Below are 262,264 nucleotides of genomic sequence, written 5' to 3' on the forward strand. Positions count from 1 at the left end.
TACTCAGGTCAGTGGCAAAGAGCTGCAGCTTTGCTGAAAAAAATCACTAACCAACTCCTTTCAGGCACCGTGCTTCTCTTCATCTTATACCTTTCACATTTACCCTCAATTCACACATTGCAAAAGTGAGGCTCGACTTTTCTCTTGCACATTATCCCCCTCCCTTTAGAATAGTCTGGTCATACACTGAGCTACATCTGAGTTACGAGAATTTAACTTTAGGCAGAATTTCATATAATAGGGGCGCCTGGGTGGCTCCGTCATTAAGCGTCTGCCTTCGGCTCAGGTCATGATCCCAGGGTCCTGGGATCGAGCCCCGCATCTGGCTCCCTGCTCCGCGGGAAGCCTGCTTCTCCCTCTCCCACTCCCCCTGCTTGTGTTCCCTCTCTCGCTGTGTCTCTCTCTGTCAAACAAACAAAAATCTTAAATAAAAGAATTTCATTTAATATCTCAGTTTATGAGGCATTTCTACATGTTTCCAGGGACTGTTTTGGATTTTGCATGTCACTTGAGCAGCTTGAGCTTGGTGAAAAGGGAGTCGTTTTGTGGTCATTCGTACAATGTCAAGTTGTGGTTGCCTCAGAGAAGTCTTGGACTGCGGTAACTTCTATGTCCTATGTTTTCTTTTGTCTTTACCTTCTTCTTTTTTGGATTATAGGTTTAATTATATAAACCTTGAGTATCACAGGCCAAAAACCAAACCAAACCAAGGCTCAGAGAGGTTAAGTAACTTGTTGAATATCACACAGCCAGAGGTTTCAAACCCACATTAGTCTCTTTAACCATATGTTTGACATTATTTATATCAAACATCATACTGGAATCAGAGGTATTATAATGAGATTCAAACCATATTTAGTTAAAACCCCAAGGCTCCAAGGAGGCTGCTATTTCTTTATGCCATGGTTCAGGGGTAAAATTGGATTTCAAAAGCATTGAGGATGGAGAAGAAGCTATAAACAATATCATCTACAAGGACAGAATTTGTATTTAAAAACATGCCTTCAAGTCAGGTGACGCATTTATTGACTACTTGGAGCACATATCAAGCTGCATAAATTTTTATACCTCTCCCCCTACTCTTTTGTTAAAAAAAAAAAAGCGAATCATAGTTGAAGACACAGTTTGCATGGATTGGTCAGGTGCTAATAGTTTACAGGGATATCATGCTCATTCTTCCTTGCTGACTTATTTCTAAGATTCAGTTCTTGTTTTCTAATTAATCATATCGACAAAAAGGAAAAAAGACACACACACCAGTGTTACAAAACCTTGTATTAATCATTTCCCTTCACTTTCAATATAACATTGATATGAAATATAGCCATGATTCTTAGTTACATGGGAGGAAATGAGTAATAAATACATTGTAGCAAGTTTAAACCACAAGGGTATTTCACTGGTAACAACATTTGAAAACTGTACACTTGCAAAGAACGGCATCTTCAAACATTAGTATATCTGTATATCAGTAAAGCTTTACATGTAACAAACATGCTATTTCCATATATGACAAATTTAAAAAATATGCATTGCTTGGCAACATGAACTAGGCAAAAATAGTTCTTTGTTCACTAACTTTATACAGGAAAACAGGACGAGAGGCATGCACGTACAATAGGGATGCCTGCACGGGGCATGCAACAAAAGAAAGCTTTTTTAAAAGTCAGCTTACATTAGGCTTAAATACATGAGGGTTATATATTAATGAGGGAGGAAGTCTTCTGTTTGACATTATTAACATTCCTGTTTTCTTCCTATTCCTCCCAGAGGAATACACATTCACCTTTAAGTAAAGATAAAGGAATTACAAAAAAATAAAACTCACTTCGCAACATCTCTGATGACTTGTAAAAAAAAACAAAACAGCATTAGTGTTATCACAGCCCCATGTGCAAATTATCCTTCCGCAGGTCCTTCTTGTAACAGGCACACCCGAGTGCCTTGGTCAGGCTGCTTCCCTGCACCCAAGCTGGAGCTGCCTACTGCAGACATCTCCAGAGGGCCAACGAGACGGGGGCCTGCTTTTCCTCCCCTCGCTGCCCTTCTGGTTGCACGTCTATGCATTCAGGCCAGCTCAGTCCCCCAGCCCAGGCTTTTGGGGGGATCCCGGTGCTAGCTGGGGAATGCACGTCTACCAACCTTGCACCGGCAGTCGCTACAAGAGGTGCAGAAGAACACAAGACCCGGAGAAGGCTCCCATTCCGTAAAAGGCAGCCAGTGACACCTCAAAAGAAAACCTTGTTTCCCTCAGTGTCTCTTCAAAGGAATGGGAGATGGGGGCTCAGCTGTAGTTCCAATCCTGAGTACCAAAAAGGGACCATCAATACACAGGATTTGAGAGCTTGGTGCAAACAGCCGCCCTCTGCAGGCAAAACCAGCAGCGTCTATTTTGCTTGCTGGCCCTTGTTTAAAAAGTGAAACTCAAAAAGCGTGTGGAAAAAGACACATATCAGCAGCAATGTTTCAATTCTTGTACACAGTTCATGTGTGTCTTCCTACTGTTTCTGGTAAGAAACCACTATGAATAAAAAGCACCAATAAAACATCATACATGGTAACAATATCATAGACCACCACTATCCCTAGGACAGTGTAGAGATGCCAAATACATACTGCTTAAATCAGAAAAAGGGGGGAAAACATGTAGTGAAATAGATTTTACTCTAAGATTTTTAATGTTTACTATTAATATAAAACAGTTGCATTTGGGGGGTCAATGGGTAAATACAAAAAAAGGCACTGCCGCTTTATTACTAAATATCCGACTTCACAGCCTTATGCATGCAACTGTTTGATTCTTTTATAAATAAAGTTCTTTTGCTTTAGGATTTTAAAATTGAGCTGTATACCTGCAGTCAACACAGGACTCAAAACAAGGTGGGGACAGGCTCCTAAAATTTATCAGAACACTCAACTTAAAAAAAAAATTAAAACACTAATAGCAAAACACAACTAAGTAGATAAATCTATACAGTCAATGAAAAATAAGCTTTTCTTTTTTTTTAAAAAAAGAATTATGTTGTTATTAATAACAGACTTTATCATGGTTACCAGCCATAGCAAGTTAATAAGTAACATATCCAAAATAATATCTCTAATAATCAGATAACCATTGTTTCTATATTCAGTGAAGGAATAAATAGAAATCCAGATTTGCAAATACTTTAAGGTCTTCTTCCTTTTAAAGGATTCATGCTAATGTGATTGTGTTCACAATCTGTTTTCTGAACAACCCAAGTCTTTATGGATATATGTGTTTTGCAGCAGATCTGAATGCTTTCTCATTTCTCCACGAGATGTGTAATACCCTTGTTTTCTCTTCTTTATTAACTTTCTTAGCATCCAAAAAACACCTTCACAAACCCTCTGGTCTTACCTTTGGCCTTCAAAATTTTTGATCTAGTCTTCCCGCCTTACATGTGATCGTCCATCCCAACACATTCCCCAAGTAACACTAAGCTTGTTTAGAAAAGGGGTGTGGAGGATGAATGTTAATGGCACTTAGTTTAAAAAAAAAATCAACTAAAAAGTGCTGCCTCTTTCTGCACATGGATTTGCATGTTTAGAATGTAGTCACCCAGGGGAGGTCTGTTTTCTTAACGTAAAACGTGATATAATGGGTTCAAGCCCCCTCTGCTTACCAAAGGCTCTCTACAGTTAAGATGCTCCCACCTTTTTAAACCTTAAAAAAATTCAAAAGCAAGGCTGAATTGGGTGCACATTTTTAATCTCAAAGGTAAAAGAAAGTTTAGATTTCATTAAGGCCTTTTAAATCTGTATTTACTTCATTAACTTTTTTTTTTTAAATAACCATAAGCAAGCGCAGTGATTTTCATGGTCTGATCTCTTCAATTTCGACTCTGACTTCGCTAAAAGCAATGGCACCAGACTCACCCATTTAATAAACAGACCTTACACCGTCTCCCTGATCTCGCCTCTGGCTGAGCATTCATACCATCATTTACACAACCCAATTTTCCAGTGCAGAGCACAACTCCTCTTTGATTTCCTTTAATACCCTCCATTGCATTGAATCCCAAACGTAGTCTTTCTTGCCCTTAAGAAACAGAGCTATTACTTTGTGGTAGCATAGTTTGTTAATCTCTCACCATGTCAGGACTGGTTTTCTCTCTCTTCTGTGTGGCTGGATAGATAAATCGGCCAACGACACAGCAAATCCCCGACGTACACGTGGAGAGAACCACGTTTCCATCCTGAAGCTGCCCTTTCCCACATCTGCTTTCACAGCCCGCCTGGCCGCGTGGACTGCACGTCTCCCCGCACGCTCTCTCTGCCACTTGCTGACTGACCAGTTATACACTGTCCTGGGTCTTGCTCTCCTCCTCTTCCTCAGCAGTGAGCGAGCCGGGGGGGAGGAGGGGATGGGGGGGTGCAGACCCCAGGCTCAGGTTCCTGCGCGCAATCGTAGTGGAAGCGGTTTTTTGAGCTCATTATCTGACGTTAAGGCCTTTTGTTGGTCCTTGCCATTTCTCCTCCAGTGGAACTTGCACCCATGTGCGTGTGTGTGTGTGAAGCGAGGCAGGGGGCAACAGGATGAAACCCCACAGGAGGGTGGGGAGGGAGAGAGGTCTCTAGGTGAGAAGCAAATCCAGCCCAGAAAGGGGCCACAGGATTCTTCTAGAATCTCGCGGGGACTCGCGAACAGACCCTAAGTGATCACACGGTGCCGTCCTCCCCGTCCCTTCCCCGTGCTTCCAACCACATGCTCGTCCTGCCAGCCCACCTGCATGCGCTCCGCAGCCGCGGCCGCAAGATGGACGCCGCCTCGGCCTACGTGACGCGTCCGCCTTCCCGGCAGGCACGGCTCGGCAGCCATTTTGACACAACCCTGCTGCTATTACAAAAATAGAGGGAAAAAAATGAATCCATATCAACAAATCCTTTACAAAAACCATAGTATGAAGAGAAGTTCTATCCAAACTCTTTACACATTATGTACCCTTTAAAATTGTTATGTAAACAATACACAAATCAAAGTTTCTCTGAAATTTTGTTGGAGGGAACGTTCCCCCTCTGCCGCCGGGGCCGTGCAGCCCTCTCCTGCGGCTCGACTCCAAGCCGGGTCCACAGGGAAAGCCGATCCGGGCGGCAGGGAGGGCGGGCCGCCATCCTGCTTTGGTCGCACTCGCCCACGACTGCGTCCTGGGGCCTGACTGCGGAGGCGGGCTGTGAGAGGCGCCCGGGCCCAGGGTTCGGCCTCCCTCCTGTATCTCTCCCAGCTCTTTCACGGCGGTAGGCGGTACTCTTTTTGTTTCTCCCCCTCTCTCCATCCAGGAAGCCACTTGCTTTCCCTCTCCATCCCCTCCCAGTCCCACGTTTCCCTAGAGACCCCTCCCCACCCCGCACACCAAGCCATCCCATGACAGAAACAAATGACAAAATAACCAATCCCCGGTCTACTGATATGTTTACAAGGACGACCTACGCTCTCACAAAATCAAAATGGGAGAGGGACCAGGGGAAAAAAAAAGGCTGCAAAGTATCTCCGAGGATTCTGTGCAACCCTGAAGATGGCTGACACTGGACCCGCAGCAGTCGATTTCACGGCCAGCGCGGTCACTCTCATCTTCAGCTTCTAGATTGTGGAGGTCCGGTCAACCCCGTCTGGGAGAGAATACATGATGGGCACAGGTGAGCAGAACCGTTCCCTTCATGGTCACCTAGTCGCTCACCGCACGTTGGGCTTCCTGGTCTCTGAGGACAGGTGAAGACCACACTTACCCATCCATCCACTCATTCATTCACACACCCACCCACTCAACATCTGCTGAGTAGCCATTGTTCCAAGAACTGTAACCAGTCTGGGAACCAAAACAGGAGACCTAGTCCTCACCGTGTAAGTACATGCATCCTAGTCGGGACAGATCTGTAAAGCCACAGGGATGTAGGAGTGATCATTGCTACGATGGAGTATGTATCAGGCACAGCAGGAGAAATGGAGGAAGGAAGATTTAAGTTGCCGTTGGAAGTCAAGGATAGTTTCACAGAGAAAGGAAATGAGTTTCGTAAGATGGTGCTGGTAGGAGAAGAGCAGAGGAGGCAGGAAAGGAAGAGGGTGTGGGGAGGCGTACAGCTTGTGTATAGGTGTGATGCTGGTCGTCAAATGGTGGGGCTGGGGGGGCTAGTCGAGGTTTAGGATGACAGGTGGGGGAATGGAGGAGGGGCAGGAGATGTGCTGAAGGGGGGAGGGGGTTGCTGCAATGGACATGCAGGTGGACCTGTCTAGCTCACATCCCTTTCTTTGACAGCATCTCCTCCTCACCGAGTCCCTGCTGAAAACTCGGGCAAGAGGTGGTTGTGACTCTGAGCTGAACAGACCAGGGGGAGGCAGCTGACCCAAACTGATCTAGCTTCTCTGTTTCAAGAATCTGGTTAGGGGCAGACACCATAGTTAGAGGCTGTGGGCACTGAGAACTGAAAGATCCTGTGGAAGTGGGTGAATGTTGAGGCTACACAATGCAGGCTGTGTCTACATTATGGAGAGCTGGTGAGACCAGGCTATAAAGTGGAGGACTTGCAGGTAGAGACAGAGGCCATGAGTGAGACAAACTGCCGAGAGAGCCAGTGGCTGCCCAGCTCCTTTATGGTTGTCTGCTTACACATGGGACTATAGGAGAATTCCCAGAATGAGGCCATAAGGGTCTTGTGTACTATGAACAGGAGCTTGGACTTGGTAATTGGGGCATTCTAAGCAGTAGAGTAATTAGATCTGATTTTAGAATGGTTTCTCTGGCAGCTGTTAGATGACCTAAAAAAAGACAAGCCTGGTGGCAGGATGGCCCCTACAATGGCCCACGCTAGGGCTTGTCTGACAAGGGCTTATCCAGTGAGCAGAGAGAAGCATGGATGAGCTATTGTAGGAGGTAGAAATGACTGTGTTCAGTGACCAGTAAATGAAGGCCAGGGAGGGATGCAGGATGCCTCCCTGGTTTTGTTGATATCCAAACATCAGCAGGTATGTCCTGGTCTAAGCCTTGATATCACAAACCTGGTCTACCAGGAGGAGCATCTAGATCCAGTAGGCAGAACTCAGGTGTGAGAGGGGAGGGGCAGAGTGTTCAGGGAAAGCTGGAGGACCTAAATGATATGGAGGAGTACTGAGTCCACTGCACAGGCCTCCTGCCTCCTGATGGGTGGTGCCAGTCTAGTGTCTTGCCAGCAGGGACTTGAAGGAGAAATGTTTAATTGAAATTTTTACTGAGATCATTGTAGGTTCACATGCAATTTTAAGAGATAGTACCAGGTTTCCGGGTTTGCTGGGTTTCTCCCAGTGGTAACATTTTGCAAAACTATAATATTACCACCAAGAAACTGATGTTGGTACAATTCACTGATCTTACTCAGATTTTCCCAATTTTACTTGTACTTGTGTGTGTCTATAAATTTCCATATGGCTTTTGGAGAGATTTTAAAGAAGAAAAGCAAATGACCCCGGGAGCCGTCAGTCATAGAGGCCCCCAGATGTGAACTTATAATCGGTAATCTTTCTCTGACTTCTGCAGGTGTTAACCTGAACCTCTTATGGTGGCTCTGCAGTGGTAATGGGTCATGGGAAACAGTGGGTGTGTGTAAATATACACACACGTGTGGGTGTGTAGAGGTCACTCCCCTGTCTGTAGGATTGGAGTGCACACTCTTGCCAGGGCTCACTGGCCTACTCATTAATGCCAATGAGTAAGTGGGGAGCTAGAAACATGAAAATCTCAACTAACCCAACCCCAAGCTGCATTTTCACTGACTTCCAATCCTGTGCCTCATCCTCCAAGGGTTACAGTATTCATCTGCTGGGAGATGACCAACAGGTAAGTCCAAATTCACCATTTACAGTTGTGCAAGGTGTATAAGTTCAGGGAGCACCATTTACATGTATTCATTATAGGTTTTATAGTTGTTAGGACAAATATCAAATCAATGGCAGAACAGCATCTTAAGAAAGTGGAGTCTTTTTCTAATTTGCAACAAAGTCTCCATACAGCTAAAAGTGAGGCTGTTAAGTCCCAAGAAGGAGTAAGGAAAGAAGGTGAGAAGGAATGGCAAGGGGATCATGTGAAAACATGAATCCTGGAGCATCAGAGAGTGGACTGGGCATTCCTCTTTATGGTAGAATTCACTGCAGTCTCTGTCCTGCTTGGAGGAGCCTTTTGTAGCCGTGACTGTTCCTGCCCATACAACCCCTGTGCAGGAGGAAGATAGCAGCCAGGCTTGGTGTTGAGTCTTCCTTTATACCTGGAGCCACCAATCAGGAGCAGGCCCAACAGAGCCAGATGAAAGCCTTAAATGAAGATTCACAAACCAAGATGGCAGAGGCAACCCACTTCCTGGGCTTCCTCATGGGTTCTGTTGGAGGGGCCAAAGGAAGGGCAAAGAAAAGACAGAAAGGGAAGGCCAAAGAGAGAAATGGCTTAGACTGGCACCAGGAGGGTCGTACTTAGTGGAGGACACTGAGAGTAGAGATGTCAGCGCAAAAAGGATGGGCCACCAAGGCCTGGGGCCCATGGACCAACCACATTAGAAAGACCGTCGTAGGATGTGGTGTCCCAGGAACTTGGCCACCCTCCCCTCCTGTCCTGAGACACAGGCAGAGGAACCTCTTTTACTTTGCTTTCCTCTCCCTAATTATTTGTCCTCCTGTAAAATGATTTAATTCATTGGCATTCTGTCCCCAGCAAGGTCATCTTCCCGGCCCCTGGAAGAGGTGGGCCAGCAGAAGAGTGCAGTCCTAGTGTGGGAGGCTCACCACCACTGTGCCCAACTGGGCCACCCTGAACTTAATTTGCATTCTCTGCTCCGGAAACTGCTTACGAGGCTTCCCACCAGAGAGGATTATTGAGGAAAAACACAGCAATAAAAAGGCTTAGGAGATTAACAAGATGAAAACATTAGCAAAAAAACATCAGTTCAGAGAGGTTTTCTGTAAAAGTAGAAGAAATGAGCTAAAAAATGAAGCCTTTTTGATGAAAACCTCCCTTTAATAAAGAGCATTTGGCATTCTTGCTACTAATGATGATAATGTTAGCACTTAGCAGTTTGATAAGGTCTTCCAACATGCCAATTATCTGAGCTATATCCAGCCCTGGGGGAGAAGGTCAGTTCTCCTTGCTGACTCTCAAAGGCCTGGGAGTTCCTCACCCACCAGCCATGGTTGTGTGGGAGGGAGCTTGGGCTGCCTGCAGTGGGCTGAGCTTGGTCTGAATTCTCAGGGTCTGGGAGGCTTCCCTTTTTGAAAAAATTGAGATATAATTTGCATACCACAAATTTCATGCTTTTAAAGCGTGCAATTCAGAGGTTTTCGTATATTCACAGAGTCGTGCAGCCATCACCACTATCTAATTCCAGAACATTTTCATCTGGTACCCATCAAGCAGTCACTCTCCACTCAACAGTTCCCTCCGGTCCCTGACAACCACTGAACTATACCATCTGTCTCTCTAGATTTGCCTATTTTGGACATTTCATAAATTCCTATGTGGAATTGTACACCGTGTGGCCTTTTGTGTCTGGCATCTTTCATTTAGTGTAATGTTTTCAAGGTTCATCCATGTTGTAGCATGGATCAGTACTTCATTCCTTTTTAAGCTGCATGATATTCCACTGTCTGTATTTCATTCATCCATTTCCATCTGTTGATGGACCCTTGGGTTGTTTCCCATTACTCATCAGGGGCTATCAGTGTGCCGACCCAGTCTCCTTGGTTAGCTGGAGAAGAGGACCTGGTGGCACCTCCCCACAGAGGTGCCAGGGATGAACCAATGATGCTGTGAAGCTTCTAGGCTGTGAGTGGCCAAGGGAGAGAGCAGTGTTTGCAGATGGGGTTCCTGGAACCCCGGGGAGGTCACATTAGGAGCTGTGCCTTCCCACCATCTGTTCAGTCAGCAGCCCTGGGAGGCCTTGAGCTAGCTCCCTTCTGGTACTGAGTGCAGCCTTCCTTTGGGCTGCGGAGAGCCCTGCCCAGCTGAGGTCAGGTAGGTACAGTCCTTGCTTTCCAATCTGCTCCATGCAGAGCATTTATTGGTCTCATACTTGGTGTTAGGATAAGACTGTGTTTGCAGGGACTAAAAATCTAAAAGTCCCTGGTCCGGGAGGACCAAGCTCTCAGGAGTAGCAACTATTGGCAGCCTTTCTCCTCACCATGGCCAGATAGTGCACATTTTGGCTCTAGGTGTGCTGACTGCCCATCTCCAGGGTGGGTGAGCACATCCTGCCTGGAGAGGACTGGTGGGAAGGGTCACAGGAGGCCTCTCTGACTCAGAGCCTCCCGGAGGTTGGCAGGAAGAGGTGGCCATCTCTCCTCTGCCTGCCAAACATCCCCAGGGCTGGCGCAGAGTCCGGGCTGGAGAAAAGCACTTGGTTAGTACCCGGAGGGCACTGCAGGCCTCCCGGGGCTCTGGTGATGATGTAGGGCTTCAGACCAAACCGACAGTGGGACAACCCAGCTGCTTCTAGAGCTCCTCGTGGGGCTGCTGCCCATAGGCACATCGAACTAGACCATCCCTGTCACACTGGGAGGGACATCTCAGACTGCTTGGGGCTCCAGGCATCGTGGAAGCCATTTGGAACAGGGAGATATAAAAACAAGCAGGGATTTTTGTTTCAAAAATTCTATTTTTAGAACAAGCTGGGATATGCTTGGACCAGACAGGGAGATCTAGTGCCGAGAAGGAAAGAATCCAATTCTGTGGGGGGGATGTTGCCACTAAAAGCCATGTCCTGTGTTTCTGACTCCTCCAGCTCCCAGCATTTGGCTGGCACAGCTGCTGTGGTAGGACCTCAGTGTGCACTGGGTGGGTGGCTCTGAGGAAAAAGGGACAGCCTTGGTCTCCAGGTCCCTGACTCACCTCCCAGAAAAGGAGGAGCAGGGCGTTGTGGGCTACTCAGTGTGGTATGGCTTGAGGAGGATCCAGCAGCACCTCGAAGCCATTCTCTCTCTCTGTCCCCTGCCTACCTCTCATTGTGTCTTCCCATTCCTCCTGAGCTACTGCAGAGTGTAGACAGCAGACGGCTGCTAGTTCTCCCAGGCATGCGGTAAAATGCAGGGAGGACCCACTCACCTCCCAGGGCGTGCTCGGTCATACTGAGGCACAAGGACTCCAGCCTGTTGTTAATGTCTGGTTCAGTCACAGGAAGTTGGAATTCTGCAAGGGACAAAGGGTTATGTTGGTGACAGAGACTCTGAGAACAAGGAGGAGGTGTGCATGGTGCTGTGAGGCTCCACCCGCTCTACCCCGGAAGGACTCAGGGGACTGTGGGGGTCCTCGCGGAGGTAAGTTACACTCTGGTTTCAACCAACCTAGGAGTCTCTTAGCCGCACAGAGTCCACTGCGAACGTGGGCGGCTGGAAGAAAACTCGTAACTGAAAATAGCTGGTCATAGAGTCTGTCAGGCCTCTGCTCAGAACCCTCCAGCGGCTTCCCATCAGAGTAACAGCCAACCCCCTGCCATGGCCTGCAAAGCCCACGTGATCTGGCCCTTATTAACCCTTGCCTGTGTACAGCTCTCCCCGCCCTTCATTCCTTCCCAGGCCTGCTTCTACCCCAGGGTTTTTGCACTGCTGTTCCCTCTGCCCAGAATGGTGGTCCCTGGATGTTTCCATGACTTTCTCTCTCCCTGCCTTCACGTCTCTGGCTCTACTGTCTCTTTAGAAAGGACTTTGGGGATGAGCAGAAATTTCCCAGCCCTCTCCCTTTCCTCTGCTTTATTTTTCTCCACAGCTGTCACCAACATCTGGTGCATTCTTTATTTGCTGCCTGCCCCCAGTTCCATGTTCACTTCATTGGAGCAGGACTTGGCTCTGCTGCTCCCTGGGCCTGGAAGCGGGCTTGGCACATTTCTGCTTTGTTACAAGGAAATGGAAACCACAGCACTGGTGAGCACCTCTTCTGAGCCCACGACTGTGCCAAGTGCCCAGTTCTCGAGCGGGACTCAGAGTGACTGGCCAGGTTGGCTGGCTAACACAAGAACCCATGGGGGTCTGACTCCAGGGCTGGTACTCTCCTACATGCTGTAGCGACTATAACCGCTAGTCAGTACTCGCAGCCTCCAGCCACTTAGAAGGTCTGAGATGTCTGCTGTGCGGGTTCTCACTGCCTGGGACCATGCTGTATGCATTCTAACCACAAAGACCCTCTACCATCTGGACCCTCCCTATCTCTCCAGGCTCCAGTCCCTCCTCCCCCCGAGTTGGAAGCAGCCCCAAGGAGCCGCCTCCTCTGTTCTGCTGGGGCCCTCACTGTCAGTACCTCCCCCATCCCTCATCCTGGGAAGCTCTTGAGGGTCTTCCACTGGCTTGGAAGCGCCTTGCAGACAGCAACAGTGCTTTTATCTCTTTCTGAATCTCCCATAATACCCAGCGACGGTCTGCTGGCACACTTTACACATGTCTACTGAGTGAGGAAAAAGTGGAAGCTCTGACAGCTAAGAATTGTGAAATCCTACGATGGGGGTTGGGGGGCAGACAAAAATCCGCAGTGGGATATTTTCTGAGGGCCTGGGAATCTCAACATTGCCACTGTCTTCATGTGCGACTCTGGGAAGCTTCTCTTCTCTGTCAGGCCCTAGCTCTTCAGTCTGTAAGTGGGGAAAGGATCCTGGTGGCCCAAGCTTCAGGCCATTTCCTTGCTCCTTTAAATCTCCACCAGGGGGCACTTGGGACTGGTGGGCGGGATGATAAATGAGGTTAGGAGTTGGTGGTTTAGTGGGATAGGAAGTTGAAACCAATGGCTAAACCAAAGTATTTGTTTTCCTTGATGAGCTATACATTTAGGTTTTCTCTGCAATCTGTATTCCCCATTATCGGCTAATTCAGAGGCAGATGTCATTTCTGTTGTTTAAAATTCTGAGTAGATGGGCAAAATGGATCAATACGAAAAGCACCGGGGAGCAGATAGGGTTCTTTCCGACACAAGTTCCAGCATCAATGGGTTTGAAAGGCAACTGTGCCAATTCATGAACAGAGGACGACCGGGCTTTCCGGGGGCCAGGAGCCAGGGGGGAATGGAAGGGTCTCTCCCACCTCCACCCATTGTTGCTCTCAGAGTAGGGTCGGGGCAGTTAGACAATCCAGAGGGAAGAGTATTTTATTTTAGTATTTTCATCCATTCATGTGAAAATCATATGCATGCAAAATTAGCAGCCTTCAGGGTGTGAAATCTATAAAATAGAAACACAGTTTTATATATAGCCAGTTAGCAAATATGAAAAAAAAACCCTCAGCAATTATAACCATCCATATGCTCATTGTAAAATTTAGTTTACTCTCTAGCACTCCCCTTTAAACAAACACTGTGGAGAGATTTGGATAAATAAAGATGCTCGACATTTGGAGAGAAGTGTTTCAGCTGCAGGGTTTCTTGCCAACACGCAGCAAAATGCCATTTTCCAAGCTTAGGACTGTGTGTTCAAAAAAGGGGGCTGAGAAATGCGGGGCTCTCCGCTCTAGAATCTCCAAACCTTAGTGGCTGCTCTTTTAGGTTGAAAGTTGGCATGGTTGCTTTTTCTCCCTCAGCTCCTCCCTCTGGTGTGCTAGGGTGTCACGACCCCCACCACTCTGAGTGGCTCTGAAAAATTCTGAGTCTTGGGAGAAGCCCATATGTTCACACTCCAGAGTTTCCTAATAGTGTGACTTTTTAATTGTGTATTTGATAAAAACAGATCCGTGGCATCTCCCCACACATACAAGACAGAGGGAGACCAGCTGGGTGGATAACAGCTTCCATCTCAGGCTAGAAGCCCTCAGCCAAGTGTGGCTTGGGTGGGCAGAACTCTCAAAACCCCAGAGAAGCATCTGGGCAGCTCCTGCCACCCAGGCGCACACAACCCACCAGGCCAGTTCTTGCTATGGCTCCTGCTACCACCAAGGCTCATTGCATTTAGCCTGGGCCCCCAGCTGTAACGGGCCGGGCAGACATAGTTTTATGTTGTCAGTAAGGCACAAAGGAAAGACTGAGCCTTCTCTGCCATTGCCTGAAGCAGGCCTGTTTCCTTAACCCAGATGACATCTCTGAGAACCGGGAATTTTTCCCCTGACCCTCAGACCATTCCAGTATTTAGTGAGGGTCCTCAGGCCTAGGATGCCCAGGGTCTAGGCTGACCTGGATCTTTTTAATTGTGCCTTTTTCAGAAGTCCCACAAGTAGAGAGACTCGTGTTCAGGCACAGGGTCAAGAAGATTCTGGAAGGGAGCAGCTTCCCATTCCTAATGAAGCGCTTCTGTAGGGTCCACCTGGGGGGGGGGGTGCCCATGTGACTTTTCTCGGCAGAAACGAGTCACCCCAGCTGAGTCTCACATGTGTGGCACCTATGGCACAATTCTGTAGCTCTCTCCCAGTCCCTGTGGCTGAGGTGGAGAGGCCAGCATCTTTAGCACTTTAGAATAAAAAATGGGGTATTCTAGGAAAAACCTCTAGAATTCTACTTTGCCAATAATAGCTGAAGCTACTTGTTGAGTAAGTAGGAAGGCTTCAAGTTAAGTGAGAAGTGGGGCTGCCGGGAGGAGAGGAATCAGGAAAGAGAGGCTGAGGAGGACAGGACAGAGCATGGAGACGTGGGGTCCAGACTGGGTAAGGGGCGTGAGGAAGAAAGGCAGGCGGGGACGGTGGAAGGGTAGTAACAGAAGGACGAGAAATCAGTGTGGGCAGGGAAAGAGAGCCGTACTGACAACTGCAGAGACCATCATGGCGGTCACGGCACGTGACAGAGGGACACGAGTAATCAGTCGCACCCCTGAGTCTGCTGTGGGAAGACAGCTTTTCTCTGGTGGCCTTGTTCCTAAACCTGAAGACGTTTGTGCTGTGGAAATCCTCTGGGACCCCCAATTTCATGAAAAATAAGGAGAATGTGGCATAAGACAATATTGTACCATCTAGGTCTCTAGACCTACAAGTACCATCTAGACCTAGGTTGGTCTCTCTCAATTTGACTTTCAGACAAGTACCATCTAGACCTAGGTTGGTCTCTCTCAATTTGACTTTCAGACAAGTACCATCTAGACCTAGGTTGGTCTCTCTCAATTTGACTTTCAGACAAGTACCATCTAGACCTAGGTTGGTCTCTCTCAATTTGACTTTCAGAGACAGGGGAGCACAGGCCCAGCTGGGTCCGTAGCTGTGATACAGTTGATTCATTCACCAACCTCCCTACCTGTTATCTGCCAGTCTTGAGCAGGACTGTTTGCCTTGGCCCACCAGAAGGCAGTGGCCCACCAGAAGGCAGAGAGCAAATGTACGTTAGGTACTTGAAGAGGGTCCCCGTTCTGGTCTCTTCCTCTGCACGGCAGCCCCTTCCATTCCCCTAACAGACCCATTGTATGGATGGTACTCTCTCTCTCCCCACTCTTTTGAAAGGCAGTTCTCTGGAAGGAATCTGAGACTCATACTAAGGAGGCAATGAATGATACCAGCTTGGGATACTATGCTCCCAGGTATGCAGCATTCTGATGGTGGAAGAAATACAGTCATGAGCTGGTGCCTAGGGGAGGTTTGCTATGGTGAACAGATACATCACATGGCCCTTTCCTGTCAGGCCCTCCAGGTGGTAAGGAGCCTCTGTGACCTCCCAGTGTTACACCAGGGCTGTTTTGAGATCCTGTCTGACTGGATCCCAGTGGTGGCCGAGCCTGGGTCAGCAGGAACTGATCTGCTTCCAAGATAAGGCAGTCCTTCTGCAAGCAATTTCCAAACTAATTTTCTAGTTGGGAAGACACCCTGCCTTTGGGGGAACGTGACTGCACCAAGGCACCACACTTGTTTTGAGCTCAAGTCATCCCATTGGTGAGTGTATAAGACCCTCTCCGCCTTGCTCTGGGAGGACCAACTCAGTGTTTCTTGCTCATGCCAGAGGCCAGTGAGACACAGCAATCACTTAGTGGCTCTCCTGGTTTGTCCTGGAAAACATCTAAAATCTGTTCCTGTGGGAATAATTTAAAAAAACCACCCCTGACATGGCCTCCAAGGGGTCCACAAATCCTGCGGATCCAGGAAAGAAGAGATCATCTTGCAAATTCAAGCCAGGTAACTGATCAATTGATACAACTTGCAGGCTTTTTTCTAGCCCCCGGACTTTTTGATATTCTTTGGAGACATTTAAAAATTTCCATCATTTAAATGGCAGTATTTTAAGTTTACAGAATCAAACTTTCCTTGAATGAATTGTAGTCTTCCAAGATTTACCCATCTGGTTTAAAATGGATGCTCTGAAGACATCTAATGGTCCAGCAGAAGCCATTCTGCTGCATTGTAACACAGTTTTCTGAGGATCTAATTTAGGGTTGGTTACACATCTCTACACCATTTTGTGTTCACTACCACTACTGCTTGTGTAAAGATGGAAGCCACTCGCTGCCTTCCTGATTTTGACTCCCTGATATGATACTTGTAGTTTGGTCCTGCCCCCTCAGCTGCCAGCCCCTAGACTCCTGCCGAGCTAACAAGGATGTGCTGCTTTGGGTGGCAAGGCCCATCCCCGAGAGACCCCGTCTGTCTAGGACAAAACTTCATCTGGGCCTGGCTGTGGCAATTAGCCGGGCTTGCCCTGTGAACAAGGCTGCCTCTTCAGGAAGAAGGAAGAGTTCTGATCATGACTTGGGGTCTTGAAAACCAGTGTCTGATCTGCCAGGGGCAGGGATGACCTTGGAGACAGAGGAGCCTCCCATAGCAGTGACTTTCTGCAGCCTCCGTTCCCTTCAGCCAGGAACCCCTGCCTTGTGCTTCATGACCATGTCCAGGGAAGAGCCACCCGGCATGGGCTAAGTATGCTGGGCAGGGCTTAGGAGTGGCTCCTGCCCAGTACCCACCAGTTTATTTGCTTATGCTAGAGGTTAATTGAACCCCCCTTTCCAAAAAAAAAAAGACCCCCAAGGGTTCTGTAGTTCTAAGTCCAGTATACAAAGAACATAACTTAGAGACTTTTGGGTTAACTACCAGGAAAACTGAAAATCGTTGTTAAGTGGCTGTCTCTGGAAGATGAGACTGTGGGCTGGGAGGGGAAGGGGAAGGGGACAGTCACTTTTCCGTAAAAGCCCTTTTGTATTAATTGATTGTTTAACGATGGGAACAAGAGGGAACACTCTGGGAAAAGGGTGGAAACGATCTTAGGGTCATAGTTGCCCTGAGCATGAGCGAGCAACAAAGGTGTAGATGGAGGATCTGTATCTACAGACTCAAAGAGTCCTCCTAGGGATGGCCCAGCTCTTCCTGGTGGGCCTGGTCTTCCCAATTAAGACAGGAGAATGTGGGGAAAGTATAGTGAGAACAGAGGACTGAGGACATGGAAGAAGCCAAAGGAAGGGGCAAGAGGTCAGAGAGGAGCAAGGAGGCCACAAGTGTATAGGGATCGAAGGAGGAGGGGGGGCAGCTATGCTAGGGCTCCCGTGAGGCTGCAGGGTGGCCGGGCTGCAGTCCCAGGACTGAGGGCAGCGCTGAAGGATATGTTCAAGGTGAAAGATCTCCCCGTGTCCAGGATGTCTTCAAATCTCATGGAGGTTCTCTTTTACTGAGAGTGGATTATACATAATTCTGCATGAAAACAGAGGCTGGGACTACATGACCCAGGGAGAAGACCTTCACAACCCCCAAATTTTATCAATTATTTCTTCCCAGGAAGCTACAAGTATCAAAACAGAGAAAAGGAGCTTTCAAACAAACGTGCACAAATAAGAACAGTTCTAGAAGTCTAGAAGCAAGTTTAAACAAATATCTGGACCATCTCTTCCTTTCCTGACACACCTTACCTTGTGGTGACTCCTCACCTCCCGCTTCCTCCTCGGTGTCTCCCCATCTCCATCCTGCCTTTCTCTCACTCCTCCAGGCACACTCCTACTCAAAATTTTCCCATACATTCCCCACTGAGAGTGGCTGGGGTCTGAGCTCCTCAGCCTTGGGTTCAGAGCCCCCATCATCAGCCTCGATCTTTCCAGCTCCCTTGGTCTACTTGATGCTACTTCAGCCTGACCCTTTGGCTCAGCCATGGCTTCTGGAACTCACTGAGGTATGTGGTATGATTGCGGTCTTGCTCCCTTGTCTCCTGCCTGCAGCTCCACCCTCCTCTTTCCACTTCTTCACTCTCTGTCCGCTGCAGCTCAGCTCCAATTCCAAGAAGCTTTCTTGCCCACCGAGGGCACAGTGACATTTCCTCCCCTTAAACTCCTGTAAGACTTGTTGTACAGAACATGTCTCTTGCCTAGGGTGGGTATTTTCCTACAGGTACAACACCTGTAACCTGTCTGATTTTCCCACTTAGAAGATCATCAAGCTAGATGTAGTCATTGTTTGCATGGCTCTATATTACTCATGGACTCTTAACAAGGTCACTGTCTGCATGGGATTGTTGTCTGTGCATCATTCGGGTGACTCTGTTAGGAGGCACAGTGAGAGGCGCAGCTGACTTGAAGTGCACCACGTTGCTGTTTAACCAAGTAAAGGGAAGATGGCCGAGCCAAAAAGTCATGTTTGCAAGGTGCTCCCAAACCAGGGGGTAAGTCTCTTAGCATCAACACCGTCAAAGTTTTCTTTTTCTCTGTTTCACTTTCTGCACAACCCCCACATACACCGGAAGTACACACACAGACACACACATACACACACACTGCACATGGAACCCCTCCCAACTCCCCCAAATACCCTCCAGTGATCTCTCTAGTTTAATCAATCTAGAAATATGACTAGTATCAAAAATATCCCCGTCAGATTGCAACTGACTCTGGGGCTCCATGTGCTGGCTCCCAGCCAACGAGCCGCTATTCATGCTGGCAAGGCAGTTTAAAAAAGGAAAGGCTTCTATAAGCTCAAAAGAATGCGTGGTGACAGTCGAGGCTAAGCACTTTCCGGCTGGGTTCACAGGGGCATCTATTTTGGCGTCCTGGCCTCCTCTCTGGGTCAGGGGGTGGAGAGAGGGAGAGATCAAGTGCAGGGCCCTACCTGGCTGCTGGAACATCAGCATATTCTGTGGAGAAGTGTGCACGGGCAGCGAGCGGGTCCTTTGGACTGAGCTGTGGGTGCGGCTTGGCATGCTGTTGCTGCCCCCAGGGTTGGCAAACCAGAGGTTCTAGTGAGAAATGCAAAGTGGGGGGGACCATTAGTGCAGACACCCTGGGGTCAGGGGAGGGGGGTGTGGAGCAGGGCCGCCAGCCAGAATTCAAGAGGCAGATAGCCCTGAAAAACTCTTTGCTAACTTCTGGAAAAGGGCTTGCAGGCTCATGCTACCCATATGCATATTTATGGAGAGGGGGTTTAGGTTCGGCTCATTTTACCCCCCTCTCCAAGCCCCAGGCCTCTCCAAGCCCCAGCTTCATCTGGACAGCTCTGTCCCTCACCATCTCCCCAAACTCTTCTTATCCCTTTTGTTGCCTTTGCTTTTCCTATCACTTTTTTTTTTTTCCAGAGATGGAAAGAGTTCTATAAATGTTTGCAACGAAGAGCACAAACTATTTCGGGGCTCTCATTTGATTTTCTTTTTGAGATTCTTACAACTTACTACAAAGCGAGGGGGAGAAAAAAGCATCTTTCAGCTGGCAATGAGCTGCACACTTAGCTTGCGTTTATTATTATGCGGGTGTCCTGGTGGTGACTTCCTCTTGAACTGATGTGGGGCTTCCCACAATGGTCAGAAAGTGGAGCCTTCTCATACACCCTGTGGTGTATGCTTTGGAGAGTAAATCCTGCCCATTTTGCCTGGAGCTGTTTTCCTGTTTTTAAACCAGTCCATCATCCCTTAGTTTCTCATGACAACCCAGACCTACTTGTGCCCCTCCAGTCCCAGCCCCAACCTGCAGAACCCCACAAAGCTGGGCACACAGACGGAAGGCACTGGGCAGGGTAGGGAAACCAGACTGGTGGGTGAGGAGCCTTGGGACAGAGTTCAGCTCTAAATCACACAGTGAAGACCTCTGGGCAGCCTGGCCTTTGACAGGCGGAGAATGTTCCAGCTCTCTCTCTGACCGCCTCTCTCAGGTTCCTCTTTGGATTCTCCACCACAGCTGGGACTGTGACAAAGGAGCTTTTTGCTGTGAATAAGAAGGCTAAGAAAGCTCCTTGGATGCTAAAGCTCCTCCGGAACCCAGATCTGGGAGGTGGTGAGGTCTGCAGGGGCAGTCAAGGAGCAGGGCAAATAAAAGACAGGTCTTGCGTTTCCTCCTACAGGCTCCCAGGTGCAGGGCCCCCGGGGTTAAAGGTCAAAGTGGCCAGAGGGCATCCTAAGTAAATCCCCACGAAGCCAGGTGCAGGCATGGCATTGTGCTGTCTCCTAGGGAAACAGTGCAAACAACTGGTTACCTCTGAGCACAGAGACACCTGTATCTTCATGTGGCCCTCCTTGGCCTTCGTGCCCACCTTGGGGTCATGTAGGGATAGGTCCTGAAGCCTCAGGCCCTGAGCTTGGCGGCCCACCTTCCCCCCAGGCACAGAACACACCTGTCTTCCTTGTTTCATGATGGTGGGGTTGGCTGTGGTGTTGCGCTGGGTGGAGCTGACAAATCCACTGGTGCCCAAGAGGCCCAGGCGGGCGGAAGGGACGTTCCGGGAGGGGATCTGGTACTGGCGTGGGTTCCGTCGGCCCATACCACCGCCCACAGAGCCGGCTGTTGGGAGGGAGTTGGACTGCCCAAAGCCACGGCTGTGAGAGGGAACAGAGAAGCAAGAGACTGTCAGTCACCCTTAGCTCTTCCCACACCCCAGGCTGCCAGCGGGCTGCCTCCCTGGAGTCTGCTTACATTTTGACAGTTACGGGGTCTCTCTAGGGCCACCGGCTAGTTGTGTGTCAGGAAAGGGCTAGGATTAAAATGACAGCTAAGAGACATCTGAGAGGCACTATCACATGCACCGCCCTGGGACTTTGACACTGATTCTTCAGTCCTCACGACAACCCTATGAAGTAGGCGCTCTACCCCCTTTTACAGCTGGAGGACGAACACAGAGAGCTTCACAGTGTTGCAAAGGTCACATGGGCAGCTGGCGATGGTGCTGAAATACGAGCCTAGGAGGAGCACCGGGGTGCCCCCCAGCGGTCTTCCACGTGAGCACTCACGTGCCCGTCACGAAGGCACACAGCACGAGGACAGCAGAGCCAGGCCCAGTGCGCCTTCTCTCACACCACAGTCTGTTTCTCATGTCTGCCCACGTGGAGAGAGTGGCCTGCGAGCCCTGCTAGGATGGAGACTCCAGGAGAGAAAAGATGGCATCTGTCCTCAGCGGTCCTGCACGTCCCATGCCTGCGGCAGCTCCCGGCACAGTGAAGGCAGGCTGAATGAACCAACCAACGAACGAACGGGCCTCTGCCACCAGGATGCTCCTCCCTGTGGAAGCGCTGACCCTGTGTCTGGGGCTCTGACTCCAGCTTGAGAGTAGGGAAAGAGAACGGAGATGATGATGTTGGCAAGTGCTCTGGACCTAGGACACCGACAGCTCCCCACTCCACAGGCCGTCCCTGCTGCAGAGAGACGGGGAGGTTGCGTGCTTCCCCACATGGCCCCAGGGAGGCCTCCAGGGACCCTTGGCATCGCACAGGGACACTGTGCTCCCACTTCTCCAGTGACCTCAGCGCTCAAGAACTCATCCTTCTCCAACATGCTTCAGGTTCTGGGACGGTACACAGCAGCCAGTAGGGTTTCAGGAACCAGCACATTCCTTCCAAGAAGAGTCAGCTTTAGTCATTCACTGATGTTTAACTCGAAATGCTTTACCTCCAACGGCCACAAGATGGAACAGACTTGCTTTCCCAGCCACACAGGGGAGGTCCGTACCAAGCCAGTGAGGGGACTCCAGCAGACCAGGCTGACGTAGTTTAACCGGCTGAAGATGATGGGGGTTGGGGGAGGGAGGGTGTGCTGCAAAATAGTCATTTCCTGAGAAAGAGAATTGTGTGTGTGTGTGTGTGTGGCGGGGGTCTAAGCCATTAGACAGGTGATCTCAGAAGATGTTTCTCTTCTCCCCAGAAGGCCTACATTTCCTAGGGGGGAAGGGGGTGGGGAAGAGAATTCCACAGGTGAGGTGGCTGCAACTGATTTCTGGGCCTGTGTCTTTCCACTTCTAGGTTTTTGTGGCCAAAAACCTGGTTCCTGGTTCCCGTCAGGGACTCATCTACATGTGGTGAGAAGGACACTCATGGGCTCTAGGTCTGTAGCTCATCCTTTCTCCCCCACCTTCTTCTTTTTATGAACATTAAAATTTTTTGGTTTGAAAGAAGAAATTTGGGCCAGGAGGGGGTAAAAGTAATTTCACACGATCTAGGAGACCTCTTTGGGAGGAGGGACAGTCTGAGATCCGTGACAGGTAGAAACAAGGATCAAGTGGTGGTTGTTTTTTTTAAGCTATGAAAACTTGTCCTTTGGTTTTTGAAGTTGGAATATTGGCCACCTGGCAGATGATTCAGTATTCTAAGGCTTTTCCTTATTTAGTGCAGATCGCCTTTTTGCTCATTTTCCTTTTTGGTTGGATTTTTTTAAAAGTTATTTCAAATGCAAAATACAGTAGTCAATGAATGGTGCTAAAATGATTTGTGCTTCCAGGAAGGCAAGATTATATTCTTGAGCAATATCATGTGGGCAGAGGATTCTGCTATGGGACACTTAGTCACGGAAGAAACAGATCTAGGGACTCCTACAGTTAGGACGCATGAACTGGGCTGTGTGTGGCAGGTAGAGCTCAGAACATTTTGGGGTCAGGATAGATAGGGGGTAGAATTTGGCTAGGCCATCTTTCTAATGACTGTGGGACCCTACTGTGACATCCTTGGTTGGTTATTACAAAGCCAGAGTTGTTGAGGGTTACTTAAGACCACTAGGCTTAATGACATAATCATTCTTTCTGGGGAGAGAACAAAGTGACACTAGTAAGTTTTCATTTCTCATTCTTTTGCTCTGCCCATCTGTGTCTTTCTCTGATTTCCTAAATCTAGCCAACTGATTTCATTACCTTGAAGTGCATGAAGAGGCTGATTAATAAGAACCAATTAATTTGGTATTTGTGATAATTCAAGCAGGGGCTGGGCTGCAGTTACCTTTGCATTATGGGAGAAACAAGTCTTCAAGGCAAATTAACAGCATAAAAAGGTCCCAGAGGTAATATGTATGAGAACAAATGATTTTTCTAGAGCTTTAGCAACTTCCAATTGAACATCCACAACTGAAGATTGAATTCATATCTAATCAATAAGAACAGGTCCATCAAGATTCCCATACGGCAAGCCTTGGATAGCCCAATACACACTTTAGTTAATAACACTCTAGAGAGCTCAAGTTTAATGGGAACTCCGATATGGACCAAGGACAAAGCAGAGCCGACAGAGGCGGGGGATGACACTTTTGGGAGAAGCAAAGAGCTTAAAAGTTCTGTCTTCTCTTTATCCTCTAAATTCCTTCTTCCTCTTCGAACGTGTTTCCTGAGGGCCTGGTGTTGCAAGAGGGGTCTGGAACCGCGTCCTCTCACTTGGGAGATGTATGGCTGCCCTTACAAGAAGAGAGAGTGAGCCTGGGGAGAGGGCAGTCCCTAGGGCAGGGGGCCTGCGAGCCTGCCTTGCCTTTCACCTGGGCCCCCGGGAGTCCTCAGGGTGCACAGATGGTCCAGCCCGTCTCCCCAGGGAGGGCAACCCCAGAGAGCGTGGAGCCAGGGAGCTGCCATACAGAGTGCTGCTCTGCCTGCTTGTGTTTTCTGCACATCAGTTGGAGACCGTGAGAGCTGCCTGGCATGTGTAGTGGGTTAAGATCACTGACTCTGCAGCTGGTGCTGGCCCGCCTGGTCCAAGTCCTGGATACCCACTGCCTACCAACTCCTCTGTAAATTGGAGTTAATAATAGCAGCTCTACCTCATATGGTTGTTGCAAGGATTAAATGTATTAATATTCCTAAAATGCTTGGATACCACTTGGCACACAGGAAGTGCTAAATGTTTGTTTAATAAATAACAGTGTTATATATGCTGGAAGGTGATAACACTTCAACTTTTCCATTAATCTTTAACGAAAACTTTTCATAAATCCCAACTATCCTTATCTCCCTCAAATGATATAAAACAGTGGTGTTTTAAGGCACACTCCTGCAAATAAATGCCAAAATTGCTAACAACACAGAACTTCTATATGTGCATTGAGAAATGAATTCAGAACTTTCCAGGTGCAGGTGAAAAAGTTATTTATCTGCTCATGTTTAAAAATGTAAAACGGAAAGTTGATTTTTCATGATGTTTGTACCATCATTCTTTTGTCACCCCCCAACTGCCTGTCACTGCTGAAGGCTTCACCCCACACCCCCCTAAATTCCTCCCCCGGATTGTCGCTGTAATTCACCTTTAATATGCAATTGGATTCCTCCATTTAAAACCAGATTAAGGTAATGGGTTCTAAAGTACAACGAGGCTTATTTTTAACTGCATCCGAGAAGCTGAAGTACTATGAAAACTCAAGAATGGTGCTGCTCCACTCTGAGATTGCAGCTCAGACCAAAATAGACCAGCACTGGGCTCTTCACCCTGCCACCAACTATAATTAGCTAGTCTGCAGCGAGAAGGGAGAAAGAAATGACACTACCTCATAAGGTGCTGCTAGAACAACCCATTTTTGTCCCTTCAGGGCCCCCTTTTGTGGACAAACCACAAAGTGTTTTGCGGGCATTCCTTCAATCATACCCATCTCCCCTCAGTGCCCATCTGGACTAATGCCTTCATTTTGATCATGTAAAATGTGTTACAAAAGATCATGTGCAGTTCTTTTTCTGGGAACGTTTTCTCTCTATAGTGTTTTCCTGACTCCATCTGTTTAAGGAGTGTGATCTGGAACTCCCCACAGGGCATCCTTGTGGACAAGGACTGGTGCCCCGCCACGGTCCTGCCCAGGAACCCAGGCAGGCCGCAGTGCATCAGGGAACCACCGTGCATTAGGAAGAATGAAATCCCAACATACTTTCTTTGCTGTCGATATCCTGATATGTCTAGAAGGGTTTTCCGAGGGAAAGACCGAAAGAGCTTCTGCACCTGCTGTTTCCATGACAACAATCTTTTTTTCTGAGTCTCTGTAAATGCCTGCAAAAACAAACAGGACTTTTTAATGGGTGGCGCAGCCTGGCATTAGAGGGAGGAACACGCAGTTAATAGGGGGGGACATCAGAGTCTCTGCAGCTGCCTTTTCTTCACCTGCTTCCCACCTGGTCCAAACAGCAGTCAGTTTCACTTGGGAGCCACCTGTACCAACAATTCAAGTTATTTGACATTGGAGGTGCCTCAGAAAGTACGTGCATTATGCTTTTGACAATGCTTGTTTTTGGTTGCATTTCTGGCAGACCCGTATAGTCACCTTCCCCTTCTTCCTGACTCTGGACTCTCTAGATTAACCAGGAATGAATTGCAAAAATGGATTGTTGACTATTCTGGCTTTTGCAGGCCCCCTTGCATTTTCATAATCAATGGAAATGCTAAACCACTCCAAAAATCAATCTGCATGATGGTGTGTGGTCACCCTGGCGTGGTCTGCAGGCTTTCAAAACATGGAGTATAGTCTCTGCTACACTACGCTCCCCTACCCTACCCTACCCTACACTATAGGTCAGGATTGGTGCACTGGACTTTTTTGTAGGGCATGGGGCTTTGCTGAGAAATCTCCAGTTAAGGGGCTCCGTTCCCTACAAAAACCCCAGTGCACCAATCCTGACCTAAACTTTGCCTAAGATTTAGGAAAACAAGTAGATCTGATACCTTTTCAAATCTTTTTTAGTAAAATTGGCACTGAGGGGTGTTTTGCCCGCTTCGTAACACACTGTAATCTATATCATGTGTTCTTTTGTGTACATGGCAGCCCGGGGAAGGACTTTACAGGGGTTATGAGTCCCCAAGGCAGAGATGCTCAAACCTGTGATATAGAATCCCTCAAGGAGACTATTAAATGCAGATTCCCAGGTCCCTTCCCACACACCTAGAGCCTGATTTAATACATCTGGACAGGAGTCTAGAGGATGTTTGCAGCAAGCGCCCTGTAATTCCGTTGCAAATGGAACATGGACGTGTGGCATTCTAGATGGTTTGAGGACCCTCCACGCAATATAGGAATGCCCTGTCAGGTGCCTAAAACCAAGGTCCACAAGCTGTGGGAGGGCCCGCAGATTTGACTGATCAGCAGTAACAGTGATGGAGATGACATACTCATATAGTTTTGTCAATAAGACCTGAAATCCTTTAAGTAGCAGTAAACTATTACTTAGAGTAACAGACTATATGGCTCCTTCCCATAAAGGAAATGGATTCCTTAAACAGAGAAAACATGACAGTTTAATTTTCTCCGGATGACATTTAATCTTTAAGGACCTAAACACAGGAGAGCTATGTGAACAAAAGCAAAAAGATGTTAGTTATATTGTGAAAAAATTACTGACTTGCAAACCCCTTCCTCCTAGATGACCTTAGCCAGACGCCTTTAAAGATATTCATCAAGGATGACTACCCAACCAAGGGACTCTGTGCCTCCTTAAAGAGGTGCAGACACTGCACAAGGTACATGGTGGGATGGTCTCATGGTTACAAGGTGAGGACATGGTTCTACTTTGTGGTCCCTTCTCATTTGTTCGCAGGGCTTGGTGAGTGTCCAGTTATACACAAATGTCTCTGAAAGCCTGAAAAGCAAGCATTTCTGCTGGATGAATAAAGAGAGGGACAGATAGAGTCAGCTTTTGACTGGCTTCTTCTGCCAAAGTTTGAGTGAGAAACAGGATGCAGGGGCACTGATTTAGATGACTTGGGGAGGAGAGTCTAGCCCAGTTGGTCGGAGGCTCTGGATGGATATGGGCGGGGCTTGAATCCCTACATATCCTTATGCAAGTTCCTTTACCTGACACTCAGTTCCTTCTCAAAACCTTCTAAAGGGAGAATATTATCTCCCTCCAGGATGTCGTAAGGTTTAAATGAGATAACACGTGAAATGCACAAGAATACTTAGGACATGCCTGGCTCTTAGTAACGGTTCAATAACTGCGACATAGATTCTCAACCCAGGTTTTTGTGGTCGCACAGACCAGCCCTTTGGTGGTGGTATGAGTGTTTGTCACATTTGGCATTCCAACAATCACCTTTAGCCCCAACAAATGACTCAAAACTACAGTACCAAGCTGGTCTGGAGCCAGCCTGAAGGACAGCTGGCCTGAGTTTTCAAGTGACAAAAGAGGAAATGGCTCACTTTATAGACATGCATTCAAAGTGCTTCCAAAGGACACCAGTTCATACATGACATCTCCCATGGTGGCCAAGAACATCCAAGAAGATGGAAGTGTTTATACTCCACCAGAGAGGTGAGCTCATTCACTCAACACTGGGGCAGCAGGCTCATTTCGTCCCAGGCTGCAGATAGGATTAAGCCCCTTAGCCATGCTGAGTGAGTGTGGTGGCCACTTCTCAGTCCTGGAGGCTGCAGCTGGGAGGCCTGGAGAGGAGCTAGGTCATGGCTGGCAATGAGGGATTTCCAAAAGCTGGTCTCTGTGTGTATCTGCAAAGTAGCCCTCCATTGTGGGAGCTCTGCTACCAGCTGGGATGGCTGACCCCCACATCAGCCATTCCACTGGCAGCTCTGGGTTGGGCTGGTAGCAGCTTCCTCAGGGACTGGAGGGGAAGGAAGCTTCCATACTACAGACTGGCATAGCCAGGCAGCCTATTCTGAGTCCTCTGTCCCTGTCAGAGCCAATCCAATGAGTCTATCTGGAGGAAAATGGCTAGGATGCGCCCTACAGCTTTCATGGCTGGATTAAAGGGCTCCTAAAGGGGCAAAAGCTCATCTCCACAGAACCTCCTTGAGATGGCGAGGAGGCAACATGCCAGGGATTATAATCCAGGAGATGAAATTCAGAACTTTCCTGTCCTCCCTTCTGTTACTCTAGGGAGTTGGTCCCTTTGTCCCTGGGGAGGGAGGAAGGTGTCTAGGTTTGGTCAACCCCCTGCCATCCAGTCAGCTAAGGAATGGCATATTTGGGTTGTGAAAGGGAGTCCTGTTTCATGGAGCTCAGGTGAAATTCAGCCAGGATAGAGACTGCTGTGCCTAAATGGAGCCTCACAGAGAGGGTATGTGCTGCCCACATAGAATAACCCGAGCCTGTGGAAAATTATTCAGACACATTTCCTCTTTCTTGAACTAAAATAATAATAAAAGGTCTTGCACAACATTTTCCCTTCCAAGGCAGAGCACAAGCCCCTTCTTCCTGACATGCATTTAGGCAAGCAGACATGGCATGAGCCCTTTTCTGCCCAGGACTTCCATCAGCCAGAGGCCCCTCTACCACAATCGGGGCCTCTTGCCAGCGAATGAGTCTATATGGTGCCATCTTTGCACTTAATCATTTGGGGAGGCAGCAAGAAAAAAACCAGGCATTTTTCTAAATATTCTAAGGAAATGGAAAGGAGAGCCAGGCTGCCCAAGGAGGGCATGCATGACGGCAGGGAGGTGGGAAGCATCAGGCCACAGCTCCGGGGCTGGCGGAGGCCAATTAGGAAGCGTGTGCACTGTCCAGCGGAGGCAGCTGCAGGGCTCATTATTTTGTCTTGTGGGCTCAGCAGACTTGAGGCAAGATGGAAAGTAACTTCCAACTTGTTCTCCAGTGTCTTAAAGGCTCAGTGTGAGCGTGGGCATGGGAGAGCATGCAAGGTTCTAGCTTGCCTCACAGAAGTTTAAGTGCTCTCCTAATCAGTCCCTCCAAAACCCACTCCAAATGTCCTCCTCCCCAGTAAGACACAGAGCCCTCCAAACACTGTTCTCTCTGCCTGGAGCACGCCCACCTCCTCATGCAGTGAGTCTTTACCACCAAGACTCCAGCTTGCCTTTCGGGCCCAGCTTGGGAAGCAGTTCCTGTGAGGAAAAGCCATTTCTGGCTCTGGCTTTGGTGGCCTCGCTCCTCATCTGGGCTCCCTGGGATGCCAGCACAGCCTTATCCTCACGTGTGTGATCGGCTGGTTTCCTTTAGCCTTCCCCGCTGCCCTCACACCATAAGCTACCTAGTCAGGGACAGGCCCTAGATGCTTAATAAAGATCTGTGGAATGAACGAGTTCTAAAATTCTTTAATGTGTCCTTGCCTTTTCTTCCTGGTGCTTTTCGCTGGCTGAAACACGTGCGGTGTCAGGATTGAAAATAGCGAAGGGTGAGTTGGGGGCTGGGGAGAGGGACACACAAGAATTTGCACTGCTGAGAGGAAACAGCAGAAAGGAGAGTTTGGGGGATTGTGGGGCAGTGACTGGGAAGGAAACCCAGAAGGAGACCGTGCTCACGAGCCGTGGGTAGGCAGACCGTGGAAGGGTGGAGGGCCTAGTGAACCGGCCTTGGACAGATGTGCCTGTGTGGCAACTGGAGGGTGGGAACAGTATAAGTAGGGTGGTAGGTGAGGGGGCCGGACCTCTGCGCTGGCTGCCTCCCTTCGCTGGGGCCCACTGCCCTTCTGGGGCTCTGGAGGCCAACCCAACAAAGGTGAGCAGACTTGGGGGGCCTTTACCATCTTATTCTAACTTTAAAATCCCACAAAATGACCTCTGCATTGTTAAGCTTCTTTAAAGCCTACACTGTGACTCTTTGGAGGGGGTGCTCCCAAGAAGCCACTGGGGTCTTGGGTCTGAGGCACAACCTCCTGTCCTCCCACGCACCTCAGGGCAGGTGGCTGCCCCAGCCGGCAGCACCCGGGACCTGCCCCCGCTCCGTCAGGGAGACCGTGCTCACACGGGGTCTAATGGGGCACAGCTCCAGCCTGCCTCGGTCCTTCTTCAAAAGGACATGTGGTTCAACAGAATTCCTATAAAAATCACAAATTGAACCACACGGAACATAAACACAAACACATTATTTCTTTTGTACATTCTCCGACCCTCCCTCAAGTTTCCCTGAGCCAAAAGGCAGAATGTTTCAACAGAAAATTTTATAAAGACTCGAAAACCTGCCAAGGCAAGGTGGCAGGACTGGACATTCACCAGCTCAGGCTTGGTCACTCGGATTCTTCTAGAGCCAGAAGTTTCTCTCAGGCATTCACCCTCACATCAGAGCTCAGTCTAGATGAATCTCTAGACACCAAAGTATTACAAGCTGTGCTTAGGTTTGACGCCATCATAGATAAGTTCTGCCCGAGCTATTATTAATGCCTGTCTACTCTTCAAAAACAAGTTGTTGGAGACCCAAATGATCACATCACATAAACTCTGAGAACCATTTCTAAGCAATGAGAAAAACAGTTTTGTGAAACCCATTACTACTCACCTCATGAATTAGACACTTGTCTATGAGCTGTAAATACGAACTGATATTTTCCTCATCAGGTCTGGAGACCAAGAGCTGTGTGCACACTGTGAATTTAAAAAAAAAAAAAAAAGGTGAATTAGAAACATGTATACCCATTCTAACCTCTGAGACCTGCCCCTGATTTCCTTTCAGGACCAATATTTTGAGATATGTGTGCCTGTGCCTTTACGTAAGGTTCACAAAAAAGGCCAGGAGGCTCCTCATTCCACTGAAGTCAAAGGCTTGGTCACCACAGGAGCCCTCGCCTCGAGAAGCCCCTTCAGTTAATTCCAGGCATACCATTCTATATTAAGACTTCTGCAATCCAGCCCGAGACAGACACTCTGGGAGAAGAAGAAGGCAACCATGTCCTGAGCCCTATCTCCGAAAGGGGCTCCTTTTGAGAAGGGAGTTCAAAGGCATCAAATACCATCGACGTTATGGGAGAGCAGTCTCCATAATTTAATGAATGAACCGTGCACCTCATTTGGAGGCATGAGGCTCTGGCACATCTTTTAGGACATGAGGTGTGTGGGCACGCACACGAGCAGGAAGCCTGCTACTCAGTCACTGGAGAGTTATTTTCTCAAAGTGATAACACACTTATACACACGTAGGTCCGCCCACACACTCAATTAGCTGAAGTAATAAAGACAAAGCAGGGTCGGTCTGCGGGTAGAGCACACACACTCACGGGCCTTCCCACGGCCATGCTAGCATGGCCCATTCTTATCTCATCCTGGAGGCTCTGCTGCTCTGATCTTGATGGGGGTGTTTAGAAGGCCATGGTGGAGGTGGTTGGACGGAAGATGTCAATTAGAAGAGAAAATGTCTTGCACTCAAGTAGACCATGCTTGAAACCTGGGCATCACGATTCCTTTCTCCCCCTAATCCTGCATTAACCAGTCTGTTGCAGAATTCCATTTACACTCTATCTTTGCACAGAGACTCCCAGTATAGCATTGTTCGTATTGACAAAAGCTCGAAAACCACCTCCATGTCCATTCACTGGGGCCCTGTCAAATTATGCTTTAAGCATACAGTGGAACAGCATGCAACCTTGAAAAAAGAAATTGGGTAGTGATATTGTATTGATAGAAATATTAAAAGTATACAATGTAGAAAAAACAAGCTGCAGAAAAACATGTAAACAACACCTGTTTGTGTGTAAAAAGGATACTCATGTACTTGTTTATGACTATCAGGAAGTTTCTGAAGGGACAGTCCAAACCTGTTTAGAGAGGTCACCTGTGGGGAGGAAGATGGTGGTGCTTGGCGGACAGGTTATTTTTCACTTCCATCATTTGGTTAATTTTGATTTTTTATGTTGAGCATGAACTGATTTTATAATTTGTTTGAAAGGAGCCAAAGTTTAAAAAGAAGGCATGCCAGAGGAGTTTGGATCTCCTGAGGACTGAGCCCATCATGGGTCACACTCAGGCATCCACCACCACAGGATCATCTGTTCTAACCCCACGCGGCTAAGAGTCCACTCAGGGGTGGGAGGTCAGGGGGTGCAGAGGGCTCGGAGGTGAGTCGGGGAGACCAAGGACCCACCCTGGCCATCAAGCTACTGGCATATCTGCTCAAAGGGATGTTACAAGTCATCTCCTCTGAGCCAGATTTCTATGGATGGAAATCTCTTTTAGGACGTGTACACACAGGGCGTTTCTCACTGCACCTGTAAGACTCAGGTGTTCATTTCTTTTGGTAAAAACTTGGTTCTTTAAAATGATTGGACGATAAAGAAAAAAATGTTTCTCCTTCCCAAAGGAAAAGTATGGGCATTCACTGCATTTTTTAACACAATCACACTTTCTTGTGAAACACCCCGTTCAAGCACAAATTACTCTAGCATTGGACTTTTTAAGGATAATCACGTAATCGCTGTGCCACTCATGGGGAAGACACAGGGCAGTCCAGGTGGAAAGAGTGCTCTCACCTAAAGGACCACATGAGAATTCTATCCTGCCCTCCAGACAGGCACTCGGCCTGGCCATGGTGCCTTCCAGGCGCTGTCTGCAGTAAGGGCCGACTTCCGCCCACAGGCCCAAAGCCCACCGAGCCCTCACTCTACTAGGAGGGCCCAGCAAGCCCTGGTCTGAGGGAGTGGGAGAGAAAAGGGACAGGGTTAAGGAAGAGGCCTTTGCGGATTAGAGGGATCGGAGTTCAGGCGACCTCTGAGCCTCACTCTCCACATCTGTAAATGGGCTAATGGCATCTACCCCGACAGGTTTATCCAGCACTCCGGGGAAGCTCCTCAGGAACCCGGAGCTCTGGTTAGTGGTGATGAGCGAAGAAAAGGGGGGAGGTGTGAGAATCAGCTCTACCTTTCCCCATGACACGTGTGAACTGGCCGGGGAGATCCCCCTCCGGCAGGGGGGCGACGGCCAGCTCCCCATCACAGCTACTCAGCTGATGTGGCTGCAACCCGCCGCTGGCCCCAGCCGAGGTGGTGACGGTGGCCCCGGTGGCCGAGGCACTGTCTTTGCAGTCGGGGCTCTGGCCCTCAGGGCCCATCAGTGAGGGCGGGTGCGGAGCCTGGGGCTCCCGGTGGCGAGCCTCGGGGGTGGTGCTCGGGGAGCTGTAGGCCTTGATGGGAGTCAGGATCATCTGGTGCAGTTCCTGGAGTGGGATGCGCAGGTTGCCCCCCTCGATGATGTCCTGGATGGTCAGAGGGAGAAGACCTCTGTTAGCAGCAGCAACGGGGGCGGCCCGCCGTGATGCCTCGCTTCCCCTGCCCCAAGCCGTTCCCAGATTGGACGCACAGCTGCTGGCCCCTTCATCACAACATTCTTTGGAAAGGCAATCACTTTAATTTTATCATTCTATTATTACCCCGGGCAGAAAACTTGGAAAATACAGATAGGCATAGTGGGGAAATTATACATCACCTGCAAATCCCATCATCTAGAGGTGATCACTAGAATGATTTTGTACATTTCCTTCCCTGGCTTCTTCAGTGAATTTCTACAAAAAGCATTATACAGTTGACAGGCACACACTTTAGAAGCTGTATAATAAAGCTGGGTCACGTGGTAACTTCCTGTCCTGTGTTTGAGTTGTGCATGAAGGAACCTGCTGCTCATTCACACCTTCACTCAGCCCCCCACACAGGCATCACGGGGCAGTGGTGAAGAATACAGACTCTAGGGCAGATGCTGGGGTTCAAATTCGGACACGGCTGTCTGACCTCGGGTAAACGACTTAACCTCTCTGTGCCTCAGTTTCTCTGTGTAGAACACACGGATAACAGCCATATCTGCCTCACTGGGTGGTTGTTAAGGATGTTAATATTTGTAAAGCTGCAAGTCGGTGTCAGTTATGGTGTCCTGTGCATCTTTGTTAAGTTACTAGGTATGTGGCCAGGTTCCTGAGGAGCCAGGCACCGTGCTAGGCAAGGGGGAACCGCGGGAATAGCCTTTATGGTTCCCAGGGGAGTTGACCCTGAGCTGAGCATATCGTGTGCTAGGGACTGAGGTGCAGGCCAGGTGGCTGTGAGGGAAGGCTCTCTGAGGGGTGGACGTTGGAAAGGGAACCCAAATGGATGCGGGCATGAGGATTCTGGGCAAGTGTGCTCAATGCAAAGGGCACAGTAAGGGCAAAGGCTGTGAGGTGGGGGCACGTCTGGAGTGTGTGAGGAAGAACAAGGAGGCCTGACGTGGAGCAGGGTGGTGAGGGGAGAGGGTGGGAAATCAGGTCCAGGTTGCTCCTGGGGCCTGAGCGTGGAGGCATGGATGCTGGAAGTTCTTCTAAAGAGATGGAACATCAGGGAAGGTTTTGAGCAGGGGACTGACATGTTTTCAAAGAATCATTCTAGAGAGAAATATGTATAATCTATGTGTATACGATACAGCTGACCCTTGACCAACATGGGTTTGAACTGTGTGTGTCCACTTACCTGCGGATTTTTTTTCTATAAATACAGTACAGTATTATAAATTTATTTTCTCTCACGATTTTCCTAACATTTTCTATTCTCTAGCTTACTTTATTATAAGAATACAGACTATAACACATATAACACACAATATGTGTTAATCCACTCTTCATGTTATCAGTAAAGCTTCCGGTCGACAGTAGGCTATTAGTAGTTAAGTTTTGGGCAAGTCAAAGTTATACATGGATTTTTGACCACACGGGGGTGGGGTGCCCCTCTACCCCATGTTGTTCAAGGATCAACTGAAGTCTATAATATATGAACGGCTTTATATGTTGTATAATAAAATTGGGTCCTTCTGCACCTACAGTTTGACATATTGGCCATTATGTATTAGAAGAAGAGTGAAAGTGGATTCTGATTGACATTTATCTGTGCACCAGATGCTCACGGAGGCACAGAACATGCTCCGAGGCTTGGGGCCAGGGATCAGGGCCTGGGAGTCTTTTGGGCATGGTGAACGGCCCAGCCCTCTGCCCTGGTGCTGTCCCGTGCTTCTGTAGCAAACCTCTCCCTGGGACCCACAAAGGACACTGACAATCGGGGCCCTGATTACTAATGAAGTACTTAATCTTCTGAGAGCCCAGAATAGCAAGGACATCATTATAAAAGCTTGAAGCATGAGGCCCAATCCATTCCTGGGATCCTCTCTTACCAAGAAAAACTGCTTGATGGTGTCAAGGAACACAAGCCCACGGAACACGATCACATCGACACCCAGACTTTCCAATCCATCAATTAGAAAAAGGAAACCTGAGGATGGCAGCCTTGGACAGGCAACATTTCAATTCTGGGCCGCAGACCACCAAGAGCCCGGCCCCGTCGTTGGTGGGAACATGCTTTGCGCAGGAGGTCGGATGCAGAAGCTTAGCTGAGTGGGCACCCGGGGTTATGGAGGACAGTGAAATGCTAAGTAGCCATCAGAATTGTCTCAATCCTGCTCAGGGCTACTTTCCAGCCTATTTTAGAGGAGAGAGTCTATTTTTCTTTTAAAGAGAAGGGTTTTAGAGTCTACCGCCTTCCTTCTACACCTGGTGGATATGGCAGAGGTAAGACTAGGTCGCTGCCTGTGCTGGCAAGCCTGGTGTGGGAGTCGGGGGTGCTCCTGATCATTGCCAGTTTTTCTGCTGCCTGGACTGGACCGGCCTTTTCCAGAGTCTAGAGGGTGGCATGTAAATGGTTCCTTGACTTTGGACATGGTGATCTACCCGGGCCGGGTGTATGGAGGTAAGCTAGCTGGCCCATGCCAGGAGAGCACCTGTTGTCTTTCCTGACTCAACTATGTGCCACCTGGGGGACCCCTGCCTCGAAGTCCTCCACTTCTGGCCAACAGCCTCACCGGCACCTGGTAAGTGGGGGGGGGGGGGTGGTTCTGATCTTGTCCCGCCCCTGACTGAGGCTGGGAAAAGGAAAGGAGAGAGAAGGGATGAAGCTTCCTCAGAGTGAGGCTGAGTAGGCAGAGCTGACCGGCCTACTTGGGAGATCACATGCCTCCCTGCCACGCTATCCCATGTGACAGCGACCACTGAGGTGAGCAAATGCATGCTCGTGACATTTTTTCAACTGCCACCAAGCAACCCTTGTCCGCTCCTATCACATGCCAAAAGGCTTCTGTAGTTACTCAGTGAGGGAGGAAGGAGATTCTGGTTATGCTAAGAGCTGAACTCCTTGAAACAGGAAACATACACTTGCCCCAAGTTCAAATCTTATTTTATTCCACTGGAGACAACCACCCCAAAAAGGAAACCATAAACCTAACGAATAATGACAGACACTTTCTGTAAACTATCTTATCGGGAATCATGAAGAGTTTTGTTTCCCCGCTAGCCTTCAAGCCAGTGTCTCAAAGAAAACGCTTGGCTACCAACAAGTTAACAATGCGCTTTAGGCCAGGCTCCATGGTGTTACATATCCGACTCTTTAAAATCAATTCGAGAACTCAACATTGAGTGCCCAGGTTGAGAAGGAAGCTAGAAAATGGCCCGAATGGGACTCACTCCAGTGTCCTCAACTGGTTGTGGGAATTAATTCTCCAGGTTGACAAAAATAGGGAATGAACCCAAGTCTCTATTGATCCTTCAGACCATAAATATAATCCTACGTTATAAACACAAAGAGGCAAAAACGAAGCTGTCCGGTCACTAATGGGCCAAGCCAAGGAGCTCACGGCAGAGCAGGTACCAAGAAGCAGTCAGCTTGGGCGGCACAACTCAGGGCTGGCATACAGGGAAAGCAGCTACTTGCCGACCGACCGCTTGCCTGGCTTTCTTAGGTCTTAGAGGAAGACTGGTTTGGAACCTTCACAGGGCACGTGATGGCGGCAAGGGGCAAATCATCTGGAAGACAGGACTCGGGCAGCCAGCATCCCAGCACTTACGCACTGTCCGTGGTCCCACCTTCCCCCTGCATGGGCACAACTGGACTTCTCATGCAGTAGACGGCACGCCTGCATCGACTTAAATCCACTCCCTTGCCACCTTTCATTCACTAGACTCCAACTGAGCCCTACAAGGAGCCAAGACCTAAAATGAATACAGCAGAATCCTCGCCCTAAGATGCTTACCGTTCCTGGGGCCCATACAGTGTGAGCATGCTGCCAGGACTGGGAGCTGTAGGAACACTGTGTGTGTGTGTGTGTGTGTGTGTGTGTGTGTGTGTGTTCCTTTCTCCATGCCAGGTTCCCATGGAAGGGTCCAGCTTCACAGTTTGGGAGTTAGTTGCAAAAAGGACAGTGAAGGGGCACCTGGGTGGCTCAGTTGGTTAAGCACCTGCCTTCAGCTCAGGTCATGATCCCAGGGTCCTGGGATGGAGCCCCACATCGGGCTCCCTGTTCGGTGGGAAGCCTGCTTCTTCCTCTCCCACTCCCCCTGCTTGTGTTCCTGCTCTTGCTGTGTCTCTGTCAAATAAATAAATGCTAAAAAAAAAAAAAAGAGTGAATAAAAGCATGTGGAAACATTTTCAGTATTAAAGATCAATGTTGAAAAGTCTGCCCCAGTGACCATTCTAATCTTCCCTTTTCCTTTTCCACCAGACATCTTGAGAAATCTCCACACTTCCTTCCCTGATGGCCTTCTCACCCATTCACACTCCCTGGTTCACAGGTTTTGGCTCTGTCCGTCCATTCTCCTGGTGACCCTCCTCACCGTGGCTACCAGTGTGACCTGCTGGTGGCCGATTCCAGGGGGCGGTGTTGAGTCCTCACTGTGGGACACATTTGCGGCCCCTGATGGGATTCCCTCCTTCAAACACTCTGACCCTCAGGATGGTTCAGCCTCTGGCATTGTTTGGTCCCTCCATCTTCTGGTGCTCTTCGGGGCTCTGTTCTCAGCTCTTACCACTCAACACACACTTCTGCGGAAGCAACCGCCATTTCCACACAGATGACCCACAGTGAGTCTTTCAAACCCTGTGGACTCTAGCGTTGTCCTTGTGGCCACTAACTTGCCTTTTCCGCCGCAGTGTCCCATAGGCACCTCAGACAATCTGTTCAGCTGAACTCCACTTCTCCCACCCTGGCTACTCCTCCTATATTTTCTGTTCCCAAATGGCACGGCACCTGGGTCGATGCCTGGACTTCCGCTAAATGACCTCTCTTGTCTCTCTCCACCCTCACGGCCCCCACCTTAGCTCAAGGGCCCGCCAAGGCTGGCTCTAGGCTCCTACCGAGTCTCCAGCCCATGCTGGCCCCTCCATGCTCTCCCCCTCCTCACACCTGCAAGAGCACTGTGTCTCATCCCAGGAAGATCCCCCACCTGCCTCGGTGATGGTGCTGATCACAGGGGACTGTGAGGGCACCGCTACGTCTGTGTGACATGTCTGTGTCACAATGCGCATCCGAGCTCCCCAAAGGCAGGAACCAGGTATTTCTGTATTACTCACGGTTAGTCTCCAGTGGATGGGGGTAAATCTAGTCCAAGGCAGCTGCTTAGTACGTATTCAGTGAGTGAGTGGAAGAGCTCTGGACCTAGAGCTTACCTGCAACGACTACTGATTATGAACTAGCCATGGGCGGGGTCCCAGCTATCTCCTCAGAAATCTCTGGGTTCTATGTGAGGTAAGAATGCTGTGGGCAGGGGCCTGATGACAGCATTTGCAACACCATAATCAGCCCGGGACCTCTGGGAATGCCACAGAAAGGGCTGGTGTGAGTCTGTGGCTGGTGGCCTAAGTGGTAACACAGTAGGGACAACTCCCTCCCTCCAAGAGCAGGAAGGCCCTGGGTCCCAGAGGAGAGAGAACAGAGCCAAGGGGCTGAGTCCTCAGTGGATGCTGAGGCTCCCCACCCCCAGGCCATCAGCTCCTGAAGGGAGGACCACACAGGTGTCTGACCTCAGGTGTTCTGAAGCAAGCTCAGTGTGCCGGTCTGGTAGGGACACAAGCTTTCTTCTCAAAGATGTCAAAATAAAGTCATTACTGCTCTTTTCTTGGCCATTAGCTGCCCTCAGATTTTGTGTTACTTTTGTCATCTTTTTAACAATTCCCATTCCAGTGAGCCAGGCAGACAGTATTTTTGTGGAATTACTACTATTCTAGGTGCGAAATGGCAATGGACTCCTCAAAGACCAGAGAGGAAGTCAGCGACACGTCCAGGCACCTGGGCCACCTTGCTGCCCTTGTGTTTCCACACTGAGTTGGCCCAAGTCCACGGGGAGTAGAGCTAACAGCAGTTTCGTCTCTGTCTCTCAGGTCGGTGCGTTTCCTCAGTGACAGAGTTCCTGGGAGTTCCCAAAGGATGCTCCAGAGATAAAGGGGGACGATCACTCTTTCACCATAATACTCAGCAATCTAGTCCTTAGGGAGAACACTTCCCGAGCTTTCTAACAGAGGAGAAAACTGGCCTTTTGCATGGTCCCCAAAAGAGAATGGGTTCTTATGTTAAAGATGGCAATAATCACTGTTAGACAAACTGCTTGGTAAATAGAACAGAATTAAGAACAACCACCTCGGGTTCAGTTGGGTAGGTTGCTTGTCATTTGGGATTCACTTTAATTAAGGGCGGGCCTTTCAGCACGGATGTGCCATGAGAGTAGCCTCTACCCATCTGTCGATCCCAAGGCTTTCAAAGCCACCTTCCTTATAAAGTTATATATGCATATTCTATAGATATATATTACTTTATATTTTATGTGATATGCATTAAATGTAACTTTTTATATTCTATGTAAAATTATATACACACATCTTTATAAATCAGTAAAGAAAAACTCTCATTGCACTAAAATGTTTACATACTCACAGAACTTGTGTTAGGCCCACCTAGCTCTATACTTTCTTCCCGTTCAAAGGCACCCTGGGATTACTGGACGACATGACCACTTAGGCTGTGCAGGTAGCACGTGCCCACGGAGCTTCCGGCCCACCAATCCCAACCACCTCCCAACAGCAGTGCCTGCACAAGAATCCCAGCTTGGGGCAGAGGCAGCACAGGAACGAGGTTGGCTCTCCTTTGCACCTTAGATGAAATCATAAAGTTACCAAGTCCCCAAAATGAGACCAGTACGAGGGTGATGTCTGGATACAAAGATAGGAAGAGAACCTGTTTAGGTAGCAAACAAAAAGGGACAGTAGCAGCTGATAAGGGCTTATCAGCCAAATGATTCTGATTCCCTCTACTGAAGCTGGAGTCTACTGGGATGGCCAGTCACAGGCTGCCTGGACCCAGGCAATAAGTATATGTCAGTGGTCAGGTTCCATAGAAGTGTGGATAACCAGGAAACTTCACTTCAAAATCCTTTCATTTTTTTCTGCCTTTGGTAAGGAAACAAGGTGGAACACTCCATAAGGTCTGCCAATGACATTTTCAGCTGAGACTTTTCCCATCATGGCGGCAGAGATATGCCCTCCCCTGGTGATCACTCACCCTTTCCAAAGACTTCAGGAGGTTTTGTCTTTCTTTGAGCTTCTGAATACTGATGACAATTTTGTGTCTTGCACCTTTGGTAACATTCTGTAATTAAATAAAAGTTAATTTAAAAACATATTTTTAAGAATCAGTTTAGAGACTCCTGGAGGCTACTTAGTACTTTACTGTCTTCTTGGTTTCTACGTTTGTGGACTAGTAAATATCCATTTGTCTCTCTCTTCAGTCCCCTCTGTCATAAACCTCTCCTTACTAAATGTTCTAACTACATCCGGCTATACATTTACCTGTGTACTTTGGCTGTGACCTTTAGGAGAGAAAAGAGAGAGAGCTAGAACAGCAAATTACCCCCCCAGCATGAAATTTCTTCACAGTCTTAAACAATCATTTTAAAGTCATACACCCCTCTTCTCCATATTTTGTCATTTCAATCCCACCCAGGCTGCTTGAAAGTTCCAATCCCATACAGAGCTTCATTGTTTTCTCCAACCTTTCCTAGGTTTTCCCATCTCTGAAGTCGGGTACGGTTCTCACTGGGTGCCAAACAACACAGGGCCATTTTGGGCAGTTTGCGGATCATCTTTGGTCTCCATAAGGAAAACCAGAATAGGAAAGAACCTAAAACTCACTTCAGTCATCACTTGAGCTAAATGATTAGAATTCACAGTTAGGACTGTGGATTTTGGCTTAACTATGTGCAATGGTGAGCCCAAGGATTTAGTTCAATACTTGTTGACTAGAGATACTGCAAAGTTCCAAAAAGGAGGTCCTTTCTTAAGTCAGGTCTCTAAGACAAACTTCTGGTGACTTCTTGCAGCAATTCATAGAATTCCTCTTACAGAAGGAAAAGATGGGAACACCAGAGACATCTCCTGCAAAGATATTAACACTCAAGGGACAACTGAACTCACTCTCTAAGATGAAGTGCTGGGGGCAGATTTCTGTTTAGCCTTGACTTTGGGTTCAAGTGAATTAAATTACTCTGAAAAGTTTGTTCTGGCCTCTGGCTTTGCCCTGTCAATTATGTCTTGTTTTTTCCTCAAGTCAACCCGAGGACTTAGATTTTTTTTCCCCTCAACTCGGACCCAAACACAAAAAATGCTCTTAGAAGTAGTTCTCCTCAATCCCTGGGATCTCAAGGAGCAACTGAGATCCAAAATGTGGTGGGAGAAGTGTTAGGAAGTTGAAATTAGTGCTTTTCATTCTCTGAAAATGTGCAGTGACTTTGGGCTTTGTCTTGCATCTCAATACTTGTATTCAGCCAGGTGTGCAGAGGTTAACTAAAGGTACTGAAGATGCAGTGGGAAACCAGCATCTGCTGGGAGGTACGAGTCCAGAGCAGTACTGCCCCAAATGGTACAATCTCCTCTTCCTGTAAGGGAAATACTGTTAGCCTGTTCAGACCATTAATTCTTTTAAATCATTGCTCAAAGGAAACTGAGGTCAATCTGAAACATGCAAATGGCATTTTATTTTTTTATTTTATTTTATTTTATTTTGCAAACGGCATTTTAAACAAGGGAAACAAAGACATCGGTCAGATCTAGTTACTCAAGCACAGCATGGTAGGAAACATGTTTGGTTTTGGGGGGGGTCTGTTGACTGGCCTAGCCTTTGGCATCCACCCTTGGGGAATGACACCTGAGAAGGAAGGGGTATCTTCATTCTTTGATGGCACTCAGAAGGGAAATGAAACCTGAGACCTGGGGTTATCCCATTCTCTGTAATGGTCCTGTGTTATGCAAGGTAGGTAGAAGAAAAAGTGTTTTGCACAACTTACTCCAATCTCAACTGAGTCCAATCTGAACACGTTTTTGGAAAAGTGTTGAGGAAGGTCTGAGGCATGACCTGGTGCTTCTACCCACTAACTACTAGAAGTTAGCTAATTTGTAACCGGACTGGACAACCCATCTGGCATTGTCCAAACCACCCTTAGTCGGACAGACAGAGGGAGGGGGCAGGAATAGCAAAGGCAGGAACACAGAATCTTTGAGGCCTTGGTCAAATGTTCCTTCTAGGCCATTCCACCTTGAACTTAGAGCCTTTTTCAAAATACTCCTTCTCCTGAGCCGTATTTGCCTTGCAGTTATGTGCTGGTCCCCCGCCTCCTACTGGACGCTGAAGACAAGAACCCAGCCGTACTCACCATGTAATGCTGGCCAGCACCTAGCAGCTCGTAGAACAAGGCAAGCTACTGGGTGGGGATAGGTATGGGTCCAAACAAGGTCTGTCTTGGGCGGGAACTTCAGATTCCACCTGGGGCACCTGATCAGGGGATGGTCACCGGCAGCACTTACCTGAGCCTCCAGCTGGCACTCAGTGAGGGCCATCATTTCCTCGTAGGTCATCTGGGAGAAAAGCGCAGCGTACTTGTGCAGGCGGAGGCTTTTTAACCAGGCCGGAACATCTGTGGTGCAAGATGCGCAAGAGATGGGGAGAGAAATTGAAAGGGAACAAGAAGAGATGACAAAAGATGTGGGAATAGAGAAGGAAAGGAGGGTGATGGTCAGAGGGGAAAAAAGAAGAAAAAAACCCTCTATGTTAACTAGTTGTTCAATTCCATTTTGGCGGCAAATTATGGACTTCGAAATCTTGGTCTAACCCTGACATTCCCACTGTCAGTCTCCCTTATTCTACTTTAGACTAGGGGTTGCAAACTTGGGGTCCATGGGCTGCAGGGCATATAGGAACTCCCTAGAATTATATCACAATTTTTGATATAGTTTTCTGGACAGAAGTCACCCATAGCTTCCATAAGATTCTCATAGGGGTTCATGACCAAAAACATGGCAAGGAACCACTGCTTTGCCCAGACTACTTCATTACTGATTTGGAAAGAGCTGACTTAGAATGTTAAAACTACATGTGATGAGTCTTCATCTCCAAGATTTCCTTCTAGGCTCAGTGTAGCTCTCCACATGCTCTTTGTGCCACCTCCACAGGAAGAGCTCACCCAGGCAACCGTGGAAGTCCATGGGTGGAGTTGCTGTCATTCTTAGCCTAATCTTTCTTCTGCCTTCCTATGCCCCAGTGGGAAAATAAGGGCATCCTAGACTCCAAAACTATCACTTCAGTGTGTGTGTGTGTCTGTGTGTGTGTGTGTGTGTGTGTGTGCGCACGTGCGCGCGTGTGTGTGTGTCCCCGCTGACCATTTCTCTAGGCTATGGAATATGTCTGGATGTGTCTCAGACCTTTCCCTTGAATAGCAATCACAAATATACCAGGACTGGAAAGGCCCAAAGATTGGCTAGATCATAGGATAATGGAATTTCCAAAGCATATCTGAAATAAGCCCACATTTTGGATTCTAGAGTTGGGAAAATTAAATAGTAACTTTATCAAAATCCATGAAAATTATCACCTTGCTAAATTCAACCAAAACAAAGCACTTGCCCCTGCTCTTTTAATTCAGAGTTTTTGAGCTAATAAGATCTTTGAGAATTCTCTAGAATCACCTTCCCCGACCCTTCGCTCATTTTACAGATGGCAAAGTTAAGTCACTGTCTAAGTCACGGAGCAAGTACGTGGTGAAATGGGGACTAGAACCAGGCCTCCCAACTCCTGGCTTTTTCCTGCCTTGTAGCAACTTCTTGTGAGATGAAGACCAAACAGCCCATCAATGGTAGGGCTGGATAAACAATGACTTCAAAGTGCTTTGAAATGTTGAAGCACTGGATAAATGTTATTCATGTTTCCTATAAAGTATTATCCATTACTAACCATGTTGATTACAAGATATTGTCTGTTGTGCCAAGTGCTTTATTCTGAGGCACTGACAAACACTCCAGAATAAGTGGGAAACTTCCAATTTCCAATTTTTAAAGTAGTTAACTGGGATTGATGAAAGAAACCTGGCCTACTCTGAAATCAGGCCCGGCCTCCCCGGGGAACCCAACCTAAACTTATGGAATGTGGGTATTCAATGATCTCCCGAAATTCGAAGGTTACAAGGGGAGGGTGGGCCTGGTGAGTTTACCTCTTGATCTGCAGTAGTGTGAAGGCTGAAGAAGGGGAACCTCTAAAGAAATAGAATTGGATATCCAATGCCATTTGAAGACCAAACTCAGTCATCTCAGGCAAGAAATCACTTGATTCTGTGCTTCGAGGCCCTTCGTTCTACTGTGACAAGCAGAGAGTCCCTCTGGGACCATCAGGAACCACAAAGAGAAAAGTCTTCCCCAGGCACATAGTATCAACCGCTTATGTCCTCCTTGACTCAAACTGCAGTTGCATAGAGTCCGGGCCCTTCTAGCTCAGGCTCTGGCACTTTCCCTTCTGTGACATCCTGCATCCATTTTACCAGACTTTATTCTCCACCATGTTTTGTTGTTGAAACAATGCTAATCTTTCTGCAGAGTGAGCAGCAAAAACTACAGCTCTGGCTTTGGGGCCAGTGACTTGTTAATGCTTTGGCACCAGATTTCATGTTGACTACTCACATCTTTGAAAAGTCCCAAGTTGCTGCTCGGAAAACTCAGTGGATCATGATTCAGTGAAGAGGGATAGCTTCACAGTGGCAGCATCCTTGGAATCACTGGGCAGACCATACAAACACTTGGGCACAATTTGTCACAGAGAGTACGGAGCATCTCATGGGCCAGACTTTTCACTGGTGCCCTACAGTTTCATTGTGTAAAAGCCACTCACGATAAAACAGAATCCTGAGCCACTAAATCATGTTGTAAACTGGGTATTTTATAGGCCAAGAGGACAATATGGTGTTTTAAGAGTTGGGGAGAGTGGGGTGCAAATCTTGGCTCAGTGAGACTAGTACTCCAGTTAGTACTAGCTCCTTTCTAGAAAAGATTTGGACAACCAGAATTCCTGTTAGAGGGATGAAAGAGCCTGCCTCACCCATTTAGTGAAAACGTGGGCCACTGGGAGTTGTTTTCCTACAAAAGGTTCCTACACAACTTCACAACACGGTGAGTAGGCCTTCCCGAGAAGTTATTTCTAGATGTGTTCCTGGGCGATGTAAGCTCCTCTTGGCCATTTTTCCCCGAGGCAGGCACATGTTCTCTGCTTGTACAGCAAGTATCTCCGTGCCTTGCTCGGTGCTGCATGCTGAAAGGGCTCTCCTTCCTCAAACATGAACAAAGAAGAGGAAATCCCAGTTCTTTTTTTTTTTTAAGATTTTATTTATTTATTTGAGAGAGAGAGAATGAGAGAGAGCACAGGAGGGAAGAGGGTCAGAGAGAGAAGCAGACTCCCCGCTGAGCAGGGAGCCCGACGTGGGACTCGATCCTGGGACTCCAAGATCATGACCTGAGCCAAAGGCAGTTGCTCAACCAACTGAGCCATCCAGGTGCCCGAGGAAATCCCAGTTCTTAAGAACATAGCCTACTAATCTTTTACGCCCTGGTTGAAGATAAGGCACGTTCCTTTGCCAGGGATTAAAACAAAACTCCCTTAAAAGGGAAACAAACCAGAGAAGTGAGCACCTGCACCATTTCACTCCTCCCATGCCAGGAATTCCGATGACCGGGATGCTAGATTCTGTTAAGATGCTACCCAGAGATGAAGTCTAACTAAAAGTTCAGATCCTTTCCCATGGTCCAGGTGCCACAGGGTTGGATGCAAAGCTGAGAACCACCTCACAATAGACATTGTTTCTTCATTCTGCAGATCCGTGGCTATGTTTGAAAGAAAAGACAAGCAGGGGTGTTTCTTGAAGGAAATGATATGTGACTGGCGGCATGCATGCCTCCTGGGTGCCCACCTCTGGTGGCACACAGCTATTTAGCCTCAACTGGGCTGCTTCTGATGGACTTGCTAACAGAGGTCCCAGACTAGAAAGTCATCCTCTTATGCAGTGTGAGAAAGATTAAGATGCTTTTGCTATATGCCGGGTTGACTTCCTTGTCATGTGTGGGCATCCTGATATTTGCTCACTCAACGTTTGTTGAATGTTTACTCTGGGGGCCATGCAAGTCCCTGCCATCAAGGAACTTTTAATCCAGAATGGCTGACTCACACAATACATTTAGAATAGTTGCAGGACAAGTGCTAGGTCAACTCCAAGTTCTAGGTGGGCACTGACAATGAGCATTTTGGTTTCCCTTGGGGAGTGAGGGATAGCTTCACAGTGGCAGCAGCCTTGGAATCACTGGGCAGACCATACTGAGGAAGCCTCTGCAGAAGCAGGAACAGCATATTAGCAAAGCACAAAGCCAAGAGAGCAATTGGGGCCAAGCAAACACTTGGGTGAACGTTAGAGAATGGCTAGGAAAAAGGTGGGGCACATAGGCAGGGGTGTGAAGATTGAGATCTGTAATGATGAAACAAAGAGGACAGACCTTGTCTTTGGGTGATGAGGAACGGTTGAAATCTGAGCAGCAGAGGCACAATCAGATGAGGATGTTAGAAAGATGATGGCTGTCAGTGTAAAGGCTGGACTGGAGGATATGGGAGGGGAGACCAGGAGATGAACTGAAGCCCTTGGAAATGGCTTGGAAGGGCAGTGGCGAGAAAAAGGATATAAATGGGTAGTATTTGAAGATCAGGGAAGAATAGGGAGTAACAGTGAGACTGGTGGTTCTTCTGATTCAAGCTTGGTTAAGACAGAAAGTACAGGGGAGCTGCCAGTTGGGGGTGACAAGGGACAGACGGTGAGCTCCGCTTCATGTCAGCAGAGTATCACTGCCTTTGAGCCATCTAGGTGGAGAAGTCAACCGGACAAGATCTCTGAAGAGAGGTCTGAGCAGGAGAATTTGTCAGCAGCACATGGTAGTGGCTTTAAGCCACGGAAGTGGGTGAGATCACTCAGGGAAAGAGCATGGAGTGAGAACAGGGGTGAGCCAAGATAGAGCCCTAGGAGCATGAGGCATTTAGGGGAAGGTGTGGGGAGAGAAGCCCACGAAGGAAATTGGGAAGAGAAAGCTGAAGGGTACGAGGTTTCTGGGAGAAAGCACCACCATCCATGTGCAGATGATGGGTCCCTGTACACAGTCCATCTTTCATGAGGCTCCTTCTAGATCCTGCTGCAGTCCACAGTGGTTTATCTTCACACGACCATTTCTGATAATAGCGCTACATTCATCTTTCATATGCTCTGTGTTTACCTGTTGGTCTTTACCAATGGGATCAATTTCCAATTATGTTGATTTCTGTTTCCCTTTTAGCGTTTGGGCAAACCAGCCACAGAGAGGCTTTGTGGTGCATACAACAGCTCACACAGAAGCTGGGCTCCAATTAGAACTTGAGTTGCTTTTTTCAAATATTTGCTGCTGGAATGGCTGCCTCTACCATTCAACAGGCCATGTGGTACCTGCCTCACAAACAGAGAGGCTCCACAAGAGTGAAAGACGGAACCGATACTGCAGAAGGGCCCAATATGGGAAGCCTCGTACGGGCAGGAAGTAAGGCGTCTCTGGAAGAGAGAAACATGAACAGCCTTGGTTTCCACAAGAAGCCTCACCTGTGGTGGTCCTGGTACCTGCAGACAGAAGAGCAACTTCCATTCACCACAGAGAGCTGGGCTACTCTCAGACGACTCTCTCTCTCTTCCCAAGATACAAGTGCATCCTTGGTCTTTGAGGGAGAGAAGAGGAAACCAACTGAGGGGTAGGAAGAGATGAACTCTTCAGCGTTGAAATGAGAGGGCAAAGATTCCTTTCAAAAACAAAGCAGAAGTCTAGGAACGGCACCAGTATTACGGAAGGCTGTCTCCAGGCCTCTGAGCAAAAGAAAGACGTGCCTTGGTCTCTGTTTCCTGGGAGCTGTGAGTGCACTCCTCAATCCCGGGAAACGTCAGTGGTGGCCTCCAGGAGGGGTTCACGTTGATGGGGAGTCTGTGTGGGTCTCAGGAGGGACAATTTGAGTAAAATATCCACTTAGACTTTCAGATACAAACATAGGGACTAAATTTCTCAATGTTTCCGTGAGCTGTGACACTCCTAAGTGGTGTTCTACACACAGCTTGCTCTGCATCGTGAAATGGCGGCTGGGTTCCAAGTGGAAAGCTGCCCTCTGCATGCCTGCACAGCTCTTCAAGTACCACAGCTGAAGACCCAGGCTTGGTAAGGAACGGCGATGAAAAGACTCATGATCTTTAGAATTTGGGGGAATCCTGGAAACTTGTCTTTCAGACAATGGGCCTCTGGCCTACCTGAGAAGAGGGGGCACAATCTGAGCCCCTGAGGACCTATCCATGCAGGTTATATGCTGGCATTTGGGAATAAAGGGAAATGAATTTACTAAATCCTGGCCTTTTAAGTTAGATGAATTCAAGACAGCGTCTAGAAAGTCAACATTCAGAACATGGTGGCTTGTTCCCACAACAGCCGTGCTGAGAAGGGTCCTGGCCACACTCTCACTCCATCACTCACACCCTTACGACCCTCAGAAATGCTGGATTCACCACTTTTCTCATGAAGGTTTCTCACGCGGGGTTCTTCGTCTTAAGAACGATCACACTTCTCAATAATTTTTCTAATCGCATACTAAGACAGGCAGAGAAGTTCAAAGGTTAACATTTCAAAAACAACTCGAAACCCCAAACTGGCAACTTCAGAACAGGCAATGCATTTCCTTTGCTGTGGGAAAAAAAAGTTTACTTCAGTTTCATCTGAGACTCCCTAGAAAAGGCAACCAAGCTTATTTTCCCAGTCCCTGGTCCCCTCCAATCTTAAGGGCTAGGTTTCTCTCAAGATGACTACAGCCACAGGTTTCTTTTGAACCCTGATGTCTGTATACAAACAAGGTAACAGTTTCAACTACCTCCACGACTTGTACCGACAGAACGCCACCCATCGTAAGTCAACCCAGTCAATGTGCACTCCTAACGGTGAGGCTGGAGCTCAGATCAAGAGAAACAGCCCCCGACCTCTACCCCTCTCACCCTGACAACTGTGACGACAAAGTCATGGAGCTTCTCACTCTTAGGAGCCCAAATCTATGGGCCTTACTAGCCAGAAATCTGGAATGGAGGCCCCCACACGAGCCTCCCCACAGGCAGGCAGAGTGCTAGCCTGCGCAGGTGAGGGGAGGAGCCCGGGCCAGGGAAGAACACGGTGCACCGAGGTCTGGCACAGCTCCTGCACTGGAGTGTCCTATGGGTCCCTAGACTCGCCATGCCCCACACTGGCGCCGGATCTGTTTCTTCTCCTCTATGCTCTTTGCTACAGACAACACCGGGGACTCTCCAGCTGTCCCGGGCAAGAACCTGGGCTTCGTCCTAAATTCCTCTGGCTCCTGCACTGTCTACTTTCAACTAGTGCACATTCAATTCCGAGCTCTCTCAATTCTCTCTCATGCAGACCACGCCCACACACTCCTTGGAATCCATTCTTAGGGAGCTTAAGCTTGGTCCCACCTCCTCCTTTTCCTCCTCAGTTACTAAATAGCCCCCACCTCTCAGCAGGCTTCCCGGTCCATATTGCCCTCCTCCTCCTCCCCTCCTACGCCCTGCCCCCACTTCCGCCAGGGTGCGATGGCCCATGAGCAAAGGTAAGCAGATCGTTCTGCTGCTAAATGCCCTCGACAGCTTCTATCAAAGTCAAATCGCAAAGCCTAGCGTTTGGCTTTCCCTTCTCCAGACTCCTCTCCTGTGAGCTTTTTACCGTCAAGCTATAGGAGGTACTCGGTCAATCTGTCTTATCACCATGCTTTCATGCATCCTTTTCCCCCTGCACAGAATGCCCTTCCCTCACCTTATATATTTGGCTAACTTGTAATCGGGCTCCAAGACTCAGGTCCAGGCCTCTCCTCCTCAGGAACTTTCCTTGACTTCTCTCCACTTTGCATCAGGCCCTCCTTGGCACCTACCCTGACCCAGGGCAAGTCTCCAAAGACAAGACATTTTCACAGCTGCGCACTTGCATCAGGTACCTGTTTGTGGCTCATGTGATGGGGAATCCCTTCAGGCAGGGGTCGTCTCTTCTCTGTCTCCCAGTAACTAGTCCAAAGCCTCTTGCAGCAGGTGCTTAAAAGCCAACTGACTTTATAAGGACTAAAGTGAAACCTACGAACCAGTCTTTCTTCCCTTCTCTCTGCTCCCATAAACACAGCCACACCACTCGTCGACAGCCCTGGCCTTTTGAGAAGTCTTTGGGTGTTGTGTCTATATGTTATTTCTGAGGACATGATGCTACTATGAGGGGCAGATGTGCTTCCTCCACCAATGGACTTCTGCTCTTCTAGGTTTTCTCCTTCCAGGAAATTATGGGAATGTCTTTTTTCCTCCTCTTGGCCACCTGAAGGCTTTGCATGAGAGAAAAAGTAAAAGAGCACATTCCACTCATGTGATGCCGAGGGAAAGGAGGTTATTATAATTGAGGACCACCCCGGGAATCATGAATCTCTCCCCCGGGATAAGTCACTGTGACGTTTTTTGCCAACAACGAGGACAACTGAATTTAGCAACCACAATCAGCATATCTGGGCCAAAGAGGTATAACCAGTTGCCTCCACGGGGCATGTTTAAGGGGGAGAAACTCTCATATTCCTGTTGTTTCCCACTTCTGTTCGTTAATTTCTCATCGAGTAGCTGATCCTGTTCTTGCTTTAGCCTGAGTGAGATTAGTCTGAGATCCCTACCCCGAGGGACATCCAATCTGTCCTTTGGAGCTGACTTACATCTTCAGGATGGGTATTTACTATAAAAGGAAAAACAAAGCAAAGCAGGCAGATGATGTTAATCCTCTGAGAACACAAGCTGGTCTACTTGGGAGAGAACTTTGCCCCGATCCCTGGCAGGGTGCTGACCCCAAGACAAAAAGAGGGCGGGATCGCTGTTTGTGAAAAATTTAAAAGAAGAATGCTGGGCCGTGAAGCTTTATTTCACACTCTTGACCCAAGAGGCACATTCCTAAGGGACATTCGTAGCCAAACCTGGCTAGTTTGTCCAGATGAAAAGTAAGGAATAGATGAACACAGTGTTTCAGCCAGGTTTGCACAGCTGTTGGCAAGAAAGATGAAATCACACTAAATTAAGCTCAATTATGGTGACTTTTTATTCTTTCCCCAAGGTGCAGGGAGAGGGCTGAGCTGCATCCTCTGGAGATTTGGAACTCCTCCAAATTCAACTACAGATTCCTTGTTGTTTCTGTAAAGTAGGCTTTTAGAAAAACTTCAGAAAAATAGCAATTCATGGATGGCATCCTGAGGTGGACCAGAAAGTAGCCTAACAGGGCTGATATTCCTGCCAAAGCACCTGGTCACACGGAAGAAAGAGGCGTGGATCCGAGAGGAAAAGCTGGCTCTTTTTAGAAGCACTTCATTTGATTTCATATTTCACTTCTCAGAAAGTATAAATTAATTTGGAAACTTCAACCGGTGTCTACTCTTGGACTTGGGAATCAAATGAGAAACTCTTGGGCTGGGCTTGGTGAGGGCTGCCTCTTGGGTGTTGTCCGGGAGGCCACCCTGTATAGTCTTTCCTGACAGAGTCGAGCAGTGGCCTTCTCAAGAAGCCATATCCAGGCACGGCTGGGGGGTGGCCTTTGGCCCCCAATATTCTGGGATGCCGCTGTTTTCAGGTGTGGACGTTTCTACAGCTTGACCCATCAGCTCAACTGCAAATATACTTTTTCCCACAAACAGAATCCTTCGTTGTCTCTCATGCTTTCTTTCAAATAGGTTTTGCCCTTTAATTTGCTAAGGACTTTATATTTTGAATCCCAATCCAATTCTTTGGGAACAGGACAGTTGGATAGGTCAGCAGAAGGGGGGTGTATATAGGAAAGAGTCCTCTGTTTTATCCAGTCACCAAATAGCCTGCTTTCTGACCACATCCCTTGGGCCTATAAAGAAAATCTTGGATGTAAGAGCTTATCTATGCCACTTTCTGACTGAAGAATCTCTGAAGGAGAAAATTCTTATCAATTCTAAAGAAAAGAATAGAAGATGCTTACATAGGGGATAGTCCCTGAACTTTGGAATATTTTGGCTTTTATTATAAAACAGCAATAAGAAATTTATTCAGTTTTTCTGTCATTCATTTTTCTTTAAAAACATGCTCTCATTATTCTTTTCTCACCTCAAAATGACAGCACATAATGAGCACACCTTCACCTACTTTGGGAGGATGTTGAAGGTGTACATTAAAGTTGAAAGAAATAAAGAACGAATGAACGGATGGAGGGAAGGAAGGAAGAAAGAAAGAAATGTAAAAGGAAGAAAGGAAAGAAAGCAAACCTCTTATAATGAGACAGGACCAACATTCCTCTCTGGGAGAGGTCTGTATCCCAGAGAACGGCCTTCCTGCAGGACCCTGCTTGCCCTTGAACACAAAAGCCAAGGCCTCCTTCCCACAGTTACCGATTAGAACCGCACATACACTTTCTTGGAAACATGCCGCCCAGACACTCCACTTGGCCTAGGAAGAAGCTAGTCCAGAGCAATGGCTGGTCCTGCCTCCCTTGGTCCCTCAGGTACTTGGGTGCCCCAATGACAGATGACCTGCTGGCTTCCCTAAAGCATGGCTGAGGCTCATCTGCTACCCATCACCTGGGGCTCAGCTGCTTGAGCACATAACCATGTAGCATGAACTCAGAAATGAGTTTTGCTAGGTCTCCAAAATTATGACACATTCCCTCAAAAACTGTGAAAGAGAAAGAGGACACACATCCCCTCCATGCCAAAATGAGCCATTGTTTGTGCTGTCTGTTAAACACCTTTAAAGACCCACTTGTATCAGCAGAAGAAAGCATCAAGACACATCCCACTCACTCTGGGCATTCACCATGGGATGGGGGTGGCATGGGGAGCATACGGGCCTGCCTGCCACCGAGGGAGAGAATATTCAAGGAATGCACCAGGGAAGCGACTTCCCGGCAGCTTTATTCCCCTAATGAACAGGCTCCCTGCATCAGCCTGGCGCTCTCGCCCTGGGTGGTCATGGGCGTCTTTCTGTGCCATGCTTCCATGGCGGGGAGGGGACTCGGTGGAGAGCCTCCTACTTCAACACTGATCCTTCTCGAGGGAAAGGTCGGAGACAGCAAAACCTCAGGACTCTGGATGCCAACAAAGAAGGCTGTTCTCAGAGCCCCACTCAGTACTGTACTCCCAGAAGCAAGGCTAGTTACTGTTTCTCCACCTAAAATTGTTATTCCTGGGTCTCTGATGAGCATCCTTCCCGAGGACTTCCCAGACTTCGAACAACTTGGTGTCTAAAAATACAAAATGCACGTATCCTCTTTGAGCCTATCATGGGTAATTTGGAAATTTCTATCTCTTGACGAGTAGCTTAAGAAGAGGAAAGATTTACAGGGCAATGTACAAACATTTATTTATGCTGCACAAGAAGGCCTTTATCACCTGTATGCAAATCCATTATCAGGCTTAAAACACTGTCAGAGATTCTCAGTGGTATTTTATTCATGTCCCTGAAACAGATGCAGGGGAAAGGGTTTAAAAGTGTCTTCAGATATCAAAGGAAAAGGGAGAGAGAAAGGAAGCACGACTACAATTCTGCACTAAGAGAGACTTAAAAGAAAGATCCTGTGGTTTGTGTTGCTAAATTATTGACGGTTCCCTGGCCACGGCCAATGAGGTAAAAGGCTGGAGTAGCTCAGCGCCTTTCCAAACAGGACAGGTTGAGCAATGTACATGCACAGTAGATCCTATCACTGTTAGTGGTGACTCATTTAATGGCCTGTAAGTCACTGCATAAAAAAAAAGGAGTGTTGACCTCTCTTGCTCTGGTTCCTGCTTCCCAGGTTTTGGCAAGATACCCTGGAAGGGGAATCAGAGCCCTTTCCGCCGTGGTTGACCGTGGAGCTCTGCAAGGGCTGGGTCAAATGCACAAGCCTGGGGAGGGGGCTGGGCTCCTCTCTTGCTGACTACCTACCTCTCTTTTTACACTTCTGACTCCAAATAAAGGGACGGACTCTGTTCCCAGTGGTTTCTCATTTAGTCACTCACCTTTCATACCACTACCTTCTTCTTGGAATGTGTTACGAGCAGTGTTCTGATCTTCTAAGTGTTCACTCCCACCACTTCCTGAAGAGGCTACACTGCTTTGTGGAGACAGGGGGGCATGATCGGATGGGAGGCACTGGGGTCCTCTAGCTCGTAAGTCCTCATGAGACATCCATCCATGTCCTAGAGGCTGGTTTGGCACATTCATGGGTGGGGTAAGGGACACAGATCGTTTCAAAGGGCTGTGGTGTGCCTGGCCTGAGAGAACTGGAAAAAAAAAAATAAAATGAAATAGGTTATTCCCCCCACTTTAGCCTGGGCCACAGAGAACCCACAATACCTTTTAACCCTGAGAGATGATGCTAACTATCTGCCGACTCTATCAGTGGTCCCTGCAGGCTGAATACAGGCCTGGCAGGGGCCTTCCCTTCAGGGGGTTAAAAAGGATGCTGTCTGGACCTCTTGGTGGGTTGGGTTTCCCCAAGGAAGCTAAACCTACAGTGCCCACACATTTGGCCTTAGCCTCTGTGGGTCAGGATCTGGTTTTTGTTCTAACTCTAGAAATCAGGATCCATGGCAGGAGGCCTATAAATCAGGCGAGGCTCGACAGCCTGGCAAAGTGGTCCTCTGCCAAGAGTGAAAAGAACATGTCCTGGACAATTTTTTTTTTTTCTTTTGGAAACCCCCAGAACCCAACGTTACCCATGTCATTAGGGTGGACTCCTTGAAGGGCAGGCAGGCTGGTCACCGTTTGGGATCTCTGCGGGGCTGAACTAGAAGGTGGACTAGGCCTTGCAGCCAGGAAGCAGGGGGTCTATCAGTCCCGGAGGGGTGCGGGCTCCGCGAGGGCCACAGTGTGGACGCGGACCTCAGGGTCTGTACAGGACATGGGCAGCCGTGTGTGAAAGGGCCGGTTCTTTCCCTGGGCTTCACAGGTTAACGCCAAACTTCACAGTGGAAACAGTGCCAGGTAACAAGGCCTTCATTCAGAAGCCGGTGGGGCGCTTGCAGCGAGCTGGGAACGCTTTCCCCCGCGGTTCGACGCTTCCGCGCAGTGGGCCACATCTGCGCAGCCCCCGTTCTAACATTTCTTTTCCAGAAAACAAGGAAAAAGCAACACAACTCCCATAACTAGCCAAATTAAATGGAGGTCCTTTGAGGGAGGGATTTCACCAGAATCAAAGCCGGGAGAGCCGACGTTACCCTCGGTGGGCTTTTCTGGGCATGTAAAGAGTCAAAACTTTACAAAATAAGTCTTTTCATAACATTCTCTCAGCCCCGCTTCCTGACAGGTCCGGGTTGTTTTGACTGCGGCCATGGGCACATGGAATTGAGCCACATGAATTTTTAAACATTTTTTCAGGGAAGCCATTAAGTTCCATCTCAGGCCGTATCCCCTACAGTGAGGTCTTTGGTCTCCCAGGCCCGGACAAGCACTTCTTTGCTGGTGTTAACCTGTGTTTTTTAGTAAGCAGACCTGACACCACAGTGTAAGAAGTTCTGCTCTGTGTTAGACTGAGCAGCGCCCAGCCCACAAAGACCTGAGCAGCAGACTACCTTACCCCCACTTCAAAGAGAAAGACCAGAGCCAAGACGCTGGGGGTTTCCAGAAAGTGTATTTGGGGGCAGTGGTGGGTGTGGGAAGGTAGCTCGTGGTCAGCTGGCATCAACCAGGCCCCAAGAGCAATGGGGCTCACATCTCTGTTGTCAATGTTTCCTTCCATGTGGCTTCATGCAGCCAGAAGGGGCAGCTTGTGTGAAAGGGGGGGGGCAGCTGGAAGGGCTAGAAGCTTCTTTATTAATAAAACAGGGAGGCAAAAAGGGAGCTGCCGAGTTTACTATTTGCAACCTGAGAGATTCCCGCCTGAGGTGGATTCTATCAAAGGCAAGGAATTATCACTGGACTTAAAAAAAATGCAAAGGGAATATTGTTTAAAAAAAAGTTTTTTTGACCCTAACAGGCTGAAATAGCTTGCTTTTCCACTAAATAGACTAGGGAAGAAACTATTGAAAAAGGCTCCCTGGAAAACGCATTGCTACCTGGCTGGATCAGAATTAGCAAGAGAAAAAGGAAAAAAAAAAAGCAGAAAGAAAAAAGTAAATAAAAAGGAAGCAGCAATAAAAATGAAGAGAGAAGCCAATAGGAAGAAAAGCCAGACATCCAGAAAATCCATTTCATGCCTGTCTAAGTATTTATATAAAATTGGGCAGACTTGTTGAGGGCTGCACCGAGTGCCGGGATGGTCCAGCTTAGACATCTTAGCTTTCTGATATCTTGGCAACCGTTTCAGACTCTCTGATGGATGCTCTGAATGGTGCCAGCCAGGTATGCCTCAAGTGGACCTGGGGGCCCCTCCTTACAGCCAGGATTAGAGTAAGCCCCAAACCATAAAAATGGGCCTTGCTGAAGAGAGACACACAGCTTTGAACTGGCAGAACCCTTAGCACCTAGCTTGGTTAGAGGTTAGTCCTAAGTGAGGCTAAGAGAGTCCCCATCTTTAGATACTGAGAACAATACCCCAAATATGGTATTTGGATGGAGCCCATTTGCATCTTTCCGCCTAAAGTTTTCTTAAACACCACACTACCTCCCCATGGATGGGCATCCTTGGGGATGCTTGTCGATATCCAAGGAATCCACTGCTTATTAGAATGGTACAAGACAGTAGTTACCTAACTTAATGGGACTCACAGGGATTTATTCATAGACAACTACACCCATGTCCTTGTATATTCCTGAGCTTGACTGACGTCACAGGGGATCTGGCATCCACTTGGCCTCTGCCTCTAATAAAAAATCAATTATAGCTGAGGTGCCAGGGCCTTTTCCCAGTAACTTTCTACTACAGGCTCCACCCTGTCTGTATCATAAAGACTCCCACAGCTGACACCAAAACAGCAAGGTCTCCTTAGGAGTCAACCTCCTCTAGCAAACCAAGCAAAATGTCTCACACTAAGCTTCCGATTTGCAGAGAGGGCCATGCGTTTAGACCCAGGCAGGGTGCCACACCTCAATAAGAGCAAAGTCATGCTGGGCAAATGCCTCATTTCTCCAAAGAGAACCAAGGCCCTGAGGCAAGACAGGCTCGTCTTCCTGTAGGAAGGAGACAGAGGCAGGTGACAGGTGACCTGCCCAAAGTGCCATTTTGTGGTGAAGACAATTCTTCAGGTAGAGATACTAGGTAGAGGCTTTGACCACAAGGCCAATTTTGGTGTTACTTCGTGTGCTGGGGTGCTTTGTTCAGCACAAAGTGGCAGAGGCAATGATCAATGCCATGGGCAGTGTGCAGAAGATAGGCCACACCACTGTGGCATTAATGAGGTGGCCAGGGGCAGAGGGTTGATGGTTGTCCCCTAACTCCATTTTATTTTTTAACCAAAAGAACTCACCTCAAGTGGTGATAAATTGAGGGAAAATGGATATTCAAGCAAAAATAAATACATAAATAAAAATTCCTTTTTCCTCTGAGTAGGGAGGGAGAGCAGTGAAAACAATCTTCTGTTAGCTGTCCCAGAATGACTCTAGCTAGAGGCGGACCTTTAGAATATTCCCGCTTGCTGACTGCTCCGCAGCAGACAACGGCCAAGGCTTCAATCAGACTGAAGCTGCCCCCAGGTATATTCGAACACTGCAGAATTAAGTACACCTTGGGAAAAAAAAAATCTCAATATAGATTAGAAATTGACAGGTTCCAGCAGAATTGAAGTCCTGAATTTATATTGCATTTGTGACTTTATAATAGCGAGAGGGGAGGGACAGCGTGTTTCTGGGTGGATTCATTATATTGAAAATCCTACTAAAAATTACCCAGGGGAGCAAGGTTGTGCCTCTTTTGCTCTTGAAAAACTGAAGCTAAAACTTAATATAGTGTACAGTATAGATTCAATATTGCTTATTTTTAGAAGGAAATATAGGTTCAATATTGCTTATGTCTTCTAATAGGAAATTTCAGGAATGTCCACATATCCATGTGTGAATACATATGTATGCCAATAAAATACTGTGATTTGGGGAGCATTTATAAATTCAAGTGAACCAAAAATAAATAACAAATACTGAATAAGTCTAGTTGAAATATGGAAAAAACAGCTAAAAATAATCTTGCTACAGCCGTGGAGCCATGTGATGTGAGTACAGAGGGTCTTATATCTGGCAATAAACTCTGTCATACCATTCTTGGCTAGCCCACTTCTCTGACCTCATTTAACCTTATGATTTCTTTTTCATCTTGAAACATCTTTGCTGTCAACGTCTTTTTAGAGGAAGATACGATACCTGGCTCTGGGATCTGTTCTTTTAAGTATTTTTTTAAAGCCTGGAAATCAGATTTCTTACCCCTTTCCTTTGACCAAACTTGACTTCAGCTCGATGTTTAGTTACTGAAATAAAATTCAGTGAAAGGCTTTTTCAGATAGACTCTTTTAAGAAAGTTAGGTAGAACTACTTTTTCTGCTTTCTAATGTGACAAATAATAGGGCTTGTAGAAAGAGGAAGTTTGGGGATCCTTGCCCAATGAGCTCTTTGGTTCACTGTCAGGTTAAGCATTATACCTCACCGTCGAGGAGAGAAGTGATCCCTACAGGTGAACAGTCCAGCTAACTGAACTCCACTGTCACTGAAACTTTATCCTAACAAACTTTAATGGAGATCTTTCAAAGATACATTGCATACTTCCCTCTTCTCCTGAAACTTATCCACTGAATGTAATTTCTGCTTTAAAAATTATTATTAGGAGCCTAGATTCATAACATTTCAGAGCTGGAAGCCCCCTGAAAGGTAATTCAAGAATTCCTAAGTCATGAGCTCTGGGCCCCTGGGTAGTGAAAGTCCCTTAAAATCCCTATGTGCACCACACTTTGTTCATCAATAAAATATTGTGTTGCAAATCATTTTTATATATATGCAGGGTATTAACATTAATAAAAGACAAATTAATTTACATGTTGCTGAATTCATAGCTCTTTTGGTCACTTTTTTCTATCAGCAGATTCAGAGTACAGTTCCTATTTTATGGGGACCCCGGTTTTTTTCTATATTAAAAACTGAGGCCCAAACTCAATAAATGATAGGGATGATTATTGTTGCTCTCTGATTTGCTGAGTGAGGTTTCCATGGGCAGTATAGGCAGCCTTGGGCACTGCCATGCTCGAAGTCTTCTGCACACCTCTCTCATCGTCAGAGTATTTCCTCCAATCCCATCCACCAGCTGTTTGCTTTGCTCCCACTATGTGTTTCCAACTCCTTATAGGCTTAACATTTTGTTCTAGAGTTTAGACTCTAAAAGCTGACTTCTTTTTGAATAAAGGCAGTAAGTGTTCCCATATTCCTAATAGCACCCTCTTTCCTCAAACCAAATAAGCCTGTCTTCTCAACCCAAAGTTGAGTTTTGTCTCCTCATCATGCCCTTATGAGTTCAGCCACATAGATGGGATTGGAAATTTTAATCTTTTTTACTCCTAAGCCAGTCTCTCCATTTCTAATTCAACAAGCTGCCCTCTCACAGAAAAATGTGTGCTTCATTAAAATTTTCAAATTCTAGATGCTCACGTGATAAAACTTAGTCGAATTGAGAGTAAACTTTGTAAAAAAACAACTCATCCTAATTTAGGGATTTTAAGAAGTAGAATGAGGAAACCAAACATTGGCATATTATTTTAAACTATTAACTTCAAATTTCTTTCCTAAACTGAAAGGTCCTAGGCCATTCCCTACTCTGGCGATACACGCTGCATATGTCAACACTCTATGACTAAGCCTACAGAATATTCTACGTATAAGTTGCTAATCGTGTAACTTTAACAATGTTTTCTAGACTTACTCCCAAAAGAAATTCAGAGTATCTGTAGAACCTTTGCTGAATACACCAATTTGAGGGCTCCCATCATATTCTTAAATTTTGCTGTAGGAGATGGTTTGATACTTGTCCAGTTTAAAGGAGAAAAAACTCAACCCACCGCCAGCTACAAAATAGCTTCGGCTATTGTTTCAAAGTTACTGGGGGAGTGTTTCTGTTCATTCCTTTAGATTTAAGGCCTGCTTATCAGGCATCTTTCAGGTGCCATCCAAGAATTTCTCGAGAGTACTTTCAGAGCATCTAAGGAACTGCTACTAAAGGTTTTCCATTTTCAAAGAGTAGACTTCTGTTAACACCACTTGCATGAATGATTCCAGGCATTTGCTTAAGAAAAAAAAAAAAAGCCAGCATTTTAGAGGCTCAGTGGTGGGGAAATGATACTAGACCCTGGATTCCTCTTCTTTAGTTGGTTTTGTGGTGCCACAACCAGTAATCTGAGGCCCTGTAGCAGGAATCTTTGGGGAAGAAAAGATTAATAGTACTGCAAGAATACATTAAAAAGCAAAACAAAACAAAAACAAAACCAGAGTGTTTGATCAGTGACATCATGCAAAAAAAGACAAAATAACACCACTCACATTTATGGCCAAGTACAAATTTGTGTAAAAGGAGGGAGGAATGGGGTTATTAATTACTAAGGTTAAAATTAACATGCTATGCCATCATTGCCTCAGGGAATAGATTAAAAGCAAATCTAGAAGGTTATATGCCTCAACTCTGCATGCTTGCTCTCTGCTTCTTGTTCAAAGGTTTGGAAAACCAGTGCTCACAACATCTGGACACCAGAAGATGATTCCCCAAAAACAGCTTCAGACTCCACCTCATTCTGGGGGAAGAAGAGAGAACATGCCACAAAGCAAAGATGTGGTTGGTGGATGGGGTGTTCTTGACGAGCCCAAAGAGGAAGCCACACACTCTCAGGAAAGAGAAAATGTACACTTGCCTAAGCAACAAAACAAAACAAATGGAGACTCTGGAAGAAGATAAAGCCGCAAAGAACATTGCAACAAGGTTGACAAATACACACTGCCAAATCTCTTTTTCCTTATTAAATCTCATTTTCATACAGTATTGAAATGAAAGCATTCTGATGCAGGGAAATGCACCCGGAGAGACTTTTTCAATAATGTGAGTCCTTGTCACCGATGTCAGCTCTTATTATTCTCCAGACGGCTCAGCCTTTGGGCAGAGCAAAGATGTATGTTTCTGCCTTCACATTATCACTTAAACATTTGGGCTTTTAAGAAGTAAATTAGGATGTTTCTGGCAGACTTTTATTGCTGCATTAATCTTTGGTACATTTCATTTGTCCTCTTTTGTCAGTTTCTATAATGGCAAAACTGGGTGTCATCCAGTAGAAAATCTATTTTAGATAACGGCTATTTGACTTTATATTGTCATTATTTATGAAATAAGTTAGACAAGAAGCCAATATATACATTTTAAAGAAATTGGTTGAATCTTACTCACAAGTTTAACTTCAAACCAAGCAGTCCTAAAAGGAAACTGCCCAAATCCTCTCATTCCATCTCATCAAAACCAATGACATCAATTATGGAAGTAATTTGACACCACGGAAGCAGATGTTTAAGCCAACTGAAGGGACTGAGGGATCAACCCAGCCACTTCTAAAGTTTCTGCATACTGGGTTAACTTCTACTTTCCTGCATTTTGTTTCTTTTCCTATCTACATTTATATCTACATACACTCAACCCTGGGGCTTGTCCATGGAATTTCTACCCACATAGAGACTGAAGAGATGAAATCCAGAAATGAGTTTAGACAGAGATGCAGAATTTGAATCATTTTGTTGATGACACCAAGTAGAGTAAATAATTGAGTCAAGCCAGTGGCCAACAGTGGATTTAAGAGGGCATGTCCTTTCTCATTTTCCGACGTATCCATAACAATGCCCCGGTCATTGTGTTTCAGGAAGAAAGTGGAGACACTCAGAAAACTAGATCCTCGATGCCAAAACTTCTCTCCTGCCCCTTTCTTAAAAGACAACTGTCAAATTGTAACTGCTCACAGGCCTACCCAGGAGGTACTTCTTAGCTTTACAAAATGCAATGTCCATCCTGGGTTTAATGACGTCAGGGCTGCTCACTGAGCATGGGTACCAGAAAAGCAATCCTAGTATGGAACTGCAAACAGACAGGGTTTCATGATTAAACAACTCAGCCCCCCTTAGAGCATCACCGGTCCCAAGGCCATGGCAGAGTCACTGAACAAATCATCAGCGACTTCTACATCCTGACACTGTTAGCAACACTTGTCTAGAGAAGCAGGTCAATCCCTTGAAAGGGGCTCACAAAGGATATTCTAAAACCTTGTCTATGAACTCCTGCCTTGAGCTGAACCTTAGGCAAAGTCTGCTGCTGGAACTTCAAGGCTCCCAGATAAGAGGGCGACGTGGCTCTTAAATGTCATGGCACTCATTAGGCAAGGACTGGCATCATTAGATGCATAAGTCCTGCCACCCGGGCCTCAGCTCAGCCCCAGCCAAATGCACGACTGGTGCCAGGATTTCTCTGGGCGTGAAACTCTGAACTCTGCCTTGATCAAGCTGAAATCTTTTTTCTTCTCTTTCTAGTGTTAGGAGAAGGGTGATAAATAATTAGAAATGTATTATGTGGTCCTGACTAATTCTTAACTTAGTTACTTGATAGAAGAATGAGAACTGGAGTTTCTCAGCATTGTGACTCGCAGGGCAATTTACTGATTAGCGAATTGGTTCTTGTTTTCATTAAAGCATTCAATCTAAATGTCAAATGTAATAATACACACAAATAACCATTCAAAAACCCCACAATTTGAGCTTACATGGCTAATGAGATGATTTTTTTTTGTTGTTAATTAAGAGAAATTGAATGGTTTAGGCTCTCCTGGCTTCTTAATTATATTTGATTGAATTCACCATGTGATTCAAGACAAGCTATGGAGGCTACACACAACCCAATTCCTGCTTTGCTTTACCTTCAGTATCTTCTTGGATTCCAAACTGTCACAGGCAGCCCCTGTGGATGTTGGAACATGGTGATATTGGTACTGTGTTTGTAAAATTGATTTACTGTGGTCTGTAATTACACATACCGATTTGAAATTTTGACTCGGCACTGCATTTTTCACTTAAACCATACTGTTCTTCTCTACCCCAGAGAAACAGCATTTACGTAATTGCTCTCAACTCATCTATTTGGGTATTATAAATCAGTCCTGCAATAAAAGACTTCCAGAGACACTGCAGGCACGAGGTTCCTGGCATAATTCAGCCCCCGGGACTGTTCTAGTTTAAGGACAGGAGTCGAACAGCATTCATTTCTTATTGGAGATGAGATGGGAAGGGCTATCTGGAGACTTTGGATCCTGACAACAGAGAGGAGCCACAGGGCGATCAGGAGGGCTGGGCAGAACCCAGGCGGCCAGCTCAGATCCATAGGTCGCCTCCCTTTTCTCCTTGCCGACTTCCGGGTCCCCCTCACCTGTCACATCAACTGTATAACGTGTCATCTGTTCTCCTATTACCTGTCTTATCTACTGTGGATCCTCCGTATTCACAGATTCCATATTTGTGAATTCTCCGATTTGCTAAACTTTATTTGTAGGCCCCAAATCGACACTCATCGCATTTTCATGGTCATTCATGGATGTGCTCAGAGTGGCAAAAAACCAGAGTCCCTGATGCATATGATCCCTTACTGAGGCTCTGCCTTCCTGTGTTGGCTCTCGTCCTGTAAGCAAGTGGCCTTTTCCAGGCCTGTGTAGTGCCATGTTTCTCTCACTCTGATGTCTAAAGCTATTTCTAATGGCCCCCAAGCGTATCAGTGCTGAGGTGTTCTCTGGTGTTCCGAAGTGCAAGAAGGCTGTGATGCGCCTTACAGAGAAAATACATGTGTTAGATAAGCTTCATTGAGGCATGAGTTATAATGCTGTTGGCCTTGAGTTCAAGGCTAATGCATCAATATATATGACATAAGATGTCTTTAAACAAAGTTTTGTATTGATTGGTTGATGAAAATGTTGTGAGGCTTGCAGGAACATCACCCTCTATCTCCCCCAGAAGCAATGGTTCAGGATTTGTTAATCCAGTGCTCACAGTGATTTTATAGAACTTAACAGTGGCAAATAATAAGAACCCACTGTGTGCATATATTGATACAAACTCTTCACTCCACCTCCCATCTTGGGGGATGTTTGTCACATTTGCCACATTTTTGCCTTAGGCTAGTGGTTCTTAACCTTGGCTACACAGTCAACCTTGCTGGACCCTTTAAAAAAATCCTGATGCCCAGGCCCCACTCCAGACCCAAGTAAGAGAAAATCCCTGTAGTGGGGTCAGAGCACTCATACTTTTTAATGCACCCGAGTACCTGTAATGGCTAGCCAGGCTGAGAACTACCGTCTTGGGCTATCTTTTTGCTTGAGTGTCCCCCCCAAACTCTGTCCACTATCCTAGACATTGCAAACTTCCCCAGGTTGGATGATGTTTCTGCCTGGTCTTAATGAGATGCCCACAAAGAATGGACGTCTTGTTTCCTTTTCAAGTGGCTTTTAAAGGACAACATACAAATCATTGCTTCTCCTACCAAACAAGTCCTGTTTGCTTTGGATTAACATGCAGAATTCTGCTCAGGCTCCTCAGCTCAGTATTTTATCACTCTTGCCCTGCCCTCCAGGTAAAATAAATGATATTTTGCTTCCAGAATTCCAACCTGAAGGATACCTGAGCAGAACTTTCTGAAGACTCCTTTGACACATGTTTTTATTCCTGAACAATAGTGCCTGCTTCTTGCTGTGGCCATTTCACTCTTGCTGAGTAGGAAGAGAGGGTCAGGGGTCAGCTGGAGGCCCTCCCTGAACGTGAATCAGCTGCAGGAAGCTCTGAGCATCTTTTCTCTAAGTCTGGAAATTCTGCTGGTGAAAGCATAACTGATTCACAAACAGCAAAAACTGTGTTCTAAATCCATGGACCAGCAGCACTGGCATTATCTGGAGCCTTTTATTTTTCCCCAGAAAGGCTGGACTCTCCCGCCTTACCTCACACCTACAGAATCAGGATCTGATTTTAAGATGTGCATATTCAAGGTTAAGATACTGCCTATATGCCCAGCTCTGACCTGCTGGCTTGACACCTGTTCTCTTGATGCTGGGATAGGCATCAACCATACAAAAAGCAGCCTGCTAGAGTGAGAAGAATTTGGGATTTGGGTAGTAAGTCATATAACTTTCTGTGCCTCAGTTTCCCCCAATATTAGTTATCAAAGGATACAGCATGGGATTGCTGGGAAAAGTCCAATCATTTAATGTACATAAAAGGGTTTTGCAAAGTGTAAAGTGCTACAGAAATATTAGTTATTAGTTGTCAGAGTAAGAATACCTCAAATGGAAATCCACACTGCTAAGGGAAAAATCAACTCAAAGTATTAGCCAATCTAATGACATTCACGGATCATTTTCAGCATATTATGGACGGTATGAAAAATATCTCTGATTACTTGATAGTGTTTCACAGATTTAGAAGAGATAAATTTCCACCATGGTCTGTCATACCAAAAAGAGTATTTTCCTTGCTCTTTCAGAATCCTTACACTGACAAAGTTTTCTCTGCCCTAATCAGAATCCTCTTCCTTTGATTCAGACTCAACTTGGTCTTTCCTTTCTTCTCACACATTTTATTTTTTTAAGATTATTTATTTATTTTTGAGAGAGAGGGAGTGAGCGAGAGCATGCACAAGCCGGGGGAGGGGCAGAGAGAGAGAGAGAATCTCAAGCAGACTCCCCCGTCCTCCCTTCCCCCCGCTCTGCTGAGTGGGGAGCCCAGTGCAGAGCTTGATCTCATGACTCTGAGATCATGACTTGAGCCAAAATCAAGAGTCGGACGCCTAACCGACTGAGCCACCCAGGTGCCCCTCCTCTCACACATTTTAGTGTTCACAGTTCATTTCTATTTTCTGGAGGGTCAGGGCATGTGAATCACCTTCTTTACCGTTAGATTTCAGTGCCCAGAACTCCTCATGAGACCCTCTTTTTCTTTGTCCTGACATTGGTAAGCAATACTGATTGCCCAAAGTTCTTATTGAAAATTCTAAGTACCTCCATTATATTTAGAAATTCAAATATAATGAAATGGCTGGGTAACATTGGGTTCTTCATAGGCAAAACAAGGGCATGGACTAGGTGACTTAATTAATTCACTCATTAAATATGTGTTGAGTGCCCACCATGTTCCATGCTCTCAAAGCTGAGGGCACAACAGTGAAAAAGCCATTACAGCTCAGCGGATGATCTCTCAGCCCCTCCCTGAGCCAACCTTCTACAATGTTATTAGCATATTTATGCCGTGCCATTCTCATTTGGACAAGGTATTTTCCCCACATTATTTATTTCTGCATATTTTTAAAAAGTCTGTCTTGTAATACCAATAGAGCAGCCAGCCAGGGATGTCAGGGTAAAGGCTCTGCCGGGTGCTCACCACAGGCAAGGTTCTGGAGAAGGGAAGGTACAAAACTATACCATCCTCCCCACTCCTGGCTCATCCAATGCTCTCATTTGTCCTGCACATTTAAGGATCTCATGAAAGGGTGACTGGATCAATGGATGCCCTGTCTCCTGACTCTGCTTCTTTCTTACCAGCCCCAGGCTGGGGATACTGTACTGTCATCTCCCCAAATGCAACCTAAAAGACCCATCCCTAAGAACCCCCTCTCCTGTTCCTTCATTCTCTGAAGAAGAGGCCACATGGCAGTAAGCACAGCATCAGTGTCAATGTTGACTAAGTGTCAAAGCTGACGAAGTGTCAGGTACAGATAGGTAGACGTTGATTCATTTAGTCCTCATTTAATGCCTTCGGAGGCAGGTTCTACCATTATTCCTCCCTCCATCCTGCCCAACACAAATTTCACAGACAGGAAGCTGAGTTGCAGTGGGTAAGGGACTTGTCAAAGATCAGACAGCTAGGAAGGGGCAAGAGCCAGGGTTCAAGACCAAGGTTCTCTGACTTGCAAGCCTGCCTTCTTATGACCAACACTACACTGGGCCTCTTGTGGCAGAAAGAACTCGCAGACTTAGACTCTCAGCCCTGACGCTGAACACTCAATATCCAAAACCCTGAGCAAGTCCACTGGCTCCTCAGGGTCTCAGGATCTCATGTGGAATACAGTTCTAATAATGGTAATACCTCTTTACCTACTTCCCAGGGATGCTGTGGGATCACATGCTGCCTGCCTCATCCATCCATCCATCCATCCATCCATCCATCCATCCATCCATCCAATATTTGCTGAGCATGTGCCCTGTGTGAGGAGCATATGCTGGGCACCAGGAAAGATGATCAAGAAAGACCCGCTAAGATGATGTGTGGAAAACTGCTTTTGAAATCTCTCAAAAAATTTTTTTGCAATTTTTGAAATTTCCCTTCCTGGGAAGAGAGAGGTTCAGCTAACCTCCTCATTCAACAAACACTTAGTGTCTCTATGCATAGGGCACTGAACTAGTCAACAGGGCCACAGAGGACGAGGAGAGTGTAACAGGAGAGAGGGCTGCCCAGATAACAATCAGTATCTTCTACTATGTATTAAGCCACCACCTGCTAGGGCGAGAGGCACACAACAGCGAGGAACTGTAAGGCAGTGCTAATATTGTAAGTAACACTTTGCACGAAGGCGAAGAAGTGCTGAAAAAGTAAAAATTTTAGGTGATTTCAATTTCAATGAATTCACCACAGTATCTCAAGGACTAACGAGCGTTTTCGAGGAGGTGGTAATACACCCGGCCCTCCCTCCATTTTGGAATGACGGCAGTGGGGTATTTATGAAAGTCAAAGAAGCTCTGCTCTCTTGCTTCCATGGTAAACGTGCATGTTGTTTTCTTGGCTGTAAGTTGGCTATTCCATACAATCATTTAAAATCCGTGAATCTGAGATGCATGAAGATTCCTTATAACTGAATTAGAAATCACCTGCTCAACCACATGGAAAGCCTCTCTTTTCCATTTGGGCTTTCCCCAAATGACTCACAAAGCTTATGGTTTGGGTCTTGTGTGGGTGGTCTGAGGGCAGAGTCAGGCAATCTCTGCATAAAAAAGCCAAACCAGGATCTTTTCATTTTAAATAAAATGCTGGAGGAGCCCCAGACTTAAGGAAAACAACGTAGCTTTTTTTTTTTTTTCCTTCAGAGAAGATAACCACAATGTTTCCCTGAAGGAAAAGCTATGCTTCAAAAATGATTCCTCCTGAAATGAAACCGCCTCACCAGGTGCCCGAAGGGGGTGGATATAGAGCTTTCTTGGGTGTGGATATAGAGCTTTTCATTCCTGAGGCAAGACCTCAGGAGAACTGGTCGAGAGAAATGCCAACGTTTTATTGAAAAGTAGATGTTGCTGTTGTTTAGGTGCCCAGTGGAGTTGGTCCTGATGGAATTTTAATGATGGTGCTACATTTCTTGGGCTTTTCCTCCAAAAATATTTTCAGAAGACTGGAAGGTATAAAGCTGCAATTTGTTTCCCTCGTTTATTTACCACCAATTATCTCAGAATTCCAGAGCTTTAAAGCAGGAAGGGAATTTAAAAATATGATTTAGGAATCATCTATTCTACACCCTTCTCTCCCCTCGCTGCCCCCTGCCATTTTATCAGTTAAAGAATCAGAGGCTTAGAGAGATACTGTCCAAGGCCACTCAAGAAAGTTGATACTGAAGCTAAGACTAGAGTCTTGATGTTTTTGGTCTTCATCATTCATATTATATCGATGGTTATTAATCTTCATATCAATGATATTGATAAAGAAGAATAGAATAATAGATCTGTGATCTACAACAGATTATCCCTCATTTAACACCAGAGTAATACAATGCAGAACCCAACCGTTGAGAGCTACAGATTTTTACAACAGCATGAACAGTGTAACCCAAGCACAGCAGGAACTAGGACCTCCAAAAAATGATCATATGCCATCAGAGTGTTTCCAGAACCAGGGCTATTGCATCTTCACAGATGTCGGCATTTTCCAGGTCTGGGTACTCTGTGCACCTGTTCTCCTCCTATTAGCTGTCTACATTGTTGAGCCAGCCCCAATCCAGGCGTGCCACAGGACCCTCTCATTTTTGCCTCACTGCTCAAGAGAGAGAGCCATCCCTGTGAAATCAAGTATTGTTTGTAGACTAGAGAAAGCAACACCTTCTTTAGTCAAAGTCTTCAACTGTGGAAGACTTCTTTCCCTACTACAATTAAACCTGTTCATCAGTTTGGGTTGTATTTCTTTAATTCCGTGATTTTAATTATGACAATACATTTATGGAGAGGTTTGCAGCTGGGATGTCTATATGTAGACAGGTCTAGAAGCCATCATTTTTATACCTAATTATCTAATGAATCAACTGATTTGTCATTTGAAAAGACCAGGCATTTTCCACTGGGATGTCACTATTGTCTGACCTGGGCCTTAGAGACGGTTATTTATTATTGACTGACACTTCATAATTAGCAGGACTGCAGAATCTGTCATTTTAGAGCCTGAAAAAAAACTTCAGGGATCATTTAGTCAATATTTCTAGTCTAGTTTCCAGATAAGACAGTGGAAACTGAGGGAAGATGGCTGACAGGCTGAAGGTCACATTGTAGATGAAAGGCACCAAGCTCAAGTTCCAGGAATCCTTCTACTTGGCCATGGGAACTTCCAACAGTCTCTTAACATCCAAATGCAGCCCTTGCTTTAACGGAAACAGGCAACATCCTATTAGTTATCCACAGTGATTTGTGAGAAGATCACCATTAGGAAAATCTCAAACTTGAAGGGGAAGTTCTAGGGGAGGTTAAGATATTTCAGGTACACCCCATTAAAGATTTTAATTTAAAAGAAGCAGATTCAGGGTGCCTGGCTGGCTCAGTTGGAAAAGCATGCGACTCTAGATCTTGGGGTCGTGAGTTCAAGCCCAACTTTGGGTGTAGAGATTACTTAACAAAAATAAATAAAAAACTTAAAAGAAAAAAGCAGATTTATCCCCATTTAAAATCAATGGCTGTGAGTAGCATAAAGTTTTATTTCACTGCCTAATCCTCAAAGATAGAAATAGTTATGGGTAAATATTATTTTTTAGTGGGATATACGCATTGTACAACTACATTACATGTCATTCATTCATGCATGCATTTATTCAGTAAGTATTCAACATCTGTGATATGCTAGGCAGCGTTTTGGACAATAATAATACTTCAGGGAACAAGACCAGGCCTCTGACTTCTTGGGATTTATATTTAAGTGGAGGAGACAGATCATAAACAAGTAAACAAATTAAAACAGACTTCCAATTTATGCAGATGTTCCTCTGTTCTTTCTGGAAGCTCACTAAAATGACAGCAAACGCATAAACCCAGAAGGAAAAGAATTCAGGAGAGATGAAAGAAGCAGACAGTGGGTATCACCAGAAGTCAATGATATTTTGGAAGCTGGAAACAGCAGGACATGGGAAAACTGACGCAGCAGACCAAAGAAAGATGACATGTATGTCCACAGGAAGGGGAAACATGACCATTCATGCCACAGGAGTCCCAAGAAGTTCTGGACTCAGAAACCAGGTACCTTTAAAGGCAGGGGTGCAGGGAGGGGCCAAAATAGGAGGTTTGGTAGAAAGTATATCTAAGGCACAAGGAGACCCTTAGCTTCTCTCCCACACCCCATAAAACCAAGTGATTATCATCTTAGCACCTTTCTCTTAACAGCCCCTAGAACCCTGGTAGCCAGGCCTGAATCTTCCAGGAGGAGACAAAGATTCCTCTAGGGGAAATGGACTGGTCCATGAGAAAAGAATTAGAGCTGGTATTTTGTGTGAGCCCCCAGTAGAAGCAGCCAGGCCACATCCCTACCTGATCTCTCTGTGGTAAAATTCACACGTATAAGGTTCTAGCACCTTCTCACTTGAGAGACTGGGTCCAAAACAAACAGAAAAAGAAAGTCCAAGGAAGCACAATGTTGGGAGCAGAAAAAGACTCCAAAACTCAACTGTCATGTCTTCAGAGCTATTAGCAAAGGCTTTGGTACCCATGAAACAAGAACAGAATGCAATACAAAAAGGAACAAAGAACAAGAAAAAACTCTTAGAATGGGAAAATGTGACAGCAGAGATTAAAAATTGTATAACAGGTTTGGAGGATAAAGTCTTAGAAATCACCCAGCAAGTAGAACAAAAAGATTGTGGAAATAGGACAGGAAAAGTTAAGGAGGTAACAGTATCATTAGAGAAGAGCTATTATGTGATTAAAAGGAGTTCCTAAAAAAGAGAACACAAGGGCGCCTGGGTGGCTCAGTTGGTTAAGCGACTGCCTTCGGCTCAGGTCATGATCCTGGAGTCCCGGGATCGAGTCCCACATCGGGCTCCCTGCTCGGCAGGGAGTCTGCTTCTCCCTCTGACCCTCTTCCCTCTTGTGCTCTCTATCTCTCATTCTCTCTCTCTCTCTCAAATAAATAAATAAAATCTTAAAAAAAAAAAGAGAACACAGAATGAATGAGAGGAAAATATTTTTAAAATTTGAGAACATTTCCTAGAACTGAAGGAGAACTAGTTTTAGGGGCACCTAGTGGCTCAGTTGGTACAGCATGTGATTTTTAGTCTCAGGGTTGTGAGTTCAAGTTGCACATTGGGCATGGAGCCTACTTAACAATTTTTTAAAAAATTAAAAGAAAATGAAGAACAAGTTTTTAGACCAGGACTGAAATAGGAGGATGGAAGTCTCCAGGAGGGATGTCTTCAAGGGAAAACACCCAGAGGACTTTTACAATCACTCGTGGATGGTGATTATTCCCCTCTTCGTAATATGAGGAAATCAAGGCCAAGAGAGGTTAAGGCATTTCTCCAAGGTCACACAGCTAGTAATCAGTGGAACTGGGACTGAAACCCAGGTTGGTCTGACTCCAAATCATGTGCTCTGAACCACAACCAATATTGCCTGAGATCTTTCTGGACTCTGATTCTGTAACCTAGCGTATTAGGATGGGATTCTATAGATTCATTAGGTTGAAGAGAAATCCGGGTATCGAGCAGGTTTTTCCTAGAGTTCCAACAGCTCAGCCAAAGGCCCATTCAAATCTTTGCCAATCTGGATGATTCCAAAGGGCTGGGTCTAAGCTGATCTAAAAGAGGGAGAGGCAGAGGGGAAGGTGCTCCTCTGCACCCTTCTTTCCCAAAGTCAGGATCCTTCCCTCCCACCCCCAAAAGCCAGGATTCCTAATGAACTATCTTTTCAAGTGCTTTGTTTCTCTCAGTCCATACTAGAGTGGTAGAGTGGTCTCACAGGGTAGGAGGATCTCTGGAAGTAAACCATTATTTACTCAATAATGAAGAGGAGTTGAAAACATTGACCTGCAAGCAAAAGCAATCTCCTGGGTCAAGGAATTTTAGCAGCCCTTTCACTTGGAGTCATGCCAGTTTGAGAGTTTGACCCCTGAGTGTATAAAGCGTCTTGCTCCTAAGCCATTTCAGGGGCAGCCAAAATGACAAAGCCTTGGTTAAGGAAAGGCACTTCTCTTTTCTCTTGGCTGCTCTGTGGTTATGTTTCTGGAGTGAAGACCCAAGAAATAAACATGGAATCCTCTGCTTGCTCTGTCCCGTCAGAAAACGCACTTATTTCTTGTGTTGACCTTTCTAAAAAGTTTGTTCTTGCAACCACACAAGGATGGAAGGCTGCTCCCATGCAGACGTGTGGACGGGAATGAGGAGAGGGTCACGAGCGAGACCTCGGCATCAAGCCGTCCCGGTTGAACGCTTAAAGAGCTTTTCTCTGAGCAACTGCTTCTCCAGTACCCCATAATTAGCCTGCTCTCGGAACTGCATACAGATTGAGTGGCTGGGGAAGAGGAGCAAGAGAATAACTCTAAAAGCAAATAAAAATTAAGCAGCTGTCTCTAGCTAGAGAGAGAGAGATCACCCACAGAAAATTAGGGAAAGAACTGTGACCACACAAAGCTTTCCATTCTTTTTCGCACATCTCATAGATTGAAAAGAAAGCCTTCAAGCAACACATCATTCGCTTGCAAGATACCTACCCTCTCCAAGTACTGACAATTCTTATTCCTTAACGACAGTGAGTTATGCACTGAGACTTACCTTGAATTTAGGATCTGCAACTCAGATCCGGCCTTAGGGACTGACTGGCCTCAATCATGTTATCAGCTCACACTCCCAAGTAGACACACTTTGGGGAACCAAAAACTCTGAGGTTGAGCACACAATACTTCGGGAGTTGGAGCTGCTAAAACCAGCAGAGTTAATAACAATATCACAGGCACAAAATAATTTCTTGGATAATGATGAACATATGTGAATAATTCCCTTTCTCACAACCTAGCTCCCTGAGGCCTAACAACTACCCCCCAACTCTTCCAACTTCCCAAACATGCTTCAGTCTTGAATGTTCTCCCACGGCACCCAGTGGATACAGACCCAGGCATTATTCTAGTCAAACCCTCCCGTCAACATGTCTCCTCAGCAAGCTCTCTCTCTCTAGTTCCTGAAAGTATTCGGGAGGTCCACACTCTCCATGTTTAGAAATGCAGCCTGAGGTGGGATTTAGGGCACCACCTGCCCTGCCCATCCAAAGCCATATAAATGGGACTTGTTAGAGACAGCAAACCAGAACCAAAAACAGCCATCTAAAGAGTTCCAATTTACTAAAGAAAAGGACTATTATACACATTACTGCCCCCCAAAAAATCAACTGATGAAATCCTTTCAATATTTGTTATCTTAAGATACTTTACAGATTATTAACTTTGATAGAAAATCACAGGAACCGAGTTCCTGCCAATGAAGATTAATTAGAAACCAAGATAGTGTGTACCCCAAATCATAGTTCTAGTCAATGGGAAAATGATTTGATTCAAATAAAGGTCATTTCAGACAATTTTTAAAGAATATACCCACCATGTAAATGAGACTTGTCTATATTATGCGTTCTCTCCCTTATGCTTCACTTTGACACTAATGATAGATTAGGAGAGTGTGCTCAGTGTCTTCACCTTTGCCACCACTATCCTTCCACCGAGAAGCTGAACTTCTGGGCTCTGTGAGAGAGGGTCGGGTGCTGTTGCCATCCCCTGACGCCCTCAGAGACTGCTCCTCAGGAAACTGGCACCGAGGGATGCACGTCTCATTTTATTTGGACTTGGGTACTGCAAAAGTTGTTGTTGTTGTTGTGTGTGTGTGTGTGTGTGTGTGTTAATCCAAAATGTAGTAGCTTTTGACACAGAGCCCCAAAGCTGCTTGTCCCCACTTCCTCTGTGGAAATATTTGACTTCATGGCACAGGAATAAGACCAGTAACATGCCAAAAGTTTACCAGATCTCTGAAAACAAAGAACCTTCAAACAGTTCACTTTCCTCCCAAAAGAATCTCTTTAAGATGATGCCACAATCACAGAGAAAGAGTGGCTCTCAGGTCATCTGTGATGCGGGCGCTGGGCAACTGAACCTGTCTATCCTCTGATGTGTTTTAACTCCGACAGGATAGCGAACCCACATTTGTCATCGTAGCATGCTCAGGCGTCTCATCATCACCAAGATCTTTACCTGTAATTGTTGCTGATTTTTTTTTCTTTCTATGTGGCAGAGACCAAGGAACTAGTGATAGTGCCCCTCCTATTAACGCACTTTAACGTCCTTCTCAATGATCCAACCACTCCTTATTTAGCCTTATTACTCCAGCCTAAATCACCCTGCCTTTTCCTTTAGGAGACCTTTTTTTCTCTCTCTTCACGAACATCTTCATATCCTATTCCTTTTGTATCTTTTTTATTTTTAGTAGATGATACGTGGCACTAACATGGTACTCACTTCGAAAGGTAGAGCGAAAAAGTGGTTCCTGGGCATTCCCTGTCCACCGGACTCTTTAGTTCCAAACTTCCCAACGCCAGCGAGCAGTTACTGGTGTTCACATCCTTTTAACAATGACGGGAACTGAAATCCTATCAGGTTCTCGCTGAGTGTGTACTTAATGCCGAGTATATCCGGGGAGCCTCCCCCTGGCTTTGGCAGGCACCTGCCGCTCTAACACCAGCCCAGCATGTTCAGTGTCATAGCACCCTTCTTCTCCTGCTCACCGCAACCTAACAGCACTGTATCCTCATCAGCTCCTACCTTAGAAGCATAGGATGAAAGTACTAACCAGGGCCCTTAGGGGTCATCCAAACTTGTACCTTCATGACGATGTGGGAGTCCCCAAGATTGCAAGATCACACACTGAGTGAGAAGTGGGGTGACTTTCCCAACCCATTGCTCTTTTCACTACACCACATTCTTTTTCTTCCAAACATTTTAAACTCTTGGGACCAGCCGCACTTCCCTGGCCTGTATCTAGGTGCATAAACTCATTTGTCTTTCGTAAATCCAATTCTGTTCCTTAAGGATCATTTTTTAAAAGATTTTATTTATTTATTTATTTGAGAACGCAGAAGCAGGGGGGAGAGGCAGGGGCAGAGGGAGAAGCAGACTCCCGGCTGAGCAGGGAGCCCGATGCGGAGCTCGATCCCAGGACCCCAGGATGAAGACCTGAGCTGAAGACACATGCTCAACTGACCGAGTCACCCAGGTGCCCCCCCTTAAGGATCATTTTTATAAATTTGAATAAAATCCTTATATATATCACTGATTTAAAAAATTATTCCTGCTAGCAATGGATCCCAAAGAAGCAACAACAAATGTTTACCTTACTCTACTCTTATTTTTTTTCTAGTCCACTTTAAGGCATTTATTAAGATATATCACTGGAACAATCCTTACGGGTATGTTGATTATTCGTGGAGGGCCAACTCTTTATGGAGCTGAGTCAAAGCATCTTGATTTCAATTTAGCATGTAGGAAGAGCTTTGTCATAAGGCTGCCCCAGGGAGCCTATTCCAACCCCATTTCCTGGAGAGCCTGGCCTGGTGGAAGAAGCAATCCTTACTGTATCAGCGTTAGCAACAAGTGAAGAAATAATAATAATGAGGGCTATTATTTGTTGAGCATCTCCTACTGGCAAGTGCTCTACACACATTTCTCATTAAATCCTCACAACAACCCTAAGTAGCTCTCAACTCATCTTCACTTAACCAACTTGATAGACCAATCAGTACTCTCCCCTTAGACTACTTCCTGATGCCCATGGTGCACCAACTCCTCAACTGTAATTCAATTGTACACTTCTGCTCCCACCAGCGAACTTGGAGGGGGACCAAGAGTCCATTGATCTTGTTCCCTAATCTGTTTATGCCAGTTGTACTTACTGTAAATATGTCATTTAAAAAAGTATAACAAATGATGACATAGGAATTATAAAAAAGTTAATTGCACAAAAACTGCATTACATATTTTAGAAATAGTCATTGTTTTGCTTAAAAATCTGTTGAATTCAGAAAGATTCTGTGCTCTGATTGCTTTTTTTTTTTTTTGCAAAAGTCTTCAAATGCTTTTTCCATTTTGAAGAGATCACAGACAATCATGCATCCAGGGTGTGAATTATGCAGGAAAGACAAAGAGCAGCCAGAGTTAGGAGCGCTATCCTCAAAGAAAGATCATCCATCACTCTATATAGAAACAGCACATGAATGTATGTATTCATGCTTTAAGTTAATATGTATGGTCTTATTCCTTTTTTATGATTCCCTGGTTTAAACAGCTCTTACAATCAACACATCAACTACCAATCCTGATCAAATCATTTAAGAGGTCTCCTACTGAAATTTAGTCCCATTTCATAGACGAAGAAAGGAGCTTTAGAGGCCAAGTAACTTGTCCATCACCAGACACCTGCTCATTGGAGGAGCTGCAAGAGAAAACCAAAGCATCTGACTTTGAAGCCGTGTTCTTGATCTTGATGGACACTGCCGTGTCATTTATACCCCAAAATTGAATATCTAACATGCCACTTAGCCCTGTAATTCCCTTTGCACAGCAACATTTTCCTGTGCAGAGGAGAAGACTGAAGTATAAAATAATCTGCTATGAATCTTTTAGCTCCATATGGATTTGCTGGGCTTTTCTGAAAGGATGCATCTCAGCAAGGTTGGCTGTGAAACAAATCTCTAAAGCAAACCCTGTGCTCTCATTGGTTCCTCTAATTCTAGCCATGGAATTCGTCTGTGGAAATGGTCCAGACTTTTGGCAAAGAATGATTACTCCAGGGTATGTTAGAAAATCCTATATAGCATTTTCCAGATTTTGGAACCCCCTGTCTTCCTTGTTTCCTCGTCTCCTTACCCTTCTCTTAATTGACTTATACCTGAGATTTCCTGTACTCAGATACCATAGATACCTATCCATAGATTTCCTATACTCAGATACCATACTTTACCTAATAGAATGTTGAGAATGGGGGTGGCAGCAATGGTATGTACAGTGTTTAAGAGTTAGAAAATACACCCCAAATTGACAGTAAGCACTGCCACTAAGATTCACCCCTACCTGAAACCATGAAATTCAAGGGTTTAATTTGCCTATTAAGGATGTCAAATATATATGTATACATTATGTATACATTACATATATATACATATATAACGTATATATATTTAAGTTACATTCATGATACATCTTTCTTCAGTGTAACCTGAATTTGTCCCTGGAAATCTTAAAAGTGAGAAAAGAAAAAAATAAGTGCAAGATTAGAAGTTTTCTTGTCCAATTTTTTTTTCTTTTTTCTTTCTTTTCTTTTCTTTCTTTTTTTTTTTTTTTTGTGGAGCAGCCACTGTTAGACTATGACTCTAAATCTTGTGAAATAGTAGAAATCATAAGACTAAAGGGCTCAAAAAAGTCTTAAAGAAGCCATGTTCATCTCTTCCTCCTTTCTTCCCTCTTCCAGGCTAGTCCAATCTAAGCCATGTATCCCAGCCAGAATCCATCCTATTTTTGAATTACAGTAGAGAATTAGAACTTGGCTCATCTAGTATTTAATAACCCTCACTTGAATTAGGGTCTAAGAAAATCCTCCTGGATAGGGGACAGATGGCACAGCCTCATGACCCAAGGTGCATGGAGGCCCATGGAGGTCATTGACTTTTCCCAGGCAGTGGGATCTCCGCCGACTCACAATAAACCAGCAGACTTCTTGCTTACTGTGGTGTTTTTCCGATTGTTGCCCCAGAAAAGAAACATGAAGCATGGTGAGGAAAAGCACAGTCCTGTGAAACCTCTGGACTCTTGGAAGGGAAAGATTAGGTAGTGGCAATACCGGGTCTGAGATCTCGCTGAGCCCCCTTCACACTGTAGTATCAAGAAGGCCAGTGTTATGCTTAAAAAAGTTTCCCCTGAAGGGGAAGGAAGCTGAAGCTAAAAATATATCAGGCCAGCTGTTATAAATGCTTCTCAAAGGAAGCAAAGCAACTAGAGTTACCTCTTGGAAAAGCAAATGAGGGGTTAAGGAAATAATGGAATTTTTCAGTTACATGCCAGGTTGGCTAGATTTGGGGGAGGAAGAAATTTTCCAACCAGAAAGTATGTTGGTAAAAGACAAAATAATTCCATGAAGATTTACTTATATGACACCAGTGGCTTAGGATGGGGAAGACCTGCAGCCTGCCAAAAAGAATCGGGGTCTACAGGCCTTGCCCTCTCTTTTCAGTTTCCAAGAGGCCACTCCCAAGACCTCGCTTCCTGTCAGGCCTACCTAAAGCTGTGTGGTGTCTCTCCTTCCCTTGAATGTCTGGGTTCTGATCATTTTTTGCAGGCTGACTGCAATGAACTTGAAGGGGCTGCTGGTCTTGTAAGAAAATGTTGACGGGCAGAGGATTTCTTGAACCAAACGGGTATCTCTGAAGGAGCTGGCCCTGGCTGAAGGGGTCCATCCATGGACTTGGAGGGTTTTTTTCCAGTGGTGGATCGGGGGTTCCCAAAAGAGCCATTTTCCCTGAGATCCACGTCACCCTCACTTCTCACCTTGCCTGCTGGAGTTAGTTTTGTTCCATGTGTTGGCTCCATGGAGCCTAGCAACCAACCTTCCCATAAATGGACGGACCCTCCATGCTCCTAGAAGGCCAGGTCACAAGGACCAAAGCCCAAGAGATATCCGGGCACTGGATGCCTCAGCAGTTTTTGTTTTTTCACTTTTAATTTTGAAATAACTATAGATTTAACAAGAAATTGCAAAAATAGTACACAGAGAGGTCTCATGTACTGTCTCCCAGCTCCCCACAAGGTGACATTTTATCCAACTATAGTGTATTATCAAAACCAGGAAAGCGACATTCATGCAATACAATTAATAAGACTATAGACCTGACTTGGATCTCAGCAGTTTTGTGCACAGATTTTTTTTGGCAGGGGGAGGGGAGAGGCAGGGGCTTACAAATTTCCATACAACCCTATGGCATTTTTTTCACATGAATAAGTTCATATAACCACCTCCACAATCACGATCACAGTATGTTATTAAAAGTTTGTTAGTATTGAGACCTAGTTGGTAAAATAGGTCAGGCAAAAAAAAAAAAAAAGCAAGAGGAATGACAAATGTCACTATGAGGATTATGACAGAAGGCTAAATGATCAATATTATCACCAGATATTTAGTGAATTCCCAAGGATGTTTTCTCGTTTATTTTGGAACTTCATTAACTTCATGAACATCTGCCTAGTGAGCCCAGGAATTTATTAAAAGTTCCTACTGTTCAGCAAACATTTATGGCAGGGTGGGCAGACAGGCTTCAGCTCACATGCCATCTCTTATTGAATTATAGTGGCTGCTTTGAGGGGTATACAGAGGAGGATTTGGAGGCCACATCTGGCCCTAGCAAGAGACAGCCAGGATCTAACAGAGACGCCCTGCCCCCGGAGGATGGCAGCTGAACACGTGCCAGGAAATTGCCATCTCCACAGTTTCTGTGACTTGTTGAGCCACGCAAGTGTTCTAGGTGCCGGGAAGGAGGGATCAAGAAGACACAAGCCTTGTCCCCAAGGAGTTTGTGATTGGGAAGGGAAGGCAAATATGTCAACCAAGAACTGTGACACAGAACGCTAAGGGCTGACATTGAAATATATGGGTCAGTGCAAAGAGAGCACACCGGGGGTGCAATTTGGGCAGGATCCTAGATCTGTGTGCTATGGAGAACCATGCAGGGACAAATTCAGAGTCAGAGTCAAACAAGGGTCTACTAGCTAGTAATTGAGTCAATCTCTGAGGACAGGATTAGGAAGGACAGGCATGTCTCCTCAAGTTCAGAGACAGACTCTGGACCCTGACCACCTGGGTTCAAGCTCCAGTTCATCCAAACTTGGTTGGTCTGTGACACTGGTCAAGTGACTTCGCCTCTCTGTGCCTCAGTTTTCCTTATCTGTTAACTGGGGATAACACATCATGGAGGTATGAGGATTAAATGAGTTAATATTTACGTAAAGCGTTTTGAACAGTACCCAGCATGTAGCAAACGATATGTAGTGTGCTATCGCTGTTAATTTACTTTTTCTTTTAATGATCTACGGTGCCAACATTTTTTAAGGTATTGTTTTTATTATCAGAAAAATCAACTGAGACAAAGAAAAGAAATACTAAGTTTCCAAAGTGTACCATGAGACTGTAGAAGTGGGCAGTCTAAATGGAACATTTTGGAAGAATTTCTGGTACCTAAAGCTTCTGAGTTCTTGCCTCATACCAGGCTAGCAAAGGGCAGCACATTTTCAAATCCACATGTAAAGAATGCGAAGTAAAATCAAGTATTGTAACGATTTGAATAGAAACAAGTTTCTTTCATTTGTCACTGCAGCACGTAGTTTTCTTCCGGGTCCATGTCCACCAGCGAAGAGCAGAAAATGGTTAGAAAGGCAGTCTGGGGTAAGGGAGGTGGCACTGACCTCCACACAGGGGAAATCTTTGGGCTCTTTGGAAAACCAGGAGGTATTTTTCCTGAATGTTCTTTTCCTGAATGGTTTACTTTTTTCTATGGCAGACTTCAGACAGGAAGCAAACAGAGAGATGCTAAGCCAGGTTCTATGCACCTTACAATTGGAATTGCTTGTAATGGCCAGAACAAAGTTGACTAAGTCTTTGCGTAAGTCTGAGACAGCTAATACCCTCGTTCTTTCTGATCCCACGGGCTCATGATGAAGAATCTGCAAATTCTTGCTTTCAGTGAGCAGATCTGAGTAATCTTACAAGGACAGTGAGGTACTGAAAAATACAGTACCTCTCTTCTGAAACACCTTGAAGCTATCCAAAATGTTTAATCGACTTCTCAACTGTCCCAACCCATTCTTCTCTTTCTCATGAGAAAAGGTGTGGCTCAAAGTCCCTGTATGATCTCACCTGATTTAACCTGCAACCAATAAAAGGTACTCTTGCCTCTGCTTAAATGGATGAAAACAGGTTGATTTTTGTTATATCGGGGTTTAGTTTTTGCCCCCGACTCTTAGCCTCACCCTAATCCCTTCCTTCCAAAACTTCCCATGGCACCATCATGTGCATTTTAAATACCCTCTAAACATCATTTTTCTCCATCTCAATGTTCTAGCACCTTCTCTAAGTCAATACACATCGAAAATTGAGCTTGTATCTAGTTTGTCTCCCTGTCTTGCCTTTTATCTCTTTGGAATCACTAACTCAACTTTCTTCAGCCCTTAAATGCCTACCATGTGTGAAGTACTCCCAATTTATCTCTAATATTCCTTTTTGATAAATCCAGTGGTTAATCCTTGGTCCTCATTTTATTGGATGTATCAGCAGAATTTTACCTGATCACTTTTTCCCCTTGAAACATGTTCTTCATTTGCTCTGCAAGATGCCCACACACTTGACTTTTTTCTGACTTCAGTGGTTTCTCCTGCATTTCTTTTGCTTTACCCTCCTCCTCCTCAGCCTTCGTGTTCAAGTACCCAGGCTCAGTCCTTGGTCCTCTTCTCTGCCTACATCTTTGCTTTGGTAATTTCATTCTGTTTCAGAGTTTTAAATACTATTTCTGTGCTGGTAACTCCCAAACGTCTATCTCAGATCAGTCCTCTCTCCCAAACCGCACACTCATACATCTAAATGCCCACGAGACCTGTCTGATCATCTAATGGGCACCGAGATTCGTCATATATGACACAACTCCCAATCTTGCTTTCAAACTTAATAGAAATTTTCTCCATCCTTCCAGTTACATAAGCAGAAACTCTGGAGTCATTCTTGAATTCGTTCCCTCATACCCTTCATTTCTTTTGTCAGGAAATCCCGTTGGCTGTACTTTCAAAACATATCTAGACTCTGACACTCTTCTCTCTTCTACCTCAGCCATCCCGGTCAGAGTCGGCAATGTCTGGCCTGGATTACTGCAACAGCCTCTGAACTGATCTTTGTGTTTCCATCCTTGCCCTGGTACAGCCTATTCTTAATACAGCAGCCAAAGTGATCCCTTTAAAATATGTCAGATCATGTCACTTGTCTGCCAAAAACCCTCCAATGGCTTCTTGGTTTCCTGAGAGCAAAAGTCAAAGTCCTTGCAATGGCCTGCAGTGCCCTGTAGGATCTGTCCTTTCCCAATACCTGAGCAACCTCCGCCACTGTCTACCTTACTCACTCATTCCCTTTCAGCCGCTGGCCTTCTTGGTTTTCCCCAGCAAGCTGGGAAAAGATCTTGGGATCTTTGTTTAAGCTTTTTCTCTGGCTGGACAATTGTCCCCCTGGACACCCACTTGGCTAACCCTTTTACCTCCTTCAAGTCTTTGTTCACGTGTTACCTTCCTGATGAGGTCTACCCTGACCACCCTATTTAATCCTATAACCACCTCACCACCTAGGCCTGACCCTCCTGACCCTACTCTTTTTGTTTTTTTCCATGTCACTCACCAATCTCTAACACACTATATAAGTTCCTTATATATTATAATTTATACATGTTAGACTGCAAACTCCACAAGGGAGAGCATCTTTGTCTTGTCTGCTGATGCACCCTGAGTGCCTTAAATAGGTTAAGCATATAGTAGGTGCTCAATAAACATTTTCTAAGTGAATGAATGAACAAATAAATAAACTGATAATGTATGTCCAAGTCAATACTGAACCCTAATTTTCTTTTTTTTTTAAGATTTATTTATTTATTTATTTGAGAGAGAGAGAGAGAGAGAGAGAGCACATGAGAGGGGGGAGGGTCAGAGGGAGAAGCAGACTCCCTGCTGAGCAGGGAGCCCGATGCGGGACTCGATCCTGGGACTCCAGGATCATGACCTGAGCCGAAGGCAGTCGCTTAACCAACTCAGCCACTCAGGCGCCCTGAATCCTAATTTTCATAATTACACCTAGAAACATTTCTAGCACCCATTCCTTCTGCTCCATGCCTGTTCCTATCCTCATGATACTTTTACTACCTCACAACTGAGGTTTTGAAACTCAGCACTTGTCATTCATCTGGTTTGCACCCAGTATACCAGTCCCTCTGCAGCACTGCTCATATCACTGCCACATCCATGGTGGGATGCTTGGACTCTTTAGAGCTCTCAGAGCCCCTCCCTCAGTCTACTTGTACTGCTGTCTCTCACTACTCTTTGTCCTTCGTGAGCCTCTCCTTCTTCCTCACTGTCTTCCAACCCTGACTGCATACTATAACCTCCATGCCTTTGCTCACAATGCATGTCCCTACCTTCGGTCCTCCCACCATCTCCAACCTAGCTTACTTCCTCTATTACCTGCAAAGGCTTTCCTGACCCTCCAGTTCACAAGGATCTTTCCATTTCACACACTCACAGTGCTTACAGTACAGGCCCCCCCTCCCCCCCGTTCAGCCGACACAATCCTATATCACCCGATGGCAGCTATTGGAGTTATTTTTTTTAACTGCACTTTTACGTAATGCATGGGTTATTATGTAAAATTTTTGCAGATTAGTCTGACTAGAGGGAGAGATTTCATTTTCAATTGTGAGACTGACTGATCTATCTTCTCTTTCCACTTATATGATAGGTTCCCTGAAAACAAATCACTTTCCTTAAGCTTCCTTATATTTTTCATGGCCTCGAACACAGTGCTGGGCACCCAGGAGGTGGGTAGTGTTTGCAGTGCAGCTGGATGATGCAGAATCCACACAGGGAGGAGGTCATGAATGCTAAGGCACTTTGCTGGAGCGTAATGACCAAAGGAATAAAACGTGAGTGGGATAAACCAAGATTAAAAACCAAAAACTGTGTAAAGAAGTCGTCTTCTAGTTAGTTTCTTTTCATTAACTGTCATTAAGGTGGCTGATAATTTGAAAATGCGAAGCACTAATTGATCTCAGTTCTCCTACTATGATTTATAATCACGTTGTTTTGTGTGAGTATTTTTTTCATTTTAAAAGAAGGAAGACATCTAGCTCTTCAGTGCAGTAGAAGAGGTCCTGAAGCCTTCAGTCCAACCCATTTTCTATTGTAGTGAAATGGCCAAAAGTCACGGCATAGTCAAGGATCCCTAGTCTACTCTGCATGGCCTGGGCTCGGGAAAGGTGCTTTCATCAGGTGACAGTCAGAGATGCAAATGCGGGCACAGACTCTGGGTGTCAGTGTTAGCACTTTGCTCCTCGATGTCCTTCCTACCCTCTCCATTTATTCGCTTAGCAGATGCCATTGCCAGCTCTGGCCAGGGCTGGGCGTCAACATATGTAATCTCATGTGCCTTCACCACAGCCCTCAAAGATGGATATCATGAATGTTCTGCTCAGCGGGGGGTCTGCTTCTCCCTCTGACCCTCTTCCCTCTCATGCTCTCTGTCTCTCATTCTCTCTCTCTCAAATAAATAAATAAAATCTTTAAAAAAAAAAAGAATGTTCTCATTTTACAAGTGAAGACCTTGCTCAGAGAGGTTAAGTAACTTGGCCAAGCTGTAGTTAGCAAATTGTAGATCTGAGATTTGGACTTAGCAGGACATTGACACCAAAGTCCTTATTCTTTCCACTTCGTCAACCTGCCTCCCAGGTGCTCAGGATATACCTGATAGAGGCACAAGTGAATGAATGACCCAAAAGTTTGCAGCTTTGACAAACACCATTTAACCACCATAGACAATGCAGAAGACTAAAGCAATGATACTAATGTTTTGTTAAAGAGATACTGAAATACAAGTGTTGACATGGCCTAAGTGTTTGCATAAAACTTTCTGGAAGAGAGATCTGAGCTTTCTTTGCCAAGGCTTTGAAACAGGGCTCCAATCCCTTTCTTCTTCCTGAGATATATAATCTAGTTATCTTGTCAAACCTTCAAGTCTTTTTCTACTCAAGTACTACACAGGGACCCAAAGATCTGGGAGGCCATGACAGTTATCTCTGCATTTTCTCCCCTCTGCAGGGCTGGGCAGCCACAGTGAAAAATGAAAGTACCCACGGACTACAATCTGCTAACCACCTCGAATGTACCAATCTTATCAAGACTTACAGCCCTGAGTGTGCAAATCAGGAGAGACAGAAATATGATGACCCAAGACTAATGACATAAAATTCAGCCCTTAAAATATGAAAGACCAAGTTTTGAGAGGGCAGGCAGCTTGGAGCTTGCATCTCTCCCGAGTTTTGTAATAATTACTAGATTCTGTCCCTGACCCGGGAAACTTGAGCCAAAAAACTCTGTCATCCAGCCTGCATGTGTCTGTCTTAATAGTCCCAGCCACCACTCTGTCACACAGAGGCTAGTGAAACTGTTCCCTGGATTACTAGTCTGCACAAGAGACTGCCCCCACAACCTCTTACATAATAAAGTAATGAGGCAATAATCCCTTAATTCCCCAAATGTATGAGTTATCAAAATCTCAATGTAAAAGTAAAAAAAAAAAAAAGAATTAAAAATCTTATGAATGCAGTATCTTGAGTATTTCCTTGGTTATTTCAATTAATGTAGTTCTAATTCGACACTCCTATGTATTTGAGAAAGCCATTTCAAAGGACCCATTAGCTGAGAGATCCGAGTGGAGGGAGAGGCCAAGAAGCCGTCACTGTTAATTCTTACTACTCTCAGATCTTTTAATTGGGGGTTCCTGCATGTTGACAGGCACGGAAGGTCTGACCACAAAAGCTTTCCCTCGAGAAAGTTATCTCAGTGCTGACACTGTATTCATGGACACATGCAACTAGCATCAAGGATTTCTGTTTAATGACAGGCCCCCTCTCCCACATTGCCACTTATAGAAGCACCAACGGCATATTTGTCCCTTTGCTTGGCCTGAGTGGGGAGCCACAGAGAGGACTCCTGGCCCTAGTCCCAGCTGTGCACAGGGTACTTTGCTTTATGGTCAAAAGAGCAGAAAGCTGTCCTCTGCTCTCCCCTTCCTCAAAGCTGTTCCCGACCCACCTCTCCTAAGTTAGACTGAGCAAGAAAAGGCCACAGCATTCACACCAGGCCACAGCACAGAGCCACATTCTCAGTTAGCAAACCTGTTTCCCTTGTCAGGCGGAAAAGTGCCCCCAACAGCAGGGGATAAAAACCAGAAAATGCAAGGGAGGGAACATTCCAGGGTGAAATATAGTAAAAAAAAAAAAAAAAGGAAGAAAGAAAGAAAGAAAAAGGAAAAAGGAAAAAAAAGAAGAAGAAGAAGAAGAAGAAGAAGAAGAAGAAGAAAATGCACAAATCCCATGAGGGCATCTAGTTAACCAGGGGTTAGAATCAGGTTTAGAGAATCACACGTAACTCAGTGTCTTGGCAAATCCAAAAACCCCAGGGCGAAAGGCATGTGGGTAAAAGGCATTTCTACTTGTGGAAACAGGAAGTTTCCTTCTTTTACCATCTATTCTCTCTCTTATTTATTTACTTTTTAGTCCCACCAACCCATAGTCCAACCCAAATTTGGACCATCGATCATTTTACCTGCCCAACATTTTTATCTTTCCAGAGTCAAAGGGATCCAAAGATCCCTTTCCCACAGCCAATTCCAGTGCCCCTCTCTCCCAGGGTTACGGGGTGCTCAGAGCGACATTCTCCGCGGGACATGCCACACACAGCAAGTCACTACACCAGACTGCTCTAGAGGGCTTTCAGGGAACTTACTTGTACTTGTGCTGGTTCCAATTGTATTGATTGTGGTGGGGACAGATGAGGAGGAGTAGAGGGGCACGTGGCCATTCTCACACCCCAGGCTTTTGTCCTGCCAGTTGGAGGCGTTGATGCAAATCCCAGAATCCCGAGAGTTCTGCCACCCATTGAGCTTGTCATCGGAGTTCTGTCTTTGGTGATAGTAGTGCGTCTGCCCATAATCCACAGAGTCCGAGCGGCTTCGGTTCTGGCCGCCAAAGCTGGTCGACGTGCGGTCCTCCAAGTGGTTCAGCCACATGGCTAACGCACTGCGGTCTTCTAGTGAAGTAGCCGGATGTATCAAAGCGTAGGACAGTAGCTGCCTGCTCTCCTCGATGTGCTGGTTGTGTTCAATAGAGTGCGCCAGGATTTTGGGCAGCAGTTTCATATACTCTACTTTTGCATCAAGGTTTCCTGGCTTCAGCAAAGGCAGATGAGTTAACAGGAGGGAAATCGCTTTATCCTTGGATTCCTGTTGCCATTGGTTAATGATTCCTGGAAAGGAAAATATACAGGGCGAATGAGCAAATACACCCACAATGGCATGACACACCACACTGTAAAGAGAATTCCTATGGGTTAGAGTCTCCATCTAGGTATCCTGGCTAAATTTTTCTCAAAACAGCCTGTGCATCGGGTCGGATAACAGACTCCAGGTTGTCAAGGGGCAGTGACATAAATGAAACACAGAACAAATGTTCTTGGATGTTTGGGTGCTCAATCTAATTCCCATTCAGGTCTCCAAAGAGCCTACAACTATTTTTGGTACAACCAAAAAGAATTTACAGCCCTGTGTTTGCTCTTAGAAAAGTCTAGCCACACCTTCAGATAGACGGTGATAAGGACTAAGAAAATCTCCACAGAGAAGCAAGTGTTGTCAAAGGTTCATTGGATCCTTGGGGAGAAGCCTGCTTTCCCTCCTGCAGACATCTGTGGAAAAGTGGGTTACACTCTAGCAAAGGCAATTGTGTGAGGATGTTAAAGCTTCCTAGAGAAATCTGTCAGGAAAAGAAAGGACTCCCCTCACCTCGGTGAAGTAAGCCTGCCCTTCTCATGAGAAGCTGCCTCTGAAAACCACTGAGACCCCGAAGCTAGATCTCAAAGCTAGACTTAGCACGAGTGGCACCTCTGATCACACATGATAAGCAAGCTATTTTTCTTTAAGCAGAGAAGATCTGTTTAGTTATCTTTATGATGGTAAAGTCTGGATAACATAATATTTACCATTTTCACCATTTTTAAGCGTAGGGTTGTATGGCAATGAGGACATTCACAATGTTGTGTAGCCATCCCCACCATGCATTTCCGGATCTTCTTCTTCTTTTCAGACTGAAACTCTGTACCCATTGAAAAATACCTCCCCATTTCTTCCCTCCCCCAGCTCCTAGCCACCACCACTGTATTTTCTGTCACTATCTATTTGACTACTCTAGTTACCTCATATAAGTGGGAACATACAGTATTTGGCTTTTTGTGACTGGTGACTTCATTCACGAGAAGATCCACTTGTGACACCCTCTTGTCCCCTTCTACTCAGAACACACACTGACTGCCTTTAGGTAAACATGAATAAGCAACGTACTTTGCCTTCGACTGGCCTTTTAGAAGTAGCTTGTTCTGGAAACTGGAAGTTATCCTTAGAACCTGGGGCCACAAGAAAGAAAGCTCCCTTCCTGAAAAGTCACTCCTGACACCCAAAGACATCGTCCCTGGCCTACTGATTACCCTACATAGGCTGAGGCAGGGCAGTCCTCCTGGCTTTCCTGAAGTATATGCTGAGTTGAAAAGGGGTCTCTGGAATTTAGCAGACGGGCTTTACAATTCTAGCAAGGCACACACATATCAGAACAAGCTCAAGAGTCATTGTTGGCCAGAAGCTACAAATGCATCAGCCAAGTACTATAAGGCCGGTCAAGACCAAAGAAAAGTATCAGGCAAGGAAGGCATGGGATAGAATGAAAGAATGTGGGCTCTGCCATCAGGCAAACCTGGGCATGGATCCCAGATCTGCCACTTAATTTGCGGTGGGACCTCGGTAAGTTACTTCGCCTACAGGAGCCTCAACTGCCTCATCAGTTAAGACTGTTATCAACAGCATCTGTCCCTCCTTGCATGACAATGTATCAAAAGGACCGGTCAAGTACTCGATGGTGGAAATAATGCCTTCTACTTGTCTCTGCATTAGTTGGGCCCCACATTAGAGCCATGTTGGTTGGTTTCAGATACCGAGTTTTAAAAATAATTTTAGAGTCTAAAGATGACCCAGGGAAGGCCATTAAAAAATATCAGAGTTGGAAGAGGCAGAAAGTCAAAGGGTGAAAGAAAATAGGGCTATTGAGCTTATAAATTAACAGCATAAAGAGATGCTCAATGTGGGGATTTCAGAAGACCAAGAGTCAAAGATTTGAAGTACAAGTCTTCACATTGAAGCAGCAGAGATTAAGACTGGATGTGGAGAAGAAATGAAGTGCCAGGATGACAAAAGACCCAGAGGAGTCTCCAAGGAAGGCTTTATAATCTCTGTCCTGGGGCCTGAAGAATGGAGACAGATGGGTCTAAGGAAGCACTGTTGGGTAGAATGTAATGTGAGCTACATACGGTATTTAAAATTTTCTAGTATTAAAAGAAAAGTGAAAAGAGGGAGGTGAAATTAATTTCAATGATCTATTTTCTTTAATCCAATATATCAAAACATTATTATCTCGACTTGTAATCAATATAAATCATCAATGAAACATTTTACATTCTTTTCTTTGCACCAAGTCTTCGACATCCAGGGTATATGTATATTACCACTGACCTCACACCTCTAACTGGGACTAGCCACAGCTGAAGTGCTCAGAAGCCATGCCTGGCTGGAGGCTGCAGAACTGGCTAGCCATGGGGCTGGAGACATTCAGATGGGGAAAGCCAATGGCAGGAGGGCACCCATGACCTCAGCAGGTCCCTCCTGGCTCCCTGACTCTATATTTAGCTAACTGCCTCCTGACAAAAGACAACCCTGGTGCATTCCATTAGGTATGGCCTCCCTTTTAAAGTCGCTTTGGGAGATGGAGGAAGCACCAGTTCCAACTTGCCATCAATACGTTTTCAGGAAACACCCAGCATGTTTTTAATTATGAATATGCTTCAGATAAAGAGAAAATCTATTCATTATGCCCAAGGAACTAAAGAGGCACTGGCAAGAAGCAAAAGGTCCCGAGAGGAAGATACATCTATGTCTGATGCCAATCCGATGAGCAGATGTAGCTAGCGTGCACCTGGAAAATGTACATTTAGAAATAAATTCTTTTATTTATTTAATAAAAATTAAACAAGTTTTAATAAAAAGTCACAGGGTTGAGGAACTCCCTAGCTTTCTGCGAGGTCACTTCCCTGTTTGGGTATTCTACCCTTCTACATAAGGTCAGCCTAAAAAAAAAAAGGAACAAAAACAAAACATAAATAGGACTCGGAGTGCAAACTAACCATGTTATCTCCCTGTAAGCACTCTCTGCCAGGGATTAGCAGCAAAGAGGAGAGGAAAACAAGGGCCCTGGCCCTGGTCCCTCCCACGCCTGAAATGGGTCTTTCTCTATCCTCGGGACAGGGCTTGGATGGTGTGGGGACTGGCGTGTGGCCAGGAAGACAACGATGACTTTTGTTTACTCCATCGGGAACCTGGACGTGAGGCTGGCTGCCTCCTGAAGGCAGTCTTCTGAGGTGTACTACTGGATCGAACTATTCCTGCAGCACGTACCACTGCCACGTGTACAGCTAACATCTTTGAATGTGGTTTATGTGCCAGGCACTCTTGTAAGCTCTGCGCATGTAATTACTCATTTAATCCTCCTAAGAAATGGATGAGGTAGGTCCTATTACAGCCTTATTTTACAGATGAGGACAGAGAGGCACAGAGAGGTCAAGCCATTTGCCTCCGGTCCCCCTGGCTAGGGAGGTGGCAGAATGCGGGTATGCAAATTAGCATAAAGATACATAATGATTATCATGCTAGAGAGCTTGGTCATAAGTTAAATACATTAATGTTTATAAATATGTGTTTCTATAATACATAAGATATATAATATAGAACTATATATAAAATGTGTATATGTGTATTATATTTACAAATATAGTAATATGAATATATTTAAATAGAGTGCATGGATCAGCAGAAGACTTGCCAGCTATGGAAGTGCAGGAAGAGTAGTTACAGAGGTAATACCTACTGTGGTTTTAAAAATATGTCCACAACTTCTTTGACATTCCTCTCTAAAAGATGGAGCCTAATTAATTCCTTTCCCGTACAGTGCAGGGTTAGACTTAGTGAGTCACTTCTAGCAAACTGAACGTAGCAGAAGTGACAGTGTGTGAGTTCATGGATTAGGTTATAAAAGGCACTGAAGGGGCCCCTGGGTGGCTCAGTCGCTTAAGCGTCCAACTCTTGATTTCGGCTCAGGTCATGATCTCAGGGTCATGGAATAGAGCTCCAGGTTGGGCTCTGTGCCGAGCACGGAGTCTGCTTGTCCCTCTCCCTCTGCTCCTCCCCCTGCTCACGCTTGCTCTTTCTCTCTCTCTCAAATAGATTAAAAAAATAAATAAGAGGCGCTGAAGCTTTTACCTAGCTCTCTCTCAGGTTACTCACTCTGGGGAAGCCAGCTGCTATGCTGTGACAGTACTCAAACAACCCAGTAGGGAGAAGGGTCTTGAGAATGAGGAAGTGAGTCTTCCGCCAACAGGAACCATCTTGGAAACAGAACTCCCAGCCCATTAAGCCTTCAGATGACTGCATTCCAGATAACATTTGGGAAACTCGGCCAGAAACACTCATATTCCTGATCCATAGAAACTGCATGTGGTAACATGTTAATTGTTTTAGCTGCTACGTTTTGGGTAATTTGTTATGTGAACAAAAAAAAACCCAATATATCTCTTCAAGAGTTTTCCTCTAGAAAAATAGAAGTCTTAGCCATTTGGCTTTGAGCAGTTCACTTCTTCAGGCCAAATCATTCCCAGCTGAGATCTACTCATGAAGCTAACCTGTTGCCACTAAACCTTCACCTCAGCCTCCCCCATTCTGATTATCCACTCATCAAACAACTTTTGGACTATGATTAAGCTCCCGGTATCTTTAGGGAAAGAATGAACTGATCATACAGACTTGAGGTATTTCTAGATTCTATGATGATGATTTTTCAGGGCGATTTAATGGTTTCTGATTGTGATTTGGTTTCCTGTGCGGGTCGCCTTCCTGTGCTCAGTATATGGACTTGGAGTATATCTGGTCCCTCTGGTGATGGTTCCTCATGGCAAACTAATAAGCCAGCATTGCAGGGTTTACTTCCCAGTTAGTACTGAATCAATCTCTCAGGGTGAACATCCCCAGGACAGTGATGAGAGTAAGTATCCCCACCTTCAAACAGAAGCCAGGTCCTACAGGTGAGGACTTGGGACATGAATGCTAGGTCCTGCCCAGTTGCCCATTGGTCTTCTTTGTGGCATCCATACCATCTTCCAGACAGAAAGGAGTTTTTACTGAGATGTGTGCTGAATGGATTCTCCTTACTGGGGAAGACTAGGAATCTTGAAATTTTTAATTAGTCAATCACTTCTTGATGTAGTTTCTATTACCATATACCCCAATATCACTCTCTTCAGTAGACACTCTGGAATACAGAGGTCCAAGAATGGCAAGGTTCAATGGTGCCAACTCACCTCTATTACTTTCTCTGAATATTTTCTCTAGATAAGGAGCAAAGATATTATTTTCTGGACCTTTTATGTGGGTAAAAGTGGATGATTTATAATTTATAAACCAGTGACATAGGAGTAGTAAAAAAAATCCTAAAGGAGCTATAATGAAAGACCATGAGGATTAGGAAACTGTCCCAATGATTCTTAGAGTGATGAAGATTGTGTTTAAATACCAAGTCTGGTATTATTACCACACAATGGTATGTCAATGTTTAAGGGCTCCAGTTGTTAGTAAATTACCCTCAAATTGTTATTTTATTATACCCTTGTTTTCAGTTTAATAACATTTACCATAAAAGGGTTTCTCACAAGGGTATTTAGGCAATTTGCTCATGCGAGAAATGGCTGGAAATTAAGTGCACACATATAAGTACTGTTTAAATAAATGCACTAAAAGGCAGGAATACTAGTAGATCTTAAGTGGTCAAATTCTCCTTGGAAGGATCTATATTACAAACTCAATCCTAGACACATCATGTAATAAAGCCTTCTGAATGTAGTGCAGCTCTGCACAACTCAGGGACAGATGGCACACACTATGTATTTGGTAGGGGTGTGAGCTGACGGGACAGCTAAAAAGTCAGGGGAACAAATGGCCAATACCAACATGGCAAATGGTGGATTCTTGTATTGGCTCCTGCACTTGCTTCTTGTCTCCCAAGGTACCTTCTTGAGCTAGAAATGATTGGTGAAACATCCCCTTGATTTGGTGGAACGCTGCAAGACATGAGGATTAGACTAGATGTTATGGGGACCCCGGACAGCATGTAGTTACTGAGCTCCTATTGCTGCAAGTGGTGCTTTGAGCAGATACAAAAGACTGAGTAGATAGAAAACATCTCTGTTTTCAAGGAGGGTGATTTGGCCAGCTTCCTAGGTGGCTCCATGGATCCTTGCCTCTTGGTATTCACACCCTTGTGTACTCCCCTCCCACACTGAATCCAAACAGGTCCATGTGACCAATAGACTGTGGTAAGATGTTCTGAGATTAGGTCAAAAAAGGCACTGTAGCTCCTACCTTCCTCTCTTGGCTCACTCACTCTGCAGGAAGGTAGCCACGTCAATTATGAAGACATTCAGGCAGTGCTGGGAGAGGCCTGAGTAGAGGGAAATTGGACCTCCTGCTAACCGCCAGCAGCAACTTGCCAGCCATGTGAGTGAGATACCTTGGAAGTGGATTCTCCCGCTCTGGTCAATACCTTGCAAGAGACCTTAAGCCAGAACTAGCCAACGAGTTTGTCCCAAATTTCTGACCCTTGGAAAACTACGAAGGAAATATTATGTGAAGCTATTAGGTTTGGGGGTAATTTGTTACACAGCAATAGTTAACTAATACAGCTTATTTTTTAACTAATTGGAGTTCATGTTATTTGGTAAAAAGAAAAAAAAAATCACTCACAAATGCTACTGCCCCTTGAATTCACTAGAAAAGAAAGGATCTATGTAGTAGACTTCATAGCCCATTATAACCACTAGAGCTTTCTCTGAGACCATGAAGGTCATTAGCTGCTGCACATTCAAAGACACCTGACTATCCTCAAAGCATCCCCCTGACCCCAACATATCTACAATGACTCACTTACCACTCCTCAGTGATCTGGTCATCTCTTCAATGGGGCCTTTCCGTCTTTGTCACTTTTTGTCCTGGGCACTGGTGTGGCTGGGTGCTCCAGGAGGGCGCCTTTGCTCCTGAAAGACCCAGGCCAGTAGTAAACTAGTTCTGAGATCTCAGCCAAGAGCTCAAGTTGGATTTCATATTCAGGTTTCTGACCTCTTCCTGGCTACGGCCAACTTTTGTAGGTCTGAGCCTGCCCATTCCCAGAGGGTGTGTAAAGCCGGCCAGCTCCCCTGACCACTTGCCTCAATTCTGACCTCACATTTGTACAGATGACTCCCACATTTGTATCTCCAGCCCAGGTCTCACCCTGTGCTTCAGATTCACACATCCAATTGCATCCTCTACATCTCCACTCAGATGATCTCAAAGGTACTCTGTCCAAAACTGAGCTCCCCCTCTCACTCTCACAAGATCTGCTCCTTTGGGCCTCTTCTCTATCTCAGCAATGGCTCTTCCATCTTTCCAGTAGCTCAGGTTGAAGCCTTCAAGTATCTTTGGCTACTCTCTCTTACATCCCATATTTCATCTGTTAGCAATCTCGTGCAAGAAATCTTCAAAACATACCCAGATTCTGACTACCTCTCACTATCCACCTCCTGCCCCATAAACAACATAACCACCAGAATGATCCTTTTTATACTACAGGATAGGTCATGCCACTTCTCTGGATCAAAGATTCCAATGGCTTCTCATCTCACTCTGGGTAAAAGCCATACAACAGCCTATTAGGCCCTCTGTGATATAGCCCCATCCCCTACTACTGGTCCTTCATTCTTTTCAGTCCGTTCTGGCTTCCTTGCTGTTTCTTCAACATGCCAGATATGTGCATACCCTCCAACCTTTGCCCTTGCTGTTTCCTGTCTGAAACACTTTTATCCCCAGGTCCACATCTAGCCCCCTGTCCTGTCTTTGCTTAAATGTTGCCTTCTTAGAACTTTTCTGCCCACAGTATCTTAAATTGCCCACATCACTCCCTCACCCTGTATTTCCTTATCCCCCATGTCCTGCTTTATTTTTCCCCCCTAACATTTATCATGTGACCTGGTATGTATGATATCTATTTTCTGCCTTTCTCCACTGGACAAAAGCTCTGTGAAGGTGGTGATGATGTCCCCATTTTCCCATGCATTATCATTTCCTTATTAATCACATTTTTTAATGGCTATATAAAGTTGTCCCCAGGCATTTTGTTTGATAGTGGTTTATTAGACTTTGAGATTTCTTACTCAAAATAGGCATTTCCTAGAAATTTCTTTTAAATGAAGACTGATAGAGTGGGTGACCTGCAGACTCTAGTAGGTATCAGATGTCACCCCAAAATTGTTTGGTCACCTCCTTCTCATTTGATTCTGCAGAATTCTGATTATTTCTAGCTTTAACATCAAATAGAAATAGGAACATGTAAAAGAGGAAAATAAAATGATTAACTTATTTTTCAAAATCTTTACTACAGTCCTCTCTCAGTATTCTGTTAGGATGGAAAATTTCCCTACGTGCTAGAAAACAAAAGCATAATGGGTGCTTTTCTTGATTGTAACTGACACCAATTAAAGTAATCTTCATGATAAAGATTCGTTAGGCTGAGACAGCAGAATTAGATGTATTTAATATGACTCTTTTGCAAACATCTGTTGAAGAAAGAAAGAAAACCAGTGCCAATAGGGTTGTGTTGAGACTATTGTATATCCAAATTTTTTGGCCATGAGTAATTATGTTCTAATAAAACCTCACAGGAATGGGTCTCCTAAGAGTCATATAAACTAGAGACGAAGAAAATGTTACCTTACTCTTGACAAATGCAAGACAAATCCTTATAAACCATATTCAGCTAGTTTTTTATACCAGAAACCCCTCAGAGGAGAGTCTATAAATGTTCCAAAAGCAGGAAGTTTTCCCACTCACTCATCTTCAGTGCCATTCTCACGCTCCCGGACCACCACTGACAAAACCCCACATACCACAAAATGACTCTTCAGTAGTATTTCAAAGTAATGAATTAGCAATCCTTACGCTGACCTTGCAGAGGAGAAAACCATGCTTTGTACTACAACACTTAGATTCGGGCCTTCTTCCATGAGAAGCACTAGAAATGAGAACCGTGAGGGAAGCACCCTGTCGTCCAGGTAGCTTCATTGCAATCATATTTGTTAATGAAGAACTCTCAGGACCAAAATCCTTGGCAATGTCCAGACGGAAGTCAATAAGGAGGGTCTTAGAAGAAATATAAACAGGTGAGTCTCCAGGGAATAGTTTGTGCTTGACCCAACAGACCAAACTGAACAACAGCCACTTCCCATAACAGGTTTACAAGCCTCAAAAAGTCTAGGAAGGGCTGTTTCATCTCTGACAACAGGGAGTCATTCTATGTCTTTAAAGGAGTTAAATCACTGGGTCCCATGCTTTCCAGAATGTGGAAGTCACTCAACAACTTCTAGACAAAATTTCCCATCTTTAGACATGGGAATCCAAACTGTAAGTGTGAATGTAAGAGCCCTGTGATGTGTGTAAATACTGTCACCAAGGAATAGCACAGATACATCCCCAAAACAGACGTACCAGAAGAGTTGACAGTAAAATTTATGTATCCCTCATTTAGGTATGAAATCTGAAACACATGTACAAGTTATTCTATAGAGGCGAGGATGGACAATTTTGTGGAAGGAAGATATTCAAATCTATGGTCAAAAATTAATGTTACTGTATTTGAAAAGAAGGGCCCAGTCAACTGTACAAGGACGGAGTTGGGTGAGCAACCCTAGAACATTCCCAATCCTGTTCGCTTGTCCTCATTAGGTATAGCCCCATAGAGGGAGTGAGAAGCATACCCCCCTTTCTGGGGTTCTCTTGAGCTATTAGCCAGCTCTAAGAATTTATGCAAAGGTAAGTAGCTTATGTTCACTTGTTATCTGTGTACCAAACTCGTGTTCAGGTTGGTAGGTCTGTTGATGAAATCAGAATAAGCTTTCTCAGATTTTTGGAGAAGGGGAGGTACTTTTTAATTCTAAAGCCCTCTGGGGGCAGTGGGGTAAGAAGGAAGAAAGGCGGGAAGGACAATGGCAAACGATGAAGTTCTGCAATCAGAAATGAGAGTGGCCAAGGCCATTTCTCTCCTTCCGGGCATCCCACCATGAAGTTAAATAGGACCGGCAGTCAGTGGCTGGACCAGAAGCAGGAGCACAGACCAGCTGAGGACCCTTTGCTTTAGTAGACTTTGTGGGAATACCGCTGGAGGAGACCAGAGCTCATAGCCCACGGTTAGAAAGACTATGGATAAAGCCTTCTCGCTTAATCATCCTGAGCTTCAAACACACTGTCTGGAATTCTAAACCAAAGAAAGACCTGAAAACAGCAGAAAGTCTTAGGCAACACTCATCTAGAGCCAGGAGTGACCACAGCAGCCTGTTTTGTTTTAATTTAGCTTTATATCACCACCTTTAGGGTAGATATATTTATTAAGCCCTGGGGTCTTTATCTTTGGTCTCTATCAATGTAGATGGTCGGGTGTTAGGATCTCTCCTCTTCAACAGGGTGTGCAGGGTCAGAGATAGTCATGGGAAAAGTTTTGTACCCTATAGAAATGTCTGCAATATGAAGAATTTGGAGAGAATCAGAGCAGAGAGGTAGATAAAATACTTTAAGAAGGTCTGCATTTATAGAACCAACTGGCAACTCTGTAAGGAATAGAATCAATTTTCTAAAATAACCCCAGAACCTCTAGCAGACCTCCGACCAGCATCCAACACTATTTACTGGAAAAACACAAAAAGCTTAATTGATTATCACTACACCCATGGAGACAACTTTGGCTGTTCAAATCTTAAAAGAGATGGTTATTTATTATTAAATATTCTCTGCTGTAGAAATGCCTTGTATACATCTAAACCTTTCCCCACCTGCCCCTCCCCCATCATCCATAACATGGTTTAAGAATCTGCCACCTCCCTCAAATCCTGTTTATCTACTCTGGCCCTCACTGCCTCTCTCTACCACACAGACCAGCTCAATGACATACGCACTCGTGTGATACTCTCCTCAATGAGACTGCTGGCTCCTGGAGGGCAGAAACAGTGCCTCCCACTGACGTGTCTTCTAATGCTTGTCTAGGTCTGTGCTGATCACACAGGCTTGCATGGATAAAAGATGCATGCACTTTTCCATCACAGCTGATGACACAGCAGATCTGTTCCTTTTTCAGCTTTGTCTGTCTCTGGTTAAGGTGTTAAGTGTCAACAGTGGAAACCTTTGCATCAGGGCAGAATTGTGAGGGGAACCTGGCCTCAGCAGAAGGAGAGCTCTGGCCTCCTTTCAGGGGTGGATGCCCCCAGGGTCTTCACTTTATTCCCTCCCAAGGCCCTCCTGAGGCTCAGTCGGCTCTCAAACTGCCACCTTCCACCAACCTACACACAAACACACACACACACGTACACACACACACACAGGTGGGAGCCCAGCTGTCTGGAAATTCAGACTCCAAGACACAGGTTACAAGTACCTAAGATGGGCTCGGTATGACTTGGGGCTCCTTTCTGAGCTATTCACTTCCAAGAACTGTAGGAGCATCAGGTGCTCTAAGTGACTTGAGGAAAAGGAAAAGAAAGATAATAGCTGTATTGTCTGGGTTTGAATCTTGAATCCTGATCTTCCATTTGGTTGCTGTGTGACCTTGGGCAATTCACTTAACCGCTCTGTACACTTCAGTTTCCTCATTTGGAAAATGGGATACCTCACAGGATTGTCATGACGTTTGAATCCTCTAATCTGTGTAAAGCAAGGGACCACTATCTGGCCCACAGTAAATGCTGTGTAATTGTTAGCGACAGTCACCAACATCTAAGAAACAATGCTCCATGGGCTCCTTTCCTACAGGTCAAAGGAACTAAGAGAAAACCAAGGCCTCTACCTTCCAGCTTTGAGATGATCAGCAGCTTAGGGCCGGTGTGTAACCAGGTAGGAAAAATAATTTCCTACCAGGAGAAGGGCTAAGAGGAATCAATTCAAAGTGGGGGTGGGGCAAGGGACCTATTTTTAAGAGGAAGTTGTTGGATTTTTAAAAAAGTAATCAACAAGCGAGCGAAATGTCATCTTATTTCTGGGACAGGGGTGATCTCTCCAGTTTTCCATTCCGAAGCAACCTAGCTAGTAAAAAAAGAGTGAGGGCTAGACAGGGAGGCCGTGACCCAGCTCGCGTGAGTGTGCAGGGTGCCGTCAGAACAGTAAACAGCCCGACCAGGCCTGGAGCACCTCGGGATAAAATGAAGGTGAGAATTTCCGGTTTTAAAGCATCTTTACCGCAGAGCCACCCCCTCCCAAACCACTCCCCCATCGCCCCCCTTGAGTTCTGTGCTGCTCCCAGAAGGCTGGAAGGGGGCCTGCCACAGGCTGGGAAGGGCCCAGGCCATGGAACCAGAGCATTACCTCCAGACGGTTGCTCCGGAGAGCCCTTTGGTGAAGAAGTATCAACTCACAGGTCTGACGGTGAACCACGAGACGTGCAGCAACAAGAGCAAAATTCTCTTGATTAGAGGACCGTAAGATTTTGCTGAGTTTGGGGGAGAGGGCACAGACGCTGTACAGGTGATACGGAGCTGAACACATTACAGTGGAACCAGATGGTAGGTGCAAAGTTGTGGGTTGATGGAATTATCACATAAGGGATTGCTCCATCTCCTCCCTCTCCACTTGGTCCTCCTCTTCTCCCCTCCTCTGCAGTCCACTGGGCACAGCTCCTCATTATTGAGTGTCCAGCTGGGTATTGTGATGTCAGAGGCATCACCCACTGTGGATGATGCTGGAGGAGAGACTGGCAGCCCAGCCGTGTTTGAGGACACATGGCTCTGATTTGAGCTCCCGTGATGCCAGGGGACACCACACTCCCTCCATTTACCGGTAACGTCTCACACCTCACACACCTCTGGAAGCCCTCATCATCCCTTCTTAAAACCAATGTGGTGCTTCAGAGAAACTGAGGCACAAAGAAGCTCATCCAAGGTCACACAGCCATACTCTGGTATGACCGTGAACACTGCCACAGTTTCCTGACCACTCATCCACAGTCCAGGGGCCCCGGCTGCCTTTTATAGAAAGTTTCCACACACCTTCTATTCCTAACCTTGATCACAAGCATCGCCGGTCCGCATGCTTTGGAAGCACCAGCAGACTCTCTGTGTCATGGACTTAGTAACGCGCCCCATTTAGGACCATGAGCACAACTTGTTTGCACTGGACGCTCAATTCTAGATATTCTTCTTGGGCCATATTTTTGTTTTTATTTCAAACCCAGCTAACAAATCCGGGCTTTCTACATCAATAACAACAACAACAACAACAACAACAAAGAAGCTAACTCTGATTCTCCAAGAAAAATCAGCAGCTTACCACACACACCCTTTCCAGATCATCTCTGAGAGATGCCAAGGACATCAAAAGTCTACAGTTTTGGGTAGAAGAATACTTTGCTCCTAACTGCCCATGGTGGGGCAGGACCCATCTTTTTTGGTTTCTTTTTTGCAAGCTGATAGTAATAGTAACAGAATATGAAAGATAATCTAATAAATAGAAATCATCACCTCTCTCTAAATATATAGTTACACACATATATATAGATATGTATATGAAGTTATGAGACTGTCTTGACCTTGAGATCTAAAATGAGAAGGGCCTTTGGAAGAGAAGGATGAGAGCCTGTCAAAGTAAGACCTGTAGGTGAAGGTGAAGAGCAGATATATAACCTTTAGCACATGACTTGCTCCACTAATCACTGAACAGATTCCAGTACCTAAATAAAGCCCCAGAAGACATACACACCAGAAGAACTGACTCACTGATTGAACAACTGATGGGCCAAGGTAGGGAGTGCTCACCAGCCAGTAGGGTGACTTGGTTTCTCAACATGACCCAGAGGTACATTTTGACTGAGTAGTAAGTAAAATAAAAGTTCATTGTAAAAGAGCCCCGACTGTCCCCCATGTGATCTGCCTTTGCTGCTTCCTCATGTGACTGGCCTCCCAATTTAGAGCGTAACCAACTCCCAGTGACCTGTAATAACACCATTCCCAAATTAGAGCTCTCAATTTGACTTGGCCTCAGTCCCTCCCTCAAAGCAAAATAAAGCATCCGTTTTCTTTTTTTTCACATTCATAATACTCTCCTTTTTGAGTTGCCAACTCAAACCCTGCTCCAGTCAGATTGAGCCCTTCCTCTATTTTTTTTTTTTCTGGTTAGCCAAAGAGCCCGATGGAAAAACACCAAGAGACGAAAACAAAAACAAAATCAGACAAAAATTCCAAGTAAGTGACATTCAGCTGGAAAAGCTATGATTCACATGCAAATAAAAATCTCCCTGAATTCACTGTTATATGACGCAAGCCTCTGGCTTCGACATAAAAAGGGCAGAATGAAATCACCCACAATTAAACTCACTCTGGAATACTGGAATTCTCTGGCGAGGCCTCCCCAACTAATGATAAGAAAACCCCCAACTGTGACAGAATGAAGCTAATTGTGTTGGATCCCAGGGCATCCCCACCTCAGCAGACATTCACTCCTGAACATTCCCCAGCCGGCCTTCTCCACGTTCCCTCACCCCCTGTTCTGGACCCAGCATAACCTACAGGGAGATAGGGCCTCAGATGGGTCTCCCAGAGGCAGCCCTTCTTTTTGGGCACACATGAGGGCACTGTGTGAGAACACTGGACCTCACCTCCCACCCCCAAGCTTAGGATGCTACTGCACAAGAAAGCTTTCTAAGCTCTGGGAAGATCTCCCCAAGAGTAAGCAGAGTCTTTGTTTGAGCTTTACAGCATCATCAGCCTCTGATCTAAATAAAGTCCAAGCCAGAGATAGTTCCACAAGTCGCCTCTCCTGAATGGTAGATAATTTGCCATCGCTTTTTCTCCTGGGGGGGGGGGGGCATTGATCAAATACCACTTTTTTTTTTCTTCCAGGTGGTTCCCTTAGGATGCGCACTCCATCTACCTGAGAATCACAGAATTCTGGAGATAGAAGGGCCCTTAAGAGATTCTCTGGCCTTTCCTTTACTAGTTGTGGGGGTCTCACCCCATGATTCCTCCCTGATGGTCACCAGGGCCGAGCTCCTCCCCAGCCACGGGGAACCCACTTCCACCATCAAAGGGAGCTAGGGTTATTAAAGCCCTCATTGGGCTCTCTGCAGCCTTTTTCACAATAACCAAAGGCAACCCAAATGTCCATCAACAGATGAATGGATAAACGGAAGTACAGTATATAAATACTACGGAATACTATTCAGCCTTTAAAAGGAATGAAATTCTGACACATGCTACAACATGCATAAAAATTGAACACATTATGCTAAATAAAGGAAGCCAGACACAAAAGGACAAATATCATATGATTCCTTTATATGAATACCTAGAGTAGGCAAATTCATAGAGACAGAAAGTAGAATGATGGTTACCAGGGGTTTTGGGGGGAGGGGGGAAGTTACTGTTTAATGTGTGAAGAGTTTCTGTTTGGGATGATGAAAAAGTTTTGTAAATGGGTAGTGGAGAGAATATAGTGGGAATATAATATAATGGAACTGGACACTGAAAAATAATCAAGATGGCAAATTTCATGTACATTTCACTCCAATTAAAAATACAAAAAAGTTCTATTCCCCCTTTCACAAGATAGCTATCTCCCTAAATTTTCTTTTTTTCAGGCTCAAAATCCCCAGTTCCTTCTCATAATCTTTAGTTAATAGGACTTCTAGACCCTCACAGCTTCCTGGCCCCACTCCTCCGGGTCTACTCAGTGTCTCTCTGAAAACCCAGCACCCAGAACTGAACAGCAAGACTGAGCTCAGGCGCCTCCTGCCCTGTGTCTCCCTCTGAGGTACCCAGCTTAACCCCCAGACAAAAGCTACACAGAGTGAGCCTACTGACTGTTTCAGCTGCCAGGGCAAAAAAGGGCCAGGTTCAAAGACACACCATCGTCCACCCCCGCCCCTGTTGCTTCCCCAGGCCCAGATGCATCTCCCAGACAGCTGTGGGCAGCTGCAGCTGAGAAGTGAAGCCAGCAGAAGCAACTGGGGGGAACTGAGGTGGGGCAGCATCTCAGCTGAGCACACTCGGGCCTTCCACAGATTTCCCTCATTTCTCGTGGGTGTTTGGCAAATGGGAACAGGGCAGGCCAGGGAGGCCTCTCTCTCCAGGCACTCGGGGATGTCTCTTGGCAGCCACCCACCACCGGCCTGAGGCCGCCATCATGGTGTTCAACCGCACAAGCTAAACCAGCCTCGCTGGGCTCGACACACTCGCCCCTCTCAATCCCTTCTGGAAAAGCTTTGGACGTTTGAGGTAGGAGAGTTCCCTTTCGCATTTTAAAGTCTGTTGAAACTAAGCAGCCTGGGTGTTGGTCTGATTCCACAAGTGAGTAATCCATTTCCTGAAAGTAAACTGCTCACCCTTTGGCAGTGGACCAGCGATTTTGGGGTGCCATTTGAAGTGTCACTAACTGGGCAAATATTTACAGGCACAAGCCATGGAGCTTTTCTAGGAATGTCAGTTAATTTGCTAAATTAATGACCCTTAAGGTGGAACCCTTAAAAAAAGTTAATTCGTCTCTAACGGGTGAGTAATTTATGCCTTGGGACAAGGTATTGGTGGGGGAGAGGGGGAGGGTATGCATGTCTGACTAGTTAGAATAACCACATATAAATTAAAAACAGGCCGGACTTAAAATCTCTATCTTTTAACTTTTTTGACTCCTGATTTTCTACTAATATCTGAGCCAATGATGGGTTGACTTTGGAAAACTCTTTTCTATGCCAATATTTTGCCTGGAGTTTGAAATGACAAGATTTTTAAAAATCCCTTCTTGGTAAGTCTCTTGGCCTCAGGGATTCCCTACAGAAGATCTCATGTATTTGCCATTCACTAAAAGATTGTGCCCACCTGGCTGTACCTGGAGACTTGCCTCCAGATCTCCGGGGTGGAATAATTTCCACTTCAATCAGCTGGCTTGAAAGAGCCTTTTGCCTTGAATAATAACAAGGTGATTTCTTTTGGGCTCAAATGATCACTTAAACAATCCTTTCAAAAAGACTCCTGTGCCATCTTTTCCTCCTCCTTCATGAGATAGGCAATCTGCAAGAAGTTATCTAAATGTTTTGATTAAAAGTATGCAGCTAGATGAGTGTTTCTGGAGCTCTGTTAGGAAGATGAGTTTGTGTGTGTGGTGGGCTCTGAAGTATGAATAAATCAGGCAGAGAAGTGATCCTCAATGCCAGGATCATGGAAGTTTCTGAATCTGATAAAGAGGTCATCTGGATTCTCCATTTGCCTCCCTCCAGCACTCTTCTATCTCTGCACAAGCCTGTTTAGTAAAGAACGTAGGAATCCCAGCCATCACCACCACCTCGACAGGGGTTCCCCTGACTCTACCTGAACCCCGGGCGTGGTCCTGGGCCTCCGACCCTGTCCTTACAACCACTTGTGCCTGGGTTTTAGGCCAACCCTACAAGACTTCCTGGAATTAGATGCCGGCTACCTGCTATCCCAGCCCCATCAGGGATACTCAGAAAAGAAATGACTATGTAACTCCGAGAGATGACAGCCCTCCCTTAGTGTCCTGGAGCCTAAGCCCACGAAGACCAGAGCATCAGTGCACCCTTCCATCCCTGGAGAACCAGGCTGGGTGCTGGCTGGGTACACAGGTTCCCCAAGAGGGCCCACCTCCAACAGCACCGTATGGAAGAAAACAGGGTGCCAGCAGCAGAGAACCCAGGGTTGGTTATCCAGGTAGCCAGCAATGCTAAAAACAGTGTTTTTTCCTTCTTCGTTCATTTCCTTCCTCCCCTCCCACCCCCCCAACCCAGGCATACATATGAAGCAGCAGGGCTTGACACAAGTCACTGAACGCCTGAAAGACAAGGCTGGCCTATATTGTCAGCAGAGTGGGGACTTGGTCTTAATTTATTTCCTTTTATGCTTTAATTTGGCACATGTTCATTCTCCATTGCATTATCTTTTTTATTTATCTTTTTAAGAATGCAGCCACAGCCAGAGTACAGACCCATCTTGGGAACTTGATTATGTGCTGAGAAACTCCATCCTAAATACTTGTGGGAACAAAAGTAAATGCTTAAAATACAACTGATGATTAATAAGTATTAATGCCAACAGGGTTACCAGGGATTGGGGAATGTCAGACTCACAAGTTGAGCCTTCAGTGGGATGTGTGCTGGTTAAGTCAGGGACCCAGATACGGTGTGTGTGTGTCACTTGGCTACCGTTGCTACCAGCAATCAACAGCCCCCCAGAAACCACCTTACTTTATTTTTCTGTGACTCCCTGCTGTACAGGCCTGATCTGGGGAGATGCAGAGGCCACAGAAGAGAGCAAATAGAATGAAACAGTAGAGACAGGAGGCAGGCATGGAACGGAGAAAGCCCCAGCTGCTTCTGCTGCCTTCTCAGTCCTGGGAATAAGCCCGAATTCTGGAGTTCTCCCTTATGAACTCACACCTCAACCTTCTTCCATGCACGCAGCAGACTCCCCATGACCCTGAGCAGTAGGCCATGTTGCGGGATGAGAACAGGCTTCTTCTTCATCCCCGGACCCCTGAATCACACACCCCTTTCATGGAATGCACACCTCACGTGTGTTCCTAATATTCATTCCGCATAAGGCCGGTCTCATAAGCAAACGTTGTATATTATGATAGCTCTCTTCAAGAGCTCTGTGTTTCTTCTTAGGCAGGATATTGTGTCAGCCATAAATCTTTCCATCATCGGGACCAGTGGTCTGTCCTAGCTTACTTCTCCCTCTCACCTTTGGGGAGATTTCCAATTCTCCCTTTGGTTAAACTGCTGAACTGGTCTCCTTGCCTGGTTTTCACTTTAGGCCCCATGAAGAAGTGACTAAAAACTTTTCCAAAATTACCAGTGTCCCCCACATATAATGGTCAATGCACACATAGAATTATACTTATCTACTCGGCCTCTGTTCCTAACATAATATTGAACATCCATAGAGTACTTTTTTGAAAACTTTGCAACTCTTTTTAAACACCATCACATCTAATTTTCAAAACAAGCATGAGTGGGCAGGTGGTGGGGAAACGGAGGCTGGTGGAGGTGAAGGGCCATGCCCTGGGTCTCCCCTGCCACCCTAACTCTGCTCCCCCACCCCCCTCACCGGGGCTGGCGTTCCTGTCCTCTCACCATGAGGCTGAGGCAAGGCTCGCTGGGAGAAGGGTCAGCCCAGTGCAGCCTGACTGGTTCATCTGTTTTCTTGGTTCTTCTTACAAATGAATCTAAACCTAGACGGACATTAGGAAAATAATAGTAGTTTAAGAGCAAATCCCAGCATGTCTCCAAAACAAGAGAATCAAAATCAGAAAGCAAGTAAGATGTTGCTTTATTCTTCTTTCTCTGGGTCTGCTGGCTGGGTGTGAGTGAACTGGGTGCGTCGGGTGAGGGGAGAAGAGCCTCCAGAACATACCATTATGATTATCTAACAATAACAACACTCTCACTGGCAATGTCAACTGAAAAGATTAAAAGCATGAGGTTTCTTTTACTTTACATGGCAACTAGCTTCTGAAGCAAAAAAAAAAAAAAAGAGTAAAAATATTAACGGCTTCATTAGGTCTCAGCGATGCTGGTTACTTTAAGTATTCTTCAACCCTTAGCATTATAAACTAAAGAATGTGCTGGAACAGAGACTTCTGGATTTTATTTTAACTAAGTTACTTTTCAATTTTTAGGAAAGGATAGTTAAAAGTGTGGCTAAATATAAGTAACTTCAGTTTAGTTAACATTCCCTTAAAATGACCTTGTCATAAAGTAATCATACACTAAAAAGACCTCAATACCCACATTACAACCCTAAACATTGTCTCTGCTCACAGTCCAGACATGCACACCATCCAAGTCTCAGTCACAGACCTGAAAATTACGCCACACTGGCAAGAAGCAACTCTATAGCAGATGTATTTAAAAAAAATGAGTGGTAGCTACAAAGGCCCAATTTGCCATGCATTGTCTTATTAATTTTATTTTCTGAGAAGTAACTTTTTTTCCAAACAGAAAATGTGGCAGTTGGACCAACACAGTTAGTTTTCACTTGAATAGTTCTTATCCTACAACCACATGAAGCCTAAGGAAAGATTGCTGTGGGAGGAAAGACATGGTGACCTCAGGCACGCTTGTGAGATTTCCCAGCAGACGTAACATGGGAATCTACGGTGGTGGAGGACCAGGCATGCCCCCTCTGGGATCAGAAGACAAGGAAGTGTGGCCCCCGGGGGGACTCTGAACACATCACCCCCACCGTTTTGCCTCCAAATCTTTCTCCAGGTCATTATCCCCTCCTGTCTTCTCTATCTCAGATCCCAGACAAGATCCCCTCACCAAATCTTGAGGGCTATCCCATAAAAGTGTTTCCTTTTGCACATTCTGAGAGACTGATCTGGTAAGGATAAGCAGTGGAAGAGTTACCATGTAAGAACCAGCAATGAAAAACGGTCTTCCAACTGTGGACAGGACCTCAGGGCCACAGCACTACGTTCTAAGCCTGGGGAGGCAATCTCTTGTATTTCAGTTTCCTCGTAAGAAAAACTAAACATAATACCCTTCCGTCTCCAGCCACTTTCAAACAATGACCAGGAAAACAATGGTGTGTGCATCTGAAGACTCAGCACTGGGGTGGTGAGAAGGCAACCACTTTGAATATCCTTGCCTAAAGATCTTTCCTCCTATAAACTACAATCGACACCCCCCCACCCATGCCCACGCCTCAGGGCATCCTCTGAAATCCAGTCTTTGCCTAAAATCAATCCTGCATCATCTGGAAAGGGAAGAGAGTTTAAAGATTCTTGGTTGCAGATTGGTATTTTTAGCACTTTTAGAAAAGATTAGACTGTTTTTCATGTAACTCATTTCTCATAATATTAGCACTTGTGTTTTAAGAGCACGGAGCAAGGAGCTATTGTTAGAGAAGACAGGATCAGAATAAAGTGGCTGAGTTATAAGCTATATTGCTCATTATTTTCTTTAGCTGAAAATATCTCCTCAATGTCTACTTTCCAATTAGCAGCTCCCAAATATTCCTGCTCTAAAGGACTGTAGATATATAAGAATCACCAAAAACCAATTTTAAATATTTGACCTTCCATCCCAGTCTCCAAGAGTGATGAGAAACTGGCTCATCTGTGTTTCCAGAAAGTCCTACCAGAAGGTCAGACACAAAATTCAAACCTGAGTCAATAACAAAATAAGTATTTGAAATATCTGTCTTCCTTGTTTCCCCCACTTCTTCCTGCTGTCTGTTTTTTGGCTCTTTTACTACTTTTAAATTTTACATAGCACAAAGGGGGAATGTTACTTGAAAGAAGTTTGGGGGGGGTGCCTGGGTGGCTCAGTTGTTGAGTGTCTGCCTTCAGCTCGGGTCATGATCCCAGGGTCCTGAGGATCCCGGGGTCCTGGGATGGAGCCCCGCGGCGAGCTCCCTGCTCAGCGGGGTGTCTGCTTCTCCCTCTGTCCCTCCCCCTGCTTGTGCTCTCTCTCTCCCCTCTCTCAAATAAATAAATAAAATCTTTAAAAAAAAAAAGAAGAAAAAAAAGAAAAATTGGGGGACAAGGTTGGATCAAGCAGAAGGTAAAGTAAAAGGCTGGGATTATTCAGGGTTTCAATTTTCTATGCTTTACCAGTAGACTGTGTGTGTGTGTGTGTGTGTGTGTGTGTGTGCGCGCGCGCGCGCGCGCACGCATGCACACAAGTGAATATATGTACACCACACACACACATACACAATTACAGATGGGTAGGTCAATAGAGAGATAGTATGAATGAGCAAGAATTGGCTGCAGGTCATTGGAGACTATTGAAAAAGCATTCAGATACTAGTATAAACCCCAGGGGACTAATTCTGTAGACAAAAATGCCCTTTTAACCAAACAGTTCCAACACAGGAGAGAATTTCCTCCTTCCACCACAGCCAAATATTTTACTGTGAATTAAAAGACTAATTAAAACAATATTGTGGTATTCAAGCATGCTTGGGTTATGAAGAGAAACCTTCACTTCATGAGCAAACACTGAATCTCTGGTGAGGGTTATGCAGGAGTTGCGGAGACTTGCTTTGTTTCATTAATATTCACATATCCACTTGGTAAGAACTGTAGCTTGGAACTATGATTTCCATTACAAAGCCCCTGAAATGCCAGGAATGAGTCATGGCGTTGTGCCTGGGCATTGCGCTGATTTTCTCCATTAACCAGGCATACATACTGACAAGTTCCAGGAGAAAAGCTGAATGAGTCAGTTTCAGGAATAAACCGCATTAGAATACTATGTGCAAGGAGGAGTTTGGGTAATAGGAATCGGGGCGTTTTTTGTTTGTTTGTTATTGTTTTGTTCTCCTTAAATAGAAACATTCATAAAATTCATTTCTCCAAAAAGCAACAAGCATAGATCCATGCAATTATAAGGATTCTAACACCACGACCAAATTGGCTACCCCACCACTGCACGATGTGCTAAAACGGCCAGGATCGATAGTAGCTTTTCGAGGACAATTCCGCAGTCACTTGAACACACAGGGTCCTATCTGCATCATTTCCAACCATCTTCTCTTGTCCTGGCTCTCTTCCTCAGCTGTCTTCCACTAGCTGACTGTCACATAGGATTGGGGGTCACCGGGAGACAACAGGTCAGCTAAGGGAGAGGTGGGGCCAGAATCTGGGCTCAGCAGCAGCAACAAACTGTATAGACAGACAGAGAGCTCTGGCTTTGGAGAGAAGCAGAATGCATTCTGCAGGGCTCCGGAACGTGGGGACCCTTGCAATTTGTCGTGTTCCCTAGCGCCATTCTAAGAAATGGGACTCCAAACCTCTTTAGCCCTCCTCTTCCTTGAGAGTTGTTCCCGTATTCAAGAGGTGAAGGCCTAGAACATTGTCATCCTGGCCATCTATTAAAAAATACCTTATTTGAGCATATTTGGGGAAGTCTGGCAAGGGGGAAATATTCAAAGCACAGCGAGCATCAATGGCTAACATCTTCCCAGAACTTCTGATCTTATCTGAAGTTTGAAACCTGGATCATGAAATGATCTGAAAACAGCAGAATCATGACAAATGGAGAAATCCGAATATGCCAACGGCACTTGCAAAGCCACACTGTGAAGTTAATTAACGAGAGTGATTACATGAAGCTCGCGCCCCTCTTTCCAGCACGGGCCTGCTGTGGTTCTCATTGGCTCCCCTGTCTAGGATTATACTCCGTTGCTCTACATCTTTCCTAGGACTGAGCCACAGGCTTGCTTTCTCCTTTTTTTGGATTTGGCTTCCAATGTTTAGGCACGAGTCAGCACACACAGATGAGTAGATGAACTGCGCTAATTTAAGGGAGCCCTCCCATGGAAGGATTCTCTTTTAGCCCTCTATATTTAGTAAGGTTCGTGCCTGCGCAAGACACTTACTGAAGGATTGAATTTTCTAAACCTTGCGAGTGATGAATCTCTGCCCTGAGATCTGCCTCCTGTAGCTCCTTGCTTGTTCACTGGGGCTCTGAGGTCCCCATGGCCACCGAGCTTTCAAACAGGACAATTAAGGTGACCTCACTGAGAGGACAGGGGACTAGCCTCACTTCCATAAATGCAGCGAGCACGTACCATTTTGGGATCCAGACTGGTGAATATCCCGATCAGACAAAACTTGCTAAAACTTAATTTGACATGACAATTCTATTGAATTGCTCCCAGAAGCAATCATTCTGATTAAACCACAGGGTTCCTACATTTTACATTTAGTAACAGACTAAAGACTTTGAAGCTTCCCACTGCTGAAGCATGGATTCCCATGTTCATACACTGTTGCTTCATCAGACCTGATATGTGGCTAAGGAATAAGTTTCATGTCTAGCTCTCAAGCAGAAATTTCAGAAAGACTCTAGTTTCCTGGCTGTGAAACAAGCTGCTTTCCATGGTATGGGATTCTCTGCCGCCTTTTAAAATCTCTCTCCATCCCACTGATGTGAGTGTCATTTGGGACATGGCTACCTCAATGTTAACGGATATGCTGCACTGTCACGATGACAAAAGTCAATGGGTTTCAGCAATTGCACTACTGGGTATTTACCCCAAAGATACAAATGTAGTGATCCGAAGGGGCACATGCACCCCAATGTTTATAGCAGCAATGTCCACAACAGCCAAACTATGGAAAGAGCCTAGATGTCCATCAACAGATGAATGGATAAAGAAGATGCGCGCGCACACACACGCGCACACACACACACACACACACACACACACACTGGAATATTACGCAGCCAACAAAAAATGAAATCTTGCCATTTGCAATGATGTGGATGGAATTAGAGGGTATTATGCTAAGCGAAATAAGTCAATCAGAGAAAGACAAGTATCAACTGATCTCACTGATATGTGGAATTTGAGAAACAAGGCAGAGAATCATAGGGAAAGAGAGGAAAAAATGAAACAAGACAAAACCAGAGAGGGAGACAAACCATAAGAGACTCTTAATCTCAGGAAACAAACTGAGGGTTGCTGGAGGGGAGGGGGGTGGGAGGGATGAGGTGGCTGGGTGATGGACACTGGGGAGGGTATGTGCTATGGTGAGCACTGTGAATTGTGCAAGACTGATGAATCACAGACCTGTACCCCCGAAACAAATAATACATTATATGTTAATTAAAAAAACTTAAAAAAAAAGTCAATGGGTTTCCTCCCCATGTTTTTGACATTTAAAGACATCTGCAGAAAGGTAGACCCCATCTGTGTCCTGCTGCAGAGACTAAACACCTGCACGGTAGAAACCAAGCCAGGATCCTGTTCCTTGGCAGGATGGGCCTTCAGAGAACAGAATCAATTATCCTCTGCTTTCTCTTTTGTTTCTCAAATTCTTGGGCAGGCTGAAGAGGTCAAGTTTTAAACAAGCTGCTGTTGCGTTCTTACTTCTTTAGAGAACCTCATGCAGAAATTTATATCCAAAAGCAACATAAAGGAGCAGCAAAGCTCCTGTCCTTCTCTCCCTAAAAATGGAATAAATTTACTTGGCAGCATCTTTGCTTCCACTGAATATATTTACTTCTTAAATGAGACAAACCTCTTGCCAGGCTTCTCGCCCACTCTGCGGGGACATAGGCCTCCTTTGCATAACCTCTCCTTCCCGTGGAAAAGAATGAGAACACTATGCTTTAATCTTTTGGCATTTCTTGCTGGATGCAAGTAGGATACTACAATGGATTTAGGTCCCAGGAAGGAGAAGTGAATGAATCCTCTTCATTCCCTTCCCCCTTTAATTCTGTGTGCCCCGGCATGGTGTTTTTACGACTCACGGAGTAGGCTGCATGCTCAGCTAGAGGCATCAGAGACTTGAGAAAGCAGGGAAGACTGGCCTCCAAAGTTAAGGTCTGAAAAAGAAACCAATCCAGACCCATGGGCTGAGGTTTGAAGTTTAAGACTAATGGCCGTGACTGTTTACACAGACAGAAGACAGTTATTTAAGGGTGAAATCTGATCTACCTTTAGCTCAGCCAAAATGATGATCCAAGAGAAGTGTAATGCTATGTCTTCTTAGACTCAGCTGCCGAAGGGTCCTGCAGAACAGTGGGGCTGGTGGGTTGGGATCTGTTGCTCCCTCCCCGGACCCAAGGCCCAGGGCCCCATGGCAGAGCTTCCCCCCAATGATGCTAGGCATCCTGACAGCAGATGGGGATTCAGTGGACTTCCAGAATGTTTTTTCCCAGCAGACAGAGGGGGTAAATGAAACCGGTCCAAACCTCAAGTGCTAAAAGGAGCAAGCAGCCTGCTTCGCTGACACTGTCCCAAAACCCATGGTTCTAGAACAAGGAAGCCATTATTTCTCCCCTGGTCCGGAGAGAGCTGGTTGCCTGTATTGTTTTCCAGCTTCGGAAGTACCAAATAAGGACGACTTTTGGTTCAAGGTAGGAGCCATGACTGTTTATATGACCTCACTCTTTCTTACATAATACATTAAACAGGCCCTTTAGGCCTAAGTTTAAAAGCTAAATTCTGCCTCTGGACAAAAATGTGCCATTCCCATTGAAGTTGGTGTGACTTGGCTGTCAGACAGCTGAGGTCAAACTTCACTCTTCAGCAAGGATGTGATGGATAAGTAATAGTTTCCAAGACTGGAATATAACGCTCTAAAAAAGAGACATTGGAGGAGTATGGAAAAAATGACTTTAAAGCCCAAATCAACAAATACTTCCCATCATTTAGGAATGTGTTTGTGGACCTTCCTAGCTTACAAGGTAACCCTTGAGAGAGGGCCCAGGCACCTGTCTGAAAAATCATTCAAGATCTCTTTGGGTGAGGCTCCACTGCAGGAGAAATGCAGCCTGGACCAGAAGATCCCACTTCCAACGGTTGACGTGCTGGTGTCTCCCTCCCGGTCACTTGGTGGGGAGGTGCATAGTGGGCTCTAGAGCAACACATTACATTATAATTGTACCTTATCATTTCCCTGTTCCCACGCTACACACAGACATTTTATGTAATTGATCTTGATTTTGTACCTATATAGATTTATTGGATACTACTTTGTTCCACAATGAGTTTTATTTTTTAAAAAGATTTTACTTATTTATTTGAGAGAGAGAGAGAGAGAGAGAGAGAGAGGGAACAAGTGGAGGAGGGGCAGAGGGAGAGGGACAAGAAGACTCCCTGCTGAGCAGGAAGCCTGATGCAGGGCTTGAACCCAGGACCCTGATACCATGTCTTGAACCGAAGTCAGACACTTAACCAACTGAGCCACCCAGGCGCCCCATTGCATAACGAATTTTAAATGACTTCCATGGGGTCTTAGGAACTGCCCCACATCCCCATAACAGTTAAAAACCATTAATTTAACTCAAGAACCTGAAAACAATATTACGCCCTCATAATAACTTGGATGATTATTTTAAAAATTGAAGATGGCATTTACACAGCAAAAGTCGAGAGTAAATCAAACCTGAGGCATTCGAACCCTCCAATTTTCATTTAAAGACAAATTCCAAGAGAAGAGGTCATCCTCTCGGGGGCCCTGTTGAACATTATGCAGCCCTTTCCGAAATCCTACAAAATCCTGCTCTAGGTGCATAGAAGAGGAGGCAGAGGACAACATATTCCAGATCCTGACAAAGCCTGACATCTATAGATCACTGAAAACAAAGTCTCCTAAGGTAAGCTTTAATCATCCCCACCTCCCTACCACCCTAACACAGAAAGTAAAGATGACCACATGCGTCCCAAGGCTCAAAAGAAATAAAACTACACACGAAAACAAAAACAAAAGGGCTGACTCTACCCTGAAGAAAAAAAATCTGTACTCTAAAAAGGAAGCAGTGGATGGGGGTAATGGGGTGACATTTCCTGCCGCCCTCCCCCAATACCTCTGCACCTCCCCTCCCTTCGCTCCGTGGTTTCGCTTCTGGCTTGGGCTCTGCTGCCCATCTTCCCTGAGGTATCAGTTCAGGCCCATGTGTTGAGCCTTGTTAATCCAAGTTTCGACTTCATGCCTGCTGGTATCTGGTTCACTGCCATGTTCACTGCAACTGAAATGTAGAGACCTACCCTGAGACATGTTCAGATTCTGGCTTCGCACGCCCCGACCATGGAACTCTAGAAGACTGAATTCATTTCACATTTTCAGTAAAGTCTAAGTCCTGCCACTCAGGAGCATCCACAATCTCATCTCAAGCTGCCTTTCCCCCTCTCTCACCTTCTCCAACCCTGTACCTCAGAACAGACTCTGCCTTGGCTCATGTTACTCCTCCGTCTAGAAAGAACATTTCTGCCCATCTTTGCTTGGAGGGTAAATCCATACCTGTTCTAAGCACTTCACACAACTCACTTTATCCTTACAACAATCCTGAGAGGTAGATACTATTATTATACCCATTTTAAAGATGAGGAAGCAGAGGCACAGAGATGTGACCCAGCTTGATCAAGTAGCCCAAACAAGGAAGTAGCAAGGCCAAGGTTTGAACCTAATGGTCCAACCCCAAAATCTGTGATCCTAATGATGACTAAGCTGCCTCTTTCATAAAACCTGCATGTCCCAGCTCCAGCTAGAATTTTGATCTTCACCTAAACTCCATATCCCTTTAGTAATGTCTTTCCTATGGTCCTACCATTTTCTACCTAACTTCCTGGATGTTTATGGGCATTTCCTCTTTCCGGGGAGATGGTAAGCTTCTTAAGGACAGAATCCATGTGGGATTCAACTTTGGCCCCTAGGGCTTACCTCTAAGCCCTGCACCTGCACAGTGGGTACCTGTCAATATTTGTGGGTGGAAGGAAGCAAGCAAGGAAGGAAGAAAGTACCCACTCAGCAAGGGATCCCAGCTGGAGTGAGGAAGCACTTCATTCTTTGTTTTCATCCCTATGTAGTCGCACATTTTATATTTATCTTTATTGGTTTTGGAACATGTGCAGCTGCTCTGGTAAGGAAAGCAGGTTGCCTGGAAGGTTAAAGCTGTGTCCTATGTGCATGGGAAGCAACAGGGGTCGAGTTCCCCTTGGTTCTTCATACACAAGAGTGTGGTTTTGATACAGAAGCTACTTGGAGAAGCAGTAGTAATGGCGGTGAGGACAACAGCAGAAATAACAAGGAAAACCACTAGCCATGACTGCACACCAGTTCCGGGCACTTCACAACCAGTGTCTGCGATCCTTTCAATAACCCTGTAAGTTAGGCCTTGTCATCCTTAGTCCACAGATGGGAACTGAGATTTGGAAAAGCGAATTCTTCTGGTCAGGGTCACAAGCTGGTAAAACATAGCACAGAAGCGTGAACCCAGATCTGCTTCCTTCAGGGTCAGTCCGGGCTCTGTCCACTATAGCAGCAATGCCTACAGTCCCCCAGGAGCTAAGAAAAGCAAGCTACCTGGTCCATTCATTCTTTACTTCCTGGACTCTCTCTTTGATTTCATCTTTTAGGTGAAAAATTACCCTCGCACACACCCGGTGCTTCCAAGAAACCAGATGAACAGTAACCTACTTTCACATTGCTCAGAGAGTTCTTAATTACTAGGAACAGACAGGACCATGGTCATAAAAAATGTACCACGAGATATCCAAGAGGGTGGTGCAGATGCGGGAGGGGGGCAAGGGATGGGGCCAGACAGATTTGCTTGGAGTCAAAGAGGCACAGAAAGAACTAAATGTTCTGCTTAGAAGAAAGATAAATCACTTTTCATTAACCTATAAAGTTGTCTTAGTTGCCCCACAACAACCACTTGATGCGTTCACAACATCGCCACAAAAACATTTTAGTGGTCTTGGGTGTAAACAATGGTTTTACACAGGAAGAGCAATGCTTTTCACCCTGCAGGGGTGGGGGGCGGGTGGGGGAAGAAGGGAATCCCTCAAAATGCAGCACACACTTAAACATGATTCAGCTGTGATTCATCAAAGCTGGAGTAGTATTCTGTTCACTCTAGGATTCTGGGTGCAAAGTGTTCTCTCAATGCTGGCAAAATCATCTTCCCATGCTCCTGAATGATAGGCCACTTCCGTTAACATGCTCTAAAGTTCAAAATACATTTAAGATAGATTCTTCTGTGTGTAAGGCAGAGTGGTGCTAGCGTGAGCAGAAATACTAATAGCTACTGGGAGCCTGGTCAAAAACCAACCACATTAACAGTCATGCTTCTAAAGATAAAAGCCCCCATTCAATATTCTTTATCAGCTTGATTTAGCCAAACTTGACACATTTGCTACTCATTTCTAGTCGTGGTGATTTTAAGTCTGTGACTGTTCCCTTGAAGGCAGCCTTCCATGGAAAGCACGTGCTCTGGAGGGAGCGTCTGGGGAGGGAGCGTCTGGGGAGAGAGTCCCTTCCTAAGGGACTCCGGGTGGAGGGCATGTGAGCTATTTAACAGTCTCTTGGCTAAGCCTCCTATAGCAACTAGAATATAAGGCAGGCAATCTGGGTGCCATGTGTTCAAGGAGTTTCACAGCAATCAATTTCTAGCAAATTTCTAGCAAATCCAGGCAGTAGGGACAAACTCCGTAGTCTGGCCATTGCTCTCATGTATGGTGCCCCTTCTCAACAGAATTAAAAGAAGACAAAACATGGCAGCTTAATCTAAATGTCCTCTGCTCTGTTGTCTTGGGCACTGATCTGAGGCTCGTCCTTCTTTCTGTATCTTTCCCTGTCTGTCCGTCCCTTCATGACCCTGCAGCAGAACACGGTGGAAGAAGAGCACAGGCTCAGGAGCCAGACCCCTTCTGTTCAAGTCCTGACTCTGTCACTTACCAGCTCTGTGACCTTGGGCAAGTCACTTAGCCTCTCTTGCCTCGGTCTTCTCACCTATAAAATGGGGCTGAGAATAACACGACCTATTTCGTAGGGATTTTTTTTTTTTTTAAGTAGGCTCCACGCCCAGTGTGCAGCCCAGCACAGGACTTGAACACACGACCCTAAGATCAAGACCTGAGCTGAGATGAAGAGTCGGACACTTAACCTACTGAGCCACCTAGGCACCCCCTAGGGATTTAAAGGGCGTAAACTAGAAAGGGATTAAGGTAAAACAAAAGGGCCATATAAAGGTTAGCTATTACTATTTTTTTTCCCTTCCTATCTTCTTCCCTTTGCTTTCTTTCAATAAACACTTACTGAATATTCCCTAGAAACAAGTCTCTACATAGGATGCTTTGTAAACTTCGAACATAGACAGGGTAGAGTCCTTGTCCTCCAAGGAAGGACAGAAGGTAAAATGCTACAGGAGAAAAAGATCACCAGTCTGGGATTTGGGGAATGGGGCTCTGGCCCCAGCACCATCACTAACTTCTTTGTGGTTTCCTCACCTGTAAGCCCAAGATCCTTCCAGGGATGTTGACAACAGAAGGCAATAGTACCCAGCCAGGCCCCACACACCATGCCAGCTGACTGATGATACCATCAGCACCACAACTCACAGGGGAGAGAAAGGGTCTCTAGCCGGGCCAGTCACGGACGGCTTCGTGGGCTCCGGATTTATGTGTGGCCCTGAAGGGCGGCTCGGAGGTAGGGAGATGGAATTGAGGGGAGGACGGAAAATGTGCAGAGGCACAAGAGGATTTGGGAACTCGTTAATAGCACATTTTGGCGGCAGCGGAGAACAGGTTTGGGGAGAGCAGGAGGGAAAAGAGATGTGTTCCGCCTTTGGAGGCTGGTGTGCATACAACGAGGGGCAGGCCATGAGGAGGAACTCATTCCAGGACAGTGGTACGGGGGACGTCTGGTGGTGGCCTGCAGGATGGGCCAGGTGGGGAGCGGACAGTTGGAAGACAACTGCACAAGGCAGCCTTGAAGACTCAGAGGCTTGGGAGGGAGGCCCCCCCCCACAGGACAGCTGCCTGGTCTGGAGAACTCCCGTCCCCACTCTTCTCCACAGTTCCCTCAAGTTAACAAGAGGATGACAGCAAAGTCTAAGCACAGTAAGAACTTAGTAAACATTCTCGAGAAAGCAAAATAACGCCTGTGAGAACAGTTGTGAATGAATTACTATTCCCCTGGAAGTCAGTTATTGGTGAAACACATAACAGGTGACAGCAAAAGGAGGAGGCCCACGGAGACTTCACCCAGGTCACCGGCCCTGTGAGCCGGGAGAATATGACAGAAAGAGAGCTGGTAGTCCAGGAGAATGTCAGGATGTGGAGGAATGGCATGCACCTCCCCTTGACTCTCCAGTCAGAATGGCCGTGGTTACTGGACGCCGCAACTGCTGTGTAGACTAGGGAGAAATTAAAGCCAATGCCCTCCCTGGACCTGGATCCCTGACCTACACTCCTGGTCCCTGAGGAAGAGAAGAGAGTTACACCCTCAGACTCTCAGCCTAAAGCCACCAATGGTGCCAGTCACAGATACCACCGCATCCCATAAAAAGACAGTATGCGCAATTGTTCCCATTTTCAAAGTGAGAAAATTGGACTGAGGTCACTTGGTGAGTTGGTAACAGCTGAATCCAGAGCCTGGGACTTGTCATGGACTTGAAAGCCTGGTCCCTTCCCAGATGTCTCTCAGGACGGTTTTTTTGCCCCAGTCAGCCTTCACAAACAGATCTAAAACCACAGTGCAAAATACAAGAGCGTGAAATTGGAAATAAAATAGGTGCTTCTACATTGATTTAAATCCCATTTATTTTTAATAACCACTGAGGTTAGGCTTTGCATGAAAGGTGAGAGGTTGGTTTAAATCTTGATGAATGTCTTGGTTGACTAGTAAAATACTGTCATTCTGCTCAGGTGAAGAAAAGGCCCATCGAAAAATATCACACTTATTTAGCTTTTCTTAAAACTAAGTGCACATCTCCTGGACATTTTCTTCTGTGGTCTTGGGCACCTACGATTTGCCAGATTTTGTTTACTGGTATGTTCCCTTCCTCCAACATGTGCGGATAGATATGTGTCTGTAGGTTTATGGCAACGAAAGGGCTAATGCTCACCCTGTCACAATCACACATAAATTCTCATCCTAAATGGGAATCATTTGTCCTCTTAGTTAAGTGTTGATGGCAATGTTTATAAACTGAAGACATCTGGCTCAGAATGGGGGCTCAGACAATTGCAATAAAAAATAATAGTAATACAGATTGGTTAGTAGGAGAGGCTTCAGTATGAGCAAAAACAATTATGTCAATAAGCCTAACCTAATGTGGAAGTAAATGAGAATATCAGGCCATGAATCAAGAAGCTCACATAGGCATTGTTTTAATTAAATCCATGAAGTGTTGCTGTTCCTCGTACTTCCCATGGGTCCCTCCTTCCATTGATCTTGGGCGTCCCCTCTTTACCTCCAGGCCTGGAACAATGCTTCTGGGGTTTTCCCACAATCATCTGCTTCTCCTTACACATCGTTCCATAGTTGGGGTGACCCCTGTCAGTCTTGCTTAGTGATGGGTGGTGAGTCTCTCATCAGACTTAATCTAAGAACCCAAAGGTCTCTCCTTTACCTGAACAACAGCAGAAGAAATTTGTCTCTTAAACTCACTCCCTGAGCTTTCGAGTTCATACCCTGCCCAGTTGTGTCCCATTCCCAGGGAAGAATATCCACCATTGCTCAAAGTAAGAACAACAAGATTTCAGGTTGAGATAGTCCCTTTCTTCCAAAAGCCTGAAATAGCAGGTGAGTGCTTCTTTCAATCTGTTCAGATTTTAGTCAGCACATTTTGGTTATTCTAGACCCAGAAAATCCTCAGAAATCAGAATTCATTATGGAGGGTCAGAACGATGGAGATGGATGCCGGTCAACCAGGAATTAATGAGGATTGCGGAAATCCAACCAATTTCACCTGGAGATCTCTGTGGCCATCCATCTTTTCCACCATCTGCTCCAAATTTGGCCCTATGCCCTGAGAGGTAAAAGACAAATGCATCCATCTTAAAAGTTCACCCAGGTGAAATGCCATTAAATTGCATTATTGTCCAGAACTGCAGAGAGAAACATTTCTTTCCTAGTTAATCTGGCAGCCATCAGTTGTTCCCCCATTGACTTGAGAGAAGCATCTGGTTTATGTGTTAGAATAAAATACCTCACAATCTATCAAAATTAAACCCCAAAGAGCTATTACTGAAATGAAGGGCGGTCTCTTTTTTGTTGGAGGTAGGTAGACGCATGCTTTCCCACAAAGTTCATGTTCCGGCATACTTATCTTTGGGATCTGCATTCCCTGGATGAATAGAAACCTAATAATCATACCTGTTTTATGATTTTAAGCATTCCAGGTTAGCATAAATTAAAGCACATTCATACGGCTGTTATTGTGAAAGACAAAAGCCACCTCATGGTAAAATATTATTCTTCCTGAGGGCTCTCAGATACCTCTTTTAGCGTGTCTAGTATCTACACGTATTCTGTTTTTCCTGCACTTGTTTGTGCTCTGATAGAGAGTCTAGACAGAGCACAGAGACAGAGGAAGGTCTTTCAAAAATGTTTTTAGACCAGAGAGGATAGAAAATTGACCCACTGGATTTTAGGACACCTAAAATAAGATTTCTTTCGTTATATCCTGATCTCACTTCATGAGAAATAGGTATGTTCCTGAACTATCAAATGGAAGTCACATATTAATAAATCGAATCTCATTATCTCATTATTTAAAGGAATTCCCTCTCTCCTCTGTGTGTGTGTGTGTGTGTGTGTGTGTATATTGGGTTCACATGAACAAACAAATATTTCAAATCTTTTTTAAGCTAAAGACTATCTTTCTTGAAACAAGTATTTTGAGGGACATCTGGGTGGCTTAGTCAGTTAAGCACCTGCCTTCGGCTCAGGTCATGATCCCGGGAGTCCCAGGATCGAGCCCCGCATCGGGCTCCCTGCTTAGTGGAGAGTCTGCTTCTCCCTCTCCCTCTGCTCCCCCCCCCCCCCGCCCCCTGCTTGTGCTCTCTCGCTCTCACTCTCTCTCTCAAATAAATAAAATCTTTAAAAAAAAAAAAAGAAACAAGTACTTTGAAATATACTCTTCAACTCCAAATGCTCCCTCCCTTATTTATTTCAGAGTTCTCTGAACTAAACTACATTGGTTAGGGAGAGAGGAGAAAGAGGGAGAGAGGAGAGAGCAGGTGGGAGAGAGAGAGTGAGTGCAGTCGGAGAGCTCACGTAGACAGGTCTGCCCACGGTGCCCCCCAGCTGCATGGGTCCTTGATGAGCATGAGGAAGGAGGTGTGTGTCTGTCTGCTCCCTCCCCAACCTGGCTCAGTTCCCTTGTAACCTGCATAGTATAAGCACCTTGGCAGACTCAGTGGGCATGTGTATTTTACACAACATGCCACAGCTGCAAAAGAGACCATGACTGGTTGACACTTTGACACTCAGTCTAGAAAAACTGGTCAAAGCATGGAATCATAAAAATGATACTCTCCTTATAGATAGATAGACAGATATAGATAGATACATAGATAGATGATAGATTCACTGATACTTATTATATATATTCACAGATATTTATGTGTCATCCTTGTGCAGGGGCCATGCTAATCTCTCTATCCTTCCAGCTTTAGTATATGTGCTGCCAAAACGAGCATTATATTCACAGATATTTAAATATATGAGTGTACACTCATTCACAAATTTGGTACAGGTGCAATGCCTTGTCTTCCACTCTCTGGAAGTCCCAGTTTCCTGAATAAACCAGAAATCTGCTATGATTTTCAGGTTCCAGTTTCCTTAAAGAAGATAAAAAATCCAAAGACAGCTGAAAAGCAATCTGAACTGCAGAATCTGCCTAGATTTTTATGACGTTCCCCACAATCTTTTAAAGTTATCTTGTTTATACTTAATTTGCCCACAATTTTTGTTCATCCCGGACAAGTCTTTCCAAGACAATGGTGTAGCTTCACAGAAACACCTCTCCTTTTCACACTCATGTATCATGTGTTTACATAACATTTAGTTACGTCTTAAATGGAAAAAGTACACCTGGTGTAAACAGGTTTGTGAACAAACAAGTCTCAGTTGGCTTCCGATTGCCCCGATCAGGGAAGTAGGAGAGGCCACAACAGAGTAGCTGCCTCGCCCCCCCCCCCCCCGCCACCTGCCGGGCGCAGAGACATCTGGCCCGCGAGCTGGGGGACCAGGGCACGGCCTGGCTGGGAGTGGACCCAGGGAGCTTCTCTGAATCTCAGGTGAGACTCAACCAAAGAAACAGCTAACGAGCTATTCTCATGCCGGAGAGGAAAGAAACTGACCAGGTTGGCCCTAGGGAGAAACTGTAGGTCGGTCTCTAACCTGAGGCCTTTCTAAGGCTTTGAAGGGTAATTTTGTCTGCTCGATTCTTATCTTACATACTACTGGATAAACTTCCTCATAAGATGCAGTAACACTGCTGTAAACAGAACAGAAAGAAAAGTAGTCATGTTTTTGGCCAGAGAAAAACCAAAAAGGCAGAATATATGTTATATATTAATCCCTAAAATTCCAGCTGGATCGAGAAATCAGCTTAGTTGCCTTGGTTCATTACTTTGGACCAAAGTCCATCATCTTACTCCTCCCGGCTGCTATCCAGGGTTTGGATAAACGTATCGTGGATGAGAGGTATCCGAAGCTGAATCCCGCCTCAGTGTCAAGGAGCGCCCACCCAAATCATCCACATGGGCCAATTCTACTTCGTTGCCACTTTGCAACACTTGGAGCTGTGTGGGATGGTAGATTTAAAGGGCCTTTATTTAGCTCCTGCATTTTATTTATTTATGACTTATGATTTACATCCTGCCTACTTCCACGAAAGATTTGAGGCAGCTTAGCTCTTCAGTTAAGCCCATTCTCAATCAGTTCAGTCACTTCTTCATCCTGCTATGTCCAACTTCAATGGAATAGTCTCCCCAGTGTGATCAATTACCTCAGACCCCTGTGTTCTGGGCCTTCCACTGAGCAACAAAGGCAGTGCCTTTGCAGAGTCTGTGACCTTTGGATTACTGCCCCAGCAGTACAGGAAATTCTGGCAGCCCTTCCCAGGGCATTCCCTTTGGTGTCAGGACCTCTCAGGGGTGGCGTAGGGTGTGGGGACCCACAAGGCCATCAGCAGCTCCACAGCCCGGGCAGAGGGAACTGAAGAGTGGCTTCAAGGACCCTCCCTGGTCAGGACGTAGGCTGTCAATAAGCATCCCATCTAGTAGGGGTCTCCGTCAAGATGTTCAATAATCACACAGCCTTTTGTGAGAAACGAGAATGAGCAAAGCCTGAATCTCAGCTACTATGGATCTCCACCCCTCCACTGCCACCTGTCAAGTCTCTAACTCAGTGGAGCAAAGTACCCACAGGTGTTATTTCAATTTGCCATGATCTTTCTGGGCTGAATAGATCACCTAACTTTACTATGCTTGGTTTTTCTATCTAGATCTTAGTGATGAAAACACTGGTCACGGGCATGCTTCAAGAACCCCAGGGAGAGAACTGCCATGTGTGGCTACGGCGAAAGCCCCCGAATGTCGCTGCGCCTGAGGGCTGCTCCTATCTGACGCCCTGCTCAGGCACCCAACCTCTTGCTCTCAGCTTTTCTTTGTAAGAATGGCAGCTGCTTATCTCAATGCCTACTACTCTTCCCGGATAGTGAATAAAGCACTGCATTCAATCATTTACTCTTGTAGCCTGCACCCCTGGTAATTCTGCTGAGGGGAAAAATTTTATTCGGCACCTAGGACACAGCTGTCAATGTAAGGGATTGTCCTCAGAGTCTGAAGACATCTCAGACAGAGATGCCTCACACCATCTGAATATATTTTTCCACTAGTGGGCACAGATTTGCATGCATCCTACTCACTCTCCCACCAACCTTTTCCCATCCAATAGCAGACATGTGGAAACAGCTGGTGGAGTCTTTGGGAGCGACCCGTGGCCATGGAATAGTATGCAGCTAACGTGCATGCACAAGGAACAAACCCATGACCCACAGTCATAGAGTCACAAAGGACTGAAGTTAATGAATAGACAGAAGATCCAAACGTTGGTCTTGACTGGAATGGAAGCTATCTTCACAGAATAGGAAACTCTGGGCTAGATTCCCCACGGGTCTACCTCAGTGGTCTGCTTTTATCTGCTAATCAGCGCTCTGTCCCAACCACCTGACGAACCAATTACAGACTTAGAACATGCTAGACACACCAGGGACAGGACTTTGAACTATTCAGGAATAAAATGACAACAAAGCAATCTATAGACTCTATTTTATGTGTCTGAAATATAGGTAGGTAAAATGTTTATTCTATATTATTTTAATCTCATAAGTTAAGGCAAGTATACGTAGACCCTTGTCCTGGGTATAAAAATGCATATAGACCAAAAGAGAATCACGCTTCTCTATCTATGAAGCACTGCCAAATGCTACTCTTGTGTGGTCTCACTATGACAACCTTGCTTGACAATCGCGGTGACAGGCATGTTCTCCATCATCAGCAGATCAAGGTGTCCCCTCACGTTGCTGAGCTGCTGTCCTCCTGGGCACTTATGGGCTCCTGGGCTCCCACTCCCACAAACTCTCTAGGAACACTCCTCAGCCACAGAAGGAGCTTTCTCCTGTTCTTTGCAAACAGAAGACACCTGTGGAAAAACTTGTGCCGGGGCAAATGTCCTGAGAGAGCAGTGGATGACAGTATGACAACTGCCTGGGCTTATGTCCCCAGCCTATCACTTTCCAGAACAAGTTATCCAGTTTCTCGGAGGACTCTTGGTTCCCTCCATGAATTATGAAGAAAATAAAAATAATATCTACATCCCATGTTCCTACACGGATAAAAGGAAGGCAGGTGATTTGAGAACAGTATGGCACCATCCAAAGAAGAGTTTAGATACAGGGAAGCCCGGGAAATCAGACAGGCCAAGATCCTGGGACCAGGGGAGGGAGACTGACAAGGGACTCTAGAGTGGGCCTGGCTCATTTCTCTATTTCCCTTTCCTGGCTCCAAGCACACCCCTTCCCCCCAGGTGATGACACCAGGCCACCTAAACTCTGTCCCAGTGTGTTGTTATACAAGGAGCTACGGTTGTCTCAAGGCAAAGTCCCAGGTAGTGACGCAGCACGGGTAGTTTCCAAAGGAAATTTTCAGAGTCCAGAGTCAGCCAGCACTCTGACGGAGTTGGACTCCGTGACGGTTTGTTTGTTTTCAGGTGCTATGTTCTACCTCATGACCACTAGCTCCCATCCATCTTTCCTTCCCTAAAGCGCCAAGTAGAGCATCCCCAGGAAATGTCTGCTGAAGAATGAGAACAGGGATAGGGATTTATCAGTTGATTATTCATGATCCACATAAAGTAAGGGCCATAAAAGCACCAAATGCCACCACCAAAAAATCCCCCTAACAAAAAATTTTGTTAATAGCCCTGATAAGAATGGATACCACCAGGGAAGATGGCAGGTCTCTCAGGAACTTTGAGACTGACTTCCTGACCATGATGCATCTCGAATGCCTCACAGGCCTGTGGCGATACTGATCCCCTCAGCCCTCGAGCAGCTGGGCACAGCCTGAGACAGCTGGGTGACTCCAGCGTGCTGAACAAAATGTTAGCATCCTCCATGTTCCTCGCCATGTAAGGGACCCCAAAACAGCCATAGCAATGTGGAACTGCAATCCTAAATATCTCCTCTTTATAATACAGAGAGCCAGAGATAAATTGGATGCTTGGTTGCCCAGTTTCATTTATTTCCTTGCCTGATTCTGATATCAAGCCCTCACAAGCAGCCTATGAATGAGGCAGCCACAATTTACAGGTGCATAAACGGACCTCCAAGAAGCCAAGGGACTTGCCCAGTGTCATCCTCCTCTAAGCACCAGCCTGGCCCAATTCTGCTCATTCTCTGCCTCCTGCACAGCATGTAAAACATAGCCGGCCAGAGGGTGTGCCTAATTCCTCAGTGTGACTTTTCTTCTAATGAATGTAATCTTAGAAGATGTGAGAGCGGAAACCAAGGGTGAGAAGTAAGGACATTACAAGGGGAAGACGGTAGAGCAGCTTGGGGGGAATGCTGGCAAAATGGAATGAATCTTACTTGGAGGCCAAGTGGATACCACAGTGGAAAGATCACAAATGGTGCAGAGAGGTCTGGCCGCAGGCGATGGCGGGATGAGGAAGAGACTCTTGTTGGAGGGGGGGCATGGGGTCTGACTGTCGTAGGGCCAGATGGCTACCCACCCAGGGCAGGATGTCAAACAAGCTTTCGGGCATGTAGGGATGGGGGCCACCTAGAGATGGTGGATGAAGAGCAATCATTTGCCCAGAGAAGGAGGCTGAGACTCTGGCTGGCTGAGACCTTGCAGGGGAATACAGCCCAGATCTGGAATGTGAGGGGGTCACTGAGCTTCCTATGGGGAGGTCCAGGAGATCTGTGATCCCCGGGTAACATTTATAATTAATTGGAGAGCTAAATAATTACACCTTCCCTTTAAGCTCCTCTTACATGTATGTCACGTGATTCAGTTAAAGAGTACTCTTGACCTCAAGGTCCTGAACCTAACACTGAAGTGCACTGTAAAAGGAGTCTTCACTCTGCGGAGCCTCAGCTCCTGGGATGGCTGGGATCTCCCCACCGTGCAATCTTTATCCTAGCCAGATCTACAGAATTGCCAAGTAGAACCCAAAGAGGACATTCTCACCTCCAAGAGATAGGTGGAAAGGAGCCTGGCTCTTCACTGGCTAATTTCAACCGTCCTCATATGAAGTTTCCTGAAACTGTCACTTACTCTGCAAGGCTGACTGTCCTCCCAGTGCAGCTGGCCCTTAGGGAAGAGCTGGTGTTCATCTGACGTGACTGTCCCACAGTAGAGGACGGACAGTGCCCGTGCCTTAGCAGAGAACCCAGCACAACTTTGACAGCAAAGTTGCAACACTCTCAGCCAAAAATCCTTGACTACCAAGCTAGAAATCGTGCTTCCAGCTGACCTTTCCTCTTCCCCTCCAAAAACCTGGCATCTCTCTGACCCCTTGACCGGCAGTGAGCAAGCAAGACTGGCAGCCCCATCACACAGTTCATTCTGGCCGCCTTGGAAAGTGACAAAGGAGTCCGGGAGGAAAGCTGCACCTACAGAGGGGGGAATGCAGCAGCGCAATGAGGAGAAGTCTTCCTACAAGAACATCATGATCGTGTGACTTACCGAAGGAAGGTTTTAGATAATTATCAGTTTCAGTTTCTCATTATACCGCAGATAGGCGGTGGGTGGACTAATTTGTTTCAGTGGCCAAGGTACCTGGAATATGTTATAATAAAGCATTTTAATGGCTGATATATGTCACTGTAAGTTTAGTGAGGAAATTGAAAAATGCTCATACTACAGGCGTTAGACACAGGTATGGAGTAGATGGAATGCATGCGATCCTATAAAAGGCACCCGAAATACTCGTTCATCTGTCATTGACTTCCACTGGAAAACAGATGTTAGGTTTCTTCAGGGGATGGAAAAATGGCAAAAAAAATCACGTTATCTGTCACTTTGCCCTGTGGGCTTGGCAAAATAGAAGAAAGCGCATATAAAGCTAATCCCAGAATCAGCTTTACTATAATTCTTGCTACTTATTCTAGAGGATATCTGTGCAAATGTCTCAGCATCTCTTAGTCTCTCAGCAGATAGGTTCGTGCTTGACTTATCACGAGTTAGGGGGCTTCTCCCAATACTGCCAACTAAGGCAATTCCAAGCTCAAGGGGGAAAAGCCAGGAAGGGGTGACCTACAGAAGACATGCTGGGAGGGGTCCACCATACCAAGAACAGAAGTTTCTCCAAAGGACCACCTTGGGGAGAAGAGCCTTGGACAGCTTCAAAGTATCTCTCAATATGTCAACAGAGAATAGTCAACCAAAGATGCGATCAGTGAAAAGCAGTCTTGACAGAGTGATGTGATATGAAAATCTATTGAAACAATGAAGGGTAAAAACAGAAACCAAAGATTATTGGAGAGCTGAATTCTATAGGAAGGGAAGTTAAGGATACGAATCTAACCCTTTAACATCTATAATCCTGCCCATCTGATTTTTATTCATTTTCCATGTCCACCACAAAACCAGCTTCCTCAATAATATAAATAATAAATATTTGTTGATCATTCAGATTATACACCAAACACTTTAAGCACTTTACATGTCTCAACTCCTTATCAAAACAAATCTATGTGGTAAATTGTATTATATTTCTCCATTTTACAGAAGACAACAGTAAAGCACAAAGAGGTCAGGGGCGCTTGGGCTAGCTCTTGATTTTGGCTCAGGTCACGATCTTGGGGTCTTGGAATGGAGCCTATATCAGGTCCATGCTCAGTGGAGAGTCTGCTCAAGGATTCTTTCTCTCTCTCTCTCTCCCTCTGCTTCTACCCCCTCCCGGGGCGGGGGGGGGGCGGGGGGGGCCTCACATGCGCACATGCTCTCTCTCTCAAATAAACAAATAAATCTTAAAAAGAAAAGGCACAAAGAGGTCAAATAAATTGTCTGATATCACACACCCAGTAGGAAGCAATGCCTGGATTCACACCTGGCTCTTTTGCCTCCAGAGCCTCTTCTCTTAACCCTTATACTTCACTGTCTTTCAATGAAGAGGAATGTCCAAAGGAAAGGGAGAAAAGAGCGCCAGTGAAATAAAATGGGTTCTACCTTACGTTTGCTGGAATACACTCAGTGAATAAATTCCTACTGCTTTGATTCTGTGTTTTCCAAGGAAAGCGAACACGGTGATTGCCACCCCAGCATCCATCCCATCTCTCCCCCACGGTGGGGAGGACATGGGATTTGGGCAGACCAATCAATTGATGTGGTCCCTGAAAAAGCCTCTCTTCTATTTGCAGAACAGTGAGCTGCATTTTTATGGATGGGTTAGCCTCCTGCGAACTTGGGAAAGCAAGTCTTTCTGACCATCCAGGAGGTAACTGATGAAATCACTCTAAAGATCTATACAGCTGAAGATCAGACCCTAGTCTACAATGAAAATTAGCCCAACAAGAGCAGTGTCCCTTGAAGCCCAAACTGAAATAGTCTCTAGTGTAATTTACTTCTCTAAGAGAGAATAAAAACAAACGTCATTTACTGAGCACTACCATATATGTGCTGGACACTGATGGGCTGCTCTGTGTGCTGTGTCCTTCATGCATCCTCTGTGTTCTCCCTGGAGAGACAGCCGGGGCTTCCCAGCCCCAGAGCGAGGCTGTGGTTCCCATGTATCACAGACCTACACTGCTTCTGGGACAAAATTCATGCTGGCCTGTGGCTAAGTAAGATCAATACAATACAATACAATACAGTACAACACAATAGGGGTTTCTCCCGAAGCTACATGTGTGTGGTATAGAGGACTGTCCTTTTTTTTTTTTTTAAGATTTTATTTATTTATCTGAGAGAGAGCGCGCGCGCGCGTGTGTGTGTGTGTGTGTGTGTGTGTGCGTGAGCAGGGGGAGGGGCAGAGGGAGAAGCAGACTCCCCGCTGAGCAGGGAGCCTGACTTGGGGCTCGATCCCAGGACCCTGAGATCAAGACCTGAGCTGAAGGCAGACGCTTAACCAACTGAGCCACCCAGGCACCCGAGGACTGTCTTTTATTCTGAGATTATATTCTTCCTATTTCTGGTGTGAAAATATCTTTTATGAAAGGATTGTAACATTATATGACAATTTTGCTCTTGTTGTTTTTAACATCCTTACTTTTCAAGATAAAAGCTAACAACCCTATGTTAAGCCTCCTCAGTTAAAAAAAAAAATTGTTAGATCATAAAATTCCAAAGCGTAGGATCACTGGCTCAGGGGGCTGATAGCCTGGATTTTGTCCGACCTCAACCACGGGGGGAGTTCAGAAAACAAAGAGACAATCCCAGTGGCTGAAAAGTACCCTGCACTGTCAGTGTCTTCCTTGCTAAGCTCCTATCTGACCTCTAGTTACTCCCTTGGTCCCCACTGGCTGCTACCAGTAGGAATTCCCTATCCTTCCTGGCCAAGCTGACATGCTGTGCAGAGTTCAGGACACAGCTTTAAATGTGGTTTCCTGATTAACAGAGAGACTCCAGTGAGGCAGGAAGGAGTTCAAGCTCGAATATTATATGTCATAGTCATCTACCAGTTCTTAGGAATGAATACATCAACAGAAATGACCTGGAGCAAAATACCATTCCTGAGAAAATCCTTAACAACCCAGCGAGGGACTCCTGTTACGGCACTCCACCTTTTGTGTCTTCTTTTTACAAGAAAGAGACACACAAAAGACTCAGTTCCCCGAAAACACATTTACACAGAAAAATATTTGAGAAGGCTGATGGTGATTAAGAGGAATGAGTGCTAAAAGAAGCAGACACCACGTCTATATGACTTTCTGGCTAAAGGGAGATGGGGTCATCAACTCGGCTCTGCCATTAAGTTGCCCTTGAATCTTAGGATAAATCATTCTCTGCCCTTCTCCTTCCTCACTTGCCAAAGAAGATGTCTGGTCACTCTTGATCCTCACATTCTCTGGTTCTATTCACTGTCTGGAGGAAAGAGCAAGGTACCTTCATGTATCAAGAAGGATACTGAGAAATAATATGGAAAGGAAACATGGAGCGTTTCCAGGGGCATCTCTGGGGTGGGGGTCTCCCCAGAGTGAGCTTCCAGCCAGAGCAAAGAAACGAAGTGGGCCTACATTGCTAAGAGCAGGAAAGAGAAGGTAAAGAAAAGAGCAGGAAGAAAAGAGGAAGGGGGGTGCGCCTGGGTGGCTCAGGTCATGATCCCCGGGTCCTGGGATCGAGCCCCAGGTCAGGCTCCTTGCTCAGAGGGGAGTCTGCTTCTCCCTCTGCCTTCCGCTCCCCCTGCTTGTGCTCTCTCTCTCTGTCAAATAAATAAATAAAATCTCTTTAAAAAAGAAAGAAAAGAGGAAGGGAAAAATCAGAGAAAAGGCAGGGCTTAAAATAAGTGCGATCCTTTGAATAGAGAAAGCTGAAAACAGGAAAAGTGAAGAAGAGCAAAGAAAGAAGGGAAAGAAAGAATCAGACCTCTACCTCTCATTTTGGATAGAAATAGAATTTCCTAGCCCTTCCACCACCCACCCACCGAAAATGTCACCAGATGTGAGGTCCCATGGCATACCACCAAATTAAATAGAGAAAAGCCTCACTCTTCTAGAGAACACTATAATACCATCTTCCGTAATACAGAGAACACAGAGGCAACCCATTTGTCCGCAGATATGACAGAGAAAAGAAGAAAAAAAACAAAACAAAACTCCACAAAAGGTCCCTAACCTAAAAAAAAAAAAAAAAAAAAAAAAAAAAAAAAAAAAAGATTCTGGGCTAAGCTATCCAGAAATAGAACATTTTGATTACAAAATAAAAACTAGGTCAATAAGATAATGGACGTGATTTAAATGAAAATCACAGTATTTGTAATGGGCTAAAAATGGTATCAATATTACTGCAGAGAAGGAATATAATTAAATGTATTTTTAAACAGCAGCTCCCCGCCCCAGCCCTACAAATCCCAGCCCCACCACCAGTACTCCTCCACCTCATCGGAGAGGAATGTGCTGGCCTGCCACAAGTTGGTCTGAAGAATGCAGAGTTTCCGTACTACTTTAGAAGATCCCAAATGACACTGGTTAGCTACATTCTTTCACTTTTAGATCACTGTTATTCATTTATAAAGCAAAGAAATGGAAAGGTTAGGGATCTGACCATTTCATTCTTTTATGATTTCTGCTATATGGCCAGGAAACATGCAGAGGGAGGTATAACCATCACAGTTCTCTCCAGCCGGCTGACCCAGGAATTCCCGACCATCATAGGAGGTGGATAGAGATCCTAAGAGGTTTTGCACGGGCCAGGAATTAAGATAAAGGGTGGAAGTGCAAATTTCTGGTTTTCCTTCTACGACTTGTGGTGTGACCTTGTGGATAAACTCTAACTCTGGAGTGTAATTTATCTTCTAAGCCCTCACAAGGGGAAGGGAAGCAAAGAGGAGAGATGAATGAGCCATAAGGAATCATGACCTGGATGGCGACTAGGATTACTCTAGCAGGCAGGCAAGGGCTGCTGCAGCACCTGCATTTCCCCGGATGTCTATGTAACAGCCTGGGACTCGGGGCGCCTGGGCGGCTCAGTCGGTTAAGCGCCTGCCTTTGGCTCAGGTCATGATCCCGGGGTCCTGGGATCGAGTCCCGCATCCGGCTCCTTGCTCAGCAGGGAGCCTGCTTCTCCCTCTCCCTCTGCCTCCGCTCCCCCTGCTTGCGCTCTCTCTCTCTGTCAAATAAATAAATAAAATCTTTTAAAAAATAAAATAAAAATAAAAGCCTGAGGCTCTGTTTATGAGGAACTATCAACGGCCCTTCTACACTTGGGATGCCTTCAGGGGTCACATAAAGATTAAGCTGGATTACTCTATGATGACTCTATTGCTGCTTTAGAATATATACGTACACCTGCAGGCACATCCACAGAGTACTCCTTGTGAAAGGAGACTGTGTCAATATTGATACCATGGAAATCTCAGATAAGATATCTGCGTGACAACATATATCATGGTCATCATTCCAAAGAGACTGTTTTCATAATCGCTTTGTGGGTAGTGCCTATTGACTAAGAAGTTCTTTTTTTTTTTTTTTTAAGAGAATTAACTCTTTAATATGTTTCGATTCCAACACACCAGCCACGAGGGGCAAGGCACTCCCTCAACCTTAGACAGCACAAGCTTGCTTCCCATGAAGAAGATCTGTCAAGTGACAAGTGAGCTTGCCCAACAAAAGAGAAGTAGAGAACTCAGTCATTTTACCTTATGACTCCCATAATGTTGAACTCCTTAAGGGCCATGAAGTGTGTCTGTAAATTATCATTCAGTTAGTGCCCACTTCATCCCCTCTTCACTTTGAGCACCAGAATAAAAGGTATTTAAACAAGCAGCAAGTGGACAGACACCCTCACCACGAGTCCTTTCTGGAAGTGACTTAAGGAGCTCCAAACCCCTGGTATTCCCAGTCAAGTGAAATAAGTCACTATAATAGGCCTTGAGGAATTCTAAACCAACAGAAAGGCCAAAAAGTTAAGGATCATCTGAGCTCATCCTATCACTCTCAGGGTTATTCTTATTTATAGTTCCTTCCTTTCACCCGGGCCTCTAGACCATGAAACAAAAATAGTGAAGCAAATGTGTGGCGAGGGGCACTGCAGACGAGGCAAGATTTCTGTGCATATCCACAAAGTGTGGCGCTCGGTTTTCTGCAGACAAGCAGTCCGTCAATCTCGTTTTTTAACTCTGACCTTCCATGACCTCAGTTGGGAGATCCTAAGAGAGATGAAAGAAAAGAACCAAAAGGTCAAGCAAGTAAAAAACACTGAAAGAATGCTCAGGGCAAGCATATGATATGGGGCACGCCTCTGTCCTGGGAGTGTGGTGGGGGAAAAATGGATTATTTATAGGGGAAGGGAAACAAGATGACAAAATAAGCTCTTGACAAAGAGGATAGAAGCTTATGTTTGGAAATCTTGGGAAGGGGGGGAGGAAAAGACACTGGAGTCACTTGCACTGTCACAGGGCGAACGTGGTCTAGCGGTGACTTTGGCAGATTTGGGCTTCTAGCAGGGAGGAACCAGCTGAGGGCTGGGGAAACTGGTGTTTTTGGAGAAAGAGAAAGAGCTGCTCGAGCACGAGTGTCAGAAGGAAGTCCTCTTCCCTACCGCCAACCCACAAGACATAAGTATACTCCAGTCGCAGGAGCTACTATAACGAGACAAAGGGGGACAAGACTGAGCCACTGCCGATTAGTGCCCCCAGACCTCTGACAAGGGGACCATGCCAACAAACGCACGGAGGGAAAAAGCATGAGCCAATAACATGGGGATCCCCGCCTAGAAACAGGACGCATGGAAGGAATTCTAATTTTCTCTCTTCAAGCAACTATTAATTACTTACGCAGGTTCAGAAACAGGATGTACTGGTGAATCAGTATGTAGTGTAAAGATGTATCTACAAACAATATGTAAACCCTCTATTCCAAGTCTTGGATCTGATAAAAGTTGGGAGTCTTGATTGACTTAATTTAATTGCATTCGCTTCTCTTCTGTCGACTTTGTCAGGTGAGAATCAGTGGAGGAGGAGGTAAGGGGTAAGTGGAGAGACAAGACACTTCTCTCTGGAATAACCATTGCCTAAGTAAGAGTTCTCAATAACCCCTTCCACTGCCCTATTAGTACATTACAAGTCTGTAACTATAACAGAAAATCTTGCTTTTTTAAATGGCAAACATTCTCACAGTTAAAAGCCTAAATAGACGAGAGACAAGAATAAACTAGAATACCGAATATTTCAACACTTGGCCATTTTAATGGGAAAAATATGATGTACGCATTTCCATGTAAATGGAAATCCTACATTTATAAAAGCAGGCAAGATGATTACGTGTGACAAATACTTATAGGCAAATGAGAGAAACTAGAAAAAAATGCCCTCTTCTAAAATAAACTACTCTTTTTTCAGCACACAATTCTCCTAAATTCTGACATTTATGCTTGCTTGAAAAAACAATTTAAGTCAACACTTCCCACTCTGTTATTCAACCCCGAGGCATAAAAATTTGATTAAATAGCCTAAAAATGCCTTCGTGCACAAGGAGCAGGCAACAACTGACTTACACCATGACAAAGTCATGCTATAGCTTGGCTTCTCCCCAGGTGCTCTGTTGGAACCCTCCTAAGTCCATCATTGACTCTTGCTTTCCCTACCTTCTCCCTTCTTCGAGAACATACCAAAGCCTCCCAGTGTGGGCCTTCTCCCAGCTGTTGCCACCACACTACACCAGTCTCTTCAAAACACACCTGGTCTGTTTCAACAACACCATAACCACAACGGCATGTTCCTTCCCTGGGTCAGCACCTTCATTCCCAAACAGGACCCTGTAACTTCCCTGTCCCTAAAATCTTTGTCCCACCCTTGAATACTCTTGTTCCTCAGCTTCTCTTTCTCTTCTGGCTCCTTCCTTCCCCCAAAGACCTTAACAAATCAGAATTCATCAAATAAGGAGCCAGCTGCAAGATCACATGTTCAACTGCCTCCTTGACAGCCCCACTAGGACGTCTAATAGGCATCTCTAGCTTAGTACGTCCAAAATGGAATTCTTGATTTTGGTTATAAACCTGGTACTTCTTCAGAGTTCCCCATCGCAACAAAGAACACACTCAACTGCTTAGGGCAAAATCTGAGACTCACCCCTGACTCCTCTCTCTCTCTCATTCTCTCTCTCTCACCAAACATCTTATCCAACAAAAAATTCTGACTCTGCTTTGAAAATTTATCCCTGGAATCCAACCACTTGTCTCCATATCCACCGCGACTATGCTGGTTTAAGCCATCAGGATCCCTCACCTGGAATACTGTAGTAACCTAACTGAGCTCCCAGCTTCCACACCTACTCTGTTACTAAAGTCTGTTCTCTGGACCCCATTCAGAGCGGTCATTTACAAAGTCCAACAAAACTCATCTTCCATCTCAAGCTTTCCAAAGGCCTCCCATCATACTTAGAAGACAGTCCAAAGTTATATAAGGCCCGGATAGCCCCTGGTTAGCCCTGTGACCTACAAGGCTACCTCTCCAACTTTATTTCTGACCACACTTTGCTGTGCTCTCCTGACTCCATTCACACTGACTTTCCCACTATTTTTTAAAACACATAATTGTGAATATTATCTGCGTGCATGGATTACATATTATCTCTATGCAAATGTTAAATCTATTTATCCACCTACACCTGCTTCTCTGATACAGCCTCAGGATACACACTGTCTATAAGGCATCTCAAGCTCCATGTTCCTATGCCAACACAAATTCCACATTGCAAAAAGAAGCTGTTTTCCTATCACCAGGCTGGAAACCTTGAAGCAGCTACCAACCTCCAACCTCCACTGTACTGCCACCCACGATCAGTCAGGTGCCAAACCCTGCCATGTCCCCTACCACAGACACCTCACTTTGCCCCTTTCTCCTTCCTCCCTGTGTTTAGAGTCTTGTGTCTGACCTGGTCATCTCATGTCTGAAATCCTACGCCTCCACTTGTCTCTTAGCCTCCTCATACTGCTGTACAAGTGTCCTTCCAGAGGGCTGACAAGGACTTCTTTCTACACCCAAGTTCAAGTCCACACATGTCAGCCTCCATCTCTGCCGCCCACTACTTAAATTTTCTATTGCCTTCTACTGTTCCTATGCTGTCCAATAATGATAGTCACTAGCCACGCATAGCTATTTACACTACAATGAACTAAAATTTAATAAACCAAAAATTCAGTTCCTCAGCTGCACTAGTCACATTTCAAGTGCTGAAGGGCCACATGTGGCTGGAGGGGACCCTGCTGGACATCTCCATCATCACAGATAGTTCTACTGGGCAGTGCTGGAACCTATTCTCTCTGAAAAATTTACTCAACTCCCAAAACAAACTCTTCTGCGAGAATAAATCCCATAACCAATGAGCCCTTTCAACCTATTTTTACCAAGACCTCAGGCTTCAACATTAAGGAGGTCCTGAAATATTTTTCCCTGAGATCCACCCTAATTTTAAGGGAAGGGTAAATGCCATACCCTTCGCCCTAACACACATAAACATGACTTTCCTTTCATAAAATTTCTCTTCTGTGCAGAGTAAATATTTGCATATTACTATTCAATTTTTTTTTCAGTGCTTGGTCAGCTATGATGCCTTCACTTATCTGCTCCATAGGGCTGACGATTTTAGACCGAATGCTCTTGCAGGCAAAACCAATATTTAATGATGCCAAGTATAGAAAGCTCTTCAAAAAGTGAGTTTTAATAAGGGTGATAGCATAGTGGGAAAACACCTATGCTTTGGAATTACCCTGCTCTGAGTTCCTGTCCTGCCCCTTACTACCCACTTGGATCTTGGGCAAGTTACTTAATCCTTCATTCTCAGTTTAAGCATCATAAAACAGAGAACACGGTAACTCTCTCTTCCTCATGGGGTTGTTGTGATAATTACATGGGATCAGACCCATAAATCTCTTAGCAATCATTTATATGTGATGATCACTCATTGATGTCAGCTGATGGTATCAATGATTTTAGCCAGTTGTACACAGAATAAATTTAAATAATACTGGAAGGGGTTAAAAGCATGATGAAAAAGAGATCATGAATGCAACTGCTCCTCTTAGAGAGTCAGGTGAATGTCTTCAGATACAATGTGATGGATGTTACTTAAATATCAAATGGTGGAAAATATGTATCAAAGTAACATAAATTTGAGCATTGCTATTCTGCTTCTTGTATAAAAGCTGCATAGAGTTTCCAGTTCTTTGGAAAATTTGTTTCAGGAACAGTGGAACCTTGCTTGGCAAGTTGAACAACTTTCCATTAGTTAAATGCAAGAAGGATTATTTCATTTTTAAAAGTGAAATGTGGAAAGTGGTCAAATGGGCAGGCTGTAACTAATCATACTAGTCTTTTAAAAAATCTGAAAAACAAAGCAATAAGAGAAGAAAGACCCATAATTCAAAGCACATGTGAACATCATTTTGTATTGACTGCTTCAAAGTCCATCACGCCAGTGAACAACTAAAATGAATATACGTATTCCACACATTTGGAGCATGAGATATCTCCCCCTACCTTCAGTAGCTGAAATTCAGAGAGGGCTGTGTATACTCAGGAGCCAAAGCCAGTATAGGAATTCTGCCCAACCCGTCATCCATTCTTCTTGTGCTATGGCTTCTGAAGCTAATAAGCCAGTGTGGTTCTCAACGTTATGTGCCTCGGACCAATAGCAGCAGCATCACCTGGGAACCTGCACATTCATGGGCCTCACCCTGGACCCACTGCATCAGAAAAACTCTAGCAGTGGGCGGGGCGCCTGGGTGGCTCAGTCGTTAAGCGTCTGCCTTCGGCTCAGGTCAGGATCCCAGGGTCCTGGGATCGAGCCCCGCATCGGGCTCCCTGCTCAGCGGGAAGCCTGCTTCTCCCTCTCCCACTCCCCCTGCTTGTGTTCCCTCTCTCGCTGTGTCTCTCCCTGTCAAAAAATAAATTAAAAAATCTTTAAAAAAAAAAAAAAAAACTCTAGCAGTGGGGCCCACCCGTGTATGTTTGGAGAAGCCCTCCAGGTGTTCCTAGTTTCCTAGTGCCAGAGCCTGGGAAGCACACCGGGGCTGCACCTGGGCCCTCTACTGGGGGCAGCTCCAGCAGAGAGGCCATTAGGCCTTTTCTTAGACAGACACTATTGAAAATATCTTCACCTGGCTCTCATTTGTTTGGACACATGATATGAATTCAGCTTCCCTCACTAAGGTATGATCCCCTGATGTGAAAATTAATGGAATCATTAACAGTGCCAAGCAGAGCCCAGGAAGAAAGGACCCCCACGGCTCTACGGCACCAATAAGCCTCCACAACACCACACATTTTGTCTATCACATTTAGAGTGGAGGCAAAATTACATGGCCCCAAACCATACAGCTTTATAAGAAGAGTTACTGACATACAACAAGACACAGAGGAAAAATAGAAAGGACGGCGTACTGCGGCTAATTTCCCCTTATGCTTGTTTGTTTTTAAATTCGTTTGGGGAAACAAAAGAGTCACAAAATTAAATAACAAAATCCCACCAACTATATGAAAAACAAACAAAAAGGAAAGATACTAGATGCCCTCTTCAAAGGTTTTTCAAAACATAACACTTCCTAACAGTCTAAACTCATTTGGAGGGGAAATGGAGAAATATGCTCGACCTCAAATTTTTATCATACGAAAGTACTTTTAAGCAAGATTCGTCTTCAATGACTTTTGTTGTCAGTTTTTTAAAAGGATCTAAGACAAAACAGAAGCTTATTTTAATACTTTGATGCTTCCATAATGTTGACAGTTATATTTTCACAATTCAAATGTGTTCTCCAGCACAGTGCCTTATTCATTTTTCAGTGGAAGGGAATAAAATTCAACGTGCATTAATTTAAAGTCTTATGCTTTTTTAAAGATTTTATTTATTTATTTGAGAGAGAGAGAGAGAGAGAGAGAGAGAGAGAGAGTGTGTGTGTGTGTGTGTGTGTGTGTGTGTGTGTGTGTGTGTGTGTGTGTGTGCGCGCGCGCGCGCGCGCACATGAGCAGGGGGAAGGGGCAGAGGGCAAGGAAAAGAATCCCAAGCAGACCCTGCACCAAATGCCTAGCCTGAGGAAGGGCTGGATCCCAGGACGGGAGCTGAGCCCAAATCAAGAGTCAAGTGCTCAACCCACTGCGCCACCCAGGCGCCCCTAAAGTCTTGTGCTTTTTTAAAAACAGGTTTTGTTTGAAGATTTTTTTTGTAAGGTACCTATAGTCATATATTGTTTTTGCAAATAAGATAATTTAAAGAAACTAGCAGATTCTTTCACAAATTTATATCACGGCCATATTGCATAGTTATATATGAATAGCCAATTTCTGAAAGGAGAAAACCTAACTGTAGTAATGTCTGGGCAGTGGGACTGGGGTTGAGGGACAGAGAAATAAGACTTTTACTTTTTCACTCTAAATTCTTGAGCCCTATTCAAACTTATTTTTGTACATATTTTGTATAACTCTTTTTTTTAAAGATTTTATTTATTTATTAGAGAGCGAGTGAGAGAGAAACAACATGAGAGGGGAGAGAGTCAGAGGAGAAGCAGGCTCCCCACTGAGCTGGGAGCCTGATGTGGGACTCGATCCCAGGACTCCGGGATCATGACCTGAGCCAAAGGCAGTCGCTTAACCAACTGAGCCACCCAGGCGCCCCTTGTATAATTCTTCTAACTGCACTAGGTAGAAATAAAATGAGTGAACTTGAAAGTAATAAATCCAGGTTGCTGGACCATTAACCTTTGGCATCCATTTCATTGTCCGCCACCTGATAGCTTTAGGAAGCAGTTTCCACTAACTTTTCCTACTTTGGGGTGCACTGTCTCCAGATGAGAGTAGGCTCTCATCTGGTACAACTCAGTCACACTGCCAATGAAGAAACCAAGGCCCAGAGAGGTTAAAGTTGGCCCACGTCATCAAACTTACTGATACCGAGGCAAGGCTCAGCCTCAGCTCTTGGCCTTCTTGGTTTATGCTCAATTTCCTTTTTTTTTTTTTAATCCTATCATGTTGCCCATCACATACTCTATATGCCACTCACGCCTTAATCTAAGATCTGAATCATAATCACGAAGGTACTACAGTGTTACACAGACATGACTCCATTAGAACTAAAGCTGGACACCGTAACCGAACCCTGCACCTAGCGATGGTCCAGGCGGAGGGCCTACACAGTAGCAGAGGGATGGGGAAGGCTGAAGATCAGGAGCTCAGCAGTTTTCTGCCTCCACTTAATAACTGTGAGACTTCTTGCAGGCAACCTCTTTATGCTTTGTTTTTCTCATTGGCAATGTCGCAATTAAAAAAGAATACCTAACTATTTAATAGAACTGTGACTTGATTAAATGACATAACTGATGTCAAGTTTGTAGCCAAATGTCTGGTACATAGTAAGTGCTCAATAAAAGTTAGCCAACATCAATTAAAATCTAAGTTAATAAACTAGGCACAATTTAGAACCTTTCACACTGACTCTGGCCGTTTTTTAACCTATTACAAACATAGTATCCACACTAAAATTTGATTGTAAGTGCTCGTCTTTGTGAAGATTTGCATTTACCCCAAGTTAGTAACCTAAGAAAAGACACACCTCCCTGCTCCATTCTCCCCAGCAGTCAGGGCTGAGTAGCTCAGATTTAATGAATGCGTGTGAAAACACTGTGGAATGGCGAAGTCTCCTAAACAAAAGATACCATGGCTTGGAGTCATGGTTTGTTCTCAACTCTCCCGATCACCCAAATGACTCTGATTGTTTCTCCAGCTAGCTGCCAAAATGAGAACTTGCTCTAACAGGTCCCTCCTGGGCCGGCCCGCCTTTTTCCAGCCCAGTGTGAAGCCCCAGGCCTGCCCCTCTTTTAAAGCTCCCTCTTTTCTCCTTTTCTCCACACTGGTGGAGTGACTGCTCTTCTCTAAGCCAAATGCGGGGCGGAAAAAAAAACAACAACAACAACAACAAAAAACCCGTTGAGTAATTTCTTTTCAAATCTGGAGAAGGTAGTTTTCCACTATTCTCTTCAGCAAAGAAGTAAGTCAAATCCCTGTGACCTCTTTAACAAAAACATTCTTTGAAGGCACAACAGAATAAGCAATAACTGACAACTTAAACATACCTGGAATACTTTGCCACACATATTTCTCGAGTGTCTTATAATGGCACAAAACTTCAAACAGCATACCAGCCCCTGCCTACCGGCTTAAATGGAAGTTAAAACTATCTAAATCCATTGTCAAGGCATTTCGAGGATATTTTAAAATGTTTGCTGGGAACAGTAAGTACAACCTACTGAGAGCTCATGCTGTAAACCTCTGGGCCCAGAGGACTTCCTAGCTCAAGGCTGGTGCATCCATAAAAGGGCGGGCATTTGCCAACGTCTGGTTTGGTGACAAACTCAAAAAGAGCAGCTTTGGATTTTGAAACCAAACAGTCAAGGGTGCGAGGCAGGCACGCGCAGTGACCAACAACTGAGTTGAGGAGGTTCACAGTCAATTCATTTGCATGGAGTTAGACCAACAATGAGCTTACTCAGTGGCTTTCACAATCAGGGCAAACAATTCCGAAGGGTGTATTTATTCCTTTTTCCTCTTTCCTATAGCTCCTTTTCAAAATCAGATCTGTTGAAGAGGAGCGGAAGGAAAAGTGAGTAGAGCAGGGGATGGAATTTTTGTTTTTTCAATTGAGATTTAATAGACATATAACATTTTATTAGTTTTAGGTGTACAGCATAACGATTCAATACTTGTATATATTGTGAAATGATCACCACAGTAAGTTTAGTCAACATCCATCACCACACATAGTTAGAAATTTTATTTTTTGTTCTGAGAACTTTGCAGATCTACTCTGTTAGGACTGTTAACTGAGTCTCCACGCTGCACATTTCATCCCCATTAAGTCCATGTTAAAGATGTACTGATCTTATAACTGGAAGTGTATGCCTTTCGACCACCTTCACCCATTTCACCTACTCCTCCCACCCCCTGCCTCTAGTAACCACAAATCTGATCTCTTTTTCTATGAGTTTGGTTGTAGTTTGTTTGTTTTTAGATCCTACACATAGGGAAGATCATACATTATTTATCTTTCTCTGTCTGACTTATTTCACTTAGCCTAATGCCCTCAAGGTCCATCCATGTTGTTGCAAATGGCAAGATTTCCTTCTTTTTTATGGCTGAGTAATATTCCGCTCTACATAGATCACATTTTACACAAGGGATGGGGTTCGTGGAGCAGGGTGCTAACTCTCCTGCTCCTGCCTGTTGTCGTAATGATCTTTACCAAGCTCCTTGCTTATCCAGTGCTTTATTCTTACGGAACATCCGCCTTCCTATACAGATATTAGAGGAACTAAAGATGCGGTTGAATCAGTAGATCACATTGAGACCTTTGAGGAAAGGGTTATTTTCCCATATAGTCCAGGACTTTCCAGCCACATGTTGGGCTCACTGCTGGGCTCCCCATCATTCAGAGGCTCTGGTGGGCCAGTGACTCCGTCTAATGCATCTCCTTATATTAATTAATGCTCACAGACTTATGCTACCGTGTTCAGAAATGCAGGATTTGTGGGTTCAGTTCCAAGTAACTCGCTTCACCTTGATTCAGAATGCTTTTCTCTTCATCTGGCCCTCTGACCCTTCCCTCCCTTCTCCCTCCTCCCCCGCCTCCCCTCCAGGAACCAGGAAGTTGGATCATCCATTCAACAGGATCTCTCATACCTGTTATTTCAGTGACTAACACAGCACCAGACACATAGCTAGTACTGAGTGAATGTCTGCTGAATGAGCAAAGATTTGCCCGGATTTGGGGTCACAGTCAGCACCAGGTGGGTTCAAAAAGGATTCTTCTGCAGATAGTCAATGCCTGGCCGATCTGAGGATCATGTCAGGTTTGCCACACCAGCCCTTGTTTTTATGTTGCTTCTACTCACTTCCCATTTCCCCAGGTGTACCTGGTGTCCTCCTCGCTGAATGGAGGCCCTTGTGTTGTACTCCCTGAGCACAACTTTTCCAGCCTAGGCAAATCTTCATCCATATTATCATAACCTTAGTCCTCTGCCCTCAATGAGATGTCGGGAAAGAAACTTAGTAAGTAAGTTCAAGCCATAGTACTGGGAGAAGATGAGATAAATCCATTGTAGAGAGAGACTTAGAACTCATATCTACCTTCCAAGAACTTAGAATGTAATGACTTCTTGATAAAAGCCCAGGTAGAAAATTAAATGTCATTGCTCCTCTACACACACACACACACACACACACACACACACACACACACACACACAAAGAGGCTCCACATAGAAACTACACTGGACTTGGAGTCAGAAGGGGGTTTGAAGCTTGGGTCTGCCTCCTATTGGCTGGTTATCTTAAGCAAAACATGTACTCTGTCTGATCTGAAATGTTATCACATGTACAACGGAGAGCATGATGTCCCCATCTCATAGTGCTGTTACTTAGATTAAATGCAGTGACATTCATAATGCAGCTTTGTCAAATGTAATGTAGATAAATGAGCGAGTATAGTGAAACAGTGCAGAAAAGAAGGACAAGAACAGGGGCGCCTGGGTGGCTCCATCGTTAAACGTCTGCCTTCGGCTCAGGTCGTGATCCCAGGGTCCTGGGATCGAGCCCCGTCATCGGGCTCCCTGCTCGGCGGGAAGCCTGCTTCTCCCTCTCCCACTCCCCCTGCTTGTGTTCCTGCTCTCGCTGTCTCTCTCTGTCAAATAAATAAAATCTTAAAAAAAAAAAGGACAAGAAGACTATTCCTTGAAAATCCAGAATAGAACAGAGAATACAAAATTGGCACCATATGAAATGCATTTCAGAGGAGACTTGGGTTGTGATTTGTAGGGTCTAACGTGTAATCATAATATCAAAATTACAAGTGCTCCCTGCTGGTAGACCCAGTGTCTTCCTAGAGATGGTGGTGATGAAGGAGATGATAATGTCTTTACTAAGCAATGATCATATACATGGCACTATTCTGAGCACTTTATATGTTTTATCTGGCTCAACTGGACAATAACCCAATGATGGGGTAAATTATTATCCCCATTTCACAGATGAGAAAATGAACTAAAGCCCAGAGAGCTTAATTCATGATTAAGTGCAATTCTCCCTGAGCACATACTTTTCTTTTCGGTAGACTGTTGAGAGAGAGGATAAAAACATTAGGAAGTGAGGGGCGCCTCGGCGGTGCGGTTGGTTAAGTTTCTGACTCTTGGTTTTGGCTCAGGTCATGATCTCACGGTCGTGGGATCGAGCCACGCTTCCAGGCTCCACACTCAGGGCAGAGTCTGCTTGAGTTTCTCTCTCCCTCTCCATCTGCCCCTCCTGCTAGTGCTCTCTCCCTCTCTCTCTCTCTCTCAAATAAATAAATAAATCTTTTTTAAAAATCAGGAGGTGAAAGTCAAGCTTTTATTCAGCAGGATTGAAAGGGTGAAGCGAAGAGAGGAGAAGTTCAAGATCAGGAGAGGGATGAGGTTATAGACGCTGAGAAGAAACCTGCAAGAATCCTACTGGGAAAGACCAAAAGGACATTCTTCATAATGGAAGACAAAATGTAGTCTGTGTGTAAGGCGAAGGCCAGTAGGAAGCAAGGAGAATGTAATTGTTGGGAAATCAACAGAGATCATACCATGGCACTTCCCCCACAGCCTGCCCAGTGCACCAGGCACACTAATCAGCAATGTTCTCATTCTCGGAGGCACGACATGCTACTGTGACAGTAGAGGGCTGGGGTGAGAGCACACTGATGAAGCTGCTGCCACCCCAAAAGCCTCGTGCCACCTCTGAGCATCCAGCACCATTCCTGTGAGCAGTGACAGGAGGAAACAGCTAAAGCTAACTGTCACCACTAGACTGCTAATGAAAACCAGAGAGTCTGCAAACAAAACTGCCAACTTCTTCACAATTAAACGACCACCCAGAATAGAATCAGTTCGGAAAAGGGGCCCCTTCCACTGGGAACAGGTTTCCTCAATGGTGAGTCCCCAAACAGACTTGTCTTAGGGGCCCATCAACCAAAATGAGATACATACATCCTGACACTGTCTTTGCCGTTCCATATTCTTCTTCTTCTAAATCAATAAATAACAGAATCTGTGTCAATTGGGATTTCTTACATTCCAAACACAGGTAAGAGATTTCAGAGATCTTTATGGCCATGAAAAAGAATTTATAAAACCAGAGTAAAACATGGAAACCCATGGCACAAAAGCTGCCACATCCTATGATGAGAAAGAGGGATGGAGACAGAGGACAGTGGGGACGGGGGCAAGAGAGAGAGGGAAAGAGAACATTCCTGAGGGGGGGAAAAAAGGTAGTAGTCCTGTACTGTGTTTCATTTGATTGAGGGGAAGGCCAACACAAGTCACTCTCTTTCTTGATTGGCTCAGGGTAACAGGTTTTGCATATGATGATTTAAAGGCACGCAGGAAACAAAATATGCAGGTTATATTTTTTATCAAACACAGATATTTTGCTTTAATTAGCCAATGCATGCTGACTTTTTTGCCAAACGTATTCTGTTAAAAATAAACAGAATTGCAAGGATTTGGTATTTTAAAAGGGAGTAGTTTGTCAATAGCAGAATGCTAGACCTCTTTATAACCTCATCAGTGACTCAGATGTGTTAGAACTAGAACCTGGTAGCAAGTAATTTTGTGTGTGTGTGTGTGTGTGTGTTAATCAATACCAATTTGACATTTAAAACACCTAATCAAGGTAGGCAAGTAGCAGGCACCACTGGCATACTGAGGAAATGGAAGCAGTGTGATATAAACTGACTTGTTTAGAATCCCAAAGCAAAGGAGAAATAACCTAAAAACCCCAGGGTTGAACAAGGGACGCAGGTCTACATAGAAATGCTGAGAGAGTCTGAGTGTGAGGACCCCCCTCGAGGGAAGGAAGAGAACTACCAACCCCACCCTATCAGGCCACAATAGCTGCCACTGCTTCTTGTGGCCCAGCTGGTGACGACAGGGAGGAGTGGCCCCCACTGGCGAGGCTGGCTACCCCCCTACGGCTTCTACGTCCCCTCATCCCCAACCCTGATGCCTCAGTTGAGACAGAAGGCAGGGTGAGGTGAAGGCAAGATGTTTTAGGTAAGGGCGCAGACACGCTTGAAAAGCAAAGATGCTGAGAGATTTCACAGAGGCTCAACCACCCTGTTTCTTTTCTTACGTCTTCCAGACTGCAGGGCAGGCAGGAGAGATCACAGTGACAACAGTGTCAAGAACAGCCGCCTTGGCTCCGTGCTCCCAAGCATCCAGCATGGCGCCAAGAACTTTACATCTGATATTTTGTTTAATTCTCACAATAACTGTAATGCAGGTTATTTCCCCCATAATAGAGGTGAAGAAACAGAAGCTTAGAGAGTCAAGTATTTTGCTGGAGTCAACAAGTACCAAGTGGCATGGCCCACGGATCTGTTAAGCCGTGTCCCCTCCCCCCGGCATGCCAACCTTACTCTGGCATCTAGAGAGACAAATGGGATTCTGAGCCCCACAGTTAATAAGCCTAAACTTGATCAGATTTTAAAAAATAAGACATGCCAAAAGGCAAAGTCAATCCTGTGTAATTTAGGGAGGAACATTTCTTCAACGACAGCATTGAAAATAGGACTGGTCACATGTCCACTCTCCTAGAACATGAGTAGACACTGGACCCAGATAATAGAACCAAGTTTTCAATTTCTAGCCTGCCTAGAAATTATTATGAATAGTTTCCATGATAATAGATGTTAACTTTGAGATACTATTATAACTCAGAGTATAATCTATCCTGAAACAATACAGTAAGTGACTGGCTTAATCTCCTTAAAAAAAAACAAAAAACAAAACCTCTCTTGTTGCTCAAAGAATAGTAACAAACCATTTTACTTACAGACAAATCTTATAAACTAAGGACTTATAGATGAATATGCTTTTAAATGAAGGAATTTAACAGCCTCTTTGATAATTTATTATAACTTCTCCTTTTTTCCACATTTCTTCTCATTAAGACAGAGGATATCTATAATGTTAAAAGTTTATAATATCAGTCACTAAATATTCACCCTCAGGATGCCAATATTCTAGAATTCCATTGCCTTGCTTCAAGGTAAAATATTAATGTGTACAGAGATTTGTATAGGATTAGAGAGCCAACTCAGCATGACAAATGGGGCAAATTCCATGCACAACAGTATGGGAAACATCAGGTTAGTATGCTCCTAAGACCAGCTGCTCCACGCTAGAGCTCCCTGGTACAGTCACCCATGAATCACGAGGACTCACAGTTGGCCCAAGCCTGTGGCATTCACCAAGTGGCTTGCTTGAGCAAAGACAAGACTTCTTCTGCTCCTGGACAGTGAAGACTCCATATGCTGTGCCATAATCTCCTTGTAGCAAAAACAGCCTCAGGGATTTATATCATTTCCAGGAAGAAAGGATGTATGGATGGTGACCATTTGGCAAAAAGCTATAAACGTTGGGACTGGGTGCAAAAACTGACCTATTCTGATGTTTGAATCCTTCCTTACATATAAGAACGTGTTAGCAGAGAGCTTACAGAGTCTGGGCACTGTTTGTTGGTGTATGAAGAATTCTTAATAAAAATTTCAAGAATTCAAGAGATCCCGAGTGGCACATAAAACAAAAGGGAAAGAAATTTCATCTGCGGGGGATCCTAAAAGGCCATTTTAGAACCAAGTGAACATAACCTCACTGAGGGTTCCTGTTCATCCTCCTTGGCTAGTTCCCAATCTTCTCCCAGCCTCTTAATGCTAAAAGGACTCAGTTCTTGGTCTTTGTCTCTCCTCTATCTACCCTCATGCAGTTTCATGCCATGCTGATGGTCTGTAGAGCAAACAACTCCCAAGTCCATATCCCCACCCTTGATCACTCTCTTGAATTCTAGACTTGTATGTCCAACTGCTTGTTTAACACTGGACTTGGAACTATAATAAACATCTCAAATTCAACATGTCCCAAATTGAAAGCACTTAACACACACATTAAGTCACTTATTTATAATACGAGAATGGTGAGATGATTATTCTCATTTTATAAAGGACAGTGAAGCACAGAGAGGTGAGATGATTGTCCAGGGTCATACCTCTAGTGAGGGACAGAGCCAAGAGGGCACCATCATCCTTGAGTTCTCTCTCTCCCTGTCTTCCTCCTACCTGCACCTCTGCTCCCACCCCTCAGTCCTCCATATCCAGTCCATCAGCAAAGCCTGCAGACTCCACTTCCTCCATCTCTACTTCCAGCACAGGCCCCTGAGCTCCATGCTCTTTCTCGCGTGAGTCACTGCAATAGCTCCTCATTAATCTCTCTGCCTCCTTCCACTTGCCCCAACTGTCTAGTCTCTACCTCAAAACCAGAGCCATCTGATAAAACCAATCTTTAGACCCTCTAATAGCTTCCAGTCCACTTAGAACACACTCTTAGGTTGAGTCAATATGAAATCTGCCTTCCTGTCCAACTCACGGCCAGGCACCCTCCTCCTCAACCACCAGCCTTCAGCCACGGTTGTATGCCTTCCAGTCCTTGAACACACCAGGGCTACTACTTCTGTCTTGTAGCTTAGTCCTAGCCGTTGTGACCCTAGATCTTACATAGCTGGCTGGCTCATTGTCTGGGACTTACCCTCAATGTCACGTCCACAGAGTGACCCTTCCTTGACCACCCAATATAGAGTAGCCCCTGACTCCACCCCACCTACCCTCCCTTATACACTTCAGTCAGGATTCTTTAGACGGCCAGTTGGCAATATCCATCAAAACCTAAATGCACATACCTAGCCATTTGACCCAGCAATTCTACTTCTAAGAATTCATTCTAAATATAAACTTGTACATGTGTGAAATGGTATATGTTACAGGATTATTTATTACTGTGTTGCCTCTAATAGCAAAATGCTGGCAATACCCTCAATGTCCATCAGTAACTGGTCCTTAGATAAATTATTACATATAATAACATAAAATAAGTGTATTTGGTATCTAACAACCTTATGAGCTAAGTAGTATTATAAGCCCTCTTTGTGAGGAGAAAGCTAAGGAGAGCTTAGGAAACTAACACAAGATGCACAGCTAATAAGTGGTAAAGTGGGGAGTCAGACCCCAGGTTCTGAGTCTTTATACTATAATGCTTCCCAGTACACATTCTCATGGTGAAATACTATGTGGCCATTAAAGGGAATAAGGCATTATAAACACACTGATATGGACTGATCTTTAAGACATGTTATTGAGTGAAAAAAACTATAGAATAGTGTTTTAACCTCATGGAGTTTTTACTCCTTATTTTAAAGAGGGCAAATATATATGTTTGCATCCATCTACACAAAGACATGTAAGAAAGAGTAGAATAGTATGTAGGAAGCTGTGGCTACTCTAAAAAGGGAAACCAGGTAGCTTAAGGGCAGGGGTGGAAGAAATCTGACATTTCACTGCATACTCTTTTTTTTTTTTTTAAAGATTTTATTTATTTATTTGACAGAGAGAGACATAGCGAGGGCAGGAACACAAGCAGGGGGAGTGGGAGAGGGAAAAGCAGGCTTCCCGCAGAGCAGGGAGCCCAATGTGGGACTCGATCCCAGGACCCTGGGATCACGACCCGAGCCGAAGGCAGACGCTTAACGACTGAGCCACCCAGGCGCCCTCACTGCATACTCTTTTTTGTCTTTTGATTTTGTTGTGGACGCACAGACATATACCCATAGCTTATTCAAAGAACTGAATAATTAAAAACAGATTGCTGAGGTTTTTCCAAAAGAACAAAAGAGCACACCCAAGTCACTCTATCTCATAACACTTGTATTTTCTTTATATATCTACTAATAAATGGCTTATTTGTTAATGTGTGTTTATCTTACGACTTCACTAGGGTCATTATCTAAAATTATTTGTTTTTTCTTTGTGGGGAGGGCAGTGAATATTTACTGTACTAAGTATACAAGCTCACTAGACCCCATTAGAATGTAAGGTCCATGTGGGCAGGGGCTGTGTGTGTACAGTTCAGTTCTACAACCCCAACATTTAGAATAGCACCTCATGTTTAGTAGTCATGAATGAATGAATGAATGAATGAACGAATGAATGAAAATTAGTGCCCAAGAGTCTAGGGCTTAGATGATCAGAGTCAAAACAGTAAGAACCTTTTTACCAAAAATGCACAAAAATTTTCAATGCTTTAGATCAACAGTAATTTTTAGTATGAAAAAATAGGGTTTGGGTTCAAAGAATCCATGCTATTAATGCCTGAAAGTATACTCACAATGAAAAGTCCTAGTTCCCATGGGACTTTACTTGGGCTCAGATAGGGCCAGAAAACGCTGATAATGAGCAAAAAGTGGTGAGGTTATGAAAGAAAAAAAAAATAATACAAGGCTTAAAAACCAGGAATGATTTAGTAAAGCTATACAGGAATCTACAAAACTTTGGTCACTGTTTTGGGAATGTAATTTTGGGTTATAAAAATTATTGTTGATTCAGTCAAGGGAAAACTCCCTCTTTGAGGCTTCATAATGCTAAAGAGAACATCTGCCCTGGAAACAACCTCCATGAGCCCAACAGAGATGCCTTGTCTGGTCATATCTTTAAATACAAAGAAATGAGCTCAATAACAGACCCAAACCACAAAACCGACCAAAAAATGATGATCCTGAGAATGTTCTTCATTTTCAAACTAACTAGCAAGACAGAGAAGGATGCATCATTTATCAGTGCGTGTGATGGCTAACTTTATATCAACTTGACTAGACCATGGGGTAACTCGATATTTGGCCCAACATTATTCTGGATGTGTCTGTGAGGCTGTTTCTGGATGTGATTAACATTTAAATTGTAGACCAAGTAGAGCAGATTGCCCTCCCTAATGTGGGTGAGCCTCATCCAAGCAGTTGAAGCCTAACGAGGACAAAAGGCTGACTCTCTCTCCTGAGAAAGGAAGAATTCCTCCTACCTGACTGCTTTAAGCTGGAACATCAGCTTTTTCCTGCCTTTGTACTCAAACTGAAACATAGGCTCTTCTGGTTCTCAGGCCTCTGGACTCAGACTGGAACTAAATCCCTGGCTCCCCTGGGTCTCAAATTTGTTGACTCACCCTACAGATCTTGGGGCTTGTCAACCTCCACATCGTGTGAACCAATTCCTCATAATAAGTATAATACATATATTGGTTCTGTCTCTCTGGAGAAGCCTGGCTAATCCATGCTGCTTCCTCTGTTAGAAATGCTGCCAGAGCAAAACAGCTCTTGTCTGGTACTACCTATCATTAGCAGCCTGGATAGGAATCCAGTGTTTCCCCACACATGAGCCCTCCCTATGAGAATGCACAAATGCATTCTCAGCTAGTGGCGAGAGAATACCTGAGAATACCTGATAAGGATGGACATCCCAGAATACTTAAGGAACTGTTACAACTCAACAACAAAAAAACAAACAACCTGAGCATAAAAAGGGGCAAAGGACCTGAATGGACACTTCTCCAAAGAAGACATACAAGTAGCTAATAAGCACATGAAAAGAGGTGCAGCGTCCCCTAGTCGTTAGGGATATGCAAACCAAAACCACCATGGGATATCATCTCATATCCATTAAGATGGCTACTATAAAAAATAGCAAGTGTTGGCGAGGACGCAGACATACTGGAACCCTCGTAGACTGCTGGTGGGAATGCAAAATTGGTGCAGCTGCTGTGGAGAACAGTATGGCAAGTCCTCAAAAAATTAAAAATAGGATTACCATATGATCTAGCAATTCCACTTCTGGGTATATATCCAAAAGAACTGAAAGCAGGATCTCAAAGAGATATTTGTACACCCATGTTTATAGCAGCATTATTTACACTAGCCAAAAGGTAGAAGCCACCCAAGTGTCCCTCAGCAAATGAATGGAGAAACACACCTGGTTCAGATACATGGTGGAATATTATTCAGCCTCAAAAAGGAAGAACATTCTGATACATGCCACAACATGGCTGAACCTGGGGGATATGGTAAGTGAAATAAACCTGTAATGAAAAGACAAATGCTCTATGACTCCACTTCTAGGACATACCTGGAGTAGTCACATTCCTAGAAAGAGACAGTAGAAGAATAGTTGCCCAGGGCTAAGGGGAGCGAGGAATGGGGAATTTCTATTTAATGGATGTGGGGTTTCAGGTTTACAAGATGGAAAGAGGTCTGCAGACGAGCGTTGGTGGTGATTGCACAACAGTGGAATGCAGTTAATACCACTGAGCTGCACACTTAAAAGTGGTTAAGTCGGTACATGTTATGCTATATGTATTTTATGATTAAATAAGCTAAAGACTTAGAGATCTCCAAGATACACAAGTAAACTTAAAAATAAAAAGGCTAGGGGGCACCTGGGTGGCTCAGTCAGTTAAGCATCCAACTCTTGGTTTGGGCTCAGGTCATGATCTTGGGGTCCTGAGATCGAGCCCTGCACTGGGCTCCATGCTCAGCGCAGAGTCCACTTGAGATTCTTTCCCTCTGCTCCTCCCCTGCTCTCTCTCTCCCTCTCTGGAATAAAGAAATAAAATCTTAAAAAAAAAAAAAAAAGGATACAGCAAAATGCATATAATACAGGCCCATTATATAAAAACTAATGTAAATATATATGCATAAAGGAGACAAATCGTCCTTAGCAATTAGCAGTATGGTGGGAAGGGGGAGATAAAGTGGAATAGGAAATGTTCATGTGTCACTCTGTATGTCTCTGTCTTGACTGAATCTGGTACAACAAGCACATATTATATTCGCTTCCTAGGACGGCTGTAACAAATTGAGTAGCTTAAATGGCAGATATGTATTCTCTCCCTGTTCTGGAGGCCAGAAGTTGGAAATCAAGGTGCCAGCCGGGGCGCGCTCCCTCTGAGACTCTGGTGGAATCCTTCCTCGCTTCTTCCTAGCTTCTGGTGGTGGCCGTCACTCCTGGCTTGGTGGCCCTTGGCTCACAGCTACATCCCTCCAGCCTCTGCCTCTGTGGTCACACGATGCTCCCAGTGTGTCTGTCTTCACTGGGTATTTTCCTCTTCTTGTAAGGACACCGGTCATTGGACTAGCACCCACCTAATGACCTCATCTTCACTCCATTACGTCTGCAAAGACCCTATTTCTAAATAAGGTCACATTCACAGCCACTGGGGAGTGAGGACTTCCAACATTTTTGAGGGGACACAATTCGCCCTATAACGATATTCATGTTTATTTTTTAAAAAGATTTTATTTATTTATTTGAGAGAGAGAGAATGAGAGAGAGAGAAAGCACATGAGGGGGGGAAGGGTCAGAGGGAGAAGCAGACTCCCTGCTGAGCAGAGAGCCCGATGCGGGACTCGATCCAGGGACTCCAGGATCATGACCTGAGCCGAAGGCAGTCGCTTAACCAACTGAGCCACCCAGGCGCCCGGTATTCATGTTTAAAAACATGCAGTTACGTTTCCTTGAATACTCTACCTGCGAGCCCTCAAGGGGTTAAGAAAAGATCCTCTGGAGGCAGTATTATGAGAATGAAGACCCTGGATTCAGGTTCACGCTACAAAGGTTGAAATCCCAGTCCGCCATTTACAAACCACAGAACTTCATGTAAGTTCATGAACTTCTCCCTGCCTCAGTTTCCTTGTGTTTCAAATAACAGCAACTAGCTCAAAAGGTTGTTATGAGGATTAAGTGTGTTACAAAGTACTTAGCATGTAGTAAGTGCCCACTCAACACGAGCAATTGTTATAGCTATCACCACCTTGAGGGTCCCTAAGCCCCCTCCCCTCCCAGACAGCATTCTGGAGGACAGAGTAGCTTCATGTTTACAGAACCTACTCAAAGCCCTTCTCTGTGGTTCCTTGCCCAAACAGTCTCATGTTTGCCTCTCAGAGCACCAGCAGTTTCATTCGATACAGGGTTACGCTAAATATTGCACTAAATATTCTTCATCCACACAGTCATCCCAAACTACCTTCCTGGGTGCGCCCCAGCTGCAGAGTGGCAGGCAAGCTCCCCACAGCTCACGGGGTCCCTGAGCAGCAGCACCTAAGCCATCAGGGCAAAACGCCCATCACTTCATGTGCAGCCTGCGGAGGGACGCAGAGTGGCCTCAGACCTCCCACTTTATGTGATCAGTGCCCTAAATTTGGATTTTGATCTTGGCCTCCCTTGCTGCTAAATCTGTATCCAGTTAATCTTACAGGGTTGTGCGGGAGGAGTCACGTTGCCGCGGCAACCCAACAGCTCCCCGGGGCAGAAGGAGAGAAGACATGGAATTTCAGGACGGAGACCACCAAAGGATGCAGAAGCTCTTATTTTCTGCCTTTGTTTCGCAGAAATGAATCTTGATATGCTAAAATAAACAGACCTCTCTTCTCTTTTTTACAAGTTTCCAGCCATTGACAAAAATAAAAGCCTGCTTCTACAAGCACTCTATTCACATGTCATTTCCTAACAGGATAGAAACTAAAACTCACACTTCATTCAGCAAGTCAGGAAGTCAGCTGATTTCCTTTAAAACTCCCTCTCTGCATGAAACGAGAAATTGTCCAGTCTGGATTTTATACCTAATATTACTTTTTGACCTACAGTTTACAATAAACTACCAGAGGGACACAAATAGAACAAAGGCATCCACAGGGATGCCTTGCCCTGCCCACACCGTAGCAGAGCCGCTCACACTCAGCAGAGCCGACACCTTCCATCTCCTTGTCTTTGTTTTCCTGCCCATATTCTCAGGGAGCATCTAAGGAATCGTAAACTAAAAGATGAATCACAGTCAAACAAACACACGAACACAAACCAGGCATTAAGACTGTGTATCAGGTATGCAGGTGTGAAATAATCTGAAATGGACCAACGACAGTTCTGCTAAGACTAGCCCAGGCTAGGATCCGCCAGGGAGCAGCCAGAGTGACTGACAGGCTTCCTCTTTGAAAAACTACTCTGGGTTAAACTTAGCACTGACATCTTAGGGCAGAGGTTGAAATGTTCTCTAAAGGAAACCAAAAAGAAGAACTCAAATCTGATTCTTTTTGCTTTCTCTCCTTTTCACCTCTTTTTCCAAGATAGTTTTCCTGAGCTCCGGCTAGGACAGAGTTAAGCAGCATTTGTCAAGGGTCAGGGAGTAGGGAGGTAAAAAGGTGGTGCGTTAGCTGGGTTATGATTACATAAATTTTCTGAATTTTTAAGGGAACAGCAATTGCTTAGAATCACATAATAAGATTATAGAAATAAACAGACCAGAGAAGTAGGATGTGATCAGGGAGCGCTCTGGGAGCGGGAGTCAGAAGATTCAATTCCTTGGCTTGCCTCTACCACTTAACCAGCCACATAATCACAGACAAGTTATGTAAACTCTCTGAACCTTGGTACTTTCAACTATGAAATGGGTATAATAATACCTGCCCTGACCTCAATTATTGTGAAGATCAAATGAAGTCATAGACATTGGAGGTCTGAGATAAAATATTAAGTCCTGCTTGGTGAATGTATTGCTATTTCTTTTTTAACTTTTTTAAAAAAGATTTTATTTATTTATCTGACACAGAGAGAAACTGCATAAGCAGGGGGAGCAGCAGAGGGAAAGAGAGAGAAACAGGCTCCCCGCTGAGCTGCGGGGCTCGATCCCAGGACCCCAGAATCACGACCTGAGCTGAAGGCAGACGCTTAACCAACTGAGCCACCCAGGTGCCCCGTATTGCTATTTCTATTAGACTCTAGATTTGTTAGATGCAGGGAATGGCTATTCTCTCGTTTTGTGTATCCTGCAGTCTCCAAGGACTTCCTTGTATCTGGTCGGAAAAACAAATGCAATTGAAAACAAAAATGTGCTGGGCGCCTGGGTGGCTCAGTTGGTTAAGCGACTGCCTTCAGCTCAGGTCATGATCCTGGAGTCCCGGGATCGAGTCCCGCATCGGGCTCCTTGCTCAGCAGGGAGTCTGCTTCTCCCTCTGACCCTCTTCCCTCTCGTGCTCTCTGTCTCTCATTCTCTCTCTCTCAAATAAATAAATAAAATCTTAAAAAAAAAAAAGAAAACAAAAATGTGCTAACCAAATATGCATCTAGGTTTTTAGACCAATTTCCCCTAAAGTAGGTTTAAGGCAGCTCTGTTGGACTGGGAAAATCAAAGCGGCCGGCCATCAGCAAGCCATCAGTACTGCATTCACCATTCATGAGGTGCAGAACACCCGGAGGCAAAGCCGTCCTTCGTCCTAAATGGCAAAGAGGACTTTGGTCCTAAATGGCACCTCCATAATATCACTCACTGTTGTGCAAGAGATAAGAAGTTTTAGTTCATAAAATTCTAGCTGGTAGCATGCCATGTCAATTAGTTTCTTACTCTATGTTCATAGCATTAACACCAAATTAGAACTAATTACCCTCTCAATTGACAATTTAGAGGCCATTAAAATATATCTTTCATTAGCATGAAAGAAATACAGTATACTGTGGGAAGCGAAATTCTGATGGAAAGCAGATAAACTCTAATATCTAACCGTTAGTGTGTTAATGACCCTGTATCAGGTGCTAAAATAGGGTGTTAATTAAAGTAGAGCTACTACCTTTCCTGACCTCCTGACACCTAGGGTCTAAAACGACAAGATAACTCGCACACACACATGCTCATGCCCACCCCTCACAGAGGAGCTGCCATCCGGTCTGGCACACAGTCAATTCCAAACCTGGGTCAGGCTCGAGACACAGACTTTGCTACACATGCTTCAGAAACAACTAGAAGTTTTTAAGCTGAAGTCACAGAGATATCAAATTGGAGTAGGGTAATTGAGAGGTACAGCATCTGGAGGGATGAGGTAGGGAAGAAAGTGAGGAGAGCAAGGCAAGGGAGACCAGTAGTCACGAGCTGAACATGCCCTATGAACAAGGCTGCACACAGGAATTCAGAACATTTAATTTAAAAAAAAATTATTTTATTACAAAGTTCTATTCCTTAGGTACTTCCTGAGTACTTGATATTTCAAACAGGCAAACCACTGTTTGGGGCCCTTTCTCTGAGAAGACCTCAAATATGGGAACTAATTTTTTTTTATAGATTTTATTTATTTGACAGAGAGAGACACAGCGAGAGGGGGTACACAAGCAGGGGGAGTGGGAGAGGGAGAAGCAGGCCCTCCGCCGAGCAGGGAGCCCGATGTGGGGCTCGGTCCCAGGACCCTGGGATCATGACCTGAGCCGAAGGCAGACGCTTAACGACTGAGCCACCCAGGCGGCCCTATGGGAACTAAATTTTTAAAGAGGCCTGCCGGATTTAACCTCTCATTGTATAAACATCACCTGGGAATCAGGAGAATAACAGTGTATCAACAAACAAACCCCACCTGGGTTTACCAACAAATCAATACTTGGGGTTCTGGAAAGAAACTTACTGTTGCTATCTTCACTGCTGAACTTGGGGGCAGCTAATTTCCAGAATGGTGATGTTTACGTTATGTTCCCTACAACCTCACACCTAGTGTAGAGAAGCCTAATGACAGTGTTGGGAGGCAGCAACCGTGGGAGTAATTACTCAGCAAGGCGGAGCGCTTGCAATCTGGATGCAGCAGCAGCAGGAAAGCCCATTACTCCAATTGCTGAAATTATGCCTCACTCTAGTCAAGTTTACAGAAATATTTATAGAATTAGCAAAACACTATCACTGGCAGTTTCTTTGGGTTGCCTAATCTCCTGAAAGCCTTTGGGGGTGGGGGTGAGGGAGAGCGCCTAGGGAAGGAGGAACAAGGGAAGCCATCCACCAAAAAATAACTAAGTGTTAAAAAGAAATGATTGGGCTGTTTGCTGTAGTAGCATAGCATTTAGAGAATGTATGGGAAACCAAACCCATGCCATAATTCATCCTAAAGAACAAACAGACTGCCTATTGCCGTCAAATCCAGATATGTGTTCCAAAGACTTCTATTAGCCTACAAAATCCTTACATTTGAAAAGCACTCTGGAAGGTGGTATTGATTTTCCTGATATATATGTTTTTACTCACTGTGTATCTTTGCTGTATCCTTCATGTTTTAATAATTTATGGTCACTTTCCCCCACCAAAAAAAAAAAATTTCTTTTCTCAGGTTGCCCTTTATATTACAAAATAATTGTGGTGTTCGTTAATTGAATTTGGTAATTGAGAATAACTGTATAGTCATATGAATAAAACTATTTGCTTTCTTGGCAATTCTGTCAGTTCTCAAAATCTATTAAAAGTCACAAATGACTCAGAGGGAAGACTGAATTTACTTTCTAGGTCTCAACTGTAGGCGTTTTACCAAACCTCAGTGAGCACATCATTTGGGCTCAGTTAAATTGGTTGTTTCTGAAATTTCCTGCTAGCATTGAAATAGATGTCAAAGCAGGTGGTCTCCAAAAGGTCTTAGATCAGTAATTCTTGGGCTCCCTGGCTCAGTGAGGGTTTGTATAATAAGAGTCAATGGAAGTGGCTCCAGAAAAGAAAGTCATTCCGTAATGTTTGATGTCTTTTTCCTCCCCACATTGCACACTGACATATAAGTTATCATGTGATTGGAGAAGACACGATAGAGATTAAATAGGAATAGATGAAATCAAACCAGTTCCTCCCGATACCACCCATTATACTGTCACCTCACACTAAGGTCTTATGAAAGTGGAAACACCCTTCTTATTTTCTCCCTGGTTGTTAAGTTAGAGAAGGGCCCTGGGCAGCCATCGTCTATTTCCTTCCAATGTTTCAGGGAGAGTAGAAAGAATAACATTCCAGGTCAAGAGATTCCAAAGGCAGGTATGCACTAATCACCAGGACCTCCCAGGTGGCTCTCCCCAACTACGTTCAGTATATTTCTACATTGATATTTGCCCTTACCTCAAATTCAGCAAGTCCAAATCAAGCTTATCCTCATTCCACCCAAAACCTGTTTTTTTTTTTTACTTGAAATATGTTTAATAATAAAAGGCCACCAACATTCTCTTTTTATTTTTATTTGCATTTATTCTGCAGAATTTACTCCCAGGCCATAAGTTTTTGTTTCTTCAGTTTCTTCTGGGCTATCTTTTTCTTCTGTGCAACCTCCTCTTCTGGTTTAGGAACAATCTGCCCTTTTTCAGTAAGGATCATCTCAATGTGGCAGGGAGAGCTCATGTACGGGTTAATCCGACCATGAGCCCTGTACGTTCTACGCCGCATCTTGGGGGCTTTGTTCACCTGGATGTGCTCAATGACCAGAGAATCAACATCTAAACCCTTAAGTTCAGCATTACTCTCTGCATTTTTAAGCATGTGCCGTAAAAATTCAGCACTCTTCTTGGGCCACCGACCTTGTGTCCAGCCCCACTGTTTGGCCTGGGCACACCTACCAACTCCACCATTGTAGCGACGGAATGGCACACACTGCTTCTGTAAAGTGACGTCTTTCAGATACTTGGTGGCTTTTCGGATATGCATACCCTTGATGGCCTGGGCAGTTTCACGTGTGTTCTTAAAGTGAACACGAAGATTTGAACCTCTTGATTTGATTTACATGATTTCGTAGGGTTTTCTGGGTCAAGTGAACAGCGAACCATTTTCAGAGGTCACCTCAGGCCGCTTAGGGGGAAGAGCCCAAAACCTGTTTTTAACACCTATTCTAGACACCATCCAGTGATTTGAATGTACATACTCGGGGCTCTTGTTGCAATGCAGTCTCTGACCCAGTTGTGCTGGGTGGGGCCTGAGACTCTGCATTCATAACAGGCTCCCAGGTAACGCAACTGCTGCCCATCCACAGAACCCACTCTGAGAAGCAAAAATTCCAATACCCAGGCTACATGGCAGACCCAGGAGATCACAGTCCCAGGGGCTGGGACCAGGAATCAGTAATACTTTGGGCTCCAGATGCTCCCATGTGCAGCCAAAGTTGAGACCCTGCAAGGCCTAGATGCTTTTCCAGGGCCAGGAGCCTTTCCTCAGCCTGCATCACTACATTACACGCAGAAGCAAATCCACAAAACCCTGTCTTGCAGAGGCCTGGGCTACTTCCATTTCTTGAAGTTCCTCAATGCCAAGGCAAACTGAGGCATTTCTTAAGTGTTTACATGTGTCCAGCCAAGGCCTTTAACACAAAGTACAACTTCATGGATATGCTCTTTTGAAGATAACATCGCAAGCATTCGTGTGAGGCTCATCATAATCCTCCATCCTGCCTTCCTGGATAGTGCCCCCATTAGTTGCCTGGTTATTTGAGAAAACTGGTCTCTGAGAACTAGATAATGAGAGTGCAAAAATGGAAGAGAGACATTATAACTATGGCTTTCTCAGTACATCAAAATTGATGTGACAAAATAAACCCTAAATGATTAATTTCTAATTTAAACAAAAACAATATAATCTTCATATAAAGAAAATGCTTTTTCCCCACCCTCATTTACAAGCCATATCCTAGTGTCACTGCCACAAAACTCTATCCATTCAATAAAATTCGTTTTTTAAGTCAATATCACAAAGTTTGCAGGTAGGTAACACATTTTTATACATTAAAAAAAATCAGTGAAATACTTCCCTTCCTCCAAAGAAAAATTCTTCCATGAAATATTCATTACTTTATTCCTAAATTTCACATATTATCAGCAACACGAAGGAACCCAAATGAATAAAAATTTTTTTTTAAAGATTAATTGCTTCTCCCCCAAAAAACTGTTCTCCCCTGCTTCGTCGGCATATCAAAAACCAGTCCAATTCTCACCTAACACTTTCAAAATCAGATTTTCCTTTTTTTCCTCTTAGACGATACATTACAAAGCATCGGTATCCTGTACATTTTAGGGGGTAGATTTGTTTTCTTTGGGGACGGGAGACTAGAAAGAAAGGATAGAATCTAGGAATGCGTATGTACTTCAAAAAGGCGTTCTGAAAATAAACACAAATGCAACAGTCCTCAAGCATTTTTAACCATGTGGGTCTTGCTTCACGACAGCCTTCTTGGGGTCTCTGTGGTGAGTACCAGCGAGGGAAGGCTATTCTGTGAGTGTGCTGTTTGAGTTCAAGAGTTGCTATTTTAAAAATCTGAACAGGAAATCTGGGAGTTGCAATGCACGAGACCTTCTCCTAGAGGTCACGCCTTCAAAACAGCTCTCAGATGTCAGCAATTCCTTTCTCCTTTTGTCACCTGATCTGGTGTGAAACTTCAGTTGCATGTAAGGAAAAGAGGAATGGAGCAATGCTTTCTTTTCTTAGGTGCCATTTAAAATTATACCTAAGTTTGCTGAGGAAACACCCCAGCTGTAGCACGTATTCCTTAGGACTTCCTTCCTACCTGATTTAATTCCAGTTTCAAGAAAAAGACCTCAGACCTGAAAATAGTCAAAAACATTCCACCTTATAGCGAGAGAAGGTGTTTCTAAACTAGCAAGGTAGGACCAACGCCGTAAAAATCTGCACCGTTTATCACCAGTTGCCTCACGATGGGATCCTCTAAGTAGACCACAGCCGTGTGAAGGGGAGGGAAGGGCACGCCTATTCACCTGGCATTTTGGGTGGGCCTTAATCACACCGAATTAGGGATCAAACTGACCGACTTTTTTTTTCCCAAATTGACCTAGTTTTAATGATAATAGTGATGATGATGGTGATGATAGCTGAGACTTACCTAGTGCTTGTTTTTGTTGCAGGCACCGTTAAGGGCAGTTTCCAGTGGCTAATTCTTTCAATGTTCCCAACAACCTTCTGGGGTGGGCAGTGATATTAGGTCCCTTTGCAGATGAGTTTTGGCTCTACAGCTGCTAACTGTGAGACCTAAGGCAAGTTAACCTCCCAAACCCTTCGTTTCAACAGCTGAAAAATGAGAATTATGATGTTGCCAACCTCATGGGACAATGTATGTAAGGCTCTCTACACAGGTCTGGCGTATATGTAGTGCCCACCAAAAGGGAGCTGTCAGGGTTAGTGGGATGCCTGGTGTAAGAGATGACCGACAGCGTCTTATGACTAAGCATCACCTCACATCACAGCTGAGGCTGAATTAGGGACATGGCAGCAGCGTTAATGTGGCTACATTTAAGGTCATCCAGAAGACAGAAGTTCTCCTGAGAGCAATGAAAACAGAGAAGCATCTCCCAAGTCCAAAGGAAGACATTATTTTTTTTAAATTAATTGACCTGGCTGCTTTTGTTTTTGTTTTCCAGCTAAAACAAAAAAGGTTATCCCTAGCCACAAGCATGATCCCCTTTCTGATTTCCTAATGTGTTCTATATTAAATTTGTTCTAGTCATTTCTCCAATATATGCTACATAGGGAAAGAACACCTGCTATGTAAAATGCACTGAGTGTTAAGATATGTCTTATAGACACAGCTAGAAAAGAAAAATGTAAATGAGAAGCCAGGAGCTCAAGATTACCCCTCTTGCCCCAAGGGAATAAAGGATTTTAAATATAATTTAGACTACTGTGGGAAGAAAGTTACCATTTTCAGTCTTGATAACAACTATATCTGAATATCAGAAACTGATCTTGGTTAACTAACACTTGACTTGAAGTAATTATCTATTAATTATATCAGTAAGGAGATTATCATTCCTAGAAATTTTCCCATTTATAATTCATTCTATTTTAAGTCATTGTTAAGAATATATTTGATAGCGGTTGTATTCATGTTGGAAATGATTCTACAAGTCTACCCTCAAAACATATTTAAGTGACATATTGGTCAATAAAGGCGCTCTTTCTCATCTTTCTAATGAAAACTATATATTTTTATTCAAGACATGACTTTTTTGTATGATGCTAGTCCTACTCTATTGTTAGCCTTAGGAAAAAAGCACATTGCTTTATAGAGATCCAATAAATAGTGAAGTGAAACATTTTGCTTTTCTGCCCAAGACATCTTTGAGTAAGTAATTTTCCTAAGGACAAGTGTTATCTTAAAAATAAAACAAACAAAAGAAAAGGAGGGAAAAAAAGGAAAGGAACACAACTTGTCGGTGGTGACTGGCCCCCTTCTCTTGCGTGCCAGGTAAGATTAGCAGTCCCAAGGAATCTTCCTTAGTAACCATAACCAGAAGCTTTCTCCGGACTGGAGAAAAGCCCTACACCCAGAAGGATCTATTAAATCAAACCAACATTTAAAAAGACATCTTAAAACATATTTGTCTATTCTAACCCAGGCTTAAATTATCTTGTTCATTTTCAAGTTTGAAAGGAGGTAAGTTTGATAAATGCTTGAGTGAAGGGAGGTAGTTTGGCTAACCCTGTGATTTCTTAATGTCAAAAGCCTTATTTGATATTCCTTCTGTGATCAATCCTTGGTAGATACTGTTTAAAATCTCAAAACCGCAAAGTTAGTACCTCTTGGTTTTAAAGCAGGAGTGTGTTGGTAAACGTATTATTAGTAACTGGTTCTTGGGGAGTGGAGAGGAGCACTTCCAGTGGGCCAATTTCCTTGGTGTTGAGACTCCCAACATGGCTGATTTCAGACTACCAAGGTTGACGTCTTTGAAAGTCTAATTGGAAAGAGCTGTGCACCGTCAGCTCCTGGGCGCTGGTGTGAATTGTCTCCAGCACACAGGTGAAAATAAGGCACATCAGCAACACTGTGGAGCTCTAGGCCAACTGTAATCTGAGTTACACCAGAAGCCACCTCATTTAAAAGTTGAAAGCATTTAATTTTGTATTCTTACCATGTTTGTCACCAATAGACTAATAATGTTTGGGCACAGTAAACTGTGAACCCCTGGGGAAAAAAAAAAACAAAAACAGGCTAACGAATGGAATGGCTCCTTAAAGAACACATCTTCTCATACTGAATCTCCAAAAACTCAGGGCCAGGCCTAAAAGACATCATCCATCTCGATGTCAGGGAGGCTCTGAGTCATTCCCATACAATACAGCCCTCAATAAACTTGTGAAAACGTAGTTTATATTGTAGTTAAGTCAGGTACCCAACTTTCAAGAAACTCACAAGCCAGGCACATTGATGTGTTGCAGAGAAAAGAATCTCCCTGGGAATACCTGTTGAACGGTGCTCTAAGTCCAGTTTAAAGTTGTCATTAGTAGGGCCTCACTATTAATTCTGTAGAATGATGTGTGACTAGTGGTAGTCAGAACTCTCATGGAAAAAGAGGTTGGATGACTTCTTGAAATTAATTGTGAAATCTAATGACTCATCAGAATGACTGCATCAGTACATGGAATACCAGACATTTGTTCATTTTTTTCAACTTCACAGAAGACAAAAATGTGAAGCCACTAGGGAACAGGCTAAACTAAACTATTTCCTACAGCACTTTCCTCTGAATTGTCAGGTTCTTCCTCACATGATTTTAAAAACCAGCCTGAAATCATGTCTTTCAGTGAAGAAAATGGTTTATTGCTTGCAATGAAATTACTGACATAGAAATTCATATTTGCATGTCCGTGTAATATAACTTATTGACCATTTATGTACGTGAATGCACAGTTGTACTTATTGTTTGTTGAAAGAGCCTATTGTGTTTGGGGAGCCACAATTTTTTCACGTACAGTTGGGAAAGAAATACCATATATATCCTATAGAATCTATTACCTCAAGAAAATGAATGCTCTTTTCATCTTCTCTCCTTTATTGTCATAGAATTACAAAGAAGAGTACCATATCTAAACACCTCCACATTTATTAAATATTTAATTTTGGTACCTTTAAAAATCCTTTGGTTTATACATATATATTTAAAATTCATCAGAGTCTTGAATAAATTGTTTGACACATAAGTGAAAGAAGGATAAATTTTACTCAAATGTAAATCGACTGGAAACAAATTCCAGTTCTGGTTTCAACATTCACTAGCTCACACTCAAAATCCTCCTTCTGCAATTAAAGGATATTATTTTTCTATTGCTACCTATAAAAAGAAATTTCACATACTTCTGAAAATTCAGTGCTCTTGAAACTGCATTGTTACGTTGGGAAAAAATACACAACTATAAGATTGGTGACAAGATAGGCATTAAAAGGTCCTGAATTTGTCAAAGCAAAATAATTACATCAATTTAGCAAAAAGAAATCAGTAATAGTACATTTAATTCTACAAAAGCTCAGCTTAACCAAAGGAATTCACAATAGTCAAATCTTCATATTATTAAATTCTGGAACGAGCCAATAAATGGCCTCAAGCAGGAAGGAGCCTTCCCACGCTCAGACCCTATGCTTTAAGGGCTATTGACACAATCACCAAGACATACACAGCTTCATACAATGACACGAAACCGTAACTGGCAGAATAGGCTTCTAATGGCATAAGAAAAGAAAATAAGAATGATGTATTAGTATGTGATCTTTCTGTTCATGAAAGACTTAAGAAGTTCTAAAGAATCAAAAGGAAAAATAGGCATTGTCACATAATTCAAGGGAGAGTTATGGAAAGATTTTTCCCCCCCGGAATATAAGAAAGTATGGTGTAACTCAATAAAGAGAACAACAAAGACAGATATTAAGTGTGCATGACCAGAAGGAACAAGGCAATTTACAATCTTTCCTATGGGAAGGTTTATATTTTCATTCTCTATATGGGGTACGCTTAAATCGAGGCAGCTATCTCCCTTTAGTTATCTTCTCTAGAAATAGTGTGTAGTTTTATACAGAGTCACATGGGACATACCACAGATTGTACAGCCACTTATAAATACAAGTAAAATTTACTTAAAAGACAATGGAATACAACGAAATTTTATTTTTATATAGGCAAACTCTGATAAGAATTTTTTCCCCATTCACTTCTATTATACAATTAAATCTGCCTTCTGAGGGAGCGGGGAGGGGGGCTCTCTCTACATAATAAAATAATGAAGTAAAGTTATTTACTTTGGAGGAAATACTGTTCAAAATAATATACTTTAAAACTATCACTTTCAGGTAAAATATTCTGACTTCTTAGTGATACCATATTACAATTTCAAATAAGTCACAAAATAAAAATGATAAACATTTAAAAAGAATGCCCAACTATAGAATGCTTTGTATTTCAAAAGCTCATTTACATACAGGTTGTATGGAGCTCAAAACACCTTTTTCATGAAACAATGCCGTAAGAGGTGATTGGGAATTTAGGTCAACCCACAAGTATCTACGTAGCCCACAATATTCCTCAAATGTAGTGCTTACAATATCCAGGCCTGGGGCGCCTGCCTGGGTGGCTCAGTTGGTTAAGTGACTGCTTTTGGCTCAGGTCATGATCCTGGAGTCCCAGGATCGAGTCCCACATCGGGTTCCCTGCTCAGCAGGGAGTCTGCTTCTGCCTCTGACCCTCCCCGCCTCTCGTGTTCTCTCATTCTCTCTCTCTCAGATAAATAAATAAAATCTTAAAAAAAAAAATATCCAGTCCTGAAAAACCACTTGTAGCCATATTGCTACGTGGAATCATTCAGAGCTCCAACTTGAGGAGTCAAAGACATCTCCTGTACTTTGAGCACGCATTTCTCAAGGACCAAGAGACTGGTTCGTGTACACCTGGGCAGAGGTTTTGTATTGTTAGGATGAGGAATAGAACGGAATGTCATTACTACTAATCATATAACTTCAGGTACTTTCTGAACTGCAAGGAAGTAATGACACCCGCCTTAGTTACTTCGAGGTTTGTTGTAATCATTACATGAGATGGAAGACAAATAAATTACATTATAAACTCTAAAGGTGCCTCCCACCTCTCTAGGCTGGTATGTCTTTATTTGACAGATGACCCAGAAGCACTGGGGAGGTTGGGTGACTTATCCAAGGTCACAGGGTGAGCTCGTGAGGAGCTGAGAGAAGCCAGGGCCCTTGACTTCCGGTCCATCTCCCTCTGTACTAGATATGCACTGTCTCATAGGCTCTTTCAGTAGTTAATCTTTATCGAACACACACTGGGCAGAGTATCAAAGAAAGGTGACAGTAAAAATGGTGCATTTTGCAATGACTGAGCTGAACTCAAGAAAACCAAGTCCCAACCCTGGTCTCACCTCTGAATCTAGGACTTTATCTGATGATCACACAGCCACTTTCCATTTTATAAGTTCTATCTCTTTAATTGGAAGAAATAATGTGGCTTCTTCAGTCTTCCTCTTAGGAGGCTGATACTTTGGCTTTTATTTTAACAGATAAATAACTGGAGAATCAATGAAATTTTGTTGTAAAGCTGTTTCCCTCAGGCAGAAAGGGCAAAACTGCCCTTTGCTGTTATTAAAGTATTATTGGCAACCTGAAACATTTATGAAAAGAGAATACATAGTAACTAAGTGTTTCCCACATATTTATACAAGATTTAGGTCAGGTTTTAAGTTATTGGTGTGTAAGGGGAAGAAAGAAGAGGGAAATGTAGCAACTGCTAGCAGGGAAGACAGGAGAGACCCAGACCAAGTACTTTGTATAAGTCACTTTCATTATCAATTTCTGACTTTAACACTGTGCATTTGTGGGCCATACATTTGTGTCATTAAACAACCCAATTCTCGCATTATAAACAAATGCTTACTTTAATGCAGTGGTTCTCTACCTTTTTAGTCATAAAATCCACTTCCACTCTTAAGAATTATTAAGGACCCCCAAAAACTTTTGTTTATGTGGATTATACCTATCCAGATAAACCGTATTACAAATTAAAACAAAGAAACTTTTAAAATATTTATTAATTTATTTAAAAATAACAATAAACCCATCATATGTTAACATAAATAACGTATTTTATGAAAAATAACTATTTTACAGGAAAAAAAAAACTAGTGAGAAGAGCCAGTTTTCACATATTTGCAAATCTCTTTAATGTCTGCCTTGATTTGAAGTCAGCTAGATTTTCATATCTCCCTCTGCAGTCAATCTTTTGTGATATGCTCTTTCAGTTAAAGTATATGAAGAAAAAAAAAATAAAGTATATGAAGAAAATCTAGCCTCACAGAAATGTAGTTGGAAAAGGAAAGAGTATTTTAATAGCCTTTTTTGGATTCTTCTTTGATATATACTAAAACTCGACAACTGGTTATTTCTTAAAGGTTACTTGTGGCATGGAAGCTGAATCCTTATTGATGAACATGTACTCTGTACAGTCATGAGATAATGTGAGCAAAAAAAGGCAAGCAATGTCTTAGTGGTATTGGAAAATAGTTTTGACCTTGTAGATTCTCTGAAAGGGCCTAAGGGACCTTTAGGTTCCCCAGACCACACTTTGAGAACCACCACTTTAACTTACTTTTTTCTTTTTCTTTTCTTTTTTCTTTAAGCAGGCTCCACACTGGGCAGGGCCCAAACCCATGACTCTGAGATCAAGACCTGAGCTGAGATCAAGAGTCGGATGCCCAACCAACTAAGCCACCCACATTCCCCAAGAACCTTCACTTTAAAGATACAAATTGCTTATGACATATAATTGGTAGAATAAAGGAGATACTATGTGAAACTCAAGAAACAAGGTAAAAAAAAAGTTACAAAGGAATGGAAGAAAGATCACATGCAAACAAATCATTCATCCCATGGTCCACTTTCATTTGGACATGGGAACTGGAAATCAGGCACTGTAAGAAAGAAGCACAGAGAAATGTCCCAGCTGGAGCCTGGCAATGGTTGGTGCGCCGTAATGGGCCAAATAGAGAGGGTGACTTTTCTATGGTATGTTTGGGTACATTGTAAAGACATTCTTATTGCACCATGACTGTTTACAACCAGCCCTAACCCTTTAAACCAGCCTGGCATGCACACACCATGAACCTACCTACCAACAGAGGCAAATCAAGAACACCCAGTCCTGGTCAAAGCAATGGCTGCTACCTGCTTCATTTCATCCCTACCTGCTCCCATCTCCCTCTAATCAACATCCAGCTCTTGACCCAGGCCTTCTGCTCCTATATGTATCCTGTTCTTGTTGTCAAGTGTATTTGCTTCCCTTGGCTTTTCCTCTTTATGAGGCTTGTGGTTTTTTCTGCTACTGACTGACTGCCTCAGGCAGCCCCCTGCTCCACCCTCTGCTCTCCAGGTCAGGTCCTGACTCCTAGAGGGAGATGAGGCTGGGGGCAGTAACCTCGAATGGGCCATCCTAGAAAACTGATGTTTTTTAGTCTTCCTGTACAAATTTTTCTTTTTGTCTGTTTCTTAGTGTAGCATGACAGAGAACATGGAAATAAGTCATTTTCATGCTATTAGCACATTTAGGAAACAGGCTTCTACGATAATTAAACTAATGAAGATGACCCTAGACTGAAGAAACAGCAATTAGAGTTGACTGAATAGGCATTAGGGGAAATGAAGACATTCACATTCAAAGAAAGACAAGATTTTAAATAAGAGGTAAAATTAATAGCCCAAACTCTATTGAGCAGGAAAGAGCTTCTGATGACTCAAAGAAGGATTGGAGACATGCAGATTAGAGTTCACCATATTCAAGTGAATACAAAAATGATGGTATCCTATCACAAGAATATGGACATTGAGGGATAGAATAAAAAAAAATGAAAAAAAATTAGAAGAAACTGGCTATATGTAACCCAAATCAAAATGGAAAGCATTTTCTTTGAATAAAAATTTTTTTGCTGGGTAAATTTTCAGTTATTATTTTCCAAAGATAAACAACTTTTAAAGTAATAATTCAAATCCTGTGCTATTCAGAGATGCAATTTGGAAACCAAAGGAAACTCCACTCCAGTGGTACAAGGTACCCACTACTACCCACCCAGTTCACCTCAGCAAAAGGGTCTGCACATTTGCAGTCAAAGGAGGGCCCCATCTGAGGGCTTCTATCCACAGATTGAGTACATCTGTCTAAACTAATAATTAGCTGTGACAACAGTTATTGCTGGTTTATTTCTCATCAAACCCAGTGTGTTACCTGAATCTATGTATCATGTTCTCCTTGTAACCTCACAGGCAACAAACCAGAGGGGAAAAGGCTATTCCCTAGGCTATGACTTCTATGCTAAAGGTTGATCGAGTGGTTTGCTGGGACCTGGGCCTACCCAGGGAATTTCTGCCCACTCTGGAAGGCAACTTGTGTTCTGAGCATTGCGCAATTGCCAAGCATAATGGAAACCTCGAAGGTCACCAATGGGGCAAACAAGGAATATGCTCATTATTGTTGAGGCTGTTACGATTAATAAATGGGGCTTTACGGATGAAAAGGGGAGTGAGCTATGGCATTATTAACATTCATTCTTCTTCACTGATCCTTCTTCGAATCTTTTAGGTTTTTTTCCCTTTAAGACCCATATGCCCAGCCAAGATTCAAAGGCTCCCTTTTATGAATTAAAGTACTATATTTCTATGCATAATCACAATTAATATGACCTTCAATGCATAAATTAAATGTGCTATAAATTCTAATTATCATCATGCTGGTTTTTAATCATTTTTATTAGATGAACCCTTAGAAAAAAGACATACCTATCATGAACACTAACAGCTTCCTATTTTAATTCTACAAATTTGGGCCTATCTGCTGGCTGGGGCGGGGGGGGAACAAACTCTTTTTCCAACTGACTACAGGTGTTTTCATAGCTTATTTTTTCCACACTCACCTCTAAAAAATGTACTGGAGCTGAACTATTGTAAGACTGTATCAGAGTCAAAGAATTATCACTATCAATTATTTCACAGGAGAATTGAACTGTCTGATTTTTTAAAAAATCAGAATGGACTTTTATAGTAATAAGACTTTATCAACAGTGACTGCATGTTCCATGCAACTTCGCTCCAAAAAAAAAAAAAAAAAAAAAAAATTGAAGCTTCAGCAATTAACTTTATCACAAGAAACGTTTAGCCGTAAGCAATATCCAGCTGTAGAGGCACACAGATGAGAGAAATGTGCTAAGAAATAAATACTTTTCAGACGCCGAGTCGAGAGAATAGTGAGGGCTAGTGTCCTCCCATTGCAGTGCCAGGCCGAGCTAGCTGGTAAGTTCTCCGGTGAAGAAAACGCTTTTCTGGGAGGACTATAATGGGTACTCTGTGAGCTCTGGGGCCTGGGCTTGGTTTTCTATAGATGACTTTGTTCCTTCTTTACATTGTGAAGTTCAGTTTATATTTTTGTAGAAATACATTCTTGTCATTTCAAATGTAGACGCCAATACGGCCCCATTTCAGTTTCATCCCGGCTCTTTTGGAAGAGAAAATGCTGCAGAAACTCTTTATTTCCCTCTGAAACTTTTATTAACTATTCCGACCAAAATGAAAGTGACCTAGTTCTGGAAGGGACAGGTCATGTTTACAGTTAAAAACAAAAACCAGGCTGCAGAAAGATCAAAAGACAGAGATTCACTAGCTGGTTGAAAGTTAGAAACAGCATCCACAGCGTTACCTCCAACTTAATAGCAGCAGTGCTAATAAAAGGAGATTTTCAAGGTCATAATGGGCTCCCATTCTTCAGAGCAAATAATTGCCTTACTGGGAAAAGAAAACCACAAAGACATGGCAATTTTACTTCTATTTCCAATATTAAATCACGCCTTCGATGCTGCACGCAAGTTTAAACACTCCAACAAAGTTTTCTGAATGATTCTGCTAACTTCTGCTATCAGGCTAACACATGAGAGACTTTAACGAACTTCACTTTCTTTGATGGTCAAGAAGAGTCCATTCTGAATAATCACGTGGCAGAGAGAAGAAGTGCAGTGTGGCCAAGAGGTATCTGTACTGACGTACGAGTCAGCTACTGCTATTTCTTTCAAACCGGTGTCCTGTTAAATTCACCTTCCCCTCAAGATGCATAAATTAGCCCTCAGAAAAGCATTCAGATGCCACAAAGGACATTATTCTCCAGAGATGAACCATCAGGAGCAGACACAGCCTACCTTTCGGTGACCATCTTGGAATGGCTTTAGTTTCCTGTTGGCTGCCATGACAAATCACCATAAACTTAGCGGCCTGAAACAACACACGTTTACTAGCTCATAGTTCTGGAGACCAGAAGTCCAAAATAGGTGTCTCTAGGCTAAGATCAGGATGTCTGCAGGACTGTGTTCCTCCTGGAGGCTTTAGAGGAGAATCCCATTCCTTGCTTTTCCTAGCTTCTAGAGACTGCCTGCATTCCACTGGCCAGTCCATGCCTCACCCCTATCTCCCCACCAGGCAAGAAGTAATGGTTACACAACCTAGGGGGGAATTTCCCTCTAAAGTAGAGACTCGGGTCCTCTCTCTTTTCCCACCAAAGACAGTGTTGGCAAATATATGAAGACGTGCTGACCACCCAATATACCTTCAGCAGCACTTCCACAAGCCAGAGATTCTCTTCAGCCACCAAACGAAAGAACTAAGGAGGGAGCTAAACCTTTAACACAGACATTATGAGAAGACATTTCACAGAAAACCTCAAAGAAATGTGCTGAATGAATGCTGACAGTCTAGTGATGATTTCCAGAGCACGGAGACTAAACAGGGCCTGTGTCCTTCATCTTTCCGAGGTTACTGTGCCTGCCTCAGGGAGGCAGCCTCACACCCCGCCTGACTGTGCAGGGGGCATGCTCCCTCCCCGGGCTCAGCTCTGCCTCCCACGAGGGGACGAGTGAGAAGCAGGCACATGCCACAGATTAGGCAGCACCAAGCAACATTTTGCAAACAGCTTGTAAACATGGACGTCATACCAATCTGTGATAGCCAATCAGGATGGCAAGGTGCTCTCTAATCTTGAACTCACTCTGTTGGAAACCACATGAAGCAAGCCCATGGCATGGAAGCAGCATTGCAAAAGTGTGCATGAACACACACACACACACATACACAGGCATGCACGCATGTACCCTCTCAGATTAAGGCAGATAAAGGTCTGATCTCTTCCTTACAGTGGAAAGTACATGCTTCATATTTTCTAAAAGGTGGGATTGATCCTTAAACTTATTTTTACAACTTCTTCACCCCCCTAGTAGTTAGAACAGTCCTAAGGTAAAAACAGGCACCTAATAAATACCTCAGGAAATGAGTTCATTACTGTTTTAAGTTAAGGATAACTTGCTCTTACCTAACAAGGATGTTGTACAGAGATGGATTTCTTTTAAAGTCTGTATATGTAAAGTTAGTTACAGTGAAAAGTGTTAATTCTGTAAAATAGTTTTTTAAAGTTATACATACATGTCTGCTTGATGCCTAATCTATTTTAAGAAAATATAGTTTATTAACAAATGTTTATGAAAATATTAATTATAATAACCAATACCAAACAATGGAGCAATGTAGAAATTATTGTAGTCATTAAGATTATATTTATAAAGATATTATGATGCTAATACTCATATCATTATATTATCATTTTAAGTATAAAAAGATGCAAAATTGTTTATAAAGCATGATAATGATCACAATGATATTAAAGCAGTGCAGAAGAAAAAAGAACAAAATATTAACAGCAATTATGTTTGGATAGTGGGATAAAGTTTTTTCCTGTTTTATTTCTATATATTTTCTAACTGCTCTGTAGCAAACACTGTTGCTTTTGTAATAAGAATGAACTATTTTCTAAAATATCTGACTACTCTCAGACTTAGAGAAATGCTCCACACTGACTCTTCACTTATTAGCTAGACTTTCCTAAGCATGCTTTATATGACGTGCATTGGAGCAAGTACTTTACAGTCATTATTTCTTTTTTTTTAAAGATTTTTTTTATATTTGACAGAGAGAGACAGCAAGAGAGGGAACACAAATGGGGAGTAAGAGAGGGAGAATCAGTCTTCCTGCTGAGCAGGGAGCCCGATGCAGGACTCGATCCCAGGATTCCAGGATCATGACCTGAGCTGAAGGCACACGCTTAACCAACTGAGCCACCCAGTGCCCTTACAGTCATTACTTCTTAATCCTAAACACCACCCTAAGAGGAAGGCAATGTCAGTATCCCTGTTTTACAGATGAGGAAACTGAGGCACACAGAGGTTAAGGTAGCTTGGCCAAGGTCACAGAGCTAGTAAGTGGCTGAGCGTGCCATGAACCCAAATGGCCTGCCCCAGTGCTCATCCTCTTAACCACTATGCAATGTTCTCTCTACGAGACTCAAGCAGAGACAGTGACTAACGCAACCCTGGCAGGTGCCTTAGCTTCTCTGGGCCTCAGTTTCCTCATTTATAATAGGACCTTATCAATGCAGTTGCTATGAGACACTTAACACAATGCCTGGCACACAGGAAGCACTCAATGTCAGCTCTGGTTTTTCCTAAAAAAGAACCAGTGCCTTTGGTCATGAGCCCAGACCTCCAGTAGGATGGGCACTCAACAGGGCCTCTTGAGAACTGTCGTACTAGCCCTCGGCATCACTGGGAAGTTTCCCTGCCCATTTCTAAATGACGCAATGTAATGACTAATCAATGTCCTTCACTCTCTCTTTTTCAAAATTCTGATTTTCACCAAAAGCATGTAGTTATTTAATGTATGCATCCAATCTTGGCTCTTTGGAACTGTAGGTAACAACAAAAAATCCACATCAGAAATGAAAGGGTAGAACTTTAATGCCCTGCCCCTCTCACACACCTAGAAAATAAGGACACCTTCAGTGGATTTAATGTCGACGATTTAAAGATAATTTCCATTAGCTATGCTTTCTCCCGGGCCTGGATGGATCGTCAGCCTACAGGCCCCTTGCCTTCTCTAGAGCAGAAGCTCAAGCTGATGGATACTCATCCTGTGCTCAGGGAAGCCACCACTGCTGCAATTGCCATGTGAACAGGAAAATTAAAGTCATGAATGATGCTATTGTTTTTAAGCAGGATAATCAGCTTGTTAAAGATTAGTTTCTAAGAGGAAGAATTTAACTGTGTTCAAGTTCAGTATCAGACAGATTGGAAATATGAGAAAAGTTTGCATATGAGATAAAACTGGCTGAGCTTCTCTCGCTTGGTATTCACCAATAGGAGTGCTCACAAATAAAACATCACGGTGCACATTAAAGAAGTCTAGAAATGCACATTAACAGAGACTGCTTTAAAGACAATGGGTAATGTTCTCCTTCTTAGTCTGGGTGGTAAGCACAGAGGCATTCATCTTATCAATCTTTAGTGGTACAAAAATGTGATATACTCTTGTATGTGTGATAGATTTCACAGTTTAAGAAAAGATCAGAAGTGCAATGGGAATTCCAACTTCAAAGTGCATATTAGACAGAACATAAGTTTAAGGAGGGAGCCCTTTTTCTCTTCATTTAGGATTTATAAACAATGTTTATAAGAGTTCATAAAATTTCAGACTACAAAAGACTGAAGATCATCCCATTCTAATGGGTTTCCAACAATGTCCCAGAAATAAAATTCCATCTTGCATGGACATACAATCAACTCCTTATTCAGAGCTGGGAGTTTTCTTAGCACTGAAGCTCATTTTGTGTTTCAGAAAAGTGGCCCTAAGTCTCTCTGTGTCCGACATCACCCCCGGTACTTTCTTTCTTGATCCAAGAGCCTCCTTTCTCATCACCTGAATTGCTTCAGTAAAGATACAGATTTAATTTGTGTCTACATTAAATTCAGAGAGAAACATACAACGTGCCTTACAGAGACCTATTCTATTTAAAAGGCATATGAAAATCCACCATTCTCGCTGGAACGGTTACTAAGCGGGGAGAAATCAGTACCTTGAAACACCAAAAACTGGACCAGCCAGGCAAGGAGCAAACAACTAATAATGCCTTAAACAGGTATCGTCAGCAAGGGCAGGCCAAGGGAATGAAGCATTCAAATAGGTAACAGTGGAGGAGGGCAGAGGACATATGGGACATCTTGGTACTTTCCCCTCAATTTTCCTGGGAAGCTTAGACTACTCTAAAAAAATTCTCTTAATAAAAAGATATAAAAAAAAACTTAAAGAAATAAAACCAAAAAAATTCTTTAGCTAAAATAAACTAATGGAGGTAGAAAAGTTCTTCCTTTTGATAAAATGTCTTCTAGGGAATGGGGAATGTATCAAACTGTAAAAGAGCCGTAAGTGTCCCTGGGAGTGACTGATACACACACACACACACACACACACACACACACACACACCCGTCCTTGAAGATCTAACTGACTCAGAGAATTCCTGAAAACGGGACTCACTTGCTCAGTCATAGAGTTGGCTATAAGCCAAAGACCTGTATAACCATTTAAAAGAATCAATTTCACAGGCTAATGGGCATGATGGGAGCCAGAGGTATGCACACGGCACTCCAGACAGAGCTGGGCGCCGTAAGCTTTGTAAACGCTAGCACTGATCAGTGTCTGCTAGTTGGAAGCAAGACGTAGCTGTCGTTAAATCACCTGAGTACATTCATATCAGAGCTAAAAACTCCTATTCATACAACTGCCTAAATTATACCTAGTCTACAGTGTTTTCAGGTTTAATTATCTTTGAAAAGCCAATAAAACGTAAGATATAAGTAAAACAATGACATTTTCAGGTAGTAATGGTGCTGCAACCAGTTTTATTTAGTCTTAAATAAATCACAAGGTTTCTCTACCAACTATGTCTCGGCAATTGGGAACCAACCATGGTCCTAAAAGATGCTACAGGTTAAAGGAAAGCCCAAAAGTCTTAGATAGTGTATAAGATGAGCCAGCCTGGCCTCTCCCTCCCACAGCCCCAGCCAAGGTCATGCTTGTCACATGGCCCTGCCCACCCCCTCATCCAGGATGATGACATTGGAGTGGGCACCCGAGTAAAGGGAACAACTCTATAAATAGCCAGGGACCAACACCATGTTCCTCAAGCCCTCATGTGCAAACAAATCACCAGGAGGTCTTGTTAAAATGCGAATTCAGATTTGGGGTGGGGTCTGAGAGTCTGCATTGCTACAAGATTGCAGGGGATGTCCCTGCTGCCGGTCCTCAGTCTGCACTTGCCGTAACATGGACCTAAACATTTAGCCTGACAAACACAATGAAGGGAAAGAGAAAGCGAGAACGTAGCTGTCTTGAGTCCCAAAAAAGCCTCCCAATTCTAGCTCCCCTGAGGTTGGGAAGGTTCCTGACCATGGAAGTCTCACATCACTCTCCCGAGAACATATTCACATATTTGCACCAAACTCCCGTTTCCTTAAGCTAGCTCATGATGGTTTCTGTTCCATGCAACCAGAAGAGGCTTGACTAGAACAGACACAAAGGGAAGTATCTTCATCCCTGAAAGCCACTGTCTGTGCCATTCTGTTTTGTTTCTAAAAGGGCAGGCTTCTAGCAATAGGCAAACATGTTATTTTGGTTTAAAAAAATGCAGCAGCACATGGATGTGCTTCCTCTTTGAACAGCGATTTCTCACTTAACCCTAAAGGAATGGTCCAGCCCTGGAAAGATGTTCCAAGTAAAGAGGGTACTGATTCCATGGTGACCTAATCTATGGCCAACCGTGCCACCCACCCGCTAAATCACAAGCCCTCCCTGGGCCCAGCTGAGACTCAGCGAGAGAAGACTGGAAGTCTGTGGTATGACCTGGATCTCAGGATCCTGCTTTCTCTGTTTTGCTTTTCCCTTTGTTTCTACATGGTTTTTGCTTGATGTTCTCCCCACCATTACTGCCAGATGTCTTTTGAGTTTTCTTCTTTACCCAATAACCTGGAACTGTCATCTTATCCCAAAGTCTTTAAGTCCCTTTAGCCAGACTAGCTTTCCAACCCCAGTGCTCACGCATCAGTTCCTATGGATAGTGATGTCAGAGTATCCCAAAAGTCAGACTTTTTTCTCCAGGTCATCAGCCCTGGTTTCTGCCTAAAATAGCAACTCTAAACCCAGATATGAGATTCAACTGAAAAGTGCTTCATAATTCTAACACTGAGGGCTACAGGGGAGACTTTGGCCATGAAGTCCACTATTTAACCTAAACAAAGTCCCCTAACCAAACACTCTTAACCCCTCTGCTGTATCTAAGACAAGTGATACCTCTCAGATTCACATGAAAATAAAAATATTTGTACAGTGAGCCTTGTAACTTTATGCTTTAAACTATAAAAATTTTGCCAGGTTTCTGTTGAGGATCATATCCCTTTTTTGCTCCTAGTCTGATTTTTCATCCCCATCCAAATATGAGCAAATCAGCAAGGATAAAGGAGAAGTTAGAGGGAAACAGGAGACTAACGCCAAACATAAATCAATAATGTGACTGTGACAATAATACGAGCGATACCATTTATTTATAATCTGAACTCTACCTACTTCCATAAAGGATTTAAAATGGCTTAAAATAAACACATGTACAGGATCACTGAAATAAAGAAAAGAAGAGCTAATCCACATGGAAGAAAGAGATAACTACCAGGAAATGGAGACGAGAGTTATTGTAATGAAGCACTAATTTTGGCTCTGAGCTTAGGAAACCAAAGCTAAAAAGGGAACATGATAGGTTATGAATTCTCAATTTCGTAAACGTGGAAGCAGATGGATTTGTCGGAAGGAACGTCCATTTTCTACTGCTGAACTCAAAGAGGAATTTATGACATAGTCCCTCCATAAAATAAGTTAGAAATAAGGAACGGTGATTTCGGCTGAAGCCAGGTGGCCATTTCTTCCTTTGACTGTTGGCTGAAGCCAAAGGCCAGATACTGAAATGCAGCTCAGTAAAGGCCTATCTGTGCATGGCTGGTTAACATAGTCCAGGCAAGCTATTTACTGGTGCTACTATGATAAAATGGAAGCTCTTTGAGAACCTACAGTAACTCGTGACTAACCTGCCCTGCAAGCTGTCTTCCTCAACGAACGATTAAGATTGCTTGAGCGTTTCAAGTGCAGCATATAGGTACTATCAGCTGATGTTCTGTTAGGGAAATGAAGGGTCCTGACCTGAATTCTTACCAGAAAAGGGGCTCTCACCTTCTGTAATGGCTCCTACAGGCAAGAGCCCTATTATTTTTCAGTAACAAGCTTTTAATAAGCTTTACATGCTAAACAATTACCTGAGAAATACCAACCCACCGTTCTGGACGACGAAGAGAAACAATTTTAATGTAGAAAGTTAAGGGCAGGGGTTATCTCGTGGCTAACTCAATCACAAAAGCACCACAGCGTGGTTCCAGCAGAATAACAAATTCTGAGAGAAAATATATCCTGTTGACAATTCACCAGATTCCAAGCAGCTAGATCTATTGAAATACTAGAAATACTTCATCATAAAGATCTTATAGGAACAAACATAAAAAGAAAAACAAAAGCAACAACCACCACCACAAAACCCCGGAAAACGTCTTCCAAAGATCCTAATTTCAGGTGTGAGGCTTTCAAAGCCAGAACATTATTTCATAAGTAGCTGCTTCATAAGCCCAGACCTTCTGGGTTTATGACAGTGACATACACACAAGAGGGGCCTGGCTTCCCTTTGGTCTGGCGGAAACCAGGCATGTAACTTGCCTAAATAGAGAAAAAGAACACTTAGCTATAATTTAAAAAGGAGAAAGACCAAAGCACAGCTTTGCTTCCTGTATTTTAAAACTGAAATTTGATCTGCCCAAAGGTTGTTATTACTCACTGCAGTTGGGCATTAGGAAATGATGTGGTACAAGGTTGGGAGCAGAATTAAAAGTAGGATTAATGATCTGGGAATATGCAGGAATATGTGTCTCTTCTCTCCAAGTTCCAAGACTGCAAGTTCATAAATTCTCCTGAAATTTTCCTTTCAGATAGAGAGATCCAGTGTTTTAAAAGAAAAGAGGCACACAATTTCAAGAGAATGTCCATCCAGCTAATTAATCTGTAACCTGAGGAGTAACCAGAAGGAACTATATCAGAAAAATTTAGGAATAGTATTACTATTGTCACTAATGATATCGAGAAATTTGTATATTGCTTTGCAGTTTACAAAATACTCTATATTTTCATCGATAGTATTATTTAGCTCTTACAGTAACACTTTGAATCAATTATGGTATTTTCTCCACTGGATAGATGAGAAGATTAAGACAAGTCAACTAACCTGTCCAAGATCATATAAACAGAGAAACAGCTGGGCCAGAATTAAAACTCAGCTCTTCTAATTCCAATGTTTTTTCATAGGAATAATAGAGCCCATTTCTCTTGATACAGTCTAAGCAGTATAGTATTAAAAAAAAATCTCATAGAGCAGAGAAAAAAAAATTATCATGCAAAATTGGTAGTCTCTATCTTACCTACAGGTTTTTTTTTTTTAAACTCCAAAACTTAAGTGCTGAGATTATTTACAATATATGGTCCTAGTGGGTAAAAATGTAGTCTGTTCCTATCATAAACATCCAACAGGCTGCCTTTACGTTGGGTTATATGTCCTTATTTGAGTCCTCACTGTCTATTACTCCAGACAGGGCAATTTGACAATAAGAATTAAAAGTCTTAAAAACAGGTATACTGTTTGGGAATGTCTATCAAAAATTTAAACACGCACCACCGCAGCCATTCCTATTCTAGGAGTTTATGCTAAAGAAATCAGGCTAACAGGGGCGCCTGGGTGGCTCAGTCCAATGGACATCTGCCTTCAGCTCAGGGCAGGATCCCAGGGTCCTGGGATCAAGCCCCGAATCGGGCTCCCTGCTTGGTGGGAAGTCTCCCTCTCCCTCTGTTCCTCCTCCTGGCTTGTACCCTCTAGCGCTCGCTCTCTCTCTCACTTGCTCTCTCAAATGAATAAATAAAATCTTTAAAAAAAAAAAAAGAAATCAGGCTAACTTCACAAAACTGTAAGAAACAGGATGCTCCTGACAGTGTTGTTTATATCAGATTACAGTTTACCTGCTTTTTCTCTACTTTCTATTTCTTTCTTTCTTTCTTTCTTTCTTTCTTTCTTTCTTTCTTTCTTTCTTTCTTTCTTCCTTCCTTCCTTCCTTCCTTCCTTCCTTCCTTCCTTCCTTCCTTCCTTTCTTTCCTTCTTTCTTTCTTTCTTTCCCATTTTAGGCTTTCTCTTTTCCTAGCATGTTCTTCCACTGAAATAAGGAATAGGCTGGAACATATTCCATTCAACAATCTTTGTTCTATGGAAAAGAATTAAAAGTTTAAAGGTAAACACAGAGACCAACCTAAAAAATCCAACTGAACTTCATGTATCTAGCAAAACCTTCTCCTAGGTAGTCTAACAAACACTCAGACTGTGTCTCTGGGACAAGATTAATCTACCTCTTTAATCCCTTTGTAGAGAAGCGCATCTTCCAAGACAGAGCTCACTGTCTTTCTAGGTTAAGTGTGACTTATCTATCCTTCCTTCTCTAAAGTGCTTTGTTGAGGCCAGGGGGCACAAACTCCAATGTCTACAGATATCAGGCAGAAGCCATGTGGGTTTAAGACTACAATAGGGAGTGGTGGGGATTGAGGCAAAATGAAGAGTTCCTACCTGTCTAAAGGGGCAGCTCCTACTAAACTTAGCAAATTGTTCCCAACGCATGTTCAGTGCTGCCAAATTTTCCATTTGTCAAAAGAAATATGAGACTCAGACTTTGATGTGAATCTACCCAAAAGCACCATAGTTTGCCATTTGTTGGTATTTAAAAGAAAACACTGTGTGAACCAAACAAAACATTTCTGCATGGGGCTCCCCTTCACAATATCTGATTTAGAGGTTAGTCCACAAGCAAAAAAAATCCTAACAAATGAAGCACCCTAGTTAACCCTTCAAATGAACACATGAATGCTAGGGACAGGGAAGGTCACTTTTCTTAACTTGAAGATTTTCCCCACTGTCTAGATATTCTCCATTTGCCCCTCCAGATCCACTCTCCTCCACTTTGCACCCTGATCTCCACCACTTTGCCCCAGGAGTCTACTCTCCTGAGACTACAGCTCTTGGTTCCATGCTTTCTGGGGTCCATTTGGGTCATCCAATGGAATGGCCAGTAAGAAGCTGAATGGAGGGAAGAGACAGAGGTGGCAATATTTATCCCCTTGGCTCCTGCCCTCCTGGGCTGCTTTGGCAGTGACTGCAATCTTTGCCTGAAGGCCACAGCTCCTGTCAGGGGTAATGACATTCTGTTGTTGCTAACTCTCAAGATACTTGTGGATTTCCCTGACCCCTGCCTACATCTTTGTTAGTAGTCACTTTATTTCCTCCTTTTCCCTTTCAAGGGAGCCACGTCTTTCCCGCCAGGACCTGCCCAAGCCATCTTCTCAGGCCACATACCATGATCTAGTTATGATATTCAACAGACGAGATCAAGACCCCTTCCTTCCAGACCTGTGAATCTAATTCCATAGAGGAGAGACATCCGCTACTAAAGCTACCTTGACACCATTCTCTTTCTTGAAAAAAATATTATTTCTTGAACCTTACAGGAACTTTAGTTTCTAAATCATAGCTCTGAATTATGAAAACCTTTAGATTGGCAGTCCTACTCTTGACCTGCTAACAGAGAAGGCAAAAACCAGTATCCTCCCGCTAAAAATACAATTTAGAAATCATACAGCCTCATGGGGCAAAGATTTTTTTTTCTTCTATCTTCCTAAAACGTCCACATAAGATAGTTAACAACTCTTAAATAATATTGAATGAGATGTGCCCCTTAAATACATTATATTGACGCTCTTCTTCCCACTTAACCCCATTAAACACTTTTAAGTGTTCTGCTTAATCCAATTGTCCAAATATCCAAGTATCATACACTTAAAGTCTATATTAAGAAGGACATCAGGCTGTCCCTCTACTCCTTTTAACATTGCTCCTTGACTCCTTGTATTGTAGTATGGAATGTAAAGATTTTGGTCCACATTACGAGCTTTTTAGTTCCATCAATCATTTATTCAATAAATATATTTTCCTTCTGTCTATTTATCCATCTATCTATCTATTGATATTGAGCACGTACTATGTATTCATTTTGACTCTATAGCCATGAACATATGAGAGGAATTCAACATCTGTAGTATTGTGTACTTACAGGACAATAAGTAATGCTCTAGTGGAGAGGTGTTCAAACGTGAGCTGGGAGGGGTCTGCTAAGTCAGTAGGTAGGGCTAACGAGGCTGGACATCCGAAGTGACCTTTGTGTTGGGACACGAAGGATGAGAGAGACGCTGTCAGACAGAGGAGAGGAAAGTATTCCAGATGGATGGGAAAGCATGTGCAAAACACCAAAAGAGCTGACAGGGGCAAGTTTCACAAGTTGGTATCTCTAATACTGAATACAGCTCATAGCACAGAGTAGGGTTTTTTTAATGAATGAACAAAGTGGGATTCCACATGCAAAAATTCTACCGTCTTCATTATCGGGTTCTTACGCCTTCCTTTCCTTAAGCTTCCCCTTCTGCTGTCGTTTTCCACATGTAACCAATTCTGTCTTGTTATTTCTGCTTATCATTTTACCTCTAACAAGGAGAAACTGCATGTGGTCTGCATACTTCAAAGTTCCTGATTACACTAGCATTTTAAAAAGTAACACTTTTGTTCTGTGGATTATGCAGATAATATATGCTAATATGGGCCTAGAGAAATCAAAATGAGCACACCCAGCCCTGCCAAGAGCGGGAAGGGGTGTGGATTATGGGAGACTTTCACTTTCTCTCACTTTTCGATACGTCTCTACTATAAATCGCTGAAAACCTATTCTCTCTCTCTATTTTTTTACAGCAACCATGTTTTACTTTGTAATAGAAGAAGCAAAGACCTTTTCTCAGAGTAGGTAGGCACATGAGTCATCTTGGCGTATACGACCTGGCGTAGAAATTTCAGTAAGTGCCACAGAAGAACTCCCATCGGGGCAAGGGCGCCAGTAATCCCACTGCCCATGTAATTCCCCGACCACTCATCCTCCCAGGGCTCACGATGGGCCACATCTAAGGAAAGCCTCTCTCTCCACCGCCTGAGAAAGTACCTCTATGAAAGAGAATCTGCACGCTGGAACTCTCCATTTAAAGATGTTGTGTTTTAAAAACACCAAATATACTCGTTAAAATGTACATTTAAATCAGCTCAAGAAATACACATATTGGTTCAGGTGCGCTCTTGTTTAGACGCTCACCATTTCATCCATTTCTTAAGCAAAACTAAGCATGTAAAAAATAATTTTACATTGGGCAAAGATTATATTTTACCAGATATTATTTCTCCTGAAACCATTTTCTCTTTCCTTCTTGTGCTTGCCCCTTAAGATACCTAGAAAGTAAATGCCATCTCCTACATTGCCAGTTTTGGGGGGTTTTTTAAATTTTTTTCCTCTAAAAGAAGAATAGAAACACATGACTTGTTACTGTAATTCACTTAAGACCCATTCTGGCTAATGCAAGAAATACCTGATGGATGGAGAAAAGAAAAATGATTGTGAAACCAGTCACAGATATGAAATACAATAAAAATCTCAGAATACAAAATTGCTAATAATCAGAATTACTTAATAATGAAGAAATTAATTAGATTCTCCAGAGAGCAAGAATAATAATTATGACTAGAAGTATAAAAACATAAACATCTAAAATTATAGAAAACCGAAATTTTCAGTAACAGAGAAAGGGTTAAATAAATTATGTATCATCCAAACAATGAAATGGTATGCATCCATTATAAACTACATATTCAGAATGGCATACTATTGATAACTATTGAAGCTGAATATCAGGTGTCTAGGAATTTATCACATTATTCTATTTTTATGCCTAAATTTTTATATAAATACGGTTTCTAAAACTATTTAGTGACACAGGAAAATGCTCATGATATAACATTAAGCTAAATGGGTGAGGACAGTAAAATACAAACTATAGAAAGTACGTAATTTTAATTTTGTAAAAAAAACATACATACACACAGAAAAGACAACCTAGAAGGAAATGCTCTAAAACGATAGCAATGCGTGGCTCTGGATAGCAGATCGATGATAATTCTTATTTTCTTTACTTTTCCATATTTAAAAATGTCTTAACGATGAATAGATTTTACTTTTATAATTAGCAAAATGACAGGGAAGAATTCATATTTGGGGAAGGAAAGAAGACAAGAGAGAACAGTACAGCTCAGGAGAATGAGCTGCCTACACATAATGGATTCTTAGACTCTGCATGAGATCAAAAGAAGACCAAATCAAGTTGACCATCTGAAAGGAGCTTACAAGCCGTTTGAGGAGATCACTTCAACATAAAAAGATACGTAATGCTACCAGGCTGAAGACATGTGTTGAATGAGGCGCTCTCACAAGTGCTACAGTAGTTTAAAAAAAAAAGGTCACAGAGTCTAGTCGTTGAGGAATGATGACCTCACAAGGCTCCCCGAGACCGGGCTCTGATGGACGAGTGGGATTTATAGAAGGGGAGATGGAAGGAACTTGGAGGAAGAGGGATAAGTTTGAGTTTAAGGCATACATGGGGCAAGAGAAAATCTGGAACACAGAGCAAATCATTTTGGCTGAATCAGGGTTCATGTAGACTAGTGAGAAATGGAGCTGCCAAATTGGTTAGAATGAAGGATTTCAACCTCATCAGACTCCATGCCCCTTTTGTAATCTTGTAATGAAAATCACAGATAATGTAATCTAAGCTACACATAATTCTAGGAAATCAATGTTATGGCCTGTGATATAAAAAAGAAATAAAAGGAAAATAATTTATAACTGTGTAACATACATTATGATATGTACACTTTCAGGCACAAGATCTCTAGAAGACATAATGAAGTGGTCGGATCCTTGTCCCTATACAATCATCACGATGCAAAGCTACCATGACTTGGTGCCAACATGGGAAGCAATTCTTGGCCAAGTCTCAAAGCAAATAGAATACGCACTTCCATCTACTTAAATTGTGCAAAAAAACACCTTTTGCTTACACAGTTGGCTGTAGGCTCTGATAACCATCAATAGGGCTTTTCGTGTCTCTTGCCTGGTGGACATTTGAATGTCAAGGAGGATGTAGGGCAATTCTCCGGTGTGGGCGACTGCCCTGTGCATTGCAAGGCTTGTAGCATCATCGGCCCCGCCTATTAAATGCCACTAGTAAATCACCCCTTTATGTTGTGAAAACCAACAACATCCCACAAATTTCTCAAGTACCTCCCAGAGACCACAACCAGTATTGCTGAGAACCACTGGGGCAGAATCAGCATTTCTTGCTGGGGGTACCACTGGCATTCTGGGCAGGACAATTTCTCTTGGGCATGGCTCTCTCCTGCATTGTAGGATGCTGGGTATCCGGGGCTAAAAATCCAGTCATGGTGATAACCAGAAAAACAGCCCCTCATCCATTCTCTCTGGGGTGTTACCCTTCTGCCTTTGAAAGAAACTAACTCAGATCTTGGAAGATCTGAATGACAAGTTACACAACTGAGTGAAAGAGATGCATCTATGATTCATCTGTCAAAGAAATTAAGTTCAGAATCATGTGAACAGAAAATGAAAACTGTAATAAAAGTATCTGTGAATGCTTACTAACACTCGACTATCTATCAACCCCTAAGGTAGCCTTTGGTGACTTCTGGAAGGAGCTAGCTCCTACAAAGCCTGTCACCTGGGAGTCTGGGAAGTACAATGTTCAGGAGTTGACCACATTTGGGTTTTCGTGCCATTCAAGTGGGAAGGTCAGCTTGGAGTGAGGCATGAAAAGAATGTGGTGTGACTCCTTCGAGAGACTCAGCACAGCTGACGGAGTGGTCATGACATGGCTAGGGGAGAGGAAGGGGGGCGACTCAAAGACACTCGGGAGAAAGAAAAGGGAAGACAAACCTGCCTTACCAGTGTCTTCCCACCTTTTATAAGCCAGGCCCTTTTCAAATAGACATTTTTAAGAACTCTCTGTCTACTTAACTTTCTTTATTTTTCTTCATAGCACTTTCCACCACCCACAGTGTCAACCACACCACAGGCATGGAAATATTCAGTGAAATAATTAATTCAACAAATATTTATTGCATGCCTGCAATATTTGATGTTCTTTTTCTGATGCTGGGGAAAGGCAGTCAACAAAACTGATAACACCCTTCTTTCCTGGGCTTTACATTCTAGTGGGGCGGGGTTCAGATGACAAACAGATAAGTAATGTAACACATCTTACAGTGATGAACATGATGCCTAAAATAAATCAGGGTAAGGGGTTTAAAGAAGGTGGCCAGAAAGGCTTCCCTGAGGAGAATATAAAGACCTGAAGGATGTAAAGAAGTGATTTGTGCAGACATCTAGGAAAAGAGCAATCAGAGGGAACTCCTGTCGTATTTGAAAACTAAAGTTTAAGATATATCATGATTAAAACAAAATCAAAGGAATGGAATTTGTTTTTAAATGAAGGGAAATGCTATGCCTTGCATACAGCTGTATCTTCATCTTCTAACATGGTATGTGTTCCTTCCCATAAAAAACATAGTTCTCAATAGACACGAAATAAAAATTTTGAATAAATGAATGACACAAGCCACCTTATTACCGCCTGGAAAGACATATGTCCTTCCCATATTGAGAATCACTGGCTCTAACTGATGTTAATATCATTTGGCCTCAAATAAATTTGCTTACAGTTGGGTCTTGCTACTTAAATTGGTAAAATAAGTTTGATGCAGAATAGATCAGGAAAATATCTACATGGAAAATCCAACATAAGTATCCATACTACATATGGTTATAAGATTCCCACATATTGGAGTGAAGAAATGAAGCTTTTTGACCCAGCAGGTGTCCATGAATCAGAAAACCATCAGTTTTGATAGGCCCATAGCTGTCATTGTTTCTATACATCTCTAGGCATTCCTGACAGATGAGCACATAAATTAGTCTGTCTTTAGAAAATTTCACACACAATAAATCATTGATCCATTTTAACCTTTGTCCCACCTCTAATGTGTCTTAAGTTGGCATAAAACAGACCAAACTCTAAAATGAGAACTTTCTAGGATAAAGTACTAATTTGAGCTCTTTGACATACTGTTCAGACAATGCAAATACAAAAATGTCTTGATTCTTAATATATAAGCTGTATACATTTTAATAACTTAAAACCTTCCTGAGAGGATTAAAGTAAAACTGAGCAGTTACCTCTTCCTTCCTTCTGGAAAACTAAATGACACCACACAGGGGGAGAAAAAATAAGCTTTTGATAGAAATATCACTTGCTCTCAAAAATCGTTCTCCTACCAACAGGCTGCATCAAAATTTAACACTTCCCAGCATAGTCACACTATAAGAACGGACAGGAAAAAAAAACGTATATAAGAAAGAGTGTTCATAAATTAGGAAGTAAAAACAGATGCCCCCATGGAAAAGGAGACAGAGAATAAAAACCACAACTGGACCATAAATATAGGGAAAAGTACCATCAAAGAAATGCACCTGAAAATAATAAGAGCCTATCAAAAAGATGTCTTTTGTTTGTTTTTAACGATAGCCATTGTAGAAAAAAGTGTACAGAAGTCAATACTTAAATGTTCGTAGGAACGTTCATTGGGCCAAACTTTCAGAGGACGATATGGTTAACACACTATATACAAAATGTTAAGAGTGTGTGACCAGAAATTGCACTTACAGGCAGAGATCCAAAGTAATAACCATGTTTTAGAGGATGTTTATCACAGCATTGCAAGCAACTGGAAATAACTTAAATGACCACGGAAGGCACAACCATACCGTGAAATGCTATACAGTCACTAAAAATATTGTTGTAAGACAATTCGTGGCGATGCAGTAATATACGAATGACATATTCAGTTTAAACAGGCAGTTTAAATAGATTTTTTCACAGAACAGCACATAAACACATGTATACTACTACAATATGTTAATGTGGTCCTAATTTTGTGTATGTGTGTAAACAAATTTATTTGTGTATTTGTGTTAGGAAAGAAGACGAAATGAATTCAATAAAAGGAAAAACAGGATCATGGGTGCTATTTATGTGATTTTCTCCCTTTTTCAATTTTTCTGTCATAGAAACACAATTCTTCCAAGAATGTTGTCTTTTTAAGAACTCTTCTACCCAATTCGCTAGGATCCGATTTGCACAATTTGATAAATCGTTTCAGACACAGGAGAAAGTACACTTAATAAAACAGACTTCTCAGTAATAACTTTTGTGTCAAATTCCATCTCATCCATTTAATGCTTCTAATTCTCTATATTATAATCTGATCTAGTATAAATTTAGCTTGGAACATTTATTTTAATCAGAAAACATGTTAACAATTGTGTTGCCAAGCAATTGGGTAAAGGGCAGTAACTGAAAGATCTTCTATTTCAAGTAATTAAATCATACTAAAAGTTAAATAATAACACAAACATAATTATCTAGTTCATTCCATTGAACAAATTTTACTTTTAGTGCCCACTACGTGCTAAGCACTGTACTGATCATTAATTTGACAGAGACTTCTTCAGTGCTTTGGACCCAAGATAAAAGAAAACTCAAGTCTAGAGGGTTAATCTGAACAGTTGCCCCTAAGCCTAAAGCCCAGGAGAACAGTTCCTCTGAAAAAAATTCCTCTGCTGCATAAAGAAGACCCTGAATGTTTTATCCCTCAGCTGCTATGTCTTATCTGTAAGCTTTCCAACTCCCGCATATGCAAGACACCCCACCCTAAACCCAAACCTCAACGCTGAAATACAATTTGCCAAAGATGAAGTCAGTCTAGCACTTAATCACAATTCCGATGGTAAAATAATGCTGTGCTTTATTTGAATCACATTTCAGTGAAAGCAGGCCAACTGAAGCCACCTGTTACTTGCATAGACCCCTCTTTTAGCAGCTCAACAACAAAATACTATAAATATTCATTCTTTATGAAATTGCTCAAAGGTCACTTTGAAGGGGAAGGTTATCAATGGGACAGTTGGCAATAAACTGGCTGTATTTAAAGACTCCACATCTGCATTTTAAGGGGCACTGGTAATCGAGAACATTGTAATACACTATTACTACATGGTGGGGAAAATTAATGGAAAATATTACGAAGCGTATAATTTCTAAGACCATTGTATTTGATAATTTAACTGTGAACATCATAATCATTTAAAATTCTATAAAATACTATTTGCCCGAGCAGCCTGCACCTCTTTTCAAAAAGTTCACTGAATAATATCAGTGTTACAAATAACCTCCTTAACCTGCTGTAGCAACAGCCTGGATTTCCAACAGCTGTCAAAATAGATTCCAGTATCCATTCTACTCAAGTGTGTTAGGAGAAGATCTTAAAACTGTCAGGAGTGTCAGGAGGTGGGTAACTTAGTATAAAATGTAACCCAGCTGACTCCACCACCTACAGAGAAATGGAGAAAGCTTGAAGCAGCTCCAAGAGAAAAGATCATTCAAAGAGAGGAGATCAGGTCCAAGAACAGGTTAAATCCCAGCTCCATGCTCAGACACAATGGGTTTTATCTAAGAGGAGCTACAGACCAGAATTCTGAAAAGACACGTCATTCATTTCCCGGACAGAGGAGCACCTCCTAGGGGTCACTCGCCCTGCTGGTACCAGGGGCAATGCTCGTTTAGAGCAAAGTTGCCGGATGCAAGCAAATAAAAATACAGGACCCCCAGTTAACTCTGAATTGCAGATCCACCACAAAGAGTTCTTTAGCACTATACGTGCTCTAAGTATGCCCCCATGATTCAAAGGGTATCTGCAATTCAAAGTTAACTAACTGGACATCCTGTATTTTATCTGGCAGCCTACACAAAGGTCTTCAAACACAGGCCTTTCCCTCTGGGAGCCAATGTTCCAGTGCAGGATATTGATATAAAAAGGTAAACATTTTGAACTTCTTATTTTAAAAAATCTACTCTCCTATACATTTCACCAGGATTCACTAATTCTTCATCTTTGTCACCTTACATGTAACCGTTTGAGAGTAAGTTGCAGACATCAGGTTCCCTTAAGCCAAAAGACTTCAGTATGCATCTCCTAATAATAAGGACATCTTCTGATGTGACCAAGGTATAGTTTTATTAAGGAAATTTAAAATTGTATAATATTATCCCCATTATCCTCTATAACGGATAGAGTCCACATTCAAATTTCACCAACTGTCCCACTATCCTTTATGGCAATGTTTTTTTTCCCAATCTAGGCTCCAATCCAGAACCCCATGTTGCACTTAGCTGTCCCCTCTCTGTAGGGGTTTACTCTGGAACAGTTCCTCAGCTAACACAGTAATTGCAATCCAGCATGCTAGGTGTTGAGCTGGTGGTGTGTAGAGGGGGTGTGGGAGCACCGGGGACCATGGGGCACCTCCTTCACTTGCCTTCACACACCCATATCCACTCCACCCAAGGACCATACCATAGCTGATGAACACCAACTTGCCGTTTTAACTCTCAAGGAGTTCAACAAAATATCCAAGCATTTCCTGTTTTACCTCTGCAAGTCTCACCTCTCTCAACGAGAAGGGGGGAAAGTCTGAAAGAAAACCAACAGCAGCGATTCACCTCCAAATTATTTCTGTCTACAATACCATGAACTCAACATAAACACACCACGATTATTTCCATGTAAACCACCCGCAGCGTAAATATCAGAATCACACACAAGTTTCAAGTTCGACCTTACAGCTCACAATTTCGATATTTTAACTGTGCTCAGATCATCCGCAAGTACCACAATAATCCGGAAAATGTGCTAACACAGCTCATTCTGCCACAAAAAGGAAATGTGAGAATAGGGAGGTTTTGTGAAAAACTAATGACAAGAAACCATTCTCCTTTTCCAACTAACATTTGTTTGGCAACAGGTAAAGGCGGAAGTAATATTAAAGGATAAAAAGCCAAGCATAATTATTTTCTTGTTTAGCTGAGTTATACAAAAATATGCAAAGATTTCCCGCTAAATGGTTTTAAGTTGGATAACAACTTTTATGAGGAGTCACTTCTTTAATAATAAAACAAAACAAAACAAAACCCAAACCGTAATTATCACAAATTTTTAAAGAATCCAGACCTGCCAATTTATGCATAGAGTCCCTGTGCCTTCAAAGACTTCATGAACACTCATACTGTAACATCTGCAGACAGAAGTACAATGGTCACAACACAGCATTTTAGGTAGTTTCCCCCAAAAGACATTCTTTAGCCCTGACATCTGAGACCTTCATACTCATAGAGAATGCACCCAGGGATCTAATCAATTAAAAGGATGAAAGTGGACACAAACGGAACTTGGACAAGTTACAGCCAGGCCAGGCTATGGGGACTGCAGGTCAGAGGCTCCAAGTCCTGACCAAATCATCAGAGTCAGGCATTTTTCCAGGCCCAGAGGTGGCCACTGTTCACCAAGAGAATCTTGCTAGTGAGCAAAAGCTCTGGAAAAAGAAGCCATGCTTATCTTTTCCTAGACCTTTTAAACACTCACATTCCTGAATTTTGTACCCCACCGTCTCAGTGAGTCCTTTGAGAATAATGCCAGCCTGCATTTGTATAATGTGCATCACATTACAAAGTCCTATCTGCATATATAATCCCGCTTGGTCCTGGTAGTAACCCTGTGACTTTCAGAGGGTCAACTCCATTCACAGATGAGGAAACGGAAGTTCCAAATTTAAATAATGTTTACAAGGTGACACACTTCTAAATTAGGATGCCAAGACCCCAACCCGGGGCTTCTGTAACAGACTGAAAAGTGACGGTATCTATTTGTCTCATCTCATCTGGTCTTTATCACATACCTCTTGGTACCAGCACTGGGATTATCATCACGTCCCACTTTATTATTAAATCTTTTTGCAATTAGGTTTTCCTCACAACCAAGATGTAAACCCCTTGTGGACTAGGGCTAGGAGTTCAATTTCTTTGTACTCATTCACATTTCTTTCAACAAACACATACTGAGACCATCTAGGTGCCACGCACACTATTAGGTGCTGGTGGAGGAAAGTGAGGAAGACACAGCCTAGCCTGGAAGGTGGATGATGGCAACCCCCTGTGACTGGTGTGGTAAAGGAGGTACCTGCAGGGTGCCAGCCAGCCGTAAGGGGTCGGGGGACACCCTCAGGAGGAGTCGTGCTTGGTCCACCACATCACCACGCAAAGGAACGCTTCACCAACCAGGGAATGAAATCCCTCCCGTAGGCATGGGGACAGTCATGAATAACACCTAGCTTTCTGCTGGGATTTAGAGTGACTCCAGAGTGGCCAAGTCAGATTCCCCAACAAGAGCACGTTATGGAACTGTGATGACGCTAAAATAAAGTCAAACCTTTCTACGCTGTAACTCTTTGGTATTTCAAAATATGAATGCCAGCCATCTTCCAATAAAAACAAATCTGTGCTTTACTATGAGTAAAGAAACGAAAAGGAGGGGGTTGTGGACATGACTTCGAGGAGACCAACCTGATGAACAGCCTTTGCCACTCAGGTAAATAGAGCATCAAATAATCCTTGAATGGGGTGACCGTGGCAGCCATAGGAAAATGGCACGATACCAAGGTCTAGGTCATCGATGGTCGGAAAATGACCGAGGGTAACACCAGACCTTCCCCACTGGCAGGTACCCCCAGCTGACCTCAGTCTTCCCAAATCTTCAACAGAGGGGCTGGCATAAAGTCTGGCCCACCTCCTGAATTTTATGCTGTTAGAAAATGAAATAAGCAGGATTCACTCTTACACCAACTGTTAACATATGTTTTCCTAAACTAATCTTCAGAAATTTTCTACCATTTACCAACAATGGGAGAGCTTGTTTTAACTTACAGCCCTCAAGTTGGTGCTTTGCCCAATTCCAGATCCTAAGCAGATCCTGATCCAGCTCATCAATTGCTAGTTTGTCAACGTCAAGGATGCCATGAGCTATTAGATAACACATTCCTCATTCTTTCCTCTCTGCAGCCGGCAGAGCCTGTTTCCCTCTCCAAGTCCTGCCCGTTCATGCACAGGCGGCAGAAGCCTCCATTCCACAAGTCTTCCTTAAAGGAAGGAAAATGTCTGAATTGATGCTTTTCACTAATTAAAAAAAAAAAAAAAAGCCAATGGGAAGAAGAGACCAAGCCGTACCAAGCTATATAGGATTAAAATGAACAAGCCAAAAAGAATTCTTCCAACATTAGATTTCTAAAATGTTAGGGGGAAACCTATTAAAATTATCATTAAATATCCTTACATACTTTTAACTGCCAACATTTTTATTTACCTAAGAACTGGAAGAGCCCTGCAGCATTCAGGTGGTGGTGAGGACTCAACACGGGCTTTTGGATCAGAAACAACTCGGGGACCTCAGTTACCTTTCCAGCCACTCTCAACCTAAGCTCCCTCATCCAGAAAATGGAGATAAGATCTGCTTTGTGGATTTACGTAATTTTGAAACCAGTTAATAAGCACTTACTATGTGCTAAACTCTGGGTCATAAGTACATTATCTAACTACTGCAACATAGTGTATTTAATTTTTACAACCATTAGTTCTGCTTCTTTGTATCATTCATCTGTTCAATAACTGGAGGTAACAGTTGTGTATATGTGTGCTATCTGCACAGTGCCCGACACATAGAAAGTGCTTTTTAAAAAAAGAAAGAGGGGCGCCAGGTGGCTCAGTCAGTCAAGCTCTGCCTTCGGCTCAGGTCATGATCTCAGGGTCCTGGGATCGAGCCCCGCATCGGGCTCCCTGCTCCGCGGGGGGCCTGCTTCTCCCTCTGCCCCTCCTCCCACTTGTTCTCTCAACCTCTCTCTCTCTCTCAAATAAATAAAGTCTTTTTAAAAAATTTTAAAAAGAAAGAAAGGTAGCTATTACCCTACAAAGAATATATCGTATGGTCACTTTTAGAACCACATGGAAAAAAAAAAAACAAAAAAAGATTTGGAGATACAGATTGCAATTATGAGTTCTTTGCTAATAAAGAACTGACACTCTCAGGGCTTTATCACTGCTCTTGTCTGACTCAAAAGAAACGAGATCCAATTCAGTTCGTTACATCTTTTCTTAAACAGGGTGGCCCTACTCATCATGGTGATCTAGCCTCACCTCACCGCCTACTTCAAAAAGAACAGAAAATCACTCTACGTATTTCTTAAACAAAAGCCACAAATCGGGGGCACCAACAGGCCAAGAAGTACAGAAGGAATCCACCGGAAAGAATCTGAAGAAGACTCTTAAGACCACCCTTCTTCATTCACTCATATTATTTCTCTCCCTTTCTCCTCCGGTCCCAACAGCTTTGTTTTCTTATCTTTATTCCTGATTCACCTAAGCCATAGGATCTTAAGGTTAGAAGGGACTTTGGAGATCATCGAAGAGGTCACAGTTTCTTTTTTTAAAGAAACCCACAGGGTCCCTACAGTGAGGAAGCACGTGGAATAGTCTGGAAGTCAGACTGCCTGTTTCCTCCCTGACCAATGGAATAATGACAGTTCCTATCTCATTTCATAGGGTTGTTGGGATGCACACATGGGATAATGGATGCAAAGAATTCAGTAATGTGCAGGCACTCGGCAACCAGGAGCCGGTCTTATTGAGAAGCATTATTCGGTGCCCGGCACTGTTCTGAATGCTCGCCCACCCCTGCTGAAAGCCCAGCCACTGCCTCCTATGGCAGCTTAAGCCACTGTCTGGGAGCTCTAACCATCATGAAGTTTTCTTTACTTTGAGCTAAAGAACTTCAGCTTCTATATACTATCCTCTACACAGATACAGAATTAAAGCCCTCAACTCCAAGCCAGATTTTCAAGGGACCAATGACAGCTGTCATGTTCTCTGCCCACCTTTTTCTCCAGCCTAAATGTTCCCCTGGTTCTTCGAGGGCCCCACCATCCTCTTTCCTCTGGCCACATCCTCACCTGTCCATCTCCCTCAAAGTGTGCACCAGAACTGCTCCCCGGACTCAAGGGACAGCCTAACCGGCAGAGAAGACCTATTTCTGAAGACAATATTATTATATACTATATTATACATATAATGTATTATTAAAGGTTTAGTGGCTTTGGGGGCAACCGCATCATGCCGTTATTCCTTCTAAGCTCTAAGTCTACTAGAAGCCAGAAGTCCTTTTCTTGCACGCTACCGCAGGGCCGGTAGTCTAGGGGATACGAATGTAGGCGCTCTGCTTACGGTGATTTAATAGTCATCCTGTTATATTCAAGTATGTGGCTCACGAATCTGTCATCAGGCCCCCAGCTACCCCGCTAGGTTCATCCGTGGACTTGAGAACTACACCCTCTCAGCGGGGCTTACACTGCAGTCCTTGCTGTAGCCACCAGCCTTGGGCGGGGATAACCCGACAGCGCCGTGCCTCAATTGTACCACTTTTCTCTAGCTTTCTGCCTTGTGGCTTCTCTGACACCACAGTGCAGGACCCTGGAAAAGGCTCAGCACTCACAATGCGCAAACCGGGGCGTGCAGAAACGTGGTACCCTGGGGCAGCCCTTGACCAAGGGGAGAGGGGAGCCATGGATAAATGCCACCTTGTCTATCCCTTCTGAGGCACACTCAGCGGCGGTGAAGCTGGATAACATAATCCTGTGTTGGCTTTCCTTCCTTCTGTTTCTCTCCGCAGTACCCTCTCCTGTCCCTGGGATCAGTGCCCTAAATAAACTACCTGAACGCCAGCCCCTGCCTAGGGCTCTGCTTTCTTGGGGACCCCAGGCTAAGTCACACGTCAACACAAATAATGATGTAGCTAGAACACGTGAGCTCCGAGGAGGAGCACCAAAGTCCCCCCCTTAAGGCTGACAGAGGCCAGAGCCAGGCCTGCCTGTCAGTGAAGCCACTCTAAGGCCACACAGCTAGACTCTGATCCAGCCTCCACATCTCCATTTTATTCAGCAGGAAACAAGGGGATTTGTCAAAGGCTGTGCTAAAATTCAGATAGGGAATGGCTACCAGAATTCCTGTGATGTGCCCAGAATACAGAAGTCTCTTCTATGCTATCTCACTTCCTTTCCCCTTCTCCCATCAAAAAGGAAATGACATTCGTTCTCCACGACCCATTCTTCCCCTTCTTAGGAAAACAAGGCCACTTCCTATTTCCTCATCCAAAGGCTCTCAAATCAAGTTTCAGTTACTCTTCTGGTATCTGACGCAAGATTAGTGTTAACTTCACAGGTCCCTGCACAGAACCTACTTTCTCCCTGCTTTCTTCTTTTACAAACTGAGACAATGTTATTTCTCGAGGTTGTCATGATTCCCCTATTCCTTTATGGCTCTTCAGAAATTCAGAAGTGGTTCAGCATTGCCATTTTAGTCACACATTTCCATCACGTATTGGGCACACATCCTCACACAGACAGAAATGTATACAATGAAAGTCAATGTTCTATATGTATTTATGCTGCACACACAAACACTTGACTTCTACTGACAGATCAGGATGAGCTGCCTCAGAAATTCCGATGATTGTGCTGTATGGGAGTACGCTGGGGAAGTAGGAAGAGATCTCTCCCATCCGGTCTCTGGAATTAACACTCCTGCTCTCTCTAGCTCAACTTTACAGCCCATAGCATCAGCAAAAAACGAATCTCTCCTGGAGCCTCATTTTCCATGGGACACTGATCATTAGAATGCCTAGAAATTCCAGCAGGGGCACCTCGAAAAAGCTCAGGGAAATGCTACAACAGAGCCCAGCGCGGCCTTCCTCAAACCCAGACTCATTTCGGGCTGGAAGAGACGGTTCGAATGCCTCTGAGCCAGGGGAAGAAATCACAGTGCTTGGACAGAAATGATTTTCAAACTGCTCTCCTTGGAGTTAGGGTTGGGGGGTGGGAAAGGGGAGGGGCATCCACTTCCCATAAGCTTTCATGTGAAGTTTCATTTGCAGCAAACAAAAATCTTCTGATACACATCCATAACACTTGAAAGCCAGTGCACCAATTACCTCTAAATAATCTTCCACCTCTAATAAGTCTACGATCTTTCCACTCAAAGAGTGGTCCACAGACCTGCAGCAGCTGCAGCATCACCTGGGGCCTTATCCGAAACACAGACCTCCTCAATCAGAGTTTTCCGTTTAACAAGATCCCCAAGCAATTTGTGAGCACATTATATTTTGAGAACTAGTCCAAGTCACTTTTGTCTTTTCCTGCACCTATTCAAAATGTTTCTGCTGAACACGAGTTCTAATCCAAGTAACATATAAAAGTAACCTGCCGGAAAACATGCAATGGAAAAAAGACAGTCTCTTCAATAAATGGTGCTGGGAAAATTGGACAGCCACATGCAGAAGAATGAAACTCGACCATTCTCTAACACCATTCACAAAGATAAACTCAAAGTGGATGAAAGACCTCAATGTGAGACAGGAATCTATCAAAATCCTAGAGGAGAACATAAGCAGTAACCTCTCTGACATCACCCACAGCAACTTCTTTCAAGATACATCTCCAAAAGCTAGTGAAACAAAAGCAAAAATGAACTTTTGGGACGTCATCAAGATAAAAAGCTTCTGCACAGCAAAGGAAACAATCAACAAAACAAAGAGGCAACCCACTGAATGGGAGAAGATATTTGCAAATGACACTACAGATAAAGGGCTGGTATCCAAGATCTATAAAGAACTTCTCAAACTCAACACCCAAAAAACAAATAATCAAGTCAAAAAGCGGGCAGAAGATATGAAAAGACACTTCTCTGAAGAAGACATACAAATGGCTAACAGACACATGAAAAAATGTTCATCATCATTAGCCATCAGGGAAATTCAGATCAAAATCACACTGAGATACCACCTTATGCCAGTCAGAATGGCAAAAATGAACAGGGAAAGAAACAACAAATGTCGGAGAGGTTGTGGAGAAAGGGGAACCCTCTTACACTGTCAGTGGGAATGCAAGTTGGTACAGCCACTTTGGAAAACAGTGTGGAGGTTCCTCAAAAATTTAAAAATAGAGCTACCCTATGACCCAGCAATTGCACTACTGGGTATTTACCCCAAAGACACAGATGTAGTGAAAAGAAGGGCCATATGCACCCCAATACTCACAGTAGCCAAACTGTGGAAAGAGCCGAGATGCCCTTCAACAGATGAATGGATAAAGAAGATGTGGTCCATATATACAACGGAATATGATGACTCAGCCATCAGAAAGGATGACTACCCAACTTTTCCATCAACATGGATGGGACTGGAGGAGATTATGCTAAGTGAAATAAGTCAAGCAGAGAAAGTCAATTATCATATGGTTTCACTTATTTGTGGAACATAAGGAATAGCTGGAGGACATTAGGAGAAGGAAGGGAAAAATGGGGGGGCGGGGATTGGAGGAAGAGATGAACCACGAGAGACTATGGACTCTGAGAAACAAACAGGGTATTAGAGGGGAGGGGGGAGGAGGGATGGGTTAGCCCGGTGATGGGTATTAAGGAGGGCACATACTGCATGGAGCACTGGGTGTTATATGAAAACAATGGATCGTGGATCACCACATCAAAAACTAATGATGTATTATATGGTGACTAACAACATAATAAAATTAAAAAAAAAAAAAGTACCCTGGGAGGAGCCAAGAGAACTACTACTAAGTCTCATAATTTTATGGGTAATTTTAGGGATAAAAATATTAGCTGAGCAGGTGTTTCATTTTCCTACCTTTAAATGTTAGAATTCATTCCTGATGAACAACGGGCATCACGCTCCCCTACCTCTAACGTACTCATACTCATCCTTCAAAGGTCCAGGAAGCCTGCCCCTTTCGTGGCTCATGCACAGAATCCCCCTACATGTGTGGTTTCCTTAATAAAACTTGCGTTAGAGATACTACAAAAGCAAGGAGTGTGTGAGCCTTAAAGCGCTTGTTCAAATGACCCATTCAGGTTTACTCCTTCCACTCATAATTTCTTGGACTACCCAGCCCATCCTGTTCTCTCCCTCCCATTCAGCTCCAGGTCCGTTCTCTTGTGGGAACCCCAGTATTTAGTAACTGGTTATGGTCTAACCGTTATATATACTGATGTCTGTTTTACCTCCACAACTCAAGTCTGAGTTCCTTGAGAAGAATCATTACACCTACTTCACCTTTTAACATGGACCTTGCTCTCTGCTCGGGTATTTGGTGAATGAATATGTCATGAGGAACTGGCTACCACGGTTTCTTACCCAGTGCTCTTTGCCAGGTACCAGTTGATGGTATCATCTACTGTGCAAAAAAAAAACCACTGAATCATTTGATTTTTTTTTTCCCTAGTAAACCAAGACAAGGAAAACTGTATTACAATGTTGATATGTGGAGTGGGAGCAAATCCCTACAACTAGCTAAGGAGTCCCACAGAGTCACGTGCTCCTGCATAAAAGCAGGCGATTGCGTCCCAAAGCCCACGCCGGCTTTTGGAATACAGGCTTCAGAACAAGGCCCTGGCCTCAGACTAGCTCACCGAGAGGGAAAGCTCGGCTCTCATTCTGAAAGTTCTGCCTTCTTTGGGAGATTTCTGCCTCAGGCAGCTTCCACAGAAGCAAAAAATAGCTCAGAGGAGACATCTGATTCTGCATCCTAATCTATGAGAACTGGTGGAAGTCAGGAAGGCCTTGGAAGGAATGATTAGGAGGAAGGGAAAGGAAGGAACCGGCTAAAACTCAAAGCAATAGTTGTATTTAAAAAAGAAAGAAAGCACCACACCTTTCCTAGCAGGTGAGTTATACAGAGCAGTTCACTCAGAGATGCAAACGTCCAGATTTCTCCTTGGATCAAGGAAGAGAGGTATTTTGTCTTTTCTGGTGTTGTCACACTTCTCTTTAGAATCACACCTGTGCAGGATATACTGGGAAGTTTCCGGCTACTTCTCAAGTCCTTGTGACCCTCATTTCACCCTGCTTTGTTTATTGAAACGTAAACACACCAATTGGATTGCTGTTAAGTTTGTCCGCCTCTTACTCACTTTCACGGGACCTGTTCATAACACATACTCAGTTGCTGAAGCCCTTGAGCACCCAAGCTAAACAACCAAATCCAAGTTCTTCACAACAGAGGGCATAAATGTGCGTGACCTGCCACCCGTCATGCTAGACCAACCTACAGAAAATGACACCTTAAGTGGAAAGTGCTTCAGATATAAAGTCCTTATACATTTTGTTCAGCAAAATGACTTCTGCTTTTCGCATTTACCAACTGAAGGGAAAAAAAGTGTTGACAAGTTATGTAGGAACAGCGGGCCAAGACTAAATTTTTTTAGGACCCAACATGATAAAGACTAGAAGAAAGCTGATGTGCAGAATATGGAGTGAGGTAGACTTGTATCTTTTCAAGGGGTCAAGTCATCTCCACTCTCTTCTTGATAATCCTTTAGAATAGAAGAGTTCCTGTTATCTACAAAAACATTATTTATATCAACTCCACATTCATTAGAGGCAATTGCAATAAATTAGAAGCAATTTTAAGCCTGAGGGTTAGAAGAGGTCCTCACTGGATTATTAACAAGTAACTTCTGGACAATAACAAGGTTTTATTAGTTCCATTTTACAGATGAGAAAACTGAGGCTCAGAAATTAATTGACCAGCCCACTCTGATTTCAAATCCATATTCTAAGAATCCTTTACAACATATGCCCTCCTATGGATATAAATAAATGCCCACCTGGACAATACCGTCTTTTCTTCTCCACATCAATCCTTTCTTCTCCCCCACAGATCAGTGCTGAGAGCAACAAAGCTGCCGGGAGCTGATGATGCCCCCAGGTGACCAAAATGGAAACTGAAATGAACCAAACTTTACCTCACTCCTCCCATTTTTGCCTCTCAGAGGATCCTGCAAATACTAGAAGCTCTTTCCCAAAAGTGTACAAATACACACACACACATACACACACACCTTCCATCTTTTAACTCCTTTCCTAAAAGCCTTTTTGGATTTTCTATCATCTCTGCAAGACTGAGTCCAAACACCGTAGCTGGCAAAATCCCGCACACCCACAGCTTCTGTTTTAACTTTAGCCTCTTAGAGGTCAGCATTCCGTACTCTTCTAGCCATTCTGAACTCACTATTTCCTGCACAGGCCCTTTAACAAGGCAACATTTTTTATCAAAGCTATCCCTTCTGCTTGAAAAATGCCTTCATGGGGCGCCTGGGTGGCTCAGTCGGTTAAGCGTCTGCCTTCGGCTCAGGTCATGATCCCAGGGTCCTGGTATCAAGCCCCACGTTGGGCTCCCTGCTCAGTGGAGAGCCTGCTTCTCCCTCTCCCTCTCACTGCCTCTCTGCCTATTTGTGCTCTCTCTCTCTCTCTGTCAGAGAAATAAATAAAATCTTTAAAATAAAACAAAGAAAAATGCCTTCAAACCTACTCTCTACAATCCTTTGGACATACTGAACCAACTCCTATTTACCTTTCAAAATTCAACTCAAACGTATCTCCTCTCCAGTAAAATGTTCTCTGACTCCCCCAGACAATTAGCTGCTAGGCTCACAATGCTCCCAGAAGCCCTCCCTCCACCCTTTTTTATTCCTGTATCTATGCTTCAGCACCTATGATACCGTATTAGTCATTTACTCAACACTGGGTATCCATGGACCAGGCTCTGGAATATAGTAAGGTACCTCTGTGTTCCCCAGTGCATTACACAGGGGCAGAAGAGCAGTAGGCAGTCAGAAAATGAATGTTGAATGAATAAGCAAAAGGAAGAACTACACACAAGATCTTCTCCAGTATCATCAGGAAAATCTCGATCCTTCTGCTTTCCTTTGACTCCATTTGTGATCTAAAAAAGCAACTCAGGGTACAGCATACCTACCCTATGGAAACCAAACACCATAAAAATCACAGAATCAACATCTTCACCCTCTAATGAAAGTAAATATGTACAGAGGTCCTTTTTCAATGTCCACAATTGGCTTTGTCTCAAGCACTGCCATTTCAGATAAACTTTTCTCTTATATTTAAATTATAAGTAAAGCAACAATCTTTTTGCCATTTATTTACTACATATACAATTGCCCCAGAAAGTATGCACTGTTTTATAAGTCTTTATGGATTGCACTTGTGAACCTTCATTTGTTACACTGTTTCCATTGCAAACATACTTTAAGTCCAAATGACAAAAGTCATGAATAAACAATGCCGCACAACCTATTTCTCTTTAGGAAACTGCAAATAAAGTCAGTGGGTTCCATTTTTGCCATTTTTATGCATCAAAGGACCTATTAGCCCCAGAAACACTCACCCACAAACTGAGACTGGCCAGAAGTCTCAAGGTTAATCTGGGCTGGTGGCTAAAGTGCACTAATCTAGGATTTGAGGGTTCTGGAAACCAGCCTCTACTTAGGAAGCTGACCATTAGCAATACCCATTGACCAAATCTAGAGGGAAACACACACACACACACACACACACACACACACACACACACACACACACACACACACACACTGGGACTGACTCAACCATTTTCTTGGATCTCGGATGACCATGAACCTGAGGCAAAGGATAAACCAGTGAACCACTAAATTCTCAATAAATGCTAAATTTAAGAGACTAAAATGTTAGTATCAAAATACATCCCACAGATCTCAAACAAACCATGTTTAATGTGAAAAATTCTCTCTCTCTATTTAAAGTCAGTCCTGGAGAAAACAGAGCCAAGTTCATACTATGACTAATTAAATTTTTATTATACTGAGATCATGCCTCAGATATGAATTTGGTTCCCATTCACAAGGTTTAAAATCTCTCAACACCAGAAAAAATATGTGTTTTTTAATTGATGATTACAAAGTAAAGTAAGTGATACATGATGCTTTTGGTATAGGAAGCCTCAGCCAGCCAATGAATGAGTCATTCTACACAGCCTAGTTTTCTGAATGGGTAAGAGCTTTACACACCAAAACCACCTTGGAGGTTAATTATCTTGAATGTCAATATAGTCAAAGTTTATGGCATATTTCCCTCTCTTCTCAAAGAGCGTATTTAAAAAAGTACCCCTTTTTGGTAGTTCACTCTCATTCACGGTAAACAGTAATTACTGATTTACATTATTACAGAGTAATGCCTGCAAGATCAGTTGAGGGCTCCTATCCTCACATTCCCAAACTTTAGGGCTTCTGCTCCCAATTCTCGTGTCTAAAGTTAAAATGTTTTTCTCTCTTTCCCGGTTGCCAAGCTGTCTGGGGTCACCTTGCACTGCTGGCTAAAGCGGCCCCTCATCCCATTCTAAAGGTGCTACCCCTAATATGCTATGGATTATTTTTCACATTAAAAAAAATTGTTAGGATTGTTGTCTAAAGTATGTTCTGAGAAAGGGTTTGAAGTAGTCTCCCATACTTTCTGTCCTCTATTCTGATTGCTGAGTGGGCATTTTTGCCCCGTTCCTTGTTCTTGGCTAGGTTCCAGATACGTGAGAGAGCCATACTCCAGACGTGGACAGACCATGACAAATCTTGATGCTCTTTATGATCCCCATATAGAAGTAAACTGAGCCATCACACACGTTACTAATGAATTTCTGTCCTGGCCACACAACAAAACAAGTACAAAGTTTTCCAAGGAAGCAAAATCTCCAGGTTGAATGAATAATTCAGAAACTGGAAAATGGTCCCTGTCTTACATAATGGCTCTAGATTTGGTACCTCTACAGCATTTGGCAGCATGAACAGGTGGGCTTACACAAATAAGGGTAGTAAAATAAAATTTGGAGGGGAGGAGAGGAATTACCAAGTGAGTTTTAAAAACTCAGAGAAGTTCATTTTTTTCTTGGTTTATTAAATGGCAAGGTTTTTAAAGTAAGCAACTTTTTACACCACACACTGAATGCTTTCACTTACTGAACTGTTGCTACGTGGGGAAAAGTCTCCTTTAACTCAAAGGGCAAAAATGTTGCTCTAACACTTGAGTGGCCTAAAGATTAATTACCATTATTTGAAATAGTCCCTACAAGCAGTGAAGTCAAGCATTCAACATCAATTACTATACTGAAATCCTCTGCATTCTATAACACACGGAAGTTTACATAACCTTGCTTGTCAAACCTGAGAAAACAAAATCAAGCAGCTGAACCAGGCTACCCTGTCGTATCAAGGACAGAAGTCAAGAGAGTAGATCACAGCTTTTGCTACTTATGCTTCCACACCCTTATGAAGGAGGCTGGCCCTTCAGCTATTTATAAATGTGGAACTGAACAGAAAGGGCCCTGCCACTGCCACCCCTGTAAGTAACCGGGTGGGCTGTTTGGGCTCGGGCTGAATCCCAGTGGGGCTTGTGCGATCTTTCTCAGTGTGGCCCTTCCACACTTGGCAGCACAGGGACCTCTGGGTTCAGTCCTGTCTGGTCAGGAAAAGGGCTGTGAGGATTTCCCGACTGACTTCCAGCCTATGATTCTATATATGGAAACATCCCATCCAAGGGTTTTCAGCCTCAAGAGCACCACACCAGGGAGGAGGAGTAAGGAGGAGGTCTCCTCTCCTCTTGCTGCCCTGACAGGCACACGCACTCACTTTAGTGTCTCCCAGGCCCTGCTGCCCTGGACTGGACCGGCGTCGTCAAATGGCAGCCCAGACCTCTGCTGAGTCTTGCAGGCTGGCGCCTTTAACGTGGAACAGCTGGAAGAGGACCCTGCATTCTTTTCTCTGCCTAAACACTGGGGGCTCTGTTCATCCTCCTGCTGCAGCATGAACTAAAGAATTTCCCCTATCCAAAATTACAGCCAACAGACCTTTCCCCATCCGCCAACCTCACCCCCACCTCCCCACCCCAGGATATAACTTCAGTCTGTCACCACCCATGCTAGCAAATAGAAAACTGCTGAACCTTCCCAGTATATTCACTTTCTATACTAGTTGAGATGTCTGTAACTACTAGCAGAGTAATATGAAACAATTCTGTTATATTCAGTGAAGTTTTCCAACAAAAAGCTTTACGGACCCTGATTCATGCCTGCTCTCCACCGAGACCCTTTCTGTAAGATCCTTTCTACAAGATCCGTGTCAGTACGATAAGGTCGTGATTGATAAATATAACCCCACAGAATACAAACTGCAAATATCATTTTAATAATCTGTAGCGTCACCTGCATCTTACTCTGAAGACAGAGCTCTAAAACTGGAATATCCATAGGGGAAAAAATGAATAATAAAATTGAATTTCCATGTATTCCTCATACAGCCTAATCAAAGCTTGGCTTTCTGAAGGGCAGTCCGGCTTCTTCATATGTTGCTGAAATCCAGAGAGCCACGTTGCCCAAAAGAAGAAGAAGAAGAAGGGGGAAAAAAAAAAAAGCCCAGAAAATCCAGACTCTACGTGACCTGACTTACTTATTTCCCAGGAAACTGCATGAGAGAAAAATCAATCATTCATGCTACCGTGGCTACCACACGGAATGGGCTGAAGGAGTTGACAGTGGGCAAAACCCCAAAGCGACCAGCGGAGGTAAGTGGGTGGTAGGGAAGGGGGGGTCGGTGGGGGTGAGGTGCCAAGGGCCCCGGGCTCGCGCCCTCCGTGTACCCGCCGAGAGGCGGCCGGGGGCGGGGCCCTGGCCGGAGGCTGGGAAGCAGGAGGGGGTGGGGGAAGGAGGAAGGGGGGTAACAGGCGGGACAGCCGTAGCCGCGCACTTACCGGGGCTGTTGGCCTCGCCTTCGAGGACGTGCAGCTCGGCGCAGTCGGCCAGCGAGTGCTCCAGGCAGAGCTGGAGGAAGCGGGCCTGGGTCTGGCTCACGCGCTTAAGCAGCGACAGCAGCGCAACAGTCTGCTCGCACTCGTTCCAGCCCTTAAACCAGCCCGCCAGCACCCCGACCTGGTCGCGAAACATCATGGTTAGGGGGCGGCCCTCGGTCTACGAAGCCCCCTCGGCGCCCCAGCCCGCCCCGCCCGCCCCAAAGTTTGGCGGAGCCGCAGCCCCGCGGCCGCCGGAGACGCGTTCCGGTTCCAAGGTGGCTCTGGTGCCCGGACGCTGCAGGTACTGCCTCGGCTCCTGCCTCTCTCGTCTGGTTTCAGTTACGTTCCGGTGGTTCTGGCTGATTTCCCCAGAGATGATGACAGACAGTAGCACGGAAATGTTTCTTTTAAAAAAAATAACGATTAAAAAAAAAAATTCCCTACAAGGCACACAAACTGAAAGAATGCTCTCTTTACCCCCCCTTCTCTCAGCTTCGGGATGGTGATTTCCGGCGTCCCGGGGTCTCTTCCCCGCTGGGCGGCAGCTCGGACCCTTCACACCCGCATTCCCGAGCGGCGATCACCACTGGAAGGAGAGAAAGGCTGCAGTGAGACCTCGGCCAGCGAGAGAGCGCGCCCGGGAAACGAGTGCATCAGAGCGGGCGGGGGGTGCGCCCCGCGGAGGGTTTGGTCCCCCAAATTCCGGCAGCCCCCTCCGCACCCGGATGCGCGAGAGGAGCTATTCCCGTTCTGGGAATGGCCAGAAGCCTCCTTCCCAGGTGCGGGAGGAGACCGCACGGCTTCCTGTTGCTGCCGCTGCGAACGGCCAGTGCTCCCCACACGCCCCACCCGGGGTGGCCTCGAGGGCTGAGCCTGCAGACGCCAGCACCAGCAACAGATCCTCGCGCGGAAAACTTGCAATGCGGCTGCGAAGGGGCGCGGGGGTGGGGGTGGGGGCTAATGCAAAACAGGCGGAGGCAGCAGCCGCCCGAGTTCCTTCCTCCTCCTCCTCCTCTTCTACCTCCTCCTCCTTCTCTACCTCCTCCTCTACCACCTCCTCCTCTCCTCCTCCACCACCACCTCCCGGGGAAGCAGCCGAGCGGCTGCAGCTCCATCTACAGCAACAGCCAGCATCTCCACCGCCAGGCGCCCCTCTGGATTTAGGCCGTGAGCAGCCGCGGCTGCAGCTCGAGACAAAAATAAACTCCCCACCCAGAGCTCCGCGCCCAGCGGGCGGAGGCGCAGCCGGAGCCCCGGCTCCCCGCGCCTCGCCTCGCCGCGCCGCTCCAGCCCACCCGGCAGGTCTCCGAGGGCCTGCTTTGCCCAGAGCGATCAGATGTGTGCGTGCGTGTGCGTTTGTGGGTACGAGCGTGTGTGCTTTCGGCATTCTGCCCTGACTGCCGCCGCCTACGGGCGGGTCCGGCCGGCCCAGCGCCTCGCCCGCGCTTCCCAGGCCGAAGACGGTACGGCCCCGGGCGCGCGCCGAGCGCGGAGACAGCCCGAGCCCGAAACACTGCTTCCCCCCGCGGGCAGGGCGGCTCCGCGGAGACTGCGGCTCCACGCCGCCCGCACACGCCCCCCAACGACCGCAAAGAAGAAAGTTCAGCTTCGGGGGCTCCCCCACTCCTATCCCTGTCCGGGTGGCCGCCCCCGGCGGAGAGAAGAGCCCAGCGGCTCAGCCCTCGAGGGACCGCTCGCTGCCAGGCTCCGGCTTCCCGACTCCCAGAAGTTCTCGGGCAGAGGGGGAAGTCTCTCGGGAAGGGGACCCCCAGTGACCGGTGGATCCCCTCCCGGGGTCTTAAGGGTGGGGGCGCTCACCTCGGCGCGGCTCATCCCGGCGGCTCGGGGCCCCACGCGTGGGTCGGGGGCCGCGGCGGCTCTCAACGGGGTTGCGGGCTCCGGGAGCGCGGGCCGCGGGCCATGCCGTCGGGGCGGGCGGCGCTGAGAGAGTGCGGCGCTGCGGGTCCGGGCCGCCGCCGCCGCCGCTGCTGCTGCCTCCAGTGTAGGCTCGCGGAGGACTGAGCCGCCGGAGCCGGAGCTCCCCACATGCTACTGATTAACATACACCATTACATCATGGGCTTGGCAGGGAGCGCCCGAGAGGGGGGAGAGGAACCCGGGCGGCGGCGGCGGCACGCGGGGGGGGAGTCGGGGGGAGGATCCCCGGACCCGGCCGGCGACGGGGGTGGGGGGGAGCAGATTCCTAAGTGGGGACCAGAAGAGGGGAGGGGAGCGGAGAGGGAGGAGCCGGATGGCGCAGAGGGGTCGGGTTGGAAGAACCGCCCGGCGGAGGGAAGAAGTTTGGGGAAGGGGAGGGGTCCGAGTGAATTCCTCCCCTGGTCGCCAGCGAGTTCTGGAGAGGTCGGGGCCCTAGAGCTGCGGGAGTGCAGGCAGTAGAGGACCCGAAGGGCGCTGGAGAGGGGGCGGTGTTGCCACCGGCTGCTTGTCCTTGGGAATGTGGTTCGCCGACTCGGGTGACCCCTGGGTCCTCCTGGGGTCCGGGGGGATAGCAGATCGGCTTGGCCCGCGGGCGGTGGAGACCCGGGGTCACTGCCGCCGGGGGGGGGCGTGGGCGGGTACCGTGGGTCGCGGAGCAAAGGGCGAAGGAAATTGAGGGGCGGTACGCAAAGCTGGACGTGCGTGGGTGCCGGGCTCCATGCGGCCCTCGCCCGAGGGGCGCGATAAGTGCCCGGCCTGATCACCCCTCACCGGGCTCTGGCCTTGGCGGCCCTTTGCTCTTGTCGGTGCCTCGCGGGCGACCCAGCGCCCCTCCTGGGCCTCGCTCTCCCCTGGGGAAGCCGCCCGACTTCTGGGGCCAGCCTGGGAGCTATGCTAGGCGCGCGGGGGCTGTGGCTGCGGGCCCGGAGTGGAGAAGAGCGCCGCCCTGGGCGGCAGGAAGGCGAGCGAGGCCACCTGTCAGCGCGTCTGAGTCCCCTGGCTGGGCAGTTTAGCTGGACCGGGACAGTGCGTGAGGCCCAGGCCGGGTCTAGGTCAGAGGTCCACGTGCGCGGGAGAGAATAGGGGGATGCGGCGGGGAGTGGAGAGGCACCGGGTGGGCTGCACGAGTGCTGCCGGCTAGTCTCGAAAGTAGAGGATTGGTTAAAAATCCCCTAGACCCTAAAAATCGCTGTACCTTCTCTTATCAGGTGACTATTCAAGGGGTGGACTTGATGGCCAAATCCGGCTATCTCCGTGTTTTCAGTGAAACACTGAGCCCCTCTCCAGTAACTTGAAGCTTTGTTTCTAAAAGAGTACTTCTGAGAAATCAGTGAAATTCGCGCTTCAGACCTAGCCTTCCCTACTCCCGCTAACACAATATTTTTGTAGATAAAGTATTTGAGATATTATTCCACTAATTAACATTTCCGTTTTTCAACTCCAGCATATGTCACTGGAATTTCAATCCTGCCTTTCTTCCTCAAACCTAGTTTCTGCACCGTTTACTTCGTGTCAGACATGTGACAGCACCCAACTCTCTGTCGGGGGTATTAAAAGGTCTTGTGAGGAGCTGCAAAAGTTTAGGTGTTATCATTAAAATAGGGTATGTGAATAATTTTTTAAGTTCACTATTAACCAGCCAGGAAAGGCATCTGCATGATTTAATGAGTATTTTTCCCTGAAATCGAGACTTCTAAAGTCCGTGTTTTATTTTTGTTTTGTTTTGTTGTTAGAGAGGCAGAAAGTCTTGTCATCATTTGCTCCAAGACATTACTATCCATTAGCTAGTCCTTAGTAATAACTTCGATCAGGAAATGGGGAGGAGGGTGAGAGCAGTCTACCCTGGTATATACCTTGTTATCTATGGAAGCCAAAGTAAAGAGTTCCGCATCTGAGGCTTTTGAAATCAACAAGGGTGATTTTTGTTAAGGAAGTGAAAGAAATATCAGTTTCATTAACTTATTTATTGTCACCTGCATATTACTGAAGGAATAGTAAGTAAAACTAAACAAAAACAAACCCAACAAACCTTAAGACAAATTTTTAAGAATTCTTATGCTGAAGAAAGAAGACACTGCCACCTACTGGAAAAATGTAGTCCTTACAGCAGCCTTTAACCTAGGAAAAGATCTTGATGTAGCTAATTTTTGAGCTATTTTTAAGAAATACAAAGATAAGCATGAATGAGTTACCAGTCCCCCTTGTTTTTGTGGGTTCACAATACTCGTAATTTCCCTTGCCTCTGGGCCTTTTCTCTGATGAGAAAGGGAGTATAGATAAAACCCAGTGATGGTGCTTCATTATTCTGAGGAGTGAAGTCAAGACTCCAAAGGAAGGAAAGTAATACTGTCAGCTAAATATATGTTTTTGTATTAAACGTAGAATTTTTCCATATGAACCTGTGTCCAGTTTTTATGGATAATTAAGAAGTGGCTTGGGATGCCTGGGTGGCTCAGTCAGTTAAGTGTCTGCCTTCAGCTCAGGTCATGATCCCAGGGTTCTGGGATGGAGTCCTGAGTAGGGCTCCCTACTCATTGGGGGGTCTGCTTCTCCCTCCCCCTCTGCTGCTCCCCTGCTTGTGCTGTCTCTCTCACTCTCTCTCTTTCTCTGACAAATAAATAAATAAAATCTTTTGAAAAAAGTGGCTTAACAAGTACTAAAAATCTACACCACTTGGAAAAGGAATGAAAATATGAGCTAAAAGAGATTATTAATATGTCTATGTTCACTATTTTTCTATTTATTAATTTGAAAAATACCTATGGTTCACCTACTTTGTTCCAGGCACTGAATCAGGCAGTGAGTACACAGAGCACAAGTACTGAGTCCATCATGGTGTACCAGCCAAAAGATTTTCTGTAAATTAGCATTCTTTTAACATTCTTTTGCTTTTCTCCCTCCTAGAATCTGGGAAGGCAAGAAATTGGTGTTTGCTTAGTGAATAATACTTTTGATCAAATAACTCATGTTCAAATGTTTCAAAGATGACTAAGTCCAGATAAATCAGTGCTATGTTTATAAATCACTGCTTAAGAAAATGTCTAGGTATTGGGGTGCCGGGGTGACTCAGTCGGTTAGGCGTCTGCCTTCAGCTCAGGTCATGACCCCAGGGTCCTGGGAGCCTGCTTGTCCCTCTCCCTCTGCAGCTACCCCTGCCTGTGCTCTCATTCTCTCTCTGTCAAGTAAATAAATAAAACTTTTGAAAAAAAAAAGATGTCTAGGTATTGTTTGTATCAATAAGATATTTCCAGGAGCCCATGTCTATATATTTTAAATTCACATTTCTTCTAGTAGTAATAAGATAGAACAAGAAAAGGAAGTGCATTAGTTATAGAGACAAGTCATCTTTAACTATTTGCTGCATGAATTAGCAAAAGTATTAAAATCTCCACATAAAGGCAAAAGACAATGAATAGTTATCATTCAGTCATTAATATATATTGAGTACTTATTCTGTGTCAGGTCCTCAAGATACAATATTGAAGATAGATGGTGTTTTCTATCTAACATAAAAGCATATATATATATAAAAGCATATATATATATACACACACACATAATTTGTATTTAATATATATAGTATATTTAATTTATAAGGAAAATGTAATAATAAAACAAATGGTAAATAATAAAATAATAATAAAAATGATAAAAGAAATAAAAATTTCATATATCCATTATATATTAAAATATATTTTATTGCATATATACATAGGAAAAGGTGTTGAAAGATTTCCACCAAAACGGTAACTACTCATGATTCTCTCTGGATGGTAGAATTACTGAGGATTATAATCTTGTTTCTCTATATTTTCTAATTTTTCTACCATATGTACAAAAGATGAAACAAAACAAAACACTGCATAAGCTCAGAACCACTGACTAAACTTAAATTTAGAAAGTATCCTAAAAAAACCACACTGTAAAAATTAGGTCTTCAACTTGCAATCATTGTTTAGGGGTCTGTTTGCTTCCTCCCTGGGTCTTGTCTCAGCCTCATTACTAAATCTCCCGGCCTCAACTCTAGTCTTTCCAGGCCCTGTTCAGACACTTCCTGTGGTTTCTGAATCAACATTGAATACATTCCAGGCTCTTTGGCCTGAAATACAAAGACTCCAGCATTTGGCCACTATTTGCTGCTCTGGACTTTACTCCTGAATTTCATTCACTAATTCGTTCAACAAGAAGTATTTATTGAGGAGCACCTGGGTGGCTCAGTTATTAGGCGTCTGCCTTTGGCTCAGGTCATGATCCCAGGACCCTGGGATTGAGCCCTGCACCGGGCTCCCTGTTCCACGGGAAGCCTGCTTCTCCCTCTCCCGCTCCCCCTGCTTGTGTTCCCTCTCTCACTGTCTCTCTCTCTGTCAAATAAATAAAATCTTTAAAAAAAAAAGAAGTATTTATTGAGTACAAATCACTGTGCTGGGCAGATAGACGATACAAAGGTAGAAGGAAGGCATGGTCTCTTCAACTTCTAGCGGAGAACACAAACTATGCACACATACTTCGCTAAAAGGTACAGTACTCAGTGGGTCTAGGGGAAGACCTCACACAGTGTTGAACGAGACCAATGGAGGCAGAAATTTTGCCAGAAATTTCAGAAAAACACTATGCATCTGGTGCATTTTGAATTAGTGCTCATTGGATGAATAGTTTCAACAGAGATGGGCAAAATTTTAAACTCTGATAGCATCTGGTGGGAGCCAGGATGTATAGATGTTTGTACTAGTAAAGTGTCCTGAGAACTCCGTGTTTCTATACTTTCAGTCCACGTTTCTTCTAGCAGTAATAAGATTAAACAAGGAGAAGAAATGCAGGCCTTCCCAGACTTTACTGGGAAGATCCAACAGTATCTACTAAATTAGGCAAATCCTTTAACCTAACAATCTCATTTTGAGGAATCTATCCTACTGAAGTTACAGCATCATTACTACAAGGTATACAAAAATATACAAGAATGTTAATACAAGAATGTTAATTTTAGCATTGTTTATGAAGCAAAACACTAGACTGCTCATCTGTAGAGGAATGTATGAATAAATTATCAAACCTCCTCCATACTATAAATCTTTTACAGCTATTTTTAAAAATGAGTTATAGTTGGAAAAATGCATCAGAATATGATGGATTGATGGATAAATAGAGGGATACATAGGTAAAGTAATATGTGATAAATGTGACAAAATGTTAATTGTAGAATCTAGAGTGTATAGGTGTTTAACATTCAATTCTTCCAATTTTTTGTATGTTCATGTTTATAACAAATTATTGGGAATCAAAATAATAAGTCAAATTTCATGTATTGGCCTAGAAATAAGCTTATTTAAAGTTGTAGAATAATGTCTATGCTATGATTCTGTTTTTGTGGTTAAGAGACCCACCTCTAGAGCAAGAGTCTTAGGTCTTGGAACACAGTCCAACACTTCCTAGCCATTTGACCTTTTACTAGTCACTTCCCACTCTGTGCTTAGTTTCATTGGTAACAAATCTACCTCATTATTGTTATGAGTAAATAAGTTAATACATTTAAATTTCTCTAAAACAGTACAGGCACATAGTAAGTGTTCAATAATGTTATTATTAAATACGATTGTTTGAGAGGGGAAAGAGGTTATGTGGGATGGGAGAGCAAACAAATCTTTGTCTCTATAAATATGCTATAAATACAAATATACATAGATTTGTATGGGACTGTTTGTATGTTTGGTACAACCCCATGAGAGAACAATCAGACAAATCCAGAAAGAGGGCCATTCTCCAAGACAACGGGTCTGGAAAAAATGGTGGAAAGACTGTTCTAGATTAAAAGAGACAAAAGGCACATAACAATCATATGCAATGTGTTATCCTTGATTGCCTCCAGGTTTGAAAAAAATAGCTATAACGTATATTACATTTGGGGGACAATTGGGGAAATTTTGAGCATAGGCTTGGAATTAGCTGATATTAAGGCAATTATTATTAGTTCTGTTAGATGTGACTATGATATTGTGGTTATGAAAAAGAATACTTTTTTGTTGTTTTCTAAGGATATTCATACTGAGGTGTTTGGTTGAGGGGTCAAGGGGTCACAAAGTCTGCAGCTGACTTCAAAATTGTTCAGCAAGAGGTGCCCAGGTGGTTCAATGGGTTAAGGATCTCAGCTCAGGCCTTCATCTCAGAATTATGAGTTCAAACCCCATTTTGGACTCGAAGATGGGCATGGAGCCGACTTTAAAGAAAAGAAAAGAAAGAAAGAAAGAAATTGTTCAGCAAAAAGATACATCGATAAAATGAATGTGGCAAATGTTGAACCAGGTAGTGAGTGTAATGTGAACTATCCTTCCAAGGTTTCTATATGTTTGAAATTTTTCTTTTCTTTTTTTTAAATATTTATTTATTTATTTTGGCGGGGAGAGGTGGGGCAGAGGGAGAGAGAGAACCTCAAGCTGACTCTCCACTGAGCACGGAGTCAGATGTGGGGCTTGATCCCACAACCCTGAGATCATGACCTGAGCCGAAATCAAAAGTCCGATGCTTAACCAACTGATCCACGCAGGCGCCCCAAGTTTGAAATTTTTCTTAATAAAAAACTGAAAAACAAAGTTAGGTAGAAGCGTTTTAAAACACAGAGGTGGGATTTATAAACAGCATTTGCAAAGGCCAGAAGATGTGCAAGTTCATAGGAAATGCTGTCAATGCTTTGGTGTTAAGAACAAAGGCATGAGTTGTAATAATGTTAAACTGATGGGGTATTTCTCAAAGTGGGGGTCCAGGAATCTTGCTCATCAAAATCACCTGGGAGCTTATTTTAAAATGCAGATCTCTGAGTTCCTCTGTAGATGTTATGAATCAGAATCTTAGTTTCTATGTGAGTCTCAATTACAGTGCTTACTAAGCTTCGGCTGTCATAAGATGAATCCGGACTGTTTAGTAACATAACGGGTACCAGGCCCCTTGCCTGATAATTCTGATTCATTTGTGCTGGGGCTTGAGAATCTGTATATTTAGAAAATGCTCTAGGTTATCTTGTGATGGGATTAGTTTGGAAAACACTGAGTTAGGAAATTCTGAAGAGCCTCAAGGTAGAGTTCTCCTAAACACACCTGGTAAGAATCACCTGGGCTGCTGGGAGAAGCCACTCATACTTGCAGCCTTCACCAAAACTTCCTAAACAGAATCTTCTGGGGTGGGGGGGTCTGGAAGTCCATATTTTTATCAAGAGCCCCTGGTGATTCTTGAGATCAGGCAAGCTGGGGGAGTATCAGCACACAGGTGTGCAAAACCGTCTGAAAGAATGGCCTGTTGAAGCAGTGGGGTCAGCCACAGAAGTAGTAAGAGGAGAGGGCCCATGCAAGCTCTCTCTAGATGAAAGATAGTACCTTTCACTTCTTGGTCATTCAGGTACATCGCTAAGTGTCTTAGTCACCACATTCCAGTGCCAAGAATCTGATTAGAGCTTGTCTTCCCAAATGGAGTACCTACAGATGAGAATGTGCTGGTGGGAGTGTACACATTTTTGGTGCCCTTGGAAGTTAGAGTTCTAATTGTCAATTAATACCCAGCCATGCTAGATGTATGCAAAAATCTCACAAATGTGCTAAATATATGTCAACCCCTGAAAGACGGAACAATCCTTTCTTTCTTTTCTTTTTTTTTCCTTCCTTCCTTCCTCCCTCCCTCCCTCCCTCCCTCCCTCCCTCCCTCCCTCCCTTCCTTCCTTCCTTCCTTCCTTCCTTCCTTCCTTCCTTCCTTCCTTCCTTCCTTTCCTTCTTTCTTTTTTCCTACAAAAAGGAAAGCCCTGATGAATTTGTAGGGTAAGTATGTCCCTTTGAATGTTTCTTGGGAAATAACCCAGACATCACTCTTCAAGCAACTTCACACTCTACTTTCCCGTGAACGTCTAGCATATTTAGACAAAGAGGAATATCTGTCACTGAAATAAGGTTTTTAGAGCCCTAGAGTTGACTCTCAACCAGACATGCTGGAAATACGCCCTGCTTGATCTCACCAGCTGCCCCGCTTTACCTCATTTCAGCTGCAGCCCACCACCATCACCCCCCCCACACACACACCCGGGCTTATGTTCAGTTCCTCAAATGGGCCAAGCTCACTGTCTTTTGGAGGACTTTGCACTTACTATTCCTGGAGAACTATGTCCTTCTGGCTCCTCATCCAGCACTTCAAAAGGTTGACTCCTCCCTTTGCTCAAATGTCACCTTCTTAGAGAGGCCTTTTCAGACCACGCTCTCTAAAGTAGTGGCCCTTTCCTTCTGGGAGCAGGTACCACAAGGGAGACTGTAAGTGCTTATTCTTTTGTTTACCGCTTCCTTCTCTCTCTCCACTCACCAGATTTTAAGCTCCACAAGTGTCGGGACTGGCTCAGGACCGTCATTATCTTTCCAGGACCTGTCACACAGAGGCGCACAGTCAATATTTGTGACTGGAATTAACAAGTCTCAGGGTTAGAAGACCTCAGAAGACCCCAGGTCCAGTGCTCCGTCCTGTACTTAAATACCCTCGAACTGTATTTTGCGACCCAGTCCATGAGCATATTTTTACCTAAACTGCGGCAAAACAAGAGTAGCAAGAACACTGTTTTTCGCTGTTCTTAATGTATCCAACTCAAAGGGCTTCACTTTGAGATTATGCTCTTCTTAGTTTTGGGGGTATTAAAGTATCTTATATTAAATGACAGTGGTAGTAAGGAGTATTTGGCTATTAATGTCTTATGTGGAGAAATAAAAAAAAAAAAAAAACTTTGGGTGACTTTATTTGGTCTCCTGGTTTTTCTGGCCCATGAAATTTAGAAATCTGTAGGTCAGAGGTCACATTATTCCCTCTAAGCGGCTGTTTCCTGGGGTGGCCATTGACACGGATGATTATAATGTGTTTTCTTTAAGTCCTCTGTTTGTGCCTCTGTAACTTGCACCCGTGGCAGCCATTGACTCGCACTGGTCAGCTCTCCTCCAAGGGTCTGCCCTGGGTTGGTGTGGCCGACTCCATCTGGTGCCTCTTTCCTCAGGGACACCCCACGCACTTATTAGAGACTTTCTCAGAACTGTGTTGTGGTCTGAGGCCCTTCCTCCCCACTCCTTCTTCCCTCTCTGCTTTCACGGTCCTCATCTGAAGGCTGTCCCTGCCTAGTCCTGCTCCCTCCCCATGGAACCTTCTCGGGCATTTCCCCCAATAAATGGCTTACACGTCTAATCTTGTCTTGGCATCTGCTTCTTGGAGGATCTTCCTGAACAGACATCCTATCCACTGCTTAGAGTGACCCTGGGAATGAGACAAGGGATTCCAAATGTGATCTGACCAGCTCTGCAACCAGGGACAGATGACAATCTTATTTCACCACCTATAAAATGGGGAAAATACTACTCCTCTCTCAGGGTTGTTGTGAGACGTGAGTAAATAACACGGGCAGTGCCTCACAGTGCCTGACACTCAATAAAGGCAATGACCTGTCCCCCACACACCGTTGCCCTGAGAATACGGAAATGTCTGTTCAAACGTTGTTCTGATCTATGAAGAAGTGTTTTATAGGTTCAAGGGAAAAGTGAACAGAAGTGTAGAGTTTTTGAAAGTTGTACATTTTAAAGGACCCGAATGAAGGTCTCCTAGGGTTATTAATGTGTAATATCAGACAATCACATGTAAAATGAGCTCTAGTGCAAATTCCAACTTCCAAAGAGCAGATGATTAGGCAGTCATCTGGGAGGAATGGGATTTAGCTGAGCTAGGAACGTCGCTGGCAGGTGGGGGAACCATTTCCTGTTGGAAGGAGACGAGTGTAGGTGGTTCTCTGTCCTCTGTCCTCAGGAAAGGTATAGAACCACTGATGTGCATGCTGGTGAGAATAGGCTGTTCGGGCGGAGATGCAGGGAAGAATTTGACAATGAAAATATTAGACTTGGGTGAGTGAACAGAAGTGCCAGGACTGAGGAAGTTTGAAGACTGATTTAATGTGAACCAAGTCAGCATCTGCATCAGACAGAACTCTGTATTTGCCACTGGGGTCTAGCGTGCTTCCTGAAAAGCAGACATAGCTCTGGCAAAGTAGCTTCTGCATTAAAAATACTATTTAGGGGAGCCTGACTAGCTCAGTCAGTGAAGCATGCGACTCTTGATCTTGGGGTGCTGAGGTCAAGCCCCACATTGGGCAGGGAGCTTACTTAAAAAATATATCATTTATACACAATTGCAAGGTTCTCTCATAAGCTCATTAGAAGGCCTGGACATAACTGGCACATTACTTGGCACTTAGGAAGTACTTGATAAATACTAATTTTCCTTCTTTCTATGCCCAGGTTAGAGTGTGTTCGTTTGGCTACTTTACATCTTGGGTCTGCCTCACACAGAGACTTGCTTGATTCACTCTTCAAAGACATGCTCTCTCAAAATCCACGTAACGTGGCCTAGGACAGGATTGCCAGGGCTTGAGTCAGGATTCGAGGGGATGAAGAGAGAGATGTGGAGGAAGGAACCGCAGAACTGGTGACAGATGGAATGTGGGAAGGCTAAATCAGGAGTCAGGTTTGCGAAGACAGCAACAGTGAAAGGCAAGCCGGGTAAGGCCCAGGAGCCGTGGTTTAGGAGACTACACTTGAGTGCAGCTCTCATCAGAAGCAGCTCAGGAACATTTCAGTGTTCACAGGGGCACGAATTCAGATGGAAAGCCGGCGTTCTGTGAGCCCAGGGCAGGGTGGTGATTGCCTGCATCAGCTTCCCACATCCCGAGTACACTCTCACGCGGCATCATGGCTCAATGCAGGCCAAAACCCCAGCCCTATCTGGCCGGGCAAGACTCAGGCAAGGCAGGGGGACTGGAGGCTTTTGCTTTTCATTAAAGTTCTTAATTCTCTCAGGATAGTTTTCAAATTTTCTTCAGGTCCTCCATTTAAAGAATTCTTCCCCCCACCCCAAAAAAAGACTTCTTAAACCCAGTTTTAGGTAAATAGAATGCCACTATCCAAAGCCCTTGATGAGCAGTTATGACTAGTTATTGTTCGAGTCCAACCAGAATGTGAGCTAGACAAGTATGTTTCATCCAGGAAGAAAGTGGCTTTTTTTAAAATTATGATAAAATATATAAACAAAACATTACATTTACCCTTTTTCTAAATGATTCTTAAGTGTAAAACTCAGTGGCCTTAAGCACATTCACATTGTACAGCAAATCATCACGATTTCCAGAACTCTTCATCATCCCAAACTGAAACTCTGTACCCGTCAAAAAAAACAAATCCCGCTCCCGCCCTGTTCCCTCAACCCTTGCTAGCCAGTACCCATTCTCTATCTCTACAATTTCTTTGCCTATTCTAGGCACCCCATAGAAGTGGAATCACACAATGTTGTCCTTTTATGTCTGTCTTCTCACTTAGCATAATGCTCTCAAAATTCATCCATGTTGTGGTACGTATCAGAATTTCATTCCTTCTTAAGACTGACGAATATTCTATGAAGAAAGCTTTTCAAACAGCTTTCTCTAAGATGGAGTTAGATAAGAGGGGGTTAACTTTAGTTTTTAGAACACTCAGTCAGGAACACTACATTTTTTACTGATTTCTAAACAATATAATTCAAACCAATTTACTGGCATGGCTATTTAAATAAAATATAAATACTAGCAAATGAACCACAGTTTCAAACACAAATGCAGATGGATTCACACTTTTTAAAAATAAACAAATGTGTGAAGTATTAGTTATAGTTTTTTTTACAGTAAAACATCTCACGAGATGTCATAGGTAAATTTTCAAATAAATACAGTCAGAAGGTTAAATGTAAGCATTGCAAAACTACTCCTACTTACAGGATTTATATAGGTCAGAATTACAGAAGTGGGACCTCAGACCTTTTGGAGGGATAACTTGTCCCAGATTGGCATAAGAGAGTAAAAATCACTTGTTCTCATCAAATCTTTATTCTACTCTTCGTTATTAATTTAAGAATTGCCAGGATCTTTTCAACTAAAAGTGCGATTGAAATGTGTCCACAGATTTGGGGAAAAGTTGAAATTTTAAAATGTACAAATCTAGGGTCATATTTCTTTTTTTAAAAAAAGATTTATTTTGGGGGGGGGGTCAGAGGGAGAGAGAGAATCTTGAGCAGACTTCCCCTGAGCGTGGAGACTGATCCTGAGATCATGACCAGAGCTGAAATTAGGAGTCAGACGCTTAACCGACTGAGCCACCCAGGCGCCCCTTGGGTCATATTTCTACAATCTAAGCAAAGATCAGACTCCCCTTCCCCAGTATTCTTTTTGAAATTTATTTAATATTATGTTTGTTTATAGATTTTGTGGTACTTGTATTAATCTGCTTTGTTATATTTATAATTTGTTATACTTTCCCCCAGTGCTCCTTGCAGCAACCTCTGTATGATGAGAAGATCTCTCCACTGCCGGCACCAACAACTACTGTTGCACAGGATATGTTAGATTAAATATTGCTTAATCCCACATTTTCCAAATCCTCAGAATGTTCCCAGTCAGAAAAGGTATGAGAAACTGCCTGGTTACGTATTTTAATTTTATTGCAAGATTTTTTTCAAAGCCTTTATTAAGCTAATGTTCATTATGCCTCTTCTGGAGAGTATAGTCTAGGGCAGGCCCCAAATTTACGTGAGCCCAGAACCCATTCTTCACTGTGTAGTCTTGTAGTATAGCATTGCCTGGAATATGTTTTAGGAAATGCTTGGCTCTGATAATAGGGTCAAGGAAAGCAATAAAAATGATGAAAGAATTTTTAAATTGTATCTACAGTCCAGTGATGAAAAACCATGTGTTTTTCAGACGATGTAGGAAGGGGACTAGTGACTAAGGGTACAAGCTTCAGGCAAAATAAAATACAGCAAAACTGGATTCAAGTCCTCACTCTCCCAATATCAAGTAGCTGTGTAATACGGGCTATTTAGCCTGTTGGTCTCAGTTTCCGGTCTGCTTTAGTAAATTGAGCCAGGATTATGGGAGATATTTTCTAATTGTATCAATTAGACTATAGCCGGGAGACAAAAAACACAACAATCACTTTATCAGAGATTATTAATATAAAGAGTCATTAACTGAAAAGTCGAAAGGAAAACATGAAGGTATTTTAGAGGCAGCAACTGCAGAGAGCAGCCACCATCCCCAGGGCTGGAGAAACAAAGTAAAGAAGTTGGAATTACAAGAACTGAGAAGTTTGGAGGAGGGGCCTCCCAGAGCTGAATTTCTCAGACCACTGAGGCTGGGGTGTTGCTGGGCTGGGGCTGGTGTCCTCAGTGGGGAGGTGAGGAAGCAGGGTTGGCAAATGTCAGAAGAATAGCAATGGGGATTCAGCTGCTGCTCCTGGAATCAACCACCACTGCCCAGTAGACTGAGGTAATGCTCTCGAAGGAACAGGAAGCCCACAGGAAAGACACAGGAAGGAGCAAATCTTTTCTTCCTCTTGTCTGCCAGTCTCCCCCTGTTGCTCTGATTTGCAAAGCTTTATAGGCAGCCCACTGGGGAAGCATAAATGTGGTCTACAGAGTCTTACCCCAGCATCACAAAGCAGAGAATAGAAGGACGGGTCTGGAGCTGAGAGGCAATAGCTTCATCACTGGCACAAACACAAAGTGCTTAGCTCATAGAAACTAGACAACAGCTATTCCTCCTCCTAACATGACTAATTGTCTCAGTCCTATACCTGGTACAAATTTACAGAATTTCTGTAGGACGTAGCTCTGATAAACACAGAAGAGACTAAATGCTAGAGGTTCAACCAATTACATAAAACAAACAAGGTAAGCATAATGTCACATCTTAAACTTAAAATGTCTAAAATAGAACTCTTGATTTTGCACAGCCCCTTCCCCAAATGTGTTCCCCTTTGGTCTTTTAAAAGTGCAATTCAAACAAGGTCACCTCCCTATTTGACTCTATTATCTTCCCACTGCATAGAAGACAGTCCCAGCTCCTGCCATGGCTAATAAGGCCTGTCCTCTTTCCGACCCCATCTACCTGGCTCCTCCTCATTTAGTCAGTTCCAGTCACACAGGCCTTCTCTCTGTTTCTCCAACATGCAAGCTCTTTTTCACTTTGAGCCACTGCACTTTTCATTTCTTCCACCCAAGTGCCAGATGTACCACCACCACCACCACCACCACCACCAGATGACTAGTCTCCTATCAGTCTCTGGGCCTTCTATCTTGACCCCTTCCTTCTCAACAACATACCAGTTCATCCTCCACATTCAGCCAGCTAGCTCTTTTTTTTTTTTTTTTTTTTTTTATAAAGAGCTACTCAGATAAGGTCACCTCCTTGCCTTAACTCTCCAGGGGTTTCCCATTGTTGTTGTTGTTTTTAATAAAACAAATCAAGTTACTTCTGAGTAAAACCCTTCAATGACTCCTCTTTATCTCATAATAAAGCTTAACTCTTATCAAGCCCTTCCTGATCTTGCCTCAGTTTATCCAATGATACCTACTCTTGTCACTGCTATTCAACATTTTGTCAAGTGCTTTCTCTGCATCTATTAAGATGATCTTATGATTTTTATCCTTCATTTTGTTAATGTGGTGTATCATAATCATTGATTTGCATGCTGAGACATCCTTACATCCCTTGAATAAATTTCACTTGATCATGGTGGATGATTGTTTTATGTGTTGTTGAAGTTACTTTGCTAATATGTTTTGAGGATTCCTACATGCAAAAGAATGTAGTTGAACCCCCCTCCTCAAAGTATATATAAAATTTAACTCAAAATTATTCATAGACCTAAATGATAAAACCCTTGGAAGAAAATACAGGAGTAAATCTTTGCAATCTTGACTTAGGCCAAGTCTTCTTAGATATGACACCAAAAGCACAAGTGACAAGAGAACAAATAGATAAGTTGGACTTCATCAAAGTTAAAAACTTCTGTGCTTTAATGGAATATTATGCAGCCATCAAAAGGAATGAGATCTTGCCATTTGCAACGACGTGGATGGAACTGGAGGGTGTTATGCTGAGTGAAATAAGTCAATCAGAGAAAGACATGTATCATATGACCTCACTGATATGAGGAATTCTTAATCTCAGGAAACAAACTGAGTGTTGCTGGAGTGGTGGGGGGTGGGAGGGATGGGGTGGCTGGTGACAGACATTGGGGACGGTATGTGCTATGGTGAGCGCTGTGAATTGTGCAAGACTGTTGAATCACAGATCTGTACTTCTGAAACAAATAAGGCAACATATGTTAAGAAAAAAGAAAAAGAAGAAGATAGCAGGAGGGGAAGAATGAAGGGGAGTAAGTCAGAGGGGGAGACGAACCATGAGAGACGATGGACTCTGAAAAACAAACTGAGGGTTCTAGAGGGGAGGAGGGTAGGGGGATGGGTTAGCCTGGTGATGGGTATTAAAGAGGGCACATTCTGCATGGAGCACTGAGTGTTATGCACAAACGATGAATCATGGAACACTGCATCAAAAACTAATGATGTAATATATGGTGATTAACATAACAATAAAAAATTTTAAAAAAACCTTCTGTGCTTTAAAGGACACCATCAAGAAAGTGAAAAGACAACCAAAGGATGGGAATATATTTGCAAATCATATTTCTGATAAAAGACTTATATCTAGAATATATGCTCTTACAAGCCAATAATAAAAAGTCAACCCAATGGGCAAAAGATCTGAAGAGGTATACAAATGACTAATAAACACCTGAAAAGATGCCCAACATCATTGAGCTGTTAGGAAAATGCAAATTAAAACCACAATTATACTGTGAATGGTGGTTGCCAGGGCCTGGAGTGAGGCTGGTAGAGTTTAATGAGTATAGAGTTTCAGTTTTGCAAAATAAAAAAGTTCTGGAGATTTGTTGCACAAGAATGTGAATATACTTAACAGTACCGAACCGTACATCTAAAAATGGTTAGGATGATAAATTTTATATATTTTTTAACCACAATTTTAAAAGTCTAAATTATTTTTAAAACCCCACAATTATACCACTTCTTCTACCCACTAGGATGGCAATAATCAAAAAGATAATGAGTGTTGGTGAGGATGTGGAGAGATTGGAACCTCTTTGCATTGCTGGTAAGAATGTAAAATGGTATAGCTACTTCAAAAAACATTTGGGAAGTTCCTTAAAATGGTCAAAATAGGATAATATGACCCAGCACTTCCACTTGTTGCTACATATCCAAAAAGAATTAAAACATATGTCCACCCAAAAACTCGTAACCAATGTTCACAGCAGCATTACTCATAATAGGAAAAAAGTAGAAAAATCCAAATGTCCATCAACTGATAAATGGATAAGCACAATGTGGTATATCTATGTAATGGAATATTATTTGGCAATAAAAAAATAAAATGCTGACTCATGCTATAACATGGATAAACTTTAAAAACATTATGTCAAGTGATGTTTTGTGGCCAATCACAACAGGTTACATATTGTCTAATTCCATTTGAGATTCTACATGTGATTCTATTCCATGAACTGTCCAGAATAGGCAAATCTATAGAGATCCGTGGTTGCCTAGAGTTGGAACAAGATGGCAGGGATTGGGGGTGACTGCTAATGTGCACAAGATTTCTTTTTGGGGGTAATGAAAATGTTCTGAAATCGACTGTAGTGGTGGTCGGAAAACTCTATACTATAGTAAAACTAATCACTCTATACTATACTAAAACTCTATACTATAACCAGTCACTATACTAGTAAACTATTGAATGGCACACTTTGAAGAGGGAAACTGCAGGCATGTAAATTATCTCCATTAAGCTGTTAAAAAGAAAAAAAATACAAAACAAAAAAGGCCATGCAGCAAATTTTACCCCGTTCACTAGGAATACTTGCTCTTGGAATCCTGAGCCCCCTTTAAAGAAATCTGACTACTCTGAGACCGCCAGGCTGTGACAAAGTCCAAGCCACAAGGAGAGGCCACATGTCCTAGATCAGCCCCGCTTTCAACTTATCACAGCCCAGGCATCAAATATGTGAGCAAAGACTTCAGATGATTTTAGCCCTCTGGCCTTTGAGTCACACTCCCAATCATTTGAGTTTTCCCAACATAACTCCCAGGCAGGCCCATGCCTGCCATATTTTGCCCCAATATTGACCACAGAATCTGTGAGCATAATAAAATGGTGCTTACTTTATACGACTCTGCTTTGGGATGGTTTGTAAATACCACTCTTCTGGCTTTCCTCCTACTTCACTGTCTACTTCCTAGTCTACTGGTTCCTCCCTAAACTCCCTGAATGTTAGAGTATCCTCTTAGTACATGGGCTTCTGTTCCTGGGCGTACTCCTTCAGCCACCTCACACAGATCCATGGCTTTACATACCACACTGATGACCCCTAAATTTGTATCTTCAGCTGGACCTCTCCCCTGAACTTCAGAATTACTATATTCACCTGTTTATTTGACATTCTTACTTGGTTTCCAACTGGTGTCTAAAACTGAACAAAAACAAAATTGGTCTTTTCCTCCAAACCTGATATTTCCAGTTGGCTCTATCTCAGCCTTGTAGTCGTTAAGTTCTCTTTGCCTAGAAATTCACATGGCTCACTTCCTGGCCCCTTCAGGTCTCCACTAAAACTCCTGGTGAGGCCTTCCTTGACATCCTATTTGAAGTAGTAACCCCACTTCCAACCTTCCCATTCCCTATGTGCCCAACTGAGCTTTGATTTTCTCTAGAGCCCTTCCCTCCACCTGGGGATGATCTGCTATATCTTTTACTAATTTGCTTCTCTCTCTCTCTCTCTACTAGAATGTAAGTGCCACAAAGGTAAGGGTCTTGCCTATTATTTTCATGCTGTATTCTCACGTCCAAACAATGTGTAATGTCTTTGGCCCTCAATAATTATTTAATTATTGAATGAATAATCAAATGAGTTCAGGGAGCAGAGACGAGATCAAGAACACAAGTAGTGTTGGCTTCAAAAGTAGATATAATATACCTCCTCTTTTAGGGAAGAGAGAAAAGAAAGTCCACTGGCTGTGAACATCTAAACCCAAAGTAGTAACAGTACTACATATCACACATAGGGCTTCCTCTGTGCTCTGCCCAGGACTAAGCACTTTACACATATTAACTGGGCTAATCCTCTCAAGAGTCTATTGGTAGGTTCTATTACCAGCATTTCTATAGACGAGGAAACTGAAGCAGAGTGAGATAAGTAACCTGTCCAAGGGCCAAGTGGCAGAGCTGGGATAAAAACCCAAGACATAGGACTTCGGGCTCTATCACGTTAACCACCACACCAAACTACCTCTTGAAGGTTCTTTGCTGGAAGTGATACAGGACTGGTGGGATACAGAACATGAGAGGAGTTGAGATTTGCAATAGCTATTGGGAGTTCAGTAGGGGGGTCCAAGAGGGGGGAAAAAGTGAAAGGATTGTTGAGCAGCAGTGAAGGCCTAGACACAACTAAACAACGTGGCTCTGTGGTAGACTCCATTAATTGGTTAGTTCACTTGACCTTCTGTGGTAACAGCAGTAAAGAAGCACAGTTGAGTTCAGCCAAGTTTGTGGGTTGATGGGGCAGGTAGAGCAGATATCAAGAAAGTAAGCTAAGATAAAAACACATTTGTTTACCCAAAGGATAAAACAATACAGATTCAAAGGGGTACATGCACCCTGATGTTTATAGCAGCATTATCAACAATAGCCAAACTATGGAAAGAGCCCAAATGTCCATCAACTGATGTGGCATACATATACAATGGAGTATTATTACTCAGCCATCAAAAAGCATGGAATCTTGCCATTTGCAATGATGTGGAGGGAGCTAGTGTATTATGCTAAACAAAATAAGTCAGTCAGAGAAAGACAAATACCATATGATTTCACTCATATGTGGACTTCAAGAAGCAAAACAGATGAGCATATGGGAAGGGAAAAAAAGAGAGAGAAGGAAGCAAACCATAAGAGACTCTTAACGATAGAGAACTGAGGGTTGGTGGAAGGAGGGTGGAGGGAGCTTGGCTAGATGGGTGATGGGTATTAAGAAGGGCACTTGTTATGATGAGCACTGGGTGTTATATGTAAGTAACAAATCACTAAATTCTACTCCTAAAATCAATATTACACTATATGTCAACTGACCAGAATTTAAATAAAAACTTGAAAAGAAAAAAAAAACCACATTTGAAGTAGTTGAGTAGGGAACCTTGGAGCAAGTTAATGAATTATTAGAATAAACTCAGGGACCCAGGAACTAGAGGTCATTATGTTACAAGGATGAAGATTCAGGAGGAATATAATATAGGGAGGCATGTTCGAAATCTGGGAAATGGAGTTAGGGAATTATCCAGTGATAGGGCCTGTCTTAGGCAGAACAGGGGTTGAAATCATCTCCTCCTACCCTTCCTAAACCCAGACTATCTATGTTGATGCTTCAAACACCCACAAGCCAAGACAAGGCTCTTCACCCCACAAAATTGGGAAGGCTTAAAAAATACAAGAGCCCCATGGGAGATAAGTCAATGACTCGTGTTGAGTCCTTGAGTTTTTAGGTTCCTCCTCTAGAACTGTTTTGGACATTAAGAACCCTTCTAGGCACTAAGTTGGGAAGAAAAGGTCACTGAAGGAGAAGGTGGCCAATCATCTGTCAAGTCTGCTTAATGTAGCCCTGGGTGGGATTTTTGGAAAATAGCAACTGATCTATATCAACCAAATATTTTCTCTAATAACCCATTCAAATAAAATTCTTTTGTAGATGTTCTCACAAAATGTTACTTGTTCACTGCTACTGGAAAATTCTGACATAAGCCTGTAGGAGTCAGTGTACTTGTTTTTACTTGATTACCTACCAAATTCCTCATATTTATTACCGCCAAGGGCAGGAAGATCAATTACTTTAGTCACATCAAGAGAAGCTAAGGGCAAATCATCTTTAAAAGTTATAAAAAATGATAGGCGAATAGATAAACAAAATGTGGTCTATACATACCATGGAATATTAGCCTTAAAAATGAAGGAAATTCTGACTCCTGCCATAGCACAGATGAACCTTGAAGACATACCCAGTGAGATAAGTCAGGCCTAAAAGGACTAATATTGTGTGATTCCAGGTATATGAAATACCTAGAATAGTCAAATTCATAGAGACAGAAAGTAGAATGGTGGTTACCAGGGGCCAAAAAGAGGGAGAATGGGGAGTCAGTGTTTAATGGGTAGAGTTTCAGTTTAGAGTGATAAAAACATTCTGAAGATGGTTACTGATGATGGTCACACAACTGTGTGAACATACTTGATGTCACTGAACTGTACACTTAAAAAAATAGCTAAATGGTAAATTTTCTGTTATGTATCTTTTACGACGATAAAACAGTTATGAAGAATGGAGGAAGATGGCAGGTAGAAATCTATCGCCAAGGAGAAAGCATATGTCTCTGACAGTTTCAGTACAACAGATCTGTAAAGAGAAGCAGGATGGCTGAGATGGACAAAGTGATCTTTGAGGATCCCCCAGTTGACACCACAGGGTGAGTTTCCCAGATGAGCTGTTGCTAGCTAGCTGCTGCAGAGGCTGTAGCTTTCGCCTGCCCCTGCTTCCAGCGGGGGACGTGTTTCTAAAATGCCATCAGTGTTCCTTTGAGGCACAGATACTTTGACCGTCAGAAGCCTTGCCTGATTCTTTGTAGCCCAGACTGCCAAAAGGTATCTGGCCCCGAGAAGGTATTTAATACATAGCTGCAGAGCAGAGATGAAAGTTTGATTTAGTTTATAAAATGGAGAATAGGTAATGGCTTTTTCAGAGCGTTATATTTGATTAGAATGAAATGATACTATGTAAAAACACTGATACAAAGATAAGGCAATATTCTTAATACAAACAGGACAAAGAAGTCTTGAAAATTTCCCTGAAGTTCAGTTTATTTGCCGTGATCTAATTTCTTGGTGAGTGGGAGGTGATTTCCCCTGAAGACACAGAAAGCTCTGATTTACCTTTTTCTTCTTTGTCATCTTGGAAAGCACGGGGGATGGGGCTTTTTGCCTATCAGGTTACTATTCTGGAGGATATGGGTTTATTTGGAATAAAAATACAGTAGAAAAAAATAGTTATCTGTTTCTCTTAACAGCTTTTCTGGCTCCAAAACCTCTCCGGTTTTAGATGGATTTGCTATGCAGGAGGAAATCTAAGGTAAGGCATTACGAGTTTCACAGTTCTTCCCTGATAGGTCACATCCTGCTAACCTAGTCATATTTGACAATAATTTTAATTATCTAAGAAACTTTATTATCCAAGTTTTATATATCTGCTTCCTATAGATGAGTATCATTTTAACCTATGATACACTGAGAACAGACAAGAATTGTATCTTGCATTTACGATTTAAGACACTATATTAAAATTAAGACTTGTGTTTATGGGACTATAAGGAAAATTAGATGGATATTTATAAAAACTGTTATTTTAGGAAAAGATCTAGAGTTAGAAGCACTTTCCAACTCCTTTGTAAACTGGGGAACATACAATTACTTTAGGAAGAATTCAGTTTTTTCCCAATTGCTCTCCAGATGATGTCAAAGGCAAAAACATCCAGAGATCTTGACTTTCACCTCGGATTTTAGATGGGTTGCTTTTCAGAATTTTCCTAATCAACATCATATGAAATCCTCTAGCTGATAAAAGGCCAACATTTACATTCTTCTCAAGAGTTGAATGCATTTTTATGTATTAACACAGATGGTATTCCAATATTTATCATACCAAACAGGAAGGAATTCATTTGCATCATCCATGTACCATACAAATGTGAAGTTAAAATAGAATTTTCATCGATGGTCAACACGGTAGATTCCATGTTATGATTAATTCCAAGGATACAAATTTCTACATCTTCAGTGGAAAGCATACTCTTCAGTCATAACAACACACTCAAAGAGCTCTCAGTTTGTCTTTCTCTTGCTCCTTTTGACTGCAAAGGGTAAAAGATTCCTGAACAAACTGCCTGCACATGGGGCACTGCTGGAAATACCGAACACAGCCGTCACACAAGCATGCGTGTCGACACGGCAGGAGCACCCAGTTCACAGTTCCGTTCTGGCAAACCACACAGTCCTTGCTGTTCTCCTCCGGAGGCTCCACTTCACTCTCGGACAGCCCGGCTTTTTCCAGCAGACTGTGCTCTCTGCTTTGTTCTTCTGGAGAAGAATTGCTGGAGGGAGTGGAATTATTATTTGCAGACATGAAAAGTTGCTGAAAATCAAAGAGAAAAGGTTAAGGATAATCACAAATGACAATTCTTCTTTTTTTTTTTTTAAGATTTTATTTATTTATTTGAGAGAGAGGGAGAGGGAGAGAGGGGGAGAGGGAAGCAGATTCTGTGCTGAGTGTGGAGCCTGATGCAGGCCCAATCCCACGACCCCAAGATCATGACCTGAGCTGAAATTAAGAGTCAGACGCCCAACCAACTAAGCCACCCAGGCGCCCCAACAATTACTCTTTAAATCTGGGAGTCATAAAAGCTGCTAAAAATTTGTGAGCAAACAAACCCAATAGCAAATAATAGCTAACTTCTGCGATAACTGAAAAATATTATCTCTTTATAGATGGTCATTCTTTGAAACTCTGCAAATAAAAGGATCAGAGATAAGACAACAGGGTACTTACCTTAAGATCATGAAATTGACCTTGAGCCAGGAGTAAATATTGATACAATATTCTACAGGAAAGTTTATAAGTCTTATCAGGAATATGAATTACTGACACCATGGAAATCTAAAATAAAAATTGAATACCAGTCAGTAATTAACCTCCTTACATTATTTCACAGGTATGTGAAATAAAAGAAAAATAAAAGGTTGATAAATCAGAAAACTTACAATAATTGATTTAAATCATAGTCACTAAAGAGGAACCAGTTACAGAACATATTTTTGCCAGTTATTTTTAATTATATGCAAAGTTACAAATTTAATGCGATCCCAACAAAAATACCAATGAGTTTTTTCATAGAGTTATATGAGTTGACTCTAAAATTCTCATGTGGAAAAATAACACATAAGAATAGCTAGGAAAATACCGGAAAAAAGCTGTGGGGAGGATCAAGCCCAGTCAGATATTAAGACATAGTGCAAAGCCTCTAAAATTAAAATAGTACAGGCACATGAACAGACAGGTGGCTAGAACAGAACAAACAGTCCAGAAGCAGACCCAACTATCTATACAAATATAACAAAGGTACCATCTGAAATCACTGGGCAGTCTTTTTAATAAAAAGTATTGGGACAACTGGATAGCTATTTGGAAAAATATAAAATCAGATGCATTCCTCGAGCCATACGTAAGAATAAGCTCCAAAAGCATAAGAAACTTAATTATAAAAAATAAAACCATGCAAGCACTAGAAGAAAACATGTGAATTCCTTTTACTCTCAGCATAGGGAAAGACTTTCTAACTATGATTCAAACCCAGAGGCAGATGCATTTGACTGTATAAAAATTTAAAGCTTGTATGACAAAAAGCCCCATAGGCAAAGTCAAAAGACACGTGATGAACTGGAATAAAATATTCACAATATCCCTAATTTATGAAAAACTTTTAAATACTGAAAAAAAGTAACCAAAAATCCTATTAGAAAATGGGCCAAAGATATGAACAGACAATTCACACAAAATTATAAACATGGTCCTTAGCCATATCAAAAGATGTTCATTTCACTCACAAGATAATAAACACAAATTAAAACTTCATTGAGATATCACTTCGCACTAGTGGATTAATAGATTTCAAACATTTATCAGTATAATCTATGGAGAAATAGTCACTTTCATATATTGCTGGTGGAAATGTATAAAAAAGAAAAAAAGTTACAACTCCAAGGATATAACCCCAATGGAGGGGAATTTGATAATAGGTATCAAAATGACATACCTTTACCCTGCAATCATACAACTTCACCAATATGAAAATACATATGCATAGGTTATTCAGTGCAAAATTATTTGTTACTGCAGAATACTGGAAATTACCTGAATGTCCAGCCACAGGAGACTGACTAAATAACTATGGTACCTATACATTCTACATACCATCGAATGCTACACAGTCATTGAAAAACAATGTGAGGAAGAGCTCTATGAACTGATCTGGAGTGATTTCCAGAGACATTATGAAGTGAAAAAAACAGGAAAATGCACAGTATATATAGTGTGATACCTTTTGAATAAGAAAGAAGAGAAAATAAGAAATATATACATCTGTATCTTCTCATCATTACAATAAGATGTTGGAAGGATAAACCAGAAAACAATAAACTTGGTTATCTACAAGAATTGGGGTATATAAGAAGGGGGGGCACCTGGCTGGGGTGGAGCATATAACTCTTGATCTCAGGGTTGTGAGTCTGACCTTCATGTTGGGTGTGGAGATTACTTAAAAGTAAAACCGTAAAAAAAAAAAAAAAAAAAAGGCATTGTGGGAGGAGATGTGAGCAACATCTGAGTATACTTCCTCTTCATGCATTTTTTTGACTTAGGAGAACTAATCCAAGTAATTTATGGACACAGAATTTGACTATAAACTCTGGGGCAGAAAATAAGGAAAGGGCAGTGGAGCACCAAAATAATTAAATTCAGTAATGAATTATAAATCACTGGGGGAAAAATGGAATTTGTGAGGCCATATGGATAATAAATAAACAAAGAAATAAAGGGAGGTCTATTGTTTATAGTAGAATCCTGAAGACTGGCTGAAGGGCTGGAATTGGAAAATAATCATTTTGCAACCATCATGGTAAAGATAAAATCTGTTAAGAATTATCAGTGGATATTAAATCCAGGGGGGCAAATTTTCATAAAGACTGGGATTTTGCATGGTCTTAAAAGTGCCCCCCCCAATTGCTTATTATTTGCAAGGGAGGGGAAAAAACAGAACAGAGGAGAAATGAGATGCCACCTTGCTGAGAGATCAAAATTAACATCACCAATAAGGGGAAAGAACCGCACGTGCCTCCAAAGAGGAGGAGTCCCGGGATCGAGTCCCACATCGGGCTCCCTGCTCGGCAGGGAGTCTGCTTCTCCCTCTGACCCTCCCCCCCTCATGCTCTCTCTTTCTCATTCTCTCTCTCAAATAAATAAATAAAATCTTAAAAAAAAACAACAATCCCTTCTACCTAAAATGACAAACTGACTACACTATCAAAGTGTAATTTTTACTGTTAGAACAGGAATGGTAGAGTTTAATTTTTTTTTCTTTAGATTTAGACTCTGACCCCCAGATAAAATATTGAAAAACCAAATGCTCAGTTTGCTTTTTAAAATTAAGAATAGGGAACATTAATACAAACTATGCTAACAAATATGCTTTATTTCCAATATGAGCCCAAATCTGAGTGATAAGAGATGGAGAAGCAAGATTAACAGGAAAAAAGAGAGGGAGCCTGCTGATGAGAAGAAAAGACCCAGAGAAGGAGACGTTAAAAGGAAAAGAGAAAATGCCTATTAAACCCCCCTGAGGGCCGGCCACCCCAGCTCCCCCGTGGGAATGCATCTCCCACAAGTACAGCTGGGCCATATAGTCTTCGTTCCAGTTGGATCTGGGGGCTGAGAGCAAATCTTTCCCTGTTTATGATGCCATTGACTTATACACTGGAAAGTGGTTAAAACAGTAAATTTTATGTTATACATATTTTAACACACACCTCTGTTCAGACTGAGGAAGAAAGTTAGAAAACAAAGAATACTCTGAGTTCCTTAAATAGATAGAGATCACCATCAGTGAGGGGGAAAGAAGCCAAAAGGGGAGGCTGGGAGGAAGGTGACAGATCTGACCTTTTCTGTTTTGAATGAGAGGAAGGAAGGAAGGGAGCTCAGAAGACACGGGTGACACGGTGGTGACAGAAGGGTTACCTTGCTGGGATAGGCGGGGTAAAGAACGGAGGCTGGAAATATGAAACACCAGCCTAACAGTTCTTGTTTATCTTCAACTGAACAGGGTGAGGGGGAAGTGGGGAGGAGGGGGAAGAAACCAGATCTCTCATATGCGCTTCTCATGCACAAGTAACTGACCTGCTGTCAAGTTCTATGAGGCTCAGTAACATTGCTTGGTATGACTTTGGGTTGTTGTTTTTTTGTTTTGTTTTGTTTTTCACTTATCATGCTTATTGGGCACCTATAGTGTTCTAAGCACTGTGTTAGGTGCTGGAAGCATACTGTTTTTAGTATGACTTATTTGGAAAAAAACAAATTGACTTCAGTTGAATGGAACTTCAATTTGGTAAGATTAAAACCTCAAACTGTATGAGCAGGGTCTAGATTTCTCAATAAGGGTCTGCAATTTCCAAATGCATGAAAATGTACACTTGTTTCGAGGAGATATCCCTTTAAAAAAAATTTTTTTTTAAGGTACTGGCACAAAGTACAGAGGCTTACTGGTTCCATCTCTTCCTGAATGACTGGGAGTTTTCTTCAGACTCCCATTTCAGTCTTTATAAGGAGAGTATTTGCCCTAACACACAAGGTTGTTGGAAGGAATAAACAAGTTAATGTTAGCCAATGTACTGTATATATTACAAAGTATCGTAAAAATGTTACCATATCATTAATAATAAACATATCGATATCACGCACTTCAGAAAAGTAGTAAATTGGGCATGAGGGCATTCTTACCATGAAACAGTTTCACCAAAAGTTTATTTCATGTATATGCTTCTACCATACTCAGAGGTACGCCAGGGCTCAGGTCCTCTTAGATCCCTAAGATGCTTTTATCTTACTAATAGGAACAAACTACCAGACTAACAAAATAATGAGCACATAATGAGAAAAGGAGATCACTACAATTACTGAAAATACAGGGATCAAATACATAGAAGATGTAGGTGCGGCAGGGGCTATGATGGAAACAAGGCGATCTGCAAGCATGTAAAGAAAAGAGGGAATATGGTCTTAAAGTGGAGCACTTCAGATGATTACAATGCTTATTCACTCAGTGTTAAAAATGCTAAGAATAAACATGCTTCCCAAGACATTTTCTATCTAGCAAATATGACAGAATACAGAATGATAAAATTAACTTAATTCAACTATAATATACCTTTTGTTTTCTAAATAATATATTCTTGTAACTCATATGAAAAAAAGTCATACTCTGAAGGAGCTGTTACATGTATGATCATCATACAGGTGTACTTCCCAGGTATTCCTTCTTCAAGAAAAATGTGTCTGGGCCAAATGTAGATCCTCAGAAATTAAAAATAAAACTGTTCCTATTCACCAAATAATTATGACCCATCATCCAAATCACTTAAAGGAATGCTTCCAGAATTTTAAAGTTACTTACAATATCATAAATGTCTCGGTCATCCTCATCAGCTAGGGTCAACAGTGCTACCAATGGATAACGAGATCTGGGCACTGTACCAAAGTCTTCAATTTTAGTATCTCTTGGTAACTGGCAATATATTTCTTCTTTGCTGTCCTTTTTAATACTTTGTGAAAATGTAAAGGTAAATTGCCACTATAACCCAAAATACAGTAATACACCAAAGGTGATCAATAATAACTGAGCAAATACTTTATTTTATCCATAAAAAAGTCTAAAGTCTAAAATTTTCATTGGTTAATGGATATATCAGATAAAAGGATACAAATACTGTTCTTGATAGAGGTATTCACTATACAGAGCATCTTCCAGGGCTTGGGGAGTGCTTATTCGGAAGCAATAGAAGTGCTTCTGCAGAGCTTCATATAATTTTTGAACACTGCACCCCCAGTAGCATGTCAGGAGGCTATCTTCAAGGCAATCTGTTGTCAAAGTTATGCCAGCTGTAGAAAACAAAGAAGAAAAGAAGACAAAGAGAAGAAAATTACCTAATGTAATTTCTCATGCAATTATACACACTGAATAACAAAAGCTTCCTTTTGGAGGCTGGCCCAGCTGATGGCAGTTAAAGGAACTCATTAAAGGGCACATGCCTGTAAATGAAGGAACTGGTCCCTAAACAAGTGATAGAAAAACCTCAACATCTACACAATTTTGAAGCACTATCAGTAAACTCTTATTTATACATTTACACTTGGAAATTATCAAGTTAGTTTTTTGTGTGTGATTTAGAGACTTCTCCCGCATAGAGTTTAAAAACTGAAATATAGTTCACTATCGATAACCTACTGCTCTAATAGCATATATAATCTTAACTACAAGAAATAGTAGAGCTGTCTCCAAAAGTGGATATACACAACCTTGTAACTGTAAGAAACAGAGCAGGACTGTCTCTGAAAGTGGATACACATAACTAATGGGGTCCAAAGATGATCACTGGAGTAGAAAAAAATATGAAAAAGAAATCAAGCCTAACTAATATTAATATACACATTGACAACATTAATATATACTCTTGTCACACAGTTAATGTCCCACATAATATGCAAAACATCCCAAGGAAAGAGCAGGGATTCCAAAACATGAAGGGCTTAATAGCAATGCCCTCATTCATTTATTTGCTTTCAGCATAATAAAACATATTATAATTTGAGTAAACCTGATTAAGTGGAAAAATAAATTATAAGTGGACATACAAATTATATTGTTTTATCTATTTATTAAACACTCACATTGGACATACTACTAGCATCCATACGGTTTTTCCCCTTGCTCATAGCAGTTGTAGCAATATTAAGTTCAAGGGCAGCAATATCTAGGGTCTTATACTGCTGGCAGTGGAAACTGTAGCCTCTGGTGCTCAGTGGTAGTGGTGGACTTGCAAGACCAAAAGTACATGGTCTGGGGCATTGTTCCTGGCTGAACAGCCTTGGTCTCTGATTCTGGGTCTCCAAACCTATTGGCAATTCTGTAAGTTACCCAGTACCCTTTGACTGGAGTCATTTCTGTTACTTGCTAATAGGAATTCTGATGGATACATTATGTAGTTTTAAAAAGGTGATCAATGGGGTGGCTGGGTGGCTCAATCAGTTGGGCATCTGACTCTTGATTTCAGCTCAGGTCATGCTCTCAGGGTTGTGGGATGGAGCCCTGAATCAGGCTCTGCACTCAGCGGGGAGTCTGCTTGAGATTCCCTCTCTCCCTCTCCCTCTGCCACTGCCCACCGCACTCACTCTCTCTCTCTGTAAAATAAATAAATAAATCTTTTAAAAAATATATAAATCATCCCTTTACAAGAATAAAATGAAAAGGTGATCAAGAGCATGTGTTGGAAGGATATACACAAACACAAGCAGATGCTCTACAGGATACCAAAAATTCAGTTTCTTACTTTTCTTCCCCATAATTAGTAGTATGTGCATAGAGTTTCAGATTTGGAGTATGCATAGTAGCAGCAACATAGGATAATTTCCAATCATAGTTCAGCAAAACTTTTAATCGGCAGGAACATTGCATAGGTAATTGGAACAGAATTTGATTTCAAAGTTTTATATGATTCCAATCATCAGGTATTACTCAAGAATGGGAAATTTAATTAGCTATTATTTTTCAGTTAGCTATTAAATAGCCAAAGAAAACCACTCCATCAATACAAATTTAAATATATATTTATATATATTTAATATACAATTGTTATATTAATTTATACATATATTAAAACATATATCAATATGTCATGTTCATATATACTATTTATATTATATTACATAACAATGTTTATATATTTAAAGTTAATATATATATTAAAAATCATATGTCCTTTTTTCTATGAACCATACAACATGAGGTAAGGAAAAAAGCTGACATAGATACAAAAGGGAGAAATAGAAAAGGCATATAAAAGAAAGTAGAAAAAGAAAAAAAAGGAACCCAGAAAATGATTTCTTAATATTCTTGGCAGAAATGTGTAAATGTGAAAAGATGTTATGTATGGAGCTCTAGTTATATCAAAATGCTGGAATCTACCCAAATGTCCAACAATAGGAGATTAAATGAATGAAATGTGGAGTATTCTATAATGAAGTATTATGGAGCTCTTAAAAAAGAACTGAGGCATGGCAAAATATCAGCATATACTACTTGGGAATGATCTTCAGAATATATACAAATGAAAAAGGCAAGATGGAGGCAAGTATACAGCATACTCCTGTTTATCTCACAGGAGAGGATATCCATATCTACGTGTTTGTTTACACTAAAAAATAACCATGGAAGGATAAGCCCTAAAACATGTAAAACTACCCAGTTTATTTGCTTTGTAAAAAGCATCAGAGTTCCAGAGATTCAGAGCTGCATAAAAGGTCTGTTTACAGACTGCATATACGTGACTGAAGTGGGGAGCGTGTCAAAGACTACTGATAACTGGATATTAATCAGACTTCAACAGAGTATGTCTCTGAAATTAATATTATAAGTTAATGAGAAGGGAGAATACAATCAATAAATTCTACTCTCCATTATCTCTCCTACACTTGTCCATGACATAGACTGAGAAGACAATGTGTTGATTTACACTAACTGATGACAGTTCAAATCCCCCAGGCAAAACTGTTCTCCCTTTTGTTTTTCCTACTTCTTCTGCAGACAGTTCTCATTCTTACATTTTCTCAGTCTTCTAAAATTCAATGCAAACACAATACCATCTCAGATCGAGAGCAATAGCAGACTTGGAACACAGCCTTAAACTAGAAAAGCCAGAATTGAAGTTAACTGAAGCAGCATGGGGGTGATTTCCCTCAACCTGCCCTTATGTGCCTTGCTGTAACAGCCAAATGAAGCCCCCCATAAGAGACAGCCTTGCAAAAAATTGCAAAAAATTAGGATTACAGTCAATGAGTTGAGCCATTAAAAAAAGGAGAAACAATGGGGCTGAAAAGCCACAAACTTTCTTGAGGAGAGTCCCTGAGAAAGAAGAACTAATGTACAAGGTGATCATGCATGAGGATAATAAATCTAGAATACTGGGAGATGAAAATTTTACATTGTAGAGAATAGAGGTTCACAAATTCCTCCGAAAATGCTATGTGTGTCATTTTGTCTAACGCTTTTACCTTTGTTAGGTCTCACCAGGGTGAATAAGCCAAAATATAAGGAAGCTGTTACAAAGGGACAGGAGAATTTCTGAACCAGTTGAATTAAACTCAACTAGCACATCCTGAGTACCTCCTTCCAATTCATTAGAGCCTTTTACACTGGGGACATGGAAACATCATAAATCCAAATCCTGTATCACCACATAACAACAAAAGAAATCCCAACAAGCCACCCATAGTAAAGAGAACTAAATGACTAAGATTAAAACTGATTCTCTTGCTCATTTTCGAGTAAATCAGGTCTTTAGATATTTCCCTTCCCTCCCTACATGCCAGGCACCTTGGGTACAGTGGTGAAAAAAGACCTGGATTTTTATTTTTTTTTTTAAGATTTTATTTATTTATTTGAGAGAGAGAGAATGAGAGAGAGAACATGAGAGGGGTTAGGGTCAGAGGGAGAAGCAGACTCCCTGCCAAGCAGGGAGTCTGATGCGGGACTCGATCCAGGGACTCCAGGATCATGACCTGAGCCAAAGGCAGTCGCTTAACCAACTGAGCCACCCAGGCGCCCAAGACCTGGATTTTTAAACTATCTACACATCAAAGGAAATAACCTTTTAAAATGTCACAATTAGTGCTTAGAATATTATTTAAAATGCCTGGTTAGACATCTTTAACGATATCCACTGTTCCACAGTTTAAACAAATGAATTTTATTCTGCCAAATATAATTCCCATCAAAATCCTTCTCCTTATTTACCCAAAGAAGATAATGAATGATAGGCACTGGTATTTATTTTATTTTTTTAAAGATTTTTATTTATTTGAGAGAGAGAGAGAGAAAGAGAGAGAGGAAGTATGGGGGGAAGGGCAGAGGAAGAGGGAAAAGCAGACTCCCCACTGAGCAGGGAGCCCAACTTGGGGCTTGATCCCAGGACCCTGAGATCATGACCTGAGCTGAAGGTAGATGCCTAACCGACTGAGCCACCCAGGCGCCCCAGCACTCGTATTTTAAAAATTAAAATACTTCAATAAGCATGCTATAAATCCACACGTTTAAAAATCTTTTTGTGTACTTTGGTAATGGTACTGTTGCTTGGCAGCTGAGAGGTCTTCTACTTACTGGATATCTTTTCATTTGCTTCGAACATTTATAGGGATGCAAGGGGGACAATTTTTGATACTATTTCTGCCTGAAAGGAAGACTGGTGGATTTCCTCACACTTTCTAGCTCACAAGTATCCTGTGTTTGCTCACAATTTTTCAGTTTTTCAGCATTTCCCGGCTTGTGGAACTATGTAGCAGGAAGGACACCTTTGTACTGGCAGCTCTTTGTATTGGCAGTCCTACTCAAGACCCCAATGTGGCAGAAGGTCCAAGACCTGACCACAGAGGTCAGAGGTCACTAAGCTACCACTGTTCTGTACATTTTAATTAGGCATGTTTTCTAAACAGGTTAATTTTCTCTGTCATGTCTTGAAATTTGGTCTTCCCAAGTGAAAAATGTCAGAATGAACCCCTTATCTACCATTAGAGGGGAAAAAAAAGAGGTCCTTGGTTCTCTTCAAGTCATAGGGTGATAGTATAGCATTTACAGCTAAGGAAGAATAAGAAACTTTGTACTTCTTCATTATGAATTAGTATTTACTTAAGGTTGATAATCCCTATTGACTAAGTACATTGATTTTTTTAAAAGATTTTATTTATTTATTTATTTATTTATAGAGCACATGTCAGCAGGAGGAGGGGCAGAGGGAAAGAGAGAAAGAACCTCTAGCAGACTCCATGCTGAGCACAGAACCTGACTCAAGGGCTCGATCTCACAACCCTGAGATCATGACCTGAGCTGAAATCAAGAGTCGGACATTTAACCAACTGGGCCACCCAGGTGCCCCAGTACACTGATTTTTGACATGTGATTCTGGAAGTTAGAGACAGGAAGATGACTATACAAGAAGGGTCACAGAAGCCTAGGGAGCATGGTATCAAGAAGGAAGGATTGGTCAACTCTGTTAAACTCTGCAGAGATAGTGTTAACTCAGGCCTACAAAGTGTGCACTGCTGGGGGTCAGGGTGGGGGCAGAAGTGATGATCAGTGACCTGGGGGAAAACCATTTCAGTAGAGGGAGATGGGCAAAAATCAGACTGCACTGATCTGAGGAGTGAAAGTAGAGCTGGGTAAGGGAAGAAGGCAATGCAACCTGCTTTTGAGAAGCCTGGCTGTGAAGGGAAGAGAAAGAGGGCAGTAGTTACAATAAGATAAAAAGTTGAGAAAGTTTGGGATTGTTTTTAAGATCCCAGAAATCTGAGCACGTGTAAAAGGTGATAGGGTCTCAGCCCAGAAATCTCTGTAGAGTCATGGAGCTGTACCTAGAACTGCCCACTCCAAAATCCAGAAGTTCAAAACTGAAGTCATTACCTTTCTTCCAAAACCTGCTGCTCCTCCTGTACTCTTTATCCTGGTAAAAGGATCTGTCTATGGAGAGCCCCTGCAAAGAACCTTCCCCCGCTCTTCTCTCTCACCTGTCCCACTCTGTTTTATCCACAACAAACCACTATTGTTTCTCTACTGCATTATTCTGTTTCTATATCAGTGCTTTGTTCATACTTCTCCCTCCACCTAGAGTATCTCCCAACCCCATGAGATAAACACCTACTTACCTTTCAAGATTCTACTCAAAAATAAATAAATAAATAAATAAATAAATAAATAAATAAATAAGATAGACCCAGCACATTCTTCAATGAAGCTTTTCCTGAATATGCCTCCCCACCTCAGCAAACTTAAACCATTTCTTTCTTTCTCTCTCTTTCTTTCTTCCCTTCCTTCTTTCATCCCTCCCTCTCTTTCTTTCACTCCAGTGGTTCCTAGATAGTCTTGCAGACAATTTATTTTTCCAAGTAAGTGCAGAAACAAACAACTATTATCTATTATTACCATCTCCCAATATAACATCTTATACCAAAATAACTTATACCCAAAATACCATAATTTCAGATTAAAAACACTTGTTCTTGAGAAGGTTGGCAACCTTCCAGTAACTGTTTATGCTATACGATCCATACATTTCTCACTGCACTTAAGACTCATGAAAATGGCAGTGTCCTAACAAACTTCTCTTATTAACAGTTAAGATACTTTATTCTTCTCACATGAACGCCTCTGTTTGTTAGTTGATAAATTCCTGAGGAGCAAGTTTGGCGAATTATTAGTCTTTATATCTGTAATACAAAGTACTACATAGTACAGCTCCCAGAATAAAATAGGTGCTCAATAAATACTTGGTAATTCTAATGAAGAGAAAGCATATAGAAAGAAAAATGCTAAGAAAGGGGCACAGAAAGAAAAAGATCTTTGGAAAATAGCCACCAACTTGTAATTGAAGCTGAAGATGGATTAGTGATCTCTAAACCAAAAGGATTCTTGACTTGTCTCATTTGCTTTTTGAAAACTCTTGTGTTGAACTGGGTCTCTTCTGAATTTCTCAAAATTACTGGAACATCCCAACCAAACCTGAAGAAAAAGAAAAATAAAATAATACATAATTCTAGCAAATGTTGAAACTTTGTTTATGTGAAGTATGTTGTGCTTCATTAGTTATTCCTTTTAACATAAGCACCACAACAAGAGATCAATTTATTCAGTTTAGATTATATTATGGAATTAATCTAGAGTTGAGAGATTAGAGGCCCCATATAATTGCAATATATTGTTCAGCTGGCTGAACTGACATACTCCTGAAAATAAAGAGTTCTATTGTTAATATTATTGCTGATAACAAAGTACTGTGGTCATTACAGAAATTGTACTTAATATAACAGCAAAAATATGAGAATTATTCAATTTTTTAATTGATATAAAAAACAAATTCATATTTAATATGTAGACTATTTGACATTATTTATGGAACAAGAGAACTTTTTTTAATTAATTTTATTTTATTATGTTAGTCACCATACATTACATCATTAATTTTTGATGTAGTGTTCCATGATACACCCAGTGCTGGAACAGGATAACTTTTAAACACCAAATACAGCACTTCATTTATATAACATATTTTCTACTTTTATATTTCATGTAAAACTGTGAAAATGCACACTGAACAGATTAGAAGGAAAATGAAAGGGACCAAACTCAATTCCTTATCAAATTAGAAAGCAGCTAAGTTCACTCAATTTAAAAAAAGTAACTTAAAATGAATACACATTAGTTAAACTAGGGGACTTTAGGTTAAGATGGCATTCATACTCTGATGCACTCTCTTCTCTCCAGACACTTAGTAGTGATGGATAAAAAATAAACAGAGAAATCAAAAAAGACCCCACTGAAATGAGCAAACTGTGGTGTGTTGAAACAAAGGAATAGTAGTATTCAGCAATGAAAAGGAATAAATTATTGCTACAGCCACATAGATAAATCTGAAAAACAACATGCTGAGCAAAAGAAGTCTTAAACAAAGGAGTACACACTATATGATTCTGTAATATAAAATTAGAAAGCAGGCAAAACTAATCCATAGTAGAAATAAAAAAACAAGGCAATGGTTGCTTCTGTGGGGTGGAGGGGTATGGACTGACCAGGAAAAAGCATGAGAAAACTTTCTCTGGTGATGGTAATATTGTAAATCTTGAGAAGAGGTTTGAGTATAGATGATGTGTTTGATAACACTGAAGGCTTGTATATTTCATTGTGTGTAAATATTACTTCAAAAGAAAAAAAAGGAACTATAAACAAAAACAAATGTTGAGGGACACCTAGGTGGCTCAGTCGGTTAAGCATCCGACTCTTGGTTTCGGCTCAAGTCATGATCTCAGGGTTGTGAGATCGAGCTCCGCATCAGGCTCTCTCTCTTTCCCTCTCCCTCTGCCCTGCCCCCCTTTTCCTCTCCCTCCCCCCCAAAAAACAAAACAAAAAAACCCAAATGTTGAGCCCCAGTTAATAATATGTAATACTTTAGTGTCTATGGGAAGAGTAACGACTTACTTTGAAGTGATCAAGAAATAAGATGGACAAGGGGCACCTGGATCACTTACTTTGAAGTGATCAAGAAATAAGATGGACAAGGGGCACCTGGGTGGCTCAGTTGGTTAAGCGACTGCCTTCAGCTCAGGTCATGATCCTGGAGTCCCAGGATCGAGTCCCGCATCAGGCTCCCTGCTCAGCAGTGAGTCTGCTTCTCCCTTGGATCCCCCCACCCCGCCCATGCTCTCTCTCTCTATCTCATTCTCTCTCTCAAATAAATAAATAAAATCTTAAAAAAAAAAGTAAGATGGACAAATATGTAATAAAGACTCTATAGCAAAATACTGATTGTAGAACCTAAGTGATGGGCATATATATGTTCATTGTATAATTTTTTCAAGTTTTCTGTATGTTTGAAAATTTTAATAATAAAACATTGTAAAAAAAAGAGACATAGCAGGTTCAAAGACAAATCTTTATGGTTCTGAAAAGGGAAAGAAATATAAAGTAATGAGTAAGGCTGATGCCATGGTTTGATGGGTCCTGAGTCTGTCAGCAGGCATTGGCAAGTAAGCCTTCCCATAGTAAAAGGACCTTATAGGTTGTCCACTTAAAACAAGAGCCAGAGCGAGGTTCATAATTTGAATCTAGGAACTGGGTTAAGCCAATATCAATATGGAACAGAACTGTCATTGTAAGACCTGGTCCTTGACCAGGGAGCATCTAGGAATTGGGTTGGAGACAATTGTAAAATGGTTAAACAGCAAGGGTGATGACAAAGGGTAGGGAAGAAAACTTCTACTAAAATTTAGGTTGCAAACCAAAATTTCAAAACACATGAATGAATCTAATGCCAAGAGAAGGCCAATAAAAGTAACACATGGAATAAAGTTACACTCTAGATGAATTTAATTTTATGGAACAGTTAGATAAGGCTGTTCTGGTCCTGCTTAAGAAAGCCAAAAAGCAAGCCTCTAACAGATCAAATTGTTTCCAAGTAAGTTAACTGTATCCCAAAACAAAGCTCAAGAATATATATATATATGAATACAAAAACATCCAGCACCCTAAAGTAAAATTCAGTGTTTAGCATCCAATAAAAAATTAACAGCCATGCAAAGAAGAAAATATGACTCATTATGAGGAGAGAAACTAATCAAAAGAAATAGACCCTAGAAATGACATGGATCCTAGAACTAGTAGACAAGAACATCGAAATAATTGTTATAACTATACTCCATATTTTCAAAAAGGTAAGTAAAGATTGAGCATACTATAGGGAGACATGGAAGATATTTAAAAAGACCCAAATCCATTTCTGAAGATGAAAAAATACAATATTTGAGATGAAAAATACACTGGATGAGATTAATAGCTGACTTAACATTACAGAACAAAAGATTAGTATATTTGAAGACTTATCAACAGAAAGGATCCAATATGAAACAGAGAGGGAAAAATACCTCAAAACATCAGTGAGCTGAAGGACAACTTCATGCAGTTTGCAGAGAAGGGGCAGAGAAGTACAAGAAAACTACAGATGCCTATCACTCAGGAGCATAGATGCAAAACTTAATAAAATGTTAACAGATGAAATCCAACAATATATTAAAAGGCTAATACATCATGACCTAGTGATGGCTTAGCATAACATTAAAAATTTAATGTAATTCACCATATTAACAGACTGAAAAAGAAAAACCATATGATCATCTCAATACATGCAGAAAAACCACTTGCTAAAATCCAATGCCTAGTCCTGATAAAAACTGGCAGCCAACTAGGAAGGTAAAGGAACTTAACCTGGTAAAGGACGGCAATAAATATGTAGAGCTAACATCATACTTTAGGAAAAACTGCTTTCCTCCTAAAATCAGGAACAAGACACTTAATAACTATGTGTCCTTAAGCAATTGCTCAACCTCTGTGTAACAGGTTTCCAGATGGGAACAGGGCTTGGCACTATATAAGTGCTAGCAATGATAATGCTGATCATGGAGTAGACACAGGGGGTGGCAGAAGAGCTAGAGAGAAAGAACAAATCCAGTAATTTCTCCTTTTTGAACCTCAGAATCAGTTACCCCACAGCCTCTGTGTCCGCTGCCCAACATTGCCCCAGTGCCTTTTAGCGGTTGTCAGGAATGTGAAATGGTAGGACACAAGATATAATCTTCTCACGAGAGCCATAAGATAACACCTTCTTCTCCTTTCCTTCATCCCGTGGAGTGAAAAAAACAAAGGGAGAAAACACCATTCTGTGCTATACATACTCATTCTATTTCCTGGCCCCTTCATCATTTGAATTCTCCCTACCGTCCCCTACCCCTTTTTCTTTCTTTACCCCCACCGCCTGGCTCCTTACACCCACACTACCAGCAGTAAACACTGGAATCAGAGCTCATTGTGTTCAGTTCTACTGTAGGTTCGAGCATTATATTTCAGACACTTTATCATGTTGTACCTAAAAATTTCAATTAAAGAATCTTTAAAGGTATAGGAGCCAGAAACCCAAACAGCAGGGCTTTGAAGAAATACCTGGAAGCAGCCTGTTGTGAGCACAGAATTCCTTTACAATATGCTTTATTTATTGTGTGTCAACTATACTTCAACAAATAAATTTTCAAGAAAAAAATATGCTTTATTTATTCCACGATATATCTGGTTTTAATATAAAATGTATTATTTCTCCAAATCTTTATATAAAATCAGTGTTGTAGGAAGATATGCCATATCTGGTCTGTGCCTTTGAATACACCTCAGAATGGAACAAATAATTTGAGATGTAAAGTTTTGCTTCTTTTTAAACATGCTTATCCAAGGCTGCTTGGCCCAGCATCATCTCAAGAGCTGCCAAAGCACACCTATTATTAAAATAAATTCATCTCCCTAGATTTTTTTATTTCTCTGCCTCATGCTTACTCTTGGGTCTGCATTTTCTAATAGCCTCAGGTCCTTGATTTGAGTCAAATACATCTTTTAAAATTGGTATGATGGATCATGCTAAACCCTTGGCCTTTTTATGCTACATAACCTTTTTACCGTGAAGGATAACATACAGAAAAGTACACAAGACATAGTTCAATGAATTAGAAAGTAACTGGTATTCGGGTTAAGAACCCAAACAATATTCTCAGACAGTCTCTTGTGTCACCATCCCTCTCCACGATCTTGACTTCAATTACTGTAATTTAGTGTATTGTTTTGGAATTATTTATAAGTGGAAGGATGCTGTGTATACATTTATTTCCTGTTTTACAGCTTTATGCTTGCAGATTCATCCATGCAGCTATACTTAGCACATTTTTGTGGCTGTACAGTATTCTATTGTACAATAAATGTGGTGTAACTTGCTTACACGTTCTACTCTTAACGGACACTTAAGTTGTCCTCACATTTTGGCCATAATGAATAATGCCTATACAAACATTTTCACATAAGGCACTTGGTGCACATGCGTGTACCTGCATTTTTGTTAGGTCCACACACGCTGAGAATGGTATTTCTCGGCCATAAGGTCTGTGCTTCTTCAACTTCAGTGGGTAATGCTAACGAATGTTCTACGGGGTAGTATCAATTTACACTCCCATGTTCCGCTTGCGCCAAATCCTTGCCAAAACCTTATTAGACACCTGGTAGGTATGTGGTGGCACTGTGTTATGGTTTTAATTTCTCTTTCTCAGATGACTGATTATCCTTATTTATAGGAATTCTTTACATGTCCTGAATACGAGCCCTTTGTTGGATATATCTTCACCCGTCCTACGTCTTGCCTTTCACATTCATAATGGTATCTTTTGATGAACAGAGTTCTTAATTTTAACACAGTTATTAACCTTTTCTTTTAAGGTTAATGCTCTTGCTCTTTGGCTTTTCATTACTGGCTTATCTGAATTATGTCCTGACAGTGCCACATTTCTGAATTATGATCTCGGACATTTTTGCATTCCTGTCCTCTTAAAAGACTTAGCCAGGCATGACTAGAGCAGCCAATGCTGAATCAAGGCGTCCATATCTGACTTCACCAGCCCTGTTACCCTGATATCCTTATGCTTTAGGGGAAGCAAGGGTTGGGGGAGGGAGGGTATTCACTGTGTAATAGAGTGATGTCGCAGTCTGAACACACCTCTTGTCCTAAGCATTATGTTTAATGTAGTCTGAAATCATGTAAGCCGGTTTTGGGGCAGCTGACACACGGATGACTCACGCTGAACTTTCAGCCTAGTATAATCCTAAACCTTTTCACATACCTGACCCAGCATGAACTTGCTCATTTTTGCACAAAAATCCACAACTGCCACAGTTTTAACCTGTTTGATGTGGACCAATATTTCTATCTTTAACATATTACTCAAAAGCCTATATGCAGAGATGACCTGGCATAAGGTTAAAAATTGGAGACTGGTCAAACAGCAATCCGTAATTGGTGCTGACAAACGGTTCTGTAAAATCCTGGTAAACAGACCCAGTGACGTGCCTCTGGCCACCATCCTAACATCTGGTCTTTTCCACATTTTTAATCAAAAACTAGAATAAAGACATTGATGCCCTGTGTATCAGACCATGGCTGATATGACATTACAAGGAATAATAAAATAAAATAGTAAAAGAGAAAACTGACAAATTTTCTTTTCAAATTTCATCCTATATCTTTTTACAATCAAAGTCATGTTGACAACTGTTAGTAATAGAATACCAACTAAATAAATGTTTCTAAACTAAGTTTCTAAAACTTTCTTTTATATAAACTTAGTTCCCCTTTTTTTCATAAAGAGAATTTCCTATTCTCTTTCCTTTACTGATACAATTTTATACTTATTCCTCCTGGATTTTTCTGTAATTCTGGTTTTTCCCATTTCTAAATTGTTTGTTGTACTTGTTCATAATGTTTAAACTTCTAGCACAGCAATAATCTGTGGACCTCCAATTCTGACATTTTTCTTATGGCCTATATAATGTCTCACTCTGCACATACTTCTGAAGCTTCTAATCAGAGGCTGAATTGGTAGACTGGACCTCCTTTCCTTGTGTCTGGAGTCTCATGGAGCTCCTCATAAATAAAGCCTACTTTGAAGCTAAAATTTCAGGCTCAGCAGTACAAGTTTTATTACCCCTTCAGCCTTGAGTTCTCAAGCCAATCAGAAAGCAGACAGGCAGTTGTTAATTTGGGGGGGGGGGTCTTCTCTCCAGGGCGATCTCCCAAAGGTGGTCTCACCCAGCTAGCTGGATACTGACACTGGATCAGGATATAAACACCATTCGTGGGGAAAGCCTCTGTAGGGGAGGATAGTCTCTGAGGGAACTGCTGTGCTAATGCTATGACTTTGGGAAAATGACTCAGTCTCTAAAATTCTGTGCCTTTACTTATAAAATGAAGGGTTAAAATAAGTGACCTTAAGGCCCTACGAAGGTGTGAGATGTCATTTCTAACAGTTTTGTGTTTTCTTCTAGATTGTTCTAAAAAATTCTTGCCAATGCAAGCGTCAAGTATTGTGTGCTCTAAGCAAACACAAACTAAAGTCATCTTCTCTTCCTAAGGAGGAATCTGTACCTCATCACCAGCGTCATCACACACACAACGTACTGCATTCAACAAGTGAGATGAGAAATAGTCAAGGTCAGTGTATCAGGCAGGGTCAGCAGGAGACAGAAGCCACATCTGTTATTTAAACATAAAGAATTTAATACTAACATAAAGAATTGTTAATCAAGTACCAAAGACTGAAAATGCAAGAAGGGGACACTGTGGTATCCTAGCACGAAGCAGTTACTCACTCCTAGGGTGGGGAAACAAAGAGAAGAGTGGGGATTAATTACAATTTATAAGCTTGGATAAGGGATCTCCCAGAACTGGCATGCAGACTTTCATGGTAGGAGAGCTGGCCAGCTAGTGCTGATATCTCAGAAGGAGTATGATAAGGCTAGTTCTAGGTCTGAGGAAAAGTTGTCCGCCAAAATAAACTGCTGCTACTCAGGCCAACTGCCAGGGCAAAGGCCAGTGCTGCAGGAATGCAGACCAGGGAAACGAAGCAAACTGTTAAGAGGAAGTCCCTTCTTCCTCCTCCAGCCTTCCAGTCTCTTTCTAGCATCCTCTACTGGCAGATTCTAATAGGGAGCAAAGGACAAGAGAAAAATGGTTTGCAAAGTCCCATCCCCAGTATTACCAAGCAGAGCACAGAAGACCATGTCTGCTTCTGAGACACAACAGCCTTTGAGAAAGATCTGGAGGATGATTGATCGTATGCCCTTGTGGCAGCACTGAAGGGTACAGGGTCCTTCGTCTAGGGGACCTCACCTCCCCTTTAATCAGACGCTCCAGGTCTATGGATTGGCTTATATCTGTAAACTGGGTGAAAGATGCTAACTCTCCATTGTGATGACTCAAGTCAGGTTTCTGGCTCCAGACGTGGAGTTTTTCCTTCTATGTAGTTTATGTAGCATTTAGTAGGCTGCCCACCTATTTTATTCCTAGAGACACTATAATGCATTAGCCACTGCCAAAAATCCTTGTGAGCCAAAACATTCTCTGCTTTATCCTCCACTGCCCATTACGGAGCATATGTCCACCTCGACTCCTGTGGGGTGCCACTGGACCTCAAGTCAGAAGCTCCCACCATCATAAACAGCCTACAGAGAACAGAGATTTTCAAGGATACAAGTCTCCTCCCAGCAATTTATTTCTCAGTGCCTTCATGAAAAGTGTGTCTTCTGCATAGTCTTAAAGGATGCAGTAGCAGGGTGGGTGTGCAGGTTGCACATAATAAATCCAGTCCAATATTCCTATCTTTCTAAGCCTTCAGAGTCCTTCCTCATTATGCCAGGAAAGTTCTAGCACCTCAACCTTATTACATATAGGCCACCACTGAGTCCAAGTTTCAGTCAACTAAATCTGAGTTAATACCTTAGATTCAAAATTTCTTGAGAACACACCCAGATCAATAAATTTTATCTGGGGCACCTGGGTGGCTCAGTTGGTTAAGCATCAGACTCGATCTCAGCTCTGGTCTTGATCTCAGGGTCATGAGTTCAAGCCCTGCCTTGGGCTCCACACTGAAGGTGGAGCCTACTAAAAAATAAATAAATAAAAGAAAGAAAAGAAATAAATACATTTTATCTGATTTAGTGTTACATCCTATCCTTCCTGGCCTAACCTATTTACAACCCATTCTCACAGATACTGCTCCTTCCCAATGATACAAATTAGCAAACGTTTGCAAATCTTTTAGAGGCTAGGCTCTTTCCAGCCAGGTTGGATTTTGTCCCTGTCCTTTGGAGCATGAAGAGATCCGGGCCTCATAACAAAAGGTTATAGAGACAGGTCTTGAGTATAGACATCCTCGCAAAGCAATTACTCTAGGAAAGGTTATTACAGGACCTTCAAGCCAAGAAGGGACAGTTTTTTGGACATGGAAAGCTAAGCAGGCTGCTTCCATGAACAAAGGAAAGTCAGAATGACCAGGGTTTCAAGACTCTCAGTTTTATCCAAGTCAACTTAGATGTTCCCATTCCAAGTCTCAGGGCTCTGGTTCTTTCCACTCAGTGCCCTAAATGAGACATTGACAAGGTGGTGTAATTCTATTACCAGCACAATTAAAACTGTGTTCAATGTTTAGTTCTGTGGCTACATGAAAGAAAGTGCTTTAGAACCCAGACCCTCTCTAATTCTCTAAGAGTTAACCTGGGTGTTTTAAGATCTTAGCTTATCATTTTCTTTTTGGGCTCCAGTGATCTCAGAAGCAACCATCCCACCCATCCCTCAGTCCTTATAGTCAAAAAGTGTTTTAGCCACTAGGTCCCCCAAACACTTCAGAAATCTTTTTATCACAATCAATCAGAGGTAGTAATCTGATGAATTATGATGCCAATACATGCCATGGATTACTAGAACCTTATATCCTGTTGGCAAGGAGCTGAAGATGTGACCAAGGTAATCCCTGAAGCCCATCTTTGAGAGTTTCTCCCCTGGGATCCCAATTGTAGTAACAATTTCTTTATTAATACCTTTTATAAGTCCAATCAGGAGACAAAAAACACACCAGTTATTTTAGGAGGGCATTTAATATGAGTAATTGTTAACCATATGCTGAAGAACTGAAAAAGCTAAAAGGGGACAGTGAGTATCGAAGTAGCACCAGTAGGAAGCAGCTATCACTCCAAAACAGGAATAAAGAGAATTACTACAGTTGAGAAATTTGGAGGAAGGACTACCATGGAGCTGGGACTCAGATCTTGGTATCTTTGAAGGGGTACGATAGGCTGGTTCTAAGAGTGGAAAACTACAAACTGGAAAAACTGGGGCCAACTATTAATGCCAGAGTGAGGCACTATCACTGTGGTGAGACAGAAAAGAAAAAGAAGCACACAGGAAGCAGCAAGCCCTTTTGTCCTCTACCCTTCCACTCTCCCTCCCCTGCTGGCAAAGCCTGCTAGGCAGCCAACTAGCAAAGAAGAAATGTGGTTTAGAGGTTCTGCCCCAGATTCACAAAACAGAATCTAAAGGGGTGCTACGAAGCTGAGGGACAATAGCTTAACAAACTGTAGTCAAGAGGAAGCAGGGAGCAGCTGCCGGGTCAGGGTACCTGATTATCTGAAACTGTTAAAGGATGTGTGGCATTTTGGTCTCCTTTCTGCACAGTGCCTGGCAAATAGCAACGGCTTAATAAATGTGAGCTATTAGAGCTCACGAAACCACTGAGAGTTAAAGAGAAATACCATACTTCAGTGGCATGATTCTTTGCTATTGCTATTGGGATTCCAATATTCAGATGTTCTTGTTCTTTCTCCACTCCCACACAGTGCAAGCAGACAAGGAGAACGGTAGAAAGAAGCAGTGGGAAAGAAAATTAAAGCAGTACTGAGATAATGGTGAAGACACAAAACAATAGGGATTATATTTTGCGAGGTTAAAAAAAATGACACAGGTGAAAAGCATAGTGGATTCATGGGTTTACCTTCTGTCTGGGTACTATCAGAAAGTTGCTTTTATGAGATCTAGATGGTTTTCTTTTTTTCTACTCAATGTATCTGTTGCCTTGGCTTAGGTTAGCAAATAAACACTAGTAAAAAGTTTATCTATATGGACAAAGCTTACCCAGCTAAAGGGAATGGTTGGGTTAGGTTCAAAATAACTGGTTAGGCCCAAATCAGAATGAAAGTGATTGGCACTTACATGGTCTTGGGTCCTCAGCAATGCTTAGCCCAGACTTCCAAAAATTCTACAGGTATCTGGCCTTCCACCCCTCTAAAGTCATACCCAAATGGAGGGGTTATGCGATCATTAAGTTTTCAAAACAAGTCTTAAACTTGGCAGAGCCAGAATTTGAATCTAGGTTTGTCTGACTCCAAAGTGTCTCTTAACCACTACAAACATGAGGTTCCTGACTACCCTTACCCACAGATGCTGCCCATCATTGTCCATGGTCCTCACTCATTTTCCTCTTCCCAATATTATAGACAGATATCTAAGATATCTAATTAGCTGGACTACAGAAAATTAAAATTTAAGGATATAATGCAATGATCAACGAGTTAACTATTTTCCTGAATGGAGGAAAATTACATTTCTTTAAGAGAGTAACATTAACATTACAGTCATTAAGAAATCTTGTGTTCGGGTACCTGGGTGGCTCAGTTGGTTAAGCGTCTGCCTTCCGCTCAGGTCATGATCCTGGAGTCCCGGGATCGAGTCCCACATCAGGCTCCTGCTCAGCAGGGAGTCTGCTTCTCCCTCTGACCCTCCCCCCTCTCATGCTCTCTCTCTCCCTCTCTTTCTCTCTCTCTGTCTCAAATAAATAAAAATCTTTTAAAAAAAATTTTAAAAAAAGAAATCTTGTGTTAAGACTGCTTTACTCACTTAGGCAACCAAGTTGCAAATTCCAGTTACAAACTTTCTTGAAATGAACAATAAATAATAAAATTTGAGGTGTCAATAACAAATTGCATAAGACTAGTCTTAATCTTCTCCCACCCACAAACAAGGAATTTTGTGCTCTACAGCAGGCAAGGTGAGGGGCAGTATGGAAATATTAAGACTGGGCTTAGTTTTTAAAGATGGCATATCGTTTGAGAAATTAACAAGGGCTTGTTTCCTTTCTGTAAAGTAATCCTATATATGTGATCAAAGGGTATTTTAAGATTTGTTTTACACAGGCTGATCCATTCACTAACACGCTTCCTCTGTCCCTCTGCTCATGTCGTATCCCTGAAATGCCTTCTATTCTCTATCATACACACTTAACTTCATTTGTTTCTCAAAATACCGATTCTTCAAAATCCAGCTCATGTCTCTCTCCGCAACTGATGAATCAGTAAGATGGTTTCAACTAGCCGTATTTATAAGGCTTCTCTAAACATGATAACAATGGCTTCTCCTCAAGAGAGAAATTTTAGAATCTCTGAGCTAGAAAAATTGCTCAGGGATTATCTAACAGTCTATTCTCCTTGTCTCCAGTGGGTAAACTGCCCCTACCCGTTAACGTAACTTATCTCAAAGGTCTTTTCCAGCTCTAAAATTATGACTTCATAGTTCTATCGACTAAATATTACTTCAAAAGACGTAGAATATATCTAGAAACCATTAAATTCCCAAACGGTAACGGAGTTCAGTTAGAAGTCACGCTGAAAGATCTGAGGTCAAGTGCTCAGTTCTGGTCAGAACAACAATCAACTGTGTTTACTGTCCACGTCTGTGCACTGTACCGCCGGTGACTGATTCACTCTGGGCACACAGTAGGCCCCAATCCGGGACAGAAGCCTGCTGGTCAAGCACTCTATCCCAACACCGAGACGAGGCCCTCACTGACCGCTTTATCTCTTAGAAACAAACCTCAATCCGGCACCACCCCCAGATACCCGCTGCGACGGGGACGGCACAGTGATACAGAGCAGTGATGCAGGTGCACAACGCACCTTGTTTTGCTCCCGGAGCCAGTCGGAGTTCGCGACACCAGCTCCCCGACAGCCCCAGGAGCGCCAGCCTCGCAGCACCCCCGGCTCCGATGCCCCCCTACTCCGGTGCTCTCCGCGACCCCACTGCCCCAGCGGTCCGCCCCTACGTCCCTTGTTTCTAACCATGGGGCACTTACCATCCCAATACCAGGCCGGTGGTCACGATGAAGCAGGTAAAGACCACCGCGATGTAGAAAAGCGGCGAATACTCATACAGCGTTACCAGAAACACCGCAGCCATCAGGATGTCCTAAACTGAGCCGAGCTTCAGCCGTCCAGCCCAGCCCAGCCCACTCCGCCGGTGTCAAAGCCACTACGGTGCCTCAGAGCTGACAAACTTCATAGCTACGCACTCGCCCGGGGTTCTCAGGCTAGACGTCAGGGCAACCTCGCCGGCTGCGGGAGCCAGAGTGCCAATCACGACGTCGCCTGCAGGGCTCGCCCCGCCCCTCCTGCTCCAGTCCCGAGCTATTGGCTTCGCAGAGGGGCGGTGCCCAGACTGGACTCACGGGATTGGTAACCGGAGAGCGTCTGTGTGTCCTAGCGGTCAAGGCTTTTCTGCGGCAAATTCTAAATACGCATCGCGGCCAAATCTGTTCAACGCTCAGGTAAGGTTTTTGATGACGCAGAGAGGAGGCACAGTCCGAAATTCACGTCACAGAGTCTAAATCCCGCATCTTGGATCCTCGGCAAATTTGAGAGGAGGAGAAGAGCCGGCATCTTGGGTTCTACAAAGTGAAGTAACCTCACATCTGCTCTTGTTTTATCTAGAAAAGTTACAGTTAGACACTACGAAAGACCAAAAGGAGTCTTACAAGCAGTTTATACGAAACTTGTCGGCCTTTTCAAGTTGGATATAATGATAAAGGAAAATTAGCATTGCGTATCAAGTTTCTCATAGAAGTAAATCAACTGTCCTCCCACATTCCCTTCTTTTTCTCCTCCCCCTACCTCCTTCAAATTAGAATTAGATATTTGAACTTTTTTGTATTAATTTTTACTTTAATAATAACTTTAAATATATATATGTGTATATATATATGCCTTTAAGAGAGGAGCGAAATGCTCATCCCCCTCTCCTCATCCGCATTCAGCCAGCCCCATCAAGGTAGCCTCCCTGGAAGTCCCTCACACCTCCACTGACAGCTCATCGGTTTGGGTTTAGCCTTGGCCACACGCAGTTACCACAGAGACAGGTAATTTAGTCTTTTATTCTGAGCAGCAAACCACTAGTAAAATTAATGCTGGAGAAAGATGAGCTAAATTTGTTCTATGGCTTCACATATCTCTTGGCCAATGACCATGTGTTGTGTACTCTCTGGAGTAGTGCTGTGTAAGCAGCTTGGTTCAACAACATAATTTTTAATAACTACATATATGATTTGTGAAAGTATATAGTTTATTTATTGTTGGATAATTTTTAAAATTATAAACAGCACTGCAATGAACATTCTTAAAGCTAAATCATTTCCTTAGGTGAATTCCTAGAAGTGGAACTTTTAGTTTCAAAAAATATGCACATTGTAAGCCTTTAGGGAAACAATGCTTCTCCAGAAGTATTATACCGATTTATGCTCCCACCCTTTCATCCTCAGTTTTGTGATCATTTGATATTGTCACTTAAAAAGCTTGGCCAATGGGAAAGGCAGTTTTATTGCAATAAGCAATAAAGAGTTTTCATAATGAAAACAGGGAATTCCAAATTAAAGTGGCATATTAAACATATGCCTATAATTTTGCTCTCTCCCCAAACTCCACTAAAACTACAGTAAAGGGATGTAAAAAATAAATCAACAAAAAGAAGAAGAGGAAATAACATAACAGCAGAACATATTGGAAGATGGAAAACAGCTGAACAAGGATAATTCACTAACCAGCCCTTGAAAGTCAAATCCCAAACCAGCAGTGGAGAAAACTGACTCAACTTGATTTACACTGAAGAATTCTCAAAAAGGACATGAACTAACACAAATTTAACTCAAACCTTTATTTCCCATTTGGATATCTGCTACAACAATTCCAACTTGTCACTTTACTTGCAACATTGATTCTTTCTAACACATAATACACGATACACAGTGCAGGCAAAAATTATTTTTTAACATGTATCCTTTATTTTTAAGCACGTTTTATTTCATTCCACCACCCCAAATACTTGATTGCCATGCTATGTATCCTTGAGGATGAAGTCTTAAGTTCCTTGTTTGACATGCCCATCTCTACATGATCTGACTCCCACTTACCTCTTACTTACTCATTCACAAAATGTTTGTTTTGTGTCAGATATGTGCCAGACACTGTAGAAGCCATTAGGGATACAATAATAAGCCAAAAATGACATATCTCTGTTCTCATGGAATTTATCATCTACCGGAAAAGATAAACATTAATCAAAGAATCTTGAAGAAAATATAAAGGCAAAATTATAATAAGTGCTATTAAAAAGAGGTACATGGAGCTATGAGGGCATATAATGAGAGCCTAGTGAAACATAAGGAAGACCAGGAAAATCTTCCCTGAAAAACAGATGAGTGAGCTGAGAGCTGATGGAGAGAGATTTACCAGACAAAGGGACAGGAGGGGAGAAAGCATTTAGGACAGAAGCTCTAGCATGTGCAAAGGCCCTGAGGTGGGAGAAATCATAGCACACCTGAGAAAATGAAAAGCCAATATGACTAAAGCATGGAGAGTGAGGAAGAGCATGCTAGGGGGTGAAAAGGAGAGATAGGGCCCAGACCATACATGAGTCTTGCTATTTTAACTACTCAACTGTACCCTTAGAGCAATGAGAAGCCACTGATATGATTGAAGAAGGGGCATGTTATGGACTGAATTGTGTCCCCCCGAAATTAATATGCTGAAGTTCTAGTTCCCAATGTGACTGTATTTGGAGATGGAGCCTTTAAGGAAGTAATTAAGGTTAAGTGAAGTCATAAGGGTAGGATGCTAATTCAATAGGAGTAGTGCCCTTATAAAAAAAGAGAGACACCAGAGATCACTTTCTCTGTGCAGGTGTATACAGAGAAAAGTCCATGTGGGAACAGTGAGAAGGCAGCTGTCTGCAAATCAAGGAGAGAGTTCTTTCCAGAAAGCCTGCTGTCACCTTGATCTTGGACTTCTCACCTCAAGGACTGTGAGAAAATTAATTTCTTTTGTTTTAACCACTTGGTCTGTGGTATCATATTATGGTAGCCAGGCAGACTAATACAGGAAGTGACATTCTGTTTGCATTTTCAATCACTTAGGCTATTGTGTAGAGAACTTATTGGAAGGAGGCTGGGATGGATATAAATGAATATGGGGATATCAATTAACAGATTCTTTAAAAAGTCCAGGCAAGAAGTATTGGTAACTCTGATTAGGATAGCAACGAGGACTTGCAGTGAAGTGGATTATTAGTCAGAAATTATTTCATTTGTAAGTAACAAAACTCAAAACAGTAAATCACTTGAGATAGAGATGTATTTCCCTTTCAGGCAAAAGTCTGGAGGCAGGTCAATGCAGGACTGATACGGTGCACAGTGCAAGGGAACTAGGCTTCTATTTTGCTCCACCATGTGTAGCCCCCATTCCTAAGATCACCTCATGGTTCAAGATGCTTGTTGCAGCTCCAGCCATCATTTCCATATTCTTACTAGCAGGAAAGAGGACAGAGAGGGAGAATGAGATGATACTTCAGTTTAAGGAAACTAAGGAGGCACCACTCATCCATTGGCCACAACTCAGCCTCATGTTCACCTTTAACTGGAAGGAAGGTTGGAAAATACAGTCTTTGTTTAGGGCGGCCACCTCTGCTTTTGAATACTATTGCTCCTGTTCAAGGTGGTACAGAGCCAGATGCAAATCCTCTCTCTCTTATTTTTTTTTTAAGGGAGAGAGAGGGAGGGAGGAGGGTAGAAGGGACAGAGGGAGAGGGAGAGAGAATCTTAAGCAGGCTCCACACCCCAGGGAGGAGCTGGACTCTTTATCTCACAACCTATCTCACAACCCTGAGATCAGGACCAAAGCCTAAATCAAGAGTCTGATGATTAACTGACTGGGCCCCCAGGCACTCCTCCTTGCCTTCTTTGTTAAGAGAAAGTGGACTACCAATTTCAGTCTTTTCAGCTTCTCCAATATCATACCTATTTGGATGCTTTACTCCAACCCCTTCCAGCACCCACTCCCTTCCCGTTCTGAGACTGCAGTCTGGAGGGGAAGCCAGAACATCAGTACGGTATGGCCTGCTGTACTTAGTCAAGCCCCACCTTATTGCCTCGCTCCAGCACACTGGAAGGGAAAAACTTCCCCTCTTTCCCACTTGACAGATACAGGCCTTCTGTCCTCGCCCTGGTTTCCCTTACCACATGGCATAGGCTAAATGCCATTTTTAATTTTGCCATGGTCTGGATTTTGAAATGTTGGTAGAGCTTTAAAATTTTATAAAACCTTTCTTGGTAGTGTCTGGCTTTTTCTAGATTTACTGTGTTTCTGGGGATTCAAAAATCTTATTTTGGTAGCCAAAAGCTGCTTGCTTTCTTCTGCATTCCTAACATCGCAGTTCTATTTATTCTTTGAGGCTTATACATGCTTCTGACTGACCAAGGAGAAGGTCTCATAAGAGAAATGCATGCAAATATTAACGTGTTTTTAAAAATTATTATCTGCATTGCATAATTTTCTTGGTGCTGTTAACCCTTTCATTTTATATGGTCTTTCTATAGCCTACATTATTTCTTGGAAGGGCAAATTTATGTCTATTGTGAAGATACCAGTAGAAACATAATAAGCATCATAACTGAGTTTCAAACTTTGAGACAACTATTGCCCAACAGAACTGAATGAGTGTGCAATTGGGTATAATCCCATAGATGACAGGAATTGTGAAAAATCCTGTATGTGGTACCTTGGCAGAACCTGATTCCTAGTAGCCCACTGAACTTCCAAGTCCCTCTAGTAAAAACCTCTCATGGTCTTAGCTGTTGGGCTTCTGTCATCTATATATACTATGTGACAGGAGGCTACCTGAAGCTCACTCCAACTGAACTGACACCGATGACTTATGTGATACATGGTCTGTGGCCCAAAGCTTAGGACATTCATCTAGGACAGTGGTTCTCAACTGGGGTTGCTTTCCCACCTCTGTGCCCTGGCAACATTTTACAATGTCTGGACACATTTTGGTTCCCAGTGGGGGAGGTTCTACCAGCCTCTAGTGTAATCCCCCCCCGCCCCACCCCTGAAGCCCTGCATGGCATTTGGTATTCTGCTAAACACCCTACAATGCACAGCACAGTGCACCCACAACAAAGAATTATTTAACTCCAAATGTCAGTATTGCTAAATTGAGAAACTCTGATACAGAAAATTCTTTTGGTTCTGGACACTTCTCACCAAATCACTGTTTCCATATTGGCCCAGGCCATGTCTTCCCTGGATTCCCAAAATAGTCTCCTAAATGGTTTTCTTGCTTCTCTATCTCCCATAGTCTATTCTTTTTTAATTTGTTTTACTTTTTTAAAATTTAATTTTTCATTTACATACAAGTAAAAATCATTACGTCTCATGTACAGTTCTATGAGTTCTAACAAATGTATAGAGGTCATAGAACATTAGCACCATCAAGGTACAGAATGGCAGCTCAATTTTCAAAGTCTTTATTATGCTCTTTGGGTCTGTCCCTCACAGGAGCCACTCTGGGGTTAATCTGAGCCTTGGCAATGGTTTATATTGTAGGTAAGTTCTCGTAATCTTTGCTATGCTTCTGTGGGTGTGTTCTGCACACATGGACCTGGGGTATGTGCCCCGGTTCAGTTTCAAACTCTGCTCTTCAGGACTTCCCTTCTACCCCTGGACTCCCTTTCCCTGTTCTTCTGGTCTGAAAGATGGGACCCTCCATTCTACACTGTTGTGCAGTTCTATGTGACTGAGCCTGTCCTTCAGATGAAATGGCAAGAGAAAAGGAAGAAAAAAAGTAACTGACATAACCTCCTTCACTCTATGCACAACAGTGGCCCTTTCCAAATTCCTCACAGAAAGATGGATTTTCTCTCAGGTTTTAGGTGCCTATGCTCCTGTCCTGCTGAGACAGAGCTAACGATTTTGGTGGTTGGTGTTGCCCTCGGGGCAGGGTGAGGAGAGAAAAAAGGGGAAGGGGGGGCAATTCCTTCCATATTCTCCTGTTCCACACTCTTCCCTGATCCAGTCTGCTCTCCTGTCATGCAGTAGAGGAGGAAAAAAGTACAAGAAAATTCACTGACACTCTACTGGTCATTCTTCAGGTTCTACCTTCTTGTGGTGGAAGACCTAAAATTAAGGTCTCATATTATGTGCTGCCATGACATTTGGTGACATTGGGCATGACCTTAGTGCAAGCTCTGCTCCCTACTCTGCTCACATAGATAAAGTCCTCTACCCAGACAACCCTCATCATGGGGACCAGGCACAGGGCCTGCTTATCCTTCAGTGGCAGGCTTCAGGTCCCCGCCAACCTGGGCACCACAGCCTCTTTAAGCCTGCCTCACACAGCCTCTAGTTGTTCACTGTGTTCCCAAGGGCAGCTGCCTGGCCCTGCATGGCATTTGGTGTCCCCCTCCCCTGGACTCTGAGTATATATGACTACAAAACTGCCATCAGTCTCATCTGTCTAGTGTTGAGTGTTATGTGTTTGGCTATCCCCATAAGCCCAGGGCAGGAATCCCTCCTTCACAAACAGGATGAAGAGGAGACCATCAAAGCTTTTCCATGGTACTGGCACAAAAACAGACACGTAGATCAATGGAACAGAATAGAGAGCCCAGAAATGGACCCTCAACTCTATGGTCAACTCATCTTCGACAAAGCAGGAAAGAATGTCG

General features: G+C 43.6%; 2 protein-coding genes and 1 non-coding gene across 4 annotated transcripts; all 3 read right to left on the bottom strand.

Moving 5' to 3' along the window:
• Positions 1–5,378: 5,378 nt before the first annotated feature.
• SAMD4A (sterile alpha motif domain containing 4A) lies at positions 5,379–206,859 on the bottom strand. Of its 2 annotated transcripts, XM_028119813.2 has the most exons (12): positions 206,664–206,859; positions 86,672–87,190; positions 53,893–54,156; positions 42,327–42,436; positions 40,030–40,116; positions 32,560–32,893; positions 30,209–30,294; positions 24,904–25,022; positions 20,423–20,624; positions 18,932–19,058; positions 11,073–11,156; positions 5,379–5,628 (listed from the first exon to the last, which is right to left on the bottom strand). In XM_028119813.2, exons 1-12 carry the CDS (start codon positions 206,857–206,859, stop codon positions 5,600–5,602), a joined length of 2,157 nt encoding a protein of 718 aa, XP_027975614.1. In that variant the 3' UTR covers positions 5,379–5,599. The 2 variants fall into 2 exon arrangements, with proteins under 2 accessions (XP_027975614.1, XP_027942760.1); XM_028086959.2 differs by lacking the exon at positions 53,893–54,156.
• Positions 121,947–122,050, bottom strand: LOC114209022 (U6 spliceosomal RNA). Its single transcript, XR_003609220.1, has one exon. It is a non-coding gene; the product is annotated as a U6 spliceosomal RNA (small nuclear RNA).
• Positions 206,860–229,337: 22,478 nt separating the features above from the next.
• CGRRF1 (cell growth regulator with ring finger domain 1) lies at positions 229,338–255,712 on the bottom strand. The gene is made up of 6 exons (XM_028114397.2): positions 255,566–255,712; positions 242,893–243,032; positions 236,191–236,368; positions 235,884–236,031; positions 231,212–231,319; positions 229,338–230,797 (listed from the first exon to the last, which is right to left on the bottom strand). Exons 1-6 carry the CDS (start codon positions 255,667–255,669, stop codon positions 230,477–230,479), a joined length of 999 nt encoding a protein of 332 aa, XP_027970198.1. The 5' UTR covers positions 255,670–255,712; the 3' UTR covers positions 229,338–230,476.
• Between the last annotated feature and the right edge of the window lie 6,552 nt (positions 255,713–262,264).

Source organism: Eumetopias jubatus, unplaced genomic scaffold (genome assembly GCF_037043125.1).
Source record: "Eumetopias jubatus isolate StellerSeaLion01/CBP00866 unplaced genomic scaffold, mEumJub1_p1.0 scaffold_7, whole genome shotgun sequence".
NCBI lineage: Eukaryota > Metazoa > Chordata > Mammalia > Carnivora > Otariidae > Eumetopias > Eumetopias jubatus.

Bases quoted from the DNA above. Each gene is read 5' to 3' on its own strand.
- SAMD4A (XM_028119813.2), bottom strand. From the start codon at position 206,859: ATGATGTTTCGCGACCAGGTCGGGGTGCTGGCGGGCTGGTTTAAGGGC. The intron at 87,191-206,663 runs GTAAGTGCGCGG...TTTCCTTTCCAG, and splicing joins AGGCGAGGCCAACAGCCCCG to GAATCATTAACCAATGGCAA. The intron at 20,625-24,903 runs GTATGTTGGGAT...TCCCTCTCACAG, and splicing joins GGATATCGACAGCAAAGAAA to CCGTGGCTTTGGGCAGTCCA.
- CGRRF1 (XM_028114397.2), bottom strand. From the start codon at position 255,669: ATGGCTGCGGTGTTTCTGGTAACGCTGTATGAGTATTCGCCGCTTTTC. The intron at 236,369-242,892 runs GTTGGTGGCTAT...TGTTTTCTACAG, and splicing joins ATCTTCAGCTTCAATTACAA to CTGGCATAACTTTGACAACA. The intron at 230,798-231,211 runs GTAAGTACCCTG...TTTGATTTTCAG, and splicing joins GTCAATTTCATGATCTTAAG to CAACTTTTCATGTCTGCAAA.